The 268,235-nt window shown below is 37.8% G+C and overlaps 6 protein-coding genes, 2 long non-coding RNA genes and 2 other non-coding genes across 15 annotated transcripts; 6 read left to right on the top strand and 4 right to left on the bottom strand.

The window, feature by feature from the left end:
* Nucleotides 1-4,054: 4,054 nt before the first annotated feature.
* LOC103973248 (E3 ubiquitin-protein ligase IPI1) lies at nucleotides 4,055-29,897 on the bottom strand. The gene is made up of 6 exons (XM_009387755.3): nucleotides 29,543-29,897; nucleotides 17,405-17,571; nucleotides 14,276-14,334; nucleotides 5,533-5,558; nucleotides 5,054-5,447; nucleotides 4,055-4,942 (listed from the first exon to the last, which is right to left on the bottom strand). The coding sequence occupies exons 1-6, from the start codon at nucleotides 29,700-29,702 to the stop codon at nucleotides 4,435-4,437; spliced, it is 1,314 nt and encodes a 437-aa protein (XP_009386030.2). The 5' UTR covers nucleotides 29,703-29,897; the 3' UTR covers nucleotides 4,055-4,434.
* LOC135599159 (uncharacterized) lies at nucleotides 28,726-29,087 on the bottom strand. The gene is made up of 2 exons (XR_010481855.1): nucleotides 28,956-29,087; nucleotides 28,726-28,845 (listed from the first exon to the last, which is right to left on the bottom strand). It is a non-coding gene; the product is annotated as an uncharacterized LOC135599159 (long non-coding RNA).
* Nucleotides 29,898-52,408: 22,511 nt separating the features above from the next.
* Nucleotides 52,409-54,788, top strand: LOC135598184 (uncharacterized). Its single transcript, XR_010481510.1, has 2 exons — nucleotides 52,409-52,509; nucleotides 52,710-54,788. It is a non-coding gene; the product is annotated as an uncharacterized LOC135598184 (long non-coding RNA).
* LOC135599585 (small nucleolar RNA Z159/U59) lies at nucleotides 52,692-52,780 on the top strand. Its single transcript, XR_010481935.1, has one exon. It is a non-coding gene; the product is annotated as a small nucleolar RNA Z159/U59 (small nucleolar RNA).
* Nucleotides 53,548-53,631, top strand: LOC135599587 (small nucleolar RNA Z159/U59). The gene has a single exon (XR_010481936.1). It is a non-coding gene; the product is annotated as a small nucleolar RNA Z159/U59 (small nucleolar RNA).
* Nucleotides 54,789-61,237: 6,449 nt separating the features above from the next.
* Nucleotides 61,238-67,137, top strand: LOC103973247 (14 kDa zinc-binding protein). The gene is made up of 5 exons (XM_009387754.3): nucleotides 61,238-61,427; nucleotides 62,480-62,537; nucleotides 65,603-65,692; nucleotides 66,598-66,715; nucleotides 66,817-67,137. The coding sequence occupies exons 1-5, from the start codon at nucleotides 61,276-61,278 to the stop codon at nucleotides 66,882-66,884; spliced, it is 486 nt and encodes a 161-aa protein (XP_009386029.2). The 5' UTR covers nucleotides 61,238-61,275; the 3' UTR covers nucleotides 66,885-67,137.
* A 23,590-nt stretch (nucleotides 67,138-90,727) lies between these two features.
* On the bottom strand, nucleotides 90,728-99,053 carry LOC103973246 (SNF1-related protein kinase regulatory subunit gamma-1-like). Its single transcript, XM_009387753.3, has 6 exons — nucleotides 98,642-99,053; nucleotides 97,293-97,465; nucleotides 92,661-92,915; nucleotides 92,289-92,564; nucleotides 91,738-91,901; nucleotides 90,728-91,224 (listed from the first exon to the last, which is right to left on the bottom strand). Exons 1-6 carry the CDS (start codon nucleotides 98,808-98,810, stop codon nucleotides 90,927-90,929), a joined length of 1,335 nt encoding a protein of 444 aa, XP_009386028.2. The 5' UTR covers nucleotides 98,811-99,053; the 3' UTR covers nucleotides 90,728-90,926.
* Nucleotides 99,054-122,164: 23,111 nt separating this feature from the next.
* Nucleotides 122,165-185,069, bottom strand: LOC103973245 (uncharacterized). 4 transcript variants are annotated; one of them, XR_010481854.1, is made up of 21 exons: nucleotides 184,722-185,069; nucleotides 184,394-184,642; nucleotides 177,712-177,790; nucleotides 175,546-175,621; nucleotides 175,147-175,466; nucleotides 165,489-165,710; nucleotides 164,774-164,901; nucleotides 154,092-154,166; nucleotides 153,859-153,930; nucleotides 142,408-142,473; nucleotides 142,213-142,330; nucleotides 135,731-135,827; nucleotides 130,954-131,113; nucleotides 130,834-130,882; nucleotides 130,648-130,730; nucleotides 128,503-128,711; nucleotides 125,952-126,038; nucleotides 125,800-125,875; nucleotides 125,616-125,672; nucleotides 122,704-122,919; nucleotides 122,165-122,461 (listed from the first exon to the last, which is right to left on the bottom strand). XR_010481854.1 is itself a non-coding variant. In XM_009387752.3 (20 exons), exons 1-20 carry the CDS (start codon nucleotides 185,040-185,042, stop codon nucleotides 122,848-122,850), a joined length of 2,616 nt encoding a protein of 871 aa, XP_009386027.2. In that variant the 5' UTR covers nucleotides 185,043-185,069; the 3' UTR covers nucleotides 122,428-122,847. The 4 variants fall into 4 exon arrangements, 2 of the variants coding, with proteins under 2 accessions (XP_009386027.2, XP_018676904.2); XR_001976465.2 differs by having other exon boundaries at nucleotides 122,428-122,919; nucleotides 125,800-125,849; XM_009387752.3 differs by having other exon boundaries at nucleotides 122,428-122,919.
* A 12,952-nt stretch (nucleotides 185,070-198,021) lies between these two features.
* LOC103973244 (squamosa promoter-binding-like protein 16) lies at nucleotides 198,022-216,027 on the top strand. Of its 3 annotated transcripts, XM_009387751.3 has the most exons (4): nucleotides 198,028-199,237; nucleotides 214,390-214,520; nucleotides 215,079-215,495; nucleotides 215,595-216,027. In XM_009387751.3, exons 1-4 carry the CDS (start codon nucleotides 198,831-198,833, stop codon nucleotides 215,735-215,737), a joined length of 1,098 nt encoding a protein of 365 aa, XP_009386026.2. In that variant the 5' UTR covers nucleotides 198,028-198,830; the 3' UTR covers nucleotides 215,738-216,027. The 3 variants fall into 3 exon arrangements, with proteins under 3 accessions (XP_009386025.2, XP_009386024.2, XP_009386026.2); XM_009387750.3 differs by having other exon boundaries at nucleotides 198,022-199,237; nucleotides 214,390-214,511; nucleotides 215,079-216,027; XM_009387749.3 differs by having other exon boundaries at nucleotides 198,026-199,237; nucleotides 215,079-216,027.
* Nucleotides 216,028-238,016: 21,989 nt separating this feature from the next.
* Nucleotides 238,017-248,150, top strand: LOC103973255 (uncharacterized). The gene is given in 17 exon segments (XM_065093948.1): nucleotides 238,017-239,054; nucleotides 241,167-241,343; nucleotides 241,514-241,638; nucleotides 242,487-242,622; nucleotides 243,375-243,524; nucleotides 243,606-243,659; nucleotides 244,177-244,272; nucleotides 244,345-244,404; nucleotides 244,515-244,589; nucleotides 244,678-244,731; nucleotides 245,314-245,415; nucleotides 245,499-245,949; nucleotides 245,952-245,999; nucleotides 246,002-246,195; nucleotides 246,505-246,639; nucleotides 247,129-247,236; nucleotides 247,752-248,150. Coding segments are annotated over 17 exon segments (2,943 nt in total). The 5' UTR covers nucleotides 238,017-238,226; the 3' UTR covers nucleotides 247,902-248,150.
* Nucleotides 248,151-268,235: the final 20,085 nt, after the last annotated feature.

Here is a 268,235-nt window from a genome sequence, read left to right as displayed (position 1 = left end):
GTCAAACTCCCTTCGTATAGTTTTAACATTGGCATTCAGAATCCCTATAGGATCAGCTCCTCTATGATGCTCTTGACAAAGGGAGACTTTAGGTATGGATCAACTTCGAGGGCCTGATCTCATTTTTAATGTCCTCTAGCTACTGATATATCTCGAAGAGCTGAACTCATACATTCGGAGGAAGTTTGATTAACTATGTGACTGACTCCTTTAATCCTATCTCTTGGAAAAGATTATTGAGTAGACCGGGAGAAGATTTGTGGGAGAGTTATTCTCTTTGCGTAGATCAGCATAGGAGGGTGCAATTCTACCATTAGACTAGGGGTTAGAGTTGGTAGTGGAAATGGAAGTAGAAAATGGGAGGTGGGTAGAGGGTGTGGTTCTTATTGTGTTAGTTGGACTAACTATAAAAAATAAAGTGTCATAGTCAGGAATACCCTTGTCAAGATTTAAACTTGCTGAGTTAGGTTGTAGAAGATTTCAACGAGTATAGTTATGGTTTGGGCCATTGAAGCTGGAGGTTGGGCGAGTGGTGGTGGATTGGTCGTCGAGTCCTAGAATAATAGATGAAAGGGTAAGGGATTATGTAATTGGAAAGTGGGAGGAGTGATTCTAACCAAAAGACTAGGCTGAATCAACCTTGGGAGGATTGAGATTGGTGGGTTCGGTAATAGATTATTCGACACGATTGGGCTCGGACCTCCTTGTCAATTTGACCCGTTAGAGTCTCTCGGCCCATTAGACTCTTCATGATTCGTCCTAGAAGGTCATGCAAAATTTTCTTGAGACATCCTAGAATGCCCTCCTTCTAGTACCAATCTATAGTATAGATTATGATTGTTCGAGTTGGAATGATGATTTAGATCCAATCGAGATCCTTTTCGAGTTTTTGTCTAGGCTAATTTTCATATAATGTCGTTCCTACATGACGAAGTCGAGGCACTCCTAACAAATATCCCTCTAATGGTCAAGTTAGTTCAAAATTTGGACTATTCAAATTAGTCAGACAACACAAATGAGAATTGTTAAGTCTTAGGGGCGTACTTGAGTATCCCTTTTATAGGTGACTCTAAAAACCATTCTACTTATGATCATCGGTGGTTAGAAGGGAACGTGTGATGTTTTTTTGTTGAATTATGACATTGCACCTAATGCTCATGATGACTAGCTTGGTCTAAGTCATGGGCACATTCTTTGAGTCTCATGTGACAATCATGGAGTTCGGAAGATTGATGGGTCAACCACATATCGTCACATGTTGCTAAAGTGCCTCTCGATCCGATCGTCATCTACAAGTCATATGTGATCATCACAGTCTTGAACGGTTTGTCTATCGACTGTCATCATATGATGATATCGTGTCTATTTTATCATTCTTTATCTATCAATTTCAAATTAGTAACAAATATTTATCTCATCGTGATAAGTGGTAAAATAAAACATTCATGGTTGGCCCAAAGGAGACGTTTCATATGAAATTTCAAAAGGAATATGTAATGGAAGAACAAGGATCGAATATCAATAAGCAATCAGGAGTCATCCTCCAATTATTCAATGGTCAAAATATTTTTCAACATGACTATCCACATACAAGCAAAGAAAGATAATGAAGTTTCTGCTCCTTCGAAATGACATTTAGCAGTAAGTAGATCAAATAATATAATAACCTTAACTAGCACTCATGGAAAGCGGTAATAATACAGCGATAGAAATCTTACCAAGCATTCATACACTTGTAGCGAGTTGCAATACCTCCGGGAGTGTTACTACCTGTAGCGGAAGCAATCATATGAAGCCAAAAAAATTGTAGCCAGTGATGGACAACTTTAAAATCTTCTCCTATAAATCTACAGATTGCTAAACATCTACCATCCGCCTGTGATGTACAACTTTGCGGCACAATACAGTGTCTGTTCAAGTTCGTCGTTCAAGCTTGTGAAGCAAAGCCTTCTTCTCCTCTTCGTGGAAGGGCAATGAACATGATGAATATAGACATGTCACCAACATCATCCTTCAAAGAAGTGCTAAAGAAAGAAGATTAGAGAAAATCCAAAATCATAAATTCAATTATTTCACATATCGGCAACTTACAAAATAGAACCTTAAAGGGCTGTTGAAACTTTCTCCGATTCTAGTTCTTACTGTTTATATGTTATGATATGAATATAACAAACCAATTCGTTATGTATGGACAATGATGTGCATCCAGCAAGAATTGAACCTACGAATTTACCAATTATGCTACAAACAGCACGAAAAGAGTCATTTAATATTATGGCTTTGCTCGTAGAGTGAATGTGCCGAGAAACTGCAAAGAATGCGACAACTTTTTTTTTTAGATAAATTTCACATAACGATAGAAGATCATAATAGAGATACACATAGAATGATATCCTTGTATCTTTATATCCTCGATCAAGTACTCAAATCATACAAGATCAGCTACTCAAATCCATGTGAGCTTGATCTTCTATCATAATCTTTTATTTGAAAAACAATATAATTTCGTTCAAAAATATTATTTTTAATAAAATTATATTATTTTTTAATTGAGTTTTACTGTTTTCGAATATGATTACACTCTTTTCCAATAGAACCTAAAAAGTCGGTGTAACCTCATGTAGAAACAGTGCAACTCAGGTTAAAAAAATTTGTATTTTTTTAATTTCATAAAAACATCTATGACAATATTCAAGTGATTTTTTTTACCCAATTTGACACTGAAATCATCTTAAATTGGCCAAAATAAAAAGAAATCAATTTTTTAAAGGATAAATTAACTAAAAATAAGACTTTTAAAGGTCCAAAAATAGAAAAAGCATTAATTTAGGCTTCATAAGATAGATATTTTCAAGGCTTCATGAAAATTTTGGCCAAAAAACATTATAATTTCATCTTATATTGGCCAAAAATGAAAAAGATATATAAATTTTCAGGTCTTGAGGTTAAATTAACTAAAAATGGACTTCAATAGATATTTTCAAGATTTCATAAATTTTTTAACATTTTTGGATTCTTGAATGTGGTTATACTTTTTTTTAATAGCACCTCAAAAATAGTGTAACTTAGCTCTAAAAAATATTATCATTAAAATTTAAGAAGTTTAATATTTTTTTATTTACTTAAAATATTCTAATATTAGTATTGTATTTCATTTTACTTATATGTTCAATATTATGATTTTTATTTTATATTTTCATAATTTGTTCGTTTTTGTAATTTCAATTTGTCCGTAATTTCAAGAGAAATTTTATAATTATTTTGTATTTTTATTGATATAAATTGATATATATATTATAATTTATTTAATATTTTAGATATTATTTATATTAATTTTATTCATTTGAAAGCATTGGTTCAGTTGAATTGATTAAAAATGAAAGAGAAACGAGGAAAAAGCCTACGTGATGATGATGTGTACATGAACGGTGTAATGTGTGTACATGTGATGTGATTATTATTATTATTAAGGCCTACGAATCTATTTTTCTTATTTATTGTCGGACCTGCGTACCTATGATTAAGTTGTAATCACACGAGGAGATGCAGTAGGAGTGTGGAAGTGATAACAGGACCCACGAGGCCGAGACGGATGATCGTGACGCATGGAGATGCGTCGAGATGCCGACGGAACCGTCGAGGACGAGATGGATGATCATGATATTTTTCAGATCTGTTTCCGGCATGTAACCATATATTCTTTACAAGATTTCTAATCTACACAAAAATCTAACAAAATACATTATATGTAATGACGTGAAGCATACAAGCAATTCACAACCTTTGCCTCGAATAATTCAGCTCAAAGTTGTTGGCTTAGACAATGTTTTTTGTTTTTCTTTATTACGCGCCACAGCCTAATAGAAAGATAGCATAGCAGAAGCATGACCAGAAATCAACGAGTTCGAGTTTGTCTTGAGGTTAATCCTCAACCAATAAAGAGTTGCAAAAAATAACTTTGAACCGACATCGACAGAAATAACACCTACCTCGATCGGTACAGCCGGCCGATAAGTTCATCAGATCTGTTGTTGATTAGCAGAGGGCGAACGAGGAGCAGAAAACCCTTGCCACAGAATTCTTTATAATCACAGAATTTGCATTACATGATGGAACAAGTATTTCGGCTGGATTCAGCACCAGGCTTAAAGGTGGGATTTATGTTAAATAGAAGTCAAGCAACACCTTAGATCTTGTTTCCAGCATTGTTTTGGCACTTATATATGTCATTCAAGAGCAAAACCAGCAAAATGAACAGCCCAGTACCTGGTAAAGGGCAATGCAGGAGCAAACCTTAGCAGCACCACCATGTCCCACCGAGAACTGCCATGAGCACAGTTCCCCTGTTCAAAACAGAGTTTTGTGCGATATGGGGGGATGTGCAAAACCAAAAGACAGGATATCTTGAAGCCTGTTGTGTGTTGGTGGCATGTCTCACATGTATGGCGGCAACCCTGGAGGCGGCATTTGCTGGTAACCGTTCTCTGGACAGTTGTGTGTGGCCCTCTCAGGTGTAGCTCGTTGAGTGAAGCCTCCTGGCACAGGGCTCTCACTGGGGTTGAAAGGGCCCCACCAATGAGACTCACCCTCGACAGGAATCCATGGCAGTGGGCTGATGCCATCTCTACCCCATCCGTAAAACCGATCAACATGTCTACCTAGGTTATCACCTTCTTGATGATTTCTGTTTACGGATCCAGAGACTGAGAAGCCGTAAAACCCCCCTACTTCAGCTGAGGAAGGAGCTCCAACTGAGGAAACAAGGGTTACTCCCCTTGGTCTCATCCTCCTAATGGGAGTGAATGGGGAGCTCAGGAGTGATGAGGAAAATAAGGATGGCTGAAACATGTGACTGCCGAGACCACTATTGTGACCCCTAACCTCTCCTGTCATAGGTGGGCCTACTGATCCGACTAAATTGCTTCCACTGCGTGCTACAGACCTACAATTGTTAGGACAGTGATGAAGCACCATCAAGATATTCAATTATAGCATCTCCAGAAATAAAGACCCCACCATTATACAATTCAAATGAATTGAAGAGGGCACCTACCCATGCATGAGAGGATGGGGATGCACAAAAGATCCCAGTCTATGCTGGTTGCCAGTATCATTTCTCGACATCCTGACACCATATTGAGATGCAGACTGATCTGCATTTCCCGAGAAAGGAAAAGAAAGAGGGTGCTGTTGCTGCCAACTGTGGGTTTGTGGTGGCTCAGTTGCAGGAAAACTGTGGGAGTTCATCATATCAGAAGATGACTGTCCCCCCAAGCTAACAGGATGCTGATGAAATAGACCACTATCGGGAACAGAATCAGCAGAACTCAATGGTGCAGCACGCATAGCATTAGGAAAGCCGTGTAGGGCCAAGTATGGGCATATATGTGAGCTAGTTGAAGAATTTGTAGGGTCTTGGAACATGGAGTTACCCATGAACTCATGATCTTCAATGAAAAGGGAGAAAGGGTTAGAGGGAATAATAATTATAGAATTATGATATAAAACTGATGATGAAGGTATAATGCTTACAAAAACTCGGGACTGATTCCGCTTCCCTGCAGGAAGAACAAATCTTTAGTTCAAACACTAATCATAATCTAGATCATGCAAAAATTATGAGAAAAGAAGAATGCAACATTATTTTCTATTATAAACAATAGGGAAATTTGAGCAATCATAAACTGTCACCATGAAAACTTGTTAAATTAGAAAATTATTCACCCGAAAACTTTCCAAGAAGCTTGAGGTATAGTTGATCTTTAATCAACTGCATCTATGGCTCAAAATTATAGGTCTTGATTTTGTTTATCCATTCATGCTACTACCATTCTGAGCTGGACTAATCCTAAAGAAAAAAAGACCACTATTTGCCAAATTGAAATTTTTTAATGAAGATAAATAACAGGAAAATACCTTACAGGTGGAATAGATTAAGTTTAGTAATGAGTCCAGGTCTGAACTGAAACAAGTATTTCTACTCTTTGAGTTCAAGAATCATTTCTTTTTATGCACTCTTTTTATAAGTATTTGGTTGCTATTAGTTCAAATACTAGTAAAGTTTGCTGGAAGATAACTATATTACCTGAGTATAGAAAAAGAAAATAAGATCCGAATCTAGAGTCCTAGCCTATATAGGATTCAGTCGATGACATATATCAATATGCTGATGTAGTCAGCTGAAAAAATTGCTAATAAAAAATGCGAACTTGTTGAAATGGTTTCAACCAGCCAAGAAACTAGGCTCTCAGTTATTACGCCAAAAGATGATGACATATATCAATATGCTGAATGAAATGGATTGCCTTTATCACTCTTGTTTTTCATTGTGTTGTGTGTTACCCTGTTTGTTCCCTATGTCCTATGCCCTTTTGCTATTTTTCTATTCATTCTTCAAAGTGAACAATTTTTCCCTGTTAAATATTGAAATTACAGCCTTTTTGCTTCTCTAATCAACCTTGGATGTGTTTTCTTTCCGGAACAAAGCTCAACAGCTCCAGAAATTTAATTTGCCCGGAGTAGACGAAGGACAGACAAGATGAAAACAAAAGGGTCTGAAGCTTCCTTTATTTGCCAACTCAAATTGACAAAGATTAAAACAAGGATCACAGTGTTTATAAACTGAACATGAAATAGAAGAAATCCATGAAAGTTATAGATCCTCCAAGTGAAATCACAGGCAACCAGATTGAGCAATCTATCAAGATTGAATACAACTGGATGATAATTTGTTTCGCAAAAAGACAACTAAATCAACCAACAAACAAGGAGCTGCATTACCAGATTGAGCATCCATTTCAACCAGCAGAATCTAAGTTTGTCGTGATCATGATAAGGACCAACATAAACGGCTTGATTTGATCAGATGTGAGCCCAATGATAACAAGGTCCCAGTGTGACAAAACTGCTGAGAACTTGACAACCAAAAAATCGTCGTGATGAATTTCTATATGCTTAAATAGGAAGGATGAGATATGCAAAGCAGAGTGAATGGAGTGGTCCATAGTCTAACCACAGTTTGAGTATAGCTTAAATCAAGACTGTGTATGCTTAAAGCAACGTTGGTTTTGCGTATGAAATCGGCAGTACATACCAGTCAGCCTGACAATCAGTATGGGGACGAACCCATTTCGGGTGGTACACAAGAAGTGTACTGCTTGATACGCCCCCTATATCGGGCGATATGATCGAAACTCAATCGTTACCGACCTATATTGGTCCATCGGATTCCAATTGTACCGGTTCACTTGGGTCAAAATCATATGGGTCAATGATCAATTTGACCGTTGAACCCCTCTTTTTAAACCCTCCCTCCCCTCTTACACTCCCCTTCACACTCTTTCTCCCTCTCTTTCTCACTCACTTTCTCACTCTTTTTCTCAATTAAGCATCATAATCGGTGATTAGAGCTCATTGGAACTTCAAAACCTTCAAGCAAAGGGATTTAAATGTGTCATTTGATGGAAGCTCTCTTCAATTAAAGGTATTTATGCTCTTTCAACATTTTAATTATCTTTTGACATAATTAGATCTTTATTAGTGTATTATTATGAATAATTAGGTTGATTAGTGTTTTTTCTTTTAGGTCTAATAGGTCCAGTATTATACTTTTAGGTCTAAATTCTAAATTACAACTAGTTGTTCCCCAACGATCTAAAAAAGATAAATTTGCTATCTTATCCTAAAAGAACAATTGCTGGCCATTTATGACTCATTTGCACTCTCCTCTTATTGAAATTGAATTCAAATTGCATTAAAATAGGATTAAAAAGTTTTATTTTTTTCAGGTATTTTTCGGCTATTTATTGGTCATTTTCCCAAAACCGGCACATACCAGTGTACCAACATACTATATGCTAGTACCAACTAGTACATACCGGTCTGGGCCAAGACTGGTACTGCTGGTTGGAACGAAACGGTGAACCTTGGCTTAAAGTGATCCAAGCATTTATCATTTGAGGGATGTATCTTGATGTACATTTCAGAAAAGTTTTCTGAGCGTTCCTAACTTTAGTTCTGATAAAATCTGGTTGCTAACCATCCTTTTCTTGAATCATTAATCACCTTATATAATATGCATGTAAAGAACAATCTATAATTTTAATATCTGATATACCAGTATGATTTTCAGTGATCGATGTATACATCCTAGTCTACGCATCAATACTTTGTAACTGGCCAATTTCAAACCCTAAATACATTCACATTTTATGTTAGTGATCAAGAAACTGAGAGTAGGTTTAATTTCATTTTGGGTGTAACCACCGGCCATCGGCTATCCAAATTATTCAAATTCATAGTTGAAGGCCTAACAAAGCAAGCAATTCTGCATTATTTGTGTTAAATTATCTTACTTAACGACTAACCAAGTAGAGTTTTTTTGTCTCCTGAATTTTTTTCTTATTTAATAATATTTCCATCTTGAGAAATCAGAAATAGGTTTAATGGAGAAACGAATTAGGATGGAACATGAGAAAAAATTGATACTTTTCCTGCTCCATTGGGTCAGGTGAACTATTCCACTGAGAAGAGGACTTGATTCTCATCAGTCATGCATCTTCACTTTTTTTTGTCAGAATCTTATGAAGAAACTAGTTTCTACCAAATAGCACATGTACAGAATAAATATGTTCATATACAGTTGGAATGTCTACCTTACTGACAAAAGTTTAAGCTCATGCGTCTAAGCAACAACTTATGAAAGTTCAACTAGTTTAGGAAAAATCCAGAAAAAGGTGGAAATGTTAATTTGTATGCGGGGACTTGTTCTAATCCTTAAGGCATAACTACGCCAAAATTTCGTACCTGGCCATGCGCAGGGAAACTATCTGACCTAGCATGATGGATCAAGAAAATACTGTGCAGATATTTAGCTGAATGTTTAGGCTGTTGTTTCTCATATTTTCTGGTCAAAATTGGATCAGGAAAAACTGGTCTGAAATAAAAGTGGTAAAAGTTTGGGTAACTGCTAAAGATGCAAAGAATTGAAAAATGATGGTTAGTTTTAATAAATGCAGGTTCAGAAAGTGAACCATGAAATGAAAAAACCTAAGAATGAAAATAAGTGGCAAGTTATGGATGACCAAAGAAGTAAAGGAGCAAATCTCAACACTTGTGTGCTGTTGAAGAAGTGTAGTATGAAGCTTAGAAGGATTGGTAAAGACTGAAAAAGAGGAGGATGTAATTATGTAGTGAAACACTGGTATGAAGGAAAATGCAGACAAAAATTTGTATAGGAAGAAGTCCAAGGTTCGTCGTTTCGTACCGTACCGGCGTTTCGACCTGAGCTCGGTATGGTACGATACCGGTGTACCGAACAGTACATCAGGGTGTACCGAATAATTTTACGTTTTCTACTGTAGCATCGCTACAGTATTATACTGTAGCACTGCAGCAATGATGCACTGTAACACTGTAATACTGTAGCGGTACCGGACGCTTCGTGTACCGATAACCTGTCGGACCGGTACGGGCAATACACTTCGATACGGTAGACCTTGGGAAGAACATAAAAAGAATTGCATTAAGGGGAGTTTAGTTTCAAAATCATTAAATATTGACATTAAATAGGCACCAACCACTAACATCATAACAGAAAAGAAATATAGACTCAAGTGAATTTATCCTCAACTTGTCAAATAACAAGACAACTCCAGAAAGTGAAAAACTGAGCAAGTTAGATCATCTTTCATATTCTTAAAACTCTAGGAAACTATGAGTATGGAGGCAAAAACAAAGCAAGTGACACTAAGACTATGAGCATGTCTATTTCCAAATTAGATCATCTTTTGAGAAGATTATCAAATATCCAATTCTATTATTTAAAGTAAACCTCGGTGAGCTTATAAAATAAATATAACAAAAAGTAGTGAAATGCCATACAAATGGATCAACCAAAAACCAGTATCATCTATGCACCATGGAAGTACAAAGCATTATTTGAACAGTTACTATAATTTTCTTTGAGGCAATGACAACTTTTGATAAATTCAACTAACATTAGATGCAGTTCCATAGCATCGTCTATGCTTCACAAATTTGCAAAAAACTATATGAATTATGAAAACCGAAGAACTCAAAAGTTAGATAGACAATAGATAACAACAAACAGCATAGCAACTTAAAAGGCACTCAGGGACCTATAGTAATGAAGAAGGGTACTAAAGATCATACGAGGTGCTAGTCATCAACCATCATCATCACATGAAGTTGCTGATGATGTTGCTCCAGGTAAGTAAGATGACAATATATGTACCACTATATTCAAAAGTTGATGTCTTTACTGTACATATTATGCAAGTAATACAATATTCTTGCATAAACTGCAGCAAACTAACCCAAGAGTAAAATTGCTTTAAAATACCCCAAACTAATGCCATTCAATTTTTTTCCTATGCATGGTTTGTGTTGATTCCATAATTGTAAATTGAACATGTTAGATTCAGTTTGAAAATTTCTTTAAAACCAATCAAACCCCTTATATTATGTGATTCTCTAACATAATGTCATAAACTATTCTTTTTATTCTGTTCCTATGTCCTTCAAACAATGAAATGCATGATACACTTTTGCCACACCTAGCCTAAAGTATCTATTGTCCTCCTCCAGACTATACTACCTCTGTAGTTGTATAAAAAAAATGCTAGATTAACTATTATTGAGATATCACCTCCCTAAACTTTGATTCCCTTAAATATTCTCAAGCATCTACTTTTACATAGAGCAACATGAGGTGAACAATACAAATTTTCCTCTTTGCAGTAAGCTCCAGCCAGCCTGACCTCATAAATACTGCTTAGTGCTACTGGTATTTGAAACCATGGTCACACAAACACCCTAAACACACATTTCCATTTTAACTACACTCTTTATTTACAAATATGACCATTTTCAATCTCTCTTCAGCAGGTTAAAAGCACCAGAAATTTCACTTCAATTATATATTTCAACTCTGTAGTCATTGCCATGTGTTCTTGTACTAAAGTCGTAGTACCTACTATTCGGCCCTAATAGATTTAGTCTAAAACCCTACTATTAAAACTTCTTCACTACTTCGAGCTTGTCCAACTCTTCTCAACAAATTAAATATCAATGTCAAACAACACAAGTCAAAAGACTTCATATTGGTTTTGCTAGCATGTTCATCTATTACAAGTGAAATCGGGAAGACCTAATTAGCCCTTAGTTATTCTTATTGTATCCTCTACAAATTGGGAACCCACTTGTCCTACCTACTAATTCACCATATACTAGTAACTGTTTTACCTCGTATAATTTCTAAAGAGATCACTGTTTCAGGCACTGGACCTGTTTCGGTACCAATACATACTGGTCAGTACCGGTGTACCATATGTCAGTACATAACAGTACGTACCCATGTTTCGGAGAGGAAGAAAAAGGAGAAGAGGAAGGCATGGTGGAGGAAGACGAAGAAGAAAAGGAGATGGTAGAGGAAGAGGAAGAAGCAAAAGGGAGGAAGCAGAAGGAGGAGAAGAGGTGTACCCATAGGCAGTTGTGCGTGATGGAGGTGTACAGCATAGGCAGCTGTACACGACAAGCGTGTGATGATGTGCATGAAGGAGGTGTTGCACGCTAGTGTTGTGTGGCATGCACAAGAAGATTAGGGTTATCACATGGTCCCCACTGTTATCCTTTTTATATGGGCATACTAGAGCGAGTGTGGTCCACGTAGCAGTTCACGCCTGGAACGGTACATACCATATGTTTCGTAGCAGTTTAGGTAAAACATCATTCATTGACTTTTAGTGTATCATTCCTCCAGAAATAGTCAGACTTGCTATTTCACCAACATTATTAATGCCGGCATTATTCACATAACTAATCACTCTATCAATCTTCTTGAGAATTTTTTCCTTTCACATACTTATCTATCTCTAAAGCCTCTAAATGTATTACTTCATATCAGGGTTTGCCGTACCGAGCCGTACCGCCCGGTACAGGCGGTACGTACCGGTCCGACAGATTTTCGGTACGCGGACCGACTGTTATCGGTCCGAGTACTGTAGCACTGTAGCTATGCTACAATACTCGGTACACCTGGGTGTACCGCTCGGTATACCGTACTGTACCGGTACCGAGCCCAGGTCGAAATACCGGTACGGTACGATATTGCGAATCTTGCTTCATATAACTCGGCATCCTTCACAAATAACATGCCCATATTTCACCGTTACTCTATTCAATACTGCACTATTCATGTAACTAATGACATTATTAATCTCCTTGAGAATCTTTTTCTTTCACACATATCTGTAGAGACCCTCTCTCATAAAGATTTTCAAGTAGATTGAAACATTGGCATCTTCCTTTTTGAATCTATGTTATTAAATCAGTGGTTGTTGGGACTTATGGCTTTGCTGTTATTGTTATTGTATTAAATAAAGGGTTATAGTTATGTTCTTTGATTTTTTTTTCTGGGAAAAACCAAACTTATTTTGATGTAAAAATGCTTAATATGATTTATCATATGCTTAATGAGTACCTACAAATTACAAAAATGTTTGCACTAGATTTTTGTACGCATTTTCTTCTTGGCATGCATCAGTCTTAAAGGTGCCTATCATAGCTAAGTCATTTTGACAATTTTGTTGCCAACCAAAATTGAGACTCAGAAGTTCAAACCATAAAAATCTATTGCACCGATAAAAACACATAAATTGTTTTAAATGCATGACTTCATGACCAACTCAACAAGGAGATTATTAGATAGTGGAACATAATGAATAATAACATTTACTGCTATGGAATCTTATTATTTGATTTTACCTTCACAAAAAGCCAGAGACAAAAGAATGAACTCCTAGAGTCATCCTATCAGTTGATTTATAATCTAAACTGAACTCCAGTGATTGACCTGTGTGACTCATGAAGATACATGGGGAAAATGATAGGAGTCATTTAACAATGCCAAAATCTTGATGGCATGCATATGATATGTACATAAATCAAGTAAATGAAGTAATGAACAGCAGGAGTCTGCATTAAGAAACTCCACGAGCAGGACAAGACCACCATGACATATGTAAAGATTTACCATGTAGGGGCCACAAACCAGTTGGCATCAGCGAACATGACTGCCAAATATCAATCAACTATATCCAATGATCAACATGGAACCACATATAACAGATATTAACCTTCGATCTCATTGAATGACTGACACAAATTCAATAAGAAAGAATCAACAATTGGAGCATCAAGGACGTCAGCGAGCAATGTAAATTTGCTACCAAACAATCATTCACATTTGGTGTTTTTCCCATATAAAGTGCTTAGAACATCTTGCAAAGCAGTGATTTAAAAAGGCGCTCAAGCGCTCGCCTAGGCGTTCGGGTGAGGCAAGGCCCGAGCGCCTCGCTAAACTTCCAGGCGGCGCGCTTCAAAGAGGCGCCGCCTGGGCGCTCGCCCGAGCCCAGGCACTAGGCGCTTCGGGCGAGCGCCTGGGTTAAACCAGGTGACCGAACCAGGATTTTAGGTCTAGTGCGGTCTCCGGTGGTTAGTTGGTTCAATCGAACCAACTAAAACCGATATCTGTTGTCGCTACCCAACCCTAACCTTACTCGTTGCCGCTCCCGCTCCCGCTGCTCGCCGCTCCTGCTCCCTCTCCCGCTGCCGCTGCTGCTACCGCTATCGCCGCTCCCGCTGCCTCCTTACACTCCCGCTCTCGTTGCCGCTGCCTCCTTACACTCCGGCTACCGCTGCCTCCTTACACTCCCGCTCCCACTGCCGCTGCTGCTTCCTCTTTTCTCAGTCAGCACCCCCTTACACTCCTCTTCCTTCTTCTCCTTCTGTATACTGTTAACAATATACTAATAATAGTATTTGAATTTTGAAACTTTTTGTTAATGTGACATTATGAGTTTGTATCTTAGATTTTCTTAATTTAATAGGATATTTTTATTTAAAATTTTAAATAATTATATTTATTAATTATATTATATATTTTTATATTTTAGCGCCTCGCTTCGCTCGGGCGAGCGCCTAGCGCCTCGGGCGTTTTTAAACCTTAACACCTTTTGGCGCCTAACGTTTTTTAAATCACTGTTGCAAAGGTGCTAAGCTGAAGGTTATAGAGTTGTTGAGATTAAGATATTAGTTATTACTACACTGTAGCATACAAAATAAAAATTGAAGTCGACCATAAAAGAAAATTGCAGCAAACATATGTCATAAAATAAAACCAATCACATTTAAACCTTCACTAAAATATATAAGATTCAAAATGATACTTAGTTAAAGTTGTAAAACAGCTTACTCGAATAATGATGCCAGTTGAGTAAATCCGCGGAAAGGCAACCACTGAAATCCAAAGGGCTGCAAGAAAACATTAATACAATGTTATCAACGTCTTAAAAATGTGGGATGGTAAAGGAGCAAAAAGTTCAAAAGAATGAGATAGTATACATAACATTACAAGTAAATAGCTAGTTTGAGAATAGACAGCATTGTCATTTTCCTTCCAGCAATCACTCCATTTTCATCTACTTGAAAAGTGAAAAAACCAAAACATGCAAAGCAGGATAAAGGAAAGTTATTGTATGAAAATCATATAAAAACTTCACCAATAATTTGGGTCAGAAATAAAGGAAAGTTATTGTAGGATATATCCTGGCATCCCACATAGCACTAATCCTCTTAAGTCTTCAAAAAATTCCTCGCAAAGCAGTTTGCTCAGGCCTAAATTGCTAGGTGCTAAACAAACTCAGGAGGTAATAAATTAGTACTGATAAATTTTTAATTTGAACTCCACCAGTGATTCAAGGTCATCAATAATTAGATTCAAAATCATCAATAATTAGCATAACCTAATAAAATAAAATGCTTAAACCCCATAATGATACCCACTTTGATTAAATATATAAAATCACTAACATAGTGTTGAAAACTTAATTGAGGCTTGTTCCACTAATTTTTTTAAGTGGCGAAACTTCATAAATGTAAAGATTGATTTGCAACTACAATGGAATAGCCTAATAGAAGTAATAATTGATAGTTAGCTATCATGACTGGAAACCAGTGTTTGACATACCACCCAAAACAATACAAAACAGGCAAATGCAACACAAGGCCCTTGCTATCATAGTATAGGATCCACCATCTGGAAGGTGGGTCCTAGCATACAGCCTTCCACCACAATAGAGATACATGACAGTTATCTAGATGAGCAGGCATGGAGATAAGAGATTATATTGTCATTTAAGAAGCAATGGATCTCTACGGTGGTATACTGACATGAGACAGCTGATCCGAGTCCAATGGGATGAGCATCATCAACTATCTAGTTTATTGCAGTAGAATAATATTTCATAAGTATGTTGATGCTTTTGATCAAATTCATGATGCACACTACAAAGAGGGCTTAATGGAATCATCATTGAGGAGACTGGACCGTAGTATGTAATGCATGTGGTCACAAATAATAAGGCAGACTTCAATAAAGTAGGCTTCACTAGTAGTACAATAAATCTATATAAAAAGCCACGGGAGATGTTACATGCATGAGTTCTTCAAAATTATAATATTAATCCACAATTGAGAATAGGACTTGGTCTTCTATTGAATCATGACAATCTTTTGGCCGTAGTAGGCTATTTATATGATATATCATTTTAGATCATATAGGTAATACATGTATCATATACTAATCCATGAATGATGTTTTTGTCTTATATGGTATTCAGTAGATGGTCAAATCATGTTGTCATTCATATTTGACATTTAGCAAACATAAAGTTTTTACCAATTAAAAATTGGCCCAAAATCAATTCAATTAAAACCAACCAGTTTGACCCATAACTATCGGTACCAACTCATTCTAATAGAATACAGGTGCATACCTGTGCCATACTAGTACATCCAAGGATCAATATTGATATTGAAATAAGATTTTAATCCATGGTCTAAAACCCATAGATTTGACCTCAATTAACTCTCATGTGTTCATCATCATGAATTGATGCATGATAAGTAATAAAATAGGTATGAAGCAAGAGAGTAATGCATGCAAACGATAATTTTTTAACACATTCAAGAATCTAACTTTAAACTTACAAGCTCTTTTCTCACTTGAGATTGGAAGCTTGATTGGAGAAGAGAATGAAAGAACAAGAAAGGAGGCCAATTTGGAAGCTTGAAATAGATAATTTCAGCCAAAGACCATTCAGATTATTTTGAATGAGCAGGAAGCAATTATGTTCAAGCAATAGACTTACCACCCCATATGGGTGTGGTACAAGACCAATACAAGGTAGACTCAGTAGTGGATTAATAAGAGTTAAGAACAGTATGTGCCTGCGCTATCCAGTTTTACCTATTCCATGTACCAATAAATAGTTGAGCTACTAAACAGAATTGATACATATTGCTCCAAATAATATTTAATCTCTGCCACTCAATATCTCAATACCATATTGGTCTGGAGGTTGTTGAAACCAATATAAAACTGGTCTTTGAACCCATGCTTAGAAGTAAGCAAAGAAGCATTTTTTAGGGAGGTACAGGTATATGTAGTCAATATAGTCACTTAGACATGTTTCTGTTGGTTCACATACTTATCAATATTGTGTGCTAGTTCTTCCAGATTCTACTAAATTTTCAAGTTCACTTGGCAACTCACCTTTTATTCAAAACACCAGATATGTAGAAACAAACCAACCAAAACCAGGCGTTCAGGTCATTATTGATTTGGATTGAGGCCCACTTCATGGGTAGCCTCTGAGTATCAAGGTCATAATTGTTCATCAAGGACCTTAAAATTTCACTAGCTTGGTATAGCTTTATCATACACTTCAAGAAAAGAGCAAACCTAATGCATAAAGCTCCTGCCAATTACGTTTATCATATACATACCCCAATTGACAAAGATCATTTTTCAAAGGAGAAAAGTAAGAATGGAATTTCTATGCCTTACAACTAAGCATTAATATGGTATTGTCCACGATGACAACCACTATCAACGAACCAGACATGACATTCACAAAAAAGGGATAAAACTAAAAGGTTGCAACCTTTAAAAACAATTTTCATAAAGAAAATGTTCATTTGTCTCATCACAAAGGACTAATATAGACATAGAAAAGAACAGGAATGTTAAGTAGCTCATCCATCAGCTTTTCAACTACAAGAAACATGAACCAAACAAGAAGTGTACATAAATGTGCTAGGATTCACATACATCACTATGCACCTTAAACATGCTATTAGCAAACCAGTCATGGATGTAAGATCTGTAGATTTATTCCTTGATACAAGTATTAACACAAGAACCAAACCCTTTAACATTAGTTTATAATAAGTTAATTAATCTTCCTCCATGCATGAAACAGTCTAAGAAAAAGCTATGAATAACCTTCTCAAAAAGATTGTTAATCCATAAAAAACATACCAGCTCAGAGTAACCAAGATCATATATGTCCTCAGTCACCCAGCCATCAATATCAAAATCAGCAGATGAATGGTTGCCATTTGCATAAAGCCACCGACCTTTCTCAACTTTCCGACAATTTGGACATTGCATTGCTCCCTTTGCATTAAAGGCTGACCCGATGCAATCTGATTAAGTAATAGATATAAGATAATAATTAAATAATGACCCAACAATCGGAAAACTAACTACATAAGAGTTATTTTTAATGCTTTAGCATAGGAAGTTAAAAGTGGTAAAGCATAACTGATTATTTCATTTATGTATTATAATGCATATCAACCAAAAACAACTGAAATTATATTAGATCATACAAACACCTCTGAACAAATTTCAATTTAGGACATAGGGATGTTATGATGTTGACATTGGGTCAACCATAATCTATCAATGTGTTGGAACACAGCTATTGACAAACAAAAAAACAAAGTTCCATGGTCCGTCATGTAATTATTGTGCTAATCTCAGAATAAGTTATGACATACTATTTCTTGCATTAAATAATAATAATATCCAAATTTGAGCCAAAAATTGTGCAACATTAACATCACTTTTTTTTCATCTCAACTCTTTTAATATTTCTGTTCTTTTACCGCTAAGAATGTCATAAGAAGGTCACAATCAGTCCAAGCTTATATGATGGGCAATTCTCCATGTAATAATATATATTCATTATAAAAACTAAAAAATGATCTTACCTGATTTTACATTTCTTGTGATTAGTAAAGTGTGGCTTCGCTTTCAATATGTAGTAGAAATTTATTTACTCCCCAAACTAGCTAATTTCAGTTAATCATATGGAAATGTTATAGCTGGATTTAACAGTAAGATCCCAATGTTTTTCATATCTCTTGTATTTATAAACCTAGTCAATAAAAGCCAGATAGAACATAAAGCTCCAACCAAAGCGAATTTGTTAGCAAGGTTCGCCTTAGCGGTCCATACCAATATACCGATTGGTTGTGGGTACAGTACATACCAAACTGTATTGACATACCAACATACGATATGGTGGGGCATACCAATGTACCACTATGGACCGCTCATACTGGTATCCTGTCGAATAAGTATGTACCATCCACATCGAGCAGTATGCTGTGGTACGATGAACCTTAACTCAAACCCTTGACATCTTAATCATGGTAGAGCAACATTATCGCACCTCATTCTTCAAATAGGTTGTATGACTAAAAAAATCAGTGTTTTGTTGAATTAACATTATCCTGCTCAAATTTGCAAGTAATGTTTGTTACAGTAGTAGTTGGGATATTTAATTCAGGATTGAAATAGAAGGAAGCCCAAAGCTCTCCTAGGATCCCTTGCCTCCCTGGCTCACCCACCTTACACCCAATTACCAAGTAGGACTCCCATTCCCAAAATTTTGTGTCGGATCTCTATTCCCAAAATTTCATGTGTGCACTCTTGCTAGGATGCAATGCTTAATAAATGCAATTATAGTTTTGAATAATGTGTCTTAAACAAACTAAAAACACACACAAGCCACATAATATGTAAAAGAGGGTGGCACTGATCTTTCTCTGGCCCAATTTATATACAAGTGATGTTACCCTTCCTCTATCCTCTCTTTTTCATCATTCTCCCTCCTGATCTCCCTCCCTCTATCTACAAGTGACACCTCTCTCTCTCAGCCTCCCTCCTTGCCTTGCTATCTCTCTCTACCAGATTACCATGTTGAGCAAGCCAAACAGGGTATGGCTGGTGTGTCTGTTCCTCAATGGGCTAAGGATTGAGCATGGGATTTGGAACTGTCAAGGTATAGGGAGGGAATGGGTTTACTTATACATAATTAGGACAAAATCATGGCTGACAAATTATAACTTTGACCCATCCCATTGCCAATCCTCAATCAGCAATGCATGGGACCTAACAAAACTAAGTGTTGCACTGTCATTACCTCAACATTACAATATTTCATTTTCTCATGGCAAAAAGTCTTCCCTTTTTTCATACTCTAAGATACTCTTTAAATCATATAAGCACTATCGGCACTATCCTATAGAAAGTGTTACAAGCAGAAGTTTTTTTTTCCAAATAAATAAGCAATTTTGAGAAGATAGAGCATCCAGACAGTGAAATGACATGATTTTAGTATGCCAACATGTCAAATCTTGATGAACGTGATGAGAAATGGATACGGTTGTTGTCAAACATGACTCTAAGGTATATATTATTCAGTATAACAAATCTTGACATTATTTAGATTGTCAACATATGTAGTTGTAGACCATAACAAAGTTTTAAATTCCAGTCTAGTATTTATTTAGGTAACAGTATGGTACCATTATATTAGATGTTGGCCAGTATCATTTAATAGAGTAAAAGATGATTTGTACATGTACCTAGTTGGTCAGACTAGTAAATATCAGTCGGTCTGTACTGGTTTGGCTGGTTCTCAAAATCTTAGATCATAGTAAATAACAAGTAGCTAATCATTATTCTAATTTATTTACCACGAAAGTAGGCATTTTCAAATAGTACAATAAGAACTCATACTAAAAGAATTAACATGATATTGTTATTCTAATTTCATTACCCACAATCCAATCACAATACAAACAACATCTAAAATCATATTTTAATCTAACAATTCAAATCATTTCTCTGTAGATAATTCAATATTAACAGAATGATGATCCGAAATGTTCCACAAAACTATTCTACAAAGCCCGAAAAAGATGTGTCACTATTCTTTCCTAATTTAGATTATTTTCGCTAAAATTATACTAAATTTATATTTATTTCCAACTTTAAAACCCTTATCTAACTCTTTTTCTATTTTTCAAGTATTTTTGGAGCTATTTTTTTATTTTTTTAGGTGTACCATCAATACGCCCCAACGTACCATTGATACACCTCGGTATGTACGGTACTGACCATTGGTCGGTACACTGGTACGGATCGAAATTGCGAACCTTGTGTTAAAGAACAAAAGTCATTTAAAATGTATTGATGTAATATCTTCAACTACTCAAACACATACAATCTTTATGTGGCTAGCAATTTGTGTTACCTACATTTCATAGTTTTCATATACAATGCAATGACTGATACAATGTCACAATCATTTTGAATTTACATTTACCTCCCTTGATACAATTGAAGATAAAATAATAGGATGTCCTAGGGTATTTTCAAGTTTAAGGAGAAAAATTGGACTTCCAAAGACAAAAAGGAGAGAGAAAAAATTAAATTCCTGTCATACTGTCCGAAATGGTATGAAACAGGTAGGTAGTATTGTTAGGACTCTAGCTAGGAGAGTCCTAATTGAGAGGGACATTCATGTAAAACTGTTAGGACTTTAGCTAGGAGAGTCCTAATTGAGAGCGACATTCTGTTAGGACTCTAGCTAGGAGAGTCCTAATTGAGAGGAACATTCTATTAGGACTCTAGTTATGAGAGTCCTAATTGAGAGGGACATTCATGTAGGAGGTTTTTTCTTAGAGAAAATTAGGAGTTGTAAGGGAATAGGAGTCTTGAGTAGGAGTCCTATTAGGAGTTGGTTAGAAGTAAGAGTCTTAAGTAGGAGTCCTATTAGGAGTTAGGGTTTAGAAGCCCTATAAATAGCCATGTATTCCTCCTCTTTTCTCAAGCAATAGATGAATCTTTTCTGCAGCCTTTGAGCAGCAACTTGGAGGGAGGAACCCCTATAGAGTTCCAAGGAGGCCGATCCCCTAAAGAGATCAACCCCAAGTTTAGAATCTGCAAGGGTTCTAACACCTGGTATCAGAGCAGCGTTCTTGGCGTCTCGCTGCCCTTCCACAGCCATCCATCTACCCTCCACAACCGTCCAAAGCAATTCCCACAATTGCTTAAAAGATCATCGTCGAATTCCGCCATCATCTCCACCACCACGGATCATCCTTTGATCTCCCCGTGAATTGCAACAGGTTCTGGTTTTCTACCTTACTGCTGCTGCAATTTAGTTATCTTTATTTGAAAATCCCAAAAAAATTATTCCTATATTGCTGCATAAACTTTTCGTCATAAAGTTTTCATCTCTACGACGAAAGATACATTGCAGAATTCCAACCGTATAGCACTGTCTGTTTGATCTTGCTACTATGTTTTTTCTATCCAAATCTCCACGAAATTTTATGACATCTTTGACACTTCCTAACAGCAGATTTCCCTTTGGTTTTGTCAAAAAATTCTCAATATAAACCATTGATATTTTACATCTAATCTGCTATACTTGAAAATCTGCACCATAAAATTTCAGCCGCATAGCACTGATTGTTTGATCTTGATACTACGTTGTTTCTATCCAAATCTCTATGAAATTTTTATGATAGCTTTGACACTTCCTAATAGTGGATTTCCCTTTGGTTTCATCAAAAAATTCTCAATATAAACTTCTGATCTTTTACGTCCAATCTGCTATACATAAAAATCTATGCTGCAGAAAATTTCAGCCGCATATTGTTGCTTTAACCCATCTATTTGCAATCTTTTTTGAATGAAATTTCTTATACACTTTATATATCATCTTGGCTTCCATCTAAGATTGATCTATTGAGGAATTCATCTCTAAAACCGATTTTTGTGTTGCTATAAATTTTCATCGTAAACTGCTGAAATTTTTCAACGAGAATTCTGCTATCGCAACTTGCACCAATTTCCTTGCTGTTATACTTCCGAAATTTGATTAAATTAGTCATCCTTGCTGTCATATAAACTGTGATTTTGCTATCAATTCCCTCCTCATTTCTCTCAAGTTTTTGGTGGAAATTACGTCAAGAAACCGTTGTTTCTTCGACGACAATTCTGCTCTTACAAGACAACACATACTTGCTGCAACTTCCATTGATTTCTCTCAAACCTTTGCTACCATCTACCACAGATCCAAAACTTTCATCCACAGCCCTAAAACTCCACCAAACCACACCCTCAAACTGCACCCAAAACAGCCACAAAACAAGCTTAAATCGTAGCCTACATCCACCGATCCACCAACCCTTTCGACCATCACTTCTCTCAACCTATACATGCCTTTAACCTGACAACAAAAGAGAGATCTTAACATCATAGATTTGGAGGCATATACTATGGCATCTAAGGAGACAATCGATGCTAAATTCGAAGCCTTGGAGGCGCGAATGGAGGATAAGATTCGAACGCTCTTTACCGAACTCAGATTGGGCCGACTACTAAGCCCGAAAAAATCATATCACAGAGAGAGCTTTGCCCAATCGCACCAGGCCCGAAGAGATGAGTTCCAAGGGAGGGGAGGCTCTATGATCGATCCCAACTATCCATACATAAGGGTGGACTTCCCTAGATGGGAAGAAGGAGACCCGATTGGTTGGATCTTGCACGCGGAGCGATATTTTCGGTACCACAAAACCGCGGATGCATCTATGGTGAAAATTGCAGCTATACATCTTGAAGGGGATGCTATACAGTGGTTTGACTGGTTTGAACATACTTATGGAGTCCTTTCATGGCAACAATTCAAAGAAGGACTGCTGATCCGCTTCAGACCAACCGATTACGAGAATATTGACGGACAACTAGCAAAGATCCAACAAACCTCCACCATTCAGGAGTACCAAACCAGGTTTGAAAGGTTATCTAATCAAACTCTTGATTGGTCTCAAAAACAGCTATTGAGGACCTTTATTGAGGGCTTGAAGCCGGAGATCCGAGGAGAAGTTAAAGCGCGACAACCGTACAGGCTTATGGCAGCCATCTCTTTCGCACGACATCAAGAGGAGCAATTGAACCATGAAGCTCGAAGGACTAGGGTCACTCCTCAACCAGTAATATTGAAGCCCTTAGCCCCCCCTACTGTTGACCGAGTCCCTGCACCAAAAAGGTTGACAAGAGAAGAGCTTCAGGAGCGATATGCGAAGGGGTTATGTTGGCATTGCGACGAGCCGTGGAGCCATGAGCATCGCTGTAGTAAAGGGAGACTTTTTATCATTGAACCAGTAGAAGAAGAGGTCATTGAACATCCAGAAGAGAGCATTAAACATAAAGAAGAAGATGCAGAAGAAGAGCCACAACCGACCGAAGTTACGGTACATGCACTAGCCGGCTACTCAAACCCGCAAATGATGAAAGTTGGAGGCCTTCTCAAACAACAACTGATCACTGTTTTCATCGACACGGGCAGCACCAATAATATCCTAAACAGTAAGGTTGCTATCCGAATGGCATTACCTATCGAGAATCGTTGCAGGTTTGATGTTAAGGTCACCGACAGACGGATTTTGAAGTGTGATCGTAGGCGCCCGCAGGAGAAACTATTGCTGCAGGACCAAGAGATAATTGCAGATTTCTTCCTTCTCCCTCTTGATGATCATGAGGCCATGCTCAGAATTAAATGGTTGACAACATTAGGTGATTTTTCTTGGAATTTTATGAAACTAATTATGAAATTTTACAGTAAGGAGAAACAGGTGATACTGCACGGGAAACGTGGGGGCGACGTAACAATGATTTGCACACAACAAATGAAGAAGGTTTTGCATAAAGCATGCAGTGGCTTTTTGGTACAACTTGAGCAGCAAACTAAGGGAGAGCCAACAAAATTGGAAGATCCAAATCTACTTCCTTTGCTTGCTGATTTTTCAGATATATTTGACGAACTACGCAACCTACCTCTTACCCGTCGGCATGATCATTGTATAACGATTCTTCCAGGCCAATCTCCAGCAAATGCTCAGCCATATCAGTATCCACATCTCCAGAAGGATGAAATAGAAAGGATTGTAAAAGAGATGCTAAAAACAGGAGTTATTCGGCCATGTTGTAGCCCCTACTCTTCACCGGTGCTCCTCATACAAAAGAAGGATGGAATATGGCGATTATGTGTTGATTATCGAACTCTCAATGGCATAACCATCAAGGATAAATACCCTATTCCAGTAGTAGATGAGTTGCAAGATGAAAGGGAGCACAAATCTTCACAAAGCTGGACCTTCGATCCGGGTATCATCAAATACGAGTATGCGAAGAAGACATACCGAAAACCACCTTTTGAACACACAATAACCACTATGAATTTTTGCTTTCTTCAAAAGAAGGTGGAATATCTTGGGCATATCATATCAGAGGAAGGTGTGGCAGTAGACCCCTTCAAAATTGGAGCAATGCAAAATTGGCTGACCCCGAGGAACATAAAATTGTTACATGGCTTTTTGGGTTTAACAGGCTACTACTGCAAGTTCGTGAAAAACTATGGAGAGATCAGTGCACCACTTACTTCCTTTCTGAAAAAAGATGTCTTCCAATGGTCGGACAGAGCCTCCGTTGCCTTCGACAAACTTAAGGCAGCCATGACGACGACGCCGGTGCTAACACTACCAGATTTCAACCGACCCTTCATTATTGAGGCCGACGCATCTGGAGTCGGAATTGGAGCAATTCTCATGCAAGATGGTCGACCACTCGCATACACTAGCAAGGCATTATCTCCCTCCCATCAAAATAAGTCAACATATGATAAGGAGATGCTTGCCATTGTGCGCGCAGCAATGAGGTGGAGACCCTACTTGATTGGTCGACGATTTTAAATTAAAACCGACCATAAAAGCCTCAAGTACTTTTTGGAGCGAAAGATATCATCCCCTGAGCAGCAAAACTGGGTAACAAAACTTCTTGGATTTGATTATGAAATAACTTACAAAAAGGGGAAAGAGAATGTTCTTGCAGATGCGCTTTCGCAGCTACCCGAGCAAGCTGAAGTTTTGGCCATTTCACTTCCGACCAGCGACTTCCTTGAGGATATTAAGATGGAATGGCAGGAAGATTTAGAGACTAGTAAGATTATAAAAAAATTGGAGGAAGCACCAAGCTCCGTAGGTCATTACAATTGGGACTCAAAAGAATTACACTATAAGAGTACTAAATTGAAAAGGAGTATGGCATATCACTCACAAACCGACGGCCAGACAGAAGTTGTAAATAGGTGCTTGGAGATAGCCCAAAGCCACCCACCAAATATGACTATCCAAGGAGCACTTCAGACTCAGCCAAGTGCCATTATTGATCGACGGATTATGACTCGACGACGACGACGATCCACTACTGAATTGCTAATACAGTGGGCAAACCTACTAACAGAAGATGCCACTTTGGAGAACTATGATGACTTGAAGATCAAATTCCCAAAATTCATGAATCGTCAGCCTCGAGGACAAGGCTGATTTGAAGAGGGCGGGTTTGTTAGGACTCTAGCTAGGAGAGTCCTAATTGAGAGGGACATTCATGTAAAACTGTTAGGACTTTAGCTAGGAGAGTCCTAATTGAGAGCGACATTCTGTTAGGACTCTAGCTAGGAGAGTCATAATTGAGAGGAACATTCTATTAGGACTCTAGTTATGAGAGTCCTAATTGAGAGGGACATTCATGTAGGAGGTTTTTTCTTAGAGAAGAATTAGGAGTTGTAAGGGAATAGGAGTCTTGAGTAGGAGTCCTATTAGGAGTTGGTTAGAAGTAAGAGTCTTAAGTAGGAGTCCTATTAGGAGTTAGGGTTTAGAAGCCCTATAAATAGCCATGTATTCCTCCTCTTTTCTCAAGCAATAGATGAATCTTTTCTGCAGCCTTTGAGCAGCAACTTGGAGGGAGGAACCCCTATAGAGTTCCAAGGAGGCCGATCCCCTAAAGAGATCAACCCCAAGTTTAGAATCTGCAAGGGTTCTAACAAGTATGTATTGGTTCGACAACCAAGCGAGATGAAGACTAATCCATTTTGGCTGATACATAGGAAATGTTTGTCATACTAATCACGTATCACCTTATATAGTCGAAATTCACACCAAACCCAATGGTTTATTTTGAGCTTATAAAATAAAAGCCCCTTCCTCCCCCTCTTTCGCTCACTCTCTTTCTCATTCCTCGCTCTTATTAAAATTGTTTGATCTCCCTAATCAGTGATTAGTGGAAAACCTCTTATTTTGGATATAAGAGGGTGAGATCAAATGCAATTTGTCTCCAGTTGAAGGTATTTAGTTTCTTTCTATATTGTCTTCATCATTTCATGTAATTAACATCAAGAATACTAGCAAATCATGATTTATTAGGGGGCTAATGAATAATTAAGATCTAATTAGAGATATCTAAGAAAAAATAGCTTGGATTAACCAAAGCAACTTTCTTCGTCAAAGGATCATGTGACGTAGTTCATCCATGACAGATTCAAAAAGATAAGAATTTCATTTTTCAATCTTTATAGTCTATAATTTATATTCATTTATGGCTTAGATATATACTTTATAGTTTATTCTTATTTAAATTTAGTTTAAATACCAAGAAATTAGGATAGAAAAACCTGAAATATGATTTTCTAATTTCAACTGATTTTTCAGTTGTGTTTTCCGTTTACCAGTACATACTGACACATGGAATACCGACCGACATAGTACACTGACCAACACACTACTAGTACCAACCAGTACATATTGATCTGGTCTGGACAGGGATCGATACCAGTGGTCGGTATGTTATGTACAACAAACCTATTATAACGATTGAATAACCAATACCAAAAGGTAGCCTCTAACCTTGGTTTATTCTCTGGAAGTGTTAGAAACCCACAAAATCCTATTTAACGATTATAAAACCCTCTAAACATACTCTTCATTGCTTATGAACTTTCTTTGTCTTATCTATAACAAAAATAGGAACCAAAGATAAGAATACAACCTAAAATATGACACTAAACTTACTGAAAATAACAGATAAAAACATATAAAATCAACATCTGAAAATAACAGAAAAACAAAATCAAATTGAAAGGTTATTATTTTTAACAGAAAAACATAAAATCAAACAACAGAAAAACATAATCAACATAAAATTCTAAGATTATTAGTGTATTCCAAATTACACTACCAAATCTAGCATTCCATATGCCATTTACCTTCTTTTTTTTCTCATTTTCACATAAAAGGGATTTAATCTGTTTCATTATTTCTTTTAATTTAAAAAATAAATTATGACACAAATTAGGAATTTTCAGCATTTTCACATATGTACTCACATAGCAAGCAGCATGCTCTTGAGAATACCACAAAGGTAGTATCAGTTACCAACAAATTGTGTTAAACAAGGGCATAAAGTTACTCTTGAGCAAGGTTTGCTATTTTTGGCACCGGACTCATTCCAGCCCATGGTACCAAGAAGTGGGTGGGGAGAGGAGGAGCAAGAGAAAGAAGAGAAGAAGAGGAGGAGGAAGGGAGGAGCAGGAGAATAAGGCGAGGAGGAGGAGATGGTGGAGAAGATGAAGAGGGGAGGATCCCCAGCTGGTCGACAGAGGCATATGACGTGAGTAGTAGGCTGGCAATGATAAGCGACACGAAGGAGGTGTGTGCAAAGCGAGAGAAATTGTGTGGATGTGAGAGAGAGAGAGAGAGAGAGAGAGAGAGAGATGGGCAGGAGTAACTCTAAATAAATAAATAAATAAATAAGAACCAGGCGCTAAGCCCAATTTAATAGGTTAGAGAGAGAGGGAGAGGGCAGGAGTAACTCTAAATAAAACAATAAAAAAGATCCAGGTGATAAGCCCAATTTAATAGGTTTATCAGGCGAGGACTCAGACTGCCCAAAAAGGGGTGGGCGACATCCTGTTTCATGCCAGACCCATAAAAACCAATCAGTTGTACCAGTCAGAATAAATGCAATCCTTGCCCTAGAGCTCGGTAAACAGAAGGTAAAATATATTCTGCAATCTGCATGAAGCAGAAAACATAATTCAATATAAGTTGGCTGTTCTGTCTTTATGAGCTACACGATCACCGTATACATCGAATTTGGCCATCTTCAACCTCATGGTTCTAGTTGTCCAAATTCTGAGACACGGAAACAGTCAGTCACTTTTTTCAACAATCATATACTGCCCTTTCAGATCTCTACTCAGCTACATTCTCAATCTCCATTCTTTCTAACTAAATGATATAACAAGCTATTATTTACTCACAAATGAGTGATAGAAAAACGTTGTTGCCACACTTGTATCTATTGACCACATATTAATAAATTACAATAAATAAGTTCAAGGGGTAAGAGACAGTGTTGCATAAGAAAATTTTGTTCTTGGTCGAAAGAAGAAAACTTCTCCAAGGAAACAAATTATCACCCAGTTAAAATAATACTTATTAGCACTCATTCATGACGTGTCATAGTATTTTGCCAAACATCTTTTGCCAATACTATAGGTCCATAATGTAGCTAGCTGCAAATCTAATCAATCAAATTATCATAATTCATAACCATAGATAATTAGTACCACATTTTATGACACAACAGGAACATTTCGTGATCAAATTTTGCCTTCATAAATTCCGATACTTATATTTATTGCTGCATAACAAGATGGAGCCAACCTTCTAATTGTAACAGCTCTTTTTATCTCCATCAGACTCTGAAACAACAACGGCCTTCATGCAAAAGAAAGCCCTTAGCAATAGAATCCATGGGTCGAAGATAACATAAACCACTTTGTACAATCAACATCAAAGTTAACTTTTGCTAGGAAAAGGTTTTGCACCTTTACTCTCACATTATTCTAGATGGTACAGGTCATTTAATCTCAAGTTCTACTACGGTAGAAGAATCCATATGAAGTGATAGCACTTTTTCTTCTAACTCTTTGAGTTTTGGATCTCTTGTTCCCGCGACAGAAATTGGGCCCTGTATAGAAAGGTAGATAATGATTGCTATCTGTTATCAAGAACCGCAACCATTCAGCTAGCTTAGAGTTACTCTCAAACCAAAAAATGGATCGGATTATTGCCAGATAATCATAAGCAACCCAACCTATAAAGATTATTAAACCCAGATTAGCTCCAAAACGATGCCAATTTTTTACAAAGGTAGAATCTTTAACCTAGGGCATAATCCTTAACATTGATCAAACTGTATTTCCGACCCAAACATGACAGCAACAAATTGGGAAGTCCGCAAACAACATTCAGCAGCCACATATCTAGGCGGAGCAAGATAAATCGAAACAAAACAAAAAAAAATCCGATTTTAACAGCTGGAACTGCGACCAGCGGAGAAGAAACGGCTGGAACGGATGCAGGATCAGCAAAGAAAGATCCCCATGTAGGAAAGAGGAAAGGAATTGGTTACCTAGATGGAACTCATGCCCACATTGGAGCTTAGCGGTGGATCTCCTCCCCTTATCCAAAACCAGCTCGAGGCAAATCGAGCAAGCAGGGGCCGCCGCCGTCCCCTTCCCCACAGACGAGAAGTCCGTCTTCTCCAGATCCATCGCCTTCGAATCGCTCATCAACCCGTTCCCTCCTCCCAACTCCAGATCCAAGATCGTGATTCAAAGCTCCGGGATGCCTCGATCGATGATTCCTCTTGCTTCCACCATGATAAGACAATCCAAAAAACCAAAAAAAAAAAAGGCAAGGAGAGAGGAGAGAGGAGAGAGAAAGAGACCGGAGGAGGTATTCGGACAAATGGAAGAACCTGAAATGGCTACTCGCTTCAGATTTCGAGGATAAATATTATTCTTATTTTCTGATCTGATAATAATAATAATAATTATTATTATTATTATTATTATTATTTAGGGCTCTCTTTCCAATAATACCCTTAAAAGGCATATCATGGCGTGTTGGTTTTCGCTTATCGGGTCGAAAACCATTAACTGTAATGTTTGGCTGAAGCCCAACTCGGTTGGTCAAAATTGATTTGATTGGACCCAAAAGATAATTAGTATTGGCTAACTTGAGTCAAGAAGTTGTTGTAACCATTAAATATGTAATATGTGTACCTAACGTTGAAAATAATTTTTATATTAGAATTAAAATTAAATAATATTAAATTGATTTTTACGATGTGTATCTTTTTATGTCATCTGAAAATGATCGATCTAAGCATCATCCAAAACCAGATACTCCTCCTCTTTTCTTATTTTTTTACAATATCACTTAGATTGATGGTTTAAGGAGGATAAGAGAAATTATAATATCTCAACTATGAGATACGCTGTTTAACCCATAAAGGTCATGTCTATTTATAAGTGAGAACAAAGATCTAGAATAAATTATTAAGAGGGTTCTTCCCATCATGAACATCCTCTAAGAAATTATATTTTAATATAAACTTTTTTTTATTAGTTAATATCAGTCATTAAAATCTAATTAATCATATTATATATCTTATCTAATTATAAAGAATCACATTGAAATATATATCGTATGGTTATTTCAACATGCATCCGATCCAAATGAACCAAGTATTTATTGATTTGGTCAAGTGCAAACGAGTTCGTCCTAGCCATTCATTCATCACAATCAATTCGATCTTTTGACTGTCTGAATCAGTCTCGCTATAAATCTACACCAACTGATTGGTTGGACACAACTCAATTTTAATCCGATCAAATTCATCAAAATTGAATTGTTTTGGATGTTCTTTTTGAGTAAGATAATATTATATTGTCCTTTTTCTCCTGAAAGCATTTATATTTATCTTTTACCCTCATTGGCTTTGTGTAAGATAATATTATAAAATTCAAATAAAGCTCATTCAATTTTTTATTGTTTTTTAATATTTATTATCATCCATTGAAACTATCCTTGAATTATTATTTGTTAAATAATATTTATTAAATAATATTTATTCATCCATTGGCTTTGTGTAAGATAATATTATAAAATTCAAATAAAGCTCATTCAAATTATTATTATTTTTTAATATTTGTTATCATCCATTGAAACCATCATTGAATTATTATTTGTTAAATAATATTTATTAAATAATATTTATTCATCCATAGGCTTTGTGTAAGATAATATTATAAAATTCAAATAAAGCTCATTCAAATTTTTATTTTTTTTTAATATTTATTATCTGTTGAATCTCGTATTTTGATGATTAACTACTTGATATATGTTTATGATTTAATCTGCTTTTTGAGTGACGTAGGGTGCTTCGATTATGATGAGACAATTAAAGCAGGAACATCATGTTGTGCCGGAGGAACATGTCAGAAGATTGGACGTCGGGCCGATGGATCGGTCGACGTATCGACAGAAGGCTTCGGGTCGTGGACTCGGGCATCGGGCCAAGAAGAGCGGGTATTGTGCCAAGGATATCGGAGTTGCGGAGTCAACTGGCCGATTGGACAATAGGCTGCAGGAAAGGACGATGCGCCGAAGAATCGGACGAAGCGTCGAGGGACCAATGACATGTCGGACAACTTGGTTAATTGCTTAGGATTAATTGTCTCGATCGAAGTTTTTGTTTTTGTGTGTGCATGATTAACTACGATGAAAGTAAGACATGCAGCAGGAGTTGCGCCGGAGTCATGACAATGATCGCGTTGGGAGTTCGAGAGCTCGACGGAAGTTCGAACAGTCGTCGGAGGTTCTGCGGGAACAAATCCGAGAAGTCCAGAAGCTTGCCAAAGGAGCTCGTCGAAACTTGCCAAGTGGATTGTCGCAAGTCCAGGAGTTTGCCGGAAGTTCGCAGGAGCATCACCGAGGGTTCGTCGGATGATCGACGGAAGTTCGCCGGAAACTCGCCGGAAGAAGCGATTGACGCACCGGAGCAAGCTGCAGAATTTGTCTTAGGAAATAATCGTAGTTAGCACATTGATTAAGTTAGAAATGGGAGGTGATCCCATTAGCTTAATCTTGGGGCAATTGGGCCCCTGAAGAACTCAAATTGGGCCGAATGGATCAACCCATTCGGACCCAGGTTGCTGTGGGAGGTGCAACCGCCTAGGCAGGGAGGTAGCACCGCCCAGGCTATGTCTCCCAACGAGACTGGGCGGTGCAACCGCCCCAGCCAAGAGGTGGCACCGTCCCGGGCTCAGTCTCCGAGCGAGACTGGGCGGTGCAACCTCTTCTATCAAGAGGTAGCACCGCCAGAGCTCAAGTTTTGAGCTCTGCCAGGCGGTGCAACCTCCCCAGTCAGGCGGTGCAACCGCCTGAGCTCGGTCTTCGAGCTCTGGCAGAGAGGTGGCACCGCCCAGAGGCTCAGTCTTCGAGCTCTGCCAGGCGGTGCAACCGCCCCAGTCAGGAGGTGCAACCGCCTGATCCCGAAATTCCGGGAATTGACAGAATTGAGCTCCAAATTTGAACTGGGTTGGGGTCTATAAATACCCCACCCATTCAGCACTGAAAGCACATAACACACACTCGAAATCTTGTTGTCTTTCTGTGGTTCTTAGAGCTCAAAACTGCTAGTTCTCCTCTTTCTGTTCTTCAAGTTTGAGTTGTAAAGAGAGGAGAGAAAACTTCTGTAAGGGTTGTCTCCTAAGCCCGTCAAAAGGAGTGAATCTGTAAGAGGGTGGTTGGCCTTCGCCTATTGAAGGAAGGCCTCTAGTTGACGTCGGTGACCTCGTCGGTGGAGGAAGCCAAAAGTGGAGTAGGTCAAGATTGACCGAACCACTCTAAATCTCGGTTTGCATTTCCTTTGAGTATTTTACCTTCACTGCAAACTTCTCAATAGCTTACTACCGTCTGCGATTTTACGAACGAGTTTCAAGGTTCAGACGTAAATCTGCGTTTAGACATAAATCTGCGTTTAGACGTAAATCGGCTTTCCTCGTACAATCATCATATTTCAGTTTACGTTTACGTTTTGATTTCAATCATAACTGTTTACTGCCTTCTGGGATCTTACGAATAAGTTTCTTAGTTCAGAATTTTTCGAATCTACGTTTAGACGTAAATCGGCTTTTCTCGTACGATTATCATATTTCAGTTTACGTTTACGTTTTGATTTCAATCATAACTGCTTCCTGCCTTCTGTGATCTTACGAACAAGTTTCTAAGTTCAGAACTTTCTAAATCTGCACTTAGACGTAAATCGTTTTTTATCGAACGAACGCAGCTTTCGTTTTAATCGCTGAAAAATTTCCGCTACACTAATTCACCCCCCCCCCCCCCCCCCCCCCCTCTTAGTGCTCTCGATCCTAACAATTGGTATCAGAGTGGGGTTAACTCTCAAACGGATTAAAACCCAAGAGAGATGGCTTACACCGAAAACCAAGAGGGCCATTCTATTACACGTCCACCCATGTTCAATGGGACGGACTACACCTATTGGAAGACCCCGAATGAGGATCTTTCTTATTTCTATGGATTTTGAACTTTGGAATCTTGTCGAAAATGGTTTTTTGAAGTCTTCTCTTCCAATGATCGATTGGGATGATTTGGAGAAGAAGGCTTTCGCTCTCAATGCAAAGGCTATGAATGCCTTATTTTGCGCACTTGATAAAAACGAGTTTAATCGTGTTTCGATTTGCGAAACGGCTTTTGATATTTGGCGCACTCTTGAAATCACGCATGAGGGAACTAGTAGAGTCAAAGACTCGAAGGTTAATATTTTACTGCATGATTTCGAGCTTTTTCAAATGAAGCCAAGCGAAACCATTGGTGACATGTACACCCGTTTTACGGATGTCGTCAATGGTTTAAGAGCTCTTGGCAAATGTTTTTCGAATTCTGAACTTGTGAACAAGATTTTGCGTTCTCTTTCTAAGAAGTGGGATTCAAAAGTAACGGCTTTACAAGAAATAAAAGATTTAAATATTTTTCCACTTGAAGAACTAATTGGTTCATTGATCATATATGAAATGACGTGCAATGCACGTGAAGAACTTGAAAACCACCTTCCAAAGAACAGGAAGGATTTGGGACATAGAACATTTGAAGACCACTCGAGCATAAGCTCAAGTGATGGTGAACTTAAACAACAAATGAAACAAAAATTAAAAAGTAAAAAGAACGGAACTACTTGCTTTGAACGCAAGAAGAAGAACAAAAATTGGGATGAATCGAGCTCCTCCGAAGACGAGGAGAAAATCAATAAAGGCGAGGTGGCAAACTACGCCTTTACGCCTTTCGACGCTGAGGTAATCAAAATGCCTTTAATTTACTTTGAAATTACATAATGCTTTTCATAATGCATTTTTCTTTTTTATTTAATTTTCTTGAAAATTGCATGTTTAATAATTTTATAATGAAAATACAAAAAATTAGGAATCATGCTTATCATTCTAGTAATTTTGAAAATAATCATGAAAATGGCATGTTTATGATAAACAAAATGATTTTGATTAAAAATACCTTATGAAATCATGCTATATGTGGTTGAGAAGCAATAATGTGTATCATGTTGATTTCCATTGTTATTTCTCGATTTTGAGTATATGAAATCATGTTTAATTTGAAGTTATGATTAATGAGTATATATTTTTGAAATTATGTATGATGATTCTTGATATTTATAGATTATCGATTTTCATGATAATAACAGTGGCTTTAAAAAAAAATTGATGCATGTTTTCATAAATGAAAAGGCATGCTAACATGAAATCGACCACTTAAAATGAAACACTTAAAAAGGGGGAAAATATATTATCAATGAAATCATGAATCTATTTATGTTATAAATTTTGTGAGCCATAAAAATGATTTTGATGATTTAAATTTGAAATGAGTTTTATCAAAATCATGATCTTGATTTATCAAATTGAATGAATTGAAAATGAATGATGATTTTTCTCTTGAATGATTATGACTTGTATTCCTTGTATTCATGATACAATGCAATTCTTTGTATTCATGAAATATTTATCTCATCACCCAATTATTTCTTTTCAATATTCCTCAAGTGATGATATGAATGCATGAGATATTCATGAATTTATTTTGATGTATGCAAATGAGAAGTTTCGATCATGCATGGTAGGATGCAATGTGACAAATTAATACCATGATGATTTGAAATATTTATGATTTGGAATGATGCATATGCTTTTGTATGATGTGTATCATGAATGCTTAAAAAAAAATTAAATAAATAAATATTTATATCATGTTAGATGGTTTTACATATTATGCATGATAAGCTATAGTGATGAGTGAAACAATGATTGAAATAATATGAATGATGATTTGGAATCATGCATATAATAATGAGTTTATATGTTTTGAAAATGTGCATGTTTTAATTTGAAAATATAATTATGCACAAATGAGATTGATACTAACTTTTGTCATGATTTAAAAATTGATGTAAAGGGTTTTTCCCTTCTTTTTGACAATGACTAAAGGGGAGATAGCTAGCTTGCACAATTCAAGAAGAAAGCAAAAATTGCACTTCTCAAAAGAGAAGAAATTGCTCTCTTGAACATCACCAAGAAGTGCTATCTTGCAAATCTCAAGACACACAAATGCAATCATGCAAAATTTGTAATTTTGTACATCATTAAAATTTATGATGCTTTGGTGATTATGCATGTTCTAAAATGTTATAAAATTCACTAGCTTGCATGATGTAGAACTTAGCTATATTGAACATCACCAAGGAATGCTATCTTGCCTATCTCAAGAAGCAAAAAGTTAACTTGCACATCTAGCAAAACTTATATTTCAAGAAGCAAGAGTTGCTTTCTTGAACATCTCAAAATTGCTAGCTTGCGGGCCTTAAAATATTGAAAATTTTTGCTAGCTTGTATATGGTAAACTTGCTATCATACTACCATGATGATGAGCATGCCTTATCTTCATGATTATATTTGAAAAACTATGGCAAAAATATGTCCGAATGATTAAACGTGTTAAAATTATATTTCGGACTTTTTTTTATTGAATGATCAAATCACTTGATTGCCATAATGATTTTACACAATTACTTGCCATGATTACATGTTGGAAATTATGTGCTTGAATACAAAAATTTCCATGATAATAAGCATGTTTTACCTTCATGATTATAATTGAATATCTCGAGTAAAACCTTGTCCGAATGTATGAAAGTGTCAAATTTCATTTTCGGATTTTCTTGATCCTAACAATTGGATTTTCTTGATACATTATCCTCTTCCGAACTTAACAAGCATATGTCATATCAAGTTTAATTCACATCATTGATTTTTGACATATGGAATCATCTAGCAAATGCACTTATCATGTGAAAAATATTTTTCGAGAAACATATTTGATGATTCCCTCTTATAAAAGGAAGATATTTTTACATACAAGGATTTGACTCACTTACATATCTTAATCCTTGCAAAAATGAAGTGTGCTTTAATATCTTATCGATTTGAACTTCACATATGACTTTCTTCCTTCATGTAAAAAGATAACAAATAAAAAGGAAGAAGCAATAAAAGTTATCTCCATGTCATGTTTTCCTCGAGATGTTTGCATAATTGGTATCCTATCACTCACTGTTGGAAAATGACATGAACCAACTTATGGCATCGCACTTATATTTAAAATTTGCTTATATCGTTCTCCTTATTGTTGATGACAAAGGGGGAGAAATATATAAATTGATACTATGAGTGTCATATTTGAAGAATATGAATAGATGTTATGAATGCCATATTATGATGAGATATCAAAAGCAGCATTCATATGAATAGGTGCTATGAATGTCATATCATTTTAAGATATCAAGAACTTGAATCGTAATTTTACATGTTGATATCTTACCATTTGATGATAGCAAACTTGCATGATGATAACAATAGATATTATGTTTTTCATGCAATGAGTTAAACTTATATCACAAACACTTGATTGTGGTACTTCTCCTTTTTGTTGATTACAAAGGGGGAGAAGTATGTTGATGACATGACATGTTATGCATAAGTTTATGATGACATGTTGCTTAGATTTTTGAATCTAAGAGTTTCTATCAATATGACATATTGATAGGGGGAGTTTGTTTAAACTCCAGGAGTTAAGGTTAACTCCGTCATCAAATAGTTGTCATCATCAAAAAGGGGGAGATTGTTGAATCTCGTATTTTGATGATGAAACTACTTGATATATGTTTATGATTTAATCTACGTTTTGAGTGACGCAGGGTGCTTCGATCAGGATGAGACAATTAAAGCAGGAACATCATGTTGTGCCGGAGGAACATGTCAGAAGATTGGACGTCGAGCCGGTGGATCGGTCGACGTATCGACAGAAGGCTTCGGGTCGTGGACTCGGGCATCGGGCCAAGAAGAGCGGGTATTGTGCCAAGGATATCGGAGTTGCGGAGTCAACTGGCCGATTGGACAATAGGCTGCAGGAAAGGACGATGCGCCGAAGAATCGGACGAAGCGTCGAGGGACCAATGACATGCCGGACAACTTGGTTAATTGCTTAGGATTAATTGTCTCGATCGAAGTTTTTGTTTTTATGTGTGCATGATTAACTACGATGAAAGTAAGACATGCAGCAGGAGTTGCGCCGGAGTCATGACAATGATCGCGTTGGGAGTTCGAGAGCTCGACGGAAGTTCGGACAGTCGTCGGAGGTTCTACGGGAACAAATCCGAGAAGTCCAGAAGCTTGCCAAAGGAGCTCATCGGAACTTGCCAAGTGGATCGTCGCAAGTCCAGGAGTTTGCCGGAAGTTCGCAGGAGCATCACCGAGGGTTCGTCGGATGATCGACGGAAGTTCGCCGGAAACTCGCCGGAAGAAGCGATTGACGCACCGGAGCAAGCTACAGAATTTGTCTTAGGAAATAATCATAGTTAGCACATTGATTAAGTTAGAAATGGGAGGTGATCCCATTAGCTTAATCTTGGGGCAATTGGGCCCCTGAAGAACTCAAATTGGGCCGAATGGATCAACCCATTCGGACCCAGGTTGCTGTGGGAGGTGCAACCGCCTAGGCAGGGAGGTAGCACCGCCCAGGCTATGTCTCCCAGCGAGACTGGGCGGTGCAACCGCCCCAGCCAAGAGGTGGCACCGCCCCGGGCTCAGTCTCCGAGCGAGACTGGGCGGTGCAACCTCTTCTGTCAAGAGGTAGCACCGCCAGAGCTCAAGTTTCGAGCTCTGCCAGGCGGTGCAACCGCCTGAGCTCGGTCTTCGAGCTCTGGCAGAGAGGTGCAACCGCCCCTGAAAGAGGTGGCACCGCCCAGAGGCTCCGTCTTCGAGCTCTGCCAGGCGGTGCAACCGCCCCAGTCAGGAGGTGCAACCGCCTGATCCCGGAATTCCGGGAATTGACAGAATTGAGCTCCAAATTTGAACTGGGTTGGGGTCTATAAATACCCCACCCATTCAGCACTGAAAGCACAGAACACACACTCGAAATCTTGCTGTCTTTCTGTGGTTTTTAGAGCTCAAAACTGCTAGTTCTCCTCTTTCTGTTCTTCAAGTTTGAGTTGTAAAGAGAGGAGAGAAAACTTCTGTAAGGGTTGTCTCCTAAGCCCGTCAAAAGGAGTGAATCTGTAAGAGGGTGGTTGGCCTTCGCCTATTGAAGGAAGGCCTCTAGTTGACGTCGGTGACCTCGTCGGTGGAGGAAGCCAAAAGTGGAGTAGGTCAAGATTGACCGAACCACTCTAAATCTCGGTTTGCATTTCCTTTGAGTATTTTACCTTCACTGCAAACTTCTCAATAGCTTACTGCCCTCTGCGATTTTACGAACGAGTTTCAAGGTTCAGACGTAAATCTGCGTTTAGACGTAAATCTGCGTTTAGACGTAAATCGGCTTTCCTCGTACAATCATCATATTTCAGTTTACGTTTACGTTTTGATTTCAATCATAACTGTTTACTGCCTTCTACGATCTTACGAATAAGTTTCTACGTTCAGAATTTTTCGAATCTGCGTTTAGACGTAAATCGGCTTTTCTCGTACGATCATCATATTTCAGTTTACGTTTACGTTTTGATTTCAATCATAACTGCTTACTGCCTTCTGCGATCTTACGAACAAGTTTCTAAGTTCAGAACTTTCTAAATCTCCACTTAGACCTAAATCGTTTTTTATCGAACGAATGCAGCTTTCGTTTTAATCGCTGAAAAATTTTCGCTGCACTAATTCACCCCCCCCCCCCCCTCTTAGTGCTCTCGATCCTAACATTATCATCCATTGAAACTATCCTTGAATTATTATTTGTTAAATAATATTTATTAAATAATATTTATTCATCCATTGGCTTTGTGTAAGATAATATTATAAAATTCAAATAAAGCTCATTCAAATTTTTATTATTTTTTAATATTTATTATCATCCATTGAAACTATCCTTGAATTATCATTTGTTAAATAATATTTATTCATCCATTGGCTTTGTGTAAGATAATATTATAAAATTCAAATAAAGCTCATTCAAATTTTTATTATTTTTTAATATTTATTATCATCCATTGAAACTATCCTTGAAATAATATTTGTTAAATAATATTTATTCATCCATTGGCTTTGTGTAAGATAATATTATAAAATTCAAATAAAGCTCATTCAAATTTTTATTATTTTTTAATATTTATTATCATCCATTGAAACTATCCTTGAATTATTATTTGTTAAATAATTTTTATTCAACCACACCATCATTTATATCTCGACCACAATTTTTTTTTTTGTAAAGTTTGTTTTTTATTCATCCAATAGTTAATTTTGATATTTATTTTGATTTGAGAGCATCATGTATGAAATGTTATATTTAATGTTCTTTTTTTTTTTTTTAATGATTGAGAGTGGATGTTTGTAGAGAAAATAGAGAAAAACATTACCTATCATTTTCTTTCTTTCTTGCTCGATGTATTTTTCCCTTATAAACTTTTTAGAGTTATCCTAACATAGTGTTAAAGCCACGAAATCTTATTACTGAGGAAAAAAGAAGAGAAATAGTATATTCAAACAGTCGAGGCAGCTTCCTTCGATAATTTCCAGCTTAACCATAACAACATATTTATTTCTCAACACAACATAGTGCAATATTTGAGGGTATAATAATAAGTGATATTATTCTATTTTACCTAAAGAGCTTTTGGATATATCTTTTACTATCATTGATCTCATATAATCAGTCGGTGAGTCAAAAAAAACAAACTCTTATTTTGGATTTTTTTTGTTCGTTTCTCCTTTTTTTTTTTTCGATCAGTGTTTTTTTTTTTTCCATATTTTTGTATATGCTTATATCATGGAGGTATTAAAAACACTATGAGCAACATATAACTTAAGTTTTTTTTTTTTTTGCGTTTTCTTGTATCTAAACCGATAAGAATATATATTCAAAACCCCAATAAGGTTGATAAGTTAGTTTTTATTATATTTTGAATCATTATTCCTTAATTATATTTTTTTATAGGTTTCTATAAATGTTATGTTTTTTATTATATTTGGTTGCATGTTATATTTTGAATCATTAACATGCTAAGTTTGTTTGTATAGAGGGGTATTTATAGGTCTCATCCCGGGTTTCTCGAGTTATAGTAGTACCATCGCCTACAGCACTTATACTGGACGTTACCATCGCCTAATCTAGCAATATCACCGCTTGACACCCTGCCATTGGGTGATACCACCGCCCAGACCGATGGTACCACCGCCTGATATGGTCTCGGAGACTATGCCACGACAATTTTACCTGTTTGGTCACTATTTGAGCATTTTTCATTTGGTCTAACACAATCCAAACTTGGGCCTAGTTGACCCCTAATTGAGTTGACCTAATTACATTCTAAACTAACTTGATCTAGATATAATTGATTACAAGCGAATCCTATGTTGTCCGACATGACATTGGTTCTTCAAGCGCTTCATCTGATCCTTCAGCACATTGTCCTCTTCTTCGACATATTGCCTAATCAACATGTTGTCTTCTCGTAACATATGATCTTTTTAGCGTAATGTCTGATCTTCTTGGCTTGATACTAGAATTCACAAACCGAAGCCTTCTACCGACACGTTGACCGATCCTCTAGCCCGACGTCCAATATTCTGATATGTTTGCTTCGGCCCAGCTTTTGATTCCTCATGCTTTAATCGATTTGTCTTTTCTGATCGAAGCTAGTTCTGCGTCACTTAAACACACATTAGATGACAAACAATATCAATGGTTTTATCATCAAAATCTAAGATTCGATAATTTTTGTATATGCTTATATTATGGAGGTATTAAAAACAGTATGAGCAAAATATAACTTATTTTTTTTCATTTTTTTACATTTTCTTGTATCTGAACCGATAAGAATATATATTCAAAACCCCAATAAGGATGATAAGTTAGTTTTTATTATATTTTGAATCATTATTCCTTAATTATATTTTTTATAGGTTTCTATATATGTTATTTTTTTTTTTTGCATGTTTTCGTTTCGAATAAATAAGAATATATTTTTGAAATCCTAAAATATTTTATGAAACTTTAATAAATTTGAATTAAATAAGAATATAGCATTTTCGATTCAGTAAAAAAATATAACTTTATTTAATAATAAGATAATATTATAACATCATAATAATGTAATAAAAGACAACAACCAATTTGATCGAACTAAAAATAATGTGATCCTATTCGAAAATATTATAACCCGTTTGGTTTAACATCGAACCAATTTGATCGGTTTGATCTACAAGCTTAAAAATCAAAGTTGTCAGCTCTTAGTATTTTTGTCATTTTAAAAAATATGAACTATATATATATATATATATATATATATATGATTGAACTTTGATTATTGGCTAATAGAAAAGAAGTTTATGTTAAAATAGAATTCCTTAGGAGATTACCTTGATGGGAGGAACTCTCATACTAAATCCTAGAGCCTCTGCTCTCGCCTATAAATAGATAAGACCTCTAGGTGCTAAATAATGTTAGAAATGAGTCGACACTAAGAGGGGGGGTGAATTAGTGCAGTGGTAAAAATATTGGTTCTAAAAAATTCTTTCGTATGTTAAAAACCGATTTCAGAAATATGCTTAACTTGAAAGCGTGTTCGTAAATGTATTGAAAGCAGTAAACAAGTAAGGAGGTTTGCAGTAAGAAAATTTGCATAAAAGAAATGCAAATCATATTTTTATAGTGGTTCGGTAGTCGTGACCTATATCCACTCCATCGATTCCTCTTTCGTCGAGGCCACAAGCATTCACTATCGATCTTCTTTTAATAGGCAAAGATCAACCTCATTCTTACACCCCTCTTCTCCTTTTCATAGGTTTAGGATACAACCTTTACAAGTACTCACTCCTCTCTCAAACTATTCTAACAAACTAAAAGAGGAGGATTCTCACAAGAGATTATTGCAGCGTTTTTTCCTTTTTAAATTATCTATGCTTGTGTTAGTTAACCAAGGATGAGAGGGGTATTTATAGGCTTCAAGTTTATTCAAACTTAGAGCCTTAAAAGGTCTAATCCCCGGATTTCAGGCTACTGGCGGTACCACCGTTGTTACTGGACGGTACTATCGTCGTTGGTCTAACACTGGCCGGTACCACTGCTGGCAGCATTCACTACCGATGGTACCACCGCCCAGACAACCTGGGAGACTATCTCCCAGGTGATGTCACCGCCAGCCCTGGCGATGACATCGCCGGTTGGGCTTTCAAGTGCTGAATGAGCTGTTCAATTAGGCCCAATTCTATCATGTTAAGGGCCCAGTTGGCCCCTACTTGAGTTAGTGAGATTACCTCCCAATCCTAACTCCAATTATGTGCTAACTATGATTATTAAGATATATTCTAAGCAAATCAAGTCTGGTTAGTCTTGGTTTCTTCCAGTGAGCTTCCGGCGATCTTCTGACGATCTCTCGGCAATGTTCCGGCGGACTCCCGGCAAGCTCCTGGACTTCACGACGATCTTCTTGGTGAGTTCCGATGAGCTTCTTTGCAAGATCTAGGACTTCTCGATCAATTCCGACAGAACTTCCGACGAACGTCCAAACTTCCGACAAACTTTTAAACTCCTAATGAAATCGCGTTCTTGACTCAGGGACTTCATTTTGCTTTATGTCTTGCTATCGTAGTTAATCTTGCACACATAAAACACACTTCGATCTAGACAATTGTTACTAAGCATGAATCATGTTGTCCGGTATGTCATTGGTCCATCGATGCTTCATCCGATTCTTCGGCGCATCGTCCTCTCTTACGACTTATTGCTCAATCGGCCAGTTAACCTCTGCAACTCCGATATCCTTGGCGTAATATCCGCTCTTCTTGGCCCGATGCCCGAATCCATGGATCGAAGCCTTCTACCGATATGTCAATCAATCTTTCGGCATGATGTCCAATCTTCTGACATGTTTTCCTTCGGCCCAACATGATTCTTCCTGCTTTAATTGTCTCTCCCTGATCGAAGCATCATGCGTCACTCAAAACGTAGATCAAATCATAAATACTATCAATTGGTTTCATTATCAAAATTCGAGATTCAACAATCTCCCCTTTTTGATGATGACAACCAATTGATGATGGAGTTAACCTTAACTCCCGGAGTTAAAACAAACTCCCCCAATCAATATGCCATATTAATAGAACTCTTGGATTCAAAAATCCAAGCAACATGTTATCATACACTTATGCATAACATCATCATACTTCTCCCCCTTTGTCATCAACAAAAAGAAGAAGTCCAACTAACTATCAAGTGATTGAGATATTACAGTACAAATCATTGCATAATAAATCTCAAGTTCAATCATCATGCAAGCTAACAAATTTAGCAAGTGCCACATCATATTACCTATCAAGTTTTAGATACGTAAGGTAGTAAGATACCATGTTCTACAACATACAAGCTAGCAAAAGAAATTTTTTTTTTATCATTTTAGAAAGTGTAAGTTAGCAATATTTCGAAAGCAAATGCAAGATAGCTTTCTTGTTGAAGTGTGTAAGCTAGCAATTCTTGCTTCCTTTTGCAATGTGTAAGTTGTAAGTTTTGCTTCTTGAGATAGATAATATATCACTTTTACAAGATAGCATTTCTTGTTTTTGAGATGAGAAAACTTTTTGCTTCTTCTTGAAGTATGCAAGCTAGCTAGCAAGCTAGTAAAATTTGCTCCCCCTATGTCATTGTCAAATAGAAGGGAATAATACAATGTTGTAATTCTTTTCAAAGTATCAACCTTATTTTTATATGTTTTCAATTTACAACATGCACAATTTTAAAACTTTACATATCATCCTTACTCTATGCATGATACTAAAAATAAATCAATTATCATATCATATATGATACTCATAAGCTAGCAAGTATTTTATGCATTCATATCATCACATGAAGAATATCAAGAAGAATTATGTGATGAGATATACTTCAAAAATATAAGGAATTATACAAAGATAAAAAAATCATATCATGAAAGATGAGATCATGTGAATATCAAAAGACATGATTCATTTTGACAAATCTCCTCTTAAATATTTAAAGAGAAATAGTAGGAGATCAAATAATAAAAGATATTCAAATAAAATTTTAAATCATGAATTTTGAAAAAAGATATTCTCTTTAGTAAATCGCAAAAGGAAACATAGGAAAAAAGATTTTAATTCATGCATAAGAAATCTTATGATTCATATAGAAAATCTTCTCTTTAGTAAAATACCAAGAAAAATCATAGGAGTACAAAGAAGAGATCTTGATTAAAAAAAAATCTCAAGTAATTCTAAGAAATTGAGATAAAGCTTATTCAAATTTAAATCATTAAATCAAAATCATTTTCAAGAGATTCAAAAAAAAAAAAGAAGGTTCATTAGTCTCTCCTTTTTGAAAAGTAGATAAAGTGAGAAATTTTTCAAGGAGAAAGTTTTCTTTTTTTTAGTGATTTAATTCATAAGATTGATTTCATAGAAGCATGCCTTTTTTATTTATGCCAAATAAAAATATGCATCAACGTTTAGGATCGAAAAATAAGTTTCGTCATAAAAAACATCCATCTTGTTTATAACCGAAAAAGTAATTTTCATTGCGACAAAGATCAATAGGCCATGAATCATAAAAATCATCATGCATAATTTTACATTAAGCATGATATCAAACCTCTTAACATTTTCATTGATACATCAAGCATGGTTTCAATCAAAATCGGAAATCATCAAGATACACATTATTTCTTCTTGAAAAACATACATAGGATTATCATTAGATTTAAATCTAATATTTTATTCCTTTAACATAAAACATATAATTTTCATTATCATTTTTAAAATTACTAGTATGATTTCAATTTTTACATTTTTATTACATCATTAAACATGTAATTTTTAAAAAGAAATTTATATAATTTTTTAAACTAAATTAAAAACAACTCATGAAGAACATCAAGTAATTTCAAAGTAAACTAAGGGAGTTTTGTTTGAGTTATTTACCTCATTATCGAGAGTCACCAAAGCGAAGTTCGTCGTTTCTTCTTCATCGGTTTCCTCCTCGTCTTCGGATGCACTCGATTCGTCCCAATGTGGTTCCCTCTTCTTGCATTTATAGCAAGTAGTTGCATTCTTTTTATTCTTTAATTTTTATTTTATGAACTTTTTAAATTTCATAGTGAGGAGTTCAAGTTCACAATCACTTGAGCTTATGCTCGAGTGGTTTTCGATTGTTCTAAGTCTAAAATCCTTCTTGTTCTTTGGAAGGTTATCCTCAAGTTCGTTTTGTACATTGTGTGTCATTTCATATGTTACTAATGAACCAAAAAGTTCTTCAAGTGAAAAATTATTAAGATCTTTTGCCTCTTGTATTACGGTTATTTTCGGATCCTAACTCTTATTAAGAGAACGTAAAATTCTATTTACAAGTTCAAAATCTGAAAAATTTCTACCAAGTGCTTTTAAACCATTGACGATATCCGTAAAATGGGTGTACATGTCTCCAATGGTTTCACTTGGTTTCATATGAAACAATTCAAAATCATGCATCAAAAAGTTGATTTTCGAATCTTTAATTTTGCTAGTGCCTTCATGTGTGATTTCAAGAGTATGTCAAATATCGTGTACAGTTTCGCAAATAGAAACACGATTAAATTCATTTTTGTCTAAGGCACAAAACAAAGCATTCATAGCTTTCGCATAAAGAAAAAGTCTTCTTCTCCAAATCATTCTAATGGTTCATTGGAAGAGAAGACCTTCGAAAACTGCTTTCGACAATATTCCATAAGTTCAAATCCAAAGAAAGCAAGAAAACTCTCATTCGAGTTTTCCAATATGTGTAGTCCATCTCATTGAACAATGGAGGACGAATGAGAGAGTGACCCTTTTGGAAGCCGAAAAGAGCTATTTCTCTTAGGTGTTAAACCAAATAAAAAATCACGAAGCTCTGATACCAACTGTTAGGAACGAGTCGGCACTAAGAGGGGGGGGGGGTGTGAATTAGTATAGCGGTAAAAACATCGGTTCTAAAAAAATCTTTTGTACATTGAAAACCGATTTTGAAAATATGCTTAACTTGAAAGCATGTTCATAAATATATTGAAAGCAGTAAGCAAGTAAGGAGGTTTGCAGTAAGATAAATTGCACAAAAGAAATACAAACTAGATTTTTATGGTGGTTCGGTCGTCGTGACCTACATCCACTCCACTGATTCCTCTTCCGTCGAGGCCACTGGCATCCACTATTAATCTTCCTTTAATAGGCAAATATCAACCTCCTTCTTACACCTCTCTTCTCCTTTTCACAGGTTTAAGAGACAATCTTTACAAGCACTCACTCATTTCTCAAACTATTCTAACACTTAGACTAGAAGAGGAGGATTCTCACAAGAGATTACTACAGCGTTTTCCCTTTTTAAATTATTTGTGCTTGTGTTAGTTAACCAGGGATGAGAGGGGTATTTATAGGCTTCAAGTTGATTCAAACTTGGAGCCTAAAAAGGTCTCATCCTTGGATTTTGGGGTACTGGCAATACCACCGCGGTTATTGGGCAGTATTATTGCCGCTGGTCTGACACTGGGTGGTACCATCGTCTGACAAGCGCGGTACCACCGCTGGCAGCATTCACTGCTAACGATACCACCACCCAGATAACCCGGGAGACTGTCTCCTAAGCGGTGCCACCGTTGGCTGGGCTTTCAGATGCTGAATGAGCTGTTCAATCCGGCCCAATTCAGCCCTATTAAGGGCCCAGTTGGCCCCTAATTGAGTTTGTGGGATTACCTCTCAATCCTAACTCTAATTATATGCTAACTATGATTCTTAAGACATATTCTAAGTAAATCAAGTCCGGTTAAACTTGGTTTCTTCTAGTGAGCTTCCGGCGATCTTCCGACGATCTCTCGACAATGTTCTGGTGGACTCCCGGTTGTTGGGAAATCTTGGGGGTGACATCACATGTTCAGCAAAATAATAAAAAATAAAATCCCCTATTCCCAAAGAGATGTTCGTCATCGTGTGAAGATTGGTGCGTTAAAATCTGCGAAACAAACTACGTATAGAATAGATTGTGTTACCTAGGGAGATCGTATATCCCTGACTCCTTGCAGATCTCTAGGAGAGGATGAAAGAGGTCAAGAGTCCTCCTCAATAATGGTGATCCATATAGCAGGGCTGCGATGATGCTCCTCAAAACTCTAGGCCTACTCTGAGGTGGAGAGATGAAGGAGAATAAGAGAGGCAAGCAAAGGCTCTGGCCTATGAACCATTGAATCCCTCCTATTTATAGAGGTCCCCTGTCAAACCTTAATAGATCCTCCCCTATTGGTTTTTGGATCTGCATCCAATTATCGAAGCCTCTTAGATTAGTGGATCTCTATCCAATAATCTCTTATGGGCTCTTATTGGATCTTATCCATAGGATCCAATAATTTAGGGGCTTATTGGATATCCAATAAGTCAGGGGCTCCGGTAGATATCTTATATCCGAACCTCTACTCATCACAACGCCTACCATATATGTGTGACCATCTAGGCCCAATATTGAGCTGGCCGTAAGTCATACCTGTTAGAACTCATTCTGGCTCAGTGAATTATTATCTCCATAATAATTCACTCGACTCATCGACTACGGATGTACTAGGCCACTACGCCGTAGTCCCCAAACGATATAGGGGAATCTAATCCATTGGACCTATCTGTCCTCAGTTATCGTGTACATATAGTCCCTCATCTATCTAATATCCCAGAGACCGTATACCGAGTATGGTGCTATCAAACCAATACGATTTCTACTCGAGTCTCACTCTAATCAGATTCTCCCGGAGAACTCTTTCTCTCTCAATCCGAATGACCCCGACCAGGGATTTGTCTGAGCAAGAACACATGGGATATTCTTCTCATGACATCGAGAGTAGATGATCCTCTATCGATACTCAATGACTCTCGTAAGGTTGACTATCACTCCCAATGATCGGTTGTACTAGATCTAGGACATTTAAACCTATAAGTTCGATATTAAAGAATGAAGCACTCATATAGGACATCCTTGGTGTCTCAAGTCTAAGGACCAGATATACCACTAGGACTATGAAATTGCTGTCTGATAATAAGGCATCATCAACTATCCAACATTCCGTAAGCGGATCAATTAGTGAACTCATTCTCCAATGAGCACTTGTACTGTATCCCTAGTGTCCCCACACGAGCAGCTATGAGACCAGTTGCATTTATTATATGGACAGGTATACAGCACACCAATCTGTCCGGTTATCTTAATGTCCCTCTCGAGTAACTTATGACCGGGATTATTTAGGATCTGTGTTTAAAGGTGAATCGGTCTCCTTATCATGATCTCATCACGATCCGATTCCCATTGTACATATCCAAGAACATCACAATATATACATGCATATATGCAATAATCAATATAAAGTGATAAATGTAAAAAATATAATAAGCAAAAAGAGATTCCGTATCAAGTCACACGTGCCATCACTCACGTGATTGGCTTGCTGGGCACCTATGACTAGTAATCTCTCACTTGACCTAAAGCCAATCACCTATGTGTCTAATCCCCATCAGACCCATGTGACGCTCAAAGATAATCTGAGACAACGGCTTTGTTAGTGGATCTACAATGTTATCTTTGGATGAAACTTTTTTCACTATTACATCTCCTCGGGTCATGATCTCTCTAATAAGCTGGAACCTCCTCAGAACACTTCTGATGAGACCCGGGTTCCCTTATTTGAGTAATCGCCCTGTAGTTGTCGCAATATGAGGAAATCAACTCCTTACTGCCTAGCACGATTCCCAGATCTGTGATAAACTTCTTCATCCAGACTCCCTCTTTTGCTGCTTCTGCTGCAGCAATGTACTCCACCTTTGTGGTCGAGTTAACAGTAGTATCTTGCTTGAAATTTTTCTAGCACATTTCTCCTCCATTCAAGGTATCCACATACCCCAAATTCGACTTCCTAACATCGACATCGGACTGAAAAATTGAGTCCGTATAGTCTTCAACCCTGAGACTACTACCTCCATATACTAGTAGATCCTTAGTCCTTCTCAAATACTTAATGATACACTTTACTGCTTTTCAGTGCTCCAAGCTTGGATCTGCCTGATACTTGCTCGTGACACTCAGAGCATGCACTATATCAGACCTAGCACATAGCATTACATACATGATAGACCCTATTATTGAGGCATAAGGTATCATATTCATATTCACCCTTTTTTCAGGAGTCTTTGGGGACATACTTCTAGAAAGCGATATCCCATATCTCATCGGTATGAGACATCTCTTGGAATTTTTCATGCCAAACCTTTTGATAATGGTTTCTATGTACCTGGATTGGGACAAGCCAAGCATCCTATTGGATTTATCTCTATAGATCTGAATCCCCAAGATATGGGATGCTTCCCCTAAGTCCTTCATGGAGAAGTGTCTAGATAACCAAGCATTTACTATGGATAACATTCCTACATCATTCTCAATGATCAAGATGTCATCCATATATAACAAAAAAAAGGTGACAGTGCTCCTACTTACTTTTCTGTATACACAAGATTCATCTTCGTTCTTAACAAAATTATAAGATCTGATTGCTTCATCAAATCTTATGTTCCAACTTCGGGAAGCTTGCTTTAATCTATAATGGATCTAAGCAACCTGCACACCTTATCTGGGCAGTCCTTGAATATGAATCCCTCGGGTTGTATCATATACATTTCCTCCTCAAGGTTCCCATTGAGGAATATGATTTTCACATCCATCTGCCAGATCTCATAATCATAGTGTACTACAATAGCCAATAGAATTTGGATGGATTTTAGCATTACTAAATATGAGAAGGTTTCATCATAGTGAACACCTTGCCTTTAATGATACCCCTTAGCCACTAGCCTTGCTTTATATGTCTCTACCTTTCTATATATTCCGATCTTTTTCTTAAAGATCCACTTGTAACCGATGGGTACAATACCTTCGGGTGCATCAACTAGGTTCCAAACATTGTTGGAGTACATAGAATCCATCTCAAAATTCATGGCTTCTTGCCACTTCCCGGAGTTTATACTCATAATAGCCTTCTCGTAGGTCTGAGAATCAATATCCTCAACATACTCTCCTCTAATATATCCCACATATCTCTCAGGAGGATGGGATACTCTGTCGGATCCACGTAAAGTTGGAACTTGTGTATTAGGTACTTGATAGACTCGGATTGTAGAGTGGTGCTTGAGCTAGGTTCTCCAACCTTATTCAACTCTATCATGCTCCCACTGTCTCTATCAAGAATGTGTTCCTTCTCAAGGAACACTGTTCTCTTGGCTACAAAGACTTTTTGGTCCTCGAGATGATAGAAATAATATCCACAAGTTTCCTTGGGGTATCCCATGAACTTGCACCACTCTATCCTCGATTCCAACTTATCGAGGTTGTATTTTTTAACGTGGGCAGGGCAACCCTAAATCTTAACAACCTTAAGATCAGGCTTATTCCCTTTCCATATCTCATATGGTGTAGATACTACCGACTTAGTTGGAACTCGGTTCAGAAGGTAAGCTGCGGTCTCTATGTCATATCCCCAGAATGAGATGGGTAGGTCAGCGAAACTCATCATGGACCGTACTATGTCTAACAACGTACGATTTCTCCTTTCAGACACACTATTGAGCTGAGGTGTATAATGAGGTGTCCATTAGGATAATATCCCATGGTCCTTGAGGAACTAAGTAAACTCTATACTTAAGTACTCACCTCCTCGATCTGATCGAAGAGTCTTGATACTCTTTCCAGTTTGGTTCTCTACTTCATTCTTATACTCTCTGAATTTCTCAAAGGCCTCGGAGTTGTACTTCATTAAGTGCGAGTGCTGCGACACACTCTTCTCCTCGTTGTCTGATCTGCACCAGCGGTTGCACCTCTTCTTCACTTACGAAAAGTCCTTCTCTAGCATATCTACACCTTCTCCTCCGATGGTTATGATCTATAGGTCGTAGACCCCTTTCTTTTTTCTTTCTATCACAGATTTCTCACCTGAGACTATTGAACCCATCCTATTCACTGGACTCCAAAAATCTCAATGAGTATTATGCATCATAGGATTATTCAAACTAACAATCCTTTGAGAACACCTCAAGTTAGCGCAAGATAAATTAACATGAGTATAATAACAATAAGCTTGAATTTAAAATTTTTTATGCTTTAAAATAAGTGAAACTATGATTGAATATGCATAACATAATTTTAAGAAAAAAGGTCGATAAATAATTAAAAGTGGATGGAGATGAAGTTCTCACATATAAAAATTTTAGATATTTTTAAATCAGTTATTTAAATGGAACCTAAGATTTGTAAAAAAGATATAATTCATATAAATAAATTAAGGTAATTAAAATGGAAATTACGAAGTCAACTATGTTGTATGGATCGGAAAGCAAAACAGTTAAGAAACATCTTCAAGGATCCAAAGTCACTGTACAATGGCTGTACATTGGAACAATTAGAAATAGTTTTTATTGAAGGTTTAAATAAGAAGAGATAGAGGAAAACCTTAAATCGCTTTTCATAATCAAACAAATTATCTAATTTCACATGGATAATATGCCTTTTCTTTTATCATTTTACGTTTCTTTGGTGACTATTATCATTTACAATATGATGTCCCTTTAGAATTTTCATATATCTGTCTCCTCAATTTTAATTATAAATTGAAGTATTTTAATTTCTTTATTCTATAAACAGTGCTCCGTCAAAACACACTCGATTAAATATAGGTTTGGTAACATAATAATAATAACAATAATAATAATAAATAAATAAATAGATAAATAATAATCACATAAATATAGGTTTGGGGACATCTCGTGGCCCATCCTAAACACACTATCTTTGGCAAACCCACCCGCGGCTCCTTGACGAATTTAGGGCATCGCTCTTCCGCGTCTATAAATACCGTTGTTTCACCGAAGAGCCGCACTCGCCTCGCAGATCAGCGGCGGAATTGGCGAAAGCGTCGTATGCGATGCAACTCCACCACCCTCCGCTTCTTGAATTCACTTGTTATCTTTCGTCAATCGCGAAAGGATTGTGTTTTTGTTGATTTTTCTTAGATCTTTAATCGTGGTTTTATATTCTCTTTTCGAATTTTTTTCTCTTTTTTTTGTTGGTTTGTTCGTTCACCAATTCGGCTCAATATGGTCTCCTCTGATGATCAGAATTGAAAACTTTCGTTCTTCCGAGGGTAAATACGCTGCGGAAAATTCATGGAGACCTGAACTGAGGAGACCAATCTTGTATGTTCTTTTCGTGCATTACCAACTTCTATTTAAATGCAGATGACTGTCTTTTTGTTTTCCATCTTTCTTCAATCATCTTACCATACTGCAGTGTCTAGTGAATATTTTCATTGTTTTTTAATCGACTGTTGTAGTAATGTGATTTGATCTATTCCGGTTCAATCAATCATGGGGTCTCTCCATATCCAGTCAACTGATGAATGCCATATTAGGGAGAACACAAACTAAGTTTAGGTTTAGCCTTGTAAATAGATACGACAATCTACCAGTCGATCTCAAATGCCCAAATGCAAACCCAATCTTGGTTTTATTTGGTTTGAGTTGTCTATAAAAATAGAGAAGACTGTGTCGATTTGAATGCCCATAGGAAAGGAGATAGAAAACAAGCTGATCACATTAGCATGGTGTGGAGTCGTGCATTTGAGGATGATGCACGAAAGCTCTATTAAGAAATAATGGAGGAGGAGGAGGCTATTGGTTTGGAGGGAAGCACAAGTTGAGGGAGCATGAAGAAACATACATGAAACTTGTGCTCCACTTTTTCATGCACTAATGCAACTTAGATGATGGATTGCTCAGTCTCAGCATGTTTACTTAAGATTAATACTAAATTGAGGTCAGGTTGGGTGATGACTACTTGGGTGATTGGAATTCTATCCACAAAATGGTTCTTTTTCTGGTTCTGGATCGTTGCAGAAGCTACATGGTTCAATTATGATTATCTTTTATTTGATTGTGCATTTGTTTCAATTTTTTCTTCTCCAAGGATGATCAGAACTATAATTTTCCTCTGAGGTCATGTACAATGTGGAAGATTCATGGAGACCTGAACTGAGGAGTAAAACTGTTGTTTTTATGTTTTAATGAATCCTTGTGAAGATGATACGATTAAAGTAGTGGCCTGACATCATCTGATTCTCTCTGTCTTTTGATTCTGGGGGATTCCTTCCTTCCATCTTTGCCTTTGGAAAGTATCTCATTTGATTTAGAAAGATTAGAAGATTGATGGAGACCTGAACTGAGGAGTAAAACTGTTGTTTTTATGTTTCAATGAATCCTTGTAAAGATGATACGATTAAAGTAGTGGCCTGACATCATCTGATTCTCTCTATCTTTTGATTCTGGGGGATTCCTTCCTTCCATCTTGCCTTTGGAAAGTATCTCATTTGATTTAGAAAGATTAGAAGATTGATGGAGACCTGAACTGAGGAGTAACTGTTGTTTTTATGTTTTAATTGAATCCCTGTGAAGATGATATGATTAAAGTAGTGGCCTGACATCATCTGATTCTCTCTATCTTTTAATTCTGGGGGATTCGTTCCTTCCATCTTTGCCTTTGGAAAGTATCTCATTTGATTTAGAAAGATTAGAAGATTGATGGAGACCTGAACTGAGGAGTAACTGTTGTTGTTATGTTTTAATTGAATCCCTGTGAAGATGATATGATTAAAGTAGTGGCCTGACATCATTTGATTCTCTCTATCTTTTGATTCTGGGGGATTCCTTCCTTCCATCTTTGCCTTTGGAAAGTATCTCATTTGATTTAGAAAGATTAATTGTGAGATCTGTCTTGTAAACTTCTGACATGCAATTCTGACAGTTGTAGGTTTAGGGATGCTTTCCATTCCATTGTAATATTTGTTGTCAAAGAGTCTGCTCCTCTCTTTTTGGAAGATAGATAGATCACGAAGGTTGTTTCTGCATTAGTTTTCTCTTAAACAGTGCTCCCAATGATTGAACAGTCTAAATAGTTTCAGCCTTGCCTGAGTTATCACTCGATGCTGAATTCTTATACATGTTCTGAGGGATCTACCTCTTGTTTACACTTCTCGGACTGGTCATTTTTTATGTATGTTTCTACTTTTAGGGTATTATCAGGAAATGATGACTGTACGAAGGTTGATGGTGATAACCTATTGATTTGATCTCTGCTTTTTTATCACGTATATATGTCAAATTTAGATGAAGGTATATTATTACATGAGACATTTACTTTCATATCGAGTCAACTTTTCTTGCATGGCGGAATATATTTTTTTATTTTCTTAATTGTTTAATTGTTCTGATAAATTGAGTACAATAGGTGAGATGCTTCGACTTCTCAAAAGCAGCTTCTGACACTAACATACTTATGCTTAGATTTCGACCCACTCAATGTGACGTGGTACGTCTCATGGTGTCACATTATTAATGCATCTATCTTATATTGAATTAGTGTGATATTTATGGGAAATTTTAATTTCAAAACATAGATTTTAATAACATTAAAAACTTTTAATTTTGCGTATAGCTGATTTCAAGTAGCCCAATATATATATATATATATATATATATATATATATATGCAAATGCTAAGTGAAGATGGATTTGATTTTATCATCTTTCTAACACTAATTGGATTCATATATTAAAAATATTCTATTTATGGTTTTTTAAACCTTATATGAGAGGGAGTCTTATACTGAACCAATATTATATATATATATATATATATAATCTCCTTATTATGTTATCATCCCATATGCTAAATTATTTTAGGTATAAAAAGCCATTTATAATCAGGGCGGTCTCACATTATTTTAGTCATCCAAAAGCCAAACCCAACAAATTGTAATCCTCTCACCTCAATTCAATACCTAATAAGATTTTGATTATGATAGAACTCGTGAGGTAGCCACCAAGCAAGGAGGGTGAAATAATGGAAATAGTAATCCTCGCACCTTGTAAAGAAACCTTTAGTAGGGAGTTAGTCGACACTAGTTTGCAACCTCATAATAGTGTGGAGAAGAGAGGGAAGAATTTCTTTTCATCATAGCTTTCTTCCTCATGTTTTAATAGCTCAAAGCTCCACTCAAAAGTTTTGTTTAGTTACCATGAGAAGTCTTCAACAATTACTACTCGTTTAAACCTTAGAAGAAGATTCCAACAATAAACAAAGAAGAGGAGATTAAGACCAATAATGATCTTAACGTATTGAGAGCATTAACATGTTATCCAAAAATAATTTGTATTTTCACACATCAATAAGCTTTCTTTCATGTTTATATTTGTTGGGAAACTTGGGGTAGCATAATATGCGTAGCAGAAGAATAGAAAAAAAAAATCTTAGATTTTTTGCAGAAATAAGTTTTTCATCGTCGTCCGAAGATTAGTGCACGTAAACTCACAAAATTAAAGATTACGTGTATATAAAAGATGTGTTACCTAAGAAGATCATATATCCTTGAAAACTTATATATTTATAGGAGAGGATTTATTTAGGGAGATCATATATCCTTAGATTTATAGGAGATGATTTATTAGGGAGATCATATATCCTTGAAAACTTATAAGTGACCTTTCTTATGCAGTAGTTAGCTGAGGAGAAGAAGGGAAAAGTACATGAGGTGACAGTCAAAAGATGGTTTCCTCCTATTTATAAAGGACTTTTATTAATTTAACCTTATTCGGTACTCGATCTTCATTTAACTACCAATCTCTCATTAGTTATTGGATCTTATCCATAAGATCCAATAATTCAAGAGCTTATTGGATATCCAATAATATAGGAGCTCCAACGGATATCTTATATTTAAACCTCTACTCGATAAAGTTATCTTTATTATTTTTAAAGACTCATTTAGTACCAATTATAAAATTATCACTAGGTTTAGGAATAAGCTTCCGGACTTTATTTTTCTTTTAGAGTATCATATGCATTTAAGTCCAATTTGGGATAAAAAGGTAACATTAGCATAAAAAAATTTAAATGAAGAATTAGTTCAAACACCTTTTGATGCTCCTTAGGATTATACTCTAAAAGATCATCATCAAGATCATTGTTCTTAAATTTGGAAAACTTATTAAAAATAACATGGATAGATTCTCGATAATCAAGGTTTTTTTTATTAAAAACTTGATAAACTTTAGAAATAGAGGAATATTCAAGAAAAACTCCTTTATCGAATTTTTTATCAAATTTTCCTAATGCATCATTTTCATTTAAAATAAAATATTTATAATAAAAAATTTAAAATATAAAATATTAGGTTTTTTATTGTTCTACAATTCATAAGGAGTTTTAGATAATAGTGGTCTTACAAGAACCTTGTTCATGACATAACATGTTATGTTAATAGCTTCGATCTAAAAATATTTGGATATGCTATGTTCATTAAGCATGGTCCTTGTCATTTCTTGTAAACTTCTTTTTTTTCTCTCAACAATTCCATTTTGTTACGAATTTCTTGGAGTAGAGAAATTATGGTCATACCCATTTGAATCATAAAAATATTTAAAATTATAGTTTTTAAATTCACCATCATGATCATTATGAATAGAGGAAATCATAAAACCCTTTTCATTTTGAACTTGTTTGCAAAACTTTTAAAAACATTTAAAGTAATCACTTTTATGTGCCAAGAAGTATATCCAAGTATATCTATTATAATCATCAACAATCACAAAAGCGTATTTAATACTTAATTGTAGTAGTCTAGAGGTACTTGATTTTTAGACTTAAAGCTACTCTTTATTTGTTTACCTAGTTGGCATGTATCATAAACTTTATTTTTGATAAATTTAATTTAAGGCATATCTTTTACAAGTATAATTTATGAAATTAATTTCATACTTACATGGTCTAATATCGTATGTCAAAATCATGCATCATCATTTAAAATTGAAAAACAAGTTTCGTCACAAAAATCATCAAGATCAATAGTATACACATTATTAGTTCTTAAGGCACTCATAGATATATTTTGTGTGGTATCTCTATAATGTAAGCGTTAGATTTAAATTTAATGTTATAACCCTCATCATATAATTGACTAATGCTTAGTAAGTTATGTTTTAAACCATCTACTAATAAAACGTCTTCAATCAAGAGGTTTGATTTGTTACTTATATTTTCTTTGCTGATAATTTTTTTTTTTTGTCGTCTCCAAATGTGACATATCCGTCGTCTTGGTTAGTGAGCTTAGAGAAATGTATTGGATCTCCGGTCATGTACCTTGAACATCCACTATCAAGTTACCATTTCTTGCTCGTAGCTTTTGATTATAGACATATTTACAAGAAAGGAGGATTTGCTTTAGGTACCCATTTAACCTTGACTATTGGCGATAGATTATTTATGGTTTTTTTATAAACTCAAACTAATTTATGTGAGTTATATTTTTTAAATGAATATTTATAGGCATAATGACTACATATACCATAAAAATTATATTTAATTTTAGGGAAAACATGGGTCCTTTAACAAATATAGTTGACTTTTTTTTTCTATATACATGATCTTTTTTAGTAAGGATCATGTCTAATGATTTGTTTCTAATTTTAAAATTTTTTAATATTTATTGTAATATCACATTTTCCTTTTGGATTAAGTCTAACTCTTCACATTGAGTACAAGAGGTTAACATTAGAAACAAAATTAAATAACATTTAAACAAACAAAATATCACTTTTCTAATATGTACAGTATTAAAGAGTAAATAAATAAGTTTTGACTGAGTGTTATGTACTGTTATTTATTCAGTGAAAACTTAAGATCATGGAATCAAAGTCTAATATCAATTGTTTTGGATTTACACCTTTTGTTTCTATTTCTAAAATGGACGAATCTGATGTTCCCCATAATGATCAATTGGTTTGGAAGATAGATCATAAAAGGGAATCATCATCCAAGTTGGCTTACAAGCCTTTTTTTTTTTTTTTTAATTTGTTTACTAAAGTAATAGGTGATTGTCTTTATTATAAAAAAATTCCTACTAAGAATCCTTCTCTTTTGTTGAAAAGCACTGTTTAAAAAATTATAAACCTTTGTGGATAACTTGGATGGATTATTTTTCTTTTTTTTTTTGGCCTTTTAACCAATTAGGTGTGGGTTTTTTTTTTTTTCTTTATGAGGAGAGGTCTGACATTGAATTTGCATACTAAAATGAATAAAAATTTAAATCATGATTATTAGAAGTGCATGATCCATATAAAGTTATTTATAAATAGCTTTTGTTTGATGTGAAAGGTTTATATATGTTTTAATAATATTAGGATAAGCCTCGTATCCATTATTTTTAAATTAACAAGATTGAAGGAACGAATACGAGAGAGACTCATATTGTCATATTCTACTTAAATGACTTAATATATATTGATATTTAGAATAGAAAAATTGATTTTCTAGTTCATGCAAATGATAGAAGCTACTAGATTATAGAGTACAAGAGTATCAATAGATATAATGAATTAATAGTTTACAATAATTATCTTTAAATTAATAAGATTCAAAAAACCCAATATGAGAGATACTCATATTGTCATATTCTACTTCAATGATTTAATATATATTGATATTTAGAATAGAGAAATTGATTTTCTAGTTCATGCAAATGATAGAAGCTACAAGATTATAGAGTACAAATTCAAGAGTATCAATAGATATAATGAATTAATGACTTACAATAATTATCTTTAAATTAATAAGATTCAAAAAACCCAATATGAGAGATTCTCATATTGTCATATTCTACTTCAATGACTTAATATATATTGATATTTAGAATAGAGAAATTGATTTTCTAGTTCATGCAAATGATAGAAGCTACAAGATTATAGAGTACAAGAGTATCAATAGATATAATGAATTAATGGCTCATAATAATTATTTTTAAATTAACAAGATTCAAAAAACCCAATATGAGAGATACTCATATTGTCATATTCTACTTCAATGACTTAATATATATTGATATTTAGAATAGAGAAATTGATTTTCTAGTTCATGCAAATGATAGAAGCTACAAGATTATAGAGTACAAGAGTATCAATAGATATAATGAATTAATGGCTTGCAATAATTATCTTTAAATTAACAAGATTGAAGAAACCCAATATGAGAGATACTCATATTGTCATATTCTACTTCAATGACTTAATATATATTGATATTCAAAATGAAGGAATTGATTTTCTAATTCATGCAAATGATGAAAGCTACAATATAAATTCAAGAGTATCAATAGATATAATGAATTAATGGCTATTGTAAAGATAATCTATGTGGAGGAGGAAGAAAAGGAGTAAAGACTCGATAGTTAAGGTTCAATTAAATCAAAATTAGATAGTTAAGATTAGTTGAATAGTCATGTTCATATCATTATTTTTTATAATTTTATTATGGATATTTTAGTCAAAGCTCAAAAAAAAAATTGCTCCGGTAAAAACTAAATATAGGGATATTATTAGGTAAAAGCCTTTATTTTTTTAGTAAATTACCTATTATAATCTTTTAGTCCTCCTTAGTGTTTAAGATTGCTCAAAGTTTTTACTTAGTCTTAATATTATTATTAATTTTAATATTATTAATATTTATTATTCCAAAGTTTTTTTTAGTCTTAATATTTCTGCAAAGGAGTAGAAGACAAAAGAGAAAGAGGAGTTTGAGGGAGAGGGAGGAGTAAGGGAGAGAGGAAGCAACCTAGGAGGATTGGGAGAGGGATTGGGGGGAGGAAGTGAGAGATAATTTAGAAAAATCAAAGAGTAATCAAATTAGATAGTTAAGACTCAATTATATCAAAGTAGAATTAGTTGAATAGTCATGTTCATCTCAAATAGAACTGATTTAATTCTAAAAAATTATGTCAAACTTAGTTAAAAGATAATCATCATATTTTTATAATTTAATTAAAGATATTTTAGCCAAAGCTCCAAAATAAGGTGCCCCTAGTAAAAACTAAATATAGGGGTATTATTTGGTAAAATCCTTTATTTGTTTTAGTAAATTACCTATTATAATCTTTTAGTCCTCCTTAGTATTTAAGATTGCTCAAAGTTTCTACTAGTCTTAATATTATTATTAATTTTAATATTATCAATGTTTATTATTCCAAAGTTTTTATTAGTCTTAATATTTCTGTTAGTTTTATTCTCTGATGTATCTACATATGAGAAGTGGGTTTACCATCAAAACCCTTATTTATTATTTACAATTATTTATTTAAAAATTAATGTTTTAAAATTATTTTTTTATAAATAAATATAAAATCTCTTATTGAAAGGAGGATAATATCGAGAAAGCGATGAACAAGATTGGAACATAAACGACTATGATCGATGATAGATATAAGTTGAGAAAATGATAATCGGCGATATTCAAAGGTAGGTTAGGAGAAAATAAAATAAAAAATATTATAATAAGATAAAAATAAAAAAATATAATAAGATGATAAAAAATATATTATTTTAATAAGTAAAGAATAAAAAATGATGATAGAGGATGTGGGTGAGATGAGAAAAAATAAAAAATATAATAAGTAAAATATTATTTTATGAATTTTTAAAGGTGAGAGTTGTCTTAACAAAAAAATACTCTAAATAAACTTGCATGACGGAACTGCCCTTTGCTAAGAAAGCGACTACTGCATTCTTGCGTACCACAAAGAGCTTGTTGACTCACTCGCACAGGGACAGAAATAGGAATTAGGTAAAAAGAATAAGGGCGACCATGGCGGCTGACAGAGAAGCATCCAACGATCAGACCAGTAGCAGGATTAGGGTTTTAAGCTCTCACTTGCACTCTCCTCCTCCACCTCCTCGAATGGCTTCTTCCGAGAAGGATGCTGCGCTCGCCGCAACCCCATCTGACGCGCCCACCATGTGAGGCATCTGTCTCCTTATCCTTCTCGATTCTTCTTCTTGCAGTTCGGATCGCTTTCGGTGTCATGTTTGGTTGTGTGAACTATCGGCGGATGTCTAAAGAGGCTTGATTTTGTGGACGATTAATGATCGCTCTTCTTAGTTTTGGCGTTTTTGATCGCATTTAGTGCTTTAATGATGTGCCTTTACTACCTAGAGTGGAATTGATTGGGGCGAGGTGGTCATTTTGATGCCGATCGAGGCTTTCAAGAGATTATATGGTGCATCGACTTTCTTATTTTCGATTTCTTATCCTGTTACGTTGGTTTTATTTTCTTAGGGAACTGCTTATTTTGCCTGTATCTCCTCATGATCGTCTCAAGTCCAAATCGATTATTGGAAGATACGCTAGTTTGCATGAGTACAACAGTTCGCATGATGAAATTGGATTCCGTAATATTGAGTACAAATGCTATTTAAATCGAACTCCTATCCATTAAGACTAGATGATTGCAGAGGATAAAGAAAAATCTTCCCCTTTTACTTAGGGATCGACCGAGTTATAGTTCCAACCTACGTATATAAACAAGGACCATTTAATTTACTCCATTGCCAAAAGTATTATTTTTCTCCCATCTTTTGTCTTCTAAAGTTCTCGCTAGTACATACTTATGCTAAGCTTTATGCATTTTCTTTTCACACTAACTACTTTTGAGATTATTGCCCCACCATGATCTCTTGAACAATCAAGCTATTGCTTGAGACTTTAAGCATTGTTTCCTCTCTATTAAATTGTGTATTCCTTTCTTTTTTCTACATTCTTAAAATATTTTTTCAATTATAAATACATCACTGTTTTCTTAATATATGTATGTGCTTCTTGAAATGTGCCACTGTATTGTAACAGTTTCTTGGAGACTACACTGATAGCTAAGCATCAAGAACAAGAAATAATTTTCAGATTTAGGACATGTCATGCAATTAACAGAGCAACACTTGTATGTCTTTTTTGTTACAAAAGCATCTTGATCAAGTAGCTAATTTTAATAATTAAACTTGTCATTTTAATACAGCTTCGATAAAATTATACGCAAGGAAATTCCTTCCACGGTGGTTTATGAGGATGAAAAGGTAATTCATCATTCTTGAAGTTGCTAGATTTATAGATACTATGTTTCTATTCGCTATCAGTCGACAGTTGTTGTTTACTTTATGTGAATATTTATATAGGCTATGTTTCTAACTTCAACCAGTTTGTAATGTTTCTTTCTGTTTGCATTGACACTTGTATCTAGAGGAGTGGTAGTATAATGGATAGGTTGGAAAATTGGAGTGTGATAGGTGGAAAAGTTAAACTGTTGAATGCTCAAAATTAGCTCTTCTATTTCCTAAGATTTTCTTCAAGAAAGTGTGTACGAAGCTATGTCATAAAGCAGGCTTCCTACTTCTGCCAGTATTGACTTGTTAATAGTTAAAATATGGAATCTTTTATCTTAATCTTGTGTAGCAACGAGCAACGAATCTTTGCATCAGTTATCTCTTTAACTATGGGAGTAGCTTCTTTGTGGTGCCAACTTCATATAAAATCTGTTGTATATCATAATCCTAAATCAGGGTTTTTTGTGTTTTAGCATTAAAATATATTTGTATCGAAAGCGATATACTCACATAAGAAGGAGATTGCATCAGGGCACATAAAGTGTACAATTGATGCACGTACATAAAAAATGTAAGGTTTAGGCTGAGCTGTTGGATGATTCTTGTCCTTTGGATGATTTTTTGATAGAAATGGGTGTCTCCCTTGCTCTTCCTTCAACCCGTACTATATCCTGTGTTCTCATGAGGGTTTTTATTATTATTTTATTTATTTATTTTTGTTCTTCATGTGTCATCTCTTTTCTCTTTCTTTCTTTTGTTTCTATTTTTTATTGTCTTATCAAAAATTTTTTCCTTCTTGTGATAACCTGTTTCTCATAATTTTAGCTTTGAGTTATCAATTTTTTGAATAATTTCCAACTTTGGCTCTACACTCTTGCCACATAGCCTAGGCTTAAAATAGTGATAAACGAATTTGTCAAATGACACTTTAGATTGAGTAAATTTATGTTTATGATAATCAATAATATCCTTCATAACTTTTTGTTATGATTTTCTTTAGAGTCTCATCACTGTTTTCCAGGTTATTTTGTTGGTTTGGAGCTCCATTACATATACAACTTACGTGACTATAGGTTTATATTTTGATAATTGATTTTTTTCATTGGAAGTACAGGAAGCTTTATTCTGAGTTTTTCATTTTGGGAAACTTTTACTCCATAGAATTGCCATTACTAAAAAAGTCTAACCAAAGAGTAGGAGAAAAAGATCCACTAAGAAAAATAATACAATTTCTGTGAGTGGCAGGCCCCTACTTCACCTTTCTTTTTCTGTCATAATCCTTCTCCTTTTTATTCTTAATTCTGTTGATCTTATTCTCTTCTAGAATCCTATTTCTTTAATAGCTTTTTCTATCTGAAATGTTTATCATCTTTTTCTTGATTCCTTTTGTTCTACATTCTTCTAAAATTTTACTACAGCTAATGGTATATTTAATATCCATGCTTAAATGTATCAGATTAGTCCAAACTGATCTTATTTGAGGCTTGTGATTAATAATCACTAGGAAACAACATTACATTAATAATTGGTTCCAGATCACTGATGATTTTGGTTGAACTTTTGTCAAATATAAGACGCCAACAGATGAAGATTATGGTGAGATTAATATTCCTCTTCACTTAGCTTTATTCTATGACTAGTTTCTTTTCATTTTTATCGGGTTGCTGGGGGACCTCTCCCCCCCCTCCCCCCCTCCCCCCACCAAAAATCTCCTCAGTCAGTAAAAAGATCATCAATGGTGACCAGAGTTGCCAAAGCAAGAAAAATATCTGTTCAACCATCTATTGAATCACGAAAAAAGTGTACCTTAGAAAAATGGAAGAGAACTGTACTTTACAATTGCAAATTGATTGAAATTACAATTAAAAGCTAGATACTAGAAGGAACAAATGTGATTCACTATATTGTTTATAAGTGATAAAGGATCAAGAGTGGAGAAAAGTAAAAAAAAAGGGGTATGATAAGCGATAAGAAGAACTAGGATGTAAAGTGATGTAGTTTGTGCACTGAGCAAAATAGGAGATTGAAACATAGGCACATGGAGAGATACTGAAGCTAGATAAGGAATAGAGAAGGATATCCTCTAATTCAACCTAGACTTTATTCTGCTGTTTTCTGTTTAAATTTGCACATTAATGACCCTATAGGAATTTAATTAACCTCAAATCAGTAGTTATTTGCTAATATGTATCTACTCCATCCATGAACATCCAACAAAGCTGCATATGCCTTACTCTATGGTCTTACAAGCAAAGAACATACAAGGACTGCATATCTTCAGTGAGGTGTCTCATGCTAAATATGCATGTATATGTATCAATATATGCAGCTCAGGTCAGGATGTTGCTTTTTAGAATCTTGCCGAAACAACATCTAATAGGACCTGTAGACTGTTTGGCTATTGCTAAATCTTTGCTAGATTATCAATAATATAAAAAAGAGTGTGACTTATTTTTGCTATATTGCTAGATTGCACTCTCGCCAATGCAGGGTCTGGGGAGAGTCAATGTACACAGTTTTATTTTCATGATTTTTTTGATTCGCACCCTGGACTCCCTAGTCGCAAAGGAGCAACGTTACATTAATCATCAGTAATACACTTGATAATAAATGCAGAGCTGGTGATTAGGATTGATTAAATGATCATCATACATGGCATGCTATTTTAGACTAGCTTTCTCTGTAGCTTTTATTGTCATACATTTTGGAATCCAACACTAGAGAATGATGCAGACTACAATTTACCAATAAACACAGCCCATTTACTATTATTCAAGCAAAACATGAACTCTGGCTAATACTGTGATTAGCTATAAGCTGTTTGCAGTAAGACCCAGCTATAAGCTGTTTTAGATCATTCTGTTGAAGCATTAATTTTGTTCAAAAATGTCCAACTTGTTTCCACAATTTTATATAACAAATTCTGCATTTTTTAGCGTGGAATTAAATCTGACTATGATGGTTTGATAATGAATAACTTGATATGGCTGGTTATATAACAAGTTCTCCACTTATGAAATGTCTGTCTGCTATACCAGGTTCTGGCCTTCAGAGATATATCTCCCCAAGCTCCAACACATATCATAATCATCCCCAAGGTTAAAGATGGATTGACTGGGTTATCCAAGGTACTTAGATGCTCCTGCATATAATATTTGGTAGATCAATATGTCCTTTTATCCTTCCCTATACATATTTTTGATATACGAACTGTATGAATTATATAAATGGTCCGTCTGTCTGTCTCTCTCTCTCTCTCTCTCTCTCTCTCTCTCTCTATATATATATATATATATATATATATATATATATATTGTGTGTGTGGAATTGATAACTCAATTGGACTTTTAGTGTGTGGAATTGATAACTCAATGGCAATTTCTCCAGTCTGGTAAAGCACATTAGCTAATGGTTCACCAGAAGCATTTGACAGTTGTTTGCTTATTTTACTTTGGATTTCTTTGCGACTTTCCTTGATATAAGAGTATTCTTTTCTTGTGGAGTTTAAGCTTGGCACTAAGATGTCAAACTTGTGTTTTAGAACCTGCAAATGTGATGGTTGGTGCCTTTCCTATTTGTACACAATAATTACACTGATGATTAAATATCTCTGACTAGACATTTGCATTACCAATTTATTTCTTGATGCATTTATTAGGCCTTCACGACATTGAATTATTCTGCCCAAGGAATCATTGATTGTGTGCCTTGTTTTAAATAACGTTCTTCGATACCTTTGATCTAAGACACATTACATATTATATTTTCTTTCATGCCACCCTTATTTGGAAGTGTCACCTACATGGTATAGCAAATCAATACTTGTAGGAGAAAGTACCTGAATTTTTCTATCAGCTGATGTTCCAGCAGGCTAAAATTCTATCTAGTCATGCCTAGTGGATTGATTTCCTTTCATGTTGATGAACTATGTCTGAAGGATATTGTAATATTCGTTGTATAATCTCCTGGATATGTTATATCCATTTCTGTTAAGAGATAACGTTATTATTTGATATGTTATTACCTTTCACAGGCCGAGGAACGGCACATTGAGATACTTGGTTACCTGCTTTATGTTGCCAAACTTGTGGCCAAGCAGGAAGGGCTTGATGATGGCTTTAGGATTGTAATCAATGATGGACCCAAAGGATGTCAGCACTGCTTCCTCTTTTATTTTCTTAATGAAGAACCTGCTTTGGTAGCTCCCACTCTTTACGTGATTCTTGATCATTTTCTTTACTTCTTTTCTCAGGTCAATCCGTGTATCATCTTCATATCCATCTTCTTGGGGGACGGCAGATGAACTGGCCTCCTGGCTAATTAACCAGTGTTTTCCGGTGCTCATTGCTGTCTGTTGCATGGTGTGGTTGAATAAGTCTGTCAAGAATTAGCTTTGCAATCTCTACGGAGATGACATCAAACAACTATCAACATATTTGCATCTGATGTGTGTCGGAGCTTGAAACTACGTTTTGGTTTTTCTACATGAGCACTTGCACGCTTGATTTTTCCTTTAGGATGTTATGTTCTATTCAACCATTATACATATCGTGTTGCAATTTATTTCCGGTCATTCGTATGTGCTATAATCATAAACATCAAACAGCTATATATATCCTCAAATCTTGTAGTTCAAGAAAGAGCATTTATTTCTGTGATATGCCCGACAAACCCTAAGACAAAAAATCGACGTCTGGGGCTATTCTCGACCGCTCCCAACCCCAAATCTAAATTTCGTAATCCAAGCCTCGACTTCCGAATCGGCCTTTTTCTTGGAATCGGAAATTAGAAGCGGCTTGTACGGTATCAGTGGGGAGGGAGTGCGAATGGAAGACGGTCCTATGTTGCTCCACCAACTCAAACTACGCCCGGCGACCTCTGGGGAAACCCTCGCCGACGTCCTCGAAACCCTGTGGAAGAACCGAAGGACCTTCTCGTCCTCCCCGCGGCCCGGGACCTCGACCCAGTGAGTCACCTTTGTCCAACCTCGATTGCTTCTTTCTTGCCGCAAAATCTAGGGTCTTCGTCCATTCTTATGCTACCCTTGCTTGTTGCTGCATTCCTGTTGCAAAAAGGTTTGCTTTTTAAATATCTCCAACGTGTGTATAAAAGGGGGGGTCATTTGATTTCTAGGAGAAGTTTATTTCTCCTATAATCTGAGCAATATGCTGGAGGTTCAGAAACCACAGGACTAAAAGGGTACGATTGATTCTCATAAGTATAATTAAAGTGAAATATGTTGAAAATTTCTTTGAATTAAAAAAAAAGGGTAGAAAAAGCCGGTCCCAATACCAATCCTGATGTTGCAAACTATGATATTAACTAGTATTCTTATTAATTTTATACACTTATCTAGCTTAGTTTAGTTCTCTTATTTCTCTAGTTTGGAGGTTATTATCTCTTTTAAATAAGTGGTCATACAAGGATAATTCCTAACAACATTTCTCTCATTGTTATGACAAATATTGTTTAAATTTTATACTTTATTTTCCTAATTGTTTAATATTTATTCTATTATATTATTTTTATTGCTAGTTTGTACAATACTCTAGTGCTTAACTTTTTATTTACTTGTACTTTTGTTTTTTTTTTGTCCATTCTAACTACTGATCTTGTATTCCGATGCTAGATTTTTTTTATAATGCAGGCGATTTTGATGGGCTTGAAGCCTTCGAGATTCTTTTGATCGCTGATCGAGAAGCTGCCAGTAACCATCTCCAAAATGCTCTAGCGCACCAACCAGTACATCGCTACCGAAGCTCTGGTGGCAGGAAAGCGCATGGACTACAAGAGGCCGAGGGCGGAACAATCACGGGGAACGACCTCGGCGGCCCCGGCGCAACCCCGTCGGAGGCCCAATCGACAAGAGCTACTGCTCCCAAGGTCCCCGCCTCTCCCTCTGAACACGTCTCGCACTGAGATCTTTCTCCAAATCAGGGAGAAGGATCTCTTGCGACAACCCAACCCCATGAAAATTACTCATAAAGATCGGTCCAAATATTGTAGGTTCCACCGGGACTACAACCACGACACGGAAGACTGCCACGACCTCCAGAATCAAATCGAGGAACTGATCCGGAGAGGTCACCTCGGGCGCTATCTCAAAGAACCCCGAGAAGCGACTCCACGCCCCAGGGGACTCGTCGAAAGATAGATCAACGTCATATCCGGAGGACCAGCAGCTGGCAGCAGCAGCTCAACGGCGAGGAAGGCCTACGCTCGGAGCGCGGTCCAGAAACGTCCCCGACCCGAGCTCGAGCCTGAAATCACTTTCGGGGCCAAAGAATTCGAGCGCTCCCATCATGATGATGCTTTGGTGATCTCCATCCGGATCGCCAACGCTCGGGTCAAAAAGGTGATGGTCGACATCGGGAGTTCCGCCGATGTCCTGTACCTCGACGCCTTCAAGAAGCTCGGTTTGACTGAGGACCTCATCCCCATGGCGTCAGTGCTCACTGGATTCACGAGGGATTCCATCTCCCCGCTCGGGACCACCATCCTCCCTATCACCATCGGGGAAGAGCTGAAGGCAAAGAAAATAATGACTACCTTCATGGTAGTCGATCTGCCCTCGACCTACAACGTCATCCTCGGCCGACCGACAATCAACAAGTTAAAGGCGGTGGTATCCACCTACCATAGGGCCATCAAGTTCCCGACTTCGACGGGGATTGGGGAATCCCGAAGTGATCCAGGAGAGTCAAGGCGATGCTATCTTGCGGCGGTTACTCTCCCAAGGAAGTCGCACCCCCGTCAAGTGCCCGACCCCCGCGAGGGACCCATAGCGCTGATGCAGCTGGAGCCCCCCGAGCAATTCACCGAGGTACCCCTAAAAAGGAATCGGCCTGACCTGACCATTAAAGTCGAGACAACGCTCCCCGAAGCGGATCAGCTCTACCTCATCGACTATCTGAGGAAGAATGCTGATGTGTTCGCATGGTCCTCCGAGGAGATGCCTGGGATTGACCTAGAGGTAACCCAACACCAGCTCAACATCGACCCCGAGGTTCGGCCGGTGAGGCAAAGACCAAGGAAGTTCGCGCTCAACCGACAGAAGGCAATCAGCGACGAGGTCGACCGTCTTAGAGAAGCGGGATTCATCACCAAGGTGAAATACCCTCGGTGGCTGTTAAATATAGTCCTCGTTAAGAAATCCAATGGAAACTGGAGGATGTGCATTGATTACACCGATCTCAACCGGGCATGCCCCAAAGACTGCTATCCGCTTCTCAAGATAGACCAACTAGTCGACGCCACTGCGGGCTATGAACTCCTTACGTTCATGGACGCATTCTCGGGCTACAAGCAAATCTGGATGGCGACTCAAGATCGAGAGAGCATCGCCTTCATCACCCACAGAGGGATGTATTGCTACAAAGTGATGCCCTTCGGTCTGAAGAACGTCGGGGCGACTTTTCAAAGGATGGTCGACAAGCTGTTCAAGCGCCAGCTCGGGAGGAATATGGAAGTATACGTTGACGATATGATCGTAAATAGTAAGGCTGCAAGCACGCACTTGGCCGACCTGGCGGAAACATTCCAAACGCTCAGATGGTTCAACATGCGTCTGAATTCCACGAAGTGCATCTTCGGAGTCAGCTCGGGGAAGTTCCTCGGCTTCGTCATTCGTCAGAGGGGGATAGATGCCAACCCGGAAAAGGTTCGGGCCATAACCGAGATGCACTCCCCTCGCTCGGTCAAGGAGGTGCAACGACTCGCTGGGAAGTTGGCAGCGCTCAGTAGGTTCATGTCACATTCAGGCGACAAATGCCTCCCTTTCTTCCGAGCTCTACAATGGGCCGACAACTTCGCATGGACCTCGAAAAGCGAAGAAGCCTTTGAAAAGTTGAAGGCGTGCCTCGCCCGCTTGCCCCGACTCGCCTCGCCCGAGCCGGGCGAAACCCTCAGCCTCTACCTAGCGGCCTTGACGTAGGCAGTCAGCTCGGTATTAGTTTGGGAAACGCCATCAATGCAGCAACCCATATACTACGTCAGCCATGTCCTCATCGAGCCCGAGGCGCGGTACTCCCTGGTTGAGAAGCTAACCCTCGCACTCATGAAGACGACCCAAAAGCTACGGCCCAATTTCCAAGCTCACACGATCAAAGTGATCACCGACCAGCCGTTGTGACAAATCCTTTCCAACTTCGACGCGTCAGGTTGGATGCTACGGTGGTCAGTCGAGCTCAGCGAATTCGATATTCAGTACTCCCCTAGGACCGCCACCAAAGCTTAGGTACTGGCTGACTTCATTTCCGAGCTAACTCTTGAAGACCATGTTATTGGGCAGGAGAATAATGGGAGCACCTAGACCCTATACGTGGACGACTCATCCACTGCCAAGGCGGTTGGGGTCGGGCTTATCCTCGAAGCCCTATCTGGAGAAACCTACGAGAGGTCACTCCTACTACAATTCCAAGCCACCAACAACGAGGCCGAGTACGAGGCGCTATTTCACGGCCTGCACCTTGCTTTGGAGATGCATGTGGACAACCTCGAATTCTTCAGCGACTCTCAACTGGTGACGGGACACGTCAATGGGAGCTATGAAGCCCGGGACCCAACGATGGCGTTATACCTGGCTGAGGCGAAGCAGCTTGCCCATCGCTTCAACCGCCTCTCGATCGCTAGAATATCTCAGGTGCGGAACACGCAGGCTGATGCGTTGGCCAGATCGGCCTCCGCTCGTAGCCCGGCATTAACACCGGCAATTGAGTCCATAACGATGCTGACAGTGACAACGCACGACATCACCGAGACAGAGGTATCGCTAAGCTGGATAGAGGAAATCCTCTGCTTCAAGAAAGACGAAACGAAGCCCGACGACCCGACGACTGCGAGACGGTTGAGACGCACCCACTCCTGGTACTATGTCGTTGGCGGGAAGTTGTACCGAAGGGCCTTCTCTCAACCTCTCTTGCGCTGCCTCATGCCATCAGAAGTTGAAACGGTCCTCGCCAAGCTCCACGAGGGGATTTGCGGGGAGCACATCGGGGGACGAACCTTGGCCTTCAAGACCCTCAGACAAGGGTATTACTGGCCGACCATGTGCCGGGATGCCATATCATACGTACAACAGTGCTAATAATGTCAAAGGCACACCCGACTGCAACATCAGCCAGCAGTCCCTCTTACCCCGATGGATGCGGCCTGACCCTTCGCCTAATGGGTACTCGATCTCCTTGGACCCTTTCCTCCAGCATCGGGACAATGACGTTTCCTTATAGTTGGGGTCGACTATTTCACGAAGTGGGTGGAAGCCGAACCCTTGACCTCCATTACCAAGAAGCAAATCCAAAGCTTCACATGGAAGAACATCATCACCCGATTCAAGATCCCGAGGGCTATCATCGCCGACAACAGAGCTCAATTCAACAACGCTAAGTTCAAGGCCTATTGCCAGTCATACGGGATCCAGTTGAGGTTCAGCTCGGTCGCGCACCCCCAAACAAACGGCTAGATCGAAGTAATGAATCGGGCGATTCTAGAGGGCCTCAAGAGGAGGATCTCGGGCATGCACGAAGCCTTGGTGGACGAGCTCCCTAGTGTCTTATGGGCAATGCAGATGACTCTCAAAACCGCCTCGGGGGAGTCTTCGTTTAGCCTGTCGTTCGAGACTGAAGCGGTTCTTCCGCCTGAGATGGTGTTCCCGACCCTGTGCACCTCCAACTACGAACAAGAAGGCTTTGAGAAGGGCCTGTGTGCTAACCTAGACCTCCTCGAAGAAAGAAGAGCTAAGGCACATCTACATACCTTGGCATACAAGAAGGCAATGGCTCGGATATACAACCGCAAAGTTCGTCCGTGGCCGATCAAGGTTAGGGACCTTGTCCTCTGAAAGGCAGAGGTGAGTGACCCGACCCGAGCGAGAGGAAAACTTACGCATAACTGGGAAGGCCCCTATCGAGTCTACGACGTGGTCTGAAAAGGGACCTACTGACTCGAGATTATGGAGGGAGACCCCCTGCCAAGAACGTGGAACGCGATGAACCTAAAAAAATTCTACCGGTAAAAGAAATGAGTCGGGGTGTAGGGAAGACATGTGTTGTCCGAACCATGCGCACCTACAACCGGAAGAGACAAGTTAAGAATTCCAAAACAAGAGTGTTTTTTGATGAAAAAGAGATACACGATGTGACACTCTTTGCTCTTTGATGAAAAAGAGATACACAAAAGAGATCAGGCGGTGCAGTTGCAAACTCAACCTGACTAATAACAAAAAAAGGGGGAGTACAGCCCTTAGCTCGGAGGGGGAGTCTTGGGCCCGTCATCAAAGGGGACGCTCACCGGCATATCGACGTCCTGATCCGCCGGATGGTCGACAAATGGGTTCGGCTCTAGTTCCACGTCCGGGTACTTCACTTGAAAGTGAGCATAGGCCACCCAGTACCCAATCTCATATGTGGTCTGCCCCGACCTCACCAGGTCGCACTCGAACCCGGCGGATGCCTTATACTCAGCGATCGCCTCCTCGACCTTGGGTAGGGCCAGTCGCTCCTCCTTCAGGACCTCTTCAGCGGCCCAAGCCGAAGACCTAGCGGTCTCGACATCGTGGGAGAGGGTTAGTAGCTCGTCATCCAGCGTCCGGATGTGTGACCAGCTTTCCTCCAACTTGGTCTTCAGACGGCTCACCTCCCCATCCAAAGCTGAGGCGCGCTCTTCGGCCACGGCAACGGCCTCCGGACCCCCCTCGGCCCTTAGCTCCAGGTTCTCTAAGCGAAGGGCGACGTATGTGTCTGACTGGCGCTCGATCACCCGCCCAACATCGAGGACCCGGTTGATCAGCGCCATGGTGTAGTGTTGGCCCTGCACAAAGATTGGCGTCAGGACCCACGCAAGAAAGGATCGAGCAAGAGAAGAAAACCACCACTTACCTGGACGAGCGACTTGGTCGCCCGCTCCGCCAGCACCTCCGAGGGGGAGTAGTAAAGATCCTTGGCCATGACGGGATGAAATGCCCCTCGGATGAACTCCTGGGCGGTTGGCCCGTCGCCCCAGATGCGACTGTCAGCCTTGAGAGTCACCCATCGAGTGGCATAGGGGGCTCCCAACTCCCCGACCGAAAGGTCGGCCATGTTCAGAGCCTAGTACTACTCACCTTCAGCCCGAGAGTAGACGCGTCATAGCTCCTTCTCGACGTCGGGCGCACCGGCGCCCTCTTGGAAGGGTCACCACCGGACGACCCGGCCGACCCCTTTCCCCTCACGCTCCCCGAACCCTCGCCTTGGGGAGTGGCCCTGGGCGATGCCGGGATAGCAGTCGGGTCCGCAGACATCCTCCGGACCAAAGCCTTCGCCTTCTTTGGAGGGCGACTCGCTGTCGGAGACCCTGTCGCCCTCTTTGGCGTGCCCTCCTAGGGGGCACCCCCACCTTTGGAGCCCTCCCCATCTCGAGGTAGGGGCACAACGGCCTTGACGCTGGGCGTCTTCTCCACCGATCGAAGATCTACCATCTTTGCAAAAAATATCGGTCGGTCAGATAGCTCGGGATGAGCGGACGATCCATCGTATGCGAATGACTATACCCCCGGTGGCGGGGCTCAGTTCTGCCTTGACCATCCACTCCTCGGTCATCTCCTTGATTGCCCGAGAAGAGGACAAGATACTGATAGAAAGAATAGAAGATAAGAAGCTTTATTGAAAAAGTAAAGAAACTTTATTGAAGAAGCTTTTGCTTGAATGCATTAGCATGTCCCTCTCCTATTTATAGGGATTAGGAGGGAGGATTTTCCTCAATAGAATAGAGGATTTTCCTCAATAGAATAGATAAGATTTCCTCATATAGTTGGGGAAATCTTATCTTCTATCATGCCCCCGTAAGATGGTGCTCCTGACAAGGATACCAATCTTTGCAAAATATGGTTTACAAGCGAGAGGCTTCATGAGTAGGGCAAGAGCATATTGCTGCTGCTATTGTTGTTGCTATAGTTTTGACGATGATGGTTGCGGCTGCGATGGCAGCGGCTACGATTGCGACGACGACGGTTGCGATTACGACGGCGGTGATTGCGATTGCAATGGCAGCGGTTGTGGTTGCGATGGCGACGGTTGTGGTTGCGATGGCGACGGTTGTGGCTGCGACGGCTGCGATGATGGCAGAGGAGAAATCTACAGTAATGTTGCAGTGATGCTACTACAACAAAGGAGGAAGCTGCAACATAGGAGGAAGGTGCAGCAGAGGAGGAAGCTGCAGCAAAAGAGGTAGGAGGTAGCTACAGCGAGGAAGAAAGGTGGGGCAATGCTGGTGAGCACAACACTAGAGACGCCGCAGATGAAGGGAACAGACGTTGGCGCAGAGTGGCAGTGGAGAAGACAATTGCCATTCGCCAAAGAGGAAAGATTTGTCGCACCGATGGGCTGACGATGGAAAAGCAATGGTAGAAAGCTTTTTCTTTTGCCGTCAGAGATGGAGAAGCAACAGTGATAAGTCGACAGCGAGAAGAGAGCTTGCTCTAGGCAAATAGCTCTGATACCATGATAGAAAGAATAAAAGATAAGAAGCTTTATTGAAAAAGTAAAGAAACTTTATTGAAGAAGCTTTGCTTGAATGCATTAGCATGTCCCTCTCCTATTTATAAGGATTAGGAGGGAGGATTTTCCTCAATAGAATAGAGGATTTTCCTCAACAGAATAGATAAGATTTCCTCATATAGTTGGGGAAATCTTATCTTCTATCAGATACCCCTCAGCCAATCCACGTCTGCTATTTCTCCGGCAGAGAGCAATGGGGAGGTATTGTCTGTAGGGAAATCTTGGGGCGACATCACATACGTAGCGGAAGAACAAGAAAACAAAATCCCTAATTTACTATAAAGATGTTCGTCGTCGTGCAAAGATTGGTGCGTAAAAATCCACGAAACAAACTGTGTATAGAATAGATTGTGTTACCTAGGGAGATCGTATATCCCTATTTCCTTACAGATCTCTAGGAGAGAGCGAAGGAGGTCAAGCGTCCTCTTCTCTAGCGGTGATCCACACAATAGGGCTGCGACGACGATCCTCAAAACTCCAGGCCTGCTCTGAGGTGGAGAGAGGGAGGAGAATAGGATAGGCAAGCAAAATCTTTAGCATATGAACCACTAAATCCCTCCTATTTATAGAGGTCCCTTGTCAAACCCTAATGGATCCTCCCATAGTGGGTATTAGATCTACATCCAATTACCCAAGCCTTTTAGATTAGTGGATCTCTATCCAATAATCTCTCATGGGCTTTTATTGGATCTCGTCCATGGGATCCAATAATTCATGGGCTTATTGGATATCCAATAAGATAGGGGCTTCGGCGAATATCTCATATCCAAACCTCTACTCATCGTAATATCTACCATATGTGTGTGACCCTTTAGGCCCAATATTGAGCTGGCCATGAGTCATACCTATCAGAACTCCTACTAACTTAGTGATATTCATCATACCAAGTTATCAACAAAACCATATTCATCATCTACCGACTCAAATTTCACAAACAAATCGATCAAAACTCACGATATCTCGAGATTAGTGAAACCACTTCTTGAGTGGTAGAACTCGATCAGACGACCATCGAACATAGTAATCGACAAAACAATATTCATCATCTACCCACTCAAATTTCGCACACAAATCGATCACCACTCATGATATCTCGAGATCAACGAAATCACTTCTCGAGTGTTAGAACACGATCAGATGTCCATCAGACTAGGTCATCGACAAAACCAGATTCATCATCTACCTAGTCAAATTTTGCAACAAATCGATCACCACTCACGGTACCCCAAGATCAGTGAAACCACTTCTCGAGTGTTAGAACTCGATCAGATGACCATCGGACTAAGTCATCGACAAAACCAATTCATCATCTACCAACTCAAATTTCGCATACAAATCAAACTCAACTCACGATATCCTGAGATCAGTGAAACCACTTCTCAAGTGGTAGAACTCGATCATACAACTATCGAACTAAGTCATCAACCAAAATAGATTCATCATCTACTAAGTCAAATTTTGCACACAAATCGATCACCATTCATAATATCTCTAGATTAGTGAAACCACTTTTCGAGTGTTAGAACTTGATTAGATGAACATCGGACAAAGTCATTGAAAAAACTAGATTCATCAACTACCCACTCAAATTTCGCACACAAATCGATCGCCACTCACGATATTCAAAGATCAACGAAACCACTTCTCGAGTGATTGAACTCGATCAGATGCCCATCGGACTATGTCATCGACAAAAACATATTCATAATCTACCCAGTCAAATTTTGCAACAAATCGATCACCACTCACGATACCCCGAGATCAGTGTAACCACTTCTCGAGTGTTATAACTTGATCAGATGATCATTGGACTAAGTCATCGACAAAACCAGATTCATCATCTACCCACTCAAATTTCGCACACAAATTGATCTCAATTCACGATATCCCGAGATCAGTGAAACCACTTCTCGAGTGGTAGAACTCGATCATACAACAATCGAACTAAGCCATCGACCAAACTAGATTCATCGTCTACCAAGTCAGATTTTGCACACAAATCGATCACCACTCACAATATCTCTAGATCAGTGAAACCACTTCTCAAGTGTTCGAACTCGATTAGATGAACATCGAACAAAATCATTGACAAAACTAGATTCATCAACTACCCACTCAAATTTCGCACACAAATCGATCACCACTCACGATATTCAAAGATTAACGAAACCACTTCTCAAGTGTTAGAACTCGATCAGATGTCCATCAGACTAGGTCATCGACAAAACCAGATTCATCATCTACCTAGTAAAATTTCGCAACAAATCGATCACCCTTCATGATATCCCGAGATCAGTGAAACCACTTCTCGAGTGTTAGAACTCGATCAGATGACCATTGGAATAAGTCATCAACAAACCAGATTCATCATCTACCCACTCAAATTTCGCACACAAATCGATCACAACTCATGATATCCGTAGATAAGTGAAATCACTTTACGAGTGTAAGAACTCGATCAAATGACCATCAGACTAAGTCATCGACAAAACCAGATTCATCATCCACCCACTAAAATTTTGCACACAAATCGATCACCATTCACGATATCCTGAGATCAGTGAAACCACTTCTCGAGTGTTAGAACTCGATCAGATGACCATCAGACTAAGTCATCGACAAAGCCAGATTCATCATCTACCCACTCAAATTTTGCACACAAATCGATAACCACTCACGATATCTGTAGATCAGTGAAATCACTTTTCGAGTGTTAGAATTCGATCAGATGACCATCAGACCAAGTCATCGACAAAACCAGATTTATCATCTGCCCACTCAAATTTTGCACACAAATCAATCACCATTCACGATATCCCGAGATAAGTGAAACCACTTCTCGAGTGTTAGAACTCGATCGAACAACCATCGTACTAAGTCATCGACAAAACCAGATTCATCATCTGCCAACTCAAATTTCTTACATAAATCGATCACCACTCATGATATCCTGAGATCAATGAAAATACTTCTCGAGTGTTGAACTCGATTAGACGACCATCAGACTAGGTTATCGACAAAACCAGATTCATGATGTACCCAGTCAAATTTCGTAACAAATCAATCACCACTCACGATATCCCAAGATCAGTGAAACCACTTCTCAAGTGTTAAACTCGCTCAGATGACCATCGAACTAAGTCATCAACAAAACAAAATTCATCATCAACCCACTCAAATTTTGCAAACAAATCAATCACAACTCACGATATCCCGAGATCAGTGAAACCACTTATTGAGTGTTAGAACTCGATCAGACGACCATCGGACTAAGTCATCGACAAACACAGATTCATCATCTACCCTCTTAAATTTCGCACACAAATCGAACACTACACACGATATCTCAAGATCAGGGAAACCACTTCTCGGGTGTTAGCACTCAATCAGACGACCATCAGACTAAGTCATTGACAAAACCAGATTCATTATCTACCGACTCAAATTTCGCACACAAATCGATCACAAACCACGATATCCTGAAATCAGTGAAACTACTTCTTTGAGTGTTAGAACATGATCTGACGATCATCGGAATAAGTCATCGACAAAACCAAATTTATCATCTACCCACTAAAATTTCACACATAAATCGATCAGCACTCATGATATTTCGAGTTTAATGAAACCACTTCTCGAGTGGTAGAACTTGGTCAAACGACCATCGGACTAGGTCATCGACAAAACCAGATTCATCACATACCCAGTAAAATTTAACAACAAATCGATCACCACTCATGATATCCCGAGATCAGTGAAACCACTTCTCGATTGTTAGAACTCGATCAGATGACCATCGGACAAAGTCATCGACAAAACCAGATTCATCATCTACCTACTCAAATTTCGCACACAAATCGATAACCACTCGTGATATCCCGAGATAAGTGAAAACACTACTCGAGTATTAGAACTCGATCAGACGACCATCGTACTAATTCATCGACAAAACCAGATTCATCATCTACCCACTCCACTTAAATTTTGCACACAAATCGATCACAACTCACGATATCCTGAGATTAGTGAAACTTCTTATTGAGTGTTAGAACTTGATCAGACACCCATCGAACTAAGTCATCGACAAATCCAAATTCATCATCTACCCACTAAAATTTCACACACAAATCGATCACCACTCACGATATCCCGAGATCAATGAAACCACTTCTTGAGTGTTAGAACTCGATCAGATGACCATCGAATATGTCATCGACAAAACCAGATTCATCATTAGAACTCAATCAGAAGACCATCAGACTATGTCATAAACAAAACTAGATTCATCATCTACCTAGTCAAATTTTGCACATAAATCGATCACTACTCATGATATCCCAAGATCAATGAAACCATTTCTTGAGTGTTAGAACTCATTCAGATAACCATCAGACTATGTAATTGAATAAACCATATTCATCATCTACCCACTGAAATTTGCACACAAATCGATCACCACTCATGATATCTCGAGATTGTTACAACCACTTCTCGAGTATTAGAACTCGATCAGACGACCATCAGACCAAATCATCAATAAAACCATATTCATAATCTACCAATTCAAGTTTCACATACAAATCGATCACCACTCACAGTATCCCGAGATCAGTGAAACCACTTCTCGAGTGTCAGAACTCGATCAGACGACAATTAGACTAAGTCATCGACAAAACCAGATTCATCATCTACCCACTCAAATTTCACAAACAAATTAATCACAACTCATGATATCCCAAGATCAGTGCAACCACTTCTCGAGTGTTAAAACTCGATCAGACGACCATCGAACTAAGTCATCGACAAAACCAGATTCATCATCTACCTTCTCAAACTTAGCACACAAATTGTTCACCACTCACGATATCCCGAGATCAATGAAACCACTTCTTGAGTGTTAGAACTCGATCAAACAACCATCAGACTAAGTCATCGAGAAAACCAGATTCATCATCTACCCACTCAAATTTTGCATACAAATCGATCACCACTCATGATATCCCAAGATCAGTGCAACCACTTCTCGAGTGTTAGAATTCGATTAGACGACCATCAGACTAAGTCATTGACAAAACCATATTCATCATCTACCCACTCAAATTTCACACATAAATTGATCACCACTCATGATATCCCGAGATTAGTGAAACCACTTCTCGAGTGTTAGAACTCGATCAGACAACCATCGGACTAAGTCATCAAGAAAACCATATTCATCATCTACCTAGTCAAATTTCGCACACAAATCGATCACCACTCTCGATATCACGAGATCAATGAAACCACTTCTCGAGGGTTAGACCTCGATTAGACGACCATTGGACTAAGTCATCGACAAAACCAGATTCTTCATCTACCCAGTCAAATTTCACACACAAATCTATCACCACTCAGGATATCCCGAGTTCAGTGAAGCCACTTCTCGAGTGTTAGAACTCAATCGGATGACCATCGGACTAAGTCATCGATAAAACCAGATTCATCATCTGCCCACTCAAATTTCACACACAAATTGATCACCACACATGATATCCTGAGATCAGTGAAACAACATCTCGAGTGTTGGAACTCAATCAGATGACCATTGAACTAAGTCGTCAACAAATCCAGAGTCACCATCTACCCACTCAAATTTCGCACACAAATCGATCACCACTCATGATATCCCGAGATCAGTGAAACCACTTCTCGAGTGTTAGAACTCAATCGGATGGCCATTGGACTAAGTCATCGATAAAACCAGATTCATCATCTACCCACTCAAATTTCGCACACAAATCAATCACCACTCACGATATACCTAGATAAATGAAACCACTTCTTGAGTGTTAGAACTCGATTAGATGTATATCGAACTAAGTCATTGACAAAACCAGATTAATCATCTACCCAGTCGAATTCCGCACACAAATAGATCATCACTCACGATATCCCGAGATCATTGAAACCACTTCTTGAGTGTTAGAACTCGATCAAACGACCATCAGACTAAGTCATCGACAAAACTAGATTCATCATCTACCCACTCAAATTTCACACACAAATCGATCACCACTCATGATATATGCCGAGATCAGTGAAACCACTTCTTGAGCATTAGAACTCGATCAGACGACCATCGAACTAAGTCATCGACAAAGCCATATTCATCATCTACCCAATCAAATTTCACACACAAATCGATCACCACTCACGATATCCCGAGATTAGCGAAACCACATCTCGAGTGTTAGAACTCGATCAGACGACCATCAAACTAAGTCATCGATAAAACCAAAGTCATCATCCACCCACTCAAATTTCGCACAAAATCGATCACCACTCATGATATCCTGAGATTAGTGAAACCACTTCTCAAGTGTTAGAACTCGATCATACCACCATCGGACTAAATCATCGATAAAACCAGATTCATCATCTACCTAATCAAATTTCGCACACAAATCGATCACCACTCATGATATCCCGAGACCAGTGAAATCATTTCTCGAGTGTTTGAACTCTATCAGATGACCATCAGACAAAGTCATCGACAAAACCAGATTCATCATCTACCCAGTCAAATTTTGCAACAAATTGATCGCCACTCATGATATCTCGAGATCAGTGAAACCACTTCTCGAGTGTTAAACTCGATCAGATAACCATCGGAATAAGTCATCAACAAAACCATATTCATCATCTACCCACTAAATTTTCGCACACAAATCAATCACCATTCACGATATCCCGAGATTAGTGAAACCACTTCTCGAATGTTAGAACTCGATCAGACCATCATCAGACTAAGTCATCGATAAAACCATATTCATCATCTACCTAATCAAATTTTGCACACAAATTGATCACCACTCACGATATCCCGAGATCAGTGAAACCATTTCTCAAGTGTCAGAGCTTGATCAGACGACCATCGGACTAAGTCATCGACAAAACTAGATTCATCATCTACCCACTCAAATTTCACACACAAATCGATCACCACTCACGATATGCCGAAATCAGTGAAACCACTTCTCAAGTTTTAGAACTCGATCAGACCACCATCGTACTAAGTCATCGATAAAACCAGATTCATAATCTACCTAATCAAATTTCACACACAAATTGATCACCACTCATGATATCCCGAGACCAGTGAAATCATTTCTCAAGTGTTTGAACTCGATCAGATGACCATCGGACTAAGTCATCAATAAAGCCAGATTCATCATCTACCCAATCAAATTTCGCACACAAATCGATCACCACTCATGATATTCATATATCAATGAAACCACTTCTCGAGTGTTTGAACTCGATCAGATGACCATCGAACTAAGTCATTGATAAAGCCAGATTCATCATCTACCCAATCAAATTTCGCACACAAATCGATCACCACTCACGATATTCAGATATCAACGAAACCACTTCTCAAGTGTTAGAACTCGATCAGATGTCCATCAGACTACGTCATTGACAAAACCAGATTCATCATCTACATAGTCAAATTTCGCAACAAATTGATCACCACTCATGATATCCCGAGATCAGTGAAACCACTTCTCGAGTATTAAACTCGATCAGATAACCATCGGAATAAGTTATCAACAAAACCAGATTCATCATCTACCCACACAAATTTCACACACAAATCGATCACTACTCACGATATTCATAGATTAGTGAAATCACTTTTCGAGTGTTAGAACTCAATCAGATGACCATCAGACTAAGTCATCGACAAAACCAGATTCATCATCTACCCAATAAAATTTCGCACACAAATCGATCACCATTCACGATATCCCGAGATCAGTGAAACCACTTCTTGAGTGTTAGAACTCGATCAGATGACCATCGGACTAGGCCATCGACAAAACCAGATTCATCATCTACCCACTCAAATTTTGCACACAAATCGATAATAACTCATGATATCTGTAGATCAGTGAAATCACTTTTCGAGTGTTAGAACTCGATCATATGACCATCAGACTAAATCATCGACGAAATTAGATTCATCATCTACCCAGTCAAATTTCGCACACAAATCGATCACAAACCACGATATCCTGAAATTAGTGAAACTACTTCTTGAGTGCTAGAACATGATCTGACAATCATCGGAATAAGTCATCGACAAAACCAAATTTATCATCTACCCACTAAAATTTCACACACAAATCGATCAACACTCATGATATCTCGAGATCAATGAAACCACTTCTCAAGTGGTAGAACTCAGTTAGACGACCATCGGACTAGGTCATTGACAAAACCATATTCATCACCTACCTAGTAAAATTTAACAACAAATCGATCACCACTCATGATATCCCGAGATCAGTGAAACCACTTATCGAGTGTTAGAAATCGATCAAATGACCATTGGACAAAGTCATCGACAAAACCAGATTCATCATCTACCTACTCAAATTTCGCACACAAATCGATCACCACTCATGATATCCCGAGATAAGTGAAAACACTACTCGAGTATTAGAACTCGATCAGACGACCATCGTACTAATTCATCGACAAAACGAAATTCATCATCTACCCACTCCACTCAAATTTTGCACACAAATCGATCACAACTCACGATATCCTGAGATTAGTGAAACTTCTTATTGAGTGTTGGAACTTGATCAGACGCCCATCGAACTAAGTCATCGACAAATCCAAATTCATCATCTACCCACTAAAATTTCACACACAAATCGGTCACCACTGACGATATCCCGAGATCAATGAAACCACTTCTCGAGTGTTAGAACTCGATCAGATGACCATCAAACTATGTCATCGACAAAACCAGATTCATCATTAGAACTCAATCAGAAGACCATCAGACTAGGTCATAAATAAAACTAGATTCATCATCTACCTAGTCAAATTTTGCATACAAATCGATCACTACACATGATATCCTAAGATCAATGAAACCACTTCTTGAGTGTTAGAACTCAATCAGACAACCATCAGACTATGTAATTGAAAAAACCATATTCATCATCTACTCACTCAAATTTGCACACAAATCGATCACCACTCACGATATCTCGAGATTGTTGCAACCACTTCTCGAGTATTAGAACTCGATTAGACGACCATCAGACTAAATCATCAACAAAATCATATTCATAATCTACCAACTCAAATTCACACTCAAATCGATCACCACTCACGTGATCCCGAGATCAGTGAAACCACTTCTCGAGTGTTAAAACTCGATCAGACGACAATCAGACTAAGTCATCGACAAAACTAGATTCATCATCTACCCACTCAAATTTCACAAACAAATTAATCACAACTCATGATATCCCAAGAACAGTGCAACCACTTCTCGAGTGTTAAAACTCGATCAGATGACCTTCGAACTAAGTCATCGACAAAACCAGATTCATCATCTACCCTCTCAAATTTAGCAGACAAATTGTTCACCACTCACGATATCCCGAGATCAATGAAACCACTTCTTGAGTGTTAGAACTCGATCAAACAACCATCGGACTAAGTCATCGAGAAAACCAGTTTCATCATCTACCCACTCAAATTTTGCATACAAATCGATCACCACTCATGATATCCCAACATCAGTGCAACCACATCTCGAGTGTTAGAATTCGATTAGACGATCATCAAACTAAGTCATTGACAAAACCATATTCATCATCTACCCACTCAAATTTCACACATAAATTTATCACCACTCACGATATCCCGAGATCAGTGAAACCACTTCTCGAGTGTTAGAACTTGATCAGATGACCATCAGACTAAGTCATCAAGAAAACCATATTCATCATCTACCCAGTCAAATTTCGCACACAAATTGATCACCACTCTCGATATCTCGAGATCAGTGAAACCACTTCTCAAGGGTTAGACCTCGATTAGATGACCATTGGACTAAGTCATCGACAAAACCAGATTCTTCATCTACCCAGTCAAATTTCACACATAAATCTATCGCCACTCAAGATATACCGAGTTCAGTGAAACCACTTCTCGAGTGTTAGAACTCAATCGGATGACCGTCGGACTAAGTCATCGATAAAACCAGATTCATCATCTGCCCACTCAAATTTCACACACAAATCGATCACCACTCACGATATACCAAGATCAGTGAAACCACTTCTTGAGTGTTAGAAATCGATTAGATGTCTATTGAACTACGTCATCGACAAAACCAGATTCATCATCTAACCAGTCGAATTTCGCACACAAATAGATCATCACTCATGATATCCCGATCAGTGAAACCACTTCTTGAGTGTTAGAACTTGATCAGATGACCATCAGACTAAGTCATCGACAAAACTAGATTCATCATCTACCCACTCAAAATTCGCACACAAATCAATCACCACTCACGATATCCCTAAGTGCAACCACTTCTCGAGTGTTAGTACTCGATCAGACGACCATCAAACTAAGTCATCGACAAAACCAAATTCATCATCTAGCCACTCAAATTTTACACACACGTCGACCACCACTCACGATAACCCGAGATCAGTGAAACCACTTCTTGAGTGTTAGAACTCAATCAGACGACTATCAGACTAAGTCATCGAGAAAACCAAATTCATCATCTACCTACTCAAATTTCACACACAAATTGATCACCACTCATGATATCCCGAGATCAGTGAAACAATATCTTGAGTGTTAGAACTCAATCAGATGACCATTGAACTAAGTCATCCACAAATCCAGAGTCACCATCTACCCACTCAAATTTCGCACACAAATCGATCACCACTCATGATATCTCGAGATCAGTGAAACAACTTCTCGAGTGTTAGAACTCAATCGGATGACCATCGGACTAAGTCATCAATAAAATCAAATTCATCATCTACCCACTCAAGTTTCGCACACAAATCAATCACCACTCACGATATACCGAGATAAGTGAAACCACTTCTTGAGTGTTAGAGCTCGATTAGATGTCTATCGAACTACGTCATCGACAAAACCAGATTCATCATCTACCCAATCGAATTTCGCACACAAATATATCATCACTCATGATATCCCGATCAGTGAAACCACTTCTTGAGTGTTAGAACTTGATCAGATGACCATCAGACTAAGTCATCGACAAAACCAGATTCATCATCTACCCACTCAAAATTCGCACACAAATCAATCACCACTCACGATATCCCTAAGTGCAACCACTTCTCGAGTGTTAGTATTCGATCAGACGACCATCAAACTAAGTCATCGACAAAACCAAATTCATCATCTAACCACTCAAATTTGACACACACGTCGACCACCACTCACGATAACCCGAGATCAGTGAAACCACTTCTTGAGTGTTAGAACTCAATTAGACGACTATTAGACTAAGTCATCGAGAAAACCAAATTCATCATCTACCTACTCAAATTTCACACACAAATTGATCACCACTCATGATATCCCGAGATCAGTGAAACAATATCTTGAGTGTTAGAACTCAATCAGATGACCATTGAACTAAGTCATCCACAAATCCAGAGTCACCATCTACCCACTCAAATTTCGCACACAAATCGATCACCACTCATGATATCCCGAGATCAGTGAAACCACTTCTCGAGTGTTAGAACTCAATCAGATGACCATCGGACTAAGTCATCAATAAAATCAGATTCATCATCTACCCACTCAAGTTTCGCACACAAATCAATCACCACTCACGATATACCGAGATAAGTGAAACCACTTCTTGAGTGTTAGAGCTCGATTAGATGTCTATCGAACTAAGTCATCGACAAAACCAGATTCATCATCTACCCAGTCAAATTTCGCACACAAATAGATCATCACTCATGATATCCCGAGATCAATGAAACCACTTCTTGAGTGTTAGAACTCGATCAGATGACCATCAGACTAAGTCATCGACAAAACTAGATTCATCATCTACCCACTAAAATTTCGCACACAAATTGATCACAACTCACAATATCCCTAAGTGCAACCACTTCTCGAGTGTTAGAACTCGATCGGACGACCATCGAACTAAGTCATCGACAAAACCAAATTCATCATCTACCCACTCAAATTTGACACACACGTTGACCACCACTCACGATATCCGGAGATCAGTGAAACCACTTCTCGAGTGTTAGAACTCAATCAGACGACTATCAGACTAAGTCATCGAGAAAACCAAATTCATCATCTACCCACTCAAATTTCATAGACAAATCGATCACCACTCACAATATCCCGAGATCAATGAAACAACATCTCGAGTGTTAGAACTCGATCAGACAACCATCGAACTAAGTCATCAACAAATCCAGAGTCACCACTTAAATTTCACACACAAATCGATCACCAGTCATGATATCCTGAGATTAGTGAAACCACTTCTCAAGTGAGAACTCGATCAGACGACCATCGGACTAAGTCATCAACAAAATCAGATTCATCATCTTCGCAATCAAATTTTGCACACAAATCGATCACCACTCATGATATCCCGAGATCAGTGAAACCATTTCTCGACTGTCAGAGCTTGATCAGATGACCATCGGCCTAAGTCATCGACAAAACTAGATTCATCATCTACCCACTCAAATTTCACACACAAATCGATCACCACTCACGATATCCCGAGATCAGTGAAACCACTTCTTGAGCGTTAGAACTCGATCAGACGACCATCGGACTAAGTCATCGACAAGGCCAGATTCATCATCTACCCAATCAAATTTCACACACAAATCGATCACCACTCATGATATCTCGAGATTAGCGAAACCACATCTCGAGTGTTAGAACTCGTTCAGACGACCATCAAACTAAGTCATCAACAAAACCAAAGTCATCATCTACCCACTCAAATTTTGCACAAAATCGATCACCACTCATGATATCCTGAGATCAGTGAAGCCACTTCTCAAGTGTTAGAACTTGATCAGACCACCATCGGACTAAGTCATCGATAATACCAGATTCATCATCTACCCAATCAAATTCCGCACAAAAATCGATCACCACTCACGATATTCAAATATCAACGAAACCACTTCTCGAGTGTTAGAACTCGATCAGATGACCATCAGACTAAGTCATCGACAAAACTAGATTCATCATCTACCCACTAAAATTTCGCACACAAATTGATCACAACTCACAATATCCCTAAGTGCAACCACTTCTCGAGTGTTAGAACTCGATCAGACGACCATCAAACTAAGTCATCAACAAAACCAAAGTCATCATCCACCCACTCAAATTTCACACAAAATCGATCACCACTCATGATATCCCGAGATCAGTGAAACCACTTCTCAAGTGTTAGAACTCGATCAGACCACCATCGGACTAAGTCATCGACAAAACCAGATTCATCATCTACCTATAATCAAATTTTACAAACAAATCGATCACCACTCACGATATCCCGAGATCAGTGAAACCACTTCTCGAGTGTTTGAACTCGATCAGATGACCATCGGACTAAGTCATCGACAAAGCCAGATTCATCATCTACCCAATCAAATTTTGCACACAAATCGATCACCACTCACGATATTTAGAGATCAACAAAACCACTTCTCGAGTGTTAGAACTCGATCAGATGTCCATCGAACTAGGTCATCGAAAAAACCAGATTCATCATCTACCCAATCAAATTTCGCAACAAATTGATCACCACTCATGATATCCCGAGATCAGTGAAACCACTTCTCGAGTGTTAAACTCGATCAGATAATCATCGGAATAAGTCATTAACAAAACCAGATTCATCATCTACTCATACAAATTTCACACAAATCAATCACTACTCACGATATCCGTAGATCAGCGAAATCACTTTTCGAGTGTTAGAACTCGATCAGATGACCATCAGACTAAGTCATCGACAAAACCAGATTCATCATCTACCCACTAAAATTTCACACACAAATCGATCACCATTCACGATATCCCGAGATCACTTAAACCACTTCTCGAGCGTTAGAACTCGATCAGATGACCATCGGACTAAATCATCGACAAAACTATATTCATCATCTACCCACTCAAATTTTGCACATAAATCGATAACAACTCACGATATATGTAGATCAGTGAAATCACTTTTCGAGTGTTAGAACTCGATCGTATGACCATCAGACTAAGTCATCAACGAAATCAGATTCATCAACTACCCAGTCAAATTTCTCACACAAATCGATCACCACCGACTGGAGTAGGACTCGCCGTCTAACCTCTTGGCTTTAGATTTCAAGAAAGAGATTCGTGCGTGGCCTCAGAATGCAGTCGTGTATGCCACTAATTTCTACGTTTTCTTGACAGAAATTGGGTAGACGGTCGAGTAAGTCTTTTGCGGTGGCGGTAAATTTGGCTTGGCTTGCGATCGGAAACTTTGATAGCGGAGAAGGGAGATTGATTTGATGGAAATCTGTGCTATTGAGGTCAGGTTTTGGAGCCTAACATGATCTTTGGATAATATGCTAACCATGTTTGCATTCATGGCTTCGGTTTGAGCTCGGTATATATTTGAATTGCAGCTTTGATAAATATATATTTGAAATATGAAAATAAATACATATTAAATTATATATATTGTGTAAAATATATAAAAAAAATATAAGAACAAACCCCTCAATAGTTACAGATAAAGGACAGGAGTTTTGCAAAAAAAAAATATTGACTTTATGAACATAATTATGTATATGATGACAGAAGTTTCTGCATTCAACTGCTTCTTCAGATGACATCTTCAGAAACATTCATTCATTAGGTCTCACCAAACCATGATTTATTATTTCACTGCTTAAACTGAAATATACTACGACGTATCGTATTGCGAAGGTTCTCCGAATACAATGTTCGTAGCAAAACTAGCTATTATTAACCGATCGTCAAAAGGCAGAAAATCGATCATTAGACTCAAACGATCAAATCGAGGAGTTACGATTCCCAAAATACAAGGACTATGACTAATTCGATTTTAATCGATCATTCGGTTAATACGATTTTCCAATGATCGATTAATTCCCAATTCAGTTTGGAATCGAGGAAACACTTGGCTAATTAAATTTAAATAATTTTGGTGCAAAAATAAAACTTAATATTTATAGAATTAATTAATATTTGTGATAATTTTTCAAGAACTAGTGATTATTCCATGATTGATATTAAATGTGTTTAAAATAAAATCAGATGAATCTGAAAGCACGATTAAAGGCCCAATGTTTAAACTATTCAGAACCAATCAATTATTTGGATTTTACTTGTACTTATATTTTAAAGATTTTGAAATATTTTCAAAAGGACACAAAAGACATATTTTCTTAACAACCCTATGTGGAGGAAAGGTTATGTTGGGTAATCTTGCAATTCTAAATTCATTTCTTTTATAAATTTCGAAAATCATTATTTGATGCATAATAAAACTGAAACCGTGGATCGAAAAAACAAAAAAAGATATTATCTGATTAAGCATGAATTTAATGATATTATCTGATTAAGCATGAATTTAATGATATTATCTGTGCAAATTATACGGATAATATGATTAAGAAACTTGAAATGAGATTCATGAGTAACTTTACTTCTTTTCATGATCAATAAATTAAAATAATAAAAATGGCAATCACTCATTGGACTTTTTGCTAATGATCTATTTATTCTTTTCAAAACTGATATTACATCTGCTGCAACCATCCAAAGCTGATGGTAAGCATCATTTTTCAAAATAGTGAACCTACACAATTATTCAAGAGAATTGATTGGTCAACACCAAAACCAAAAAAAAACAAAAAACATGAAACTGAAGTTGAAGCTAACACCAGTGAACAATCTTCCAGACTGTTAGCAACTAAACTCTGCTACCCTGAGGTAGTGGAACAACCCCATCGAAGAAATCTCCAAAGTAGCCATGTGGCTCATGAACCAATCTAGAGATTATATCTCTAAGTGTGATCACACCCTCCAAATTCTCATCTTGGTCCACGACATAGATCCTTTGTATCTTCTCCATGTCGAGACTCAGAATAATGTCTTTAACTGTGTCATCCCTTTTACAAGTTACGACATTGTTCATCGTTGATGAAACCACTTGCTGCTCTTCCACATAAGCCTTTATTTTGATGATGAAGTCCTTGGTAGTGATGGACCTTTAAGAAAAGTTAAAAGCAATTTTTGTAAGGACATATAACAAATTTATATCTTGCTAACATAATGTTAAATATGTTAGATCAGTTCAATTCGCACTTCAAAAGGTTGTACTAATATAACTCGTGGAAATAAGGAAGCTATGAATATTTCATGGCAATCTGTATCTACCTAAAATGTGAGAAGTTGATTTTTAAGAAAATGATGCATATTATGTATTAATGCAGTACATATTGACACAGTTCTCCTAAATTATGTATCACAATTTTTTATTTAACTCATGAATTTGTTATTCTGGTATACAAAAGTCAGTGGTCATCTCCCATGAACATTGGCCTGCTTTTTATTTTAATTGTAGGCCCAAGAGAAATCTTGTAAAATAGAAAAAACGACATTTCAATATTCATAAGCAATAGTTTCAGGTCGTGTAAAGTAATATTTATCAAGATGATGGGAAATTTTTGCATTGTAAATTAAACCTATCAAGACAACTAGAAATTTTTGCACACACAAACCTGTACTTGTCACATAGTGCAGGTTGAGTTAAGAGATAGTGGATATCTCTTATGCTTATAGTTCCTATTGCCTTTCTCCCACTTCCATCAACTACTGGAAGTCCGCCAACTCCTTTGTTTCTCATTAGTTGGAAGGCATTTAGAACTGGTTCATCCTCCCTCACCTGCATGAGATGGCAGGAAGATATTATTAAAGTTCTGCTCTTCCATCAACTTCTAACACATACATATTTGAATTGAACAATAGTAATAATAGTCACATTATCTCTCAGGTCGATATAGAATGACATATAATTCTACATGCATTCAACCACATATGCAACTTGATATTAATCAGTTTATGCTTATACATGAATTTCCTTCAATTTTAATGCAAGGGTACTTTTGGTATAAATGATTAATTTTGTAGTACTTTAATATCTCAAAATTTAACTAATTATTGTTAGCCAGGTAGCATTAGATACATTATCTATATTAGGTGTACATGGTCAAAAAATCGATTGCATAAAGTACTGAAATTGAGCAAATTTAAGATATTGCAGCATATGTACCTTTATTAGCTTCCTAGGCATCATAATAGGAAGTCCCAGCTCAAAGAGTTTCTTAGTTCCCCAATTTTCAAACCAATGAAGCCCAACACATTCCGCAAGCATGTGAATTATAGCAGATTGAGTTATAATATTATCAATCTTCTCTTCACCGAGGTCAACTACTGGAAGACTCTTCATTTTGTACTTGGACAGAAGCAATAACATGGTTAAAAAGGAATCAGACTTCTGCAAGGCAAGAAAGGGTGCCCAACGGAATGAACCCGAGATATCAGAAACCTATAAAAGTCATTATTGTACAGGAAACCAAAATTAGTTTAAAGATAGTTTCAGTATATTTCATTATTTCTGAAATAACTTCAAAAAGAGAGGAACCTTTGTAATTTTGTACAAGTCTGAAGAAGTGAATACTTCAAATATATTTCCTGCAATTGTTGCTTCAGTAGCTCCTGATCCTGTGGAATGAACTTTGTCTTTGATCTCACCATTAGCTTCCACAGGAATTGCTGAGCTGTCTAGTCCTGACATTGTTCTTTCCAATGTAACAACTGTGCCTAGCTTTGCTGCTAATTTATTGGCATCTCTTGTTGCAGCAGGACTTGCCTTCATCCCACTTGCTACAACTTCTGACTGCAACAGATGTACATGTAAGTTTTTAGCTTGTTAGAATCAACGAGTGGATCAAAGCGTGAAGTTCATTTAATATTTTATTGTCTTGAATCTCAACCAAAATTTCAAGGTAAGTGCAAGCATATATTTCCAATTAAGTATGAAAATGCTCAACATTATTACTTAAATCCATACTCATTTTTAGTTCATGTCAAATTACTCTTTCTAGAGTTGATTCTCCAATTGATTTAATTAAAAATTTAGTAGATATTACCACAGTTAAATTACTATTAATTCCTTTTGTTTCAGCTTATTTTCAAATTTTAGTAATCTTTGAGAAAATTTCTTTCTATTCAAAACTAAAGTTCTAGGAATTAACCTTGAAGTTCCCCGATGACATAAAGAATATGGTCATATTTGTGACTTACAAATTTTCTTAAATTCTTGATCCTTCAATATCAACCTATTTTAATATGTTAAGACATGAAATATACTGTTAGATGATAAATGCTCTTCATCCTAGTTCAAGAGCATTCAGAAACTCCATAATGGGAGATGCATGAATCTTTAACTTAAATTAATTGGGATGGATCATTGGTTTGTGTTTCATATAAGCTACCAAAAGTATAATTTATTGTGTGTTATCTATAAATCGTACTGGCAGAAACCAAAATAATGAATGAAATGCTTCATATTAAGTTCATATTGAAACATATGGTCATAGATGAAGTTATCTGTGTTTGCATGCTCTAAATACATTAGTTGGATATAGGCAGTTTTTCCATATGATGCAACACTTTGTAGTACTTCTGGCAATTTACGGAGCTATGCCAAACTAATCGATCACTCAATAGTCATATCAAGAACTACATAAAATGTTTTAGTTATGTGCATGTCCATGTGACATCACACTAGGTCTGATTTGACTAGAAGAAACTTTTCACAAATAAAAGATTTTATATCAAAAACAGGTGAATTTGTTGTTGTTTCCACTTTCTTTCTTTTTCTCCCTAGTTCTTCTTTCCTTTACTTTCTTCCTTCGTATCAAGCTCCCATATATATAGTGCTTCCATGCAAAGATTTTAATTTTGAATAATACTGCCTGTACCGAGCGGTAAGTACCGATCTGCCAGCAGACCAATACACGGATCGCCCACTACCGGGTGGTACCACTGATTGGGGTTGTTTCCACCCCATTACCATCCTAAATCGGGCGGTACTGAGGGAGAAGAAAAAAGAGGGAGAAGGGAAAGGGAAGAACTTGGAGATCGGCGCCGCTCTCCCTCCTCGTATGTTGATGACTTCTCTTGGCATGGGGAGAAGAATCCTCAGCATCGTAGGGAGAAGAGAGGCGACATCACCTTGGTGACATCACGGGAAGAAAAGAGGAGACGTCGCCTTGGCAAAAACGTTTTTCTTTACTTGTATATATATATATATATATATATATATATAAAGGCGACGTCATGGGCAAAAAAGAGGCATCATCGACGTCGCATAAAATGAATTTTTTTACTTATATATATATATGTATATATATATACATATATATACATACATATATATACATATATATACATGCATATACATACATATATATACATGCATATACATACATATATATACATACATATACATACATATATACAAGGTTCGCAATACCGTACCGTACCGGTATTTCGACCTGGGCTCGGTACCGGTACGGTACGGTATACCGAGCGGTACACCCAGGTGCACCGAGCGGTACACCTGAGTGTACCGAGTACTGTAGTACTGTAGCAGTGCTACAGTAACTGCTACAGTACCTCGGACCGGTAACCATCGGTCCGCGTACCGAAAACCTGTCAGACCGGTACGTAACGCCCGTACCGGGCGGTACGGCTCGGTACGGCAAACCCTGTATATACATACATATACATATACATACATATACATATACATACATATACATATACATACATATACATATACATATATATATATATATATATATATATATACGGCATCGCTAAGGTGACATCACCTCGTTTTTCTGTTCGCGTGGGGAGAAGAAACCTCGGTTTCTTCCCCACACGTGCCAAAAAGGGCGACGAGGCAGTCGCCTTTTTTTTTTTACTTATATATATATACATATATATCCATATATATATATATACCATGCGAATCTTGAAACTCTGGTACGGTACAAAATTTCAATCCTTACTTCCATGATTCTACATTATTAATGTATCGCCTCAATCTCTTAGTTTGGTAAAAATCTGCACATCACTTGATTAGTTTGACATTTCGCTTTGGGAACTATCTCACATCCCTTTGGTATGTGCAAGTCCTGCTCTTACTTGATTTAAAAAGGTATATTTAGAACAATCATGAAATATAAGTAAGAAAAATCAAAATGTAATCATTGTTATACAATGATTTCTTTAGTTTTTTGCCTTTTCCAAGGCCTTTCTTTCTTCTCATTTATTCCTTTCTTTCTCAACCCTCAATAGACATTCAAAGATCACTTTCATGTATCCCTCCACTTTCATGTCCACTGCCGTCTACATCTTACACCCACAATGTCCACGACATTAGCCTCTACTTCAAAATCTCCTTCCAACTTAGTAGTCATCACTATCCAGATCATTTTCATGACATTCGTAACAGTATAAACTACAGCAGGGCCATTGCCACATGCCTCTGTGCCCTAACACTCCTCTGAATCAATGAACAGTGCTGATTCCCCCAAATTTCCATCATGTCGACCTTCACATACATCCCCTTTCAGTTATGGCCTGTGTTGACCATCTTCGTCTCAGTATCTCCCTCCACCTTTATGCTCACAACCGCATATGTGCCTCCTGCAGTGTCCATGAGGCATGGTCTCAATCAACCATGGCAAAGCTATGCTGCTATCCTCCATGTCCTCATCTTTCTCACTTTACATGACCATGGCTAGATAAAGCCACCTCACCAATGGTTTCATCCTATTTGAATGTGTCAAAGGTTCTAGGAAGGGCATGTCTCATAACAAAACCGGCCTGTAACCTATAGTTAAGTTTCCTTATTCAGAATTTCAGAATTTTCTGGTGCTTTTGTTGTTTTTCTTCATGAACTGTAGATGCATATAAGATTAAGCATATACCTCTAAGGTTTTGCTCTATTTTCCTATGTATTTTATTTATTTTGGAGGCACAAATTAAATTCTAAGCATATATTGGTTGAATGCTACTTGGTAAAAGGGATCTGGGTAACTACTATCAAGTTTGAAAGGTCCAAAGTTCCTGTTGAAATAATGGACCATCATGTTAAACCAAATAAAATTGCGGTCGTTGATGAATCAAGGACTGCTGTACCATTCGAAACAGTACGAGATGGGTGGTCTCCATTGGTCTGGGCATGGGCCAATACGTGAACCACCACCATTTCGGGCAGTCCAATCCAGTTAAGTAAAAAAATAATAAAAGCATCAAAATTAGGGCTCATGAACACGACTTCTCGAGTTCAATGCTTCTTCTGCCTCTGTCGTTGCTTCACTGCTTCACGACACCGTTGCCACTACTGCTGCTTCGTGATGCCGCTGCCAATGTTGTTGCCGCCACATTCATTATTCTTACCAAATACGCTCCCACCTCTTCTTCTTCCTTCTTCATTCTTCTTCACAGCTTCTTCCTTTTTCTTCCTCCTCCACCACTTCCCCTACTCTTTTCTTCCTTCCTCCTTCCTTCTTCCTCCTCAATTCCTCCACCGCCCCTTTCTCTTTTTCCTCTTTTCCTTTCTCTTTGAAACACCGGTACATTCTAGTGTACTAGTACTAATCGATACATACTGGTCCAATAGATCACTAAAACGGGTCCGGTACCCGAGACGGCGATCCTTGGTTGATCAAGCTACCATTTGTGTCTCCTTTTGATTGGTTATTTGTCTTTGTTCTCTCTAATACAAAATCCAGTTTATATAACTTTGAACTTGTGTAGTAAAATCACACAATAACATAATATGTGCATGCTGCATTACAGAATGGTGAGAGCGGGTCTTTCATAGTTTGGTATTTGTTCAAAATTTTGTCAAAGTTTTCACCAACAAATGTCATGCCTTGTTATAACTTTACTCACTGTATCAAGTTTTTCTCATACAATATATAAACTGTTCCATGACTATTTTTCACCTTTTCTAAATTCTATAATGCAAAGTTTACAACTGAAACCTAAATTAGCTATATCAGCTCAAGGGATTAACATTTCCCAGGATTAATATTTATTTGCTTAGTTAACAAGCTTCTTTGTGATGAATTTTGTCCTTGAATCGTTGTACTTAAGTTTATCCATTGCATGGTTTATGAACTATATATTTTGATACACAACATATAAAAATTTACGATATTAAAGAGCATTTGGTTTAAACCCATCATCAAACCTGATGCAGAATCCATACAGCAATGCCAGCAAATTCTACAATCCCAATGTATCTATCAATCCAACTCGCATTCTCTGGCGCTTCCACATCTCGAACTGGTGCACTCATTATCTTGTGCTTGGATAGGATTTCAATTGCATTGGCCAGAGTAGAATCAGAAGGTATCTCAACCACTGATGGCAAGGACTCCAAATTAGAATGTCATACTCCATCAGCTAATCAATCTTAAACTTAGACAAACTGAAAGAAACTTATAGAGAAAAGCAATTTAAAAGGAACAACTAAAAAGTAATGCACCATATATGTAATATGAAGTGTCAACTTCTAGGTTGGACAGGTAGAGATATCAGCAATACTAGAATAATCATAAATATGAGTAATGATCCATGTTAAACTACCAAAACATGAGCTTTAGGTGGCTCTGATAAGATAAGATTTTGATTCCCTATGTTAGATGCCAATAGTTGTATTTATTGGTATCTTGATAAAACCAAGATAAGCTCTTAGCCTCTCACAATAGCACATTTGTAATGTTTGCTCGTTTGTAGAGATCACCTTTTATGTAGTTAGGAGTTGCACATTTGTAATGTTTGCTCGTTTCATGTTAAGTCACATAAATTGCGTCCCTTGCTCATTACTTTAAATGTGGATTCAACTCTTATTTGTATCTTCATGTTGTTCAATCTTTTCTAGTTGTGAATCATTAAAGTTCAACTTGTTTTTATGAAAAAGGAATGTACCCAATGCATGGGCCTCCCACCAATGTGGGGTCAGAGTCGATATATCCAGCCTTGCCCATTAATAGAAACTCGTAGTGGTTCTATATAATATTGAATGTCTATACTCGATTGGAATACACAACTCTTTTTCTTGTGACAATTATCAATTATTTTTGTAATAACAATCATCATTTTCCATTATACCCACTAATACAAACTATAAAACAATGAATATATAGAAACACACGTAATGGAAGGAGCAATTAGTACTAACATAACCATCTTAATGGTTTTGGTAGTGTTCATTATGCATCTTATCAAATTAGAGCCTTGTTACAAAATCAAAATGAAAGTACTCTTACTATTTTTCTCGCCTTTTTGCTTATCACATCGACCCTTTTTTTTTATTTTCTAAAGATTGCAAGTAAAACTATGAGCATCGGGTTAATTAGCCTCTAACTGCTTGTCTCTTTTTTTGTCTCCCATTTTATCGAACAAATGGTAGGGAGAGTGGTAGAAGCATCTTTTAGGAAAACAAAAAGGATGTTTGTGATAAATATGATGAATAAGATATCTCCTAAAGACATAAGCAACAGCACCAAATACATCAGAAGTAAAGCAGTCACGTGCCTTCGGAGGATGGGGCCGGAGGGAAGGCAGCAACGAGGATGCTCTCGAAGCAGGAGTTGAGCTTCTCGGTGGGGCTAAGTTGCGGCTCCTGAATGTCCCACAAATCCTCCAATCGATGACCCAACTCCGCCTCCGGGCTCGACTTCGCGCTCCCTGGTGGGCTATCCATCAATCAATCAATGCTCCCTCTCGACTCCCTTTGATCGCCCTCCTCTCTCTCTCTCTCTGATGGCTCACCTTCCTCCCTTGCTCCTCCCGATGATAGATTCTATATTTAACCGTCTTCATGAGGAGATCGAGGTGATCGGAGGAAGGGAGGGAGAGATTAGCGGATTGGAAGCTTGGAGCGAGGAGAGTGCCGAGTGGGAGGTGGACAAGTGGAAACGAACCCGAGAAAAACTCCACTTTGATTAAGCTCGACTCCATTTTACCACAAAAATTACAAGCTTTTCCATGTTTAGCGCCATATAATAATTTAATGTGTACAAAGAGACACTTAACTAATTGAGCTATGAACGTTCGCTTATAGTTTTTTTACCATCTCTACTCTAACCAAACTCAATATTATAAGATGAAGAGAAAAAGAATAGGGCGAGAACACAGAAGAAGGAAAAAAAAAAAAAAAAGAGAGAAATAAAAGGAGAAGTTTTCTTATAACTAAGGGTTAGTAGCTCAAAATTTACTGCTTAATTAATGAGAGCATAATTTACTAAAAGATAAGTATAAACTATAATACATATTAAATTCATGATGCATTGTACTTTGATGATTTTAAAATTTTCATAATTATCTTATGATACGAATCATTTGATAGAGTAAAGTTTGAAATTTATTATCTCGGAACTTGGGAGTATTCGATACATACCATGCACTACATCATTCTCCATAGGTGAGTGACATGAGAGTATCTAATTTGTTACCATCAACTTGTATAAATCTTGCTAATCCTATGGTATTTTCTATAACCTACAATATTTATCCCATAGCCTTTAATCCAAACCTCTTAAATATGATAACCCAAAAACCAAATGAGTTGTAAGCCTATTTCCCAAACCTATAGATAGCCCAACTTGATTGAATAGCTTGAATTAATTACTAAAGAGTTAAGGGCATGCCTTTATAAGTTGAAAAAGCTTAAACTCTTAACTTTCCGGCCTGTCTTAAAACAAATCAAAAGCATTTCCTTAGAGAAAGTTATTGTTTCATTAAAAGATGATGGTCTATGGGCTGATTCAAAGGATGAGTTAATTCAACTTATCTGATAGAACCCCTATGGATTCTAAGTTTGGGGTTGATCTCTTTAAGGGATCGGTCTCCTTGGAACTTTATAGGGGTTCCTTCCTCCAAGTTGCTACTCAAAGGCTGCTAAAAAAAATCATATATTCTTGTTAAAAGAGAATGAATATATGACTATTTATAGAGCTTCTAAACCCTAACTCCTAATAGGACTTCTACTCAAGACTCCTGATAGGACTCCTACTCAAGACTCTAACTCCTAATGTTTCTCTAAGAAGCAACCTCCAAACTAATCCTATCCTCAGCCGGCCTCTTTCTCTCTTTAATAGGGGTCGACTAGGTAGATTTTATATAAATGCCTCTTTCAATGAAACTTAATTAGGATTCTCTTAGTTAGAGTCCTAACAGACCTGTCCTCTTCAAATCAGCCTTATCCTCGAGGCTGACGATCCATGAATTTCAGGAATTTGATCTTTAATTCATCATACTTCTCCCAAGTGGTATCTTTTGTTGGTAGGTTCGCCCACTGTATTAGAACTTCAGTAGTGGGTTGTCGTTGTTAAGTCATGATCCGTCGATTAATAATGGCACTCGGTTGAGCCTGGAGCTCTCATTGGGTAGTTGTTGGGAAATCTTGGGGGCGACATCACATGTGCGGCGGAAGAACAAGAAAAACAAAATCCCTGATTCCCAAAAAGATGTTTGTCGTCGTGCGAAGATTGGTGCGCAAAATCCGTGAAACTGAAAACTACGTATAGAGTAGATTGTGTTACCTAGGGAGATCGTATATCCCTGTTTCCTTGCAGATCTTTAGGAGAGGGTGAAGGAGGTCAAGCGTCCTCCTCTCTAGCGGTGATCCACACAGCAGGGCTGCGATGACACTCCTCAAAACTCCAGGCCTGCTTTGAGGTGGAGAGGGGAAGGAGAATAGGAGAGGCAAGCAAAGGCTCTAGCTTATGAGGCTCTAAATCCCTCCTATTTATAGAGATCCCCTATCAAACACTAATGGATCCTCCTTTTGTGGGTATTCGATCTGCATCCAATAACCCAAGCCTTTTAGATTAGTGGATCTCTATCCAATAATCTCTCAAGGGCTCTTATTGGATCTCGTCCATGGGATCCAATAATTCAAGGGCTTATTGGATATCCAATAAGACAAGGACTCCGTCGGATATCTCATATCTGAACCTCTACTCATCACAATGCCTATCATATGTGTGTGACCCTCTAGGCCTAATATCGAGCTGGCCGTGAGTCATACCTATCAGAACTCCTTCTAAATCAATAAATTATTATCTCTATAATAATTCACTCGACTCATCAACTACGGACGTACTAGGCCACTACGCCGTAGTCCCTAGACGATATAGGGGAATCCAATCCATTGGACCCGTTTGTCCTCAGTTACCGTGTACCTGTAGTCCCTCATCCATCTAATATCCTAGAGACCGTATATCGAGCATGGTGCTGTTAGACCCATACGGTTTCTACTTGAGTCTCGCTCTAATTGGATTCTCCTGGAGAACTCTTTTCTCTCAACCCGAATGACCTTGGCCAGGGATTTGTCTGAGCAAGAACACATGAGATATTCCTCTCATGACGCCGAGAGTGGATGATCCTCTATCGACACTCAATAGCCCTCGTAAGGTCGACTACCACTCCCAATTACCAGCTATACTAGATCTGGGACAGCCAAACCTATAAGTCTGGTATCAAAGAGTGGAGTACTCATACAGGACATCCTTGGTGTCTCAAGTCTAAGGACCAAATACACCATTAGGACTACAGAATCGTTGTCTGACAATAAGGCATCATCAACCATCCAGCATTCCGTAAGCGGATTAATCAGTGAACTCATTCTCCAATGAGCACCTGTACTGTATCCCTAGTGTCCCTACACGAGCAGCTATGAGACCAACTGCATCCATCATATGGATGGGTATACAGCACACTAGTATGTCCGGTTATCACGATGTCCCTCTCGAGTAACCTATGACCGGGATTATTTAGGATCTGTGTTTAAAGGTGAATCGATCTTATTATCGTGATCTCATCACGATCCGATTCCCATTGCACAAATCTAAAGACATCACAATATATATATATATATATATATATATATATATATATATATATATATATATATATATATATATATATATATATATATATATATATATATATATATATGCAATAGTTATAAAGTGATATATGCCAAAATATAATAAGCAAAAAGATTCTGTATCAAGTCACACGTGTCATCACTCACGTGATTGGCTTGTTTGGCACCTATGACTAGTAGTAGTCATATTTGGTAGATGGCTTTGGGTTGTCTCATTTTTGGAAGACTAGATGGATTCGGGAGCTGGCGGGTAAGTCTAATATGTATGATACCACTTTGATGCGCTCTAAAATTTGGTAGGGTCCATAGAATCGAGATGAAAGCTTCATAGATGCTCTGGTCTGGATTGATGTTTGCTTGTACGGTTGGAGTCGTAGGAAGACTCAATCTCCTACTGAAAATTCTCTTTCGCCTTTATGTTGATCATATTGTTGTTTCATCCTTGTTGAAGCTATAGTGAGATTATCTTTTAGCAACTTTAGCATTTTATCTCTATCCTATAATTCCTTGTCTACTTGTTCTATTTTAGAGGTTCCCAACATATATTTTGGGATCACAAGGTGAGGTCGGCCATACATAGCCTCATAAGGAGTACATTTTATGGATGAATGATAAGTTTTATTATACCACCACTCGGTCTAGAAAAGCCACTTTGTCCACTCTTTTGGCTAGTCACTGGTGAAGCATCTCAGGTATGTCTCCAAGCACCTGTTCATCACTTCAGTTTGGCCGTCGGTTTGTGGGTGATACACCATACTCATTTTCAATTTAGTGCCATATATATAGAATAACTATGTCCAAAATCTACTCGTGAAGACTCTATCATGATCACATACAGTAGATCTCAGCATCCCATATAATTTTATAATATTTTTATAAAGATTCGAGCAATACTAGAAGCAGTGTAAGGATTACGAACATCACAAAAGTGAACATACTTTGTAAGGCGATCCACCACAACAAAAATTGTACCTTTTTCTTATGATGAGGGAAGCCCTTCAATGAAGTCCATTGATATATCAGTCTATATTAAGTCTGGGACAAGTAAAGATTGTAGCTTTCTAGGACTTGCCATTGTCTCACCTTTATGTCGCTGACATACATCACATTGTGCCACAAATTTAGTAATAATATTTTTCATCCCTACCCAATAAAAATTTTGCTTAATTCTCTTATAAGTTCTAAGGAACCCAGAGTGCTCAGCCATAGGTGCGGAATGCATCTCTTGAAGGATGGTCTTTATGCAGGTAGAATTTAGCACAAGCACAATGCCTCCCTTATAGCGCAATTCTTTTGAGTTCCAACTGTAATGAGCCATGGAGCTTGGTGTTTCCTCTAATTTTTTTATGATCTTACTGGTCTCTAGATTTTCCTACCATTTCCTCTTAATATCCTCAAGGAAGTAGCTGGTCGGAAGTGAAACGGCCAAAAATTCAACTTGCTCGAGTAGCCGCGAAAGAGCATCTACAACAATATTTTCTTTCTCGTTTTTGTAAGTTATTTCATAATCATATCCAAGAAGCTTTGTTATCTATTTTTTCTACTAGGGAAAAGATATCTTCTGCTTCAAGAAATATTTTAGGCTTTTATGGTCGGTCTTGATTTGAAAACGTCGCCCGATCAAGTATAGTCTCCATTTGGTCATCGCATGCACAATCGTGAACATCTCCTTATCGTAAATAGTCATCTTGAGATGGGAAGAAGATAATTCCTTACTGGTATAAGTGAGGGAGCGGCCATCTTGCATTAGTTCAACACCAATTCCGGCTCCGGAGGCATCGGCTTCAATAACAAAAGTCTTACCGAAGTCGGGTAGCACTAGTATGGGTGTTGTCGTCATTGCGGCTTTAAGTTCGTCGAAGGTGGTAGTGGCTTTATCCGACCATTAGAAAGCATCTTTTTTTAGTAAGGAAGTAAGGGGTGCACTAATCTTTCTATAGTTTTTCACGAACTTACGGTAGTAGCCTATTAAACTGAGAAAGCCACGTAGCGATTTTATGTTTCTCGGGGTCGGCCAGTTCTGCATTGCTTCAATTTTGGAGGGGTCTACCACTACATCTTTCTCTGATATGATATGCCTAAGACATTCCACCTTCTGTTGAAGAATGTTGCACTTTGATTTTTTGACAAAAAGAAAATGTTCTTGCAAAATCGTTAAAACAAGTCGTAAATGCTGAAAATGACTTTCAAGAGAAGGGCTATAAATAAGGATATCATCGAAGAAAACCAGCATAAACTTATGAAGAGAATTCCAGAAAATATCATTCATAAGGCTTTGGAGGGTGGGGGGAGCATTGGTGAGACCAAAGGGTATTACCAAAAATTCATAGTGACTATTGTGTGTTCGAAAGGCGGTTTTCGGTATGTCTTCTTCGCATACTCGTATTTGATGATACCCGCATCGAAGGTCCAGCTTTATGAAGACTCATGCTCCCTTTAATCCAGCAATTAATCTACTACTGGAATATGATATTTATCCTTGACGGTTATATTGTTGAGAGCTCGATAATCAATGCATATTCGTCATGTTCCGTCCTTTCATAGGAGGAGCACTGGTGAAGAGTAGAGGCTGCAACTTGGCCGAATTACTCTTGTTTCGAGCATGCCTTTTATAATCCTTTCTATTTCATCCTTCTGAAGATGTGGATACTGATATGGCCGAGTATTTGCTGGAGGTTTGCCCGGATGAATCGATATACAATGATCATGTTGATGGGTAGGAGGTAGGTTACGCGGTTCGTCAATTATATTTAAAAATTCAGCCAGAAAAGGAAGTAGGTTTGGGTCTTCAAATTCTATTGGCTCTCCCTTAGTTTGCTGCTCAAGTTGTACTAAAAAGCCACTGCATGCTTTATACAAAACCTTCTCCATTCGTTGTGTGTAAATCGTTGTTACGTCGCCCTCACGTTTCCCGGGCAGTATCACTTGTTTCTCCTTACTGTAAAATTTTATAATTAGTTTCACAAAGTTTAAGGAAACATCACCTAATGTCGTCAGTCATTCGATGTCGAGCATGGCCTCATAATCATCAAGAAGGAGGAGGAAGAAATTTGCAATTATCTCTTGGTCCTATAGCAACAGTTTCACCCGTGGGCACCTATAATCCAACTTCAAAATTCGTCCGTCGGCGACCTTAATGTCAAACTTACTGCAATTCTCGATAGATAAGGCCATCCAGATAGTAACCTTGCTGTTCATAAAACTATTAGTGCTCCTAGTGTCAATAATAATGGTGATAGGTTGTTGCTTCAGAAGTCCTCCCACTTTCATCATTTGCAGGTTCGCGTAACCGGCAAGGGCATGCATCGTAATATCAACCGACTATTGTTCTTCATCTGCGACCTCTTTCTCATGCCCCTAGACATCCTCCATATCTTCAAGAGGTTTAATCAGTAGGAGGCGGCCCCTTTTGCAATGATGATCGTGATTCCATGGCTCGTCACAATGCCAACAAAGACCCTTTGTTGATCGGTCACATAGTTCTTCTCTTGTTAATTTTTTTGGCAGCAGAGGACGGCTGAGAGTAGGAGGTTTATATTCAATGGGCCTAGGAGAGGTTCTCATCCTTTGAGCATCTTGGTTAAGTTGTTCTTCTTGTATTTGGGCGAAAGAAATCGTAGCTGTCACGGTATGGAGCTGTTGTGCGGTATGGGACTGTCATGCCTTAACCTCCCCTTTTATCTCTAGCTTGAGTCCTTCAATGAATGTTCCTAACAATTGATGGTCAGTCCAATCATGAGCAAGGTAGGATAGCTTCTCAAACCTGGTTTGATACTCTTGAATCGTAAAGGTTTGTCGAATTTTTACGAGTTGGCCATCGATATATTCATACTCCGTAGGTCCAAAATGATTCAACAGTGCGTTTTATTAAATTGATTCCACGTCGGAGCCCCATGATTATATTCTAGCTAATTGTACCATTGAATAGCATCTCTTTCAAGGTAGACGACAGCAATTTCCACCATAGCATCATCCGACGTTCGGTAGTCATGAAAGTAATGTTCAGTACACGAAATCCACCCCGCCGGGTCTCCTTCTTCCCATCATGGAAAGTCCACCCTCATGCATGGCTGAAGCATGTTTGAGGGCTATCCCTCCTTCTCTGGAGGTCTCTCTAAACTCTCTCCTCGCTGAAATTTAGTTGGACTTGGCGGTTGTCCAATTCTGAATTCTGCAAACAAAGCGTGCAATTTGTCCTCCAAGCGTGATTCAAACCATGATTCAATTCGAGATTTCAATACTTCAAATTTGGCATCAATTGGATCTTAAGAAGCCATAGAATATGCTTGTAGATCAAAGATGTCCCCGACTTTTTTCTATTGATGGGTTAATGGCATGGGGTGGTGGAAGGTTTGAAAAAATTGAGGATCACGGAAAGGTACTGCAATAGGTTTTTACATCTAAAGTGTAGCAGTTTGGACATAAAAGGGCAGTGGTTTATATTAAGAATTTTTTTATGAAATTAAAAAAAATCTATTATTAGGAAGTGTCAAAACTATCGTAAAAATTTTATAGTGATTTGGACAGATAAAATGTAGTAGCAAGATCAAACAAACTGTGCTATGCGGTTGGAATTCTGTAGTGCATCTTTCGTTGTAGAGATAAAAACTTTACGATGAAAAGTTTATGTAGCAACATAGGAACAACTTTTTTTGGATTTTTGAATAATGATAACTAAATTGCAACAGTAGTAAGGTAGGAAACCAGATCCTGTTGCAATTCACAGGGAGATCAAAGGATGATCCCGGTGGTGGAGATGACGATGGAATTTAACGATGATCTTTTAAGCAATTGTAGGAATTGCTTTGGGCGGCTATGGAGGGTTGTGGAAGGGCAGCAAAATGCCAAGAACGCTGCTCTGATACCAAGTGATAGAACCCTTACGGATTCTAAGCTTAGGGTTGATCTCTTTAGGGGATTGGTCTCCTTGGAACTCTATAGGGGTTCCTTCCTCCAAGTTGCTACTCAAAGGCTACTAAAAAGAGTCATTTATTTCTTGTTAAAAGAGGATGAATACATGACTATTTATAGGGCTTCTAAAACCCAACTCCTAATAGGACTCCTACTCAAGACTCCAACTCCTAATACTTCTCTAAGAAGCAACCTCCAAATAAATCATATCCTTAGCCAGCCTCTTTCTCTCTTTAATAGGGGTCGACTATGTAGGTTTTATATGAATGCCCATTTCAATGAAACTTAATTAGGACTCTCCTAGCTAGAGTCCTAACATTATCTTCATGACCAAGGAATGTATTGAAAGACTTAGATATCAGCAGCAAAGTAATAAATTTTATAATTCCCTATAAATAAAGGGTTGTTTCATATACTAGTATTTATTTTGATGTTTTAGAGTTAGAAAGGAGCAGAATCTTATTGTATTTGTATAAACTCTTTGAGTTATCTCTTTTAACTCTATATCTCTTTGGTTTATCATAAAGTGGTGGGTTTAGTCTTTACATCTCTTAGATATTTTTAAGATTTGGGGCTGTGATGCCCAAGTGAAAAGATAACCCCAATAAGTTGGAATCCAGGATAGAATGATATAAGTTTGTGGGACACCCCAAGGAAACTTATGGGTATTATTTCTATCATCCCGAGGACTAAAAGGTCTTTGTAGCTAAGAGAGCAGTGTTCCTTGAGAAGGTTTACATTCTTGGTTGAGACAATGAGAGTGTGATAGAGTTTAGCAAGGTTGAATAACTCATCTCAAGCACCATTCCACAACTAGAGTCTGTTCAGTTACCTATCACACAAGTTTCAACTTTACGTAGGTCCGGTAGAGTACCCCATCATCCCAAGAGATATATGAGACATATTAGAGGAGAGAATATTGAGGATATTGATCCTCAAACCTATGAGGAGGCTATTACAAGTATAGACTCCGAGAAGTGACAAGAAGCCATGAATTCTAAGATGAATTATATGTACTCCAACAAAATTTGGAACCATGTTGATGCACCTGAGGGTATTGTACCCATTGGTTACAAGTGGATCTTCAAGAAGATCAGAGTTGATGGAAAGGTAGAGACCTATAAAGCAAGGCTAATGGCTAAGAGGTATTATTAAAGGCAAGGTATTGACTATGACGAAACATTCTCTCCGTAGCCATGCTAAAATTCATACGAATTTTGTTGGCTATTACAATACACTATAATTATGAAATCTGACAGATGGATATGAAAACTACTAGCCATATGTGTCTTGTAAGCCAATCACATGAGTGATATCACAAACATATTCTTTTTACTTATTATATGATTTGACATTTTATCACTTTATATTGCTTGTTGCATATATATATATATATATATATATATATATATATATATATATATATATATATATATATATATATATATATATATATATATATATATATATATATATATATATATAGGAATAGGAATAGGAATCAAATCATAATGAGATCATGATAATGAGACTGATTCACTTTTAAACACAAACCTTAAATAATCCTGGTCATAAGTAACTCGAGAGGGACATCGAGAGAACTGGATAGACTAGTGTGTTGTATACTAGTCCATATGATTGAGGCAACTAGTCTCATAACTGCTCATGTGGGGACACTAGGGCTATAGTGCAAGTGCTTATTAGAGAATGAGTTCACTGATTGATTTGCTCATGGAATGTTGGATGGTTAATGATACTTTATTTTTAGACAATGATTCCATTGTCCCAATGGTGTACCTGGTCCTTAGACTTGAGACATAAAGGATGTCCTATATGTATACTCCACTCTTTGATACCAGACTTATAGTTTTGGATGTTCCAGATTTAGCATAGCTGGTCATCGGGAGTGGCAATCAACCTTACAATGACTATTGAGTGTTGATAAAGGATCATCAACTCTCGGTGTTATGAGAGGAATATCTCATGTGTTCTTGTTTAGACAAATCCTAAGCTAGAGTCATTCAGATTGAGAGAGAAAAAGTTCTTCGGGAGAATCCGATTAGAGTGAGACATGAGTAAAAATCATATGGGTTTGATAGCACAATGCCTAGTATATGGTCTCTGGGATATTAGATGGATGAGGGACTATAGGTACATAGTAATTGAGGATAGATTGGTTCAAAGGATTGAATTTCCTTGTATCGTTTGGGTGTTGTAGCATAGTAGCCTATTACGTTCGCAATCGATGAGTCGAGTGAATTATTATGAAGATAATAATTCACTAAGCTAGAAGGAGTTCTAACATGTATGACTTACGACAAGCTCGATATTGGGCTTATAGGATCACAAATATGGTAAGTGTTATGATGAGTAGAGGTTCGGATATGAGATATCCGTTGGAGCCCCTATCTTATTAGATATCCAATAAGCCTCTTGTTAGGATCAAGTCGGCACTAAGAGGGGGGGATGAACTAGTGCTATCATAAAGCTTTATGTCGATTCAAAAATCTTATTCGATAAAAGCCGATATTGGAAATAAGCTTGACTTAGAGTGCACGTTCGTAAGCATAGTGAAAGTAGTGAGTAAAGCAGTTTACAATGAAAGTAAAGAGCTTAAAGTAAATGCAAATCTAGTTTTATAGTAGTCCGATCCTCGTGACCTACATTCACTCCCGATTTCTCTTCACTCGAGGATACCAGCTTCCATTACAAATATTTTTTCAACGGACGAAGATCAACTATCCTTACAACTCTTTTCTCCTTTTTACAAGCTCAAGAGAGAACCTTTATACCTCTCTTTTAAACCTCACTCCTCCCTTAGAAACCTTCTAACTCTAGAAGGAAGTGACTCACTAATCTAGAGATATTACAATTTTTCCGTAAGTATCCTTTCCCCCTCTTATGCTCAAATTTGTGCATCTTCATGTAGGAATAGTGTGGGTATTTATAAACCTCAAATAACTTCAAAAATGGAGCCAAAAAAGATCTCATCCCGGGTCCTAGCAGTACTACCACTTATGTTAGGCGGTACTATCGCCTGCAGCACTAACACTAGGTGGTACCATCACCTGACACAATCTAGGAGACAGTGTTTGGGCAATACCACCGCCTGACACTGTACAGTACCATCGCCTAGTCTAGCAGTACTACTTCCTAACATAGTCTTAGAGACTGTGTATTGGAGACTGAGCCTTGGGCAATGCCACCGCCTGACCCAACTTTTGGGTCACTGAATGGGCCTTTCTCTTGGCCCAAAACAACCCCAACATAGGCCCAATTGGCCCTTAATTAAGTTAGCTTAATTACATTCTATACAACCTAATTACAACTAAAACTACTTCCATTTAGACAATTATTATAAAGCATTAATCATATGTTGTCCGGCATGTCATTGGTTCATCGGCGCTTCGTCTAATCCTTCAGTGCATCATCCTCTTTTACGACCTTTTGCCCAATCTGCATATTGACCTCCAAAACTCCGATCTCCTTGGCGCAATGTCCGCTCTTCTAGGTCCGATGCCCGAACTGATGGCACAAAGCCTTCTACCGACACTTTGACCGATCATTCGGCTCAACATCTAATCTTCTAATATGTTCCACTCCGGCCCAATATTGATTCTTCTTGCTTAAATTGTCTCTTTATGATCAAAGCTAGTCCTGTGTCACTCAAAACACATATTAGATTATAAACTCTATCAATTGGTTTCATCATCAAAATTCGATATTCAATAATCTCTCCCTTTTTGATGATAACAACCAATTGATGACGAAGTTTAAACCAAACTCCCCCTATCAATATGCCATATTGAAATGAACATTGAATTCAAGTTAAAGTAATTTTAATAATGATTCACATCATATGCAATACATCATATACATCATCATAATAAAATCATGAGTATTGTATACATAATCATAATTTCAAAACATCAAATTTCATATACATCAAAGTGCATCATATCATGCATGATTCAAATCATCATCATACCTTCTCCCCCTTTGTCATCAACAAAAAGGAGAAAAGTGTAAGTTAGCAAGTTTTAGAGATATGAAAATTAGCAAAAAAAATTTGAGATGTACAAGATAGCATATTTTGCATCTTCTTGAAATGTGTAAGTTAGAAAACATTACTTCTCTTGAGATTTGCAAGATAGCACTTCTTGCTTCCCTTTTGAGATGAGTAAGCTAGCAAGTTTTGCTCTCCCTTTGTCATTGTCAGAAAGAAGGGATGATTACAATAGTGCAAAACTTTTTCCATTACATCATTTTTCGAATCATCGTATGAAATATATCAAGAAAATTAACTTGGTGATGAGATATACAATTCATGAAAACAAATTTTAAGTTATGAATATCAAGAGACAAATTATGATTCTTTTGGATAAATCATCAAAATCAATTTCAAGATATTCAAAATGACATAAATAGATTTATTAATCTCTTAGGATCTCTTGTTAAAAAAATTAATAATTTTTTGGGGATAGAGTCATTTTCAAGAAAAATAATGCATTCCTCTATGTGATTGATTTTATACAAGCATGTCATTGTTTTCTAAGCCAAAACCATGCATTATCGTTTAAACTCAAAAAAAATATTTATCACAAAAATCATTAAGATCAAAAGTGTAACACATAATTCCAAAACATAAGATTTCAAATCATCATTACTTCAAATCCTCATGCATAATATAAAATTATCAAGCATGATACCAAACCTTTTAACATTTTCATTACATCATTAAAATATCAAGCATGATTTCATCAAACATAAAGCATTTTCAATCAAAATCATTTTGTTTGTTGTAGTAATATATTTTTCTTTTTTAAATGAATCTAATTTTTCATGCTTAGTGCTAGGAGTTAACATGCAATTCTCATGCTCAAATTTTTAATTTTTTTCAAAATCACTAGAAAAAAAAACATGATTTTTTTGTATTTTTTTATTTCATACTAAATAATTTAAAGACAACTTATGAAAAACATCAAGTAACTTCATAGTAAAGTAAAGGGGTTTTGGTTGAGTCACTTATCTCGTTGTCAAAAGCCACCAAATCGTAGTTCGCAACCTTATCTTCGGATGTACTCGATTTGTCCCAAGTCGCCTTTAGTGTCTTCTTCTTCTTTGGCAACATTTTCTTTTTAAGTTCATTTTTATTTTTTGATTCTTGCTTTATGAACTTTTTAAATTTTATAATGAGAAGTTCAAAGTCATCATCATCACTTGACTTATCACTCAAGTGGTATTCTATTGTTCGAAGTGTCAAATTCTTCCTGTTCTTTGAAAGGTAGTTCTTATGTTCATTATATTCAATATAAGTCATTTCATAGGTCATCAAAGACCTAATAAGTTCTTTGAGTGAAAAATTATTCAAGTCCTTCACTTTTTATATTGCTGTTACTTTTGGATCCCAATTTTTAGGAAGAGAACGTAAAATTTTATTAATAAGTTCAAGATTTGAAAAACTTTTACTAAGTGCTTTTAAACTATTGATGACATCCGTAAAATCGATGTACATGTCAATAATAGTTTTGCTTGGCTTCATTTGAAACACTTCAAAATTATACATCAAAAGATTTATTTTAGATTTTTTTACTCTATTCATGCCTTCATGAGTTACTTCTAGTGTGTGTCAAATCTCATGTACAGTTTCACATAAAGAAATATGATTAAACTCATTTTTATCCAAAACACAAAATAGAGTGTTCATAGCTCTAGCTTTTAAAGAAAAAATCTTATTTTCCAAATTATTCCATTCGTTCATTAGTTTAGAAGATTTTTGAAAGCCAAGTTTAACAATATTCCGTAAATTGAAATCCATAGAAAGCAAGAAAACTCACATTCTAGTTTTCCAATATGTATAGTTCGTCCCATTGAACATAGGAGGACAAATGATAGAGTAACCCTCTTGAAAGCCGAAAAAAGCTATTTCTCTTGAATATAAAACCAAATGAGAAAAACATAGCTCTAATACCAACTGTTAGGATCAAGTTGGCACTAAGAGGTGGGAGTGAATTAGTGCTATCATAAAACTTTACGTCGATTCAAAAATCTTATTCGATAAAAGCCGATATTGGAAATAATCTTGACTTAGAGTGCACGTTCGTAAGCATAGTTGAAGTAGTGAGTAAAGTAGTTTGCAATGAAAGCAAAAAGCTTAAAGTAAATACAAACCGAGTTTTATAGTGGTTCGGTCATCGTAACCTACATCCACTCCCGATTTCTCTTCACTTGAGGCCACTAGGCTTCCACTACTGATCTTCTTTCAACGGACGAAGATCAACTACCCTTATAACTCTTTTCTCCTTTTCACAAGCTTAGGAGAGAACCTTTACACCTCTCTTTTAAACCTTACTCCTCCCTTAGAAACCTTTTAACTCTAGGAGGAAGAGACTCACTAATCTAGAGAGATTACAATTTTTACTCAAGTGTTCTTTCCCCCTCTTTTGCTCAAATTTATGCATCTCCATGCAAGAATAGCTAGGGTATTTATAGACCCCAAATGGTTTCAAAAATGGAGCAAAAAAAGGTCTCATCTTGGGTTTCCTAGGTCCTGGCGGTACCATCGCTTGTGCTGGGCAATACTACCACCTGCAGCACTAACACTGGGCGGTACCACTGCCTAGTCTAGCGATACCATCACCTGACACTAGGTGGTACCACTGCCCAGTTTGGCGATACTACCGTCTAACATAGTCTTAGAGACTATGTCTTAGAGATTAAGCCTCTGACAGTGGCACCACCTGGACCCAACTTTTGGGTTACTGAATTGGTCTTTCTCTTAGCCCAAACCAGCCCCAACATAAGCCCAATTGGTCTCTAATTAAGTTGGCTTAATTACATTCTAAACTAATCTAATTACAACTAAAATTACTTTGATCTAGACAATTATTACCAAGCATTAATCATATGTTGTCCGACATATCATTAGTTCATCGGTGCTTCGTCCAATCCTTCGATGCATAATCTTTTATGGCCTTTTACCCAATCGGCACATTGACCTCCACAACTCCGATCTCCTTAGCGCAATGTCCGCTCTTCTAAGCCTGATGCCCAAACTCATGGCACAAAGCCTTCTGCCGATACGTCGACTGATCCTCCGACCCAACGTCTAATCTTTTGACATGTTCTACTCTGGCCTAATATTGATTCTTCTTGCTTTAATTATCTCTTCATGATCAAAGCTAGTCTTGCGTCACTTAAAATGCAGATTAGATCATAAACTATCAATTGGATTCATCGTCAAAATTTGAGATTCAACACCCATGAATTATTGGATCCTATGGATAAGATCCAATAAGAGCTAATGAGAGATTATTGGATAGAGATCTACTAATTTAATAGGCTTCGGTAGTTGGATAGAGATCCAATACCCAATAGGGTAGGATCTATTAAGGTTAAGTTGATATGATGCCTCTATAAATAGGAGAGAGCCAAAGACCCACAAGCTAGAGGCTTTTTTGTTGCCACCTCTTATTCTCCTCTCCCTTTCTCCTCCTCAGATAGCAAGTGTGGAGATTTAGGTAGCGATTTGAGGAGTATCGTCGTAGTCCTACTATATGGATCACCGCTAGAGAGGATGATGCTTGACCTCCTTTATCCTCTCCTATAGATCTACAGGGATTCAGAGATATACGATCTCCCTAGGTAACATAATTATCTCACACGTAGATTTAAATTTTACGAGTTCTTGTTCCCTAATCTTTTGCATGACTACGAACACCTTTTTAGGAAGTGTATATAATATAGCCTCGAGGAGAAAGTGTATATAATGTCGCTCCTAGATTTCCCTATGAAAATCGTGTTCCTCAATGACAACCTCGAGGAGAAAGTGTATATAATATAGCTTGAGGGATTTATATTCAAGGATAGTCCAGATAAGGTGTATAGGCTGCTTAGATCCATCTATAGACTGAAGTAAGCATCTCAAAGTTGGAACACAAGATTTAATGAGGCAATCAGATCTTTGACTTCGTTAAGAATGAAGATGAGCCTTTTGTATATAGGAAGGTAACTGGGAACGTTATCGCCTTCCTGGTATTATATGTGGATGATATCCTAATCATTGGGAATGATATAGGGATGCTCTTTATAGTAAAGGCGTGGCTATCTAGACACTTGTCTATGAAGGACTTAGGGGAAGCATCCTATATATTAGAGATTCAAGTCTATAGAGATAGATCCAAGAATATGCTTGGCTTGTCCTAGTCCAAGTACATAAACACTATTGTTAAAATATTTGACATGAAAAATTCCAAGAGAGGTCTCATAATGATGAGATATGGGATATCGTTTTCTAGGAGTATGTCCCCAAAGACTCCTAACGAAAGGGCGAACTTGAATAGGATACCCTAAGCCTCAACGATAGGGTCTATCCTGTATGTCATGCTATGCACTAGGTCTGATATAACGTATGCTCTGAGTGTCATGAGCAAGTATCAGGTGGATCAAGTCTTAGAGCACTAGAAAGCAATAAAGTGTATCCTTAAGTACTTAAGAAAGACTAAAGATCTTTTACTAGTATATGGAGGAAGTAGTCTCAGGTTGAGGGCTACACAAACTCAAGCTTCTAGTTCAATATCGATGATAGCAAATATAATTATGGGCATGTGTTCACCCTGGATGGAGGAGTAGTATGCTGGAAGAGTTCCAAGTAAGACACTACTGTTGACTCGACCACAGAGGTGGAATACATCACTACAATAGAGGCAGCAAAAGAGGGAGTCTGGATGAAGAAGTTCATCACAAATCTAGGAGTTATGTCGGGTAGCGATGAGATGATTCTCTTATATTACGATAAATATGAGGCGATTACTCAAATGAGGGAACTTGAGTGTTCTTTTTAAATCAAGATCATTTCCTATCTTTTATGGTTATTGTCTTTTGCTATTCATGACTTGATCTTTTATTTTTTATGATTGAAATATTGATGTAAATTTATCCTTTGTTATTTATCTTTGTCATAATTTGAAAATTGATGTAAAGGAAAAAGAATTACAACATTGTATTATTCCCTTCTATTTGACAATAACAAAGGGAGAGCAAAACTTACTAACTTGCTCATCTCAAAAAAGAAGCAAGAAGTGCTATCTTGCACGTCTCAAGAGAAGCAAAAAGTTGTTATTTCAAGAGAAGCAAAAACTTTACAAAACTTCACATTCTCAAAAATTGCTAGCTTGCACATTGCAAAGGAAGCAAAAATTGCTAGCTCGAATATTGCAAAGGGAGCAAAAAATTGCTAGCTTGCACTTCTCAAAAGAGAAGAAAGAACTCACTAGCTTGCATGTTCTAAAGTGATGAAAATTTTGTTAAATAGCTAAGCTTTCATATCTCTAAAACTTTATAGTTGTACTTCTCCTTTTTGTTGATGACGAAGGGGGGAGAAGATATGATAATCATGTTAGGAACAGAGTCAGCACTAAGAGGGGGGGTGAATTAGTGCAGCGGATAAAAATATCAGTTTCGAAAAAATCCTTTCATATAATAAAATCGAACTCGGAAATGCTTAACTTTAAAAGCGAAGTAAGAATGTATTAAAGGCAATTTACAGTTAATGTAAATTGTAGGAACTAAATGCAAACCAGAGAACACGCCAATTTTATAGTGGTTCGGTCGTCGTTACCTACATCCACTCTGTTGATTCCTCTTTCGTCGAGGCCACCAGCATCCACTATCGATCTTCCTTTAATAGGCGAAGATCAACCTCCTTTTTACACCCCTCTTCTCTTTTTACCGGGTTTAGGAGACAACCCTTACAAGCACTCACTCCTCTCTCAAACTATTCTAACACTTAGACTAAAGGAGGATTCTCACAAGAGATTTCTACAGCGTTTTTCCCTTTTAAAATTCTCTGTGCTTATGTATTTTAACTAGGGATGAGAGGGGTATTTATAAGCCTCAAGTTGATTCAAACGTGGAGCCTAAAAACATCTCATCCCAGGTTTCTTGAGTCTGGGTGGTATCACCGCCTGTGCTGGGCGGTACCACCGCTAGTGTCAGTCTGACACTAACACTGCACTGGGCGGTACCACCACCTAGCAAGCTGCCACTAGGTGGTACCACCGCCTGGCACCCTGCCAAGGGCGGTTCCACCGCCCAAACTAGCGGTACCATTGTCTGACACAGTCTCGGAGACTATGCCACTTCTTGGGACACTGTTTAGGTCTTTCATTGGGCCCAACACAGTCCTTACATAAGCCCAACTAGCCTCTAATTGGGTTGACCCAAATCCAAACCCAATTACGTACTAACTACGATTCCTAAGACATATTCTAAGCTAAACAAGTTTGTAAGTCTAGTTTCTCCCGGCAAGGTTCCGGTGATCTTCCGACGATCTCTCGGTAATGTTCCAGCGGACTCCCAGCAAGCTCTTGGACTTCACGACAATCTTCTTAGTGAGTTCCAATGAGCTTCTTTGGCAAGCTCTTGGACTTCTTGGCTGGTTCCTATAGAACTTCCGACAAACATTTGGACTTCTGACGAACTCTCGAACTCCCAACGAAATCATGTCCTTGACTTCGAGACTCATTTTGTTTTATGTCTTGCTATCGTAGTTAATCCTGCACATATAAAATATACTTCGATCTAGACAATTATTACTAAGCTTGAATCATGTTGTCTGGCATTTCATTGATCAATCGACGCTTCATCTGATTCTTCGACGTATCGTCCTCTCTTGCGGTCTATTGCCTAATCGGCCAGTTGACTCCGCAACTCCGATATCCTTAGCGCAATATCTGCTCTTCTTGGCCCGTTGCCCGAATTCATGGCCCAAAGCCTTCTATCGATACGTCAACTGATCCTCCGGCTCGACGTCCAATCTTCTGACATGTTCCACCGGCCTAACATGATTCTTCCTGCTTTAATTATCTCATCCTGATCGAAGCATCCTGTGTCACTAAAAATGCAGATCAAATCATAAACACTTATCAATTGGTTTCATCATCAAAATACGAGATTCAACAATCTCCCCCTTTTTTATGATGATAACCAATTGATAACAGAGTTAACCTTAACTCCCTCTATCAATATATTATATTAATAGAACATTGAATTCAAGCTGAATTCAAGTCATTGCAAATTTCATCATGAATATTTGCAATACATCATCATGCATAACATGATCATACTTCTCCCTCTTTGTCATCAACAAAAAGGAAAAGTGTAACTTTCAAGTGTTTAGAGATATAAGTACAAATCATTGCATCATAAATCTCCAGTTTTATCATCATGCAAGCTAGCAAATTTTTTTAAAAATTTTAGAATATGCAAGCTAGCTATTTTTGCTTCCTTTTGCAATGTGAAAGTTGCAAGTTTTGCTTCTTGAGATAGATAAGCTAGTGATGTTCAAGATAGGCTACGAAGATGCTCCTCAAATCGCTATATAAACCTCCTTTCCACGCGCACCACGTGATTAAGAAGGGGTCGACCCTTCCTGCTGTCCACACATCTCAAACATGAGTTGCTAGCCAAGGAGGAGAGGGAGAGAGAAGAACAAGAGGTGACAACTAAAATAGGTCTAGCCTATGGCCCTTTGGTTCCCTCCTATTTATAGAGACCCCCTATCAACTTAACCCTAATGGATCCTGCCCTATTTGGTACTTGATCTCCATCCAACTACCCAAGTTTCTTAGATTAGTGGGTCGCTACCCAATAATCTCTTATTGGCTCTTATTGGATCTTATCCATAAGATCCAATAATTCAATGGCTTATTGGATATCCAATAAGATAGGGGCTCGAGTGGGTATCTCATATTCAAATCTCTACTCGCCGCAACACCTATCATATGTGTGTGACCCTCTAAGCCTAATATCGAGTTGATCGTGAGTTATGCCTATCAGAACTCCTTCTGGTTTAGTGAATTATTATCTCTATAATAATTCACTCGACTCATCGACTACAGACGTACTGGACCACTACGCCATAATCCCCAAATGATACAAAGTAATCCAATCCATTGGACCTATCTATCCTTAATTATCATATATTTATAGTCTCTCATCCATCTAATAACCCAGAGATCATATATCGGGCATGGTGCTGTTAAACCTATATGGTTTCTAACAGCAAGACTCGAGTAGAAACCATATGGGTTCTCCCCGAGAACACTTTCTCTCTCAATCCAAATGACCTTGGCTTGAGATTTGCTTGAGCATGAATATATCGGATATTCCTCTCATAACATTGAGAATGGATGATCCTCTATCAATACTCAATAGCCCTTGTAAGGTTGGCTACCACTCCCAATGACTAGTTGTGCTAAATATAAATCTTTCAGGTCTATAAGTCCCGTATCGAAAAGTGAAGTACTCATACAGGACATACTTGGTATCTCAAGTCTAAGGACTAGATATACTATTATGATGACGGAATCACTGTCTAACAATAAGGTATCATCAACCATTCAACATTTCATGAGCGGGTCAATCAGTGAACTCATTCTCCATGAGCACCTATGCGGTATCCCTAGCATCCCCACACGAGTAGCTCTGAGACTAGTCGCCTCCATCATATGGATGGGTGTACAGCACATCAGTCTATCCGATCATCTCGATATCTCTCTCGAGTGAAATATGACTGAGATTATTTATGGTTTATGTTTAAAGGCGAATCAGTCTCATTATCGTGATTTTATCACAATCTGATTCTCATTGCATAAATCTATGGACATCACAATATATGTAATAGACAATATAAAGTGAGAAAAATATCAAATAAATAATAAGTAAAAAGATTATGTATTATGTCAAACATATCATCACTCACGCGATTGGCCTAGAGAGCACCTATCACTAACAATTATGTCATGGGACTTTGTAAAAACCTATTAGGTTGATAAGAGATTTTTATAGATACTATTGGGATATTATTTGCCTCTTATATGGATGAAGTTGTACCTACGAACGATTTGACCAACCTTGCTCCTACCACGACATTTGCACATTTAAATGCTACTACCATATTATCGAGAGGATTAGCTGCCAAAGGTATTTATCCAGTAGTGAATCCTTTAGATTCAACGTCAACTATGTTACAACCTCGGATCGTTGGCGAGGATGAAACTACACAAAGAGTTAAGCAAACTTCACAATGTTACAAAGAACTTTTAATTGGTTCTTTCATCATAATTATATTCCCTAACTTTTATACCGAAAGTTAAAAAATGCATTCACTATAAATCTTTTTTGACCTATTGCTTTATCTAATATCAACTATAGAATCCTTTCTTAAGTTGTCACAAACAAGCTCAAACCATTCCCACCTTATTAGTGGCAAGCAATCGACAATATATTGATTGCTTAAAATACTATTTATTTTATATATTCTTATAAAGGGAAAAACGCACTAGTTATAGTTAAAATGAAATAGAAAAAGCTTTTGATAGGTTTTCTTGAAATTTCATCGTATAAGTTCTTAGTTTAATGAATTTTTCAACTTAAATTTATCCATTAGATTTATGCTTGCATTACCTTTTTCTTCCTTTCAATACCTTATTAATGGTCAGTTTTTCTCTCCTGTCAAATATTATTGTGGTGTATGATAAGGAGAACCATTATTTCCTTATTTGTTTATCCTGTCTGGTAGTTCAAACCCTTGTCTTCTAAATCAAAATTATTTTTTTCACTTTGGCCCAAATTGCCAACTTAGTTATATAATATTTACTCATGATATCTTACTATGCTTTCGAGCTAATAAAGAATCTTGTCAAACTATCAACTCCACCATCTACGAGATTTTAATAGACCAAAAAATTAATTTCTCTAAATCAGAAATATATTTCTCAAAATCTATTCTCAAGCATATTATAAATAATATTTGTTCTCTTCTAAACTTGAAAGAAGGAAATTTCTAATTTAAATACCTCAGAGCCACACAATCTCTCCAAGAAGATTGCCTTTTTCTTATCATGATGAATAAAATTCGATCCAGACTTATCTCATAATCATCCTTCACAATCTAGTTGGGTTGTCCTAATTAAATCAGTTATAAACTCTATACCCTTACATGCGTTTAGTGTTACTTAGATGCCTATTTTGATTTTGCATAAAATTGAAGTTTTAATTAAAAACTTTCTACGGCAGAATAACATTAAAAAAAAAAGATTGCACTAATTGGGACATTGGTACTAAATATTTAGGGGTTTTTAGTATTCAAGATATAAATTTGTTTAAATTTTCTCCAAGAATTCTTTAATATTTAGATCAAGGAATCCAATACATCCAAATCGAAACTGATTCTTTTAACACTATGACATCTTTACCAAGGAAGTTGATCCACCTTGACATCTGCAAATCACCATTCAACAAAGTCAAAACACATCTGTAATGATTAACTTCATTCTTCTTTTTTTTTTACATTGTTAAAGAGAATGTAATCAGACAACTAATTGGGCTACCAATGATGCAAGAGTTAGTCGATCATCCATGTTCTCGATGGATAATTATCCCACGGATTTGCCTATGTAGAACATTAAAGCAATAATTTAATTTTCCTTTTGTAAAAAGAATATATTGAGTGTACATTAAATTACCTGTTAAGTGGACAAATTTAAATGCCTAGCAACAGAAATCTCCAAGCTATTTATTTGATCAAATTCACCAATACCATTTTGTTTATTTGATGATCAAGTTCTCCCATGACTCTCTATATCCAAACATGTTCAATAAAAGTAGGAAATAAATTCATTATTTATTGACTAGTGTTTGATGCTTGAAACATTCATCCTATTTTGAGAAACAATCACAAGTTACAAATATATCAATGAATCTTTAATGATCTTTATCTAACCTTTTGTTCTTGATGAAACAAACAGCTTTTCTAACAAGAAGAATACATTCTTCATATTTATATATTTGAAATCAAATATCAAATAGGGTTAATATTTTTGACTCAAGAAGCAGGAAACTTTGCTTCAACGAATTGTGAAACCTTGGGATAAATTTTTCTGTAATCAGAAGGATTTGAAACATTCGATTTTTAACAATCTTCCTTCTGCCAATAGGTACGTAAGAATTCTTGTATTATAAACTACTATATAAAATGGTTATCATTTCAGGATGGTAGTAGAAAAACTCCTAAGATAATCAAATTGAATAATTGAAATCATGATACAGAAACCCCGTATCGAGAACAGATCATTGCCTTTGTACGGTTAATGAAACTTCTTGGATGACTTGATTCAGGTAACTGAATAACATTGGGGTTTGTACCTTTAAACCAGAGGTAACTCTGATAGAACTTAAGGCGAATCACGATCTGAACAAAATTAAAGCAGCGTTATAATGGATTATGCAATCAATACAGAACATAGACCATGCAGCAGGTAATAAAAGTTCACTTTGGCTCGAGGCCAAGCACTAGAAACCGTCGACGTCCTTTTGAATCTCCAACTGGAGTCCACGTACGAGCATCTCGTACGCTGTCTAATATAACGAGAACATTCAAGAAAAAAAAAATTGAAAGAAAAAAACAGCCATCCAATAAAATGCTTATGCTTACACATTCTTTGCAGCTCGCACTTAACTTCGAGACCGTTCCTATCATAATCCAACAGCTGCACTCAACATCAATAATGTCACTGAAACAAGTGATTATAAAAGACTGGGCAAAATGTCAAGGGCGCATATGAAACAGTCCTTGATCCTAAAAATAGACACCTTCAGAAAACATGACGCTTTTACTCCAACTCATTGATTTTTCTTGGCTATGGAAATGTGTTTTAAATTAACATGCTCAAGAGATATCTCCATCACACGACCATCATGATTGGTAGTAACAGTTTGTTATCCATTGTACCTTTGCACCCGAGGATGTGCCAATTGTAGTTGCATGAGAGTGGAATCATTGCCAGTAGTCTGATGACCACCAAAGCCATATATGTATTCACCTTCAATGCACAAACTGCCAGCACGAGACTCGAGCAACCATTTTTAGAAGATTCTAAATATCCTCCAGTGGATGAGACAGTCGCCAATTTGAGCCGGTACTTCCATTTTTGTTGTGATACAAAACCTGTCAACCAAAATATTTTCAGAGTTCAGAGGCATACATATTTCTAGAATACTTTCTAGATGGTTCTTAGGTTGATAATATGTTACTTCAAAGACAAAACTAAGAGGGACTCCAATAAATTACTTACACCAGAAATCAACATAATGCTAGAAAATTAAGGCAGTAAAATAAGACTGTTTTGACGTGAAGTTAATACAGCCATGGAGCTAGAGATTATAATCTGAAGTAGGCCAAACAAAGGTTCACTATAGATACTGGTCTAGGTTCCAGATCAGAATGATTCTTCTACTTTCAAACACATCTAAGCCTGTCTCTAACCATTATGTATCCAGAAATCATAATCAAAACGTCTGACACATAAGGAAGATGGAAAATAAGAGCAAACCTTCCACTTTATACTGTAAAGAAGATTACACTATCATGATTAGGTTACTAATGGAGAAGACAAATCACAATTTTAAGGAATATTTAGCATCTCACTTACCCAGCCTAGAACACAGGCTTTATCTAACGTTACTCTTTGATAGTAGATAATGACACGTATGCCATTTTATGTCATAGTCTACCCCTGATGATGGTCAGTCAGGAAAATATCTTTATCTCTCCAATTCAAATCTTCAGCATTCCAGTCAGGCTCATTGAATTTCTAGAATCTCCTGTAGGTAATGTGGGATTCCAAGACGTAACAAGGCCAACATGTTGCTATCATTCTTGGTCCTTTATCCTACCACTAGGCCATAGACTAACTAGGATGCACCATGGTCTTAGCATGACTCACATGTCACAAAACACAAGTGCCCTGATGTTATAGCCGCTAACAAAACAGAAAATGAAGTGGGCTTCACCCTCATCCAGGAGAACCTAGATATAGTTGTTTTAGAATAAAAAAAATTCTAGATACTTCATCACATTATAGCTTACACTTGATGAAGGTTATCCCACTAAGTGTGATGGCTTATTGGATCCGCTGATTAGGAACCAATCCCAACTAATCTAGATCAGGATTAGAGAAATCCCCAGATTTTTTATGGACTATGGGAATCAACCTCCAAAGGGTGAACCTTGGTAGAATCGTAAAATTATTCTTTTCCAACTTGAGTGACTAGGGCTCACATCAACAAAAAACAATCACTCTAATTTCAAGGGTAAGACTACAGATATTAATCTCTTTAGACAGCGTCATGCATTAGATTCACCCTTTGTAGAAATCAGCCTCCAATTTCAATTTATTGGCTAATCCAATCGATCAAGTTGAGTCCGATCAATTTTAATCAGTTAGTAGTCAATTAAGACAACTTTGCTTAGTGTTGATTGATTTTACCATTCTAGAGCAATTCTGAATGTTTCCTCCAGTCTATCTCTAGCATTTCCCAAAGAGAAAAAAGAAAACATGTTCCTGTTTAATAAATTTAAGTCAGTCCAATCCTATACCAAATAATTGATCTTGAACCCACTTCAGTCTTGGTAAGGTTACTTCTAGTGCCAATAGTTAATTGGATATCTTCTCTACTACTACTACCATTGAACTATTCAATATCCACTCTGTGAAAACATAGGAAGTGTAAAAACCACAGAATAAAATTCGAAGGAATGAACACACACACACACAATCTCCAAAATGGTAGAAGAGTAATATTAACCCATGTTCTAATGCGATGGATGAAGTCAAATCTCTCTAGAACTCCCAAAAGGCCAAAACAATACAACAATTATTTACAAGATCATGATTATTTGGGCTTGGCTACTTAGATCTTTTCTTGCCACTGAACTTAGGGTGCTAATAATTTCCAAAATGATGAAAAGTTAACAATAGGTGAAGAATAATCCCAGAGACAAACTTATCTTAATCCTAATTCTATACTAGTACTGCAGATCTAGCCAACAATTAGTACCAGTATCAGATTAAGATTCTAAACACTGATTAAGATAATGGATTAATCTATTTCTTGCACTCTTAGAAACTAGTAGAGTAGTTTTAAAATGTTGGTTTTTGGTCCATAGTGTTAAGTATGCAAACAGACATTAAGTTGTTAGTAGTGAAATATGGTAATCTTTTGGGTACTGATCTTTATGTTTACTAATTATTGTGGTTAATGATATTCCTCAAAAGTTTCAATTATAAATTCAAGTGACGCAAGAAGGGAAGATCAGCTTTGAGCAAAAAGAAAAGTTCCAAGTACGTTTTTTGTTTGAGAGAAAATACCAGTTTACTGGCTGCTGCAGAAAAATATGTATTTCTATAAGTGGTCAATCGCTTGTGCCATTGCAAGCAGAGTCTTCTAGCATTAATTCTGTTATTTATTTATAAGAAGAAGTTGGACAGATTAGAAGGTCCAGATTGGCTGAATCAGGATGATATGGATTTGATTAAGTAGGTTACCACGACATAAGTTGCATGATTTACTCATATTAGGACAGTTATCTTGGTTCTCACGTTGTCATGCTTACATAAATTGTTTGCTTATCAAAAAAAGAAAGCAAAGTTTTGTTAGTTGCTCGATTCTCATTGGTATTGCGTTACAGTGAGTTAAGTTGAGTCTCGAATGTAATTGTGCTAGTTTCATTTTCACAATATAATTTCCAAGGATTACATACAAGAACAAGGTATTATGGGATGTTTGGTTTGAACAGCCCTAGGCTTCTAAGATAATGATGTATAAATGAACCATTCTTTAAGAAAAACAAGATCAGCTTACAATCTTTTGATCATCTCCGCCTGTGCACAAGTATTCATCATTTGGAGCTACAGCAATCTGCAGTTGACAATAAATGCTCCAATTGAAGACAAGGTTCTCATGTGGCAAAAAAGTAACAAATAAACCAAGTAAAGAATTGTTATCAACATGACACATTTAAACAAGGATGAAATAATTAACTTACAGTATTAATGCATCTTGTATGGCCAAAGATATGTCTGATACAGGGTTGACCTAGGGAAACATTCCACATTGCAATACTATATATAAAGAATAACAAAATTTATCTTGTGAGCCTGACAAAAAGACAAAAAAAAGGAGAGAAAATGCTCTAACCTCCCATCACCGCTCACAGTTACTAGTATAGGCTCTCTATGAAGCCATCGAGAATCATTTACACCTTGATTACCCTTGTCAACATGGCTGCATAAATTTTAAAAGTTCTGATAACAGTATCAGTATGAGATAACTGGATCTTAAATTAACAACCCAAAATTAAATTAAACTATATACATGCATAGAAGACATGAACAATGATTGAAATATCGTACCGTACCAGAATTTCGACATTCGCTCGGTACGGTACGATACTGTATACCAAACGATATACCGTTCGATGTGTGTGTGTATATATATATATATATATATATATATATATATATATATATATATATATATATATATATATATATAATATATATATATATATAAAATAAAAATTCGGCGACGTCGCCGAAGTGACGTCGCCTCTCTCTTCTCCCTAGGCAGGGCGACGTCGTCTATATAAGTATAAATATATATAAAAGTAAAAAAAAAATCTTATATATATTTATTATTATTATTATTATTATTATAACATACCATCCGATAACGGGCAGTCCGTGTACCGATCTGCTGACGGACCAGTACACACTGACCAATAACGGGCGGTCCGTGTATCGGTCTACTGACAGACCGGTACATACCACCCGTACCGGATGGTATTATTCTAAATTAAAGATCTTGGACATGAATACCAATCCTACGGGTCTCAAGTCTAAAAAAACTAAAATACACTAAGTAGGCATCATTAATGAGACCAATGTATTATATAAACTGGGCATACCAGTCAGTATGGGTCGGTAACTACTGGTCCAACCATGAGCTAGTAAGTGGACTACTAGTTTCCACCGACTACAAATTCATATCAAGCTTACTACCTGGAATGACAACCATCCTAGGTGTACCACCCAATTTCATTAATGAGACCAATGTATTATATAAACTGGACATACCAGTCAGTATGGGTCGGTAACTACTGGTCCAACCATGAGCTAGTAAGTGGACTACTAGTTTCCACCGACTACAAATTCATATCAAGCTTACTACCTGGAATGACAACCATCCTAGGTGTACCACCCAATTTTTATGGTTGAAACTGGGTGTATTGGACAGTAAACTTACCATCCAATATCTTATCAAATTCTTTTTATTTGCTGACAGCTATCTGTTCTATTTTTCCCTTTTTCTTTCTTTCCTTCTTCTCACATATTTCCTCTCTTTCTCATGCACTCTCTCTCTCTCTCTCTTTCTCTCTCACTATCCCCTCCTCCAACACTTCCTCCTTTCCACTGCGTCACTGATGCCGCTGCATCATAAGGGTCACCACCGCCACCACTGCCTCATCTTTTGCCTCATTCTCCACCACCACAACCACCACCTCCTCCTCATTTGCCTTCTCTTCCTTCTCCCAGGCATCTATTCTCCTCCTTCCCTCTCTTCTCCCTCTTTCTCTCTAGTCTGGGCGAAAAGGTCCTATATGAAGTATAAGGACATCAATCTATCTGAAATCATACTGGTCCAAAGGCCAACTGGTATCAACACAGGACAAGTTTTTTAACCTTAATTGGAAAGTTGGCGTTGTCATAGTGTTGATAATTAGCATTAAGAACTAAACTCCACTAAATTCTTCAGATTCTATAAAAATTAGCCTCCAGTCTACAACCCCTTTTCGACCTTTCAAAATACACAAAAGTCACACCTCGTACTACCGCAGCTTGAGGAGCAATATGATTATTTGAAACTAATAATTGTATGTGTACAATACAGCTTCTTACAATATGCCAATCATTATAATACATGATTCACATTGCATAGCCAGGTCATATTTGTCAGATATTGAAAAACCATATTTGAAATTTTAGTATAATAACAATGATACTAGAAATAACAACAATATCCTTCACTTCCTACAATTTCATAGTGGATTGGATTACAGTTCTTTTCTAGTTACCAGGGAAACTTTTCCAAAAACATCCACGGATCATTATGCATTTACACAATCTCTAACCATCCAGTCTTTTGATTTCTGCTCCCTCTCTAAGTAAATGTACTTAAACTAACTAGCATTTTTCATGGTACTTTTGCATGTTCCAACCCTCGAAAATTTTCTCTTGTTTTATCCTTGATTGCTTCTACCTCTTGACCAAGAATGAAATCAACATTGGTCCCAATACCACTCGTGCTAAGGCTAACCGCCTACCACTATATTGTGAACAATAAGGTGAAGCAGGTAGAGTTATCAAGGATGATGGTGTATCCATTTGCACATAAAATGGTATTAACTTGACAGTTCTCTTATGGTAAAATTGCCTACCAACCTAATAGATGGACATTGGGATTACTCATGTTACATCAACTTCGCGGATAGATATGTCAGATTGAACTTTTCCTAGATATGGACACCAAGCTCATATCAACAAACTTCAATCAGCATCAGGCTCAGATATGAGTAATATGAGAAAAGTAGCATTTAACTTCGACTAAATAACAAACCCCTAAGCTCTTTTTGCAAAATTACAAATTGATTTTTATAAAAACAAGGAATTATATCTTTTTGCACACTTACCCAGGAAGTTGACCTGCATATTCTGCGGTCGGCATTTGCTTTCCATGGTTTAAACAGTGCAAAGGTCTTAAGAATCGCATATCATTGCTATCATGGGCTATTTGCCCATGGTTCAATGGCAAGATTCGTGTATCCCATACCAAGGTGTTATTTGATGTACTGGAGGCAGTAAAATAGGTTCCACAGTTGCTAAAAGAAACAGATGTCACCTGTGACAAAGAAAATGAAACCTTAAATTAAAAAACAAAGAAATAGTTTACTTATAAGAAAACTATAAGTATAACAGCTGAAAAATGGTGCCCACATTTAGGCAGGCAGCCAGAAGTATAAAATACTACTTATTCAGCAATGTTTAGACAATTTAGAATTTTAAGGCCTGTCCTCGTAAGGAGTACCTATTAATCCATTGAGATCAAAGCTGATATCTTAATTTAAAAGGACAAAACAAGAAAACTGATATTTTAGCGTAACGTGCACCAATATTTAACTTTTGAAGATATAACAAAATAACACTCACTTAAATGGTAATCATCTAGATAAAAAAAAAACAATATTATACTAACTTCTGGTTTAAGACATGTAACCTACTTACTGCCATAAAGATAAGTAAACATCATCATTCCAAAAAGGCACATGTTTGTTAGAGTTTGTTAATATTGCGCCCAGATTGCAAAATGTAGCTTCAAGTAAACATTGATCTTTTCATTCCAACATATTCCTTTTTACTAAGTTAATTTCTTCAAATATGTAAACAGTCGTTTTGTCTTACTCCAATGATTTCAACCATACTCTTATAACCAATCTAGAAAGCAAGGAGTCTGTATCATGTAACCGATCCATACCGGTTCCCTTTCCCATAGATACTGAACTGCCAATATGACAAATGTTTCTGTTGGTCTAGCAAAATATATCAGACCAATAAAATACTTTTCTTCTTTTCTCAATGTTTTCAATCATAATGTAGCAATATGACCACAATGATGTATCATAATCGTAATATCTCAATAAAAATAATATGTGATAACTTACTAAGCCAAGCTAACTACAATAATACATTGTAACTCAATTAAAAACCTCAAATATGATAGTCTCATGATTAGAACACAAAATATTAATTAGTGAAAGAAATATAATTCCACCCTATAAAGTTAAAAAGTTAAAACCATGAGTGGCATCGGGAGCTAGGAGGTCTACCAACTCTTTTATTATTAGTGTTACTAGTCCCATGTGATCCAATTGCTAGCACATACACTAATTTTGAGTCCTATGAATCAATGGCTATCAAATAATTTATGTTAATGAAGCAAAGAGTTCTAATGGAACAACAAGGTAGGTTCTGGACTGGCTAGGTTGGAACAGGGTCTGAACCAACACAGACCTATATTATACCTGTTTCAACCTATACCAAACCCATACTGACCTATATAATTGCTACACTTGATGTCCACTTCAATTCAGGATGTAACACCCAACTTGTGATGCTTAATGTCAGATTTCATCAACAGATAAGAAATGTAGTATCTGTACCAAGTTATATGGAATTATATGGCACTCCATGCCAACAAGCACTAAGCATTTGTTATAGGGCAGTTCAGGATCTTACACATGATCACAAGACAGTTACTTTGCATTTCAAGTCACATTTTAGGTTTTGTAATTCTAAAATATGTCTTGCATTTGCTTAATTTCTAGAAGCTTCATCGGTAATCTTGTTCCATCAAGTTTATGTTTTACAACTCAACAGACAAAATTTAAGTAATCATGCTTTACAATTGTAATCCTTATTTCCAGCAAAACACAAGCGATTATCAACTAATGTTTTGTGCTTGGACAATAGTATACCGAACAATAAGTGATAAAGAACAAATGTAAATTATAGATTTTGAGAAACAGCAGTATTGAGAGATAAAAGCACCTAACACTAGTCAGAGGTGAGGTGTTTACATGATCATCCTAGGAAATCAATAACTAATTAAATGTTACTTGTCACAGATACAAACTGATCAATGTAATAGATCAACAGAAGCACTAGCTAAAATAGCTATTGCTTGTGCCTTTTGCATGGAACAATGAAACAAGTTCAAAAAATGATGAGAGGTAAACTTAGTTTTATATATAGCCAACATCTTTCAGTGTTGCAACTACCTCAAAACCAGACCCCACAGAGAGATGATTGATTGCACCACATGTCCGGACATCAAACAAACCAATGGTCCCATCGCCAGCACCTATATAACAAAACAAGAAACATACAGGTACAAGGAAGAATTAAATCTCCTGTAGATGAGAGCTGGCATATGTTTGACACCATTATTATAAAACAGAACGCACCTGTGATGATAGTGTTGCCAGCTGGATTTACCTTCAGAGAAGTAATATACTGTATGCAAGCAAAGTGTATTAGTGAACTAAACAGATGAATGTTTTAATATGCAAACAAAAACAACCTACAGAATCATTTGCAGTGAATGAAAGACAGGATTCTGCAGATTCAATATCCCATAGTTGCACGATAGCAGAACCACTATATTCACAATCACTTCCGCACACCAGAATATTTTCACTGCAGAACTCCATTGCAACAACCAAAGGATGAACCTGGTCTCTCGTTCTGCAATTATGTGAGGAAAGGCACACTAGTAGATCTTAAAACAAGTGGCCCAAAAAGTTATCACAATTCGTTTAAACTGCATAAGAACAAAACAACAGCATGAAAATAATTAACATCACAGCCATTAGCCAGTGCACATTTGCACATTCATGTACATAGGTGTAGCAAACAAGCATAATAAAGAACTGTAGTACTAAATGTGTTACATTAAAGAAATCAGTATGCTTCAGATAACTAAACAAAATATAAGATATACCATTTTTGAGTACCTATTTTAACTGCTAATGAAGAACAGAGCTAGAGAAGATGTCTAGGACCAAAAGGAGATTCAGAAGAAACAAGTAATAGTAAGATGGAATAATATGAAGAAAAGTTTAAAGAATCCCCTTTCAGAATTTAAACACAGAAATATGTGTGTATATGTGTGTATATGTGTGTGTGTGTGTGTGTGTGTGTGTGTGTGTGTGTGTGTGTGTGTGTGTGTGTGTGTGGTTTGAAAACTTCAGGCAATTAGGAAGGTTTTATAAATTCAAAAACCATAAAAGTTTTGCCTAACTAGTAACCACCCATGTTTAAACATGAATCACACAAGCTACAACCTCAATTATGAGGAAAGGTAGTGTCTTGTTCTAAAATTAATAGCAATATAACCTAATCCGGTTATGCTTCTGACATAAGACATAGGACCAGAAAAATGGTCCCTATTTCAATGCTTACACTAGAGATGGCAAAAAGTCAGGTCCAAGTGTCTAAGTCAAGTCTAATCAACAAGTTATTAGGCATCACCGAGTGTCGATACAAGACAGTAAATACAAGATGTTCAACAATAAAAAATGTTTCATTAGATTAGAAAACAACAATCAGAAACATTTAATCTGAAGTTTATAAACAGATATCACAAAGAAAAAAGTTCAAAGAAGAAACTGAAAAAGTTTCTCAACAGTCAACATACAATAAATTACACAACCATTTGTTAATTAATCCCAATGGAATTGGAAACACAAGCAGATAGAGGGGTAAAAACACCTGCAGCATGTTAACTTGTACCTCCATGTTAAAATCAAACAAAAAAAAATACAGCAAATAACCCACATTAAAACCTCAAGAAGAGCTCAGGAATTAACTAAATTGAAAAAAATGAAACCCTTGAAAGGGTTTCAGATGATCAGAGTGAAGGTCCTACCTCCTAACTCTCAGATGCGAATTGAACAAGCATCTCCAAAATCAGAGCACAATATAATAAGTATAAGCATCATCATGTTTCATCAGGATAAGGAAAGGCAACGGCCAAGGTTTCCATGCAGAGAGATGAAATAGAAGCACTGCTTTGGTGAGGAAGGCATTACGCAGATTTCACTGATCATAAACCTTGGTCGAGAGAGATGGGACAGATGTCACAGTGACAGGAAGTCCAATTTCCTGGTGGTGGAGAAGATGCCTAGATGTGCCACTTTGTAAGAAAGGAAAAGAGTAGCATTCGAACAGGGAAATGTACTATTCTTTGTGTTCACTTTTTTTACACAAATGCAGAGAGATACATGTTTAAAAAAAGTGAGTTGCTTCAAATAACCAGCTGGTCCAACTCAAAATGGCTGACTTTGGACCTGAACCCAAAAAAATCAGGTACGTGGACCTGATTTGTCCAAATAGTTAGACCTGGTCCCGACTTGGATCTGAAACAGAAAAAAATTAACATCTGAACCCAAGTGTTGGACAAGTAATTGTAAAAACCGACTCGAGGTTTCTCAATCAGTCCAGATTGGACACAGAGTTCAGATAAAATATTTTCCACCCCTATCCAACAGCAAAAGGAGGAGAAAACCAATGAGGCAACTTATTCAGCAAAAGCTTCTCTTTTATAAAAGAATTTAGGAAATCTATTAAACCAGTTGATCCTCGTGATCAGATGTCAAGTGTTTCAAACATCATAGTGAATATTTCAATCAATAACTTGTGTATCTCTACAAGTATGTGGCTCTTCTATGAACTAGAATGTCCTGGGTAAGGATTAGATAAGTGAAAAACTTAGCAACATCACTAGCCCAACTTGAATTATGAGTTTTTCATCAAGTCAAATGGTGTCCAATTAAGATATTAAGTTCATCATATATAGCAAAGGTCCAAATAGCTAAATCAGGTTGTTAAAACCTACATTTTGGTATGTAAAAAATGGTTCTTCAGAAGCTTTACATTGTATTAAACTATTAATCAACGTAAAGCAAGAGTAAATACTAAGTTAAGATGAGGACAGTTTTAGAAGACGAGAACTGGAGAATAAGTAGAAATCAAGGTAGAATACACAGTTTCAGCAACATTCCACGAAATGAAGTTACAGTTCAATTATGTTCTCAGAATGTACAAAAGAGAAAAACGTCTCCTTCAATTGTCATAAAATAAAGGAAGCATTTAGAGTAAAGTGGACAAATGCATCTGGTATCCTTTAGACCTGCTTTACAGATCAAAATGGTGGGCAAAATGAAGCAGCATATCTTTTACGTTAGTGAAAATTAAAGAAGCATGTTAAGATGATTATTGACATTATTAGGAATGATAAAGGATGAAAGTACACAGTATGTTAGGAGAGCACTAATCAAGGACAAACTGCAGAAGACTTTTAAAGGTGGCTCATACTGGTAAAATATGACATTTAAGTTTGCCGGAAAGCCATCTGATTTAATTCAAAGAGAGTAGAAAAGAACATCGTTAACTATATTGCGGACAATACGTACATACCAGTCCGCTGGCGAACCAGATTGCAAACCACCCCGAACCAAGTGATCCACTAGAGGGACAGGCTTGCCCCCCTTTATAGCTCAAAAGAGGATTGTTCAGTTCTATATGAAGCCGGTTGAGCTTTGCAGCTCAGAAGAAATTATTTTTCCTCTGGAATGAGATAAACAATTTCAGGAGTTGATCTCCTGCCAAAGGAACCAATGAACCCTCCTATGCTGGCATGCCTGTAGTATCTGTCTTGCCCAACGGAGGTTGGGTTGTTGGCTGTCTCATGGTCGCACTAATACTGAAGGCCTATGAACTGGTAGCAATTGTCTGCCTCACTAAGGAAAATTGACAGACCTATGATGGTCCATTGTTACTGCCATTGTCATGCTCATATGTTGACTGGGTCAACCGATATCTCATTACAATCCCTGTACATGTATTAATAATCCATTGATGTCCAAATCTTGGCTGCAAGCTTGGGGTCAACGTTGACATCAACACTGTGACCCTCTCACTTATCGTAGGTTGCAGGCTCTATAGCACACCTTTCATACTTTTTCCATTTTGCTTCTTATAACCTTAATGTTGTCCTCGTATCCAATTCTGCTTTGAATGCCTTTCTTATCACTTGGGGCACCTTTGTGCATTATGATACATCACGAAATCCTCTCATCAAATGTTGCTTTAGGTGAGTGATTTCTCTGTCCCTTTTGATGTAATCACAATGGATGCACTATCATTGATACTAGTTATCGGACAATCGATGGGTTTGCAACCATGCCAATTGGCAACTTTGCTGCTTTGGGGCCATTCTCATACAAAAAGTTGTCTATGTAATCAGATCCATAAATCATAACAATAATTAACCTTTAACAAATAAAGCTTGATCGGCGTCAATCTAGAATGGATCTAGCGTAAATTTGCATAGATCTAAGCTAGATTTATACAGTTCTAAATGAATCAGGCCTCAATCCAAAATGGCTCTACCTTGGATCCAAAAGGATCGAACCTAGATCCACATGGATCTAAGCTAAACTAAATTTGCAAAATCCAATCTTAGATCCATGCAGAGAAAGCCTCCATCCGCAAGGATCAAGATGAAATGAAAACATATCGAGCCTCCATCCACAAGGATTGATGTGAAATGGCAACAGATCAAGTCTAGATTGGCAAGGATCCTTGTGGATCAAACCTTCATGCACAAGGATGAATGAAGCCCTAATTAAGACATTAAACTAAACAAAGATAAAGACCCTAAATTAAACCTCCAAATTAGGTTATTATTATTCAAAGATTAAACTTTGGATTTACCTAATCTTGAAGAGAGATACCATTCGAGAATAAAGTGAACCATGATTATATTTATATGCTATAAGTACTTTTTCAACATTTTCTGAACTGAACAACATTTTTATTTAGCAAAAGTGCTGATTGTATTGCTTGACATAAAGTTTTACATTCTAGCTAGATGATACCAAGTGATGAAGCAATAGATTGAAGTAACCTAATAACTTAATCCATCTGCACTAATTATATATGCATTCACCTCTTCCATCACCTACTTGTTGGATAACAGATGCATTCCACATAGAAATGCTACAAATAGTTAGGTTTGCAATGGAATAATGGAGGTAGTTTAGCAACTGAAATAGATGATTTCACATTATCAACTTTTGAAATGTTAAAAGTACATAAGCTTTTGAAAAAAGAATAAGCAAAACTAAGCTAGCACAAAAATTACGACATAAGATCCCACTACTAATGTCAGCTAAATAGATCTTGTGCCGCCACCAAGCTCTTTAGTGCAACATCATTAATCAAACTGATAGTCATCAATCATGTAAATCAAACTAAGATTGCAGAAATGCAATCCTAACATGAAAACAAAAAAGTTACCTCAAATTTGAATTCAGATCAGCATCAAGTTCACCTCTCAAAGCATCCCACAGTAGAAGTTTGTCATCTCCTTTTGCACCACTGGTGACAACAAGACCTGGATAACTTCTAGGACATTAGATAACACTATAAAGTACAATACACAAACTAAGCAATAAACTTTTAGTGTCAACAACACAAAGAAAGAAAACCAAACAGATTACAACAATAACAACAACAGAGATGTAAGTCCCAACCATTTAAGGTTGGATACATGAATCTTTTACCACCAATGAGATCAAAAGAAGTTTTATGTTTAGTTAAGTTCAAAATACTTAAATCTTTATTTATAATTTTTATTAAAGTCTTTTTAAGTCTTCTTCTATCTCTCCTCATACCACTAACATTAATTATTTCACCTATTTTGATCATCACATCCAGAAATCTAAGCGCATGCTCATATCATCTTAAACATTTTTTTTCTCATCTTATCCTCTATCAAAACAATACATAATTGTTCACGAACAAAAATACTTATTTTCCTATCTTTCCTAATAACTCCACACATCCATCTCAACATTTTCATCTCGGCAATACAAACTTTTTGTATATATTATTTCTTAACTACCTAACACTAAGATCTATAAAACATTATTGGTCTCACAATTATTTTATAAAAAAAATCTTTTAATCTCAAAGGTATCTGATTATCACACAAGACTCCTGACACATCTCTCCATATTAATCATCTTATTTTTATTTTATGATTAATATATTCATCGATACCTCCATCTTATTGAATGATTGATCCAAAATACCTAAAGTTTTTACTTAAAGGAACTTCTTGTTCATCCAACTTAACTATATTCTCCTATCTATTCTTAGAATTATTAAAATTGTAGCTCATATATTCTATTTTAGTCCTACTTAATCTTAAACCTTTAATTTCTAAGGAGTGCCTTTCTAGCTCAAGTTTATAATTAATTCCACCAGGGAGGTCTATCATTTAATAACTAGTAAGTTCGTCCAAACAAATTGCAAGAGGAAGAAAACCGATGAAAATTTGATTGTAATAATGTCAACTTTTTCTAGCTTCACAATGATTATAGAATGTAATCTGTAGAAACATTTAAAACACATCCATTCGAGATTAGTGTCATACACTATGCATACATATTGGACACTCAAATTGCCACATTGAGAGTAGGTCAAGCCAAAATATTTCTCATGGCAAATGCAACAAATTTAAAATATATCCAACAGCCATTTCATGAAAAACTCTTCAGCTTTCCTCAAATGTCAGTGAACAGATAGAGGTATTGACAACTTGTACTGTCAGTAGCTTACAAAGACTGAAAAGAGTCTCTTCGAGCAACAAGCTTGTCAACAACAAACAAACTCTTAAGCTATAGAACACTATGATGTTCCCCTACAAATCACCCATAAGGTAACATCCTCCCTAACCGTAACTCTCAAGCTAATACCTACTGACACCGAGATGTTACGAGAAAATATTGTTTGGCTTGCTATTAGGAAGGCTCTAACTCATATCCCTGTACGAATCAACAATGAGAGCCTTTCTACTTCCTTTATCATAATAAAGAAACCGTGTAAATCCTTATGCTCCATGGTATGCATCCTAGGTGGCAAGACCAAAATTTTGTTCCTTTGTCTTCATGTAGCAGTGAGAACGTAAAATTGGTGATCCCAACCATTATTATGAGTCAGGCAATATTTTCACATCACTACTATCTCCGCAATATTTTCACATCGTTGTTTGCAGACATCACGAAGAGCGAACTGCTAGGAAGGTGTTTCATCAAATGATTGAACTTGTAGCTTGTCAAATGCATCCAATGAATCAACCAATTGGGATGTCTAACCCTTTTCCTTGCCATGATAACCATATGCATGGTCATGTTGTGTGCTACTATGGTCCCAACCTCATCCAAAAGTGTATTGTCTAAATCTTTTGCTACACAAATCTTATCAAGTATTGGAACTAAATTGTCATGATAGAGCTGGAAATCAAGCATAGCAACCTCAGGTGCCTCTGTTTCCTTATTGATCTCAATACATTGCAACCTAAAATGCATATTATAATGGATGTAGACAAGCTTCACCAAGCTTGTCTATGCTTGAGGGTTGATTGTGAGCTTATATCTAAACTGAGGTGAACCTCGACCAATTTCAGTCGCAGCAACCATTGTATGATGTGGTCTCTGATAGGACCCGAACTACTATTCTTTTCAAATTTGGTGTCACCAGATAGCTACATAAAGATTGACATCCATTAACATTTGTTATAGTCAAGCAACTTGGTTGAGACCAATAACAGATGAATTATAAGGTTTGGTTGTATTACCATGATCCACATGATATCTGTACAATGTGCATGACGTTTCCAAAATAATCTGAACTTATATCAACAAAATATAGTTAATTAATAATCGAATATAGGTCAATGATGAAGCATGGTAGTCTTTAATACATTATTTATTTATACTAGAGAACTCCTTTTCACTCAGACCGATATGTACCAACTGGTATTTACTTGTCTAATGTAAGCATAAACCAATACGCAAACCCACCCCATTTCAAAATAGTCTGAACTTATTTTAACAAAATATAGTTGATTAATAATTGAATATAGGTCAATGATGAAATATGATTTTCTTTAAGACATAATTTATTTATACTAGAGAACTCCTTTTCACTCAAACCAATACGTACCAACTAGTATTTACCCATCTGATCTGAGCATGAACCAGTATGCAAACCCAACCCACTTTGAACAATTTGGCTTGGATCATATATAAAAGAAAAAAAATTCTTGCCCTAATCTCTCTAATTGTGAGCCACACATGATCTCCTTATCGTCCACTAATACCTACCTCCTCACTACCTACCAATGCTGCATCACTGCCTACCTCCTCAACGCCTATCATATGCTCAATTTCTCCTACTCTTCTTCCTTCCTCTTTCTCCTCGTTCCTCTTCCTCCACTGGTTCCTCTTCTTCCTTCCTCTTCCTCTTCCTCTTCTTTCCTCCTCTTCCTACATCACATCCTTTTCTTCCTTCCTCTTCCTCCACCACCTCCTCCATTGCCTCCTCTTCCCTTTTCCTCTTCCTCCTTTTCTTCCACTACCTCCTCTTCTTCCTTTCTCTTCCTCATTCCCCTTCCTCCTTCCTCTTCTCCACTACCACCTCTTATTCCTTCCTTCTTCTTCTTCCTTCCTCTTACATGCATACCGGTGTATCATATACCAGTATTGGTCGGTACATATCTGTCCAGTTGGGAATCAATACAGTACCCTTGTATAAAATTGCAATCCATGATTTATACCTCAATTATACCAATCAGACTAGGGATCACTATAGTAACCCAGTATGAAATTGCAATCCTTGATTTATACCTTAATTACATCTTATATAGACTCGATACTTGACTCAAGTCTATATATGATAGTGTGCATTGCCAGCAATAGTTCGTCATCATCCACCAAACTGTATCAATATTGATTGGCCTAGGATAATATGTTGTATGAATGAATACAACATCTTACAATTATGCACATTTACAAACATAATTGTTAAAGTTACTTTAAAATGTATAATGAATTTTGTAAGCTGTAATACCTGCCCGATGAATATCTTGAGACATCTAGTTCTCTCATCTGTAGTCAAGGACACACATAAAGTTCATTTTAATTTCATCAACCCGAGCCTTTCTAATCTTCTCCCTTTCCTGCCATATCAAGTGAATCAAGCAACTCTACACCTCTTTTTCTTATCTATATGTCATAGGACTACATACAATGGCTCAACTGCCTTAACTACATTACCCGCTGAAGCCCAGAATCTAAAGGATGGAATATATTTTTCAACTTTTTTTCGGTCAAGAACTGCCATATTAAGAGTTGGCACATTTGAATGAAGGTGAACATGAACTTTAATATGATCTTCCTTTGTCGAATTGACTGACTATAGGGCAATAAAATTAGTTGCAAAATGAGTGATGTTTGATAATAGGATCTCACCATGCATAAATATATGTATATATGTATAACCTTTAGAGGGTTATATATGTATCTCCTAGTGCTTTGTGCCCTTAACTACTGCAATATCACCAATATCCTTCATTAAGTCGAGACAATGGGCCAAAGTGTCCAAAATAAATTGTCTGTTGTCCATCAATGGTTCACTTCTCTTCTTGAGGTTGGCCATATTATCTGCCACAACCTTTACCACATATTGGAGTTTGATCTCCCCCAAAACCAAGTCTATTTGGCCATCTATGTAGGTTGCATCATGAAACTGACTCGGACCAGCTATCACACATCAAGTGCTGGCATCTTACCAGAAGTACTAATAAACCCCCGTAAAGCGAACTACCTCTATGAGCTCTCTTGCCAAACTAAGGAGGGCCAATCAATTATCTAATGCTTGCGCTCCAACCGAAGAGGTATGTACTAGTAGCAATTGTCTACCTCAATGTGGAAGATTGACCAAACTGCAACAGTTCACTACCATTACCGTTGCCACTACCACTCTTATACTCTCAACTTGGTCAAACAATATCTCATCGCCTCCTTGTACATGTATTAATGCTCCAATGATGTCTGCATCCCGACTGCAAACTCAAGGTCATCGTTAATAATTGACACCACAACCCTCATGCTAATTATAGGCTGCAGTTCTATAGGACATCTTTCATACTCTTCCGATCGTGCATTCTCTTAGAGCCTTACTACTTCTCTAATATCCAATTATGCTTTGAATCAATGACTATTGTACCGCTCGAAACGATGCAAAACGGGTCATACATACCGGTTCAAGCATGGACCGATACGCGGACCACCCTTATTATGGGTGATCCAATCCAACTCAAGAAAAATAAAAAACCTAAAATAGCGACGGGGCCCATGCAACTCAGGAATAAAAATGAAAAAAAACCTAAAATACTCACGAACGCGTGCCCTCCTCGCAACATTGTTGCCGCTGCTGTTGCTTCATGACGTTGTGGCTGTCGCCTTTGCTTTGTGACACCGCTGCTGCTGTCGCTGCTGCTACGTTCCTTCTTCCCGAGGACACTCCCACCTCTTCTCTTCTTCCTTCTCTTCCACCGCTTCTTTTCCTTCTTCTTCCTTTTCCATCACTTCCTCTTATTCCTTCTTCCCCCTCTTCCTCCTTTCTTCCTCCTCTTCCTCCAACCACCCTTCCTCTTACTCTTCTTTTTTTTCCTCTCTGAAATGTCGATGTGTGTACCAAGACACCAATACTAACCAGTATACCCGATCTGACTGAAACACTGAAACGGGTTCGGTACCCAATATAACGATCCTTACTCCGAATGCCTTCTTTTTATCTCCTAGGGCATTCATGTGCATTTGTATACATTGGAAAATCCTTCCACCAAATACTGCATTATACTAGTGATGCTTCTACACTGACATTTAAGTTGCAACTTGTTAAGTGTCATGAATTCTTTAGATACAGCCAGTGATCCTTCCACCAAATATATATATATATATATATATATATATATATATATATATAATTTTTTTTTTTTTTTTTTTTTTTTTTTTTAATGTGCGATGTCACTCTCCCCAGCAGGGCGACATTGTAGAGGCAACGTCCCTCTCTCTCTCTCTCTCTCTCTCTCTCTCTCTCTCTCACCCCCAATATATATATATATATATTCTTTTATTTATATATTTATATATATATATATTTTAAAAAAAATGTGTGACGTCGTCGACATCACAGAAAAATGATATATATATATATATATATATAATTTATTTATAAATAAAAAAATACCGCCCGGTAGCGAGCGGTCCACATACCGATTTACTGTCGGACCGGTACGTACCGCTCGTACCAGCCGATATCATTTGAAACTGTATACCTTGCCTAAAACATTGAAACCAATTCCAGTAAATACCACGTCAGTATACCAGAATGGATTGAAAATGTACCAGTAGTCACAGATGGGTACAGAATTAATATCCAAGATTTAGAATCATGGTACAAACATTCTAGATAATTTTCTACAATCTTACCTTGCCAATGCAATTTCCAACCAACCATATCGTAGTAATGTTACTTATTCTACCTCCAATTTCAGTGATATACACATCAATTAGAAGGATATCAACAGAGAAGTGTAGTTACACTAATTTATGCAATGCATGCAACAAACCTTCAACTGCATATGAAATTTGGCTAGCATATGATAATTATGACTATGCAAGTGTGGATTACCAGGAACACCAGCTTAAACACTTTTAGTTGTTGTAAGTTCTAGAAGTAATTCAGATATTCAAATTAAGTTTTGCTAACATTTCTCTTGTTCGGTGAAAATAGTCTCTATATAGATTGTACATAGAGATTCAAAGTGTAAGAAGAAGCAAAAAGTAACATTAACAAATTATAAAGAATATTGGTATCTTAACTTATTTAAGGTAGAAATAAAAGCATGGAAGTATGAGTTCACATACAGGACTGCCAAGGATTGACCGTCATAGCAATAATTTTTTCCTTGTGTCCAACTGAAGCTCGGTCACCACCAATCAGTCCCAAGTTAAAGAGGCAAGAACCAGTTGTGCAGTCCCAAACCTAATTTGTAGTTTAAGGGTGAAAAATAAAATGTATATCCACCAAGATTCCATTTCAACCAAGAACAATTTAATTACCTTCAACAAGTTGGAACCACATGATACTATACTAGCACCCCTTGCTGCAAATTCAACAGCCTGGATCTGTAAACCAAAGAGAAATAGTAGAGTCATCACATAACTAGCAGCACTTTCCAGCCAAACAACAGAATAAGAATATACTATAGAACAGAAAAGTTCAATATTAGTAATGACATCAAATGAGCTCAAAAAGTCCAACAAGAACTGGTTAATCATAATCCCTACCAAACCAGGTGTTGAAGAATTTCACCAAGATATGTCAATCCAGTAGGTTCAAAATTAATAAGATAATAAATAAACCATATAAAGCTCATAACAAAAGGATACAATAATTTACAGTGTCTGCCCAACAATAATCCCAGACCTGACTGACTCAAAAGTACTTTGTCTATTTTATTCTGGCTTTGAAATCTTGGAAATGAAATTTTCTACCCCAACTTGATGGTAGATAAGGAGGCAAGTAGGTGGTGACAACAGCAAAGATGCAGATGAAAGGGGTTTTGTGACAAGATTGGTGGGAGATGGACAGGTTCCTTCTGCCACTGTGATATGAGTATTTTAACATATTCCTAATGGTTTATTCTTTGTAATTCTTTCTTTTCTATCCTTCACTAATCCCTCAGCCACTGTTGTTAATCTACATCCAATGCTTCCTCCACTGTTACTCCACAACTACTAAATCTCATGAAGTGCAATTTCATCCAGATCTATATGTATTAACCAGCATTTACTGGTCCGGGTGCCAACCAGCATGTGGACTGCCCAATTTCAGGTAGTTTTAACCACAGTACAAATCCTTCCAGTTTGTGCTGTTCTAAATTTTCCTATCATCGCTTGAAGGTATCTTTGTGATTTCTGATGTGGCATTTTTATTCTCTTCTTTCTCTCAACGACTCAGTATTTTTTGCTGCTTTCTCTGTACAAGACTATACTCTGGTTCCTTCCATTTGTCCTCCTTTTCTCTATGCAACTCCAGCAACCAATCTGCTGAATTTCTCTTTATACAACTAGAGTCTAGTTCTTTACATTTGTCCTCCTAGTTTTTTATGTCTAAACCAGCAAAGGGGCACAACATGCTGAATTTAAAATAATCGTTGATTGTAAATTATCTATTTAAGCTTAAAGTCACTATAGGTAAGTTTGAATTAGTTTACTGAAGTGTTATATTCACTAGTCAAGTTTGGATTGATCACTACAGTGCAATTATAAGTTCATGTTACCAAATGTATCATGAAAAGTGGCATAACAGAGGCAAAATCAGTCCTAATATGGTAATATAATATTGTGATTCCACAATGTTACATTTTATTTCTGGAAAATGAGTCTGATTAGGAATTTTTTGTGTCTATATAAATAAAGAGATACCAGAAGAAAAGGATAAAAACCAAAATGCTCCTAGTTTCCAACTGAAATATCCTTAGCCCATTGTTAACTTTAGCTTATTCCTTCAATCTTTTCCATGTCTACCTTTCCTCACATCTGCCAATCCTCCCTTCATCATCGCTTCTTTTCGATATCTACTCTAAGAACCACCTGTTGTTGTTGTCTCTCCACAAAGCCACTATTCGACTATTTATCACGCAACTAATCAGAAATTAAGTGAAAATAAATTATAAAACACCCTTGCAATTTATAGGACACCAAGTGATCATCAAAGTGGTACCAAAGCTTAAGCTTGTCAACATGATAGAACCTTCTTGCTCCAAGACAATATCAGCTTGGTATCATATTGTCTCCTGGTAAATTATCATGACAACCACCATAGTGGCTAGCTGCTAGAACAGCACATGCACACGACATATTAAGGTATGTCAATGCCACTCAGAAACAAAAGAAAAGAAATAAAAGCAAAAAAGATAGAAAAGAAACAAACATGGAGATTCCAGTCATGAGTTCTCTCCATGAGACCCTCTAATGGCACAATGCAACAAGATGTTATGGAACTCAAACTGCTGCAACTAACTCTTCACCTCTAATTTCGCATTCCTGTCTTTGAAATTAAATAAGACTGATTTATATATAAATATATACATACATACATGTGTGTGTGTGTGGCTGTATGCTAAGGTTTTAAATACCAGGTAAACCACCCAAAATGACACGACATGTAGACAGAACAGTTTTGTGCAATCCGATACAGTTGATTTTTAAATTTTTTATTTTCTAAATACCTTTGGTTGAAAACAGCGGCTGACAGCTGTCAACAACCATTAGATTGACAGTTCAGCACCAAGCTTTGGGCAGCTGTTTTCATCATCCTTTTGTCTTTCCTCTACCTTGCAACATCTGCCTTCACCACTGTTGCTTCAGCATCCATCTCCTACTGTCCCGATAAGAAACAACATGCAGACTGAATGATTTCACCCAATCCAATTTAAAACATGTTGATTTTTTTTATTTTTGTTTTTTAAAAGACCTTTTGATTGAAAACAGCTGTTGACAGACATCAACAACTGTCAAATTGGCAGATATCAGCATAGCTTTCAGCAGCTGTTTTCACCCTCCTTTGCCTTTCCTCTGCCTTGCAGCCTCTGCCTCCACCACTGCCGGCTTGGCATCTCTTGTTGTCATCATATCCTCCTCACATTGTTATCGCTGTTGTCTCCTCTTCTCCTCCTACTTGTTTGCATCCTCCTCCTCCGATTCTCCTCCACCCGGACCCCTACCAATCGGCACGAGGGCATTTTGACATATTGTACACCCCACCTTGGGAAGACCAATATCAAAACTGGACCAAGATTTGAAGCCCTATTGTATACTACTACATATTTAATATATGAACACCTTACTAAAATACATCCATTTTGATCAACTCCATATAACATATACAGATAAAAGGAGGAATATGTCAATACGTCAACAAGTTAAAATAATCAATAGGTAAATAAGTATTTATTTGTGTTGACATGTGCTTCTTTGTTCCCGTGTGCTACACCAAATGGTTGCAGCATTTGAATAGCTCACCTTGGATGAATGCAGCCATGTCATCTTAGCCCACCACTACAAATTGTCTAGGCATTAGATTGGTCAGTCTTTGACATAAATAAAAGACTAACACTCAATTCCATTGTTGTCCTATTATCCAAGATCTAGATTATGGAAAACAAAATCCAGCATCCAAAAGATAGCTTTAACTAACAAAATCTAGGTATTACCAAATCCAACCTTGACTAATTAATTAGGCACTTCCTTCAAACATTTGTATTCCAAAATCATAATTTTATCACAGTTAATCTTCTCACTGCACTATTATCTGATAGCAGATAATGCAACAAATTAGTAGTATTGCACAATACAAACATGAGACACAGATTTAGATGTATATTCAAATGATGTACATAAATTTAAAAGTTAAACAGTTATGTTCCATACCGACTTTAAAATTGGAAGATGTGATCATAAAAAGCCTTGGAAACCAAAAAAGTCTGCCTTCTTGTTCAATATGTATGGTCCATAAATAAAGGTTTGATAAGTGTCTGACAAGATAAATAATTCAACATGATCCATACAAGTGGATATGAGAAACAAGGTAGCACAACTTGCTTTTAGACCAACAGATCAAGATCATGTCCATGGCTAAGGATGTTATATGTATCTCTAGAGTGGCATTAAAAAAAAAACTGTTATCTCTTCATGTTCTTTCTAGCATCACTCTTCTAGTTAGAGTTACAACACATTTTGTACCCCATCGAATTTGGACCACATAAGGAACTAACTTGGATGAAGATCTTTGCTTAAGAATATAAAATGCATTTATCCCTCTAGGGCCCACCACCCAGCAGGTGCAGAAACATAAACAAAAACAACAAGAAACCATATGTCCTTTACATCTATCTTCCTGCCTTTGAGCTCTGTGCAGGGCATCATCGTTAATTAAGTGAAGAGTGGTCAGATCTTGTATTGGTCTCTATTTACTTCTTCCTGCAATACCAACCTTAAATGACAACTTATCTAATTAGGAATTCAACAGGTCTCCTTTGGTTTCTTGTAATCTTCAACGGTTTTCCCCCATCTTATCTTCAATCAGGGCTATACTTAATTGTTTGTGAATAAAGCCACTACTCATTCTATATTTTCTAGTATGTCCATTCATCACCTCAACATTCCGATCTTGGCTATGTTGAGATGCATGTTTTCCTAATGCCCAACACACACAATAATCCATAAATTTCTTTTACTTCAAAAGGCACAAAACAATCACACAAAACCCATGACTTGTGATGCCTCTTTGCATTTGAAACAACTCACCTTTACTCCATGATCAGTGTGCTAGTTACTCTCTCCTTGTTGAACAAAAGATCCTGGATGCTTAAAACATTTATTTATATTTATTTTTTGTTTATCAATCTTTTTTTAAAACAAAGTAAATGTTCATTAATTAATTAAACTAGTTATATCAAAAACAAGGGGAGAATATAAATCCAACTTCCAAAAGAAAGACGTCCTGTCACGGACAAACTTCTAAACAAGATGTTTGATGTAATGCTTATGTATGTCCGTGTCTTTTGGCATGTTCATGCCTTGTACAGCATGTAGAGGAGCGGCTTTGTCCCATTTTAGTTGGGTTGGTGGCCTCTTTAAACTTGTAAATAAAGGTTGTGTCATGTGGACACGTGCGAGAGATTCTCGGTCTGTAATGGACCATTTTACCCTTTGTTGTGCAACTGTTCAGAGCTTGTAAAGTCTGTTTGTAATTTGTATTGTCTATGAAGTGTTTTTCGGAAATGTTTGCTTGTGGATCTCGATTGAGGCGTTCTCTCTAACCCGTTCTCTCTTTTGTTGGTCCTAAGGGACAATGGGAGGCTGACCTTTGCGGACGGACACGCAAGGGTGTCGCACGACTTAGGCAAAACCAACTAAGTCCGTGACAGATGATATCCGAGCGGGATAAGCACTCATAGAAACACTTAGCATGCAAACGTGGGGGACCTAGCGGGGCTGCGTTGAGGGCAGTCAACACACGCGCGACCGTTTGGGGGAAAACGAGCATGGAGATGTAGGGAAAAAGAGTCGCTCGGAGGAGCGGGCATCTGACATTGGCATTCAGAGGAATGGCCAACCCTTCGCGCAAGAGGCACCACGAGAACAGCAAGCTTGGAAGAATGTGGAGCGCACAAAGGTTGGGATGGCTGAGTTTGAGCTACGGCTCAACGTTGACAACTATACTTGATGGTGCTCAAGGCAAGCGAGGCGCTTGGTAAAGAATGAGACCATACAAGATGGAATGAGTTGCTCAGCGATCGAAAGAGTTGTGCAAAGCTCACAGAGGTGAGGGGAATTGCTAACTCAAAGAATTCGGTACTCATGCATGGGCTTGTATGCGAACGAAAGAATGTTCGCGGCCATCCCAAGGCGACTGAAACTCGGCGCCATTGAGCATTGGAACTTTCTCTTCGGCATGTGAAGGATACGTCCGTAGGAGGCTGGAGTGTGCAACGAGTTCAGCATGTTGCTAGGCCTTGAGTGGTGCAGCGGGGGCTGTATTGACGTGGAGTCGCAATCTAGCAAGTGCGTTTGCAGGAGGCAGAACAATGCACAGTTTGTTCAGCAGATCGAAGTAGTCCAAGGGGATGGTGGTCTCCGAAATGAAGAGAGATATTGCTCCAATGGGACAGTTATCCAGGAGGGATAAGTCCCGGCTCTCCAGAGGGAGAATCATGTGAGACGGACCTCACAAGTTGAGGAGGAGTACCTCAACAAACAACAACTCCACGAAGCTCAATGGACTGAGCAAGCGGCGAGGAGTCGTCGCATGATCTCGCTTGAGAGAATGCATTGGTGGATGCATTGCGAGATCAAGTGGGGGAGCGACCCAAAGCAACTTAAATGAAGGCACACTTGGAGTCGATATGTAGATCGGACTCAAGGGAGGGCTGACCCGTGGAATGGTGGGCGCGAGGGCCACCATCGACTCAATGCAAAAACGAGGAGCAGAGCAACTTGGGTGTAACTTGGCGAAGTACCCAAGCCGTATGAAGGGAGCCAGCATAGAAGTTGGAACATGGAGCGGAGGCATAGTGCTTTCCTTAGACAGAGGTCAAAGACATGAACTCTTGCAGAGGCAAGAGTAGAATCATGTTGTTCCATGGGTTCTTCATTCTGACGGAGCGGACTCATCTTGCATGGTGCCAAAGACGAAAGGAGCTTCTGGGCACATGCACCTTATCTCGGAGAAGCATTTGATGGAGGAACTAAGGCGACTCAATTTGCGGAGGCGAAATTGGGTTCAGAAGGCCTTAGCACGGGGCAAGAGGACTCAGAGGTGGGTACTTTTGAAGAATATGCCACAGTGTTGCCATTCAAGTTGTCATGAAGGAAGCGGTGCGCAGCGGAGATTGTGCTGGTAGGGGCAGAGGCCCAGGATCCAGACAATGGTGCACAAATTACAGTGAAGTCGGTGGACTTCGGGAGCTACTAGGCGACGGACTGTCCTAGAGCGGTGCTTCATCTAGGTGTGACCCAAGAGTGGGTGGATAAAGGTCGATTGCCAAAGGAGCGAACAAAATCGAATGTAGAAGAGACCCTGCGATGTATTGGCAGAGGCCACACATGGAGGGTTCACAATTCGAGTTTATTCCACAAGGATCAGAATGCAATGGAGATGTCACCAGGAGGCAACATGGTGCAACGGATCGTGGTGGAACAGTTCGTGGAAATGCGATACACACGACATAGTCCTGTGAGGGACTAGATCATACGGAGGTATGATCAGGAGCTACTGGAAGCTCCACTTCGGTGAACAACACAACGGCAAGAAGGGCTATGGATTCAAGGAGTGAAGGCCATGGTACCGCAAAGGCGGGTCTTCCGTGCGTGCATCGAATTTTGCATTGGATGAAAACCTTGGTCATCAACATATGGGGGCTGGGTTCCACCAAAGGAAAAGTTCGGATGCAAGTACCAGTGAGTTCCATGGGAGGGACTTGATCATGCAGAGGTATGATCGAAGCAGCTAGAGAGTTGGACTGCTCTAGAGCTCATATTCGCTTAAGGGAGCCCGGCAAGTCAGAGGACAATGTCGAGTAAGCGAACGTTGCTACCAAGGAAGCTAAGGAGAACAGAATTGGTGCAAACCCTACAACGTGATGGCAAAGGCCATGCATGGGAGTTGCAGTCTGTATTTCCATCGACCAAACGGACTGCTTGGAGAACACAGAGGTGTTGAAGCAGGGGGTCGAAAGGGACGAGGAAGCGACGACGAGTCCAGAAGGACTTAGCTACCCAAAATCAAGCATCAGTTAGAATGGATGTGGACTCAGAGGAGTGCCACGGAGACATATCTACTGATCGTGAAGAAAAGGGATGCAGATGCGAGGCGACGGATAGTAGGGCCATGGGCATGGCAGCGCTATGGTACCGCAGAGGCGGGACTTCCGTGAAAGTCATTGATCCCTTGCTCTCATGGAGAGAGAGCGCTTGGTCGTGAAAGGGGCCGAGGAGGTGGAGCATGCAGAGGCAATCTCCAAGTACCGAGACAAGGCTGAAGGGCAAAGGCCGAGAAACTTCGTAAGACCAGTGTCAATGAGCTTCTCATCAAGATAGCCGAAAGTGAAGGACTTCGGGTCATGCAAGAGTGCATAACCAAGGAACGAAGCAGGCAGTACGCGGTGCTGTACCTTCGCTACTCAGCGGAGTAGGCGGCAGGGTTAATGGAGAAGACGGTACAATCCCAGAGGCGACCAAACCTATGAGAGAATTACTCCAAGTTGGGGTTAAAACTTCCTGCATTCCAGAAGTTCGATGGCATTGAGAAGGTGAATCACAGTAACTAACTCAACGCAAGGAGTGTAAACACTTCAAGTGCTTCAGAAGTGTGAGCAAAGAGCAGGCGAAGGCCAGTAACCAGCTTGATGCATGAAGTACAACCTCGAGGAGGCGGGCAAAGTCAAGTAACCTTTGCCTTCTCAACTCTTAAGAGAATGGGCGAAACCGAGTACCCCAATTCTCTTATCTATCCAACAGAGGAGCTCTGCACAAGTTCAAAGACCCTTCGAAGATAATGGAAGACAATAGTTGTCAAATCCTCACCAACGGTGATCGGTGCTACTGAGAGTAGATTGTCCGCTTCATTTCCCAACGAAATACCAATCGAAAGCGGAAGTGATGCGAACCTACTTGGATGTGATAACTAAGTAAAATAAGAGTCAATGAGCAAATTTTGTAGAGGAAAGACCCAAAACTTCATACGTTTGCGAGATGATGCTCGTTAAAGCTACAACAAGCATCCACCCAGTTCAAGCAGCATGAGGCATTTGAGAGACTGGCGCAGTAAGGATGGTCTTTTCCTTCATCTGGGGGATCCGCAGGAATCAACAAGGATCAACACAACTCAGCCAACCCCACACTAGAGTCTGAGTCATTGGTGAGTTGAAGCAGCATGGCGGATCAAAAGGTTCGACTACTCAAAAACAGCAACGAGGAGCAGCTGGGAGGCAAGAGGCGCATTGTAGCTGGAGCAGAAGATTGAAGACTCAGCAAAGGCGAGGAGTTGTAGTGTCGACAAAGGCTTCAACGAGGACGTCGAAGGAATAAGTGGGGGAGAATGTCACGGACAAACTTCTAAACAAGATGTTTGATGTAATGCTTATGTATGTCTGTGTCTTTTGGCATGTTCATGCCTTGTACAGCATGTAGAGGGGCGGCCGAAGGCTTAATAGTCCCATTTTAGTTGGGTTGGTGGCCACTTTAGGCTTGTAAATAAAGGTTGTGTCATGTGGACACGTGCGAGAGATTCTCGGTCTGTAATGGACCATTTTACCCTTTGTTGTGCAACTGTTCAGAGCTTGTAAAGTCTGTTTGTAATTTGCATTGTCTATGAAGTGTTTTTCGGAGATGTTTGCTTGTGGATCCCGATTGAGGTGTTCTCTCTAACCCGTTCTCTCTTTTGTTGGTCCTAAGGGACAATGGGAGGCTGACCTTTGCGGACAGACACGCAAGGGTGCCGCACGACTTAGGCAAAACCAACTAAGTCCGTGACAGTCCGGTGAACTCTCCCAAGATCGGCAAGCTTGTGGGAACAATAGTTGAGAGTTCTGCAAATATGAGAAAATCTATTGACAGATACATCAGAAGAAAAAGATTTGATGTCCGAGATAATGGCTTCAAGAGAGAAAGAGATGGGAGCTTCTCCTTTAAGCATGGTGATAAAATAGGCGGCGTCTCAATTAACCCCAAGTTTTTGCCATCTACCGTTTCTAGCAGTCTTTTGAGTGCCTCTAAAAGAGCTAATCCTCCTGCTGTACAATCTTAGCTACACTCAGTTCTTTTAGCACTGTTGAAATTATATCTAATTATCGGCCTAAGTCTTTGTTTAAGATACTATATTTATCTCCAAAACTTAATTTTAGAATTAATCCCAACTTCATTAATTTGAACCATATCATCTGCAAAATTACACCTTTAGAACTCATACCATACACAATTAAAACCAAGGTCTGCCATACAGAATCATACCGCCCGGTACGGGTGGTACGTATCGGTCTGACAGGCTACCGGTACGCGGACCGCCCGCTATCGGGCGGTACGTTCAAAAAACTCAAAAAAAACCCCGTATCGAACGATACGGGGTAATATCGGGCGGTAACGATCGAAATTTCGATCGTTACCGCCCGACACAACTCGATAATGGTCGATTTCGTCCGTTACCGCCCGATACCACTCGGTAACGGTTGAAATTGACCGTTGGAGCCCTTTCTCATTCTATTTAAGTCATTCTTCTCTCCTCTATTTAAGCCAAAGGGGAAGGCAGTAGCATCAGTTGCATCGTTGGAAAGAATCGAGTAGGGCGACGAGACACCTTCACAATCACATTCTCTTTCTCGCTCGGTCCAGAGACACGACAACAACACGAACAGCAGTGCCTCGACAGATGATGGCAGTGATGCCGGGCAATTGTTGGTCTCGTCTACACAACTTGAGGGTGGTGAATGGACTGAGGAGCAATATTTTACATATGCCACTCAAGATTCAGATCATGGAACTCGACAAGGTACGAGTCAAGTTTATGCGCGGAAGGGGAAGGGGAAGGGGAAGGGGAAGGCAGTGGATGAATATGAACAAATGCGACAGAGCATACATAATATAGACATAGAAAGAGGCTCATCGTATTCACAGCCATCGTATTATGGAGAATCATACGGGCAACAACAGTATGGTGATAGTTGGTCATCCTTCTTTGAGCAACAGTATAATACAGAACAGCAGATCAATAGCGAAAGTAGAAGCTCTGACGTTCACCAATATATGCCTCAAGAGCTGTCTCGGACAAATATGATTCATGACGATCAGTCTACGATCAGCACCACATTGATGCATCAATGGCATACGATGTATCAATACACTATGTCATGGGATCAATTTCATGATTGGGTCCAACAAACGTATCATATTGATATGCAGATGTATCGAATCGAGGACCTCGATCCACCACCCGTGGAGGCCCGTCGTTCGTTTTGGTGGTAGAATCAAGTAATCAACAATCAGGTATATCTACATATGTGATTATTTAATTCATTTGAATTTTAGAGTTTATATTGTAACAAAATAGTCTAACAATTCAACTGATTTTTCTGTAGATATTTCAATCTATAACGGGCTGAAATACAAACCTCGAACAAGACTACCTCAAAGCTCGAAAAAGATATGTGATACTATTCTTATCTAATTTACATTGATTTTGCTAAACTTATACTATTACTATATTTATTTGTAACTTGAAAACCCTATCCTAACTTTTTTTTTTAATTTTCAGGTATTTTCGGAGGGTTAAATCTGTAAAATCAGGTGTACCGCTCGGTACACCGTACCGTACCATACCGAGCCCAGGTCGAAACGTCGATATGGTACGGTAATGCGAACCATGATTAAAACCATTTAATATTTCAAAATTACAACCAAGATCTTCTAGAACTCATTTCTTATTCTTGTCCAGATGTCTCAGCATCAATCGAGTAGTAAAGAAACTACTACTCTGAGAAAATATAGACATTAGAATATAATAATTATGATTTTTTATGTTGATCAAAGTCATCAAACAACATGGGATAAGAACATTATGAACAAGGATTCAAAAGCTAATAAGAGCTCTTATCAAGCATGGTATTGTTTTCTTTAACAATTGACACAAAGTAATGTTCCATCAGTGAACAGCCACATAACCTTCAAATGAGAGGGACTGTTTTCCAGCACTAGCTATCCATCAACAAGAAATCTCCTGCAACTATATAGTAATTACTAAGAAAAATAAAACCTTAAAACCTTAACCTATTTCAAGAATCTCATAAAAATAACTACAGCATGATTCAAGGGTGAAATATGAGGTTATACAATACCATTTCAGAAGAATTATCACAGTATAAAATGAAATATCACTTTTTCACAGTATTAATTTATACAATTCAAGAGAACACTCTACAACTAAATCAAACTGAATCACAATTATCATGTTACCTGACAATTATGACCACTAAGTTGCACTGCCTTTCCAGAAAGAAGGTTATAGAGTAGTAACTCATTAGGAGCCTGATCAGAAGAAGAAAGGCAAAAAAAACACCCAGCTCAAATTTGGTATGTGTTTAGAAAACGACAACAAACAGTGGTGTATAGGTTGACCAGAATAAATAACTCTACATCTAAGATAAATTGTATCGAACATTAGCTAAAATTTGCAAAAAAAAACTTACCTGATTAGAACTACACACCAGTTGAGGCAGCCCTTCTGGGTGAAATCTTACATCAAGAACCTTTTGGATGCCTTGCTAAAAGCCAATATGACAGTAAAACTACAATTAGGTGCTAGGTAAATAGCTTCTTAAAAATATCATGCAGAAAAGGCCAAAAAAATTTGAAATGAAAGACAAGGTAAATAACAACTAACATACTCCAGCCAAATATTTCATTCAGCAGAAGATACTCGATACATGTTATCCTAAATGACAGGTCATAAAAATGTATAGAAGCCAAAATGTCAACAAACTGTGATTTTTGTTGAGCAACTGAAAAAGAAAATCTAGCAAATAATGTTAGATCCCGTAAACCAGAAGACCAAAGGGTTTTGCACCTCCGCAGTTATGTGCTAACATGTGAAAATGAACAAGTCAAATGCAACTGGAAAAGAAGTAAGAGGATAGACTTGTTGTTAGATGTGCAATGATGCACAATAGTTTTACTATAATGACAGTTAGTTGATCATACTCAGCAAGTTCAGCTATGAATTCTAAAAAGAAGCATGCCTTGCAATCAACAAGTGTTCTCAAGCAACGATTAAAATATCACTCGTAGCATTCCAAACCATGCATCACTCACCAATCTCCTATGGACTGGTACATGAACTGTCCCTTACCATTCTGTCACGGACTTAACTGAAATTGCTTAAGTCGTAAGGCACCCTTGCGGCAAAGTCACGGACTTAGCTAAAGTTGCCTAAGTCGTGAAGCACCCTTACGCCAATTTCTCGGACTTAGCTGGGATTGCCTAATTTATAATGCACTCTTGCAATATGCATCCACAAAGGGTCAGTCAATTTTCAACATCACCCAGGTCCCGTAGGACCTGTAAAAAGAGCAAGCTGATTAATTCAAAAGTGAGTGGCGGACAAGTCCCGACGTCTTGCGAAAAGGGAAGCTTTACAAGCAATTTAGCAAACACTTTGAGTGCAAGAGAGAAAGGAGAAAACAAATACTTTAGAAAACAAAACGAACAATCACATGTTCACAAACGACTATTCACCGAGTGTCGGGCGCGATGGCAAGTTCCCATCAAGTTCCCTGTTGATAATAAAGAAGGATCCTTCGTACTTGCATACTAATCCCTTGTGCACTTTTTGCCTAAAGAACTTAAGTGATGATGGTTGGAGCTTCACCAACACCATGTTGCCAACCTTAAACTCCTGTGATCGCCTTCCCAAGTCTGTCCACTTTTTCATCTTTTTGACTGCCTTCTTCAAATAAGCCCACACAATATTAGGATTTCGATGTCATTCCTTTGCAAAGTGATATGCTGACGAACTACTCCCGGGATACCCGATTGCTAAGGTGTGAGGAGTCGATGGTTGCTATCCCGTAATGATCTCGAAGGGGCTCTTATTGAACGCAGAGCTCCACGGCAAGTTGTAGGAGAATTGGGCAATGTCCAATAGCTTCACCCAATCCCGTTGGTTGGCACACACGTAGTGCCGAAAATATTGCTCAAGGAGCGAATTTATTCTTTCAGTTTGGTCATCCTCTAGGGTTGGAGACTTATGGAGAAGTATAATTTGGACCCTAGCAATTTGAATAGCTCGGTCCAGAATCGCCCCAAAAACCGAGCATCTCGATCACTGATGATATTGTGCGGGACTCCCCAACACTTTTCTTTCTCATCAACTTAGCCGTCTCCTCTACTGAACAGTGTAGGGGTGCAGCATTGAATATTGCATACTTCGAAAATCGATCGACCACCATGTGTATCGATCTGAGTCCCCCTATTGCCGACAAGCTTGATATGAAGTCCAAGGAAATGCTCTCTCACGGCCTTTCTAGTACAAGCAACGGCTCCAAAAGTCCGATCGGCTTCCGCTGCTCTACCTTATCTTGTTGGCAAGTAAGGCACACGTTCGAACATACTCCTCTACATCAGTCCCCATCTTCGGCCAATAGAAGGCCCTCACTACGAGAGCCAATGGTCAGTAAATACCAAGATGTCCAACCCAAAGGGAATCGTGACACTCTCTCAAGAGTTCATACCTCAAATTGTCCACTCGAGAAACATAAACACTATTCCCTTTAGTGTAGACGAGTCTCTCCTAGACTCAAAATCGTCATGTCTTACCTTCTTTAATTAGTTGCATCAGGGTTACTTCATAGGGATCACTGTGTGGTCCATCCTTGATTCTGGAAAGGAAGTTGACTGACATGCTTGGGCTCCGCCTTCCAACTGCATAGCGTTCACCAGCTCCACTTTCCGACTCAATGCATCGACCACGACATTTGCTCTTTCAGGCTTGTACTCAATTGACATATCAAACTCAGCTATGAGGTCCTACCATTGTGCTTGTTTTGACGAGAGTTTCTTTTGAGTTTGGAAGTAACTCGAAGTGATGTTGTCCGTCCTTCTCGTAGATAGTGGTGTTGCCAAACTCGTAGATAGTGGACCACCAATGTCATCTCCTTCTCGTGCATCGGATACCGCCATTCGGTATCATTAAGTTTGCGGCTCTCGTAGGCCATCGAGTGACCCTCCTACATAAGTACTCCTCCAATAATGAAGTACGAAGCATCTATATAGACTTCAAAGGGCTTCCCATAGTTTGGCAATTTAAGATTTAAGTACTGATTCTTCCAACACAGCAACCTTTATATCTTGGAATGTCGCTTCGCATTTGACAGACCATCGCCAAAGCTTCTCCTTCTTCAGCAACTTTGTCAATGGAGCTACACGCTTCGAATACCAAACTATAAAGCACCAATAATAGTTGACGAAACCAATGAAGGATCTCAGCTCCAGTACCTTAGGTGTTCGCTATTCCGCCACAACTTGCACCTTTGATTTATCCATCCAAATGGAACCGTCACCGATTCGATACCCCAAGAACAAAATCTCTGTTTGAGCAAAGTAGCACTTCTCCTTTTTCACGAACAAAGTGTTCTCCCTGAGGACCTTGAAATTTGTTCGAAAGTGCTCGACATGCTCCTCAAGCGTTTGGCTATAAACGACGATGTCATCCAAATAGACATCCACAAACTTATCCAAATATTCCTTAAATAGTAAGTTCATGAGGGTACAGAATGTGGTTGGACCGTTGGTTAAGTCGAAAGGCATCACCAAGAACTCAAATACTCCACACCTAGTTACATAGATAATATTCACTTCATCGCCTTCAGCAATGCATACCTACCAGTACCCCAACCAAAGGTCGAGTTTTAAGAAATACTTTGCTTTGCCCAATTAGTCGAACAAACCCACGATGAGCGAGTTGGGATATTTGTTCTTCACCATCACCATATTTAGGGCCCAATAGTCGACACATAATCGAAGGCTCCCATCTTATTTCTTTTGGAAAAAAACTAGAGCTTTGAATGGTGCTTTCGAACTGCGGATGAGACCATCGCTTAGCGGTTCATCAAACTACTTCCTGAGCTCTGCCAACTCTGGAGGGGTCATGCGGTAGGATGGTCTCGCTGGAGGCTTCACTCCCGGCTCCAGCTCGATACGATGATCCACCCCGCTGCGTGGTGGTAGAGTTTTTGACAACTCGGGCAGCATGACATCTGTGAACTCCTTCAAAATGTTTGCCACCATAGCAGGTTCATGAATAACCTCACTGTCAAGTGGCTCTAGCTTTACAGTAGCCAAAAAGGTTAAATCTCCTTTTCGCACCCCCTTCTTCAATTGTTGTGGGTCCTTAATTCATCCTCAAGAAACAAGAACTACGTAGGGGTCATCGCTCCTATTAGACATAAGGAGTTTAAGAACGGTATTGGCACCAACTTTGCCGCATGCATGAACTCCATTCTGAGAATCACTTGGAAGTCGTCCAATGGTGTCGTCATTATGTTTGTGCTTTCATTCCATGTCCCGATCTTGATGGGTACCTCCTTTGCTAGTCTGGAGATTCGCTTAGCTTCCGAGTTCACCGCCTTCATCTAACTTGGGCTCTTCTCTAAGATTAGCCCAAGTCGCCTTGCTTCTCTATCAGCAATGAAATTATGGGTGGCGCTTATGTCCACCATCGCACGGGTTATTCAACCATTGAGCTTGATTTTCACGTACATCAACTCGCTGCTCCCTGCTTTCTGTGGCTTCGTCTTCAAGTTCCTGCCACTTGACCTCGTAACGTATTCAAAAAATGTATTGCTCTCATCCGAGATCCTTACGACTCCTCATCATCACTACTGGATTCTGAACTACTCGAACTAAGGGCAACGGCCTTACCCTTATCCAATTTAAGGGGGTGGATTGAAGCTGTTAAGGCATTGAGTGCTTGTTTCAATGGGCACTCCCTCACCATGTGTGGCCCTCTACACAAGAAGCATCCGCCAGGTTTTAAGGTGTTGCCTTTTGAGCTTAGCCCGTTGTAGGAACTCTTCTTCCTTTGTTCGCCCCCGGACTCCTTTCCTTGAGAATATTTTGGTGGGCGATTTCCTAAAGATTGTTTCTTTTTCCCTGAGTCCTCCGAGGAAACAAAGTCAATGAGACTTTCCGCAGTTGCAATTGCCTCAATCACATCGGTGACATTCCTTCGATACAGTTCATATTGTGCCCACGTTTTCAGGCCATCAAAGAAGCTAAACATCTTATCCTTTTCGAACATGTCCTATATATCCAGCATCAGTGCAGAAAATTGCTTCACGTAGTCCCGAATAAAAGTACTTTGGCGGAGTTGTCTTAGCTTCCTCCTTGCGACGAACTCTATGTTCTAAAGTAGGAACTGAGTTCTCAACTCTCGCTTCAAGTCCTCCCACATTGTCATAAACAAAACTGTAAACCGGGTGTTTGATGTAATGCTCATGTATGTCTATGTCTTTCGATTTTGTTCATGCTTTGCATAGCATGTAAAGGGTTGGCATTAGGCTTAGAAGCCCCATTTTCTTTGGTTTTGGTGGCTATCCTAAGCTTGCAAACAAAAGTTGTGTCATGTGGGCACTTGTGGGGATTTTGGTCTGTAGTGGACCATGTTGGAACCTTTGTTGTCTGACCGTTCAGAGCTTGTGAAATTTGTTTGTAATTTGCATTGGCTATGAAATGTTTATTGAAGCGATTGCTTGTGGATCCTGAGTGAGACGTTTTCTCTAACCCGTTTTCTCTTTTGTAGGTCCTAAAGGGCCATATGAGGTTTCGGGGAGACTAACTTTTGCGGACGGACATGCAAGGGTGCCGCACGACTTAAGCAAAACCAGCTAAGTGCATAATATATGGTATCAGAGCGGAACAAGCACTCATAAAAACACTTGGCATACAAACGTGAAGGACCTAACAATGCTGCGTTGAGGGCAACCAACACAAGCGACCGTTTGAGGGAAACGAGCATGGAGATGTAGGGAAAATGAGCCGCTCAGAGGAGCGAGCATTTGAGATTGGCATTCAAAGGAATGGCCAACCCTTCACGTAAAAGGCACCACGAGGACAAGCAAGTTTAGAAGAATACATAGCGCACAAAGGTTGGGATGGCTGAGTTCGAGCTACGGCTCGACGTTGGCAACCATGCTTGATGGTGCTCAAGACAAGTGAGACACTTGGTAAAGGATGAGACCATGCAAGGTGGAATGGGTTGTTCAGCGACCGAAAGAGTTATGCAAAAGCTCACAGATGTTAGGGGAATTGCTAACTCGAAGAATTAGATACTCATGCAAGGGCTTGTATGTGGATGATGGAATGTTCGTGGCCATCCCAAGGCGACCAAAACTCGGCGCCATGGAGCATTGAAACTTTCTCTTCGGCATAAGAAGGATACGTCCGTAGGAGGCTGAAATGTGCAGCAAGTTCAACATGTTGCTAGGCCTTGAAGGGTGCAGCACGGGCTGTATTAGTGAAGAGTCCCAATCTAGCAAGTGCATTTGCGGGGGCAGAACAATGCACAGAGAGAAGTTGCTCCAACGGGATAGATACCTTGGAGGGATAAGTCCCGGTTCTCCAGAAGGAGAATCATGTGCAACGGACCGCATATGTTAATGAGAAGTACCTCAAGACAACAACCCCACAAAGCTTAACGGACCGGGCGAGCGGCGAGAAGTCGTCGCATGATCTCACTTGAGATAATGTATTGGGGGATGCATTGCGAGATCAAGTGGAGGAGCGACCCAAGGCAGCACAAATAAAGGTACACTTGGAGCCCATATGGAGATCAAACTCAACGAAGGGCTGACCCATGGAATGGTAGGCATGAGAGCCACCATCAACTCAATGCAAATCGAGGAGCGGAGCAACTTATGTATAACTTGATGAAGGACCCAAGCCGCTTGAAGGGAATTGACATAGAAGATGAAACATGAAGCGGAGGCACGAAGCTTTCCATGAACAGAGGTCAATGACATGAACTCTTGCAGAAGCAAGAGCGGGATCATGTCGTTCCATGGGTCCCTCATTCTGATGGAGCAGACTCATCCTACATGGTATCAAAGACGAAGGGAGCTTCTAGGCACATACACCTTATCTCGAAGAAGCATTTGACAAAGGAACCAAGGCGACTCAACTTACGAAGGCGAGGTTGGGTTCAGAAGGCATTGGCACGAGGGAAGAGGACATTGGAGACGGGTACTCTTGAAGAATACGCCACGGTGCTGCCATTCAAGTTACCACGAAGGGAGCGGTGCACAGCGGAGATTGTGCTAGTAGGGGCAAAGGCCCAGGATCCAAACAATGGTGCACCAATTTAATCAAAGTCAATGGACTTCGGGAGCTACTAGGCAACGGGCTGTCCTAGAGCTATGCTTCGTCTAGGACTGTCCAAAACTGTCCTACCAATTTCAGCAAAGTTCGACTACTTAACAATAATGGGAGTCCAACTGGGAGTCGAGAAGCGCATTGCAACAAAAGGAAAAGATTGAAGACTCAGCAAAGGCAAGGAGATACAATGTATGCAAAGGCTTCAACGAGGACGTCAAAAGAAGGGCATGTGGGGGAGAATGTCACGGACAAAACTGTAAACGGGGTTTGATGTAATGCTCATGTATGTCCGTGTCTTCCGATTTTATTCATGCATTGCACAGCATGTAAAAGGCTGGCAGTGGGCTTAACAGCCTCATTTTCCTTGGTTTTGGTGGTTGTCCTAGGCTTACAAACAAAGGTTGTGTATGTGAGCACTTGTGACGATTTTAGTCTGTAGTGGACCATTTTGGACCCTTTGTTATGCGACCGTTCAGAACTTGTGAAGTATGTTTGTAATTTGCATTAATTATAAAGTGTTTACCGAAACGATTGATTGTGGATCCCGAGTGAGACGCTTTCTCTAACTCGGTTTCTCTTTTGTAAGTCCTAAGGGACCATAGGAGGTTTCGGGGAGACTGACCTTTGCGGACGAACATGTAAGGGTGCCGCACGACTCAGGCAAAACCAACTAAGTGTATGACAACATGTCCACTCGACACCGACCATGTTGGATCTCCTCCCAACAGGTTCGCCATCAAAGTTTTGCATCCTCATTCAGATACATGGTTGCTATCAAAACTTTGGTATCTTCAAAATCGGGCTTTGTAGCTCATAAGCATTGTTCCATGTCGAACAAGAAATTCTCGAGCTCCTTTGCATCCCTTGCACCCCCGTAGCAATGCAACTTGGGTGCCCTCAAGGCAAAACCAACTAAGTGTGTGACAACATGTCCACTCGACACCGACCTTGTTGGATCTCCTCCTAACAGGTTCGCCATCAAAGTTTTGCATCCCCATTCAGATACATGGTTGCTATCAAAACTTTAGTATCTTCATAATCGGGCGTTGTAGCTCATAAGTATTGTTCCATATCGAACAAAAAATTCTTGAGCTCCTTTGCATCCCTAGCACCCCCGTAGCAATGCAACTCGGGTGCCCTCAAGGCAAAACCAGCTAAGTGTGTGACAACATGTCCACTCGACACCGACCTTGTTGGATCTCCTCCCAACAGGTTCGCCATCAAAGTTTTGCATCCCCATTCAGATACATGGTTGCTATCAAAACTTAGGTATCTTCAGAATCGGGCTTTGTAGCTCATAAGTATTGTTCTATGTCAAACAAGAAATCCTCGAGCTCCTTTGCATCCCTAGCACCCCCGTAGCAATGCAACTCGGGTGCCTTCAAGTTTTGTGGCGACGCAACATGGGTGTTGCTCCCTCCCGCATTTAGCGCCCTTGTGAGCAATCACTCTGGAAGTGAGTTCCACCACAACTTCGTGCAGATGTTGCACGGAGTCTTTGGTGTCCTTCGTCAGTCGATCAACCAGAGACTCAACCTTGTCGACCCGAGATCCAGCTTCTTCGTACGATCTCTCTACCCCAAGAAGCCTTCGTTGGCCTTGGTGAAGTTTATCCAAACTCGCTTCAAGAACTCCGTCGTTGTCTCTCCTTATGGCTCTTTTTCCCGATTGTTGCTCCAGATTGCGCCTCCTTCGCTTGCGGAGAATAGCTAACTTCTTGCTCGTCATGTTCGTTGCTGCGCTCCTCCTGAGCAACTCTAACAGCATACGAGCGAGTTTGCAATTGCAACCCACCTATGATTGCTTCGGGCAATGGCCTAGCTTGCCCCATCTTGCTCGATTCGCCACGATGCTTCGTCATGGTAAGATTACAAAATTTCTTCATTGTTTGCTCAAAATTGCCTGCCCGCTCTGATACCATAATGTCACAACTTAGCTGAAATTGCTTAAGTCGTGAGACACCCTTACAGCAAAATCACGAACATAGCTGGAGTTGCCTAAGTCGTGAAACACCCTTGTGCCAACTTCTCGAACTTAGCTGGGATTGCTTAAGTCATAACGCACCCTTACGATATGCGTCCGCAAAGGGTCAACTAATTTGTAACCTCGCTCAGGTCTCGTAGGACCTGTAAAAAGAGCAAGTTAATTAGTTCGAAAGCGAGAGGCGAACAAGTCCCGACGTCTTGCGAAGAGAGAAGCTTTACAAGCAATTCAGAAAACACTCTGAGTGCAAGAGAGGAAAGAGAAAACAGGGACTTATAAGGCAAAACGAATAATCGCAAATCCACAAACGACTGCTCACCGGGTGTCGAGCGAGATGGCAAGTTCCCATCAAGTTAACATGCGAACTTGTGTATACCAATCAACGCCCAACACTACCCCGAAGCCCCATCCACACTTGTGCCACTCGAGGGGTTCCAAGGGTCTGAGATGGCTGACGTTTCGCGATCGGCTGCAGTTTACAAAAAACAGGTCGTGGCACCTGAAAACAAAGCCATTTTGGGATAGTTTTGCCCGGCGTGATGAGCGATCACACTGTAGCGTTGCGAACTGTTCTTGCTTACATTTTTCCGGCAAAAACACACAAAACCAAGGCAAAACATACTGCCAAGCATCTGTACAAGCATGCGAAAGCGACAAACAGTTCGTTGAGCGAAGATGTTGCGAGTGCGTGACACAACCGTTCGTGACAAATCGATAAAGGGAAGACACAAATAATCCCATGTTTTATAATATGGGATGAATCTAAAGATAAGTTTAGGAAATGGGCTTCAACCATGGCATCCTCTGACCCTATCTCATGAGGTAAAAAATAAGAAAGAAAAAAAAGGAAGAAGCCCAAATGCGAGTTACAGTAGAGAAAAACAAGAGGATTCCCCTCTCCCCTCAGTTTTTTATATGTTGGTAGATGTGATATACGAGACCAAAGGGTTGCTATTATCTAGTAAAAACAAGGGCGTACCCGGTGCATGAGGTTTCCTCCATTGAGGAGAGGCTACTGCTACTATCTAGTGCATATCCATATTTAAATCCTTGCTTTTAACCACATAATTCACCATAATTTTAGTGTCCATGGGCAAATTGAGACGTGTCCACCCCAAAACAGACTGTTCACACGTGGGTCAGGCAGTAAGCTATCCTGCAAATCTTTGGACCTCAAAGGAGACCCAACGAATCTCTTTTAAGGTGTAAAAGAGGGCTGACAAGACCTCTTTTTCACTCCTAACAGATATATTCCCTTTTCCTTACAGTTCAATCCTCTTATCACTCTACAAACTAGCCATCATCAACCCTCTTTCCCTTCATCTATCCCTTTTTTCCTTCCCTCATCTCAACCCTTTTCCCTAAACTTCTCTCTCCAATTAAGATTATTTAATAATTTGGACAAGTATAAAAAGTTGAAGAAAAAGTTCAGTGACATATGGCAAAGCTGATCCTATTGACAACCAAAGAATCTAAAAATCACTACCAACATAAAGAGAAAATATAAGTAAATTCCTCATTAGAAAGGAACATGCAAACAAAAAATTTGCACAAGAGAATTAAGAGTATTTGTACCAATCCATTACCAAATTGTGGCTCATATAAGCATATTTAACCAAAAAATGAGCAAAAAAGAAAGCAAACATTCAAATACTTCAATAAGTAAACTATTGGATTATAGTTCAAAGAGGTTTAAAAACTACAAAGTTTAAGGTTAGGATATTTTGCTAAATATCATAATAAAGATAGATGAAGCAGATAAGCAACTGTGCAGAAAGCATATAAGCAACCAGAAAGTAAATTAATTTAAGATTTCTCAAGACTGTGTAGAAAGAATCAGCAAAAAGAAAATGTTATTGGCCACAGGCAAGTAAGAAGCTAGAACAAAGAAGACAAACAATAAAATTAATTTACAAAGTGACAGGATGGAAATATTGTTTCTGTTTAAGACACCCCATACGGAAGCAATACAAAATAATCCATATATGGTCATAAATGAAAGTACTAGACATATACCCACCCTATCATTGGGTTGAGCAACAGCTACACTGGATGTGTAGGCACACCATGTAGGAATCCATGATGAACAGTTTCTTCGGCTAAGCCACACTGCTGGCCCTTCAAACTGTTTACCAAGTGACCTCCAACCTTGCATCCAGCAGGAAAATCAAGAAATAAAGCCAAAAAGATACGACAACAACCAGTAGCAACCAAAATAAGCTCTAAATTAAGATTTTCACACAAAAAAGAGGAGAAGAAGATACAAAACTGAGAGAAGCAACCAAAATAAGCTCAAAACATAGATAATTCATTCAAGTAGCAAATTATTGACTGAAAATGTTTATATGACCAAACTAAACCACAGTCAGTGCAACAGGTAAAGCTCCAATCATGCAAGCTTGACCGGCAAGTCAGATCAAATATCCATCATGCCTCTATCTTGCAATTGGAAGTGAAAGCTACTGAATTTGAGATGGGTGACTATATTCCAGATAGTATCAGAGATGAATGCCAAGATAATCCACCAAAAACACCCAGACTAGCCCGTTAGTTGGAACACATTGGTTATGGGTCAAAAGAGCTTGATGTCTAGTAGGTTCACTATGGACTAAACAAGGATAATTTGTCTCTGTAGAGCTGGTAACATACCAAACCACAGTCCCTCTCAGCCGTAGATTCAACTATGTTAAAAAGAAAATAAGTTTTACCAATACAAAAATGAACAAGAAACTTACCCTGAAGAAATGAGATCCATCTTTCCTGATTTCTTCCTGCATAGCCACCCAGACAACAAGTTGATGGCCAGCTAGTACCTTTTTCACGTCCTTGTAAACACATCACAATGCTTTTCCTGTAGGAAGAAGCTAGCGATGAAGAGTGTGCATCTCCTTTCCAAATATTGATCTTACTTGCTTTCTCACCCTGTGAACTAACTGGTTGATGGATTTCAGATGCTTCTGTAAGAAAGGATATGTGAAAATATCAAATCACAATTAACTAAAATGAACATAGAATAAGTAAATCAGTAAATCATACACAATAAGGAACAGAGAATCAGATTACATCCATGAATTAAAAACATATCCTAATCATACAGATGACAATTGGAAGAGTCATCCTAACTTTAAGACATTTATAGCTCCCGAAAAACATAGCTCAGCATAATAGCATAGTGTAATTAAAACAATCAACATGCTTCAGCAATATACTTTACAAGTTTACCTAGCTCACTTAGGAGAACAAAATGGTGTCAGCGATAAAGCGTGAAGATGATCTGACAGAAACACACCAGGACAAGTATTGGTTCCATTATACCATTACATATTGATACTTCACAAGAACTGCCTTAGAGGAATCCAAGTCTGTTCGTAATGTGCAAAGATGGTTACTATTCTTTTTTAGCTCAATTTAGATCACCAACTTACCATCATACTCCAAAGAGGACTCTTAAATCTACATCAAAAGCCTTGCAGAAAAATAACAATGAAACAACTTAAACAATAATAGTTGCTTGACTTTATACAACAGACAATTTCCTAATACCCTAATAGCCATATTAAACCATCTGTAAGAAATTTTCGTTACAAAAAATATATATACAAACACAAAGAATGGTTTGAAGTTGTTTCTTACATCACATCAACACAAATATGCAAGAATTCAGATAACAGTTCACAAAAAAAAAATTTCTCCCAGTTCAGCATCTGTATTGGAAGAATCAGATAACTGTTGATAAAAATAAACTAGTCATCCCCATTCACAACCTATATTGAATAAAAACATACTTTTTCTTTTAAGAACTGCACAAACAAGCAATTTTCCATCTGAAATCATTATACAAACCAATGATTGCTGTACCGCCCAAAACGGTATGTTACGGGTGGTATGTACTAGTCTGGGCATGGACCAATACGCGAACCACCCCCGCTTCGAGCAATCTGATTAAAATAATAAAAAAATCAAAAAGTGGTGCACCCCAGTCCATTTCAGCGTTAAAAAAGAAAAAAAATGCAAATTAGATGTACAATGCCGCAACCCTCGCTGCGGCGATGCAGTAGCAGCACTGCCTCTTCGCCGCTGCCACTGCTGCTGTTTCCCATGTATGCTGCCACTGCACTTCTCCTCCTCCCCTTCTTTCTTCTCCTTCCTCCTCTGTTCCTCCACCACCCCTTAGTCTGGGCATGGACCGATATGCAAACCACCCCCGCTTCGGGCAATCTGATTAAAATAGTAAAAAATTCAAAAAGTGGTGCACCCAGTCCATATCAGCATTAAAAAAGAAAACAAATGCAAATTAGATGTACAATGCCGCAACCCTCACTGTCACGATACTCTAGCGGCGCTGCCTATTCGCCGCTGCCGCTGCCACTGTTTCCCATGTACGCTGCCACTGCACCTCTCCTCCTCCCCTTCTTTCTTCTCCTTCCTCCTCTACTCCACCACCCCTTCCTCTTCACCCTCTTTTTCTTCCTCATCGAAATATCGATACGCACCAGCATACCGTGTTAGATAAACGGATACAGACTACGTATCATTCCAACAGATTGTTGAAACAAGTTTGGTACCCAAAAAGGCAAACCCTGAGACAAACTATGTCAACAAAATAGCAATATTTTCTTGCATTATAGTTAGTGGTATGAGGCAAGATTCGCAATACCGTACTGTACCGGTATTTCAACCTGGGCTCGGTACCGGTACAGTATGGTATATCGAGCTGTCACGGACAAACTTTTAAACAAAGTGTTTGATGTAATGCTTATGTATGTCTGTGTCTTTTGGCATGTTCATGCCTTGTAAAACATGTAGAGGGGCGGCCGAAGGCTTAATAGTCCCATTTTAGTTGGGTTGGTGGCCTCTTTAGGCTTGTAAATAAAGGTTGTGTCATGTGGACACGTGTGAGAGATTTTCGGTCTGTAATTGACCATTTTACCCTTTGTTGTGCAACTGTTCAGAGCTTGTAAAGTCTGTTTGTAATTTGTATTGTCTATGAAGTGTTTTTCGGAGATGTTTGCTTGTGGATCCCGATGGAGGCGTTCTCTTTAACTCGTTCTCTCTTTTGTTGGTCCTAACGGACAATGGGAGGCTTCGGGGAGGCTGACCTTTGCGGACGGACACGCAAGGGTGCCGCACGACTTAGGCAAAACCAGCTAAGTCCGTGACAGATGGTATCAGAGCAGGACAAGCACTCATAGAAACACTTAGCATGCAAACGTGGGGGACCTAGCGGGGCTGCGTTGAGGGAAGTCAGCACACGCGCGACCGTTTGGGGGAAAACGGGCATGGAGATGTAGGGAAAAGGAGTCGCTCGGAGGAGCGGGCATCTGACATTGGCATTCAGAGGAATGGCCAACCCTTCGCGCAAGAGGCACCACGTGAACAGACAAGCTTGCAAGAATGCGGAGCGCACAAAAGTTGGGATGGCTGAGTTTGAGCTACGGCTCAACGTTGACAACTATACTTGATGGTGCTCAAGACAAGCGAGGCGTTTGGTAAAGGATGAGACCATGCAAGGTGGAATGAGTTGCTCAGCGATCGAAAGAGTTATGCAAAGCTCACAGAGGTGAGGGGAATTGCTAACTCAAAGAATTCGGTACTCATGCATTGGCTTGTATGCGGACGATGGAATGTTCGCGGCCATCCCAAGGCGACCGAAACTCGGCGCCATGGAGCATTGGAACTTTCTCTTCGGCATGTGAAGGATACGTCCGTAGGAGGCTGGAGTGTGCAACGAGTTCAGCATGTTGCTAGGCCTTGAGTGGTGCAGCGGGGGCTGTATTGACGTGGAGTCGCAATCTAGCAAGTGCGTTTACAGGAGGCAGAACAATGCACAGTTTGTTCAGCAGATCGGAGTAGTCCCAGGGGATGGTGGTCTCCGAAACGAAGAGAGATGTTGCTCCAATGGGACAGTTATCCAGGAGGGATAAGTCCCGGCTCTCCAGAGGGAGAATCATGTGAGACGGACCTCACATGTTGAGGAGGAGTACCTCAACAAACAACGACTCCACGAAGCTCAATGGACTGAGCAAGCAGCGAGGAGTCGTCGCATGATCTCGCTTGAGAGAATGCATTGGTGGATGCATTGCGAGATCAAGTGGGGGAGCGACCCAAAGCAACTTAAATGAAGGCACACTTGGAGTCGATATGGAGATCGGACTCAAGGGAGGGCTGACCCGTGGAATGGTGGGCGCGAGGGCCACCATCGACTCAATGCATAAACGAGGAGCGGAGCAACTTGGGTGTAACTTGGCGAAGTACCCAAGTCGTATGAAGGGAGCCAGCATAGAAGTTGGAACATGGAGCGGAGGCATAGTGCTTTCCTTAGACAGAGGTCAAGGACATGAACTCTTGCAGAGGCAAGAGTAGAATCATGTTGTTCCATGGGTTCTTCATTCTGACGGAGCGGACTCATCTTGCATGATGCCAAAAACGAAAGGAGCTTCTGGGCACATGCACCTTATCTCGGAGAAGCATTTGATGGAGGAACTAAGGCGACTCAATTTGCGGAGGTGAAGTTGGGTTCAGAAGGCCTTAGCACGGGACAAGAGGGCGTAGAGGCGGGTACTCTTGAAGAATATGCCACAGTGTTGCCATTCAAGTTGCCATAAAGGAAGCGGTGCTCAGCGGAGATTATGCTGGTAGGGGGAGAGGCCCAGGATCCAAACAATGGTGCACAAATTACAGTGAAGTCGGTGGACTTCAGGAGCTACTAGGCGACGAACTATCCTAGAGCGGTGCTTCATCTAGGTGTGACCCAAGAGTGGGTGGATGAAGGTCGATTGCCAAAGGAGCGAACAAAATCGAATGTGGAAGAGACCCTGCGATGTATTGGTAGAGGCCACACAAGGAGGGTTCACAATTCGAGTTTATTCCACAAGGATCAGAATGCAATGGAGATGTCACCAGGAGGTGACATGGTGCAGCGGATCGTGGTGGAAAAGTTCGTGGCAATGCGATACACATGACATTGTCCCGTGAGGGACTAGATCATACGGAGGTATGATCGAGAGCTATTGGAAGCTCCACTTCGGTGAACAACACGACGGCAAGAAGGGCTATGGATTCAACGAGTGAAGGTCATGGTACCCTATAGGCGGGTCTTCCGTGCGTGCATCGAATTTTGCATCGGATGAAAACCTTGGTCATGAGCATATGGGGGCTGGGTTCCACTAATGGAAACGTTCGGATGCAAGTACCAGTGAGTTCCATGGGAGTGACTTGATCATGCAGAGGTATGATCGAAGCAGCTGGAGAGTTGGATTGCTCCAGAGCTCATATTCGCTTAAGGGAGCCCGACAAGTCAGAGGACAAGGTCGATTAAGCGAACGTTGCTACCAAGGAAGCTAAGGAGAACAGAATCGGTGCAAACCCTACAACGTGATGGCAGAGGCCATGCATGGGAGTTGCAGTCTATCTTTCCATCGACCAAACGGACTGCTTGGAGAACACAGAGGTGTTGAAGCAAGGGGTCGAAAGGAGCGAGGAAGCGACGACGAGTCCAGAGGGACTTAGCTACCCAAAATCAAGCATCAGTTAGAATGGAGGTGGACTTAGAGGAGTGCCACGGAGACATATCTACTGATCGTGAAGAAAAAGGATGCAGATACGAGGCGACGGATAGTAGGGCCATGGGCATGGCAGTGCCATGGTACCGCAGAGGCGGGACTTTCATGAAAGTCATTGATCCCTTGCTCTCATGGAGGGAGAGCGCTTGGTCGTGAAAGGGGCCGAGGAGGTGGAGCATGCAGAGGCAATCTCCAAGTACCGAGACAAGACTGAAGGGCAGAGGCCGAGGAACTTCGTAAGACCAGTGTCAATGAGCTTCTCATCAAGATAGCCCAAAGTGAAGGACTTCGGGTCATGCAAGAGTGCATGACCAAGGAACGAAGCAAGCAGTACGCGGTGCTATACCTTTGCTACTCAGCGGAGTCAAGTAACCTTTGCCTTCTCAACTCTTAAGAGAATGGGCGAAACCGAGTACCCCAATTCTCTTATCTATCCTGCAGAGGAGCTCTGCACAAGTTCAAAGACCCTTCGAAGATAATGAAAGACAATAGTTGTCAAATCCTCACCAACGGTGATCAGTGCTACGGAGAGTAGATTGTCCGCTTCATTTCCCAACGAAATGCCAATCGAAAGCGGAAGTGATGCGAACCTACTTGGATGTGACAACTAAGTGAAAGAAGAGTCAATGAGCAAATTTTATGGAGGAAGGACCCAAAACTTCAGAAGTTTGCGAGACGATGCTCGTTAAAGCTACAACAAGCATCCACCCAGTTCAAGCAGCATGAGGAATTTGAGAGACTGGCGCAATAAGGATGGTCTTTTCCTTCATTTGGAGGATCCGCAGGAATCAACAATGATCAGCACAACTCAGCCAACCCCACACCATAGTCAGAGTCATTGGTGAGTTGAAGCAGCATGGCGGATCAAAATGTTCGACTACTCAAAAACAGCAGCGGAGAGCAGCTAGGAGCCAAGAGGCGCATTGTAGCTGGAGCAGAAGATTGAAGACTCAGCAAAGGGGAGGAGTTGCAATGTCGACAAAGGCTTCAACGAGGACGTCGAAGGAATAAGTGGGGGAGAATGTCACGGACAAACTTTTAAACAAGGTGTTTGATGTAATGCTTATGTATGTCCATGTCTTTTGGCATGTTTATGCCTTGTACAGCATGTAGAGGGGCGGCCGAAGGCTTAATAGTCCCATTTTAGTTGGGTTGGTGGCCTCTTTAGGCTTGTAAATAAAGGTTGTGTCATGTGGACACGTGTGAGAGATTTTCGATCTGTAATGGACCATTTTACCCTTTGTTGTGCAACTATTCATAGCTTGTAAAGTCTGTTTGTAATTTGTATTGTCTATGAAGTGTTTTTCGGAGATGTTTGCTTGTGGATCCCGATGGAGACGTTCTCTCTAACCCATTCTCTCTTTTGTTGGTCCTAAGGGACAATGGGAGGCTTCGGGGAGGCTGACCTTTGCGGACGAACACGCAAGGGTGCCGCACGACTTAGGCAAAACCAGCTAAGTCCGTGACAGAGCGGTACACCCAGGTGTGCCGAGTACTGTAGCACTGCTACAGTGCTACAGTGCACTCGGACCGGTAACAAGCGGTCCGCGTACCGACAACCTGTCTGACCGGTACGTACCGCCCATACCGGGCGGTACAATTCAGTACGGCAGACCCTGGTACGAGGCAAGGCTCACCTTACCGATCTGAAATGATATACCGACCAGTCGACGGTATGGTACATATCACTCCATACCAACATACCATGTGTTGATACAACAAAGCATACCGATAACACGATAAAAGGGCCAAAAATGGCTGCAAAATTTTCTAAAAATAAAAAACGTTAGATTAGAGTTTTTAAGTTGGAAATAAATATAATTTTAGCAAAATAATCTAAATTATGAAAGAATAATGACACATGTCTTTTTTGGCTTTGAGTAACTTTATGGTACGTTCCAAACCGTCCTTCCAGTGATATTGAATTATCTATAAAAAAGTTATTTGAATTATTAATTATTTGTTAAACAACTTAAACTTTAAGATTTAGATGAATTAAATAATCGATCGATAGATATATTTGGTTCGACCACCAAAAAGAACGACGGGACTCTACGGGCAATGAATCGGGGTCCTCGATATATATATATATATATATATATATATATATATATATATATATATATATATATATATATATATATATATATATATATATATATATATATATATATATATATTTTTTTTTTTTTATTTATGTTTGTCATACCCAATCATGAAATTAATCCCACAACATAATATATCGATACACTGTATGTCATTGGTGCATCAATATAGTGATAATAATAGCATGATTGTCGTAGTGATTTAAAAAGCGCTAGGCGCCAAGGTCCAAAAACGCCCGACGCGCTAGGCGCTCGCCCGAGCGAAGTGAGGTGCTAAAATGTAAAAATATACAATATAATTAATAAATATAATTATTTAAATTTTTAAATAAAAATATGCTATTAAATTAATCTAATAAATACAAATACTATTACTAGAATAGAGTTAATAGTATATTGTATATTGTTAACAATATATTATCGAAAGAGGAGAAGAGTGTAAGGGAAGAGTCGAAAGACTGAGGGTGTTGATTGAGAAGAGCGGGAGCAACAGCTGCGAGCGATGAAAGCGGCAGCAACGACAACGGGAGCGGCAAGAGGCAACAGTGGCACCGGCAGCAGCAAGCAACGGGAGCGGGGGCAGAGACAGTGGCAACAGTAGCAGCGAGCAGCGGCAGCAGTAACGGGAGCGGAAGCGGCGAGCGAAGACAGTGGCAATGGTAGCAATGGCAACGGGAGCAGGAGCGGCGAGCGACGACAGTGGGAGCGATAGCGGTGGCAGCGAGCAACAGCGGTGGCAGCGAGAGCGAGAGCGACGAGCGACGACAGCAGTGGCGGCAACGGCAGCGAGAGCGACAGCGAGAGCGACAACAGCAGCGAGAGTGACGACAACAGCAGCAGCGACGGTAGCAGCGTGAACGACGAGCAGGGTTAGGGTTGGGGAAGTCACGCTAATATCGATTGAACCAACTAAAGCACCGGAGACCGAACCAAACCTAAAACGCTGGTTCGATCGCCTGGTTTAACCCAAGAGCTCACCCGAAGCGCCCGGCGCCTAGGCTCGGGCGAGCGCCCAGGCGAGCGCCTCTTTGAAGCGAGGCGCTCGAGCCTCGCCTCGCCTCGCCTCGCCCGAGCGCCTAGGCAAGCGCCCGAGCGCCTATTGAAATCACTAGATTGTCGTAAACCACACATGTTCAAAACAACTCTTAAGGCAAGTATGATTGTGGCATGTATTGGTGCGAAGCATGAAGAATGTCAAAACTTTACTTATGTCACTAATTTACTACTCTGTATCATCAGATTTATCACCGTATTGCTGCTCGAAGAAGAATGACCAACTATCACCGTACTGCTACTCGTAAATGAATGACCAGCTATCATGTCAAGCTCCATGATCTAAATCTTGGGTGGCATATAGAAAATACTGCTCCTTGATCCATGTACCACCCTCAAACTGTATAGACAGAATCATCGACTCCCCAATAACGCAACCATCATCGATCAAGGCACTATTGTACAAGTCACTATCATGTCTCAAGATCGAGCAGGTTGCTGGATGTGATTGAGAAATTATCTACATACCTTTGATTAAAAAGTTATTCCTTAACTTAGGTGTTAATCCGCCCTAATTAACCTTCCAAGCTTGATCTAATCCACAAATCGCAACTTTATAAAGTTTTAGAGAGTGTAAATGTGAGAATTAGATAAAAGAGTGAGAAAGAGATTGAGAGAGTATAGTAGTTTGAGAGAGTGAAAAGCGGTGAAAGAGGAGGAGGAAAGGGTTTAAAAATCCTTTTAAATGGATCTAACTATTGAAAAGGGTCAGATCTGAGTAATTCGTCAGTAGTAGTCGAAATTCGATCATTACCGATTGGCAAGTCGATAACAGTCAAATTCCGACCGTTACCGAGTGGTACAAAACCATATCGAACGATACAGAGCCATTTAGTATATACCATCCGGTACAAGGTGGTCTGCATATCAGTCACTTGTTGTACCACATGATATTCTATGGTACGATAAACCCTAGAATGAGGAGAGATAGAGGGGATCTAAAAAGATTTTAATAAAAACTATAAATAAAGATTTAAATAATCTTAACTTAATATATGACTTTATATAGATCTCAACGATAACAAAAGATTCATGTAACCGACCCCAAATAGTTGCAACTTACGGTTTTATCGTTGTTGTTGTTCTTGTTATTATCGTTGTATAGTTTTCATTTTAATATAAATGATACATGCTTCCTATCATACATAATAAAATTCTACATCAAGCATGCTTAAATTGGTAAAAGACAAATATCTAGCAAATTAGCAATGGAAAAGAGAAATTCCATCATCAACACTCTTTGATAAAATATTGGTAAGAGTTGTTACTCACAGCAAGAACAAGCTGATAACAAGCAAAGACAGTTGATCGCTCAAGTTATCAAAAGTTCAAAACAACAAATGAAGTTTTAAGGTTGTAGCACTCACTACAGTGCTATGTTGACATGCTGCAAAAATGAATTTTTTATCATACTATCAATTCAGAATCTTCTGAAAAGAGTATATTAGAAAAGGCAAGGTAAAAGATTCTGCATGCAGTTGGTGATGTTATATCCTGAATAAAAAAATAAGTAGCAACCAGAAAAATGTATAATTGTGATCAATTGATATACAATTTACAACTTATACTTCTAAGAAATAATTTCTAAAAGGTGTAAAATATCAACATGCCGAACACTCAAACTGCAAATGACAAGGTCTAGCCTATACAACCTCAGAATTAGAGGAACATACCAGATGATGCTTCACTATAAGACCATGCAGGAGTCACAATGATAGGACTTTGCTTTCTTTTTTGCCCACTCTTGATCTCTGATAGTATTGTAGTTTTTGACAGTTCAGTGACATGAATATTCACCACACCTTGATTGAGAGATGCATCCCCAGGAACAATCTGGCAACAAGCATCTTTGCTACCTTTATCGGATGATTGAGAAGTGGTAGCATTTCCAGGCATTTGTTCTACCAAACAGGATGGGTAGGAATTTTTAGAATTCATTGCATGCTTTTGCTTTAAGAGGACACTTGTTAGCTGGTTCTGCAAATCCGTTAAACTGGAAATATCAAAATATTACTGAATGCAAGTGTCATACTAAAATCAGTAATATGAAAAGATACAATTTTGCCACTTACAGTTCATATCGAAGAAAAGCTTCTTTGTTTTTGTGCAATACTGTTCCATTCTCCCTTGTACTGTTTGGAAGTTTGCCTGAAAAGAACATAAGAGGTAGCAAATGAGCACTGTACTACATGTACATTTTTCTGTAGGTGTTCCTTCCCCAGGCAGATAGCATTACCACAGTGGGACAATCATGCAAAAGCAAAGAAAGATGTGTGTATTCTTCCAACCACCAAACAGAAAACAATAAAGAGAAAAGTAACACAACGTATCATGAGAAAACTAGCTAAACATTCACAAACCCAGTCAAAAATAATTACAGTTGCAGGGAAATTATAATAAACCCTGTTGTCTTTTTTCCATATATTCAACTCAGCTGTTTTATTTTGCATTATTGAGAAGTGTGTTCTTTTTTTCAATTAGTTAATTGTCAAGATCATTTTTTTTTACTTTAACAATCTGTTTGTAAGCGATCTTAATGGATCCTGCAATGCTGAGATGGAGGTGTTCCTAAAAGACAAATTTTATTTAATTATATAATAATGAAGTGATTATACTAGCCACTTGTTTTTTTTCTAAATTGATGCTTGTAGATGCAATTTGATAACCGAGATGCAGGATCCTGCAATTTCGGCAGTGATGTAAAAAGCTTTTTTTGATATCATGGTCAAGGAGGTTACCAAAGGAAGAATAATTTGATCAGAATGTTTCCCGGTAGAACTTGGAGGACTATTTTTAAAGATCTCATATCCCAAAATATGGGATATGGGATCTTTCAAAATAGTCTGACAAGCACCATGAAGTGGTTGCGGATGGGATACTAAAACCAACAATATTACTGTTCTAGAAGACATTTGGCAGAACTAGATACTGGAAATTAGTCAATTCTGCCATAATTAGATTTACATAAAGGCATCATAATTTAGCTGTCACTAAGTCCAACTTGTGAAAAGGTTATAAACACTAAATTGTTAGAAATTGTCTTCATTAAAGTACTGGTAGAATTTAATTCATCATGCATCCACATAGGACTAACCATAAACCAAAGATGCGAATGAAAATCAAGTATGGATATTTTAATTCTAAAAAACATGCTGATGTTGATCTAAACAACCAAGTGGATATAGTAAGGTCGCAGAGCTCTGACTGTATGACAGAAACCCCTAAAAGTAAAGTGTGACCATAAAGTTTTATATCCAATTTCACTTTTGGTAAAGAGCTAGCGTTCCAAGCCACTAAACTTGCTTTTCTACTATGGAAGTTGAATAGATATAACCAACTAAAATGCTTGAATAACCTCTCAAATTTTAGGAGCAAATTCAAGAACTAAGCCATTAGAGCTCTCTTTTCCCTAGGTACACTTAAACCATTCATAACAAACTACACAAGGACTAGAATAGAGATATACTATTTTACTTCATACAAGTAATTTTTCAAATTAATCAAAAAAGCAACCAATCACATTGCTCTTTAGAATTAAGAAAATTGTAAAGAAAACTAATGCATTATGGATTGGAAGTTGAGAATTTAAGGAATAACAAGTAGAATAGGTTAGTGCAGCTGAGATGTGAATATGCAGTGTACCAAGAAAAAAAAAAGAATAAGAAATATTTTCATCCACGAACAATTAGGTGTAGCTCCAGTACAGGATAAAATGTATTGAGTGTTGATTGGATAATCTTCACAGAATTCATCTACTTATAAACATATATGGAGTAGAAGGAATTGAAAATGTATTGCCTCCATCGATGGCCTTGGATTTGACTAGATATGAATCAAAGACATTCACAAAGTACACATTTCTTTAAGCTAAAAATTGAACTCTATGGAGATGAGTAAGTGTACTTTTAGAACTAATTCATCTCAACAATGAGTCAATGTTTATCAAAAGTTTAATTTGTTGATCGCTAATGATGTATGCCACTTTCTTAACCAGGCATCCATATCTTTTGATCAGCTTGCATGCAATGGCAACAATTTCTTCAAACAATTCATATTTCTTTTAAGTTTTTGCTTGAATATAAAGCTAGCAAAAGATGTTGTGATCACATACTATAATGCACAAGATAATACAAAGGTTAAAAAAGAATAGTATTCCAGCTAAAAAAACTCTTTAAGATATGATCTAATACCATTGCAAAAGAAAATACTTTCACAAAATAATTTAGTGGAAATCGTACGTTGAAGAGTAATTTCCCTTGTCATCACCCCACCATTCACAGACTTTACCGAAGCCCTCGCAGCTGATAGTTGAAGACCCTGTTCTCATAATTGTTAATTTTTCTTAAATTGGTATACTCAAAATCAAACACTGAGATTAATTCATGGTCCAGAACAACAAATATATAAACAAAATCTAAATATCAACGTTTTTATGTTAAAAGTTAAACTAACATCTCATCCTACATATATAAATTATGTGAAACGAAAAGGGGGATCTATTGATATAAATGGAGAAGAGGTTTCCTAGCTAATGCAAGCAGATCAAGATACTAACTGAAAACCCACAAAATAAAAAAGGTGGCCTAGTGTACAACAAAATGGGGAGGGTCAATACATGTGTCTTTATCTGCCAGCAGAGAGGTAGCTTCCAGGACTCACTGGTCATCCAAGTCACAAAACGACAGCCTTATTGTGAGACCAACACTCCAAAACCCTCACAACAAAAACAATCAATTAAAATCTCCCAAGCATGTGATTTCACTTTTAGATGCAGGACATTAGCAGTATGGAAACATTAAAGAACATTCCTATAAGGTCACAGCCAAAAAGTAACAAAACATAAATAAGTGTAAACATGTATTCTTTGCTTTTCACCTAAGCTGCACAAGAAAGGCCCAAAGGCCAATCCTAAGGAACAGTAAAGCTTCATAGGGCCTTTTTGTCTAGGTGTGGATAGTCCTCATCTTCACAAACATGTCTATTACACCGAGCCTCTATCTTAGATAGTTCCCAGATCGTTATGCCTTTTGTGCGGGTCGGACCTTACCCGAAAAAGAGTATCGCTACCTAAGGACCACTATAGTTACGGCCGCCGCTCACGGAGGCTTCAATCGCTGGCTCCCCTATCATTAGGTCACCAACTTCCTTGACCTTCTAGCACTAGGCAGGTGTCAGCCCCCATGCATGGCCTTACGACTTTGCAAAGACTTGTGTCTTTGGTAAATAATCACCCGAGCCTGGTCACTCAACCCCCTTTGTGAGGAGACACCCCTTCTCCCCAAGTTATGGGGCTATATATATATATATATATATATATATATATCGGTTATTTAAAAAGTGCTAGGCGCCGAGGTCCCAAAACGCTTAAGGCACTAGGCGCTCAATCGAGCGAAGCAAGGCACTCTAAAATATTAAAACATAAAAAATATATTTTAATATTTTAAAATATTTTCTACTGTTAATAGTAGAAGAGAAGAGTAGAGTGTGAGAAGGAGACCGAGATGAGGTGAGAACTGAGTCGCGGACAAGAGGCTGTTGCCTGAGAGCAACGACAGCAGCAACAAGCAGTAGCGGAGAGCAGCGATAGCGGGCAACAACGGAGAGCAGTGGCAGCGGAGAGAGGCAATGGTAGTGGCAACGGAGAGCAGCAGTAATGGCAGTGGAAAACAACGACAGCGGTAGCGGAAAGCAGCGATAACGAAGAGAAGCAATGGTAGCAGAGAGAGGCAACAACAGTGGTAACGGTAGAGAGAGACAGTGGAATCAGGCGTAGGGTTAGGGGAAGTCGCGAGGGGAAGGATGATATGCATGCGTTAGTTGGTTCAATCGAACCAACTAATCGGGCGCTCGCTGCCCCTCTCCGTTGTCGTTGCCGCAGCCAGTCACCTAGTTTAAACTGAGCACTCGCCCGAAGCGCCTGGCGCTTGGGCTCGGGCGAGCGCCTAAGCGGCACCTCTTTGAAGCCCGCTACCTGGCCATTAAATGAGGCGCTCGGGCGAGGCGAGTTGGGTCTCGTCTCGCCTCGCCCGAGCGCCTTTTTAAATCACTAGTGTATACATACATATACATATATATACATATATATACATATGTGTGTGTGTGTGTGTGTGTGTGTGTGTGTGAACAAAGAGAATTCTATCCATATGGCACTACACTTTCTAATAAATGGTTAAACATATCTTAACCAAGGAAACCAAATGCTTCACATGCTTCACAGTATATTGCTTAAGGAAGTTCAAATCAGTATGTACACAAAAAAACACCCATAGGCCAGAGCATCGAACAATAACGTGACAAAAGACTTAACCTAAGTTCCTAGTCCTAGTTTATGGAATCGAATTTCACCACCTCTATGATCAAGTCATGAAGAGACAAATTTGTTAGTTCCCCATCAAAAATTAAAACTTCGCCACCAACATCTCTATACAATGAAGGACTATCCAGTAAGTAATCATCTTCCAATAATTATAAGCAACATATTTGTGTACATAAAGTTACCCTTGATATGTTTTGATGACCACTGACATCTTCTCCTATCAGCTATTAGCACAAAAATGCTCTAATTTCTTTCTGGACAAGGTGGAGAAGCAACAAAATAATTTTGTTATAAGTCAGTAATAAAAGACAATTTACAATGGTTGTCAGATAATATTAGCCAGCAAAAGTACCCAATATAGATATTACTATTCCTCATGCTAAGCACAAAACAAGTACCTATACTGTCAATGATGCATTGCACACTAAATTACACCATCATGATGTAGGATGAAAATAGTCCCATGAACAAAGAGCTTGTGCTTGGACAAAGTTGTCTGCAGTGTACAAAATTGTCCATGCTAATAACGAAATTTATTCAGATGAATGAACAAAAAAATTGCACCACCTACAAGACTCCACATCAAGATGACATATAATATTCACTGAACCACCTTCACAATAATTTTCAGGTAGAAGCATGCTAATCTTATTTGTTCATTGCAGTTGTACTTTATGAAACATATCACAAAATTACTTTCATAAAGAAAATATTATTCTTCTCAGCACTTCCTTCAATAATCAAACCATGTTTTCATATGTTATATAAAGCATTAAACCATCAACTTATTAGTATTGTGGCCTATAACATGGAAGATTTAGGTTTTATTGTCAAATAAGTAAATTTGCTCCAAAAGTACATAGCTATGCAAGAGTTCTATGACCTTCTAGGTTTTTTGGGTATTTCAAGTTTATAAAACTCTTGATGCTCATCGGTTATCATGAATAAGAAGGTTCCTGACACATAATAGTTTAATTTCACACTTAGAGAAGTTAGTTACCATGACAAGAAACATCAACTTTAAGATTTTGTGTACATTGCTATTCAATGTAATAGCCTCCTCTCATTTGCATGTTGCTCCAGATTGCATTATAGCATGCAGACATATTCAATACTGACAAAAATGTGTTCATTTCCTGCCTTCTGCCTCACAAAATGATGCATCATTTGAATTAGCTGTACCATATATGGTGCTGGATAAACCAATAATCTTGCAACAAAAATTAGGATTATTAATTTCATCAGTTGTATCAATAGCTTTCAAGAACACAGGAGTCTCTTATGAAGCCATTAAATTGGTCACATTATGTTTTCTGCTTGACTTTCTCCATCCATCACCAACTATGGACAATTTTTTTGAAGCCCATGATTGTCTCGATCTTTGAGATATAATTTAGAAAAAAAAACTTTACATGGCGCAACAAGATTAGCTTGATAGTCATTCACATGGCAAAGATAAGTATAATAACATATGAAAAGGATAAAAGAAAATGGAAACAAAGTATGTTGCTTAGTATAGTAAGAAAAAACACAGGAAAAGAGAGATGGAGAAAGTACAAGAATAGAAGATAAGAGAAATGGAGGAAAACCCAAACGGCCATGTGTTTGGACTTGATGATACTGCTTTTGTGAGTAAAAAGATGCAGCTTTGTCATCATTGAAAAGATAAGTTCAGAAATCTAGCACCATTCCTTTTCATCAATCTGAGTTCTCTCTTGTTCAATGTTTCCTGTCAGTGTAGGCAGATAAATGTGCCAAAAAGAATTTTTAAATTGGGTGCTGTGGAACCATTTTAGAGAAGACAGGAGGGTACACATAATCAATATCGCAACTTCAACATCCTCGACCAAAATCCATGAGACATGGATAATTTTTGTTTTCTTTGTGGAGTTCCACAATAGTATCCCACAGCTACATATCAATTATCAATCAAAAATACTACGGTGTAATGAACATATCAGTCATTACGCATCAAAAGTGACAACTTATGTCTTTTTGCATGTTACTACAAGTGCTGCAACACTTGGGAACACCAGACCAAACCAAACTTGACCATGAGTGCATAAGCATGTTCAGTTAATCATATTTAATAAGAAAGAAAATAAAATTCACATTTTATAAATGAGGTCACAACATAAACATCATAATTACTATGATGAGCAGAAAATGAATAGAATGATAGTATAGCACAATTTGCTAACATTGCAGCACCAAAGACCCATTAAACTTGATGCATTATTGTGATAAACAAACCAAACCATATCTACCTCTACTTAAGTGTATTTCACTATCTCCCACACACACACACATTATGTTTCAAGCTTCTAAGCCACCTATCTCTCTTTGGGTCATAGCTGATCACTTGACAACCATGGGTCCCGTTTCTCTTCTTTCCTATTCTCCCCTTCTTCCTCACTTTTGGAACATATGATATGATACCTCTATTGTTCTTGTTACCAGTTCAGGAGAAACAGAGTTTTAAAGCCATGAACTAAGTAAGCAGATTGAGGTTCTAAATATCTGGAGCTTCAATTAATCATCAAAGATCTATGAGCAGATTATCAAAATCCAGATGGGATATTATTGGATGTTGAATCAATTTAAAGGTTAGACATTTAATTAAATTTATTTTTCCATGATCATTTGAAATTTACATTATCTCCAGAATCCTTCAAAAGCATTAGAACTATACGCAAACATTTGGAGCATGCAAGCGATTGTTCAAGAACCATACCAGAAATCACAATTTCTCGTTAAGGTTCAAATTGTGTAACCATACATATAAAAATTGGTTATTTATTATAATGCTTTGACGAGATGCCCTTGTTCAGACTAGCCAGTGTTGAATCATCTGATTAGATTATGCTTAGGATTATATAATCTTCTTACAAATCTGGTTCAAACTCTGTTTTGGCATATCAAGACATGATGACACATCCCAAGCGTAAGTGATGCATTCTCATATTTTTAATAGTTTGATTTTTGTGAGACTATCAAGACTGAACATGAGTCATGCTTAATGATATTTCAGAAGTTTGAACTAAAAGAACAATATATATGAAGCTTATAATCTTCCTAGAAAATTTCTTCGAAAAGTCTAACTTATAATTATCTTGATTTCTATGAAAATAAAAAACCATAAATATTGGATAACCTGTGCATATAGTGTTCTCCTTAGTCAGATGGATTGTTAGATTGGACACATAGCTCACAAGCAGCAAGATTGGACTGGAACCGCAATTATCCTAGATGAGCCCATGGATCAATTCACTCCCAACTGATCCTGATTAATTCCCAGTTTCTAGGAGATTCAAAGACTGACCAATCTCTCAAAATCATATTTTTATCCAAATACTTAAATATTAATACGCTAGTGACCACTTCCTTGGAATAAGTAAATTGTATTCCCTATGTAAAAAAAAACTGTGAACTTGACCTATATATGTAACAATAAGAGTGAAATATTGTTTGTGCTAGAATGATCTGGTTTAAAACTATGAGCCAAGAATAGGAGCTTGAATACCTAATTTCTAGATATTACAATAGCAAATATATAATGTGAACAATTCATTTTCCCAAACCCAATCGTCCAGAACAAGAATAGGAGCTATTCTGTTCTTTGTTGATAGGACCAGTGTGGCCAAAGAAAGTAGTGTCTCCATAGTTTAAAGTTGTGACTTGGTAATCATGTTGTTATGATAACCAAGTGCTCTGAAAATAGACAATCCAGTGGTAGAGTTGATTTTTCATACCACACATGCAATTACATCATAGAAAGATGATTTGTCATAAACATGTATCATATTTTGCATCATGTGTGCACCAGGAAAACAAAGTGCGATGCATTGAGTTCTTGAGATTGCTCTATGACAAATTCAAAGATACAGAAAATAACGAGCAATATTCAAAGTTTTCCAAAGTTTACCTTAGCTATACATATCTATCTTCACTCGGATCCAAAGACCATTACGTAAGAAGCAATTAGATATTGTGATTAAAATTATGGGATCGTGATTCTGATATACTCTAGTAAACTAGGATTACATCCATATCAACCAATTAACCAATGGTCTAAAAAAGCAAAATATTAATAACACAAATAAATGAGATCAAGCTACATGAAATATAACTCTGAGTTTATCAATGCAAAGAAAACTGAAGAACATGCAAGGCAGAAAAAAAAACCAAATTTTAAAATTGCAAGAGTTCTAAACAGTTAATGTTTCGAACATAGTACAAAAGCAAATGATAAGCAGTGACTAACAATTTATGATATCATCATTACAAATTATTTTGTTCACTTTGGCACTGTGAAAACATGGCCATGATTAATCTTACAAGGTATTCTAGCTACACTAGCCAACAAATACACAAATGTGAAGTGGAAATTTATTTCAACCAGTAGAAAGATTATTCATCAATAACATTGGCAAAATTTCCAGCATTCAGTAATCACACTTGCACAGGACAATACAAGATTTGTAATTGAAAAAACAAACCCAGATAGAGCATGCTTTAACTGATCATTAAGGCGGCTGCTAATCTCAACTAAGAAAAGCAAACATGAAGAAGAAATGTTCCAGTAAAATGGTCAAACTTAGCACCTTTGGCAACTTCCCCCTCTTTTTGAGCAATTTTAAATGCATTCTCTGAATGTAGTGCATCATATGGTACCGAGAATGCTTGGAGAACAACCTCTCCGTGACCTCCGGGTTTGCTGCCAACCATTCTGATATCTCTTTTGCATTGACCAGCACGTCTTTATCCAATGATTCCAACCATCTATAAACAGGTTTCCACAAGTCCGTGCGTTGAAATCGATACGGGAACTCCGCCTCATTACTCAGATCAACCTGCAGGGAGACCAAACTCAAGTATTTAAAGGAAGTAACAGGCTTTTGAACGACGAAGCTGCTGGCTTCAGGCAAGCACCTGATTCAAGCTGCGGGAAGGATCATGGAGGGAGAGAATCCGGTGATGGAGATGGAGGCGGGGAACAGACTGGAGGTCATCCGGAAGAGAGGCACGGTTCGATTCGATCCAGGCGTCGATCTCCGAAACCGAAGGTTGGTGGCTCATAGGTAGAGAAGAGAGCCAAACTCGAGCGAGAGCCTCCCATGGCGGTGCCTCCGATGAGTGGGACGTGTACGAGACCCGCAGAGGGAGAGGGAGAGGGAGAGGGTTAGGGTTTTGGTGGAGAGACGGGTAGCTTTCGCCAGGGAAAAGGGTTTCGAAGGGCACGGGCTCGGTCATTGGGTCGGAGAGGCAGAGAAACGTGGAAGACCAGTGGACTAGCTTTTATGGGCTAAACGGCATCGCATTTCTGCTTCTTTTATATTTTCTTTTTTTAATTTGATAAATATGGAAGGGACGATTGTTAACTTTGGATAAATTTCTTATGATTATTATTATTACTATGATTATTGTTTAAATATTTTATTTTAATATTTTATCGTAAATCAATCTCTTTAGCATGAGAGATAGATACTCTGACTTGATATAATGGATAAAATTCTTATGATTATTGTTTAAATATTTTATTTTAAAATATTTTATTTTAATATTTTATCGTAAATCAATCTCTTTAGCATGAGAGATCATCAAAATACTCTGAATTATATATATAATTCTTATGATTATTATTTAAATATTTTTATTTTAATATGTTTATCAAAAATCAATCTCTTTAGTGTAAGAGATCATAGAGATACTCTGAATTGATATAATGATAGTATATCGTATGATGTTTTATCTAAAAAAATTTAGTGTTAGGCTTTTATCAAATTATAATTTTTATCTATAAATATATTTTTTATTATTTTAATGAAAATATCTCTCCTCCTCCACTCGCCTTCGATTATCATCACCATTATTGTCATCTCCCACGGTTGTTGTCTTTGTTTCCTCTTACTCTCATCACAAATAGCATTGTCCCTCTTTTTCTTCACCCTCCTCTCTCATTGCCCTTGCCATTCGTTGTCCTTAGCAAGGTTGAAATTACTTTGGTTGCCACTCTATCTTTCTATGATCGAAGATAGGAGCCCTTGCTGAAAGCAATGGCAAGGGCACAAGGTAGGCAATGAGGGTGCTAGCGACAAAGGCAACGTGGATAACATGAGAAAAGGAGGAGAAGAAAGAAATATAGGAAGGGAGAAAGAAGAGAAGGAAAGGATGTCATCACTTAATCACTTACGGGGGCGACTAGAGCGATCAAAGGTTAACGGCAGAGGAGGAGGAGTATTTCATTAAATTGACGAAAAAATGATGACTCCAAGATAAAAATCAATTAAGGGCATACGATTTGGTAAAAGCCTAACACTAAAATTTTTGTTTAAGATAAAATGTTCAAGATTTAATAACTAAAATATTGGTTATATCAAACTCATTTTCAAATAATCAATTGATAATAATATGATCCTTATTTGATAAAATTTTGAATATGTTAAGTGACTTAATCGATTAATTCTTTGTTATTCACAAAATCATATGATCCTTCATCATCAGTTATCATTTTTAAAAGGCTTATATTTTCCCTCCCTTTATAATAATGTTCAAGAATAAAAGTAATATTTTAAAAATTATAAAAGAAAAGAAAACCTTAACTACTTACCATTTAAGAAAAATTATACTTTTTCACTGTTTCATACTGTTAAGGAGCAAAGAAATATTTTAGATATTTTAAAAGATAAAAATGCTCCATTGATAAGTAAACTTTGTATGTTTTTTTATATAATCCTCCAAGTCTATGAGATTTAAAGTTATCATCATAAAGGTGTTAGCTACCTTGATTGATAAAGATTTGGATGAATTATACTCAGCTCAAATCTCATTTTCATCATCTTAATCAACTATAATCTCCACCTTTTTCTTTACTTCTTCCATGAGTCACTTTAAACTATCCATCCTTAATCGCTGATCAATTCGAGAGAAAACCTTTCATAGATGCCAACTCAGGCTGTGAAGAATGATCACGAAGTAAACGAGATGAAAAAAAAGAAACAAAGTATGACAGAAGGAAAGAAGTACCCTAATAAAATGAAATTTTGGAAAGACCAAAAGGGCACTTATTCTCCTTTTCTTGTCTTATGTTGTACTTCAATTTACATCTGGTCTAAGTTTAGTAGATCGTGTGATGAGATGGTCGTGTGTTCCTCACCAATTTTCTCATATCTCATTTTTATTTAATTATTTAAGATAAAATTCTATTTGAGTCGAAAGTATACAAACATAAGCGAATATGATGATTTCTGGTTTTAAGCAGCTTGATTACAAGTATCATATAAGATTCATCAATCATATAACTAACGAAGAGGGAGACAGTGTAGCACTTAATTCCTTGGATATTTATAAGAAATACATAAGTGATTATGATGAGCCTTCTACATTCGATCATAATCTCCATTGTCCATGTTGATCATACTAAAGTGAATAAAAATCTAATTATTTTTTTTTAAAATAATTGAAATTTATCTATTATTCATAAGATAATTGATAATTCTAATAAAGAGAAAGTTGGAAAAGAAATGAGAAATGAAACGTTAGGAAGGAAAGGGAAAAGATATCAAAATGGGGGATAATGTTGTCAACAAAGACCTTATCAATTATAAACAAATCGGTCTATAAGATGAGCAACTCTCGAATCTTCTATAACTCGATCTTGGGCGAGGAATGATAATAACAAATATTATAATTAAAAGTAAGGTTCGTCGTACCGTACCGTATCGGCGTTTTGACTCGGGCTCGGTACGGTACGATACCAATGTACCGGGCGGTACATCAGGGCGTACCGAGCGGTACATCCTAGTGTAGTACTGTTGCACTATAGCAGTGTTGTATGCTACAATATAGTACCGTAGCATTGTAGCAGTATCGGATGGTCAACATACCGGTAATCTATCGGACCGGTACGCATCGCCCGATACGAGCGGTACGCTTCGGTATGACAGACCTTGATTAAAAGTAGTTAACTATATGGGAAGATATGTATAGCTTGCCTACGGATGAAATGATATGATTGCCAAAAGAAAAAAAATTCCTACTTAGTTTAGCTTAAGGACAGTTTGGGAAGCAAATTTACTAAAGGATTCTTGATGTGTTTGTTGGAAGCAATAATCAATGTTTAAAGTTTCAAAATCATTTCTTGGAAAAGATATGTATACTGAATTTGGCACTATTGCAGAGTCATTATTGATACCAGACTAGGTTTGGAAGCCAAGGATGAATAATGGTTCTAAATCCACTAGATAAGGGTGTAATAACATACACAAATACTTGGGAGGTTCTATTTAGTTGTTTGTAATTGTTATATTGCTTGTAATGGGCTTCCTTCATGCAATTTTGTTGTTGTTGTTGAGTCTCTAATTATATTAGTGTGCAAAATATGCAACTCCTTATAGGGAGTTAATCGGTGTAAACAATTAGATGATATAGAAAGGTTATTAGGCTGGTAGCTCACGTATTCAACTCATAGTGGGCTTGAACAGTCCACAGCCCACCTCCTCACTTAACTTAACCCAAATTCATATTAGAAAGGTGTGGGTGGCTACGTTTTAAAGACAGAATTAGGCATAAATAAGACATCAACAAGAGGGCAGTAGAGGAGATCCTTGCAGCAGCAAAAAGAAGGAGAAACAAACAGAAATCCAAAGAAAAAGAAAGGAAAGAAAATAAGGACAACGCAAAGAGACTGTTCTCAATTATCCTTCTCATCTCAGGTTAGATCAAATATATAGTAGATTTTTACTGTGATTACTTGGGGAGAATTATGGAGGATTTAGATATTGAGCACAGTGACGTGATCCTTGTATCTCAGTTAGTCTCTTGTGATTGTTGCTAGGGTTTTGGGCAAGAGATTGAGATTTGTATATTCATTATTATTATTATTATAGTAGATTATCTCTAGTTTGTCTCATGATTTTTACCCTTCATATTGAAGAAATTTTCCATATATATCTTGGTGTTGTATTTTATTGTGATTCAATTTAATTTCGTTATGTGTTATGACCTATTTGTTCATATACAAAAGATATTTCTCCTCGTAGAGAGTAAATAAATGTAAATAATAAAAAAATATAACTAAAGATTATATGTATTATCTAGTTTTTAAGATCTTAATGCAAGCCCACAGCTCTTCTTTCACCGGCAATCCAAAGCAGAATTCGAGATGTACAAGGAGAGATCCATTATGGGTTCAGAAAAAAGGTTATAAGTTATGAAGTGGCAATCATAAATCAACTCATTTTTTTTGTGACGATCCATGGGAATTAGGCCTTAATCAAGGCTCACCATCCTAGAGCTCCGTGTAACACAAGGAGTAACCTTAAATTCAACCAAAGAAAGAGTTGATATGAAGTTGTTAAGAGAGAGAAACTCATATATTAATAAGTAAGTAATATATTAGAAAGCTGATATAGAGAGAGAAATGTGGTTCAACATTTCAAAAAAAAAAAATTTAATATACGAGAAAAACTAAATACAAGGAATCATTGTCTCCAATCATTTGTATACCCTCTTGTATAAATAGAGAAATACTTTTTCTTTCAGTCCACTTTGGTATACCTCAAAAGTATCAAAAATATATATTTTTTCATACCTCTTCTTTTTATCAAAACCTTGAGATATATGATATATTATAATGATAAATCCTAATTCTTTAATAATCTCTCTTCCTATTTAGATTCATAATCTAAATTCTAATCATAATTTGCTAAGAAGTTTGAATGAACTCATCTAAGTAGTTGAATCTAATTTACATTCCTAAAGGCTTACCAATCATGAAATTTTCCCTTCCATGTGACTCCAATCAAATCTCAGGCATCCTTTGAGCTATGTAGGACTAAAAGGCAGTCTAAATTAAAGCTTGCCTTCACAGTTAAATCAGCCAAGTGTGCTAAATAATGGAAATCATGGTGTAAGCTCTTCTGTTTATGAGCTCAGGAATAGAATCTGAAAGAAGTTGTGGAAGTTGAATCTTCCTCCTATAATCAAAATATGTGTTTGGAGAGCCTCTAATGAAGCTATTCCAGCAATGACTCATGCTATGATTGCTATAAATGCTGAATTCTTATATTGTTATGGTCTTGGAATGATTTAGACGACAGAAAGCAGAATGGTAATTTAGATGGCACTGGTGGTGGGTGATTCAATCATTTGATAATTAAGGTTTATTTTCTCTTTGATCCAATGAACAGAGTCTTGAGTTTTATTTATTTATTTGAAAACTAATAAAATAGTTAAATCCTAATGTAAAACTGACATGTTTGATAGAGTTCTACCAATAATTGTATCGGGCTAAACATTTTATTGTCGTTATTTTGTTCTTTCGGGGGTCATGAGCTTCAAAGATGCATTCAAGAATAAGGATGATTCTTAATTTTCCTACTTAGTACTTGTCATTCATGTAATGGGCTTACGATGAATTATCTGTTTTAGGCAATGTGCTTATCCATACGATTTTACCCTATCGGAATTTATGAGTTTCAAAAAACACCTTAGAGGATAAGGGTGACCCGACAGACTTACGATTCCTTGGTTCCCATACTCCTCAATCAATATAGGACTAAATGTCATTATCAGTATTTTGGAGAGCTAAAGGCTCAAGGCCATTTTTCTAGTGTCAATATGATAAGTTAATATTTGGTTGATCATTGATGAGACCCCGTAGACTCGTGAGGAATTATCTGTTTTAGGTGATGAGCACGATTTTACCTTTCAAAGCTTGTGAGCTCCAAAAGATACCTTTAAGAATAAGATTTGACTTACGGACATACAAGTGAGTTATTTGATTCTCTTACTCTTCAATTGATAAAATGTCCTTATTAAAACAAAAAGAGATGTTTTAATCTCTCTCTCTCTCCCACACACAAATATATAAATGAAGACAGCTTATATTAAAAGAGAAAATTGTATATATATATATATATATATATATATATATATATATATATATTCAATTTTCTCTTTTAATATAAGCTGCCTTCGTTTGCCATTTCCATGCCTATCGTTCACCTGCTCATGCTCTCATAAAAATAGTCTATCTGGATCAAATATAAAGTCACTCGATCTGTCATTCATATGAAGTTGCTTAGTCGTTAATGGTTCAACCAAGAGCTATAAAAAGGACAGGGAAAATAATAATAAGTTCATTCATTCAATCAATTCTCCAAGTGTAGTTTAATAAAAAGTTTATTGACTTTTTGGACTTTGTACAACATATGTTTAATGCCTTAGGAACTATGAACCCAAAGGACCACAAGAGCTCATTATGTGCTTTAAGTACATCCCCAAACCTTATAGAACAAACTAAAATAATCATCCTTACCAAAATCATGTCCAAAAGGTGCATTTTGTTCTATGGTGACCCTCATCCCATTATTATATTAATTAGCACAAACTCTCACTTATCATACCCAATGCATTACTAAGCGCATGTGGATGTAATCCAACGATCTCCAGACAAAATTAATGGGGCACACTAAATGGCAAGTCATTTAATACTGAGTTCAGCCTGTGACACTGTCAGTGGTCCAATTGTTCGAGTTTTTAGGTCGAGTGGCATAAACCCAAAAGTTGCATAATAATCTCTCTTGCGTGTTAAATCAAGAGAGAGAACTGATACTAATTATTAGGATCATAAATGCACTAATGGAGAGGGATGAATTAGTACTTTCAAAATAAAATTTAGATTTAAAAAATTTTAATCAAAAAATATATATATCGAAAATGTGTTTAACTTAGAATATTAGTAAGGGTAGTGAGCAACTAAATCAGTTAATAATAGTAAGGAAAAGTATAAAGAGAAATGAAAACTAGATTTATAAAGGTTCGATCGTCCCGACTTATGTCTACTCTCAATTCCTCTTTCCTCGAGACCACCGACTTTTACTATCGATCTTCTTTTCAATAGACGAAGATTAACTATCTTTGTTACAACTCTTTTTCCTTTTTACAGGCTTAGGAGAGAACCTTCACGTCTCTTTTTTACAAGAAAACCTCACACCTCTCTTAGAATGACCTCTAAATTTAAGGAGGAAGAGATTCAACACTTTTCAAGAGAGTTTACACATTTCAAATCACAAGCTTTACATGCTTTCACCAAGCAAGCATAAGTGAGATATTTATAGACCCCAAATGATTTAAAAAAATAAAGTTAAATTTTTAAATCATTGGATTTTCGGGGTACTAGCGATACTATTGCCTGCGTCGGGTGGTACTACAATCGTACAGAGGATGGAAACCTAGGCTTTGGCAGTACTATCGTCTACTTGGGTGATACTATCATCGGGATTTTCAAGAAAGTATAAACCATGCTTTCTAACTCTCAAGCGGTACCACCGTTTGGGCCTGGCAGTACCATTGCCCAACTCAACCCCAGGTCACTGAATTAACCTTTCAACATGCCCAATTCAACCTTGGTTCAGCCCAATGGGCTCCTAATCAAGTTGGTATTGTTACGCTCCAAAACTAACCTAATTATACTCTAAATAATTTCGATTAAGACTTAATAACTCTAATTATAATCATGAAGCCTTTAACATGTTATTTGACATGTGATAAATGTATCTGGTACTTCGTTCGAACCTCCGGCACATCGTCCTTTTTTTCGATGTATTGTTCGGTCCATCGACATATTGATCTCCCATAACATTTGATCTTCTTAGCGCAAATACCCGATCCTTCCATCCCGATGTTCAATTTCTGACATGATGCTCTTCGGTCCAACGTTTGATTCTCCTACTCTAATGATTTATTTTTCGATGGTTCAAATCCCTAATCGAGGTTTCTCCTACATCACTTATCTCATATGCTTATTAGTCCATAAACTCATCAATTAATTTCATCATCAAAATCTGGGATTCAACACTTACAAACCTAACATACTTTAATAATTTATTAAATTATTTATTAAATTCTTAATTTTTATAATTAGATTTAGTAATCATTATTAAATTAATATTTTGCATACAAAACTTATCAAATGCGATGTAAACCCCTAATATTTACTAAACTTATACGATCGTCACAATAATACAATTAATAGTATATGAGGTTAAGTTTTAAACCCTCGATCTTTACTAACTAAATATGATATAATATTACACTAAGTATTATTTGATTGTTATCGTGTATTTACATTATGTTATTTTTTGATATTATTAAAAATATTATAACATAATATTTTTTAATATTACTAAAAATACTATAATGTAGTGTAAAGGTATGATGACTCAATCGATTTACTCGATGGACCTTCCATCGGAAATGGACGAGAAAGGGGATACGTGGGTGAAGTAATTCTTGGTATTAGGAAAAACTAGAACGCTATTAAGAAACTCTGAAAATGAGAAACACCTCTCAAGAAAAATCTAAACCATTTCCTTTCTCAACAAGAATTTACCCTTAAAACTCTTTCGGTCAATTCTGAAAATATATTTTAATAAAAAGATCATCGAACTTATTGACTTTGTCCAACATATGTTGAACTCATACCACGAACAAAAAAGGACCACAAGAACTCATTACGTGCTTTTTTAAGTACATCTCCGAACCTTATAAAACAACCGCAAATCATCATCATCATCCTCCTCACCGAAACCATGTCCAAAAGAGTATTTTGATCCATGGTCACCCTCCATTATTATATTAGCACATACTCTCGCTCATCATCATATCCAATGCAATGTTTGTCTAATGTGTGCCAAGTACATGTGTTTGTAACTCGAGAATCTCCAGACAAAATTACTGGAGCACACTAATTGGGAAGTCATTTAATACTGAGTTCAGCTTCTGACACTGTCAGTGGTCCTCTTGCTCGAGTTTGTAGGCCAAGCAGCAACTCATTCCAAGGACGTTGCACTTCATTTGTTGCATAAAAATATTTTTTTAATAAATAAAATTTATTATATCATTAAATTTTATTATCATAATAATTTTTGGTTGAAGGAAGACAATTCAACGCATATATATATATATGATAGAAAGAATAGAAGATAAGAAGCTTTATTGAAAAAGTAAAGAAACTTTTATTGAAAAGGGATTAGTTGGGAGGATTTTCCTCAATAGAATAGATAAGATTTTCTCAATAGAATAGAAGATTTTCCTCAATAGAATAGAGGATTTCCTCAATAGAATAGATGATTTTCCTCAATATAATAAATAAGATTTTCCTCAATAGAATAGAGGATTTTCCTCAATAGAATAAATAAGATTTTTCTCAATAGAATAGAGGATTTTCCTCAATAGAATAGAGGATTTTCAATATCCTCGAATTTTTCTCGATAGAATAGAGGATTTTCTTAATAGAATAGAGGATTTTCCTCATAATAGATAAGATTTCCTTGGTTTCACAAATTGAGAGAGTTTGGTTAATCTATTTGAGTCAATATATGTTGTTTTAAATGATACTATGACTCAACTATTAATCAGTTAATATATTAGTCTTTTCTCGTTTGTTCTATTAAAGCTCTTACCATCTCATAAATGGAATCAATTACTCGAGTTCCAAAAAGCACACCTCCCATAAGTGAGGCTTGTTAACGTTACCAGGACTAAGCCATAGTAATCAGTAATAAAGAATACCGAAGACAATTCCTAAGCAAGGAACGAATTAGGATAGCATTAGCATCGAGGAATTGTTTCCTCTTTTTTAGTGCTTCCAAAGCTACTTCGTGTTGATAAGCAAGCTTTGCACATGCATCACATTCTACGTGTGGCATGCATTTTGTTGCGAGTTTATGTTTCGTGTTTTTTATTTGGATGTGATGTATTTGGGCAAATAAATTGCTTCTGTGACTCGGATTTTTCTCATTTAGAATAGAAGGTAGCAAAACGTCATGATAATGCTAATGCTTAGCATGAAAAGTAATTTCTTCATCAAAACCTCGTATTAGACAGAAAACCTACAACATCACAAATTTAAAATAATTTCCACCTGCAACTCAAAATCTTTGTTGCCATTCCATAAATCTGGCTTTGCCAGGTTATGTTGTTGGAATATTTGTTCTCTATCTTGGAAAGTGCTGTAGTTGTTTTAATAAGAGAACATGTCGTTGCTGATAAATGCATGAAAAAGAAAAAAAATAATCTTTTTTTTAAATAATTGAGACCGAAAAATACTTTGGTTGTCAGTGTTTTAATAATGCTTAAATTTTTTTTTGTCATTTGTGTGCAAGATTGATATAGACGATATTATCTTAAATGCACTTTGCTTTCTGATTCATCAACAGTTTTCTTGTCTTCTATGTTATATTTGGAAATCATCACAATATGACAAATGAGGTGAAGATGTTGGTGAAAGAGAGTTGCTTATGTTGAGTAAGGAATGTTATTTTTTCAAGTCTAAAGCGTCACTTTCAATAGAAAGATTTACATAAAAAAGGTATGTTAGATTCGTTATAAATTTTAATACCAAAATATGTTTCTAAGTCATTATAATAGAAACACAAGAAAACTAATGTAAAAACGAAAATTAAGTATTACTTCCGGTCATTATTGTCAAGAATTTCAACAATAATTTCTTTTTGTATTTTGGCACTTCTAAGTTCAGAACTCTCGCTTTAGATGATATAGTAAATCCTTTAGACTTAAGAGAGATATTGAACCTAGGGATCAAAACCCTTATTTAATAGATGTTCTCCCATTAAGAATATTTATTATCACCAACTTCGTAACGTTCAATAATTAATTTAAATTTATAATATTTGAACCATAGAAGAATTTTAATGATATTAAATAAAATATTTAATAATAATGATTACATTTATAATGAATGAAAAATCAAAATATTTAAATCACAATAAATGAAGAAATCGATGATAATGATAAAATGAGAACGGTTACAAGATTATCTTTGGATCTTCTCATCGTACGTTTTTGATGACCACATACTAGAAAATTTAGTGTTTATATTAAAATACAAGAGTCTTTTTTCATAATTTGATGAGTTAATACAAGGAAATGGACATCATCATACATATGCATACATCACATGCTGTAGCAATGTATATAAACAAGAATCTTTGGAGAGAACATGTTGTATGCTGATAAATGCTGGGCAGAAGCAATTCTATACCTTAACTACAAAATTTAATGTTATAGAAGAAATTTGGTAGGGTAATTCTCTTGATCCTCCCATACCCTGCGAATGTGCAGGAGTTTGGATATATTTCTTAAATTTTTTTGACTATAATATTTTGATATTAGTTATTTATTTTTACAAAGAGTAAATAACAAGGTTTTTACTAGCTAATCTATCTAATATACTATAAAAATTTGTTGGATGATTTTTTGAATTATTAATTATTTTAAAAAAATAAGATTTAGTATACTACCATAAGAATAATATTTTAGATATACAAATATTTGGTATACTATCACTGGGCCATATGTGTCAAATTTATGAATAGGTTTTAGGCCCCTTAATCTTTAGTAACTTTATCTAGTATATTACTAGACTAATATTTTGTATATAATTTAAGATTGTTTGATAGCTAACAAAGATTTAAAAATGGACTCTAAAACCAATATTTGAATGCATTTAGCGAGCCAACTAAATTGGAACGTAAAGGTCACACGGATGGAGTTTGGGAAGCTCGAAATAACTCTTCAGACAACATTGTTTGTTTATTTGTTGTTTATCAAAATCCAGTAGATATGATAAAGAAGTCACTTCCGATTGCTAAGTTCAAGTATTGCTTGGAGACTTACTTGCAACAATTGACTTCACAGTGTTTTGATGGAGAAGACGAAGAAAGGTTTCTATTCTACTATATTAAGTCAAGGTGGAGACTGTTCCAATGTGCCTTGAATATTATTTATCTTTTTTATTTTTTAAATGGTATTCATACTGTTTACATATTTCTTAATTTGATCTTTACTTGAAATTTTTGAAGAAGAAAAATAATGAAAATAATAGAAGATAAGAATAATTATTGAAGAAGTAAAAAAAACTTAAATACATTAAGGAAGGATTTTTCTTAACAGAGATTTTCTCGTAGTTGGGGAAATCTTATCTTCTGCCCAATAGAGCAAGAGCAGAAAGATGGTTGTAACGATGTTGGTCGCTGACGAAAAAAATAATTATTGAAGAAGTTTTATTAAAAAAATAAAAAAAACTTAAATACATTAACATGTTCTTCTCCTATTTATACAGATTAGGAGGTGTTGGCGAAGCTTTATTGAAAAAATAAAAAAACTTAAATACATTAACATGTCCCTCTCTTATTTATACAGATAAGAATTTTCATAGAGGATTTTCCTTAATAGAATAAAGAAATTTTATCGTATAATTAAAAAAATCTTATCTTCTATAAAAAATAATAATTTTACTATGAGAGTAGACATGATAGGTAAAACTCTTTTGCTATAGGAAGCAAACAATCCCAAAGCCACCATGGAAGGGGGTCAAAGCAGCACAACCAAGAAATAAAATGATTTTACGTCAGGTTTCCCTCTTTAATGGCACTGTGTCATTGCAGATTACAAATCTGCCGAGGAACAGTGAAAAATCTTATGAACAACAGCCTAGTAAACAGTTGCCTAAGTGCAACAAAAGCATTCAACATGTGGCCGCCATATCGATGATTTTATCCTTCAATGTCAATGCTGTCTGCAGTTCAAGCTGGATTGCCCTGCCAAATTTGTCTTCCTGCAACAATTAAGCTAACCACACTCTGGCCTGATCAATTCAGCTTAGGGGACGTCAAAGACAATCAATGTTCATGCAAACATGCATAACGACTGTACTAATCCGCTAGCATCAGCATCCCGATTAGATAGGCTTCCTCCTCTGTGCGGGTTGGTAGGGAGTCATCAGGAGGAGGCCTTCCTTGTTGCACAAGGCATCGTGAGCCACGAAGAAGTAAGAGGAATCGTCTTCGCAAACTCCAAGGATTTGGTGTTGGAACTTGGATTCTTGGGCGCAGGTCGAGGGCAAGACTTCGTTCGGCATATACTGAACGCATAGGTCTTGATGTTTGACCGCCAGCCACCGGGGTGCTTTGGAATCGGGGCACATCAACTGAGTTCGCTCTTTAAAGTAACACGTAGATCCTCTGATTCTTCTACCTCCAGTATAATTAACTCGACGTAAAGCCTAAGAAGTAAATGAAGACAGAGGAGGGAGGAGGGAGGAGGGCTTGCTGTTTGTATGGCATGACTCAGCGTGAACGTTTAACTCCATGCAATAATTGTAACACATGCCTGTTTCTTTCTTTCGACTGGGTGTAGAACAGGTGAACAGGAAAAAGGTTCGTGAGGGCGCTTAGCCTTACGCAACTTAGCTCCCCTTTTTCCCTTCACATTCATTGTTCTCTTTGGAATGCATGTCAGGAATTGAATGGTTGGAATGCTCCAAACCAAATCAGTCGCCTGCTGCACTTGTCTGCAAGTACTGACAGGCCTGCAGCTGTCTTCCAGCTTTTTGGGTTGTGCTTTCGCTTTAGAGTCCGCATACACGTCCCCGTATTGCCCGGCCTTCCATCACCTCCTCCCCCACCTTTATTTCTTTGCTTATTCTGCTTTTGCAAGGTCTTTTCTGCTACTGCACGGCTCTCTTGGTTTGAGGCCCCATCAACGAGCTTGAGCTGTTCTTGATCTTGGATTGGTGTTGATCTATCTATTCCTGGATACCATGTCTACTTTTTGATTCTTTTGATGCTCTTTAATCAGTTTTACTAGATAAGGTTTCCCGGAGTGGCCTGTTAGATCTTGTGTTGCTGTTGGTCTCTCTGTTCCTGGATACTGCGTGTACTTCCAGTGTCCTGCTCGTCTGTCCTCATTCCTTGCCCACCCCCCCTCCTGCCATCTCCTCTTCTGGTTGTGGTTCCCTTGCTCTGGCCAACTCCATGATGGCATTCACGGAGGGGAATATCTACTCATCGGTATGTTATGTGATGGACTCTTGATGAGACAAGCAAACAAGACCGGACTGATAGAGAGAGGTGTAGGTGGGTGTAAGAGACGAGAGTGAAAGGGAAGGGTGGAAAGAGAAGTGAAGAGAGGAGAGCATAAAGGAGAGGTAGAGGCCTTTGCGAGGCAGCCTTCATGGACTGGGATCTTAAAATGCCTCCATGGAACCTGGAAGAATTGGGCCGTGATGCCGAGCTGAGTATCGGCTCGGTGGTGGTCGGGTCGAGCGGCGGCGGCACGTGCCAGTCGAGTGGGCTGGACTGCTCCGTCGATCTGAAGCTCGGGGGACTGGGAGATTTTGGGTCATCAACCGAGTGGAACTCCCATCCTGCTGCGTCGATGGCGATGGCATCTCAATCGGCTCCGTCGAAGAGGCCGCGGGCCCCGGCCCACGGCGTTTCGTGCCTGGTCGACGGGTGCAACGCTGATCTTAGCAAGTGCAGGGAGTATCACCGGCGCCATAAGGTCTGCGAGGCGCACTCCAAGACTCCGATGGTGGTGCTCCGCGGCCAGCAGCAGCGCTTCTGCCAGCAGTGCAGCAGGTAATGGAACAGGAGCTCTTGCATATACTTCATCTCCTCCTTAAATTCCCATTACCAGCGTGCAGGGCTAACTATTTTGGTATTTAATCCATCTGAATGCTTGTTGTCGGAGTAATTTGTCGTTTTCTTTTGATATTGAAATTGGTTTTCAATTGTTTACTTCTTCCTTTATCTGCAAACTTCCTTTTTCTCAAATCTATTTCATGTTGCCCATCCATATCTTTGGGTTTTGACCTTCTTTGTTCTTATTATGATTTGATTATTTCTTATTCTATTAATGATCTGGATAAGATTATTTTTTCTTGTATGCATATGTTGTATATTTACTGTTGATTAAACGATCCTAGCAGTCACTGCCTTTTCTGATCTTACATTATTTAGTAGGGTCTGGTTGCTCTTTTAATATTACATTTAGACTTGCCTACCAGTGTGGTGACATAGGTACCTTTTGTTCTGTCAAACATTGAAACTCTTTTTTGTTTATCAATAATTGCATTGCTCATATGCTTGATTTTGCTTCAGTTTTCTCTTTGCAATTATTTGATCTGATGCTTGGAGCTTTGGTATAAATATCTTTGAGTTTTAAGAATTTGATTTGAGTTAGAAACCTTTTCCTGGAGTTCTTGTTGACAAATTTTTATTAGCTTGTTCAATTACACATGTTAGTGCCTTATTCTTTCATAATTCTTCTTTGGTAGCCATTGCATGTGGTACCTCTCTCTTGATAGTCAAACCCCTAAATTGTATTTTCTCAGTCAAATGTGAGGGACCTTCTACCTTCTTTTTGACTGGGGATTCTTTGTGGATTTATCAAATCACTAGCAATTATTCCCTTGTGCTTGTGATTCCTTGTTTTTCAGTGTTTTGCTTTTTCATGTTGTTGCTGATTTCTTGTCTTGAGAACTAAATTCTCACTTTATTGTGGGCACAATATCTACCATATCTTCTTTTTCACCTTTTTTTGTCTTTAGTAATTTCACCATTACAAGTAACTATCTTTTTTCTCCATGACTCATCCGGTTTGTGCAAGTGTTTGATACATAACTTCCTTTCTTTGACATTTGTGACTAATTCTCTGTAAAGGCTTATCTGAATATTCCCCCATCTGCCAAAAAAAAAAGACACTGGAGAAAATTTTTGGTCCTGTTTTCTTATTTGTCTTCAACTTTTTTATATCTCCAGCTCATTTGGCTGTCCTCATTCACCAATTTATCTCTTCACTGCAAATTGATGTTCATCTTGCATAGTAGTAGAATGGGGGGCTTGATCTCCATTTCCTGTGACATTTATTCCAAGGTCAGCTCAGCACTTGACATGACTCATTTTTTCACATGGACCAAAGATGGATCGTCTCCAAGTTTAGATTGTACATTGAAGGATAAGTTGACACTCTCGAAAATGCCAAAGCGGGAGCCTATGCACTTCCCGTTATATAGGATTCCAAGTATGCAGTTCAAATGTCTCAGTTATGTGCCAAAAAAAAGAGTAGAATTAACTCTTGCAGAAAGAAGTATGAAACTGCAGCCTAGAGATTTTTCCAATAATTTAAAGTTTAAGTTTAAATAACTCTGATCCCCCTTAACCCTTTAGACCCATCATGATTGTCAAATAATGTATTTTACACTATTACCTTTTCTTTAATCCAATATCCCAGCATTAGATCAAAGATATTTTGAATTGCAGAAAAATCAAGATTCTAGTTGTATATCGAGCAGGGTTTTTAATACCGAATCATACTGCTCGGTACGGGCGGTACATACCGATCAGCTAATAGATCGGTGCACGGATTGTCGGCTATCGGGCAGTACCATTGATAGACTTATATTGGACAATATGGGACTTTATCGGGTAGTAACGGTCGAAATTTTGAGTGTTACTGCCTGATACTTAGATTCAGTCTTAAATTCGGCTAGGTAGCGATAATAGTCACCCTTCATCTTCAAGTAGAAGACCTTGGAGTCGGTGACGGTAGCTATAGGGATGAGGCGGGCATCGAGGAGGCGGAGGATGCCACCATAGATGGAGTCGAGCTTGGACTCGATCCGTGCATGGTAGCCACGGATGGTGACCATGTTGTCACGAACGGTCGTCGCGCACCCGCACCAACTCCGTTCAACGAACCGTTCGTCACTCTCGTCTGCATGTACAGTTACTTGGCAGCCTGTTTTGCCTTGGTTTTGAGTCATTTTGCTTGTAAAAATGTAAGTTCGAACAAGCTGCAGCGTTACAAAGCGATCGCTCACCGAACCGAGCAAAACAGCCCCAAAACAGCCCAAAACAGCTTCGTTTTCGTGTGCCGCGGGCTGATTTCTGGAATCTGCCTCCGCTCACCAAAACGTCAGCCATCTCAGCCCCTTTGAACCCCCCGGGTGGCACAGGGCTGGATGGGGCTTCGATATAGTACCGGGCGTTGAACACTCATTCGCAATTCCGCACGTTGCCTTGACGGGAACTTGTTGTTGCGCCCGGGACTCGGTGAGCAGCTGTTTGTGGGCTTGCAGCTGTTCGTTCAACCTTCCAAAGTCCTTGTTTTCCCCCTCTCCCTCTTTTCTCTTGTGCACGCAAGGTGCTCGCTGAATTGCTTGTAAAGCTTCCCCTTTTCGTGAGACTTCGGGACTTGTCCGTTGCTCGTTCTTTCGAACTAATCAACTTTCTCTTTTACAGGTCCTTCGGGACCTGCGAGAGGTTGCAAGTGGGCTGATCTTTGCGGAGCAATATCGCAAGGGCGAAGCGCGACTTAGGCAACGCAAGCTAAGTTCGCGTCTTGGCCGCAAGGGTGCCTCATGCCTTAGGCAATTCCAGCTAAGGCCGTGACATTGTGGTATCAGAGCGGGCAAGCACTTCGAGCGAGCAGCGAAGGAACTTCGCAACTTCGCCATGGCAAAGCATCATGGCGAATCCAGCAAGACGGGGCAAGCCGGACCCTTGCCCCAAGCAGCCGCAGGTGGGTTGCATGTGCACACTCGCTCTCATGCTGTTGGAGCCGCTAAAGAGGAGCGCAGCAGCGAATATGATGAGCGAGAAGTTGGCTACTCTCCGCGAGCGGAGGAGGCGCAATCTGGAGCGTCAACTGGGAAGAAGAGTCACAAGGAGAGACTCACAACGGCGGAAACCCGCCTGGATGTTCTTGAAGCGAGCGTGGAGGAACTCTACCATGGCCAACAAAGGCTTGTTGGGGTAGAGAACTCGCAAGAGGAAGCAGAGTCCAGGATCGACAAGGTCGAGGCCCTAGTCGATCGACTGTCTGATGACACCAAAGACTCCGTGCAACACCTGCAGGAAGTTGTGGCGGAACTCACTTCAAGGGTGACAATGCTCACTAGAGCACTAAATGCGGGAGGAAGCAACACCCGCGTTGCACCACCACAAAATTTGAGGGCACCCGAGCCTCATGGATATGGAGGGGCCAAAGATGCCAAAGAGCTCGAGAACTCTCTGTTCGACATGGAACAATACTTTCGAGCTACGAGGCCCGATTCTGAAGATACCAAAGTTTCTATAGCAACAATGTATCTGAACGGAGATGTAAAACTTTGGTGGCGAACTCGCTGGGAGGAGATCCAACAAGGTCGGTGTCAGGTTGACACTTGGGAGGACTTGAAGCAGGAGTTGAGAACTCAGTTCCTACCGGAGAACACAGAGTTCGTCGTAAGAAGGAAGTTGAGACAACTCCGCCAGAGTACCACCATCCGAGACTATGTGAAACAGTTTTCTGCACTAATGCTGGACATACAAGACATGTCCGAGAAGGATAAGTTGTTCAGCTTCCTCGATGGTTTGAAGCCATAGGCTCAACAAGAACTAAATCGAAGGAATGTTACCGATGTGGTCGGGGCAATTGCTGCTGCAGAAAGGCTCACCAACTTTGTTTCCTCTGAAGACCCAGGGAGAAGGAAACAATCTTCAAGCAATCGCCCTCCAAAACATTCTCAAGGGAAGGAGCTCGGGGGCGAACAAAAGAAGAAGAGTTCCCACAATGGGCCAAACCCGAAAGGCAAGGCCTCAAAACCTGGAGGATGCTTCTTGTGCGGAGGATCGCACATGGTGAGGGAGTGCCCACAAAAACAGGCACTCAATGCTTTGACGGCTTCCATCCACCCCCCCCCCCCCCGATCGGACAAGGGCAAACCTGTTGCTCTTAGTTCGAGCAGTTCTGAATCCAGCAACGACGACGAGGAGTCGCAAGGACCCCGAATGGGAGCAATGCGTTTGTTGAATGCCATGCGGGGTCAAGTGGGGGAGAACATGAAGACAAAGCTACAAAAAGCAGGAAGTAGTGAATTGATGTATGTGGACATCAAGTTAAATGGCCAAACGACCTGTGCAATGGTGGACACGGGCGCTACCCACAACTTCATAGCTGATCGAGAAGCACAACGACTTGGGTTGATCTTGGAGAAGAGCCCAAGCCGAATGAAGGCGGTGAACTCGGAGGCCAGGCGAATCTCCGGGTTAGCGAAGGGAGTCCCCATCAAAATCGGGACATGGAGCGGGAACACCAACATGATGGCAGTGCCACTGGATGACTTCCAAGTGATTCTTGGAATGAAATTTATGCACGCGGCGAAGTTGTTGCCAATGCCGTTCTTGAACTCCCTATGTATGATGGGAGGGGACAACCCCTGCGTGGTTCCCATCTCTCGAAGAGGAACCAAGGAGCCCCAACACATATCGGCATTACAACTGAAGAAAGGGGTGCGAAAAGGTGAATTAACATTTGTGGCTGCTATGAAGCTAGAGCCACTTAACGAGAAGGCCATTCAAGAACCTGTTGTGGTGGTGAACGTCCTGAAAGAGTTCAATGACGTTATGCCACCCGAATTGCCGAAGACTCTCCCACCACGCAGAGGCGTGGATCACAGCATCGAGCTGGAGCCAGGAGTGAAGCCTCCAGCGAGACCACCCTACCGCATGCCCCCGCTAGAGTTGGCAGAACTCAGGAAGCAGTTAGGTGAACTGCTAAGTGGTGGTCTCATTCGCAGCTCTAAAGCACCTTTCGGAGCTCCAGTCCTCTTCCAGAAGAAACAAGATGGGAGCCTCCGATTATGTGTCGACTACCGAGCCCTTAACAAAGTGACAGTGAAGAACAAGTATCCCATCCCGCTCATCGCGGACTTGTTCGACCAGTTGGGCAAAGCTAAGTATTTCTCGAAGCTCGACCTTCGGTCGGGGTATTGGCAGGTGCTCATTGCTGAAGGCGACGAAGCGAAGACTACCTGTGTGACCAGGTATGGAGCGTTTGAGTTCTTGGTGATGCCTTTCGGCGTAACCAACGCTCCGGCCACGTTCTGTACTCTCATGAACCAGCTATTCAAGGAGTGTTTGGATAAGTTCGTGGTCGTCTACTTGGACGATATCGTCGTCTACAGTCAAACGCTCGAGGAGCATGTCAAACACCTTCGAACAATTTTCAAGGTTCTCAGGGAGATCACTTTGTTCGTGAAAAGGGAGAAATGCTACTTTGCTCAAACTGAGATCTTATTCTTGGGGCATCGAATCGGTGATGGCTCCATTCGGATGGATAAGTCGAAGGTGCAAGCGGTTGCGGAATGACGAACTCCAAAGAAGGTGCCAGAGTTGAGATCCTTCCTTGGTTTCGTCAACTACTATCGACGCTTCATCGCGGGGTACTCGAAGCGTGCAACTCCACTGACGGAGTTACTGAAGAAAGAGTAGCCTTGGAAGTGGTCTGATAAATGTGAAATAACATTCCAAGATCTGAAGGCTGCTGTTATGGAAGAACCGGTGCTCAAATTGCCAGACTATGGGGAGCCTTTTGAAGTCCATACAGATGCTTCAGACTTTGCTATTGAGGGAGTACTCATGCAGGAGGGTCATCCGGTGGCTTACGAGAGCCGCAAACTCAACGAGATCGAGCGGCGGTATCCAGTGCATGAGAAGGAGATGACAGCGGTAATCCGCTGTCTACGAGTTTGGCGACACTATCTCCTCGGATCGCGTTTTGTGCTGAGGACATACAACATCGCCCAGAGCTATTTTCAAACTCAGAAGAAGTTCTCCCCAAAGCAGGCGCGATGGCAGGACTTCCTGGCTGAATTTGATATGGCAATGGAGTATAAGCCTGGGAAGGCAAATGTCGTGGCCGATGCCTTGAGTCGGAAAGTGGAGCATGTGAATGCCGCACAATTGGAGGGTGGAGGCCAAGCAAGTCAATTGCACTCCAACTTCCTTTCTAGGATCAGGGATGGACTGTATAGTGACCTCCAAGCAGGTATCCTAATGCAGCTCATTAAAGAAGGCAAGGCACGACGATTTTGGGTCCAGGAGGGACTCGTTTACACCAAAGGGAATAGGGTTTATGTTCCCCAAGCGGACAATTTGAGGCGTGAACTCTTAAAAGAGTGTCACGATTCCCTTTTGGCTGGACACCCAGGTATTCACAGAACGTTGGCTCTCGTGGAGAGGGCCTTCTACTGGCCGAAGATGGGGACTGATGTGGAGGAATATGTTCGAACATGCCTTACTTGCCAACAAGACAAGGTGGAGCAGCAGAAGCCGGTGGGACTTTTGGAGCCGTTGCTCGTACTAGAAATGCCGTGGGAGAGCATTTCCTTGGATTTCATATTAAGCTTGCCACTTGTAGGGAGACTCAGATCGATACTCGTGGTGGTCGATCGGTTTTCAAAGTATGCAACTTTCATTGCTGCTCCCCTGCACTGTTCAGTAGAGGAGGCGGCCAAGCTGATGATGAAGGATGTGGTGAAGTATTGGGGAGTCCCACACAATACCATTAGTGATCGAGGCGCTCGGTTCCTGGGACGATTCTGGACCGAGCTATTCAAATTGTTGGGGTCAAAGTTATACTTCTCTACAAGCCTCCACCCCCAAACGGATGGCCAGACTGAAAGGATAAATTCGCTCTTGGAGCAATACCTTCGGCACTACGTGAGTGCCAACCAACGAGATTGGGTGAAGCTGTTGGACATTGCCCAATTCTCTTACAACTTGCAGCGGAGCTCTACATCCAATAAGAGCCCCTTCGAGATCATTACAGGACAACAACCGTCGACTCCGCACACCATGGCAATTGGGTATACTGGGAGTAGTCCGACTGCCTACCATTTCCCAAAGGAGTGGCATCGAAATGCAGATATTGCGCGGGCTTACTTGGAGAAGGCGGCTAAAAGGATGAAGAAGTGGGCAGACTTGGGAAGGCGACCACAAGAGTTCAAAGTTGACGATTTGGTGTTGGTAAAGCTCCAACCAGCATCACTCCAATTCTTTAGGAATAGAGTCCACAAAGGATTGGTGCGCAAGTATAAAGGGCCCTTCCCAATTATCAGCAGGGTAGGCAACGTCTCTTACAAGTTGCAGTTGTCGGCGTGGTTCAAAATTCACAATGTTCTTCACGCCAGCAACCTAAAAGCCTACCACTCGGATCCGCAAGATGCTTCCCGAAGTTGCAGCTGCCGGCGTGGTTCAAAATTCACAAGTTGCAGCCTACCGGCGGACCGCAATTCATTATCTCAAGCGAGATCATGCAACGACTCCTCGCTGCTCGCTCGGTCCGTTGAGCTTTGTGAAGTTGTTTTGAGGTACTCCTCAACATGTGCGGTCCGTTGCACATGGTTCTCCCTCTGGAGAGCCGGGACTTATCTGTCCTGTTGGAGCAACTTCTCTCTTCGCTTCCTTCTCTCTGAAAGTTTCGGAGACCACCATCCCCTTGGACTACTCTGCCTTGCTGAACAAACTGTGCATTGTTCTGCCTCCCATAAATGCACTTGCTCGATTGCGACTCCACGTCAATACAACTCTTGCTGCACTCCTCAAGGCTTAGCAACATGCTGAACTCGCTGCACACTTCAGTCTCTTACGGACTTATCCTTCTCATGTTGAAGAGAAAGTTTTAATGCTCCATGACGTCGAGTTTTGATCGCCTTGGGATGGCCATAAACACTCCATCGTTCGTATACAAGCCTTTGCACGAGTACCAAATTCTTCGAGTTTGCAATTCCCCTTATCTTTGTGAACTTTGCACAACTCTTTTGGTCGCTGAACAACCCATTCCACCTTACATGGTCTCATCCTTTACCAAGCGCCTCGTTTGCTTTGAGCACCATCAAGTATGGTTGCCAACGCTGAGCCATAGCTCAAACTCAGCCATCCCAACCTTTATGCGCTACGCATTCTTCCTAGCTTGCTTGTCCTCGTTGTCACGAACGGTCGTCACGCACCCGCAACAACTCCGTTCAACGAACCGTTCGTCGCTCACACCTGCATGTACAGCTGCTTGACATCATGTTTTCTCTTGGTTTTGGGTCATTTTGCTTGTAAATATGTAAGTTCGAACAAGCTGTAGCGTTACAAAGCGATCGCTCACCGAACCGAGCAAAACAGCCCCAAAACAGCCCAAAGCAGCTCCGTTTTCGCGTGCCGCAGGAGGGTTGCGGAGAACTGCCTCCGCTCACCAAAACGTCAGCCATCTCAGCCCCTTTGAACCCCCTGGGTGGCACAGGGCTGGATGGGGCTTCGGTTATATACCGGGCGTTGAACTCTCTTTCGCAAGTTCGCACGTGGCCTTTACGGGAACTTGTCTTCACGCCCGGGACCAGGTGAGCGACTGTTTGTGGGCTTGCAGCTGTTCGTTCATCCTTCTAAAGCCTTGTTTTCTCCCTCTCCCTCTTTTCTCTTGTGCACACAAGGTGTTCGTCGAATTGCTTGTAAAGCTTCCCCTTTTCGCGAGACTTCGAGACTTGTCCGTTGCTCGTTCTTTCGAACTAACCAACTTTCTCTTTTACAGGTCCTTCGGGACCTGCGAGAGGTTACAAGTGGGCTGATCCTTGCGGAGCAATATCGCAAGGGCGAAGCGCGACTTAGGCAACGCAAGCTAAGTTCGCGTCTTTGGTCGCAAGGGTGCCTCACGCCTTAGGCAATTCCAGCTAAGGTCGTGACATCGTGGTGCCTCTTGCGCAAAGGGTTGGCTATTACTCTGAGCGACTCGTTTTCCCTACATCTCCATGCCCGTTTTCCCCCCAAACGGTCGTGCGTGTTGGCTGCCCTCAATACAGCCCCGCTAGGTCCCCCACGTTTGCATGCCAAGTGTTTCTATGAGTGCTTATCCCGCTCTGATACCATATGTTACAGACTTAGCTGGTTTTGCATCGTGCAACACCCTTGCGTGTCCGTCCGCAAAAGTCAGCCTCCCCGAAACCTCCTATGGTCCCTTAGGACCTACAAAAGAAAAAACAGGTTAGAGAAAACGCTTCACTCAGGATCCACAAACAATCATTTCACGAAACACCTTATAACCAATGTAAATCACAAGCTCTGAATGGTCGCACAACAAAGGATCCAAAATGGTCCACAACAGACCGAAAGAAAATGAGGTTGCTAAGTCTATTGCCAGCTCTTTACATACTGTGTAAAGAATGAATAAACCAAAAGACACGAACATACATAAGCATTACGTCGAACACCCAATTTATAATTTTGTCCGTGATAGCGCGACGAGCGACGATGACGTTCTTGTAGGTGATAGAGAGGAGGTTGCGCTCCACTGTGAGCTTCTCCCCCATCGCGTCGGTGACCTCCATGTACTCCACCATCTCCTTATAACGCTCCGACTACTCTGCCAGCTTTGCCATGTACACGCTTTCTTCCCTCCTCGTTGCCATGTACCTCGTTCATGGGGCCCACCAATTGACCTCCCTTTTCAAAATGCTTTGTGTACATCGACAACAATGCTCGTTTAGCTACCCTTAGACAATTGGGAATGACCAGGGACCTACTCGCGGAGCCCATATCTAGCAAGAACAATCCACACGAAGATTGTAAGCAGACGGGCAGATGCCGTAGGTTTTTGGGATTGAAGTTTTTATTCTGATTAGTACTTAATAAAGTCTACGAAAGGTATTAAAAGAGCTCAGCAGTTGGAGTGATCAACACGAAGTATGATAGAAGAATACTCGAGATTAAAAAGGAATATTGACTAAAAGAATGTTGACCTTTTTGTTAAGAACCGTTGTGTTTTTCTATTTTTCAGAAGATTTTATGCCTAATTTAGGTGTACCACTCGGTACGCACTGACGTACCACTCGGTACGGTATTCAGAACTCTGATATCGAGTATTTCCATATGTCAAATAAACAATGAAGAATACCTAAATATGTAGTTTAATATCTTAGCTAGCACTCTTGCCTTTGGGGAGATTTAGTTATATTTGAGTTAGGAAATATCAATATGCTTACATCCTTATTTTCAAAGATGAATATGGGAGGCCTTAAGTCTTCGTTAGAGTCAAAGTATAATGTCCAAAAGTTCTTATATATATAGGTTAGAGTTAGTTATTTTTTCAATTAGATACCTATTATAAGAGTTATAAGGTGCTATAAAAGGGAACTTTTTGTGGCGATGCAATGTCAGCTTTATGTCTCTCTATGTCTCTATTTATATGATAATAAATCATACAAGAAGAAATATAGTAGAAAAAATTATTAGGACTAGGTGATGAAATTTTAAAGATAATAATGTAGGGATTTTTAAGAATAGAGAAAAGGGAGACGACCCGAAACTTAGATGAGGATAATATTAATATTATGTGGATTACGATGGCTAATAAGATTACAAATTTAACACTGAAGATTTTTGATCAAACAAAAGGTAGATGTATAACTTTAAGAGAGTTGGTGGTGTAAGAAAGCTCAGAAACTAATTATTGCCAAAAGATCATGTTTTTAAGATTACGAATTTAACAATGAAGATTCTTGATTATACAAAAGGTGGTGTAAGAAAGTTCAAAAAACAATTATTACCAAAATATCATGTTTTAAAGATTGACAAATTTATAAAAATAAGGAGAAATTTAAAAGATATAAAGAATCTAACAATATAGAGTTGTTAATATGATAGTATGATAAGATATAAAACATGATAATTTTTGTAATAAATTAGGTACTAAAGATGAAGAAAAAAAATATTAAATTGCTAAAGTTAGGAAAATAAAATGTAAGGATTTAAATTATATTAGATGCATTAATGATGAAACCAAAGAATATTTATTAATGATAATAAAAGTAAGGAAAGATGATGAAATTATTTTTATAAATTATTTAATAAACATTTTATAAACAATAAATAATAGTGATAAACGATAGATAATAGTGGTAGATTTTATAATTATGTTCATAGAGTTAGATCTAGTAAAGTAAAGGACATCATAAAAAGATAAAAATGGAAAAAAGTGCAGATGGTCTTTCTATTGAGGTTAGGAAAAGTTTATAAGATTGAGGAATAGATTAATTAACTAGATTACTTAACAAAATTTTGAGATCTAGAAAGATGCCTCATTAATGGAGGAAGAGCTTTTTAATACCAATTTATAAGAATAAGGGTGACATACAAATTCTAATCATAGAAGAATCAAAACCGTGACTCATATTATGAAACTTTAGGAAATATTTATCGTAAGTAGGATAAAAATTAAAACAAATATTTCTGAAAATTAATTTGATTTTCAGTAATAGAAGTTATTTATTTGTTAAGATAAATAATGAAAAAGTAGAGAGGAAAAAGAAAGATCTACATATGGTTCTTACTTATTTAGAGAAAGTCTACAAAGAAATTCCTAGGGATTTATTGCGACAGGTTGTAGAAAAAAAAAGATTTATCGACGAATTATATTGATGTTATTTAAGATATGTATGGTACTATAGAGTATTGTAGGGAGCATGTCTAATAATGAGTTTCCTATTAGTATAAAACTATATCAAGGATGATGGATAAATTTATAAGTCATTTACATATAGACCTCTCTAGTCATTTAAACTATATCAAGGATAATGGATAAATTTACTAGACAATCGTTAAAAACTAAATGTTTTAGATTATTGGACTAAAAATGAATATATGATATATAATTTTAGTAATAATAGAAATAGACCTGAGGATATAAATAAGTTGGATAAACAAAAAGTTTCACTAAGTTAAAGTTTAGTATGTTGGTTCAATTATTGAATAAGATTTAAGATATTGATGAAGATATTATTCATAGAATAAAATCAAGATAGCTAAAATGACGAGAGTGTCAAGAGTCCTCAGGCACCTTTAAGATAAAAAAATTATAGGACAGTTAGGATTTTGTTAGATCTACAATACCTTATGGATCTAAGTATTGGGCAGTTAAGAAACAATATATACAAAAAAAATGTTTGTGAAGCTGAGTTGAGAATGTTAAGTTAGATGTATGGAGTTACTTTAAAAGATAAGGAAAGAAAAATGTTTTAATAAACTATCGCATATCCCCTCAAATAGGGGATAAAATTAGGGACAATTATTTAAGATGATATAGACATGTTTAAGACAATATAGGCTTAGAAGACCTACTGAATGTGGTAATTAGAAGAGGTGATTTGCTAATGGTATGATAAGGTTGAGAAGGCTTAAAAAGACTTTAATAGAGACTAGGGCATTTTACCTAAAAAAGCCCTTACTATTGGGTTTTTAGCAAATGGCGCCCCTCAATTGGTTTTTACTTGGGGTCGTCCATTTTTTATCAATTTAATGAAAATATCGCTTCGTCCTCAACCAATTGCCTTCGATCAAAGGTGTGCCTCTGTCACCTCTGCCACCTGCTCCTACTGTGAGCGGTTTTGCCCATCACCTTGTCCCCCTCTTCCCCTGTCGCCTGCCCTTCACCATCGCCTCCTCCCCCTCCTCCCTTCTCCCTTATCTTCCTCCTCCCTCGCGCTTGCCCTTCCCTATTGCCTATCGCCTCCTCCCTTCCCCCCCTCCTCTTTGCCCCTCCCTTTCAACCCAACATCACAGAATCCTCACCGACAGCCAGCACCCTAGCACTGCAGTGCTATGCATAGCCTGCTAGTAATCACTTCAGCCAACATCGCATGTGGCCACGTTGTCACGACCTTAGCTGGAATTGCCTAAGGCGTGAGGCACCCTTGCGGCCAAAGACGCGAACTTAGCTTGCGTTGCCTAAGTCGCGAGTCACCCTTGTGGCAAAGACGCGAACTTAGCTTGCGTTGCCTAAGTCGCGCTTCGCCCTTGCGATATTGCTCCGCAAGGATCAGCTACTTTGTAGCCTCTCGCAGGTCCCGAAGGACCTGTAAAAGAGAAAGAGAGTTAGATCGAAAGAACGAGCAACGGACAAGTCCCGAAGTCTCGCGAAAAGGGAAGCTTTACAAGCAATTCGACGAACACCCTGTGTGCACAAGAGAAAAGAGGGAGAGGGAGAAAAACAAGGCTTTCAAGGATGAACGAACAGCTGCAAGCCCACAAACAGCCGCTCACCTGGTCCCGGGCGCAAAGACAAGTTCCCGTAAAGGTCACGTGCGAACTTGCGAAAGAGATCTCAACGCCCGGTATATAACCGAAGCCCCATCCAGCCCTGTGCCACCCGGGGGGTTCCTGGGGTCTGAGATAGCTGACATTTTGGTGAGCGGAGGCAGTTCTCCGCTCACCTCCCGCGGCACGCGAAAACGGAGCTGTTTTGGGCTGTTTTGGGGCTGTTTTGCTCGGTTCGGTGAGCGGTCGCTTTGCAACGCTGCAGCTTGTTCGAACTTACATATTTACAAGCAAAATGACCCAAAACCAAGAGAAAACATGCTGTCAAGCAGCTGTACATGCAGGTGTGAGCGACGGACGGTTCGTTGAACGGAGTTGTTGCGGGTGCGCGACGACCGTTCGTGACAACGTGGCCTTTCGCCTTAGTCACAAGCAAGTGCACGACTAGGTTATCCCGATGAGGCGGAGATGGTAGAGTTGCTAGTGGTGTGCTAGCAGTCGGGGCGATTGGTGGAGGGCGAAATTGTACTTTTGTTAAATTGACGAAAAAAGAGCGTCCCCAAGTAAAAATCAATTAGGAGGGCACCATTGGGTAAAAGTTCAACAGTAAGGGCTTTTGTAACTTAAATTTTCTAGAAAATATAAATAAAATTTTAAATACTCTTAATTTAACTAAATATATGACTCTTTATAGATTTTAATGGTGACAAAATATCCATGTAATTGAGCCTAAATAGTCGAAACTTTACGGCTTTGTTTTTGTTGTACTCTTATGATAATAAATCCTATTGTGTGCATCTTCATTCAATAATAAGATGAGGGATGAGAATATGTGAATAAAGATACAGTGAGACCCAAAAGCATATAAGAATTGAAGATCTTTCTTCTTCTCTCTCTTCTCTCCATTTCTCTTTCTTCTCCTTTTTTCAACTCTCTTGATCTCTCTTTTCTCCTCTTTCTCCATCAAATCTCTTTTAGCAAATGTCCTCTTCTCCTCGAGAGCATGGAAACTGTTGACAAGAGGGGAAAATCTTATCACTCTACCATTGGCGGCTATATTTGGATCTTATTCTTTTAGATGCAATTTAAAGTGTCATTTGCTTGTTATTTTATATGCCTTAAGATTCAAATATGATAGATGTTCTTATAGGTGCCATAAGTACACCTACAATGTTAGCAAACCTTGACTTCTACAAAATTTCGTATAGCATGACAAGGTAAGAAAAAATAGATTGGAACATTTTAAAAAAGCATCTATTTTTTAAAGAAATCAATTTTTTATAATAATATTTTGAATGTAAATACAATTTTGTATGTGTCCCTCTGCTCCCTTGTAATTTCATATGATGTATACCTCTACAGGTATCATAAATGCACTTCTGACGTTAACATACGTTTGTGACTAACATAATATGAAATAACAGTCACTCATAAAGAACTTGGATACTGAAAAGTCAACGTGATATTTACAAAATCAGGCACTCATATCTTTATATTTCCCTTCTTTTTTTATTGGAACATTAAGAAAAACATATATTATATTTTAGAAACTTACACAAGCCCTTTAGTTGGCTTTTCTAGTTTTTCAATTAAATGGTTTATTACAAGCTGAAATCAAGTCCATGGTACTGTTTTGTTCCTACTCTTCTATGTGTAATGCTCTCTGCAACTCTGTTGTTTGTCAGCATGTTCACCTTTTTTTTTGCTTGGATACCTTTTTATCTGTTGTGGTGTGTAAATATGTATGAGGATGAAGTGAAGCTTGGGTCTATACCAGTTTAGTGCTCGCTAAGTTCTGGAAATAAGATCTTGTTCTTTTAGGGCTTATCCATTTATTGTTGATTCTGCTTCACCTCTTTAAAAGATATTCAGTATTAACGTATTTGTCTGTTCAGATTTCATTTGCTAGAGGAATTTGACGAGGTAAAACGAAGTTGCAGGAAACGTCTTGATGGGCACAACCGACGCCGAAGGAAACCCCAGCCAAGTTCTGTAAATTCAGGGATCATATTTCCAGGTCATCAAGGTCTTCCTCTTTCTAATTTGAAACACTTGATTATCTTGGAGTAGCTTGCAACAAATTGAAACTGGGTGCAACTGTTTCAGCCCTATGTTGATAGAATATGCATCTTCCCTACATTGTTAATGGCACATCCCATTTGTGCATATGATTATTTTCCTCTTCCGATGCCATTATTAAATCACTCTTTTTCAAAAGATTTCATTTGCTTGATCTTGCCTCTAGCTGATTAGCTATGTTGATTTTGGTTTGAATAAATGAACTATCATTGATATTTTAGTAATTAACTAATGTCACTAGCTGTTGATGACACTGAGAAATGCAGTCAAATGACTGTTGCTGTGGATATTAATTGAGTCAAACAATCATAATATGACATGGTTCTCACAATTTTTTATTAAGCCGACAATATGCCTGAAATTTTCTTGGAGACTCACTGATACATTTGACTATGACATGCTTGCTATAACTTTATCGCGGTAAATGTGTACCACATCTATTATGATGAGAAGTTGCTTCTTCCGTACATGTATTATTGTTCCTAATTAATTTCTGTATATACAGTGACAGGTTTTTCTGCATGTCCTCAAATATTTCGAACTGCTGAACTGGAATCCAACTGGACTAGAATGGTGAAAACCGAGGACACTACCCCATATACTCCACAATTCATCAACCATCAACATTTTCCCAGATCCTCTTACAACTTTAGCAAAGGAAGAAACCAAATTCCTTTTATTCAGGATACTAAGACTGCCATGGATATCAAATCCACACTACAAACTTCTGTAGGTCAATTGAATCCAAGGACAACTACTCCCTCCGGAAGCAGTGGTGGCAGCAGCAGCAGCAAGATGTTCAACAATGGGCTAACCCAGGTCTTTGACTCCGATTGTGCTCTCTCTCTTCTGTCATCGCCGACTCAGACTTCAGATGTCAGCCTAAGCCATATGGTGCCACCAGCTGATCGGATCCCCATGGGTCAGCCTCTCGTATCAAGTTTACAGTATGGCAGTCTCATGCATCAGTCGCTCTTGCAGGCACCTGACAATGTGACACCAACTGGATTCTCATGTGCAGGGATGGAGGATCAGCATACCGGGACCTTTTTGGTTCCTGATCATGCTAATGATGTTGAGATCAACTGCCAGAATATATATCATAGTGGCGGTGAAGGTTCTTCAGATGCAACATGCCAGACTCTTCTGTTCTCTTGGCCTTAGTAGCATGCTGCTCTAACAAGCCACCGCTTAACTCAGTTCAATTCTCCTATTGCATAACTTTGATCTTTTAAAGATCCAGTGATCTTTCGTCTTTTCCTTTTTACTGAGATGAAGATGCACTATCTTGTCTTAAAACTACTACAGCCTTCATTTCATTACATGTTGTTACTTGTTGAAAATTATGTAATGCTTCTGATACTACAACCTGGCCATTCTGATCAAGTCATTCATAGACAGGATGCATGTTGACATGATGATCTGAAATGATTACCAAGCAAACCAATTCTTAATCTTGTGTGTGTCCAATAATACAGGCAGATATTTGGGAAGTGATGCAGTGTTATTTAGGACTACTGAATAATGGATGGGTTGGTGCATAAGACTCCTAACAATGCATGGTTGGAAATGAATCCAGATACTAGTGTTGTTATTTCATGCAGCAAAGAGTTTATTTTAGTGACTCGAATTCTGACTTGCTAGATCATTAAAAATAACTCTACACCATATCATTTTGATCAAATAGATCATAAACCTCTCAAAAGACTGCTATCTAAAATTTGATATTAAGTTTTCGGGTGATGTTCAAACACAAAATTACTATTTTTGTTTTTCCTTTTTTACGTGTGTAAAGAATTGTTCCCCAGTAGAAGAGATTTACCAACTAAGATAGCTAATAAATTAGAATTTAGTAAATAAGATTGTGAATCGTAGGTGAGTTTGACTAATGAAAAGTTCTCGATGAGGTTTTGATCCCTAGAATTATCTAAATAGATAATATCTACCCTATAATTATTTTTAGGATATTTCATATATTTTTGGTACAAAAAAGAGCTTCAAACACTATAAAGCATTGAACCAAATTGTGCTGCATAAATTGTGGATTGTTGCATGATTTGTTCTTTTTATTGAGATAAGATTCACATATTTAATGGTCTACTCTTTTGTTAAGTCTTTTGGCCCATATATTCCTTTTTTTTTTTTTTTTGTTGCACCCAAAATATACCTGCATGAAGTAGAAACAAATTAGATATCAAGTGCAGCTTTCTCAAGAACAATGTCTTAGCAGACATTAATTTATTGTATGAACATAATAATTTGTATTGACAATCATATGAAGAGCTCAAATAGTATCACAAAATTATAGGAATGGGACAAATACAATGATATATAAATTGAGTTCCAAGTTCAATCATTGTGTTAAAATAGTAATGACTAATGTTATTTTTACTTATGAGTGCCACAATAAAACGCTATAAGAAACTAAACAAAATCAAGGGAGAGCCAACATCTCTATGAATTATCCATTTTGGATGGGTCAATATAGGGGTTGACCTCAAATCATATGAAAATAAACATAAATATATCTCTTATGACTCCTCAACCGAGGATTATCAAACTCTTAACTGTCTCTTCATCTGCAAACTATATTAGACTTCACACATGAACTAAATATATATCTTAACATAGTGCCATGACAAAATAATTATGTTTGGATAATCCCTAAGCTAATATCCCCTTTTATATAAAATTACAAAGCCTTAAGTGGTTAAATAGATCAATATATTTAGGAAAATTTATCCAAAAAAAGTCACTGCTAAAGATATTTTACCATATGACTGATATATTTTAATTAAAATTCTAATAATATCTTTGAATTGACCTAATAATAAAATTCATATAATAAAATCATATCAGAATGACGTTTAAGGTTAAAGATGTTCGTAGGAGAGCGATGAAGATGTAAAGTAGTTGCAAAGTAAGTAAATAATAAAGAAGAGAAAGCACACCAATTTTATAGTGGTTCGGTCGTTGTGACCTACGTCTACTCCCGATTCCTCCTCCGTTGAGGCCATTAGCGTCCACTAACAGTCTTCCTTCAATGAGTGAAGACCAACTACCCTCTTATAACTCTTTCCTTTTCACAGGTTTAGGAAACAATCTTTACAAGCTGATGGGGATATAGAGTGGAATAACCTTTGCATATGAACAAATACTAGCAGACCATGATATGCAGCGGAATTAAATGAAATCACAATCAAATAGAACACTAAGATATACATGGAAAACCCCTCCAATGTGAAGGGTAAAAACCACGGAGCAAACTAGAGATAATCCACTATAAGAATAATGAATATACAAATTTCAATCTCTTGCCCTAAACCCTAGCAATAATCACAAGAGAACAATTGGGATACAAGGATCACGTTACTGTCCACAATATCTAAAACCTCCCCAAGTAATCACAGCAAGAGTCTACTGTAGATTTGATCTAACTTGAGATGAGAACACTGCTAGATGATTGAGAATAGTCTCTCTGTGTTGTCCTTATTTTCTTTCCTTTCTTTCTCTTGTTTTTCTACCTTTTCCTTCTCCTCTTTGCTGCTACAAAGCTCTCCATATTGCTGCCCTTTTCTGCCCAAAAAACGCAGCCACATCTTTATCAAAACGCAGCCACCACACCCCCCTTATATTGATCTAGGGTTAAGTTAAGAGGGGGTGTGGGCTGAACCCATTTTGGGCTGTCAGCCCAACAACCTCCCCCTTCAGCCCATAAGGGAGGCTGTCCCATGACTCCTCAATGTGAAGCCATGCCGATCAACTGTCGGCATATCTCCTGTCTTTCTTTCGGTAAAGTCTTTGTCAACATGTCTGCTCCATTGTCATATGTGTGAATTTTCTGAAGCTGCAACTGCTTCTCTTCAAATATATTTCGAATCCAGTGGTATCTGACATCTATATGCTTTGACTTGGAATGAAACATCGGGTTCTTACACGGCACTCTGGCTATCATAATGCACCAAATAATTTTTCTGTTTCAGCCTCAATTCTTGTAAGAATTCTTTCATCCATAACATTTCTTTGTATACCTCTATAGTAGCAATATATTCTACTTTTGTGGTGGAGAGAGCAATACACTTTTGCAACCTGGATTGCCATAACACAGCTCCCCCTACAAAAGTAAGTACATAACCTGAAGTAGACTTCCTCGTATCTATATCTCTTGCCATATCTGCATCTGTGTAACCTGTCAACACATGTGGTTTACTTCCAAAGCTTAAACAAACCTTATAGCTCTCTCTGAGATATCTAAAAATCCACTTCACTACTGCCCAGTGCTCTTTACCTGGATTTGCAAGAAATCTACTAGTAACACCAATTGCATATGCGATATCTGGCCTCGTACATACTATTGCATATATTAAACTTCTAACTACTGAAGCATAAGGAACCTTTTGCATTTTCTCCTTCTTCTCATCACTTGACAGACTCTGTTCTGAGCACAACTTGAAGTGACCTACAAGAGGAGAACCAACTGGTTTTGCATTGCTCATATTGAATCTTTCCAATACCTTCTCGATGTTTTCTCTCGTGACAACCAAATCTTCTTATTTTTCCTATCATGGGAAATCTGCATACCCAGTATTTGCTTTGCTGGCCCCATGTCTTTCATTGCAAAAGACTCATTTAGCTCCTTCTTCAATCTATCAATTTTAGACATATCTTTCCCAAGAATAAGCATGTCATCAACATAAAGTAAGAGAATAATAGAATCCTCATCAAACCATTTGATGTACACACAATGATCTAAAGCCGTTCTTTTATATCCATTTTCTGTCATAAATGAATCAAACTTTCTATACCACTGTCTTGGAGCTTACTTTAGCCCATATAAGCTCTTCTTCAGTTTGCAGACAAAGTTCTCTTTACCTTTGACTTTGAAGCCTTCTGGTTGCTCCATATAAATTTCCTCCTCCAAATCCCCATGAAGGAAAGCTGTCTTCATATCTAACTGCTCAACCTCCAAGTCTTGGCTAGCAGCAATACCAAGAGCAACATGAATAGAAGACATTTTAACAATAGGAGAAAAAATCTCTTCAAAGTCAATACCTTTCTTTTGATCAAAGCCTTTCACAACCAATCTAGTTTTGTACTTTGGTTGAGAACAATATTCTTAAGTCTTCAACCGGAAAACCCACTTGTTCTTCAAGGCCATCATTCCATTTAGTAGTAGCATCAAATCATAAGTATGGTTCTTCTGAAGGGCATTCATCTTTTCCTGCATAGCAACTAACCACTTCTCTTTTTGCTCACTTTTAACTACTTCCTGGTAATTCTCTGGTTCACTTGTATCAGTAAACATCACATACTCATCTGTAGAGTACCTTCTGGAAGGTTGACGTTGTCTAGAAGATCTTCTCAACTGAGGTTCTGCGGGAAGTTGCTCTCTAACTTCTTCTTGCTCAATATGTCCTGCAGGTAGATCAACATCAGGCTCTATACTATCTTCCTACACATCTCCCCCATCACTCTGATATACTGGAGGAGTAATTGGGTCACAATATGCTAATCCTTCTGTAGAAGTATTGGCTGGTGCCTTCTTCTTCAAATCTTCAAAAGTTTGATCATCAAAGAAGACTACGTCTTTGCTTCTAAACACCTTCTGCTTTTCTGGATCCCAAAGCCTGTAACCAAAATAATCATGTGAGTAGCCAAGAAAAATATATTCTTTAGACTTACCATCCAGCTTTGACCTCTCATTATCTGAAATATGTGCAAATGCATGACAACCAAACACTCTCAAATGCCTGTAGGAAATATCTTTCCCTAACCATACATGCTCTGCAACATCACCATCTAGGGCTGTACATGGTGATAAGTTGATCACATCAACTACAGTCCTTAAAGCCTCATCCCAAAACCTTTTGGGTAGCTTGGCCTATGAAAGCATACATCTGATCTTTTCCATGATGGTGCGGTTCATTCTCTTTGCAATAGCATTATGCTGAGGTGTACCAGGAACTGTCATCTCATGTTGGATCCCATGTGACCTGCAATAATCATTAAATAATCCTGTATACTCACCACCATTATATGATCTTATCCATTTCAATTGCCTTTCTGTCTCCCTTTTAACCTTGGCATGAAACTCTTTGAAGACATTAATAACCTGATCCTTGGTCTTCAAAGCATAGGCCCAAACTTTCCTAGAAAAATCATCTATAAAAGTGACAAAATAAAGTGCATCACTTATACCAAGAACATCAACAGATCCACCAGGAGTTTTTGTCCTCAAAGGACCACATACATATGTATAAACACGGTCTAAGATATGCATTTTTCTAAACAAAGCAGGACTAGCAAATGAAACTCTATGCTGTTTACCTGCCAAACAATCAATACAAGAGTTCAGATATATACCTTTGAGGTATGGCAATACCTCTCTCTTGGAAAGAGCTTGTAGCCCCTTCTCGCTCATGTCTCCCAGTCGCCTATGCCACAACTCCATGCTGAAGTCTTTTTCTGTAGCATTTAACTGTTCACTATAAGCTTTAGCCTACAACCTGTACAAAGTATGACATTTCTTTCCATTAGCTATAACAAGAGAACCCTTACTGAGCTTCCATTGCCCTTTGTGAAATATGCTATCATAGTCTTTATCATCTAGCCTTCCAACTGAAATTAAATTTAGCCTCAAGTTACTGGCTTCCATGTTTAAATACAAAAATTAAATCACCAAAACCCTTGCTCTGATACCAGTTGATTAGGATATAGAGTGGAATAACCTTTGTATATGAACAAATTCTAGCAGGCCATGATATGCAACAGAATTAAATAAAATCACAATCAAATAGAATACCAAGATATACGTTGAAAACCCCTCCAATGTGAAGGGTAAAAACCACGAGACAAACTAGAGATAATCCACTATTAGAATAATGAATATACAAATTTCAATCTCTTGCCCTAAACCCTAGCAACAATCACAAGAGAACAATTGAGATATAAGGATCACATCACTATCCACGATATCTAAAACCTCCCCAAGTAATCACAGCTAGAGTCTACTATAGATTTGATCTAACCTGAGATGAGAACACTACTATATGATTGAGAATAGTCTCTCTACGTTGTCCTTGTTTTCTTTCCTTTCTTTCTCTTGTTTTTCTGCCTTTTTCCTTCTCCTCTTTGCTGCTGCAAAACTCTCCACGTTGCTGCCCTTTTCTGCCCAAAAAACGCAGTCACCTCCTTATCAAAACGTAGCCACCACACCCCTCTTATATTGATCTAGGGTTAGGTTAAGAGGGGGTGTGGGCTGTGGGCTGATAAAGCCCATCATGGGCTGAACCCATTTTAGGCCGTCAGCCCAACATAAGCCTCATACCTCTCTTAGAATGATCACAAAGCTAAAGGAGGAGGACACTTAGCATTTTTTCAATACTTTTACAACCCAAAATCTCAAGACTTTTGTTCACACTTTCATGCTCTTTAAAAGAGTGAGGTATTTATATACCATAATAACTTCAAAAATGGAGCCAAAAAAATCTCATCCCCGATTTTCGATGTACTAGCGGTACCACCGCCTAGATCACTTGGGAGACCGAGCCTCAAGCGGTTCTACCACCTGACATGGCTCCAAGTGGTTGAATGAGCCATCCAACTGGTCCAATTCAGCTCTATTTAGGGTCTAGTTGGCCCCTAATTGAGTTAGTAGGATTTTTCCAAAACTAACTTAAATTAAAGTCCTAACTACGATAGTTAAGGATAAAACAATTATAATACAAGCAATCTAAGTTGTTTGTGTTAGTTTGGCAAGTCCCACATAGTCCCACATCAGAAAAATCAAGTTTATTATCTCCTATTGGAACTATAAATAAGGGTCTGGGCTTTGAAGTGAGATGTACCATAAGAAAACCTAATTGTTTGCTTTAGGCTTTTCTTGTTTAGTAGTTTCAGGTGTTTTATGGCCTAGGAACATCTTCCTAAGACATTTGTAATAGTCCATCTTTTATAGTAGTGATTTGCTCCTCTTTCGTCCGTGGATGTAGGTCAATTGACCAAACAATGTAAATCTGGTGTTCTTATCGCTTTTATTTTTTCTACTTTATTGTCTTTGTTGGGTTGCCAAAATTATCCTTTGGTAAATTTCCTAGGGCTAGCTCTAACAAACTGGTATTAGAGTCTGGTTTCGGGATCTTTTGGCAACAATGATAATAACAAAGATCATTGTCGAGAAATTTGATAGAAATGTCAATTTCGACATGTGGCAACTCAAGATGGAGGCCATTCTGGTTCAAGACGGAGTTGATTTGACACTATAGGGAGCTGAGAACATTCCAATTGAGTTAGTAGGATTCTCCAAAACAAACTTAAATTAAAGTCCTAACTACAATAGTTAAGGATAAAACAATTATAATACAAGCAATCTAAGTTGTTTGTGTTAGTTTGACAAGTCCCACATAGTCCCACATTAGGAAAATCAAGTTTATTATCTCTTATTGGAACTATAAATAAGGGTCTGGATTTTGAAGTCAGATGTACTACAAGAAAATCTAATTGTTTGCTTTAGGCTTTTCTTGTTCAGTAGTTTCAGGTGCCTCTTTCGTCCGTGGATGTAGGTCAATTGACCAAACCATGTAAATCTGGTGTTCTTGTCGCTTTTATTTTTTCTACTTTATTGTCTTTGTTGGGTTGCCAAAATTACCCTTTGGTAAATTTCCTGGGGCTAGCTCTAACAAACTGGTATCAAAGTCTGGTTTCGGGATCTTTTGGCAACAATGACAATAACAAAGATCATTATCGAGAAATTTGACAGAAATGTCAACTTCGGCATGTGGTAACTCAAGATGGAGGCCATTCTAGTTCAAGACAAAGTTGATTTAGCACTACAAGGAGCTGAGAACATTCCAGATAGTACATTAAAGGAAGATCTTATGGGTATGGATAAGAAGGCTCGATCAAGCATTATTCTAAATCTCTTTGACGAGGTTTTACGGGAGGTAGTTATGGAGACTACGGCTAAGAGCATGTGGGACAAACTTAAAGTCTTGTATATGAAGAGGACAGTGGAGAATCGTCTCTACTTGAAGCAGAGTTTGTATATGCTTCGGATGACTGAAGGTACATTTATACTCTCACATCTTGATAAAATTGATGATGAGGATAAGGCCCTGTTACTTTTGTGTTCTTTTCCCCAATCCTTTAAGTATTTCCATGATACTATGATTTATGGAAAAGAAATAAATTCGTATTAGGAAATTAAATATGCACTAAAATCTAAAGAGCAGATAGATAGGGATATCACTGGGGAAAGTAGAGGGAATAAGGCTGAAGGTCTAATTGTCAGGGGTAGAATGGATAAAAGAGAATTTGACAGTAGTAGATCTAAATTTAGATCTAAATCCAGACATAGAAATTTGAAGTGCAGATATTGTCATAAAATGGGGTACATTAAGATTGATTGCTTTAAATTGAAAAATAAATTAAAGCAAAAGGAAAAAATTATTGAGAAAACTATTGACTCTGCTGAAGCTAGTGTAGCAGTTAATGAAAATGATGACAATATTTTTTTTGCTACCAATGATAGGACAAGGTCTAAAAATGAATGGATTTTAGATTCAGGTTGTTCTTATCACATGTGTCCTAATAGAGATTTATTTTTCACATATGAATCTTGTAATGGTGGAATTGTTTTGATGGGCAATAATGTCGCGTGTGATGTTGTTGGTAAAGGCACAATCCGAATAAAAATACATGATGGTATTATGAGGACGCTCACTAATGTTAGACATGTTCTTGATTTAATAAAGAATCTCATCTCTTTAAGCACTCTAGAGGCTCTTGGGTGTAAATACGCAGCTGAAGGTGGAGTTATGAAAGTTTCTAGAAGTGCTCTTGTTGTTATGAAAGCTTGTAGGTCTGGTAGCTTATATATTTTGCAGGGAACTACTATCACAGGCTCAGTTGCAGTTCATTATCATCATTGTCCGATTTTGACATCACCAAATTATGACATATGCGTTTGGGTCATATGAGTGAAAAATGTTTAAGCATATTGAGCAAAAGGGGTCTTCTTTGCGGACAGAGTACTAGGCCACTGGATTTTTGTGAACACTGCATTTTTGAAAAGCAGAAAAGAGTCAGCTTCAATTCTTCGGCAGTTCATAAAATAAAAGGTACTCTTAACTATATTCATTCAGACTTTTGGGGTCTAGCTCGTGTTAGTATAAGGGTGGTGCCAGGTATATGTTGACTTTCATTGACGATTATTCTAGAAAAGTTTGGATTTATTTTCTAAAGCATAAAAATGATATTTTTCTAATCTTTAAATAATGGAAGGCTTTGATTGAGAAGCAAATAGGTAAACAGATTAAGCGGCTTCAAATAGATAATGGCATGGAATTTTATGAAGGTGACTTTGATGAATTCTGCAAAAATGAAGGAATTGTTCGACATCGCACTGTTAGGATGACGCCTTAGCAAAATGGTGTGGCCGAACGTATGAACATAACACTCTTGGAGAGAGCAAGGTGTATGATCTCAAATGTAGGGTTGACAAAGGACTTTTGGGCAGAGGCGATTAATATGGCTTGTTACATTATCAACCGCACTCTTTCTGCAGCACTTAACTTTAAAACTCCGGAGAAAGTTTGGTCAGGTACTCCTGCTGATTACTCTGATTTAAAAATTTTTAGGTGTCCAGCATACATGCATGTAAATGAAGGAAAATTAGTGCCTCGAGCGAAAAAGTACATTTTCCTTGGGTATGCTTCTGGGGTGAAAGGATACATATTATGGTTTTCTGATCCCAAATCCCTAAAATTTATAATCAGTAGAGATGTTGCATTTGATGAATTGTCTATGTTATCTTCCAAAGAGGAATCTACTAGTTGTACAAATAATAGTGCGCAGAAGTAGGTGGAGCTTAAGATTGGTAGTTCAAATTCTTTTAAGTTGAACTCTTCTACTCAAAGAATGCTAGTAGATGGTCCCAAATCTACTGACAAAGATGATCTAGAGGAAGAGCAATATTCCATAGCCAAGGATAGTCCACGGAGAGATATTCGACCACCACAAAGATATACAAATTTGGTTGCATATGCTTTGTCTGTTATAGAAGAAACAAGTGAAGTTGGTGAGCCTACTACCTACTCAGATGTAGTTTCTTATGATAATTCCGCTAAGTGGTTGATTGCGATGAATGAAGAAATTGAATCTCTCCATCAGAATAGAACTTGGGATCTTGTGAAGCCGCCTTCGGGTAAGAAAATTATTAGATGCAAATGGGTCTTTAAAAGGAAGGAAGGTATTCTAGGGGTTGAAGATGCAAGGTACAAAGCATGATTGGTTGCAAAGGGGTATAGTCAGGTACATGGTGTTGATTTTAATGACGTATTTTCACCTGTTGTTAAACATAGCTCTATTCGTGTTTGGCTTGCTTTAGTTGCCATGTATGATTTGGAATTGAAGCAACTTGATGTCAAGATAGCTTTCTTACATGGTGAACTTGAAGAACAAATTTATATAGAGCAACCTTATGGATTTGAAGTTGACGGTAAGGAAGATCATGTTTGCTTGTTAAAGAAATCCTTGTACAGATTGAAGCAGTCTCCAAGATAATGGTATAATAGGTTTGATTCTTTTATGTTGGGTCATGGTTACACGAGGAGCATGTATGATAGCTGTGTTTACTTCCGAAAATTAACTGATGGCTCTTTTATATATTTGTTGCTTTATGTTGATGACATGCTTATTGCAGCTAAGAGTTTGTCAGAAATTCACACTTTGAAAATGCAACTAAGTAGTGAATTTGAAATGAAAGATTTGGGAGCAGCTAAGAAAATTCTTGGCATGGAGATCAAAAGAGAACGAGGAGTTAGAAAATTATTTCTAACCTAGAAAAATTACCTCATGAAAGTCTTGGAGAGGTTTGGCATGAAAAATGCTATGCCAGTTAGTACTTCTCTTGCTAGCCATTTTCGGCTATCTGCTGCTCAGTCACCATAGTCAGTTGAAGAGGAAAAATATATGGTGCAAGTTCTATATTCCAGTGCTATTGGTAGTATTATGTATGCAATGATTTGTACTCATCCAGATATTTCACAAGCAGTCAGTGTGGTTAGCAGATATATGTCTCGCCTGGGTAAAATACATTGGAAGGCTGTGAAGTGGATTCTCAGATACTTGCAAGGGACTTCAGTTGCTTGTTTGGAGTTTGGAAAAAATCGTGACACTTTGGTTGGTTTCGTCAACTCTGATTATACTACGGATCTTGATAAACGAAGATCCTTGACAGGCTATATTTTTTGCGTTGGTGATTGTGCAATTAATTGGAAAGCTTCCTTACAACCTGTCGTGGCTTTATCTACTACAGAGGTGGAATATATGGCAGTGACAGAGGCGATCAAAGAAGTCTTATGGTTAAGAGGCTTGTTCAGCGAATTATGTCTGCATCAAGGTGTTGCTACAATTTACTGTGATAGTTAAAGTGCTATTCATTTGACTAAAGATAAGATATATCATGAAAGGACGAAACACATCGATGTGAAGTTTCATTTTGTTTGGGATGCCATTGCTGAGGGAAAAGTCCTTATTCATAAAATTCATACGAAGGACAATCCAGCTGATATGCTTATGAAGCCTCTTCCGGTTTACAAGTTCAAGCAGTGCTTGGACTTGGTTGGTGTTCATTGTTAGTGATTGCCCGTTGGGGCTTTTGTGAAGAAGGTGAAGCAAGTTTTGTTGGGACATGCCAAGGTGGAGATTTGTTAGTTTGGCAAGTCCCACATAGTCCCACATCAGGAAAATCAAGTTTGTTATCTCCTATTGGAACTATAAATAAGGGTTTGGGCTTTGAAGTCAGATGCACTACAAGAAAATTTAATTATTTGCTTTAGGCTTTTCTTGTTCAGTAGTTTCAATATTTGTAAATATATATCTATTGGTTTATGTTAATTTGTTTGCCCTCATGCTAAATAACAAAGATGAATTTTAAAAATCAATTGTTTAAAGGAGTGAATTAAAATGTCAAACATAATAAAAATCTAAAAAGATAAAATTGATATTTTATTAAAATATCTTAAATATTTGTTTTTCCTACTTTGACATTACAACCACTTAAGTTTCAAGATGAGCATATTCTAATGCTCTAACATTATTATATTATTGACAACTTATAATGTATTGACAGTTTCTTTTTATAGGAATGTTTCGACTTGGTACATACTAGTGACTTTAAATTAGAATTTGTTCATTTAACTAGTGATTAAGTTATTTATTGTCAAAACCTAAGAGCTAATTGTACTTTAATAGATAGAGTGTTATGTACATTGGTTTGCATTTGTAGAAGAAATTAAAATTTTACCCCTATTACAAGAATTTCACATTTACAATAATAAACTATATAATTGAATAATATCGATAAAAATATCCGATCTTATTGAAAAATTTCTGCAATATAATGATATACCTTGATTTCATGTGGTAATAGTGATGTCAAAACTCTTTTTCTTAGAAGCTTGAAGGTTTCAAATTCTAGAAACAGAAAAAGAATATTTTTTGATTAATATTACTTGTCATGGACAATCTATAATTACCCAAAGTTGATATTTAGAATTTCATTTGGAAAATTTTTTTCTTCAAATTGACATCTAATCATCTCAATTTTATTGATAGCATTAGAGACTTTTATTTTATCATGTTTTATTCAACACATAGTAAGATAATGACAATGCATAATGCATTATAATTCATTTTTTATGATATTAGAAAATTAGCTCAAGGAGATGTAAGGTGTACTAGATTATAAAGAGGAGGTCTGACCAAAGGTTTAATATCAACATATTTGATTTCATCTTCAACTATAGCCTCTTTTATAACAATAGCTAAAAAATAAAAGTGATTTATGTTAGAAAAATATTTTGAAACAAGATTTAAATTTTAACAATCATACGATACTATCTAAATTGTTGAATAATATAGCAAAATTAGTAAACTGGATGACATTAAAAGAACTAGATAACATTCCGCAAACCACTTATCTATATGGTCCACTTTGAGGTGAACTTGGTGTTATTAATCATAAGTTTTAACATCAAAACAACCATATGCTTCATCATATATTATTACAAATATCATATGTAAGTGAATAATGATTATTCCTAAAGTAAGATTTTAGCCAACTATTTTATTTCTAATGATGATGTTGGAGCAATCTATTATAATGCTATTGTAAAAAATTTTATTGTCATTAAGAGAAGGAAGATTATTAGGCTAATGAAAAGTTGCTTCGAAATATTATGGACAACACTTGATTATTCATAGAAAAAAATTAATTTTGTATTCTTGAAGTAAAGTCTAGACGGATGAATTATTCATCACAAGAGTGAGGTATTCAAAAAATTGGAGTCAATTGAATTTTATACATAAGGCTATATTATTTTAAAACTATCCATGCAAAATGAAATCTCTATTGTATATAGCAACTTTCTTAGTATGTAATAATGTGTGAAATGGTAGAAGTGAAATGTATAAAAGTTGTATAAGGAATTGTGACCTCATACAATTTATAAACTATGTTTGTTATATCCATAAAGTAAATATTTTATAAGAATACAATCATCTTTTAATATGATACTTGTACTTTATATAACACTATTAAGATTATGGTTTGGTAAATTTAAAAAATTGTGTTTCATATCTTTCAAGTGCCTAAATATAACTAAAAGATGAATTAGCATTTACTTTATGAATTAGCAAGTAATTCCTTAGCCATTTAATAAGTTATGCTCTTCTTAAGATTAAATATACCAAGCATGGTACTAAACTCTCCATGCATAGAATTCTTATTTGAAAAGAGAACAAGCTTAGGTTTTTATGTGATCAATTTAGTATTCTTATAATATGTGAAAATATAAACATGGAGTGAAAATTCTTACTATTACAATTTATTATTTGAATAATATCATGTTCACCTTGTCTAGGAATAGAGTTGATGATCCTCTTTGTGAAAGTTAAAAGTATTAAAATGTGGATGAATTAATTATCAACTTGATTTATTCGAGTCCTTTGTTAATTATTTTATATCAAAAGAATAAAATTTTACAATAAACATTTATTATCTCATAATAATTTAAATCAAAATATGATGTTATCATTATTCTATTTATGGTTAGCAAACCTGAAAATATTTACAATTATTTATCTTTGCTTTTACGTTAATTCTTTTACTCGTATCCTAAAAAAGATAAATTTTAATAATGGATTGTTAAAAAGAGTGGACTAAAAAGTCAAACATATTAAAAATCTAATATGTCACAATTGCATATAAATTTTATAAAAGTTTTGTTTTGCCTACTCTAAGATTATAACCACTTAAAGTTCAGGATGATTGTATTTTAATGGTCCAATACAAATTTATCATGGGCAACTAATAAGATATTAATATTTTTTTTTATAGGAATGTTTCAACTCATTACCAACTAATGACTTGAAATTAAATTTTTTTCATTTAACTATCAAGTTAGTTATTCATCATCAAAATATAAGAGCTAAGATTATTATTATATTTTAATGGAGTGAGGATTTTGTGTGTTAGTCTGCTTTTATGGTGGAAATTGGAACTCTAACCCACTCTCAAGAATTATCAATTTATGGTAATAGATTATATAATTAAATAATATTAGGAAATAATGCATCATATTGGAACAATTATGTAAAATAATGACATAACTATATTTCATGTGCTGATAGTTATATCCAACATTCTTTTCAAGTAAACATATAACAGTTTGTCACGGATGAAAGTTGATATTTGAAATTTCATTTGGGTTATTTTTTCTACAATTTCACATTTAACTATTTCAATTTTATTGATAATATTATAGAGACATGTATTTTAATAATTTCAAGTTCACATTGAAGTAAAATAATGATAACATATAATGTATTAAAGTTTATTTTTTATAATATTAAAAAAATGAGCCTATAGGTGTATAGGGTATACAGGATTATGTAGAGGAGGAATAATAAAAGGTTTTATATCGACTGATTTGATGTCATCTCCAACTACAACCTCTTTGATAGCAATGGCTAAAGAACAAAATTAATTCAAGTCATTTTGGCATGATTCTAAATATTTATCATTTCTTCCTTTTGTCATCAACAAAAAGGATAATCATTCAACAAGTATTTTAAACTATGCTAGTAAGTTTTACACCATTTTATGCAAGCTAGCAAATTTATGAAATGAGAAGTTAAGCAAAAACTTTTCAAGATAACCACTTTTGCTTCTTGAAATGGGTAAGCTAGCACTTCTCTTTAGATGTGCAAGCTCTTTTTGGTTTTTTTTGAAATACTAGCAAGTTTCTTTTTCCCTTTTGTTATAAAAAGAAGAAGAAGAAGAAGAAGAAGAAGAAGAAGAAGAATGGAAGAATTCATTCATCATAAAAAAATCAAGTTATAAGAATCGAAATTCCATGAATCAAACTTCTACTTTTGTAAATAGAAAGCGATATCCTATGTACCTAGACTGAGACAAGCCAAGCATCCTCTTGGATCTATCTCTATAGATTCTAATCCCCAAGATATAGGATGCTTCCCCTAAGTCCTTCATGGAGAAGTGTCTAGATAACCAAGCCTTTATTGTGGATAGCATTCCTACGTCATTCCCAATGATCAGGATATTATCCACATATAGTACCAAAAAGGTGATAACGCTCCCACTTACCTTCTTATACACACAAGGCTCATCTTCGTTCTTAACGAAGTCATAAGATCTGATTGCCTCATCAAATCTTATGTTCCAACTTCGGGAAGCTTGCTTTAGTCCATAAATGGATCTAAGCAACCTACACACCTTATCTGGGCAGTTCTTGGACACGAATCCCTCAGGTTGCATCATATACACTTCCTCCTTGAGGTTCCCATTGAGGAATGCGGTTTTCACATCCATCTGCCAGATCTCATAATCATAGTGTACTGCAATAGCCAATAGAATTCTGATGGATTTTAGCATTGCTACGGGTGCGAAGGTTTCGTCGTAGTCAACACCTTGCCTTTGATGATACCCCTTAGCCACTAGCCTTGCTTTATAGGTCTCTACCTTTCCATCTACTCCGATCTTTTTCTTAAAGATCCACTTGCAACCGATGGGTACAATACCTTCGGGCGCATAAACTAGGTTCCAACCTTATTGGAGTACATAGAATCCATCTCAGAATTCATGGCTTCTTGCCACATCCCGGAGTCTATACTCATAAAAGCCTCCTCGTAGGTCTGAGGATCAATATCCTCAACATCCTCTCCTATAATATGTCCCACATATCTCTTGGGAGGATGGGATACTCTATCAGACCTGCGTAAAGTTGAAACTTGTGTATCTGGTACTTGAACAGACTCGGGCTATAGAGTGGTGCTTGAGCTTGGTTCTCCAACCTCGCTCAACTCTATCATGCTCCCATTATCTTCGCCAAGAATGTGTTCCTTCTTAAGGAACACTGCTCTCTTAGCTACAAAGACCTTTTGGTCCTCGAGATGATAGAAATAATACCCAAGTTTCCTTGGGATATCCCACAAATTTGTATCACTCTATCTTTGATTCATATGGTGTAGACACTACCGACTTAGTTGGAACTCTGTTCAGAAGGTAAGCTGCGGTCTCTAGGGCATATCTCTAGAATAAAATGGGTAGGTTAGCGAAACTCATCATGGACCGTACCATGTCTAATAGCGTACGATTCCTCCTTCTAGAGACACCATTGAGCTGAGGTGTATAAGGAGGTGTCTATTGGGATAATATCCCATGGTCCTTGAGGAACTGAGTAAACTCTGTACTTAAGTACTCACCTCCTCGATCTGATCGAAGAGTTTTGATATTATTTCCAGTCTGGTTCTCCACCTCATTCTTATAATCTCTGAATTTATCACCGGCCTCGGACTTGTACTTCATTAAGTACACATATCCATACCTTGAGAAATCATCAGTAAATGTAATGAAGTAGGAGTAACCTCCAATGGCATGAGTTGACATGGGTCCACATACATCACTATGTATGAGTTCCAATAGCTCAGCGACTCTCTCTCCAGTTCTACTAAATGGAGAGTTGGTCAGTTTTCCACGAAGGCAAGGCTCGCAAGTTGCATATGACACATAGTCGAATGGATCTAGATATCTATCATTTAGCAACTTTTGAATCATTCCCTCATGGATATGACCTAGCCTACAATGTCATAGGTATGCACTGTTCACCTCATCTCGTTTCCTCTTAGACACTTACATTCATGATGTGTGGAGTAGTGTCTTGCATAAATAAACCTTTATGCAATATTGCTCTCGTCAATCTCCCCTCGGCTTTGCTAGAATTTACAATAAATTGTAGATGTGATAAGCAATACTGGTATCCAATACCAATGCACTATCACAAAAATCTGACAATTGGAGATTGATCATGAATGTACCTGAAGCTTCTCCAAGCTTCTATTTCGTCCTTTCTACAAGGTACTCTTTGCAATTCCTCTTCCAGTGCCCATCTTTACCACAGTGGAAGCATTGACCTTTGTCCTTTGCTGGGTCTTTCTTAGCAACCTTTGCTTTACCTGGTTTGCCCTTGCCCTTTTCCTTCTTAAGGGACCTTTCTGCTTTCCTTTTCTTTTTGGTCTCACCAGTGTAGAGAACTGGCTTCTCTTTCTTAATAGTACTCTCTGCCTCCCTCAACATATTGAGGAGCTCTGGGAGAGTCACCTCAAGCTTGTTCATATTAAAATTCATTATGAACTGTGAAAAGGAATCTGGTAGGGACTGAAGCACAATGTCCACACACAAGTTATCCTCTAGGATCCTGTGAGTTTCTCTATCCACTCAATCATCTTTAGGACATGGTTATGAACCGGTGTCCCCTCAGTCATCCTAGCACGGAAGAGGCTCTTGGATATCTCATATCGCTGAGTCCTTCCCTGTTCCTCAAACAATTTGCGGACATGTAGGAGAATGGATCTGGTATCCATTTTTTCATGTTGTCTCTGTAACTCAGGAGTCATAGAGCCCAACATATAGCACTGAGCAAGAGTGGAGTCATCAATGTACTTCACGTAGCGAGCGATCTCATCCTCGTTTGCCCCTTCTTCGGGCGTAGGCATCACTATATCAAGGACGTACACGATTTTCTCCGTTGTGAGAATAATTCTCAAGTTACGGAGCTAATCCATATAATTTGGACCAGTGAAGCGGTTGACATCAAGTATACCACGTAAGGGATTTGAAAGCGAAATTTTCTGAAAATAAAGATGCAGCAGAAATGAATAACATGCAGATTTTGCAAGAAATAAACTATCAAGATATGGACTTCTATCTTAATATGCTCCCACTATTTTACTAACAAGTCACGTGACACCCTCAGCACGTGAAACGGACGTCTCCGACAGACTTCTAGTGGGGATCAGAATCCAATCAGCGTCTTAGTGTAACCTCGAGGGACTCGACCAATCACACTAAGCCTAAAAGGTAGGCAACTCTTGTCGATCACAACTCCTTGTGATTCCCGTCCTGTTTGGCCTCCGAATCACCATGGCCTCGAGGGACTCGACCAACCATGATGCTCGGTTAAGTCAACACCTTCGTTACAAGATGAGTCTGATTTGATGATATACCCTCGAGGGACTCGACCAAGCATACCATGCCCTCAGGTCACCGGTGACATCTCTATGTCGTAAGCAAGATAGCGATGATATATCCCCTGTGCTGCCCGCCTTCGGCTGCGCTGCACGCACGCAGATCGAGGGCAGCAACTGTTGATGCCCTTCCTTTGTTTTTGCGTCAACAATTTTGACGTCAAAATTCTTCCTAAACACAACACACGCAGTTCAAAACCAATCATTCGCACGAATAACCTGGCTCTGATACCACTGTTGGGAAATCTTGGGGGCGACATCACATGCGCAGCAGAAGAACAAGAAAATAAAATCCCCGATTCCCAAAAAGATGTTCGTCGTCGTGTGAAGATTGGTGCGCAAAATCCGCGAAACTCAAAACTGCGTATAGAGTAGATTGTGTTACCTAGGGAGATCGTATATCCCTGTTTCCTTGCAGATCCTTAGGAGAGGGTGAAGGAGGTCAAGGTCCTCCTCTCTAGCGGTGATCCACACAACAGGGTTACGACGACGCTCCTCAAAACTTCAGGCCTGCTCTGAGGTGGTGAGGGAGAGGAGAATAGGAAAGGCAAGCAAAGACTCTAGCCTATGAGGCTCTGAATCCCTCCTATTTATAGAAGTCCCCTATTAAACCCTAATGGGTCCTCCCCTAATGGGTATTGGATCTGCATCTAATAAGATAAGGGCTCCGTCGGATATCTCATATCCGAACCTCTACTCATCGCAATGCCTACCATATGTGTGTGACCCTCTAGGCCCAATATCGAGCTGGCCGTGAGTCATACCCATCAGAACTCCTTCTAACTCAGTGAATTATTATCTCTGTAATAATTCACTTGACTCATCGACTACGGACGTACTAGGCCACTACGCCGTAGTCCCCAAACGATACAGGGGAATCCAATCCATTGGACCTATCTATCCTCAGTTACCATGTACCTATAGTCCCTCATCCATCTAATATCCCAGAGACCGTATATCGAGCATGGTGCTGTCAGACCCATACGGTTTCTACTCGAGTGTCGCTTTAATCGGATTCTCCCGGAGAACTCTTTCTCTCTCAACCCGAATGACCCTGGCCAGGGATTTGTCTGAGCAAGAACACATGGGATATTCCTCTCATGACGCCGAGAGTGGATGATCCTCTATCGACACTCAATAGCCCTCGTAAGGTCGACTACCACTCCCAATGACCAACTGTACTAGATCTGGGACAGCCAAACCTATAAGTCTAGTATCAAAGAGTGGAGCACTCATACAAGACATCCTTGGTGTCTCAAGTCTAAGGACCAGATACACCACTAGGACTACGGAATCGCTGTCTGACAATAAGGCATCATCAACCATCCAACATTCCGTAAGCGGATCAATCAGTGAACTCATTCTCCAATGAGCACCTGTACTGTATCCCTAGTGTCCCTACACGAGCAGCTATGAGACCAACTGTATCCATCATATGGATGGGTATACAACACACCAGTCTGTCCGGTTATCACGATGTCCCTCTCGAGTAACCTATGACCGGGATTATTTAGGATATGTGTTTAAAGGTGAATCGATCTCATTATCATGATCTCATCACGATCCGATTCCCATTGCACAAATCCAAGGACATCACAATATATATATATATATATATATATATATATATATATATATATATATGTATTTATGCAATAGTTATAAAGTGATATACGCCAAAATAAGCAAAAAGATTCTGTATCAAGTCACACGTGCCATCACTCACGTGATTGGCTTGTTGGGCACCTATGACTAGCATTTTAATCTCTCTGTGCTTGTATATTTTACCCAGGGACGGGAGGGGTATTTATAGGCTCCAAACCAATTTGAATTTCGAGCTCAAAACTGTCATCTCCTGGAATTCCGGGGTCTGGCGGTTGCACCACCTAACTAGGGTGGTTGCATCGCCTGGCAGAGCTCGGAGACTGAGCCTCTGGGCGGTGCCACCGCTTGTCAAGGGCGGTTGCACCGCTTGGCAGAGCTCGGAGACTAAGCCTCAGGGCGATGCCATCGCTTGATAGGGGCGGTTGCACCGCCCAGTCTCACTCAGAAACTGAGCCTTAGCGGTGCCACTGCCTGTCAGGGGCGATTGCACTGCCCAGTCTCGCTCGGAGACTGAGCCCAAGCGGTGCCACCGCCTGTCAGGGGCGGTTGCACCGCCCAGTTTCGCTCGGAGATTGAGCCCAGGTGGTGCCACCGCTTGCCTAGGGTGGTTGCACCGCCCAGCTTTCCTGGGAGACCCTCTCCTGGGCGGTGCCACCGTCGACCCTAGCGATGCTACCGCCTAGTAGGAATTCTGGTCCGAATGGGTTGATCCATTCAGCCCAATTTGGGTCTGTCAAGGGCCCAATTGTCCCTAGATTAAGTTAATGGGATCACCTCATTCCTAACTTAATCAACATGCTAACTACGACAATTCTTAAGACATTTACTACAGCTTGCTCCGGTGCGTCAATCGCTTCTTCCGGCGAGCTTCCGGTGAACTTCCGACGAACATCCGACGAACCTCTAGCGATGCTCCGATGGACTTCCGACAAACTCCTGGACTTGCGACGATCCACTTGGCGAGTTCCGACGAGCTTCGTTTGGCAAGCTTCTGGACTTCTCGGATTTGTTCCCGCAGAACCTCCGACGATCGTCCGGACTTCCGTCGAGCTCTCGAACTCCTAACGTGATCATAGTCTTGACTCCGACGCAACTCCTACTGCATGTCTTTCTTTCATCGTAGTTAATCCTGCACACTTAAAATAAAACTTCGATCAAGACAATTAATCCTAAGCAATTAACTAAGTTGTCCGGCATGTCATTGGTCCCTCGACGCTTCGTCTGATTCTTCGGCGCATCGTCCTCTCCTGCGGCCTATTGCCCAATCGGCCAGTTGACTCCGCAACTCCGATATCCTTGGCACAATACCCGCTCTTCTTGGCCCGAAGCCTAAGTCCACGACCCGAAGCCTTCTGTCGATACGTCGACCGATCCATCGGCCCGACGTCCAATCTTCTGACATGTTACTCGGGCACAACATGATTTTTCCTGCTTTAATTATCTCATCCTGATCGAATCATCCTACGTCACTCAAAATGCAGATTAAAACATAAACACATATTAAGTGGTTTCATCATCAAAATACGAGATTCAATAATCTCCCCCTTTTTGATGATGACAACCACTTGATGACGGAGTTAACTTTAACTCCCGGAGTTTAAAAAACTCTCCCTATCAATATGCCATATTGATAGAACCTTGAATTCAAACTGAATTCAAGTCTACTTGCAACATGTCATCATGAATACTTGCAACATGTCATCATGAACTTATTCATCATGAACTTATGCATTAACATGTCATGTCATCAACATACTTCTCCCCCTTTGTTATCAACAAAAAAGAGAAGTACAACTATTCTTTATGTTTGTAATATAAGTTCAACTCATTACATGAAAAACATAATATTAAATTTTTATCATCATGTAATATAATAATTTTATAATATTTTAAGCTAGCAATTTAGAGATGTTCTCTTTGCTTCTTGAAATATGCAGGATATATGCCTCTTCAGATATTAAGATCCTCTTTCGGTTAACATTTATTTAAAAAACTCAATTTGAGGTAAAAAGTACTGATTTAGATTTAACCTTTTTTAAAATTCTTATCATATCTGAGAGTAATCACAAGGGCATATGTATGGTTTCAAGTTCTGCACGGGCTTATCTGTTAAATACAAATTCAAAATAATTGACTTCTGAGGGGTATTATGTATATGCATGCAATTTTTCTTTATAAATCTAATCAGACTTCTCTCATGTATGGAGCAGCGAGTGTCATTTGAGATAAAGGTCAGGGGGGGGTAAAGTGAAACTTTCCATATAAAATGTAAGTCCTGCGCGCCCTCTTGTATCAAAGCCACCCACATCGTTTGAATTAATTTCGTGGAACATTAAGAACCCTAGTTTTTCCTCCCAAAGAAATCACGGCCCCAACGCTTTCGACCGGACTCCGAACCCTGTATCCATCCCTAATCTTTGTTCCTTGCGCCTGGGTCTCCATGGATCCCGGCGAGGGGAGGGAGCTCCCGAGCGCCGGCGAGCTCGACGAGGAAACGATCGCGAGGAAGAAGTCCCGCCGGGTGAGCTTTGCCGACATCACTGCTATCCATGTCTTCGACCGCGACGACGACTGCGAGACTCCGCCGGACTCGAGGCAGGTCTCCGCCGATGGAGGCGCGGACGTGGAGGCGGTAGGGTTCCACGAGGGTGTCCCTGACGGCGACGGTTCCAAGGGGTCGCTCCGTGGGCGGGAGGATGAAGACGATGACGAGAACGAGGAGGACGATGAGGACGACGGCGAACAGGAGCGGTTGGTGTACGACCTAAAGCCCACCGATTACTTGGACCAGCTGTGCTCGATGGGCTACAACTCGACTCAGCTTGCCCACTTCACCGACCCGCCCTACGCTTGCCCTAAGCAGAAGATCGAGGAGCACAACCTGAACTACCCCGTGATAGCCTCCGCTATCCTCCTCTCGGCTGCCGGCCGGACAGCGGAAAAGCTGAGCCTCCCGGCGCTGCAGTCCAAGATGAAGTGCGACCCCGAGGGGTACGAGGCGGAGCTCCAACTCCTCTACCGCCACTTCGAGTCCTCTCTCCACCTCTTCCGCTGCCAGTCCGCCCTTAGGCCCTCCTCCGACCTCTCCCTGGCCAAGGATCTCGGGGACTTGGTCATGTTCATGGCCCATGTCACCCCTTTCTATCCGGATAAGCTTGCAAACTTCCCCCAACAGGTGGCTGACCTCCTCCGTGTCGATTCCTGCGCCCTTCCGTCATCGTTGAGGTGTCATCTTGTGCAAGCCCTGATCCTCCTCGTCAATAGAAAGGTTGGTTCGTTGAATTCTTTTTCTTTTTGGAATATGAGACTTACAGATTGTGTGAATGATTGTTTGAAGAATCGACGACATCTTGAATTTTTTTTTAATTGGAAATAATTTTGTTCTGTCAGTTGGGTTTGAATTATTGAAATTATCACTGTGGATGTGGACGGGTAGTGTTGTGGATGGGCTGCTTCTTATGATTCAAATTGTGGCTGTAAATTACTCCAAACGTTTTGTCTTTTGTTGCTCGAATCTTTATTGTTTTGTTGTGAAATCGTTTAGTTCCATCGGTCGGGGCTTGATTAATTGAAATCATGCACTGTGGATTTGTCTGTGATCAAATATGTGGCCGGAGATTTTTTGAAACCTTTTTGTCTTTTATTACCTCAGAATTCAACAAGTTGTTTTGATTTTTTATTCTTATAATATTACATCTTTTACCAGTTTTTTGTGGACCTTGCTTATTAAGATTGTATATGGGTGCTCTTTCTATTTTAGTAGTCTAATTATTGTTCATTTACAGATCGAAATAACAGAATCATGTTCTAGTTTACAAATTCTTGCTTGAGGTAAAGCTGTAGAAAAAAGACTTATTTCCATCACAGTCTCCTAATTAGTCAATGTAGGTGGTAGCATCATTCAGCATGTTATTGGCATACCTGGTCTGGTTGCCATGTTTAAACATACTATTTTATGCTGACCTGCTTCACTTTCTGAGAACTCCTCACTCGTCCCTCCCTATATCACCAATGGATTTCATGTTTTCTCAATAAAAGGCTATTAGCATAATTCATTATATATCATTCAAACTATTTAATGCTGACCTGCTTCACTTTCTGAGAACTCCTCACTCATCTCTCCCTATATCACCAATGGATTTCATGTTTTCTCGAGAAACTATTAGCATAATTCATCATATATCATTCATGTACCTGGTTTTATTTACAGGCTCAACCATACTCTAAATTCTAACCTGCTTCACCTGTTGGAAATCTTACCTTCCTGTATCATCATGTGTCTCATAATTTTTCAGTAAATGGACATGCTATTATCCAATATGATGTTGTTGGCATGCTGGGTGTGGTTACCAGTTTAGCCGTGCTATGTAATGCTAACCTACTTAACTTTCTTAAATCTCCTACCTAGTGTATCACCATTCCTGTGAGACCTTTTTGGAAAAAAAAATTCAACTAAAGGTCTTATATGTCACCTTGTGCTGAAATACATGTCATATGCCGTTTGCAGTGTTACTGATCTGAGGATTGATTTTATTGTCCGGCTATTAGTGTGGTGCCAGATCATATGGCAGTGAGACAGGAATTCGCTGTTCATGCTTCTCTTGTTTGTTGTCTGAGACGAGTTGCTCTGCCTGTTGGTCCCCTGCCATTCTTCTTCTTTTCCGTCATGACCTACTACATTTGCCAGTTCTTTTTTTTCTAGTGCTGCCATATATGTAACATCAGGCGTTCCATATTTTGGTATATCTAGACTGTTGTCCTGCTTTCTCTTTTCCTGTATTGGTGTAATGTTATACCCTCTTTTCTTGTGCTGATGACCATCACCTACTATTTTGATGACCTTCTAAATTAAACTATTTATAGATCATTCCTAACCCGATCAAAGCTGATGTATGATCAGATTCTGATTTCTGGAATGTCTCTCTATCGTTATTTCCAAACAGCCAACCCAACCAAGCCAAATGATTCCATTGGGTTAAGCAGGTTTGTGTTGAAGCTAACACATTTCAGTCTTCCATTAGATGATAATAAATGTTCCCTTAATGATGCATTATCAGAGTTTAGAACATATGAAGTGAAAATTTGGCATCTTGGAAGGCCTTAATCTGTGCAAAAGTTTGGCACACAGTTCTTTCATTGTTACCCAAGTTTTGCCTTATCAAATCTTGCTTTTTTGGTTTTTCTAAAATATTCTGATAATTGTCTAAGTCACTTTCCTAAGAAAAGCCATAAAGGTTTGCTTTATTATTTGGCATCATGATACCAGTTAACTTTCGATCATTATTGCTGATCTTCAATATGATTCTGTTTTATCTGAAAATTTGTTTTAATCTTCGATGGACTTTAACATCACATTGGTTACTTTTTTTTTTGTTTCCAGATCATTGATATTGAAGAAACTCTCGAATTGTTTATGGACCTTCAGATTCTTGGTGACCGGACCTTAAGAAAACTGGCCTTTTCGCATGTCGTACATAACATTCGACGCATGAACCAGAAACACAAGAACGAAGCCAAGAATCGCAAACTGCAGAATACTCTTTTTTTTATGCTGCAGGTATGTATTTTATTTTTTAAATATTTTAGCTTGTGATGTTCTTGGTTTATTGGATGCCGTTAACTGCCTTACTTTTAGACTTCTGATTCTTTAATCTTCTCTCTATTCTATTCCTGTTGAGATCTATAATCATGACCTTGTACCAACATCATTAAGTTTTCCTTTTGTAGGGGGCAGAGGAACAGAGGGCCAAAAGGTCGCTTGTTATTCTTTGTGATCTGCATAGACGGAGGGTGTGGTTTGATGATCGTACAGCTAATGCCATTTGCACTGCCTGTTTCCATTCGTCTTCAAGGTATGTAGTTTGCTCAAGTCTGCACCGGTGGTGCTATATAGGGCTGTTAATTTAATGTAGCTGTTGATAAACAGCTCAAACTCATTCTGATTTCAAGCTGAATTGAGGTCAATTAAGCCAGCATCGGAAACAAAACAGCTAAGTGCAGGCCTGAATCAAATTCAAGCCAAACTGGGTTGCAATTAGTTGGGTTCTGTCAAACTGGACTCTAATTGTTCAAATATATATTTCATATGTTTTTTAAAAAAATAAATTTTCATGAATGATTGTTGTAGTTTGATATGGGGTGTCAAAGAGATGTTTTGTGTTCATTAAAATAATTTTTAATTCCACAATCTGTTGGCATCCATGAGTCATTACTCATGTATAACCTATGAACTGGTAAAAGATTTAAATATATGGCATAAATTAAATAAAAATGGATATATTTAAAGTTTAAAAGTTGAGATCAATTGAAGTATATTTAATCAAGCTTCAAATAAGGCTCATGTTAGTCTTGAGATAGGCATGATTTTAGGTTGTAAAACTTCTTGTAGGTCCTAGCACTGGTTGTCTGAACTTTGACATAATCTTGATCAGTTTCAACAAGAGTCTGATCAGATTCTACATAATCTTTAGGCTTGTAATTAAGTCATATCCACTTTGAGCCTTTACAGCCTCGACCAATCTTGGCTTTGTTAAACCTCAGCATTATCGTTTCACAACAAAAATATTTCTTTGTGCATTTAGTTAATCTCAGATTCTACATTGGGAAAATCCTCGTGCACTTTGCTGCCAATTTTAGCTTATTCTTTTCTTCTTTTTATAGTTGTATATCTTTAACTTATAGGGAGGTTTTATGTGTTCAGGATTATGATATCTACTCTCTCATTTCTTCTTGGTTATGAACAAATTGAAGAGGAGGATGACTGTGAAGCCTCAAGCAGTGAAGACGATACAACTAGTCAACAGCCTATTACTCTTAGCCGAGAAGCTATTTACAAGGTCTTGCATGCTTAAGTAGTTCAGGTTTTATTCTTTTGATCATATGGAAGCACTGTATCTGTTTCCTACAGTCAATTAAAATAAATTGTTCTAGTGGTTAGATTGTAAATTGTAGTACTGAAGCTGACCAAGGGTAACCTGAAGTAAACCATGTTAAAGAACTGAGACAAATAACAGAAATAAATCTTCTGGAATTATTAATCACTATTCATGGAGTTATTCAAAATGAATCTAACTTTTGCTTGTCAAGTTATACCCAAAATATTGTGGTGCTTGTTGATAATCTGAAAACCCTATTTGGGAGGGGGTTATTAGTTTTTTATTGTTTTTGCAAAGGGTAAGTGGTTATTTAGGTGGGTTATTAGTTGATTTCAGGGAATGCAGTCATGTGCATAACCCCACCTTTACTTTAAAAGATAAACTTTGTCTCCCTTGTTAATAAATAACACAAGTTTCAGTTATGCAAATTTGGTTATGAATTAGAAAAGTTATGTATTGCCCAACTCTTTTCATCGATTAAATGAATAAATGGTCATTAGCATGCACCTGTGGATATCACTTGCATTTTAATACATTGTGATTTTCTTTGTATGCATGTCTGGAAATTGGTTTCCATCACATGCAACTCATTAGCTGAAATTTAATCTAGATCATGTAAACATTGTGTTTCTTTTGAGTGGTGAGACTGTAGCAATTTTTTTAAAAAAAAATTAGGAACTTGTTCAATTGACTATTTCTTATTTTACTTCTAGGCAAATCATAAAGGTACGGTTCCCAGCAAGAAAAAAAAGAAGGCAAAGTTGCAGCGTGTGATACGCAACATGAAAAGGCAGCAGCGAATAACATCACAAAGTAACAGCTCCGGTTACTATTCACCTCTTACTCATTTAAAAGATGCACAGGTTGGTTGGTCCTTGTATGATAGTTCAGTAAATTAAATCCTTATGCTTCCTTGACAATTTTTTCTTTTGGTGCTGCTTTAGGGTTTCGCTGAGAAACTGTTCTCTCGCCTTCAAAGATGCAATGAACGCTTTGAGGTAGTTATCCTTTTCCTCATGCACCTTATTATTATTTTCGAAATTTGTACTTTAATATCATGTTTGCTGATCTATATAGCAAGTCTGGTGGTGGCTTTGCTAGCCTGCAAGTTCTTGTTAATTAAAAGAAGGATTTTCTATATTGTTCATTATCTTCAATTTCCTGCTAGTGATTAAGTTCTTAAGATATGCAGTTCCATTGAGATCATTAATGTTTTAGAAAATTGGCCTGAATACTTGAATCTACATGTGATTAAGATAGGGATGTATTATAAAGAGTTATATGTGGCTCTTTACTCTATTCAGAATGTTTTGAATGGGTGAATTTTATTTATTATATTGAAAGGCTATAGTCAATGTCATTTCAATGTTTTGATAGATTGGTTCACACTCTACACTAAGCTGATAACAGTAATTTATAATGAAATTTCTCTTCTATGTTAGACTACATGTGTTATTTATTGGTTGATATATGAAATTTTCTTTTGTCGACTATTGTTGTTACTTTGTGTTGCAGGATAGGATGATGATGTTGAAAGTAATAGCCAGAACTGTTGGATTGCACCGTCTGATCTTGTTAAATTTTTATCCGTTTCTTCAAAAATATGTTCAGGTAAACAAGGATTTTTTTGCTTATATGTATTTTAACTTGAAACCATACTTATTTGTATTTATTTATTTTTAGCCTCATCAACGTGATGTCACCGATTTGCTTGCTGCAGCTGTCCAGGCCTGCCATGATATGGTTGTGCTTTTTTTACTGTAGATTTTCTAAGCATTCATAGTCAAGGCATGCTGTTCCCAGTTCTGTTCTTCAGATAGAAGAACTCATCGAAGCTGTTTTTATTTGAATAGGTACCTCCTGATGCGGTTGAACCCTTATTTAAACAAATTGTGAATCAATTTGTGCATGATCGTTCTCGCACAGAGGTACTGCTGAAAATGATATTACTTTCAGTCATGTTCATCTGTTAATAGTTGAACTGTTGATCATGGACTTTCTTATTTGTCTTGTCAGGCCATTGCTGTTGGGCTGAATGTTGTGAGGGAGATCTGTATCAGGATGCCTTTGGTATTGCTTTACATTTAGTCACTTATTTGTTCAAGTTTGTTTGCGACAGGTTTATTCTTTGCATCATCTTGTATGAGACGCATCACAATTCCATGGTTCATGCCTACTTAATATATCATCTTGTCACTTTAGCATGATCTCGTCACATTAGCAGTTTAGCCAGACTCCATCTGAGATACAAGATGTTGACAGTATGATGAACTTTTATAACGTGCCTTCAGATTTTCTAGGAAGTTGAATATGTGAAAGAACTATACTTGTTATGGAATTCTAATTTTTTTTCGTCTATACATTGTCACAAAAAAGTACTCAATGTGGATTTGGGTCCGTTGAATGTTTACTTACTCAAATTCTAGATGCAATTATCTTAATAATTATGTTTTTTGTTTTTCAAAATTTTACCCATCTTCATATTAATTAACTGTAATCTTGTTTTTTTTTATTTTTTTTGCTTCAATTTGAGAAATAATAAAATTATTTGAGAAGGATAGTGCACCACTTGAAATAGATATGTACCTGTAAAAGCTTGTAAATGACTACAAGAAACTAGTTGTCTAACTGTCACATTTTGGTTGTTTACAGTTAATGAATGAAGATCTGCTTCAAGACTTGGTCTTATACAAAAAATCACATGAGAAGGCAGTTTCTTCAGCAGCTCGCTCCTTGATAACTTTATTCAGAGAGGTTGGAATATGTATTTCAGTCTAACAATTTTTGTTTCAGACGTATAGCTTGTGATTGTTATTCTGAGCTTTATTTGTTTTCAGATATGCCCTTCTTTATTGGTCAAAAAGGACCGTGGCCGTCCGGTCAATCCCAAAGCAAGGCCAAAAGCATATGGAGAAGTTAGTATAGCTACTGATGTGCCTGACATAGAATTGCTGGAACACGTTGATAACTCGATGACTGACAGTTCTGATGCTGAGGCTTCTGCATCAGATTTGGATGATGAGTCTGACAGTGATGCTGAGACAGAGAAAGAGGATGATTCTTTGGAAGATGAAGAAGAGGATGATGAGGTTTCAGATGAAAAAAATGAAGAAGATTTAGGTAACAGTGATAACATTGATGGGGAGGAAGATGATGGTGATGATCTTGATGATGATACTGATGAGAATGCTGCCTATGATGAATATGATAGTGATACTAAAGAAGATGTGGATCTTAGTGATGATAATATGGATATCTCCAGTGAGCTAGATGCATCAAGGAAAAAGTCTTTAATGACATCTGCAATGATGATGACCTCAGTAATCATGAATGCGCTTGTGAGAAATAAAGGAAGAGGAGAAGGCAAAATCAAAGAAGAGGAAGTTTGCGGATTATGTTGGACAACTGAATACTTCAGAATCAAGTCTTCGCACCCTTAAAAGACTAACAATGGACAAGATGCCACAGAAAGCATCAGATGAAACAGATGGAATTCTTTCTAATGAAGATTTTCAACGTATAAAAGAGTTGAAGGTGTGTTCACCAGAAACTTAGTGCTCCTTTTCATCTTAATTATGTGAAATAGATTCAGTAAAATTCTGACACTGTTCATTGAACTTTGTTACTCATACGCTCATGTTATCTGATATGAAGTTATAGTAACATCTGCATAAGCTAGTGTTTCTGAGAAATTTGGATCTTCAACTTTAGTGTTCTGATTATTTTTTAATGTTCGATGAAATAATGGATCTTATATTCTTGATTACATTTTTAATCACCAAAATTCACTCACTATGTAGGCATCTTATAAGCTTTGCCTTTTTTCTTTTTTGAATCTCATAGGCAAAGAAAGAAGCAAAGCTGGTTATGGCTCAGCAAGGTCTTTTGAGAAAGGGTATAGACTCGAAAGTCTCATCTTTCAAAATTCCCTCTTCTGAGCAATTAAGTATAAAGCCAGTGGATCCTGCTATGCTAGAGGTGAGCTCTCATCCTTTCTCTTGGTATGAATGTTTTTCTTTTTGTTTTCCCTATTTGGTAATTCTGTGACTATGTAAGGTTGATAAACTCCTTTTGAAATGTTCCAACTATATGTAAAATTGATGAACTCATTTAATAATGTACCAATTGATCCGATTTTAGCTCTCACATATATTATCATTCTGTAATGCAAATTTCTGGTGTTGTATATGTTGTTCAAGGCATTGATTCTTTTGAGATCACTGGTCCATGCTTTTGATCTCTGGATGGAAGCATATCTGCACGAGAGCTTGTATGAGTATTTTTAAAAGTACATGATGAATAGCTAGATGTTGATGTACTGCTAGCTTTTTTTTTTAATGTACTGGTAGCTATTCTTACTTTGGATTACATTTCCTTTACTTTAAATTATGATTTTATGTCATAAGCTTGTGAGTTGTTCTAAGTTGAACTAATTCTCTTTATCATCAACGAACTATTGTTCTTTAGGTCCACATTAAAAGAAAGCTTAGCAAGGAGGAACGACTGGCCCTAGTAAGAGCTGGGAGGGAGGATAGAGGAAAGTATCAGGCCAGAACTGCTGTGAAACAAAAAAAGGTTAGCCTGTATTGGATCTACGACATGTTACATGACAATTTTTTGTTTTTAGTGCAGATTAAAATATAGTGACATTCCTATATTTTATGATACACATCTTGCCTATGTTCCTTTAAAGCTCGCAATTGGTTTCCTTCAGTACTTTTGGTTTGCTTTTTCAAAAGCTGTTATTTTAACATCCTGCGCTTTAGTCTTCAGAGCATCTGGTACACTTCTGATCTGCATTTCAAGTAAGGTGATAATCTTCTTTAATTATCCCCCAAGTGGAATGTAGATCCTGTTCTTCTCTGCTTCCTTTTGCTTTTCCTATGTTGGTTGGCAGTCTGCAAAATTTTAACACAATGGAAAGGATCGCCTGCCACCCCCCATCTCCCTGCTGCAAATCAAAGCTTCCTCTCTGCCTCCTTTTGCTTTTCCTTCCCCTTCATTAGTCATTCTCTTCTCAGTGTCTACATTAACTAGGCACCTTGTTTTGGAATTAATAGACTGATTGCTTATCTGCGATTTGTTGACAGACGGGTGGTCTAAGCAATCGCCAAAAGGAACATAAAAAGAAGATGCCTCTTTCTGCCAAAAGAGCAAAAGTAGCTCGCTCTAGGCAGGAGAAAAAACAGCGGCAAAGGCGGTCAGGCAAGCAGTTCCAGGGAAGGAAAGCATGGAAGTGACAATTTCATAGCTTCCTAAAATTTCATGGCTTCGTAAAGTGACAAGATTTCGTAAAATTTTGACCCCATGCAGTTTCTTCCATTAGAAAATTTCATTTCAAAAGTTATGATTTCTGCTTAGAATTTTGATTTATTTTCTTCTGTTGTGTAAATCTTTAGCTGATTTCAGATGAGCTATATGTAAATCAAAGCTGCCTTTTGTCTTAGTTGAATGCTGTTGCAAGGAAATAGAGCAACAGATTTTATTGATTGTTTTTCAATGCATCCATTCCCAGAAGAGTTGGTCAATCTTTCACGGTTGCATGTACAAGTCACATTATTATTAAAATACAAGATTAAAAACAATAATTATTAAATAGATTTTTTGCATGTTGTATTTATTATTATGAATTCTATTGTAGGATATATGCCTCTTCAGATATTAAGATCCTCTTCCAGTTAACATTTATTTAAAAAACTCAATTTGAGGTAAAAAGTACTAATTTAGATTTAACCTTTTTTAAAATTCTTGTCATATCTATTCTATCTGTCAATTTGAAGTTAAATGTCCAGTGAGAGTAATCACAAGGGCATATGTATGGTTTCAAGTTCTGCACGGGCTTATCTGTTAAATACAAATTCAAAATAATTGAAATGTGCAAGTTAGTAAATTCTTTGCTTCCGTTTAAAGAAACATGCAAGTTGGTAATTGTTCTCTCATTTTGTCATTGTCAATAAGAAGAATACAATGTTGTAATTTTTTTTCCTTTACATCAATTTCTATATCATGATAAAAGATAAAGATAAAGTATCAATCTTCATTTAATATGAAAAATTCAAATAAGATATCATTTCGTAAAAAAAATCATGAGTATTGCATGAATCATTCTAAATCATAAATATTTCAAATAAAGATATTATTAAAATGTCAAATTACATTACATCCTATTATGATCATAATTTCTCATTTGTGTGTATCAACATAATATTATGAGTATTTCATGCATAATTTTATATCGTCACATAAAGAATATCAAGAAAAATTAATGAGATGTACAAATCATAATTACAAAGGAGTCATATAAAGATCATGACATGAAAGATATTAATATGAAAGATCAATTCGTGAATGATTAATCTTGATAAATTTTCTTTTTAGTAAATAACGAATAGAATCATAGGAGGACAATTTGTAAAAAGAATAATCATGATTCATTTGGATGAATGTTTTCTTAAAAGATTGAATCATACGAGAATCAAGAAAAATATTTCATATAAAATACATCTCAAGTCGTAAACATCGATAAATGATTCGATTGGATATATCATCTCATTATTAAAATGAATCATATTAAAAGAAATCCAAAATCATCATCAAAATCACTTTTCAGATAATTCAATGAAAGCAACATAGATAGATTCCTATAAGATTAAAAATAGCTCAAGTTCTTTTAGTATCAAATTTTATGATTGATTTTACGTAAGTCTTCCATACAAAAATGCATCATCATTTAAAATCAAAAAACAATATGGATACAATCAAATACACGTTATTGCTTCTTAAAACATATATAGGATTAATCTTATTAAATATATAAGCAATAGATTTAAATCTAACATTTTGTTTCTTTCTCATAAAATATGCAATTGTTATGATCAATATTTTTTTTAACAATTTATATATAATTTTTCTAAACTAATTTAAAAACAACTGATGAAATGCTTCAAGTAATTTCAAAATTAGGTAAATACATTTCGGGTGAGTTACATAGCTCATTGTGAAAGGTCACCTCATCTTTATTGGTTTGCTCCTCGTATTCGGATGTGCTCGATTCGTCCTTAAGTGCTTCTTTTTTCTTTGACAACTTCTTCTTTAGTTTTATATACTCATCTTTGTAGTATCCTGACTTTTTACGTTCATAGCAAATAGTTGTATTCTTTTTAAGTTTATTTTTATTCTTTGATTCTTGTTTCATTAACTTTTTAAGCTTTATTGCTAAGAGTTCAAAGTTATCATCACTTGAGCTTTCGCTCGAGTGGTCTTCTTGAGTTCTGAGTGTCAAATCCTTTTTGTTCTTTGGAAGGTTGTTCTTATGCTTATTATGTGCTTTACATGTCATTTCATAGGTCATCAAAGACCCAATAAGTTCTTCAATCGGAAAATGGTTCAAGTTTTTTATTCTTGTATTGTTGTTACTTTCAAATCCCAATTTTTAGAAAGAGATCATAAAACTTTATTAACAAGTTCAAAATTTAAAAAATATTTACTGAAAGCTTTTAAATTATTGATGATATCCGTAAAACGAGTGGATATATCAATAATAGTTTCGCTTAGCTTCATACAAAATAATTTGAAATCATGCATCAAAAGATTAATTTTCGAATCTTTAACTCTACTAATGCCTTCATGTGTAATTTCAAGTGTGTGCCAAATGTCATGCACAGTTTTACAAATGGAAATCCGATTAAACTCGTTTTTATCCAAAGCACAAAACAAAACATTCATAGCTTTTGCATTTAAAGAAAATATTTTTTTCTCAAAGTCATTCCATTCATTCAAAGGTTTAGAGGGGGTTTGAAAGCCAAGTTCAATGATATTCCATAAATCAAAGTTTAAAAAAGTAAGAAAACTCTCATTTGAGTTTTCCAATATGTGTAGTCCGTCCTATTGAACATAAGAGGACGAATGATAGAGTGACCCTCTTGAAAGCCGAAAAGAGTCATTTCTCTTGGGTGTTAAACCAAACGAGAAAAACATGACTTTGATATCAACTGTTAGGATCGAGTTGACACTAAGAGGGGGGTGGGGGGGTGAATTAGTGCAATGATAAAAGTCATGTCGGTTCTAAAAATCTATCATTTCGATAAAAATCGATATCAAAAAGATGAGTTTAACTTGATAGCTCATTTATAAGCGTAGTGAATGTAGTAACAAATAAGGCAATTTGTAGTAAAGGTAAATAGCAAGAATAGAAATGCAAACCAAGTTTTATAGTGGTTTGGTCATCATGACCTAGATCCACTCCCGATTCCTCTTCACTCGAGGCCACCAACTTCCACTACTGATCTTCTTTCAATGGGCGAAGATCAGCTATCTTTATAACTCGATTTTCCTTTTGATAGGTTCAGGAGAGAACCTTTACACCTCCACTAGCTCCTCTCTTAAACTTCACCAATACTTAGAGCTTGAGAGGAGTTCCCATAAGATTATAACAGTGTTTTCTTTCTTTTTGCTCTTAATTCTTGTGTTTACTAAGCAGGGATGAGAGGGATATTTATAGACCCCAAATGGATTCAAAGTTGGAGCCTAAAAGTGTCTCATCCTTGGTTTTTGGGGTACTAGCGATATCACCGCTTATGCTAGGCAGTACCACCGCCTATAATATTGACACTGGGTGGTACCATGCCTAGTCTAAAGGTACCACTACTTAACACAGGTTGGTAGATTGTGTCTGGGCAGTACCACCGTTTAGTCTGGCAGTACCATCGCTTGACACTCGGCGGTACCATCGCCTAGTCTGGTGGTACTATCGCTTGACATAGTCTTGGAGACTGTCTTGAAGACTGAGCCTTTGGAGGTGCCACCGCTTGACCCAATTGTTGGGTCTTGGGCCTTTCTATTGGCCCAAAATAGTCTAATTCAGGCCTAGTTGGCTCCTAATTGAGTTGGCCTAATTATATTCTAAACCGACACAATTACTACTAAGACTACCTCGATCTAGATAAATTATTACATGCAAGAATACTAAGTTGTCCGGCATGTCATTAGTTCATCCGGCGCTTCGTCCGACCCTTCAGCACATCATCCTCTCCTTTGACATATTGCTCAATCGGCATATTGCCTTCTCGCAACATCCAATATCTTTAGTGCAATGTCTAATCTTCTTGCCTTGATGCCTAAACTTATGGCACGAAGCCTTCTGCCAACACATCAACCATTCCTCTGGTCTGACGTCCAATCTTCTGATATGTTCAATTCCGGCCAAACTTTTTATTCTTCTTGCTTTAATCAATTTGCCTCTCCTGATCGAAGGTAGTCCTACATCACTCAAAACACAAATTAGATCACAAACACATCAATTAATTTCATCATCAAAATCCGAGATTCAACACTTTAGACCATTGCAATTGATCCATATGGATTTATTTGGACCAATTGATACAACAAGCCTGGGAGGTAGCAAATACGCCTTTGTAATTGTTGATGATTATAGTAAATACACTTAGACATACTTTTGGACATACAAAAGTGATTTTTTAAGTATTTTTTAAAATTTTGTAAACTTGTTCAAAATGAAAAAGGCTTTATAACGAAGTCATGAGATCTGATTCCCTGATCAAATCTTATGTTCCAACTTTGGGAAGCTTGCTTTAGTCCATAAATGGACCTAAGCAACCTACACACCACCTTATTTAGGTAATCCTTAGACACGAATCCCCAAGGCTGTATCATATATACCTCCTCCTCGAGGTTGCCATTAAGAAATATTGTTTTCACATCCATCTGGTAGATCTCATAATCATAGTATACTACAATAGCCAATAGAATTCAAATGGATTTTAGCTTAACTACGGGTGAGAAGGTTTCGTTATAGTCAACACCTTACTTTTGGCAATACCCCTTAGCTATTAGATAATTTAATATTAATGGAAGGATGATCTAAAACATACCACAAGGCTACTCCTCAAAGCTCGAAAAAGATATGTGACAATATTTTCTAATTTACATTATTTTTGCTAAAGCTATACAAAATTTATATTTATATATATCTTAAAAATCTATTCTAACTTTTTTTTTTTTTAGATATTTTTGAAGGGATTTTAACTCATTTTAGGCATATTGGCAATATGTCATAGCATACCATTAGTATGCATATTGAGCGAGACTCGGTACATCGGTACAGATAGAAATTATGAATCATGCTTGAATATGTGTTTTTGCTAGGTGACATTGCTTAAATATAATCATAATATGATGAGTAAATCTTGTGAGACACTTTTAATTTTACTTTTTGTTTCTAATTCTCAGTTTGTTCTTTCTATTGCTAGGATTTCAGTTCACGTAACTTTTGAGTATTCTCTTGATGAATCTATAAATTTGGTATCACTCTACTCACTCTATACAATATTAGATACACGAAAATAATTTTTTATTTTTTTTATGTGAATCATAAATCTCTAAAAGTCTTCTGAATGAGATCAGTGAGGGCAACATCTTGAGTTCCATTTTATTCTTGATCAGCCCATCTTTCTCTCTATTCCACTAGCAATAGAAAAGGTAATTTATTCTAACTCTACAACCATATTGGGCTTATATACTTTCTGTTTGTAGAAAGATAATTCATGTTTTGTGATGTTTATATGCTCTATCAAACCTTTAGCTTTTGGATAAGTTATGGCCATAACATTCCAAGTTATAGCAAGTGAAATTATGCCTTGTGCTTTGCAAACATGACATTATGGTTTATGGTCATAAGTTAGTCAGTGAATTTATGTGAGAACATTAGAGCTTTCACAAGAATAAGGCTTTTATAGGTAAGTTGTGAAGTTTTATTTTCTTATCTCTCTGCCTTAGCCTCAAACAACTATGATCAGATTATTCAAAAATAAACATGGCTATCATATCAAGAGGCTTTAGCTACTACAAAATCTCAAGAAGTTTAAATATATATAGATGTATCCCTCTAGGCCATGGGATATTCATTATATTATTCAAGTCCATAGTACTCATTTGTTACATTAATCATGTAGGAAGAGTAGTGCATGCTAAATAACAAAAACACTCTACAGATTAGTGGGCTTCATTTATTGATTAGATTTTGACTGCTTGATTATGTTGAAAACTCATAATAATCAAGTAATATTTGAATCTTCATGAATAAAAAGTAAATAGTATTCAGTTATTTCATGTTGAATTAGGAGGTAATATTTGACGGCTTGACTATGTTAAAAGTTGAAAATAAATAGGTAATATTTAAATTTCTTGAAGAAAAATTAAACAAGATTTTGTTATTTTCCTAGAAAATATTTTCAAGTATAGATGTTCGTGTTCAATTAGGAGGGAGTTAGTCCTATTGCAACTTTTGATGAATAAGCACATGGTGACATTTATAAGAATAGAATTACAAAGAATAGCTTAAGTGGAATTTTGTATTATCTTCGAGAGCAGCATTTGATATCTTTGTTGGTCCCATATTGCTATGTCTTACGATAACACAAAAACTTAATAGCTATGCCAATAATTTGTGTTCCAGAAACGTTGCCACTAAGTTTAGTATTATTTTCCTTTATTTGTTATTTGTCTATTGTATGTTTTTATCTTTGCTTGTCATAAAGATGTTTATCTAATTCAATATATTCCAAAATTATTACCAGTGAGTTTTGTGTACTTATATTTGTGCTCTTGTATATTTATTTGGTGTGTTTTTGTATGTGATAATATGTGTTAAATTATTTTTATAGGTGCACATGACTATATATATGAGGATTATTTATTTAGATACTTCAGATTATATATAAAGCTTCTAAAGGACAAATGAAGTACTCTGAAATGTCTATTTCTATTTGAATAAATTTTAGGATTTTGACTTAATTCAGCTTTGTACAATATAATGTCTTTTGATGGTTGCATGATATTTAATCTGTTAGTGATTATATACTTAGTATCATTCTTTTGGTCGACCTGCTTTAAGCTATAGGTTATTTAGAGCAAGTTAGATATGGCATTGGCAATGCTATGCAATGTCTGAAAACTTAATCATTGGTGAGACATTTGCTTAACAATCCAAACTTTGCTTGTTTGACACGTTTTGATGACGCAAAGCTTTGGCTAGGTACAAAAGGGCCTGAGGTGAAGCAACAAATTTGGAAGCAAACCCAAAAACATCATGTTTACATTATGATCATTTTATTTAACTGTGTAGCCTATTAAATTTACTAAATTTATTTGCATGTTTCATTGCATTGATATCTACGGCTATAATAATAAAATAATATATTATTGTAAATCTCTAATAAAAGCTACAACATACTCCTTAGAGTACTGGAAAAAATGATCAAGGTGGCCAAACCAATCTTTACAAGCTCGAAGACTTAGAACAAAGAGAAAAATGTATTAACCATTTTGTACTATTGTTCTCCTCCATATGACAAAATACACATGCTTGAAGTCTCAAAATAAAAATCCAAATACATTTTAAGCAATTTAATGAACTTCATAGTGTTAGGATCGGAGCGGCACTAAGAGGGGGGGGGGTGAATTAGTGCAGCGGATTAAAACTTCGATTTTAAACAAAATCTTTCGTACGTTAAGAACGAAACTTGATAAATTTAACTTGAAGGCGTATTTTTAAAGTTGCACAGCAAGAGTAATACAAACTAAAGCAGTAAGAAGATTTGCAGTAATGTAAATGACAATAATAAAAAGCAAACCAAAGATTACGCCGATTTTTAGAGTGGTTCAGTCAAATGACCTACTCCACTTGCGAGGCCCCTCTTCGATGAGGCTCCCACCTTCCACTAGCAAGTCTCTTGAAATGGAAGGGTAAACACCCCTCTTACAACTCTTTACAAGCAGTTCACTCTCTTATAAATTTTTAGCAAGAATGAAGGAGGTGAACACTAGCAAATTAAAAACAAGACAAGCTAACACTTTTCTAAGGCCTTTCTCTCAAACACTTGCTGCTCAAAAAGTTGTAACCTCAGCTGAGATTTGAGGGGTATTTATAGGCCTCAAGAGGATTCAAATTTGGGCTCCAAAATTTGAATTCTCTTTGGGTTCCCGCTGTTGGAGGTGCCACCGCCCAGCCAGGAGGTGTCACCGCCCAGCTAGGCGGTGCCACCGCCTACAGTGTTTTCAGCCCAACTACAGTGTTTTCAGCCACTAGTTGGGCTTCAATCTTGGCTCTCTAGTTCGCTGGTTTAGCTTAATTTTTAGCCTAAACCAACTCTGACTTTGGGCCCAGTTGGCCCCTAACCAGGATATAGGATTATCTCTTAATCCTAATCCTAATTACAAGTGGACTACATAACCAAAACACATCCTAAGCAAATTTTCAACCGTGAACGTCGAGTCTTGTTCCGGCGAGCTTTCCGACGAACTTCTTCCGACGAACTTCTTCCGACGGACTCCCTGCAAGCTCCCAATCTTTGTGATGACTTTTAACGAGTAGCCGAGCCTTCTCGGTGATCTCCGCGAGCCTCCGACGATTTCTTCGGCGAACTTCCGACACGTTCCCGATTTCTTCTCGGATGGTTCCGGCAGCATCTCCGATGATTCTTCGGTCTCTTAAACGTCCATCGAGCTCGACTCCGGTATCCTTGCTTTATGTTTTCTGGTTATCGTAGTTAATCCTGCACACATAAGCAAACACTCTACTCCGATCTAGACAATTATTATAACGCAAATTGACATTCTGTTGCCCGACACGTCATTGGTTGGCGCTTCGTCCGATTCTTCGGTGCATCATCCTCTCTTGCGGCTTGTTGCCCAATCGGCGGTTGACCTCCGCAACCCCGATATCCTTGGCGCAATTTCGCTCTCCTTGGACCGATGCCCGACGCCCGAAGCCTTCTGCCATCCAATATCCTGACGTGATCTCCTCCGACGCAACGTCAATTCCTCCTGCGTTAATTGTCTAATCCTGATCGAGTAGACCTGTATCACTCAAAATGTAGTCAAACATTTAAACACAATCAATTAGTTTCATCATCAAAATCCGAGATTCAACACATAGAAGAGATTCTTCTTTGTTAATGAACTTAATAATCAACTTTGCATCATATTCAGCTATCAACTTAGGACCCTCTCTTCAATCGCAAGGTCAATCTCATATTTGATCATAATTTATTCAGGTTTTCAACATATGATTTTCGATAAATTGATAGTCTACCATCATATGTGTCCCTGCACTATTTCTAAGAAGGAACCCTATTCCACCATAACCATCCAGCATATTAAATGCACCATCTGAATTAAGCTGAAATCATCCATAATTGGGTTTGGACTAAGTTATAAGTAATTGATTGTTCCCCAAACATTCCTTAGACAGAATTGAGAAAGCTAATCCCTTAGACAGAATTGAGAAAGCTAATCCCTTAACTCTATTTGAAGGTTGCCTGGGCCTTCCAAATCAACCAAATGTCATAGGCAATCAAGACTCTCAATAATTAATAACTGATTTTAGTAAGGCTCTCCCCCTCTCTCAACCTCAAGTTTTTAATCATTCTTGTGAGCAAAGGATACACCAAAATCTCTAGCCCACTCCATACCCACTCCATACTTCACAAGCAAATTTGCACTTAAAAAAATAAGTGATCCTGTATATCCATGCCTTCCCCGTACAATAGCCCACACAGTTTAAAATCACAAATACCAATCTTAGCTAATCTCCCGGTGGTAAGAAGCCTATGATGAAGCAATTTTTAACAAAATAATTAAATTCTAGGGAGGATAAGAACTTTCTATAGCCTCACCTAACACTCCTTACTCAAACCAGTGTCACTAGAGCAACCTCTTAAATACCTATAAGCAAATTTAGTTAATATTTGCGCCTTCCATACCCTCCTATCATCATAGAGGCTAAGGGAATACTAATCCTTATAACCGAAGGTCCACCCACTAACCCAAATAAGGATAGTATTTTACATGTATCCCATAATTAATTATTAACCAAACCAACATTTATTGTACCACCAAAAATGGTATAGGATGGGTGATATATACTTGTTCAGATGTGAGCCAATATGCGGACCATCCCATTTTTAGCGATTTAGTTAACTTAATAAAAAATTAAAGATATAGTGGAGATCCTTATCCAAATTAATGTTAAAAAAAAGAGATTATGACTTACGAATGCGAGCTCTCTTCTCCTTTAAGATGTTGCCACCTAGCCATTGTTGCTTTTGTCACTATTATCGTCATGCTTCATTGTCGCATAAGAGGTCACCAACTCGCCATCACAAATGCGAACCCTCTTCTTGTGTAAGATGCTACTACCTTACTGTTGCTACTTCATCACTGTTCTCACTACAACTTCGACATTAAGTAAGATATTGTTGTTGTTACTTTTGCTGCTTCGATGATATTATTGCTTCACCAGTACTACTAATGTTGTAGCTTCCCAAGTACACTACTACTATTCTTTTTCTCCTCATCATCTTTCTTCTTCTTCCTTCTTCTTTCACCACTTCTTCCCTCTTTCTTCCTTCCTCCTTTCTTCTCTGTTTCGATATCGCCCCTTCCACTTCTCTCTCTTTTTCTTTCTCGCCAAACCCCTAGTATACACCACCAGCATACCATGTGTTAATATACTAATATAGACTGATATATACCATTCGAAATGGGTTTAATACCTGAAAAGACAAACCCTAAATCAAAGTAGAAATTATAACATTTTCAAAGTTGAAATCCATATTTATAAATGTTAGCTTCAATAAAAGAGGGACATCAAATAATCAGTTATCATGCATCACATCAATAAAAATACTATCACCGATGAAAAAAGATAAACCCTCATGGAGAAAATGTAGAGAAAAAGACTCCAACAACAATTAACAAGAGAAGAATTAACATGCTTATAAGGGGAGATAATGTTATTTAATAGTTATAACTTTGACCTAAAGATTGGACTCCTAGTTCAACACTATGGAAACTCTTTTATTAGCCAAAAGCTTTGACAAAACATTATATACCACATTACCTACAAAAATGGGATGAAAAATATAAAATTTTTCTAGGAATTAAATATTTAGGGATGAAGACAAAGAAGGTTCTAGCCTAATCAACCAACAAAAAGGCATGAAAATATAATTAATTAAAGGCCTCAATAAGATAATCTTTTTTAGTATCTTAGTGGTATTGATAAAATTTAAAAGTATACCCATTAGTCCTAGGATTTTTACTAAAGTTGAACGACCTAGAAACTTACAGATTTTATATTTGTTAAAGTATCTAATTAACTTAGAACCTTGATCATTAAGAATACTATTCATATTAGGCTAAAGGGATTTAGAATTAAAATAAAAAAAGGGCTTATTCATATCCCCACCACAAAATTGAGAATAAAAGGAGATGAATTTATGAGAGATAAGCTCAGGTTGATAAATATACTATTGGTCACTCTGAATATTATGAATGAAATTTTACCTATATCTATCAATAATTAAATTATGATAAAATCTCATATCCTTATCCTCGTTCTGAATCTATTTAAACTTGATCTTAACCCACGTCTTTAGGTAAACATACATAGTAAGAGTCTGAATGTGATTATAAAGGGATCCTAACTCTATAACATCCTTGTTTAAGATAATAGCAATGACATCTAGAAGCTCTAACTTATTAATATCAACCTTGGCATTAATATCACCCAAAGTATTCTAATTCCACTTAGACAAGACTCCTCTTAAGTAATAAATATTAAATAAAGAAAGCATCTAAATATACCAAATATGATGGTAATTTTGCAATGAGTTACTAATAGAAAATATATTTTTCTAATGGATTTTCTTTTGGATATTTCAAGCTATGACTATAAATAAATGGAACAATTATGTTGTTTAACCTAGTCTTTCTTAATATTTCTAAACATCTTATATATGGCCTTAATATTTTTAAATATTTTGTATATGAAAATAAAATATATAAACCTTATACTATATAAGATCATTGGACAAACACAAAATGATGGTGATTGAAGTATCCAATAATATGAGAATCCAATTTGAGAAGCCAAACTCAAAAGAGGTCATGTTGAACATAAAAGCATTTATGTAGTTGTTAATATAAGATTAAAAATTATTTAAAAAACAATAATTATTTGCATGTTGTATTTATTATTATGAATTCTATTGCAGGATATATGCCTCTTCAGATATTAAGATCCTCTTCCAGTTAACATTTATTTAAAAAACTCAATTTGAGGTAAAAAGTACTGATTTAGATTTAACCTTTTTTAAAATTCTTGTCATATCTATCTGTCTATCTATCAATTTGAAGTTAAATGTCCCTAATCACAAGGGCATATGTATGGTTTCAAGTTCTGCACGGGCTTATCTGTTAAATACAAATTCAAAATAATTGAAATGTGCAAGTTAGTAAATTTTTTGCGTCCGTTTGAAGAAACATGCAAGTTGGTAATTGTTCTCTCATTTTGTCATTGTCAATAAGAAGGAAAGAATACAATATTGTAATTTTTTTTCCTTTACATCAATTTCTATATCATGATAAAAGATAAAGTAGCAATCTTTTTTCAATATGAAAAATTCAAATAAGATATCATTTTAGAAAATGATAGTTGATTTTCACATCGTTTCATAAAAAAAATCATGAGTATTGCATGAATCATTCTAAATCATAAATATTTCAAATAATGATAGCATTAAAATATCAAATTACATTACATCCTATCATGCATGATCATAATTTCTCATTTGTGTGTATCAACATAATATCATGAGTATTTCATGCATAATTGTATATCGCCGCATAAAGAATATCAAGAAAAATTAATTGGGTGATGAGATGCACAAATCATAATTACAAAGGAGTCATATAAAGATCATGACATGAAAGATATTAATATGAAAGATCAATTCGTGAATGATTAATCTTGATAAATTTCCTTTTTAGTAAATAACGAATAGAATCATAGGAGGACAATTTGTGAAAAGAATAATCATGATTCATTTGGATGAATGTTTTCTTAAAAGATTTAATCATACGAGAATCAAAAAAAATATTTCATATAAAATACATCTCAAGTCGTAAATATCGATAAATGATTCGATTGGATATATCATCTCATTATTAAAATGAATCATATTAAAAGAAATCCAAAATCATCATCAAAATCACTTTTCGGATAATTCAATGAAAGCAACATAGATAGATTCCTATAAGATTAAAAATAGCTCAAGTTCTTTTAGTATCAAATTTTATGATTGATTTTACGTAAGTCTTCCATACAAAAATGCATCATCATTTAAAATCGAAAAACAATATGGATATAATCAAGATACACATTATTGCTTCTTAAAACATATATAGGATTAATCTTATTAAATATATAAGCAATAGATTTAAATATAACATTTTGTTTCTTTCTCATAAAATATACAATTGTTATGATCAATATTTTTTTTAATAACTTATATATAATTTTTCTAAACTAATTTAAAAACAATTGATGAAATGCTTCAAGTAATTTCAAAATTAGGTAAATACATTTCGGGTGAGTTACATAGCTCATTGTGAAAGGTCACCTCATCTTTATTGGTTTGCTCCTCGTATTCGGATGTGCTCGATTCGTCCTTGAGTGCTTCTTTTTTCTTTGACAACTTCTTCTTTAGTTTTATATACTCATCTTTGTAGTATCCTGACTTCTTACGATCATAGCAAGTAGTTGTATTCTTTTTAAGTTTATTTTTATTCTTTGATTCTTGTTTCATTAACTTTTTAAGCTTTATTGCTAAGAGTTCAAAGTTATCATCACTTGAGTTCTGAGTGTCAAATCCTTCTTGTTCTTTGGAAGGTTGTTCTTATGCTTATTATGTGCTTTACATGTCATTTCATAGGTCATCAAAGACTCAATAAGTTCTTCAATCGGAAAATGGTTCAAGTTTTTTTATTCTTGTATTGTTGTTACTTTTGAATCCCAATTTTTAGAAAGAGATCATAAAACTTTATTAATAAGTTCAAAATTTAAAAAATATTTACCAAAAGCTTTTAAATTATTGATGATATCCGTAAAACGAGTGGACATATCAATAATAGTTTCGCTTAGCTTCATACAAAATAATTTGAAATCATGCATCAAAAGATTAATTTTCGAATCTTTAACTCTATTAATGCCTTCATGTGTAATTTCAAGTGTGTGCCAAATGTCATGCACAGTTTTGCAAATGGAAATCTGATTAAACTCGTTTTTATCCAAAGCACAAAACAAAACATTCATAGCTTTTACATTTAAAGAAAATATTTTTTTCTCAAAGTCATTCCATTCATTCAAAGGTTTAGAGGGGGTTTGAAAGCCAAGTTCAATGATATTCCATAAATCAAAGTTTAAAGAAAGTAAGAAAACTCTCATTTGAGTTTTTCAATATGTGTAGTCCGTCCCATTGAACATAAGAGGACGAATGATAGAGTGACCCTCTTAAAAGCCGAAAAGAGTCCTTTCTCTTGATCAAACGGATAATTAGTGCTACAGTGCTACAGTGCGCGATGAGCTATATGTGCACTACTACACATATAGTTATTGATGGACTAACTTGATCAAGTTAGTCCATCAATAACTTGATCAAGTTAGTCCATCAATAACTTGATCAAGTTAGTCCATCAATAACTTGATCAATAACTACTTCAGTGTAGTAGGTCCATCAATAATTATCTGATTCCCTGATCAAATCGTATCAACAGAAGGCTTCGGGCAGTGGACTCAGGCATCGGGCCAAGAAGAGCGGTTATTGTGCCAAGGATATCGGAGTTGCGGAGTCAACTGGCCGATTGGGCAATAGGTCGCAGGAGAGGACGATGCGCCGAAGAATTAGACGAAGCGTCGAGGGACCAATGACATGCCGGACAACTTGGTTAATTGCTTAGGATTAATTATCTCGATCGAAGTTTTGTTTTAATTGTGCAGGATTAACTATGATAACGATGAAGACATAAAGCGAAACAAAGTGTCGGAGTCAAGCGCGAAGGATTTGTTGCGAGTTCGAGAGTTCGACGGAAGTCCGAAGGTTCGTCGGGAATGCTACCGGAACTAGCCGAGAATGAGTTGGGAGCTTGCCGAAGGGTTTTTCGGAAGCTCGCCGGAAGGTTCGTTGGGAGTTCGCGGAGCTCGCCGAGAAAGATCGGAGCTTGCCGAAGAAGCTCGTTGGAACTCGCTAAGAACAAATCGTGAAGTCTAGGAGCTTGTTGGGAGTCCGCAGAATGGTTTCCGAGAGTTCATCGGAAGACCGCCGGAAGCTCGCTAGAAGAAGTCTTGACTTGCGAACTTTGTAATAGCTTAGAAAATGTCTTTAAAATCATAGTTAGCATATTAATTAGGGTTAGGATTAGGTGTTAATCCTATAACCCAAGTAGGGGCCAATTAGGCCCAAGTTCGGACTGGTTTGGGCCAAGTTTGGAGCCAAACCAAGTGAGCTGAAATAGTGAAAGAGGTGGCACCGCCCCAGCCAGGAGGTGGCACCGCCTGGGCTAAGCCTCCCAGCGAGACTGGGCGGTGCAACCTCCCCAGCCAGGAGGTGGCACCGCCTGAGCTCAGTCTTCGAGCTAGACTGGGCGGTGCAACCTCCCTGACAGAGAGGTGGCACTGCCTGAGCTCGGTCTTCGAGCTCTAGCAGAGAGGTGCAACTGCCTCAGTCAAGAGGTGGCACCGCTTGGGGCTCAGTCTCCGAGCCAGACTCAGGAGGTGCAACCGCCCCTAACAGAGAGGTGCAACCGCCTGAGCTCAGTCTTCGAGCTCTGCCAGGCGGTGCAACCTCTCCAGTCAGGAGGTGCAACCGCCTGATCCCGGAATTCCGGGATTTGATCGTTTTGAGCTCCAAATTTGAATTGGGTTGGGGCCTATAAATACCCCACCCATTCAGCACTGAAAAGATACAGATCCACACTGAATTCTTGATCTTTTCAGTGATTCTAAGAGCTCAAATTTGTGTAAAGTCCAAAAGTTCCCCTCTTTTCTATTCTTCAAGTCTTGAGTTGTAAAGAGAGGAGAGAAAGGATCTGTAAGGGTTGTCTCCTGAGCCCGTCAAAAGGAGAGAAACTGTAAAAGGGCAGTTGGCCTTCGCCTATTGAAGGAAGGCCTCTAGTTGACGTCGGTAACCTCGTCGGTGGAGGAAGCCAAAAGTGGAGTAGGTCAAGACTGACCGAACCACTCTAAATCTCTGGTTTGCGTTTATTTTGAGCACTTTATCATTACTGCAAACCTCCTACATAGCTACTGCTCTCTGTGCTTTTACGAACAAGTTTCTAAGTTCTAATCCTTCCGAATCTGCATTCAGACGTAAAAAGGTGTTTTCGTACGATCTTTACATTGCAGCTTACATTTACGTCTTGAATCTGTTTATAACTGCGAACTGTCTTCTGCGCTTTTACGAACGAGTTTCTGTGCAGTTTACGTTTACGTCTTGATTCCATTTATAACTGCAAACTGTCTTCTGCACTTTTACGAACAAGTTTCTATGCAGTTTACGTTTACGTCTTGATTCCATTTATAACTGCAAACTGTCTTCTGCGCTTTTACGAACGAGTTTCTGTGCAGTTTACGTTTACGTCTTGATTCCATTTATAACTGTAAATTGTCATCTGCGCTTAGATGCCAACTGCGTTTAGACGCAAACTGCGTTTAGACGTAAACTGTGTTTAGACGTAAACTGTGTTTAGACGCAAACTGCGTTTAGACGTAAACTGCACTTAGACGCCAACTGCGCATAGACGCAAACTGTGTTTAGACGCAAACTGTGCTTAGACGCAAACATTGTTTAGATGCAAACTGTGTTTAGACGCAAACTGCGCTTAGACGCAATCTGCGCTTAGACGCAAACTGCGCCTAGATGCAAACTGCGCTTAGACGCAATCTGCATTTAGACGCAAACCGCATTTAGACGCAAAACTGCATTTAGATGCAAACTGCGCAAACTACACTTAGATACAAACTGTAAATCGGCTTTTGCATCATAATAATCTTTTATCGAACGAACGCAGCTTTCGTTTTTAATCGCTGTAAGATTTCCGCTGCACTAATTCACCCCCCCCCTCTTAGTGCTCTCGATCCTAACATCCCCAAGGCTGTATCATATATACCTCCTCATCGAGTTTGCCATTAAGAAATATTATTTTCACATCCATCTGGTTGATCTCATAATCATAGTATACTACAATAGCCAATAGAATTCAAATGAATTTTAGCTTAACTACGGGTGAGAAGGTTTCGTTATAGTCAACACCTTACTTTTGGCAATACCCCTTAGCTACTAGATAATTCAATATTAATGGAAGGATGATCTAAAATATACCACAAGGCTACTCCTCAAAGCTCGAAAAAGATATGTGACAATATTTTCTAATTTACATTATTTTTGCTAAAGCTATGCAAAATTTATATTTATATAAATCTTAAAAATTCTATTCTAAATTTTTTTTTTAAAGATATTTTTGAAGGGATTTTAACTCATTTTAGTATGTATATTGTATTCAACGAGACTCAGTACATCGGTATAGATAGAAATTATGAATCATGCTTGAATATGTGTTTTTGCTAGGTGACATTGCTTAAATATAATCATAATATGATGAGTAAATCTTGTGAGACACTTTTAATTTTACTTTTTGTTTCAAATTCTCAGTTTGTTCTTTCCTTACGAAGAATTGTGTTAAAAGAAGAAAGTGCTATACAAATTGATCTCCAGGATTTCAGTTCACGTAACTTTTTGAGGATTCTCTTGATGAATCTATAAATTTGGTATCACTCTACTCACTCTATACAGTATTAGATACACGAAAATAATTTTTTATTTTTTTATGTGAATCATAAATCTCTAAAAGTCTTCTGAATGAGACCAGTGAGGGCAACATCTTGAGTTACTTTTTGTACTTGATCAGCCCATCTTTCTCTCTATTCTACTAGCAAGTGAAATCATGCCCGGTGCTTTGCAGATATGACATTATGGTTTATGGTCATAAGTTAGTCAGTGAATTTATGTGAGAACATTAGAGCTTTCACAAGAATAAGGCCTTTATAGGTAAGTTGTGAAGTTTTATTTTCTTATCTCTCTGCCTTAGCCTCAAACAAGTATGATCAGATTATTCAAAAATAAACATGGCGATCACATCAAGAGGCTTTAGCTACTACAAAATCTCAAGAAGTTTAAACATATATAGATGTATCCCTCTAGGCCATGGGATATTCATTATATTATTCAAGTCCATAGTACTCATTTGTTACATTAATCATGTAGGAAGAGTAGTGCCTGCTAAATAACAAAAACACTCTACATATTAGTGGGCTTTATTTATTGATTAGATTTTGACTGCTTGATTATGTTGAAAACACATAATAATCAAGTAGTATTTGAATCTTCATGAATAAAAAGTAAATAGTATTCGGTTATTTTGTGTTGAATTAGGAGGTAATATTTGATCGCTTGACTATGTTAAAAGTTGAAAATAAATAGGTAATATTTAAATTTCTTAAAGAAAAATTAAACAAGATTTTGTTATTTTTCTAGAAAATATTTTCATGTTCGTGTTCAATTAGGAGGGAGTTAGTCCTATTGCAACTTTTGTTGAATAAGCACATGATGACATTTATAAGAATAGAATTACAAAGAATAGATTAAGTGGAATTTCATATTATCTTCGAGAGCAGCATTTCATATCTTTATTTGTTGGTCCCATATTGCTATGTCTTACGATAACACAAAAACTTAATAGCTATGCCAATAATTTGTGTTCCAGAAACGTTGCCACTAAGTTTGGTATTATTTTCCTTTATTTGTTATTTGTCTATTGTATGTTTTTATCTTTGCTTGTCATAAAGATGTTTATCTAATTCAATATATTCCAAAATCATTACCAGTGAGTTTTGTGTACTTATATTTGTGCTCTTGTATATTTATTTGGTATGTTTTTGTATGTGATAATATGTGTTAAATTATTTTTATAGGTGCACATGACTATATATATGAGGATTATTTATTTAGATACTTCAGATTATATATAAAGCTTCTAAAGGACAAATGAAGTACTCTGAAATGTCTATTTCTATTTGAATAAATGATGTTGACTTAATTCAGCTTTGTACAATATAATGTCTTTTGATGGTTGCATGATATTTCATCTGTTAGTGATTATATACTTAGTATCATTCTTTTGGTCGACCTGCTTTAAGCTATAGGTTATTTAGAGCAAGTTAGATATGGCATTGGCAATGCTATGCAATGTCTGAAAACTTAATCATTGGTGAGACATTTGCTTAACAATCCAAACTTTGCTTGTTTGATGAAGAAAAGCTTTGGCAAGGTACAAAAGGGCCTGAGGTGAAGCAACAAATTTGGAAGCAAACCCAAAAACATCATGTTTACATTATGATCATTTTATTTAACTGTGTGGCCTATTAAATTTACTAAATTTATTTGCATGTTTCGTTGCATTGATATCTACAGCTATAATAATAAAATAATATATTATTATAAATCTCTAATAAAAGCTATAATATACTCCTTAGAATATTAAAAAAATGATCAAGATGACCAAACCAATCTCTACAAGAAGACTTGGAACAAAGAGCAAAATGTATTAACCATTTAGGGATATTGTTCTCCTCCCTAAACACATGACAAAATATGCATGCTTGAAGTCTCAAAATAAAAATCCAAATACATTTTAAGCAATTTAATGAACTTCATAGAAGAGATTCTTCTTTGTTAATGAACTTAATAATCAACTTTGCATCATATTAAGCTATCAACTTGGGACCCTCTCTTCAATCGCAAGGTCAATCCCATATTTGATCATAATTTATTCAGGGTTTCAACATATGATTTTCGATAAATTGATAGTCTATATCATATGTGTCCCTGCACTGTTTCTAAGAAGGAACCCTATTCCACCATAACCATCCAGCATATTAAATGCACCATCTGAATTAAGATGAAACCATCCATAATTGGTTTTAGACTAAGTTATAAGTAATTGATTGTTCCCCAAACATTCCTTAGACAGAATTGAGAAAGCTAATCCCTTAGACAGAATTGAGAAAGCTAATCCCTTAACTCCATTTGAAGGTGGCCTGGGCCTTCCAAATAAACCAAATGTCACAGGCAATCAAGACTCTCAATAATTAATAACTGATTTTAGTAAGGCTCTCCCCCTCTCTCAACCTCAAGTTTTTAATCATTCTTGTGAGCAAAGGATATACCAAAATCTCTAGCCCACTCCATACCCACTCCATACTTCACAAGCAAATTTGCACTTAAAAAAATAAGTGATCCTGTATATCCATGCCTTCCCCGTACAATAGCGCACACAGTTTAAAATCACAAATACCAATCTTAGCTAATCTCCCGGTGGTAAGAAGCCTATGATGAAGCAATTTTTAACAAAATAATTAAATTCTAGGGAGGATAAGAACCTTCTATAGCCTCACCTAACACTCCTTACTCAAACCAGTGTCACTAGAGCAACCTCTTAAATACCTATAAGCAAATTTAGTTAATAGTTACGCCTTCCATACCCTCCTATCATCATAGAGGCTAAGGGAATACTAATCCTTATAACCGAAGGTCCACCCACTAACCCAAATAAGGATAGTATTTTACATGTATCCCATGATTAATTATTAACCAAACCAA

The sequence above is a fragment of the Musa acuminata genome, chromosome BXJ2-1, assembly GCF_036884655.1.
Source record: "Musa acuminata AAA Group cultivar baxijiao chromosome BXJ2-1, Cavendish_Baxijiao_AAA, whole genome shotgun sequence".
Classification (NCBI taxonomy): Eukaryota; Viridiplantae; Streptophyta; class Magnoliopsida; order Zingiberales; family Musaceae; genus Musa; species Musa acuminata.
The sequence above is the reverse complement of the archived record's forward strand: the minus strand, read 5'-3'. Positions and strand labels throughout refer to the sequence as shown.

Excerpts from the sequence above, each read along its gene's own strand:
- LOC103973248 (XM_009387755.3), bottom strand. The coding sequence starts at position 29,702 with ATGAGCGATTCGAAGGCGATGGATCTGGAGAAGACGGACTTCTCGTCT. Across the intron at positions 5,559-14,275 it reads CAACTGGCATCATTATTCGA|GGAAGCGGAATCAGTCCCGA; the intron begins GTAAGCTGTTTT and ends TTCTTCCTGCAG. Across the intron at positions 4,943-5,053 it reads CCCCATCCTCTCATGCATGG|GTCTGTAGCACGCAGTGGAA; the intron begins GTAGGTGCCCTC and ends TAACAATTGTAG.
- LOC103973247 (XM_009387754.3), top strand. The coding sequence starts at position 61,276 with ATGGCGGCTGACAGAGAAGCATCCAACGATCAGACCAGTAGCAGGATT. Across the intron at positions 61,428-62,479 it reads CCATCTGACGCGCCCACCAT|CTTCGATAAAATTATACGCA; the intron begins GTGAGGCATCTG and ends ATTTTAATACAG. Across the intron at positions 66,716-66,816 it reads CAATGATGGACCCAAAGGAT|GTCAATCCGTGTATCATCTT; the intron begins GTCAGCACTGCT and ends TTCTTTTCTCAG.
- LOC103973246 (XM_009387753.3), bottom strand. The coding sequence starts at position 98,810 with ATGGATAGCCCACCAGGGAGCGCGAAGTCGAGCCCGGAGGCGGAGTTG. Across the intron at positions 97,466-98,641 it reads TCCGGCCCCATCCTCCGAAG|TGGTTGAGATACCTTCTGAT; the intron begins GCACGTGACTGC and ends CCTTGCCATCAG. Across the intron at positions 91,902-92,288 it reads TGCCTAGGAAGCTAATAAAG|GTGAGGGAGGATGAACCAGT; the intron begins GTACATATGCTG and ends CATCTCATGCAG.
- LOC103973245 (XM_009387752.3), bottom strand. The coding sequence starts at position 185,042 with ATGACCGAGCCCGTGCCCTTCGAAACCCTTTTCCCTGGCGAAAGCTAC. Across the intron at positions 177,791-184,393 it reads AGAGGGGGAAGTTGCCAAAG|GGTCTTCAACTATCAGCTGC; the intron begins GTGCTAAGTTTG and ends TTATGAGAACAG. Across the intron at positions 175,467-175,545 it reads GCTTTTCTTCGATATGAACT|TTTAACGGATTTGCAGAACC; the intron begins GTAAGTGGCAAA and ends TGATATTTCCAG.
- LOC103973244 (XM_009387749.3), top strand. The coding sequence starts at position 198,831 with ATGGACTGGGATCTTAAAATGCCTCCATGGAACCTGGAAGAATTGGGC. Across the intron at positions 199,238-214,389 it reads TTCTGCCAGCAGTGCAGCAG|ATTTCATTTGCTAGAGGAAT; the intron begins GTAATGGAACAG and ends TTGTCTGTTCAG. Across the intron at positions 214,521-215,078 it reads CATATTTCCAGGTCATCAAG|TGACAGGTTTTTCTGCATGT; the intron begins GTCTTCCTCTTT and ends CTGTATATACAG.